Source organism: Populus trichocarpa, chromosome 3, assembly GCF_000002775.5.
Source record: "Populus trichocarpa isolate Nisqually-1 chromosome 3, P.trichocarpa_v4.1, whole genome shotgun sequence".
Lineage (NCBI taxonomy): Eukaryota > Viridiplantae > Streptophyta > Magnoliopsida > Malpighiales > Salicaceae > Populus > Populus trichocarpa.
Window position 1 is genome coordinate 10,103,166 of NC_037287.2, and position 223,498 is coordinate 10,326,663.

A 223,498-nucleotide genomic window follows, 5' to 3' on the forward strand; every position below is an offset into this window, starting at 1 on the left:
GTAACCAAAGTGAAAGCTAGTAAACTCTCCCACTGTAAATAAATCACCGATCCTATTTTCCTGTATTCGAACTCTTTCTTCTTGTTTTGTTTTTATATATTTAAATTTCTAGTGCAAACTTACGGAGAAAGATGGGTAAATCACAAATTCAAAGGGTTATTATTTGGTTGGTATCATGGCACTTTCTTGGAAATGCCCGCCCTCGTCGAGAAACACAGGAATCTGACTGACTATGGAACCCTTTTATTGTACGCAGAAGTCAGAACTTACACCTTCGTTGAATTGTCTGTGCGACAAGTTGATTTGCCATAAGAAATTGTGCCTTTTTCATTTCCACTCGCTATCTTCCTTCTAATTTCCTTGCGTGCATAATTTTCCCAAATCAACGAAGACCACCCACCTTAAAATCAGGTCATGCAGGTGGCTTGCCAAAGACTTGGTCTCCATGAGGTTGTCTGAATGCATGCTAGACGTGAACCCCTTTTCTAGAGCAAGAGTTTAACAACGAATTGAATACCTAGTGTCTGCTGCCTTTAGGAACCGAGCCGACCATGTGACTCAAGCAATATTTGAAACTTTTGAGCCAGTCAAAATGGCCCTGCTTGTTAAGTTTTTGGTCACCATAACTAATTAATGAGTCGGGCAATATCACAGTTATTGCCTCGTTAACATTAGCCTCTCCTTGCCCTTCTTCGTGGGTTTTTCTACTTTCTACTATACTCTGAGAAAAACCTAAAAGCATCGTTGTTAAATGATCAAGAAGATGTTCTGGGGCTTGACTTGGTCATCCAGCCATGGTTCAACGATGCTTTCGTCTAGTGTTTGGTATGTTGCTGGGTTTTCTTTTGGAAAACGTCACGTATATTGTGAAAACTCATGAAATCATCTTGGAAAATTATACAGCTGTTTCGGAAAAAATGCTACTTTTTCTTCTCTCAGGACATTGGAGAACCCCCCGTGACCAGATGCCTTGTGAGAAAATAGAAGGCATTGATGCATTGCGAATATAATTTTGAAAGCTTGACCTAAATGGGATCAAGGTTAAGATCTCTTCACATGGGTTATTAAACACTTTTCAAACACAAATTTCAAGAAATGCAATACCTAATCCCCGGATTGTTCGTCCAAAGAAGACGCTAATCACCACCTGCTTTCAACAATGTCGTCAATGAAATTTGACTTTATTTTCATCCCCTTCTTTTGCTTCAATTGCAATGATTATTATTGGCTTAGTTTGTGCTTAGAAATATATTCGTTTTTTAAAGTATTTATTATATTAAAATATAGTAAAATAGTATATATTTTTTTAAAAAAAAATTATTTTTACTATTAACGCATTAAAATCACTAAAATAATATTAATTTGAAGTAAAGAAAAAAATTTAAATTTTTTTAAAAATATTTTTAAAACGTAAAACAAACTAGCATGTAGTTTTTCACTAGATAAGTGTTTCGTTTGCGTACTGATTTTTTTTTAAAGTAAACAAATAATGTTCATTCAGAGGTGGCAATTTTTTTAAAAAAATCCATCAATCAAGTTATAGTCGTTTAATTATAAAATAAAAAAAAATAAAGAAATGGCAATAAGTTATAGATCTTATTGAGTTCAGTAAGATGATTTTTAGACAAAAGAATAAAGTATGATAGTAAATAGACCGAATTAAAAAAACGATGATTTCCAAATAAAAGAATATTTGCAAAAAAAGAATATGAGGCTCAATTTTAAAACAACTTAGTGTTAAAGAACAAAATTGAATAAAAAAAAACAATCCAAGTAAATTCAAGTTAACATGTCTAGCTCATGACTCAAAACTAACCACATGGAAAGTAAATTGAAAAAAATAACAATGATCAATTCCCAACAATTCAAATATAGAAAGATAGAGTAAAAAAATGAGAAAAAAAATAACAAAAAAAAACATCATAAAACTTGAGGGAGCCCACCAAACCTCAAGAGTTAGATTATGTGAATAGGATAACCTAATAAAAGATAAAATAACAAAAATTATAAAGCCTGTTTCTAAAAAAAAAAATGTTAAACGGTGGACATGAAAAAAATATTAAATGTTAAAAAATGACTTGAAAAAAAAATTCAAGTTATGTTGGGCAAACCCGCCTAACACGCGACTTAAATAATGAGACTATGATAACTTCATAAAAAGAAAAGCAAAAAAAAATCATGAAACTTAATCTTCAACAAACCCAATATTGAAGGATTAAATTGAAAAAGAAAATCGCTGTAAAAAAAAGATAAAAAAAAATATTGATGTCAATTCGGGTTAACATTTTCTACTCGTGACCCTAGTCATGAGACTGGGATCACCGCACTAGAAAGAATTATGTAACTCAACTTCTAATCAATCTAATATTGAATTGTGAAATTGAAAAAGAAAATCATTTTAAAAAATGATCTAAAACAAAAAAAAAAAGGAATTAAATGAATGAGAACCAAACTTGATATAAAAATAAAATAAAACAAAATGATGATGATAGAAATTGAAAAAAAAATCAATTAAAAAAATGATAAAAAAAAAACAAATTGAAATCAAAAGAATGAGGATCAAATTTGATATAAAAATCAAATACTAAAGAATAAAATTAAAAAAAAAATCAAGAAAAAAAGGGATTCAAAACAAAATGAAAAGCAATTAAAAGAATGAATATTAAATTTGATATAATAATGACCAAAACACCTTTTATATTTTGTAAGCTAACACAATTCCAAGGGAGAGGAGAAAGAAAAGAGAGATGAGAACAAGAAAAGCTCGTTAAAGCCCAACCATAGCACCATCACCAACATACTTCTCGCCATCGAAAAGAACATGGTGTGCCGCTTCCAACAACATTACGGAAGCTATTGTTTGGTCATTATAAGATACCTTAAGCGCCGCTCGAAGATTGTGGAAGCCTCCCACTCACTAGCGAGTGCGTTGCACATGCCTTCTTATTCTTCCTACTCGTTTACCTCAGTCCCCATACTTGTTATAGTTTTAATTTTAATCATTTAACACATATATTTTAAACAATATCTGGATTTTATTTTATTTTGCAAAACTGAGCATAAAAAAATCCCCTCAATATTGCAAGATCTCCATGTCAAGACAACAAAAACAAACAACCAAGACATATCTTAAATAAAGTCAATCCAAATGGATCAAATTGAAGAATAGAAAGTTGAGGGACTGAAATAAAAAAATGTGCATGAATTCCCCATTGATTGTGCAAATCAGTACATGATTTTGAGGGTAAAAAAGGGATTGAACATTTCTTTAAGTTTCAAATTCAATCCTAGAAGCTCTAATTATTATAAATTAATTAAATTGAATTTTGTTTTGCAAAATCAAAAATTAATCAAGTGGTGTAACATTTCCCTTACACCTCAAGATCTCCATACACGCTCATGGAAAAAAAAAAAACTTAGAGATCAATCATAAATCAAATCAATTATGAAGGATCAAATTAGAAAACAAAAAAATTAAGGGATGAAATTATACAAAATTTCAGCGGCTACAGAAAAAGAAGCAGCAGCATTGTCCCTTCACAATGTACAGTGAAAGCATGAGAGCTATTAGGGGGGTTTTTTTATCATATTAATACTTGTTGTGTTACCTCACACCACCAATCCTTTGATAACGTCCGTTGTTTTTTTGTTTTTTTTTTAGTAAATTACAATAACTCATTCGAGGATGGTAAAATTATAAAGATCATTTTTAAAGTTTGAAGATTTAATAAAATCCTCGTTTATTTTTTTTAAAATATTACAAAACCTCTCTTTTAAATCCAAAATGACCATAATTAAGATAGATATGTACATTAAATCTTAAAAATTAAAGAAAGCATATAAAAAAAGGAAACAATTACAAGTATATTAACACTGTTAATTTCACTATTTAACTGTGGTCAATTTTTTTTTGTTTCTTTCATAATATTCAAATATTGTTTGTAATTAATAATTAAGGACATTTTTGGTACAAAATAAAGTTCCTATCAAATATTCAAATATTTTAATAGTGTTTGATTGTTTGTAATTTCACAATACTTTACGAAATTGTAACTTAGCCCCACCCTTCCCTTTTGTTTTCAAAAGAGACGCGTTAATTGAAAATAACTTCATTGCTCTACAAGCAACTAACACTGCTTTCTCCTTCCATTAAAAAAATGAGCAATGATTTGAGAATCACATTGAAGTCAATATAATTTACGTACTTTTAAAAAGTAGAAACAATATAAAATATAAATTTTTTAACATTTAATTATTGATTAATATACTTGACTCAATTGGATGGAATACGGAATAATTGGTATTTTATAAATCACTCGAGTTATTTCCACTCGGGGTGGTCCACATAAGTCAAACTTTGCAGAAGCTGAGCAAAACTAGGCGTGTGTTTAATGTATACACAATTGTTTATCATGGTGTTTTTAAAAAATCTTGATTTTTTATTTTAATTTTAAATTATTATTTTTATATTTTTAGATCATTTTAATGTGCTAATATCAAAAATAAATTTTAAAATATTAAAAAATATCATCTTGGTATATTTTTAAATAAAAACTACTTTAAAAAATAATTTATACGTATTTTAACATTTATGCTAAACTATGGTTTCTTGTACATTTGTTTTTTAGGCATAGAGAGTGGAGTAAAGGAGTACAAAGTGAGACCAGACCCTCCTTTTGGTATTAGGGCGTCATCGTCCTACATCAACAAGTCTGATTAATCTATTATAATTTCTTAATCAGAGAAGAACAAAGTCCGGAAGATGTTTTATTTTCTAGTAAAGTTTTTTTTTTTTAAAGTAAATAAATAAAAATACCAATCTCGAAAATCATGCGGTGGCCTATCACTTGATTCTGCCCATCCTTACCAGCCACGTCATTAAGCCAATCATCAGTCATGTCATTTGCCACCATTTTGGGCTTTAGTTTCCTTTGATACCTATAACTGGAGTAAAAAAGAAATCATGATTCTGTTTGTCTTATGTTTCAATGGTCTTTTTAAAGAATTTTAAATTATTTTTTTATTTTTTTATATTGTTTTGATGGGTTGATATTAAAAATAAATTGAAAAAATAAAAAAATATTTTAATTTATTTACAAATAAAAAATTCTTTGAAGCATCCATGAACAGTCCTACGTGTGAAAGACAAAATGATGGATTATGAATGATAAGCGTCGTGAACGTGATCATGGGCACTGATGGTTTTCATAAGCGTTTGAAAGCAGACAGAAACACAGACGTGCTTGAAGGCACACCGATTGACCTTTTCGCCTTTTAAGAAAGTTCCGGGAAGAAAGAGGGAGCCTCACATGTAGGCCAGTTCGCGCAATAACCTCCTCAATTATTGTTCCTTCTTTTAATCTATATTTGTTTTTTTTTTTAATTTGATCATGAATGACTAAGAAGTTCTCAAAAAATTCAAAATTTTTTTTTTACTAAAATTTAATATGTTTTGGATCGTTTTGATATGCTATGTCCAAAATAATTTTAAAAAAATAAAAAAACATAATTGACATGCATTTTAACACGAAAAATTATTTGAAAAACAACCGCAACCACACTGACAAACAGATTCTCAATAGTTTTAATAAATGAACCATTACTTGTTTTGATTTACACTTTCTCAATAATTATTTTTATTTTTAATGTTAAAATATCTTCTGTACAGGTTTACTAGGGGTGAGTAAAAAAACCAAAAAACTGATTAAACCGAGAAAACCGGAAAAAAAAATAACAGAAAAAACCGAACCGTGAAAAAAATTTAATTAAACCTATTAAAATTTTGAAAAAACTGACCGGTTCGGTTTTGGTTTTATAAGCCTAAATCGAAAAAACCAAACCGAACCGAACCCAAACCGGAAAAAAAATCAAGCCAAACCGGAAAAAAACCGAGCCAAAACGGTTTGAACCAGTTTTTGTCCTAAAAAAACCGAACCAAACTGAAACCAGTCGATTTGAACCGGTTTCGGTTTGGTTTCTTTTTTTAAATTTTTTTTGGTCTCGTTATTTTTTTTTTTATAAAAACCGAACCAAATTGAAAATGATCACCCCTAAAATTTACATATTTAACAAAAAAAAAGTAAGAATAATTGATAAATGAAAAAAAAAGACAATAATGAAAGCAAAAGATAGGAATAAATAATTAAAAAAAACCCTAAAAAGAGTAATAGAAAATGAAAAACTGATTTTGTCTTGAACATTGATAAATCTTGCATTTAATTTGATCCCCTCTGTTATTGTGGAGTCATGGGATTGATTTCAATATTGTTTAATGTTTTATATTTTATTAATCAGTTATTTTGGCCTTCGTTTTGTTATACATATGATTCTCACATGCTTTTTTAACATATTTATTGATAGAACCTAATAAAAAAGTGTAAATTCAAACATGTAATTAATTATCACAATAAAAAATAAATTCTTCATAGAGAGTGTAAGTCAAAACGATTATTCTTTTTTATCGTAAACTTCATTTTTACACGTATAAATAAAAAGGAAAATATTTCAAGGGAATAAGTATAGAATAGCCTTAGTAATTCACTTATTTTTAAAATTAAAATTTTATTAAAAATTATTCTTAAAAAAATATTTTAACAAATTATAAATAAATTAAAAATTAATTTTAAAAAATTCTTAATTAGCATGTTCAAAAGTTAAAAATGACTTTATAGAATATTAAAGCTAATTGAGGAGAGAGGCTCTAGGCACAGAGAGGCTTTCGGCTTAAATTGCACGCGCTTGCTCAGCTGGGGGCCTCAGTCTTGGGTTTTGATAAAATAATTTTTTGATGCATAAATAATGATGTTTTACTTGGTCCATTTTGGACTTGAGTTTGCAGTAAAATGAAGTTTGGCTAATAAACAATTATTTTTTAATCAGTTTATTATATTTAGATTGGGTTTGAAAATATGGTTATATTCGTGTTTTTAAAATTTTTAAATTTTTTTTAGTAAAAATTAATTTTTTTATATGTTTTAGATCGTTTTGATGTGCTAATCTCAAAAATAATTTTTAAAAAATAAAAAAAATATCATTTTAATATATTTTAGCACGAAAAATATTTTAAAAAATAACCATAATTATACTCTCAAACAGTCAAATATCATTAATGAGTAGCTTGAATAGTAATTCTCCACCTCGTGAATATTATTTTCAAAGTAAAAAATGTCAAGTTTTTTTGTTTGTTTATAGGAAGTAATTAAAGAAAAACAACAAGAATTAATTATGATAATTATTAAAATTAACTTTCATCAGTTTTGGCTTTAAAAATAAAAATAAAATTGGATTGAATGAAAGATGTTCTACATATTTTGCACAGCAGCTCATTTGTCTTCTCATGTACTGTTTTCTAGTATCATTTGCCTCTTGATCCCCCTCTTTTCTTCTGTTCTTTAGCTTAGGTTCCTGTTTTTCAGAGAGACTTAAAGTCTTTTTCTTTAAGAGAGACTTTAAGTCTTATTTCTTTCTGTTCATGTACCTTGTTTAGTATAAGAAATTAAATAAGGTGTTATTGTTAGAATTTTAAAAATTTAATTATAATAATTTTGTTTAACTAAAAGATAAACATTAAAATTTTAAAGATAAATAACTTATTCTTAATAATAATAATTTTTTATTTGAATTAGATTATAAATCATAGTTTTGAAACCCGGCCCGGCGGGTCGATCCAGGACCCGGCCGGCCCGGGGCTGGAAACAGGCCGGGTTGAAAAAAAAATAGGGAAAGGAAAAACCTGGTATGATCCGGTTGACCCGGAAAAAACCGGTCAAAAACCCGGTTGTAACCCGTCGATTTTTTTTTTTTACTAAAACGACATCGTTTTGATTTAAAAAAAGAATTGATCCGGACAAATCGGACGACCAGATCAAAACCCGGAACCTGGGCCTTGGACCGAACCGGGTCTGAAAACTATGTTATAAATGCTTCAGCAAGTAAATATTACAAAACAATCTGTTTAGTTATTGTTTATGTTATTTTATTCAATAATGTTTGGTATGGTATGTTTTAAGGCTTTAGTCTTATCTTATATTTTTAGAATAATTCTGCAAACTTAGTTTTATTTACATGCATTTCTGATAGAGTTAAACTAAATAAAAAACTAATTTGAATTGACTTTATATTCTTCACTCATATAACAAGTAATTTTTAACAACAATTATAGACAAGAAATGGGAAAGAAATCTTCCCTTGGAATTCTGGATGGGTTTATGGATCCTCTATTACTGTTTAGATATTGAGTTTTTATGGATACTAATTCCACTCTATCTTTTATATATAATAAAATATTTATTACCTTTGATATAGAGAAAGCTAAATAAATGGCCTCCACTCTGCTGGTCAAACCAAGCATTTTTTTAATGTTAAAAGATATCTAAGCGTTGTTAACATGTTTGTTTTAGTAACACAAGAAATTTAACTGTAAAGTTAAGATTTGACATGTATATTTAATAAAATAAATGAAGAAGTACTTACATTCATAAATACTTAAAAAATTATTAACACCAACTAAAAACTAAATCGTGAAGTTGAGAAATAAATATAGATTAGATATTTGATATTGCGCGGTGGGGAGCCTTTCATTTTTTTATTTAATTATATGGTAATAATTTTTTTTATGAGAAGAGTAATAATTTAAATTTTATTGAAACAAACTAATTTGCTAGTATAATTCATAATTTTCTCATTAATAGTTTTAATTCTAGCAAAAAAATATAATTTTTTTTCCATGTCATTCATTTAATAAAAATAAAAAACAATCATAACACATACCCAAAAAAATTTAAACAATTTAAAATAAGGATAGAAATTATGTATCAACTTAAAAACCCCTTTATCTAAAAAAACATAAAGGAGAAAAAAATTGAAAAAAAATTCTTATCCGATAACCAAATAAAAATCAAACAATATTTTATTAAATACCCCAAACATATTTTTAATTTATTTATTTTGTTTAATTTAAATTGAGGGAAAAAAAGGTTAAAAAAAGGCTTGATGACTAGTTTAAATGGGCCAGCGCGCCCAACCTATCTAAAAAAAATACAACCATGTATGTTTGTTAGGTTTGGCTTGTTAAGCTATGTTTGCTCACTTGACATTTCTATTCTTTTTTCTTGGTCCAATTATTCATTACTATTTTTTTTTTAAAAAAGCACAAGACATGTCGTTTCATTTTCAAATTCAAACCATGAAAAGAGGTAGTTATAAAATCAATTCAGGACCTTTTTAACCAAAAAACCATTTCTCAACCTATTTTAACCTAAAAACACCATCAAACCACCAATAAACCAATTTCTCAACCCAAAATGGCTCTAAATAAATCCCAAAATACAAAATTAAATCGATGCAATTTTTATTTCTCAACCCGAACTATTTTTAAACCGATAGGTAAAAAATACCTTAATAAAACCCTTATTATCTAATGGAACTCATTGATAATAAGAATGAGTTTTTTTTTTTGTTACCTTAATGCAGACAACCAATTGTTTTCTCTCTCCTGTCTTGTTGATTTTCTCTTTTCTTTTTTAAACACAAGGATTGAACATGAATAAAATAGTTTTCCACCAAAACACATAATTCTTCAACTAAAAGAATCAAAATAGAAATTGAAAAACATCTCAAAGCATTTTTTCCCCCTAAAAGATGTTGGATGAACAATGCAAGGTAAATTTTTGTTGCATTCCCCCCTCCCCTCTTCAATTTTTATCCCCTTATTTTTTATTTTTTTTATAAACAACAAAACCATTTTCATTCTTTTTTTAAAAAATCTAGCATCAATTATAGAATATTGTTTGACACCCCAATAACATGATATAAAGTAAATTAAAATAAATTATCAAGTCCAATCCCAATTAATATAATATAAAAAGATGAAATAAAAAAAAGTTAGATGACCAAAGAAGAAGAAAAATAATAAAAAAACAAAAAAAAATACTATTACAATCCATAGTATTTTCACTCACATGCATAATGCTACAATGCATGTACAATGAAAATACTTAGTCATGGGAAAAAAACATTAAATTGGATTTTAAAAATATTTTTCTTACATATAAAAATGAGATTCACCATAAAAATTGTTCATGGGTTTAATGTATAAAATACAAAATCCTAAAATTCCTTCCAAACACTTATTTAATGGCTTTTTTTTATAAAGGGTGTTTGGAAGTGTGGTAGCGGTTACTTTTTAAAGTGTTTTTTTTATTGAAAATACATCAAAATAATATATTTTTTATTTTTTAAAAATTATTTCTTACATCAACATATCAAAATATGATATAAAAACACCAAAAAACAATTAATTTGAAGTAAATAAAAAAATAAAATAAAATAAAATTTATTTAAAAATACTTTAAAAATATAAAAATAAATAGATTTTATATTTCATATACCGAACCCTTTTTTGATCAGGAAAATCAAAGTTACTGATGTGTGCAAAAATCAAGTTTAGATTTCGAGACCTACAACACGACACCACACACAGGCATGGTTTTTGTGGCTTATTCTAAATTTACCCAAAAGCACGATGCCAAGGCCCATAAACGTGGAAACTGGATCAGCCTATAAATCTAAGAATATCAATGAGGGTTTAAGGTTGATAATTATCAGATTGACTCAAAGTCCATGGGCTGCTGCTATCTTCTCTTCTGCAACAGACAGACACCACCCTTTCTCTACGTGTGGCTCTCCCGCTCTGTCTCCTCCACTTCTTTCAAGATTCTGCGTCTTACCCTCCTCCTTCCCTTCCTTTTAAAATAAAACTACACACCCGTTTTCACCCTCACTGACATTTTATCATATAAGAGTAGAAGATTTTGAGCTTGCCTCTCAACAGCTTCATGTATTATAGGTGCCCATTTGAGCTAATTGGTTTTGCTTTTAGCTGAATGACCTCTCATCAATGCCTTTACTAGGTTCTTTCTCTTCTCCCCCTCTACCTGCATGCCTTAATTTCTTATTAAATCTCCGTGTTTTTCCTTAGAACTATGGCAAGTTAGCATTTTTTCCGTTTCTAGATAGTTCTACAGTTTTTGCTACAAGATATTCACTCAAAGTATTGCCACTTCTAACTCTATATCTGTATAATTTACTGTTATAATTCAGGGTTTTGCGGTTAGCAAAGAAGTTTGCTAAATGTTGTACGATATTCTTCTGCTTTTTTCTTTCACGTGCCTTTTCATTATTGTCTCTCACCGCTGACTGCCATTTTTTTGTATTGTAACTGTACAAAAGATTGTTGTTAGCATGCAAGTCTCTTCCTTTTATTTAGACTTTCTTGGATATTTGGATCTTCATCGCCTATATGCGGTGGACTTGTAGGAGTACTTTTCTTATCACTGAATTTGTTAATGGTTGGTTTCGATGGGCAGATATTGCTACTGCTCAGGCTTCCTTGCAAAATCATCTGGGCCTACTAAGGGTTCAAACCAATGCTCATTGCAAAGTTTTTTCAAGTCCATTTGCCTTTGGTGATGATAAGAGGCTGTTATCATTAGGGAAATCCATCAAATTCCGGAGAAAGATAAATGTTTTTGAGAGGAGTAAACTTCAGATAAAAGCTGTTGCTACCGTTGAACCGAAGTCTTTGGTTCGCAAGGGAGATGGAAAAAGGAAAACAAGTCTTGAAAATGAACAACTTGCTGCCAATTCGGATACCTTGCCTGCTCAAGTTGAGTCTTCAGGCGAAGACTCGATGGCATTAGATGACAAAGAAAACTTGAGACGGAAAAGGATTTCTAATGCAAATAAAGGGAACACGCCATGGAACAAAGGCAGGAAACATAGTCCTGGTAAGCAATATCTAAATACGTAGTTCTGCATTTGTCATTTTGTTTTCTTCATTTGTTGACTTGTAATTTGGTGATGTTACTTAAAGATTTTAATACATGTGCAGAAACCCTTCAGAAGATTAGAGAAAGGACAAGGCTTGCAATGCAGGATCCTAAGGTGATGTCATGTAAGAATAATTTATATATTCCCTTGGCATGACGTGATAAGTTTACAATCTACTCTATAATTGGATCCAGTTTTCAGATGAAAAACTTTGATACAAGCTTAAGCAAAGGAATTGATGAAGTTTTCTAGGACATTCAATCCCTTTGTCTCTCGATTATTGCCTTAAAAATGCAGGCCTCTGTAGCTAGCCAGCAGCTGAAACTCTTCCTAAAAACCGTAAACAACCCAAAATAATGCTTATTCTCCCATATCTGGCTGGTCCTCACCAAGTGCCAAGAAGGTCCTTCTTTGACTGTAAATTGTTCAGTTACACTAGTCTATGATATTGTGGTGGAATTAATTGAGTAGCCAGGAGGATTTACTGCAATGACCAATGATCAACGTTGGCCTTGGCACCTGACTTGTTGGTGTGCACAATGTTAAGAAAAACTGTAGTTAGCAACTGATTGTATCTTTTGACCTTTAATTGATTTGACATTTGTTTCTCTGTTCTTTTGAGTTCGCACTTTGTCTCAATCGCTTTACTTATGGTTCATCCAGGATGAACCTGTCCTTTTCCTGACCATTCATAAGTTAAATGATCTTCTTCATCCGACTCACCTTCATGGACAATTTTACTTTTACATTATTGTTTTAGCTAATGTATTGGATACAACATTAATGTATGCATGATATGGCTTCACAGATTTCACATATGATGACTCTATGAATAGGTGAGTCGGATGATATGGCTTCACAGATTTCACATGTCAATCCTATTCATAGAGTCATCATATGTGAAATCTGTGAAGCCATATCATGCATACATTAATGTTGTATCCAATACATTAGCTAAAACAATAATGTAAAAGTAAAATTGTCCATGAAGGTGAGTCGGATGAAGAAGATCATTTAACTTATGAATGGTCAGGAAAAGGACAGGTTCATCCAGGATGAACCTGTCCTTTTCCTGACCATTCATAAGTTAAATGATCTTCTTCATCCGACTCACCTTCATGGACAATTTTACTTTTACATTATTGTTTTAGCTAATGTATTGGATACAACATTAATGTATGCATGATATGGCTTCACAGATTTCACATATGATGACTCTATGAATAGGATTGACATGTTAAATTGTATAATTCACTCAAAATTTGGCTGTGCAGATCAAGATGAAGCTAGCCAACCTTGGACACGCGCAGAGGTGGGTAATTCTCTGTTTGCCTCTTTTGCTACAAATTTGATTTAAACTGCCATTTCTGCTGCTAATGCTAATAAAGGTTCCGTCACTTAACTATCTTAATTTACCTTGTAAATTGTTTCTTACTCGGGTAAAAGATTCTGATTGGAAGTTCTAGATGAAAATTGTGCGCACCATTTCTTGTTATCTTACAGCAAAGAGACAAGGGAGAAAATCGGGCATGGAGTTAGGTTGGGGTGGCAAAAACGCCGTGAGAAGCAGATGGTGCAGGAAGGTTGTTATTTTGAATGGCAGAATTTAATTGCAGAGGCTTCAAGAAGAGGCTATACTGGTGAGGAAGAGCTGCAGTGGGATTCCTACAATATCTTAAGGCAACAGCTTGAGGTTGAATGGGTGGAGAGCGTTCAACAAAGGAAAACATTGCCTAGGCCAAAAGGTAGCAAAAGAGCACCAAAATCCCTTGAACAAAGAAGAAAAATATCAGAAGCCATAGCTGCGAAATGGGCTGATCCTGTGAGTTCTTTCTGGTATTTTTGATGCTATATGTTTCCTCCAATGAATATTGATTCTGAATTCTGATACTGGACCATAAGATTAGTGGTAAATGAAGGGGTGGAAAAAAAAAAGAAAAAAGAAAAAAAAAGAGAGGCATGAAACAAAAATCAATTTTGGAATAAGAATTTATGATGTTGCTTGGCCAAGACATATGACATGTTGTATGACTTAACTGTCTAGTCCTAAAGTATTCCTTCATCAGAAATATTTGGTATGGAGCTGATATACCTGTGAAAAAATTAGTTGATCTGGACATATGCATATTCTGATATTTCTTGTCTAAATACTCTTCCATTATTTGCCATCTGCCTTTCTAGTATTACTCATCATTCAGCCAACTCCATGTTCTTTTGGTGATTGCATACTCATCACTCATGAGTTAAGTTTAATTATGACTCCTGATGATATAAATTTCAACTAATTCTACTCTGCAGCTGTGAACTCACACATATTTTATCCCCTATTACAATCAATCAACTTTCTTTTTTCCCACTAGGAATACCGCGAGAGAGTTTACTCTGGCCTTAGTAAATATCATGGCACGCTAGCTGGAGCTGCAAGAAAGCCAAGGCGGATGCCAAGTGGTAGTTCACAGTCTGCTAGACGGGACTCCTCAAAGAGAAGAACCAGTGATACAGAAAAGGGGTATACTAGAAGCCCAATCCAGCAGTTGAGGCGAAGAAGTAGGACACCATCATATAAGGATCCTTTGGCAAGTTCGAAGTTGGAGATGATAAAGAACATCAGAGCACAAAGAATTGCCACAGAAACCAAGAAAAATGAAGCCATTGAACGAGCAAGGTTAGTTTGCTAATGGTTGACTTTGCAAACCTAGTACATGACTTGCTATATGAGCACTAACTAAAGTTGAATTTAATAACCTGCACTATGAATGCATTACACATCTCAATCCATCATTTTCAGCACTTGTGTTTGGTACTATTCCACCTAACTAATTAAGTTCATTTGTTCTCGGTCCCTACCGGGAATTGTTACTGAAAAGGAAAGTGGTAGCAGTAATGAAGCTAGATGAATCCATCTTGTTCTGAGTTTCACAACTCTTTCTTTTGGTTGCAATTTGAACTTTCCACCAACATATTAGACTGCTCGCCTTGTAGAGAAACTATAATCATCTTATGTGATATCCTACAGGTCTTTAATTGTGGAAGCTGAGAAGGCTGCTAACGCTCTTGAAGCTGCTGCAATGAAGAGCCCCATTGCCCGAGCCTCCCTAACTGAAGCCAGAAAGCTTATTTCTGAAGCAATTCAATCAATTGAATCCCTGGATCAAGGGAATGGTGTATCCAGTGATAGCATATCTAATGTGAATGACAGATACCCATCTCTTGCACTAACTGAACTGGTTAGTGAGGATGAGAAGGAAATAAATGCAGGCAATGGAAGCATGGATCAAGTAGAGTTGAGACAAGTAAATGGGACCATGATCATGGAAACAAGTAAAGATGAAGACCTCAATTTCAGTAATTTAGCCTTCCATGATTTACTGAATGGTCAGGGGGAACTTCTCCCTTTAAGCTCCAGTGCATATAGTTTGCCTTCCTCAACCATAGACCATTCGAGTTCAGGAAAGCAACCTGACCAAGCGGAACCAAACGGGAGTCTCACGTCTGAAAAGATTAATCTACCAAATGGATCTAGAGTTCAGTATGTGGAAGAGGAGACACCTTCCAAATCAGTCGCTACTAAGAAATGGGTTCATGGAAGGCTTGTTGAAGGGACGGAAGGAGGTTGAGACAGTCCATAGAATTTCTCAAATATGATACATTTATGTCCCTTCTCATCTTCCCCTATTCTTCAGCTCCTTAATCGTCGGGAGAGGTCAACAATCCTGCTCAACACAAATTGGCTTCCGCAGTTTAACCGAGGGTCATGCGTTAATGATTCTATCATCCATCATATTTTGTTTATAGCTAGCATGTACTATTTAGAGATGCAAACGATTTTTGATTCACACTGCGCACTTGAAACATTCTTGGTCTCTCTGTAACTGTTCCATGTGAGATTCAAGGTTAGATCTTGTACTAATATTAATATATATGCAGAGGCGGACCAAATTGTATCCAATTGTTCTTATGCCTCTCAGCTATAATGCGCCTGCCATATGTTTATTTCTCTTGAATTATCTGAGCTAATAAAGTTAGAAAGAAGCTGAAAATATGAACCACGAACGCGTATCATGAACTTCAAATGTGATTCCTTACAAGCTCCAACAATGTTAACTTCACATGTACATGCGACAATAAGGGAGAGATCGACGGAAGGCGTGGGAACAAAGGTAGCTAGCCTAGCGTTTAGGACTGTTGGTAGGAGAGTAAGTTTTATCAGAGCGGCTGAGTTGGGAGTTCACAATTTTCTCCACCTTTTCCCTTCCTCCTCCCCTTTAGCTATCTCCTCCGCTTCTTCCCTCTGTAAAATCAATCAAGATTTGTTTAGATTAGCTGTTTCTTGGTTAGGTAAAAAACAAGAGATATGAATATATAGCCCAAGTAAATCATTGATGCTTACATTGATGGTTTCAATGACAGCAGCTCCGTTGGGTGCCTTTGCTGTCATTAGCCTCAGACTCCTTATCATGAGCAGCTCATCATGCTCCTCGCTGCAAACTCCAAAACCAATCTCTTGAGTCACCGGCCACCAACCGGTCATTTCAAATGTGATCTTGGATTCCTAATACAGAGGGTCCTTGTTGTTAAACATCAAAATTTAGATCCAAGGCGTAATTATATAGAAAAATGATAAAAGAGAGGGCTCGTGCTCGTGCTGTATCTGGAATTGTTACCAGATGTCCCCTGTAAGACATGCTCTTTTGGCATGTGTCTTTCTTCCTTTCCTTATGTGACGTTTATTACATTAATACAACCTTAAAATAATTTCTGTTTGAACACTCTCTATCAACTGAGTACACTAAAAAAGGGTGGCCTTTCAATCCAGGATTATTTTCACAAAGCCAAAGGATTTGCTGACATCCTTTCAGCTATTGCTCAACCTCTAGTAGAGTAAGAACTCATCTCTTATATTCTGGCTGGTTTGCCAACTTAGTATGATCCTCTTATCACATCTGCCAACACTCGTTTTGATCCAATGCAGCTTGATGAACTCTTTGGCCATCTTCTTACTCATGAACTACGTGTGGAACGAAGTTGCCACCTCCATCGATTTCTCTGCAAATCTAGCTGCTCTCTCTTATAAAAACAATGGTCGCGGTAAATTTTCTTCCGGTCCTCCCTCTCGTGGTATCAATAATCGAGGGCGTGAACGTATTCATAAGAGTTTTTAAGCCCGTTAAAAATAGATTTATCACTTACATTTATTTACATTCATATCTTTGCTGTGTACTGTAAGACAGAAGCCATCTATAAATGTTTCCTGTTGCTCCCAGAATAATTATGGGAAGCTAAAACTTAGAAACATATTTTTTACCTTTAATTACAATATATATATATATATATATATATATATATATATATATATATATATATATATATATATATATATTATATTATTGGAGGATAATCCAAATGGGTCTTTGCTGACTGAACGAGGTAATTATATCGTTACCATATCTTGAAGAAGATGAAGTTGAGCTGCTAGATGATGACATTCTTAGAGGTAATTACACGATGACTGGATTTTGAACCACTATGTGAGGGATTTGTGGTAGAGGAAATTAGGCGGAGAGCAAATTAGCCATATAGTCGTTCAGAGTTCTTTCTTCACCACTTTCACGAAAAAAAAAAAAAAGTTTAGACTGTTTAAGTTGTACTGTTGACATTAGGATTTACAATAATAAAAAGAGATAAAATCACATCACATCTTATAAAAAAAATAAAAATATTTTCATTTATTTTCATTTTTTCTGTTTTTTTTAATCTATCCCTCCTATATTATGAATATTAACTTAATTTCTTGAATAAAATATGTATATGTTTTTCATTTATTTTAAAAAGTCTTTTTAAGTTAGTTTTTTTTTTCAATCTTATTTGTTGTTTTTTCAAAAAAAAAATTAAAATTTGAAAAAAAAATATCTAAAGTTCATGTGTCATGATTTAATTTCAAAGATTGTTAAGTTATAATTCCATGGAGATATAGAGACAAACTATATCATTGTTTTGTGCATCACAATTTGGATCAATATTTTTTAAAAAGTTAAAAAAAATCTATATGTTGCAAATATTTTTTTAGTAGAAAATAATTTAAATTGTGAGAGAGACCTGATATAATCTAATTAACTTGATAGGTTCGAAGATAACTCAGATGACGAGTAAAAATATAATTTGATTAAAAAAATTCATGATGATATTTTTTTAAAAAAAAATATTTAGACGATAATATATTAGATTAAACCGGGTTAACTTAGATTAACCTGTTAAATTTATGACTTAAGTCATGAAACCATAATAACTCAATTTAAAGTAAATCGAAATAAATTATGAAACTCAATTTTCCAATCAACTCAATGTTCAAGAATAAAATTGAAAAAACAATTCTCTAAAATAAAAGGGACAAAAAAATGACTCAAGTAAACCTGAGTTAACCCGTCAAACCTACATCTCATATCATGAGATCAGAATAACCTCATAGAAAGTAAATGAAAATAAACTATAAAACTTAATTCTCAATTAACCAATGTTGAAGAATGAGAATGAAAAAAAAAATTACAAAAAAAAACAAAAAAATGATCAAAGTTAACACAGGTTAACCAATTAAACTCATAATTCAAGTTATTAGACTAGAATAACCTCATAAAAAATAAAAATAAAAAATAGCTATGTTAACCCGAGTTAATATGTCAAATCTATGACTTGGGTTATGAGACTGAGATAACCTTAGAGAAAAAAATTCAAAACAAATTATAAAACTTAAATTTCAATCAATCTATTGTTGAAGGATAAAATTAAAAAAATTAATCTAAAAAATTACACCTGAAACAACTAGAGTCGAAATGCTTTAGATGTTTCACCGCTTGTTTTATTATGCTAATTAAAGAGTGGATTTATTTATTTATTAAAGCTTTTCAATATTTAACTCATAACATTGATTCCATTTGACCCAACTTAATTATGTATGATTTTTATAAGATCTTGGTACTTGATAATTGTAAATGTTTAATCTATTGATAGAATATTAACATTTTATTTTTCTTCAAGTGATCCTGAGTATCTTTAAATAATTTGACTCCATGTTTACTCTATATCATCTATTTATTCATATAATAATAATAATAATAATATATGTATTGATCTAATAACATTATATATGGTAAATATTTACTTGATTAAGTAATTAAGTGCTGTATACAAGATGACATAATGAATTTATTAAAAATAATTGGGCCGGGCCGGTGGAGCTAAGAGAGTGAGAGAGGCGGGTGTGAAGTCATTATCCGCCACCGACGACTGATGGACATTCGCTTTACTTCCTCTTTAATTTTCCTTACCCCCTTACGCTTTCTCTACCCTCCGCCAGGACCACCACCTTAATCTTTCATCCGATCTCACCTTACTCTCACTCGAGATGACACGTACATAACTCATTCACATTCATCTCAAACCCACTAAACGACACTGCCCCACCGACTATCCCAAAAAGCAAAGCAAGCACCCAATGGAGAGAGATTCGTCAGACGAAGAGGACGATCGCGAGCACCTGATTGAACAAAACGATAGAAAACACCACCAGAACGGCGTCCCCCCCACCTCATCCCCAACACGCCGACGATCCACAACATTCGATGTCGAATCTCGGATACGACACCGTTTCAACTTCAACAAGAGGTACTCTCTGTTTGCTGCTGCTATAATATTCCTCCCTCTCTTCATCTTATTCCTTTCTTTCTCCACCGACATTCGGAATTTATTTTCGACCCATCTCAAGGTCGGGGATTCCCTTTCTATCCGAATGCGCGAATCCGAATTACGCGCTCTTTATCTGTTGAAAAAGCAGCAGCTCTCTCTCTTCTCTCTCTGGAATTCCACTGGCAATTCCACATTGTTAGAAAAGGATCTCAATTCCGTTTCCTTTGAAGATTTGAAATCTGCATTGCTAAAACAAATTTCTTTAAATAAAGAAATCCAACAGGTTTTACTAGCCCCTCATGAGTCAGGGAATGTGTCGTCATCGTCATCAGATTTAGATTTTAGCAATGCCGGTGGTTTCGTCCAGAGATGTGAAAAAGTGGATCAGAGATTCGCTGACAGAAAAACAATAGAATGGAAACCGAAACCCAATAAATTTTTATTCGCGCTTTGTTTATCTGGGCAGATGAGTAACCATTTGATTTGTTTAGAGAAACACATGTTTTTCGCTGCATTGTTGAATCGGGTCTTGGTTATCCCGAGCTCCAGGTTTGATTATCAGTATAATAGGGTTTTAGATATTGAGCATGTAAACGATTGTTTGGGGAGGAAGGTTGTTGTTACCTTCGAGGAGTTTGTGGAGATCATGAAGAATAAACCCCATATTGATAGGTTCTTTTGTTATTTTTCTGATCCTACTCCATGTTATGTTGATGAAGAACATGTCAAGAAGCTGAAGGGGTTGGGGGTTTCTATGGGGAAACTTGAGTCCCCATGGAAGGAGGATATTAAGAAGCCAAGCAAGCTTACTGTTAAGGATGTTGAGGGGAAGTTTGTGAGTGATGATAATGTTATTGCTGTGGGAGATGTGTTTTTTGCTGATGTGGAGGAAGAGTGGATTATGCAGCCAGGTGGTCCTATTGCTCATAAATGCAAGACTTTGATTGAACCAACTAGGATAATTATGCTTACTGCGCAGAGGTTTATTCAAACTTTCTTGGGGAGTAACTTCATTGCTCTCCATTTTCGGCGTCATGGATTTTTGAAGTTCTGGTATGTGTTGCTTTTTTCATGCCTGTTCCTTTATGTTTATTGCAGTTGGTGCTTTTTGCCTCTTTGTTTTAGCATGTGTGAACTGTTTTACTCTGTATAGTGTCATAGAGAAGGAGGGGATGGGGGAAAGGAACTCTTACATCTATCTAGTGTCTAATGCCCACTTAATAACTTGTTGTGGTGGTCACAGTCAAAATCTTTAAGCATTTTGCTTTTAAGCATCTGTAAAATTAGATGTTCAATCAGGAGATTCCTTGTAATTTTGAGCCATGAATCTGAAACTGAAGAAAAATAGGTATGAAGCTTTTAAAATGATGATTTGGTTGCAAGTACAGTGCATATGTTGTGTGTTTTTATGCATGTGTACAGGTGGCTTTATGCATCAACTTAGTTTTTTTTAATCAATTTATTACTCTATACATATATTTATAGACATATGGTGGAACTGCTTGAATACAGATTGATTTGTTTATATAAGATCTCATAGACAGTCTTCGAGCATAACACTTAAAATGCAACTGTTCACTTGTTTTAGAGCAACATCTATTTCTTGCTCCAATCAGCATGCATGATCGGATTGGGTTCTAAACATTATGAATGTTTATTTATTAGAATTTCTTTTATTAGAATTTCTTTTACCTTATCGAGAAGATTTAGACATCATGATGCCTCTAAGAACCCTTGTATTTTTGCCAGCAATGCCAAGAAGCCAAGTTGCTTTTATCCTGTTCCCCAAGCGGCAGATTGCATTGCTCGGGTGGTTGAAAGGGCCAATGCACCTGTGGTATATCTCTCCACAGATGCGGCAGAAAGTGAAACTGGTTTGCTGCAGTCACTAGTTGTGGTGAATGGAAGGACTGTTCCACTTGTTACACGTCCTTCTCGTAATGCAGCTGAAAAGTGGGATGCTTTGTTATACAGACATGGCCTCCAGGAAGATGCTCAGGTAAGACTAACTTTCTTTTCTTCCTGTGCATTTGTTTTAGCATGGGTTAAAGGAGATTTACATCCTGAATTTCATCCATTGCCTGTTTATTTTTACTGATTGTTCCCAAGAGTTTTCTGGGTGTGATAACAATTGAAAATGCATGTCAATTGATCCCTTTACATTCCTTTCTCTGTTTGATTTTTGGATTCCTTAGAAGGTGATGTTACACTTAATAAATGATCCGATTGGATCAGTTTTGACAAGGATGGTATTTGATCACAGGCTTCTCCTCCAAGCTTTTGGAGGATACATTAGTAGGCTTGCTTGGACTTTTGAATTTAAATAGCCTATTGATCATGAATAAAAACTCCACAATGGTGCAAGATTCTATCCTTTTTAGGATATTCTACAAATAGATGCGAAAAAAAAGAAAAGAAACCAGAGCCTACCTGGTTTGAGCTAAATTTGTTTGCAGATTACAAGTTAAACTATCCCTTTTGACTAGCTGTTTGTTTTGCTAAAGTGATCACTGTACTAGCACTGCTTCCATATTGTGAATGTATAAAATCTATCATAATTGGTTTTCTGGAATGCTCTAGTTTTATCAGATTTATCTTCAAAAAGACTTGTGAATCCTTTAGTGAAAGATGGATTTTAATGCAGTTCTTGTTGTGGATCAAGTAAATAAGTTTCAACTTTATTCCGCGCGGTGTGCAGAAGAAGTGCATTTAAATTCTTTTCCACTGGCATATAATTATTCATCGTGCATATGAATGACTCGTATTTGATTTTGTTAGAGATTAGAGAGAGGCCCACTTTGGCATCTTATTGAACAATAATGGTGATATTGTTCCTCCATTTGTCCCACTCTTGATTTTTCTCTTTCCTTTTTTTGTTCCCGCTTTATCCTTTTCTTCCTGGACATAATTGAAATGCACTCAGTTTGGTGCCTTTTTACTTTGGAAAATAAGTTCTCAAAGCATTTGATTTGCTCTGTTAATTTGGACAATGTGAAGACATTGTGTGAATTCAATAGTCCCTACGAATCTCACATATGATAACTACATGAGCGTATGCTGTATGTTACTTGCTGTCTGTTTTTTCCCCTCAAATTGAAAACTACATGAGCGTATGCTGTATGTTACTTGCTGTCTGTTTTTTCCCCTCAAATTGAAAACAATTTATCGGGTTTTCATTTGTAGGTGGAAGCTATGCTGGATAAGACAATCTGTGCTATGTCCAGTGTGTTCATTGGAGCCTCTGGATCCACTTTCACTGAGGACATCTTTAGGCTGCGGAAGGGTTGGGAATCAGCATCTTCATGCGATGAGTACCTCTGCCAAGGTGAATTACCTAATTACATTGCAGAAAATGAATGAAGAAGATACAGGAAACTGGTAGATGGTGCGCTGCCTCTTCAATACACATTAGTTCTTCGTGATAATCTGCCGGTGAGGCTGGTTTGTCATGGATACTCAATAAATCTGGAAATAACTCCTTGGTTGATGCCCAATTCAGTTAGTGGTGCCGAATTTCACCATAGCATGTATTTTAGTGTACCATAATAGGTGTTTGTATCTTGCACATAGCTTTTTCGTTTCATTGTGTCGGTCATGGCTGAGTATTATTTTTGTAATGCACATGGTATTAAAAACTAGTGACAGCAGCTGAAGAAATCTCGTTTCCATTTGTGTTGCTAGTGATGATGCTCCACAGTCTGTCTTCTCCTCTGCCAAGCTTATTCAGAAGCTTTCATTAAATCTGTAAGCTTTGTATTCAAAGATACAAAGAGGCTTTCTTTGTAGCTTCATGCTCAGCATCTTGGCGGCTTTCTCGAATTATCGATGGATGCCACTTAAATTTGCCTGAATTAGACGATCCAATAACCCCTTAACAATGTAATGAAAAACAATGTAATGACAATTGCTTCTTCCTTCTCGTCCATTTCAAAAAAGGAAAAAAAGAGTGGTTGCATCCCTTGATCCTCTTGATTAGAGAGTTCAACATAATTTAAATTCTTACGTAGAATAATATTTTATTTAAAATTCCTAGGTTCAAAACTCACTAGGGAATATAAAAAAACCATTTATGAATCTTATTTAATAACTATATCATTGACCTACACATATTTATTGCCCAGATTGGCAAAAATATATAATTTGATGATATTATCACCTACCGATCTCTATGATTTATTCATTTGCAGTTCTCCATTTTTAATTTCTTAGTAGTATAGTATTTCCAAATTAAACTAAAATTTTCCATTAAAAGTAAAATATAATGTCGTTGTTTCTGAAAAAATAATAATTCCACATTAAGATTATTTTGGAATTTGGATAGAGCAAGAAAATTAGAGAAAAATAATATGACTCTCCATTAATCTTTCTTCTGAACTTGTAGCAACTTCCCCTCCTTTCATTGACCCTTGTCCTGAAGGGTAAATGATGGAAATCGCAATTCCATCACTGGCAAACTCCCAGGTGGTTCCTGAAGGTGTATGGTCGTCTAGTGAACGAGCATATTTACTAAACTTCTCTACCACCACAAAGATAACCGTTTTCCTAAACCAATTTCGTGTTATTCAGGACCTACGCTCGGGGAAGATGATTGGGAAGGGAATTGAACGGGAGGGTCTTTTCTACCTCAACCAAGCTAAGAAAACAACGCGCAACCCATTCTCAGACTTCTAACCTAGACCGATGGCATCAACGACCTGGGCACCCCTCCTCAAACAAAGTTTCCCAGCTATTCCCAGGTTGAGTTTGGCCTTCCATTTTCGGAGAGTAGACACAGATATTTAAGATCCATACACGAACAATGAATTGTGAAAGGGAGATCCGGTTTGATCTTTTGGCTCGGCTTTCTCAGAATTCAACAGGTGATTTCTGCATTTATTTTATGCTTTTTTTGTATTTATATTCTTATTACAAAAACCTGTTTCTTTCATAACAATATGAAATACACCAGCAGGGGCTCATTCAGGTGACCGGGCGGTGGAAACTTGGTTAAAATCTGAGGTTGCAGCCATGGTGCTATCATCTGTGTGGTGTGTGTGTGCGCGTGAATAGTATAGTATATCTCTTGCTGGTTCTTTCTTTGACGAAAACATATCGGATTCTCCCTATCCTCCATTTTCATTGTCGCTTCAAAATGTATTTTTTTTTAAATATACATGAAAATAATATTTTTTTTATTTTTTAAAATTTATTTTTAACATTAACATAATAAAATAATTTTAAAACATAAAAAATTAATTAAAAATTAAAAATATTTCTATTTTTTTAAAATTACAGTTGTACCAAACTTCTTTTTACTTGCGTTTCAATTTTCACGTAATAGGAGACACTTTATGCTTTATGGTTTTTCCAATTTTAGTAATGGATAAAGTTGCATCCAAAGATGTCAATTCTATTTTGATTGGCATTTTGTTTTTCTTAATGGAACGATAAATATTAGTTCTAGAACATTTTCACGTTCCTTTTCGGTCCTATATTGTACATATAATTAACTAATACTCTAAAACATGTAGGGAAAGTGACATGTTTTTTTTTATTTGTTTTTGTTTTTTAATTTTGTGTTTTTTCTTTTTTTTTCTTTTTTTTTTCCCTTTTTTCTTGTTTTCCCCCACATTTTTTTCGTTTTTTTCTCCTTTTTTTTGGGTTTTGCATTTTTTCCCAAGACTATCTTTTTCTTCTTTTTTTTATTCTTTTTTGTTTTTGTGTTTTTTTTAAATTATCTTTGTAGATTTTTTTAATATTGAACTAATTGAGAATTTAGTTATGTGGTTTTTTTCTTTAAAACATTATGGATTACTATAATATTTCCCTACATGTTTTTTTTTTTTAATGAATTTTTTCTTTTTTTTTTCTTTCCAAAGTGACCTTTGTCGATTTTATTTTTTTCATATTGAGCTGGTTGAAAATTTTGCTTCGTAGTTTTTTTCTTTAAAACACCATGGATTGTTACAATGTTTCCTCACATTATTTTTGTTTTGCTACAGTGTTTTCCCACATATTGTTTTTTAAAATTATCTTTGTCGATTTTTTTTAATATTGAGTTGGTTGAGAATTTAGCTTTAACTTTCCCCACATGTTTTTTTTTTTCCATTTTTTTGATTTTTTTTTCCAAAATTGTCTTCTTCTTCTTTTTTTTCATTTTTCATTTTTTTTTCAGAATTGTTTTTGTTGATTTTATTTTTTTTAATATGGAACTGATTGAGAATTTAGCTTTGTAGTTTGTTTTTCTTTAAAACACTATGGATTGCTACAGTGTTTCCCCACATGGTTTTTTTTTTTTTTTATGATTTTTTTTTTCCAGAATTGTCTTTGTCGATTTTTTTTTCATATTGAACTAGTTGAGAATTTAGCTTCGTAGTTTTTTTCTTTAAAACACTGTGGATTGCTACAATGTTCCCATACATGATTTTTTTTGTTATGATTTTTTCAAAATTATCTTTATCGATTTTATTATTTTTAATATTGAGCTGGTTGAGAATTACAACTGTAGATTTCCTCATGAAACACTATAGATTCCTACAGTGTTTTCCTGCATGGTTTTTTTTATTTTTTTTTGCTATGATTTTTTCCAAAATTTTCTTTGTTGATTTTATTTTTTTAATATTAAGTTGGTTAAGAATTTAGCTTTGTAGCTTTTTCCTTGAAAACATTGTGGTTTGCAACAGTTTTTCTCCATATTTTTTTTCATAAACCTACAATAACGTATAAGCATGCTATAAGCCCGCAGCATCGCGTAGGCATGCATCTAGTATTTATGAGTGTGTGTGTGTGTGTGTGTGTGTAACACTCAAAATAATAATTTAACATACATGATTTGAATTCAAATTTAAAGATATATTAATTTCAAATTATATAATATAAACACAATGTTAAATATCTAAATATAATTTTAAAATTTAAATCATTCCTAAACAGTTAAGACTTAAGAGTCAATACTAAAAAGAATTTTAACTTAAAGGAATTCAACACGAATAAAATGTCAAAATATTAAAAAAATAAAAAGTTTTAATACAAAAAAAAAAGAATATAAATCAAACATCATCTTCATCATTAATATAAAAATAATAATCTTAATCTTGTTGTGGTATGTAAGAAAACATAAACTATATATTCTAATAGATGGTATTTTCACTAAACTCATCATCGCATTCAAAATGAATCTTTTCATCCTCTAAAGTCAAAGTAGACAAAAATATCTCAATAATCTCCCAACTTTAATTCTCATCATCAAGAATGTTAAGTTCTTCGTAAATCTACTCATTTAAGTCAATGTTATCAAAGTTAAGATCTAAAACGTCTCTTGTTTTGCTCAAATTTCTACAAACTAAAAACATAAAAGAAAATAACATCAATATAAAACATATATATTAGTGATAAATTCAATTTTTTAAAAATAATAGTAATGTTAATGAAAGTAGTAATAATGATTTTTAATATCATTATTAATATGATAATATTAATATTTTAACATAGTTGAATGCTCGAATTATAACGAATTGAAGACAAAATCACTTAGTCTCTTGTGCTCTAGCTTATTTCATCTTTTTAAAATGGATGAATTCAAATATACTTCAATTTCTCTCATACTCAATTGTACTACAACATTGACTAAAAACTCGAATTGCAAACTTTTGAAGTTCTGGAGTATTATTGTCAAATTTCTCCCACCATGTAACTAGTTAAATTGTTTTTAATAAATTAGATATTATACATACAAAAATAGCATTTATATTTAAAAATTACAAGCAATAAAAGTTATTACCCGGATTTAACTTTTTTTTTTACTTTACTCTTTAGATAATAAAATCACACTTTAGTTTTGTCAAACTTTTATTTGAAACGGAACAAACGAAACAAACCTAAAATATCTTGGCCAAAATTGAACGAGACTAATGATACGAGATCCTGATCGAGATGAAATTTGTTTTATTTTTTAAAATAATATGAGGTATATTAGCTATTTTGTCCAGAACATAATACAATTGACAACCCTGCATGTGTTTGGCTAGGCAGTTGAATCTGCTTTTCGTTAAAATTTAATTTTTTTTTCTTATAATTTTTTTTATGTTTTCGGTTTGTTTTGATGTGCACTTATATAATAAAAAATAAAAAATATATATTATTTGATACATTTCCAAACAAAAAATACTTTGAAAAATAATCATTACCATACTTTGAAACACCTCGTCAGACTCTTTGCCTCAATAGCTGGTCGTGTTTTATACTGTTAGGTGCACATCATGTTTTACCGTAGTTGATATCTTGCCAAGATGTTCTTATGATGAAAAACGAAGTTCATCCCTAAGAAAAACATTTCAGCCATAAAGGTTGGCATTCAACCAAGTACTGAACATAGAACCAAGGAAATTGAGCTGTCTGCTAATTCGAGAAAAGAGGCCTTATCACACCAGTGACCTGATGATAAACATTCAGACTTCTCCACGAGAACCAAATCCTCGTCACCATCACTGCTTCCTCGTGCTTTTGTTTTGCCATGATATTTAAAGATGCATTTGATTTTTCCATGATAATTAATGGTGTTTATTGATATCACATGGCTTATCCATTTCTTTCCTTTTCGAGGATTGCCAGAATAAAAAGATTAATAACTTACATCCCCCCCAGACTAGTTGCTGGGATGGACCAGCAGCAAAACTTCATGTGAATATTATCAGGGGCATCAATGATCAGGCATCTGAAAATCCTGAAAGATATCATCACCATTTTTAACTAGGAAAAGAGAATAAAAAAAAGTATAACTACATACAGAATGCCATAATGAACTGTCACGAAGGCATTACAGAGTCCCAGAAAACAAAACACTAGGCTAAACCATGTCATTTTTACCTTTACTGGACCAAGCTTTTAACTCTCGTATCATGTGTGTAAGAGTCTAAGACTGTTCGATAAACTTGAAAGTACAATAAACAAGAAGTGCGAGGAGGTGGGGGTGGGGGTGGCTATCAATCTACGACAAAAATGCAAGAAATAAATGTTTTTGCAGCAAATTTCAAGACATATAGTCTTGTGTATCTGGGTTGTCAGCTCTTGGTGTTTCTCCTTGTTCGTTTCCGATAGTTCTCTTGCTCATGTTAGCTCTCTGCACTAAACGAACCAATGCTTGAACCACTTCTGACATAGGAGGTCGAAACTCTGGCTCAGGCTGCCACAAAAACAATGATAATGAGCATCAGAACTTAAATTCATACAATATTTAGCACACTCCCTTTTCCCCTTCTAGAACTGCAGTAATGCCCAAAACTTGCCAAGCTGCGAATCTGAACTCCCAATATCTATGTTTCGGTAAAAACTGCAATATGGTACCAAGCTTCAAAACACCCTTCCCTCTAATAAACCTCACCAAAGTTCCCTCTTTCAAGTAATACATTACCTGGACACACAGAGCAATAACATCAGCAAACCGGGAAAGAGATTTGACAGGGTAGAGCCCTTTGAGTTCTGGATCAACCATTTTGGATAAGGAATCAATGTCATGGAGCTGAGGAGTTGCCCAGCGAACCAAAGATTGCTCAGATCTAGGCCTTGAGCTGTTAACAATTAACATTGCAATGAGATTAGGAACTAACTGATTTTTATCCCATCTTTAGTTATAATTATGTTGGTAAATAGGATAATCAGCGTGATTATGGCAATGAAATCATCTCTCTCATCATATTGTTTATGTTAGCATTTCACCTGTCAAATGGTTTACGTCCAGTTAGAAGCTCCAACATGACCGCACCAAAACTGTAAACATCACTCTTTAGAGTATAATGACCGGACATAGCTACCTCAGGTGCACTGTATCCAGAACCTGCATTATAGTTCAAAACCTGCATGTTGTGAAAAACAGAGGACTCAGAAAAAAGTTTAAGCAAATAGCGGTGAGTGTTTAGAGATTAGTCTAGCCTCTAGACTAAGATACGGGTACAAATAGACCAGATAAAGACAAGAAGCTTTTCACCACCAATTAAGTGGTTGTGAATTCACTCACTGGAATCCAGGAAAATCTTGCAGATTTGATAACATGAAATAAATGATTCCTCAAATGCAACATCCAGAAAGTGAAATAAGCTAACTAGCTGAAACCACTTATATTTTTCTGGGTAGTTCTTACATAATAGATCCTGCAAGAAACCCAGAATACTAGATGTTGCACCATCTCAAATTATGCTACTACCACATCATGGATTTTGGAACCAAGTTCTCTTTTGGGGAGCTTGACCAGATTAGCAATCAAAAGAAGAGAGGTTAAAGCATAAGTTAGAAGTATTCATCACCCTATCCGGTCATAAATTGCAGATGAATTTCATAAAAAAAAAATATATACACAGAGAAAAGAAATGTGTGCAAATTATGACAGATGGAAAACCTTGGTAATCTTCGCCTCAAGTGAACTTCAAACGTAAAAGCTAAGACAATGACAAAAGCTCAGGCAACGAAGTTCTTCACAATTCACATCAAAGAAACACTATCTATGGACTATCTGGAAAATTTAAAAGAAGGTTCATGATCAACCTGGTCTGCATTATGGAGACTGCTTGCCAGGCCAGCATCTGAGAGATGTGGATTGAGCTCTGTGTCCAATAATATATTCGCTGACTTGATATTCTTATGAATAATAGATGGCGAACAAACTTCATGCAGGTACCTGAAGAAAACCCTTTGAGTATCAGGAAGCTCGTCACTAGTATCATAGATAAGTTACCACTGATTTATGAAGGTCTCGGTTGCAAAGGTTGGACTCTTTCCCTATCTTTTGGTAAGTTCTAGATTCCAACATCAAAATTCTTTAACAAAAGTCTAGGCCATGTCCTGCATCTTAGAAAGAGTGAGGACTGTTCACGTGGAGTAGAAACAGATATGCCAAAGCAACTTCTTCATATGCAAAGGTTTTAGATGCTCAGAAAATGAGTTGATAAAAAGTTCACCTTGTTTTGCTGGCCTCAGGTTTTTACATTATTAAAATTCATACCATGGAACTAAATAGTTAATGATTATCATTTTTGTTGAATCATTCAAGTGGGCGATGACCCAATCCCTTTTCCCCAATATTTGAATAATAAAGCAGATGATAGATAACGGGGAAGAGAATGGAGGACGTGTTCACTTTTTTTTTTGGCACAATTTGATGTTAGTGAGAAACAATTAGAACTATAGAATTCCTTTTCTGAACTTACTCCAATGCCCGAGCAGTCCCCAGAGCTATCTTGACACGGGAATTCCATATCAAAGGTTTGCTGTACTCATCTGATAGATGCAAGAAGTCATGCAGTGAGCCATTTTTATGGAACTCATAGACCAGCAGATGCTGTCCATGCTCTGAACAATAACCCACTAGTTCTGTCACGTTTGGATGATGCAACAAGGAAATGCTTGAAACCATCTCCATAAAATCATCAGACATATGGCTGGGCAGAATGCCTGAATCTAGTTTCTTCACAGCAACCTACAGTGTTGTTGAAGCAGAAGTTACAACTTAATAAGGTATAGGGACAGTGTGCATGTTAAAGAGAAATTTTCTTAAGGAAACATGTGCACAAAATTTCTTCCTATAAGAACACTAGTCATCACTCTATCCAGACTCTTACACATCTTTCCACAAATGCCTTAATTATCTCAGCGGGCATGTCATTCATAATAGAGAATGGAAAGCCCAGCAGAGAGTATAAAATGGAGCAGATATGTCCAAGACTATGTTTTATCCTTTTAACTGAAATGGCCAAATTGATTTGATAGGCGAGGAAAGTATACCTTCCCATCATCAAACTCAGCTCGATAAACACGTCCAAAAGACCCCTCACCAAGAAGATGGTCAACACTGAAGCTGCCAGTAGCCATCTGCAGGTCTGCTACTGAGTATGATGTCACGTTTACAGGAGCAGCAACAGGTTTCTTGACAACAACGGGCTTTGGTGAAAATTCCTCCTCGTCAAATGACTTGTGACGATCAATAGGTGGAGGTCTAAGATTTGTTGAGGCTGGGGTGTCAAATGTCTTTGTATTTACCATGGAAGAATTTTGCATAGACTTCATTTCTGAAGTACAATTTCAAAGACAAGATCACAAGACAAAGGTCATATTAAGATAAAGAAAGGGGGAAGATGAAGAAAAATGTCAAGCATGATGGTTTCTGAAACCAAGAAGCTAATGACATGGACCTCAAGCTACACTGTAGTGAAGCTCAACAAGGCACTGCTTTTGTCAAGTTATTGGACTTGAAGTTTTCAAGTCAACCAAGTTCATTTGGAGCTAACCACAGGGTAGTGCCTGTGTCACAACTCAGATAAGCTAAGGTTTTCACTAGAGAATTTTATACCTGATAAAAGAAGAGGGACGCTTTAAAATTTGAAAGTATTTTATTTATGTGTTTTCCATTTGAGCTATTAATTCCTAGACATTTAAAATATATTCCTGAATCACTGATTTTCAAATTTTGAGTTCTAATTCTGTCAAATTATCAGCAAAAAAAGTGAACAGATTGCAAAGCATACTAATAAATCATAATTGTTTGTGTATAATTTGCAAAGCCATCCTCCTCACTTCCAGTCTGTAAAGTAACAAACAAGAATGGCCATTAAGCAATCTAATGCAGTTGTGCAAAAAGGTAAAATGATGCAACCAATACTTGTGCTGTACTGACTTGCTGTACTGTTGTATTGCTAGTGGACTTACGCATGATTCATCAATGATGCTCAACAGAAAGAAAGGTGCTTGTAAGAAAGGGTCTACCTTGTATATCATTTGTTGAAGAAAGAGGAGCAAATGGCTGATTATCAAGCATTTCTAGATCTAAGGAGGACCTCCTGGATCTTCTCTTCACCAAAAAGAATGCTACTATCCCCCCAACAACAAATATGGATATGATTATTCCTGCTATGCCACCACCCCCTAGTCCTGATTTCTTGCTGCCACCACCAGCACCACTGCCTGATGGGCTGGCATTGCCACCAGATTTATGGCTCGGGCCTTTGGGGGTTGGAGGTGTGCCAGGTGGAGGAGGGGGTGCAGGTCCTGAGTTCCAATTGTTACCGTCCTTCCTGTCAAGATTATTCAGATTATAATATGGACGCACTTTTTTCCTATGAAACAATAGGACAATAATGACAATTTCCATAATGCTGCAAATAGAAAATGCTTACTGTAGATTAATGCTGTTTAACTGGCTAGGGATCCAACCTGTAAAACGATTATTTCCAACATTCCTGAAAACCATAAATCTGAAAATAATAAGCTGCAATGCAATTTCTTAATAGCAAACAGATAGAAGTCAATGCTCCTGGTGAATTTAACAGAAACGCTGGTTACCCACAGATTTTCAAGAGGAAGACTTGCAAGGACATTGATAGAGCCAGTAAATTGGTTGTTTTGCAAATACCTGCCAAAGGACAAATTAAGGAAAAGGGGCCCCACGACAATATATGAAGTTCTACTATCAGCGAAGGCCATTTTGAAACTTACATTGATGTCATACTTGAAAGTGAGCTAAAACTCTGAGGTAGATCACCTGTCAGGGAGTTGAATGACAAATCCCTGTAGTGGCATAGAGAAATGATTATTACTTTGTTTTCTTTTTTTCTTCCATAAAACTAGATAGATATATTTAACATGATAAATTACTGAACAAACTTCAATTTGATCTACTTGTTGAGGAAAAAATGGCACTTCCATAAATTTTCAGCCGCAGACATTATAGAGGTTAATAAGAAAAACAGTGATCGAAACTAACAATGCTGTCTTTAGTAGAAACATAATATGCATCTGCAGAAGTTTTCTTGTTGCGTTACTGACAGTGAAGTGCTTTAGCATCAACCCTAATTTTTTAAGCAGGTCGAGAAAGTAGAAGAATAACAAAAGATTTGTTGCACTGTAGCAATCTGTCAAAGTAACAGAGAAACCATGCAACACCCTTCTAATGTAGGCAGCCAAGTAAAATTATTTTCTTATTTAATAAGAAAGTCTGAGAAGATCTCACAATGTAGAGAGAGAAGGAAGTTGTCCGAACACATCTCCCAACTGATTCTGAAGCTGATTGTGACCAAGATTTCTACATTCTCAAAGAAAAAAGAAAAGGAATTAGCTTTGCACCTTTAATAAGTTGAAATTGAGAATTATTGACTGGAAATTACTTACAAGTATTTAAGAGAAGGCAATTGAGAAATGGAATACGGGATTCCTCCGCTAAATTGATTATTAGCAAGATTTCTGAGTACAGGAGAACATCATATGTAAATCATCACAAAATCAGAAAAAGGCAGGAATAACTCAACTAAGAAAGAAATGAAGAATAAAGCATACAATTGCTGCAAGTTTGGAGGAAGTTGATCAGGTATGTTGCCTGCAAGATTATTATAACTCATGTCCCTGCAGAACTCATTAAATCACATGTCAAGACATAGAAATGTATAGGATTAGGACAGACAAAATATATAGGATAAGAAACCTCACAGGTTTGTTACTGCTGTCAAACTGGTGAGCTGGTATCCCAATGACCCAGGAAGTCCAAGACTGGGTAATTTACTGAAAATATAAGAAAAAAACAGAGTGTAGGTAAAAGAATCAGCGTCAATAGCTTTCTATAGGATCAAATATCAGAAAGAACAGAAGATTACATTTCTGTAACTCGTGAGCCTGAGCAAATAATGCCTTTCCAGTTTTGCCCACATGGATCATCACCATTTGCGCTCCATTGTGTCAGCTGCCCTGGTGACTGTAAACTGATGTACATGACCCTTAGAGCAGAGGCTGCATGGAAAACAAGTAACAAATTAGGATAGATGTATCACTCAGTAGAGAGAGAATCATCAACCATATTTCTTGCCAACTAAAAATTTTCCTGTAGCAATTCGTACTTTTCAAATCACAGGATGGTGACAGTATTGCAGTACTTGATCGTATAACTTGTAGAATTGGAGCTCAATATGTGATATTTAGCCATTGTCTGAGCATTTGGAAATTGATGTTTTATCTTTCTTGCAAAGCTAATGGAAGAAAAATGTAAAATCCTTTCTTACAGCATTGACTTGGTTAATTCTAGATGTAGACCATGTTGCCCATAATGGCTGGCTTCTAGCAAACCAAGTGGGAATTGAGTGGTGAGTTGGAAAGTGAAAAACGAGTGAAAGCATCACATTTGAGAAATTTCCCTGTTCCTATTTACATGCATCCATCTTCCAAGGGTGCTAAATTAAAGAAGAGAACTCAGACTTCTCAGGGAAAAATGTTTTAGAAAAAGACCCAACTTTGTACAAAGCAATTTTTAACTCCACTAATCTAGGACCCAATATTAAAAGGGAGACATGAGAGTGAGAAAGAGAGAGAGAGAGAGAGGTTTGGTTATGCTTTGTAACCCTTTTGATTGTCAGACGCATTTTGAGGTACAAATGTTCATCAATGTCAGAGAGGATCACCTTTTAACTGATATAGGACTGTTTAAAGCATCAAGAATTCAGCCTAATAAGTACCGACTATGTGTACTTGAAATGATTTATGGCTTCTACGAATCCCCTAATACTCAAAATTGAAACAATCTTGATACTCAACAATCACCTACAGAAATCTCCAACCAACACTCTTTAAGGATCACTACCTTATTTTAGATATCCACACAATGATTGCCCCTTCATTCTACAAATGATGAAATGCATTACAATCCGGGAAATCAAAAACCAGTGTCAGGGGGATGAACAACCGGAATACGCAAAACCTGGAAGCGAAAATTATACAAGCAAAAAAAAAAGAATCTTTTTAAAGATGCCTTTTATTTCCTGATAATATTCTTTTTATTCACAAAGCAATCACCTTTGGACTAAACGAGGTAAATTAATATATACCTAAGACAGCAGCAGCAGCAGCATATGTCACTCGACCTCACAGCCACCCGGTCACACATAAAATTTTGGATTTCTTAAATGATAGACAATGAAAGCAAAGCTGAAACCAGTAATTGCAGACAAGAAATTGAATTTATATTTAATATCACTGTCCTTAGCTGGAGATTCTATTTTCCCAGAAAAAAGAACCAAACTTTTCTCAACCCAGAACTGATCTCCACAGTTTAGCACCAATCTGCTTCTTAAAACAGCCCAAACACACTGTAGTTTCAGAAATAAACAAGACAAAAGCAAAATCTGGAAATGCATCAAAGACAGCATCTTTTGTGGTCCTGACATCATAATTAGAAGCAGCAATCCAAAACCAAATAGTAGCAAGGAAGAAGCAACACAAGAAGAAGCAAAATGAATAAAATAAAGGAACAAGAAATGCAGATGTGTCAAGAGAAAGTTAGCACATGCAAGAAACAGAAAAGAAAAGGCACAAAAAGGTGTGAGAAGATAACAGTAAAGTAGTGAATGAATTTAGTTTTTTTTTTTGTGTTAAGTTAATGAATGTGTTGAGTAAACTAACTTACCATCATTTGGATCTGTTGCACCATTGACGCATCCGAAAATGCAGACTATGAGGAGTGACACTAGCAGCACAACTCCTCTCCAATTCTCCATCATCTCATCTAAAAACACTCAGGTCTGTCTGTCTGTCTGTCTTACCCACAACCCAGAAAAAGACCACCCCTTGTCTAAATGACTTGTTTTTTCAAGAGCTAATCTACTATGGGGTTTTCTTTTTATGGGATGATTATATTCTAAAATATTTATACATCCCTCCAACAAAAGCTGGCAGACACGATTTGCCAGAAGAATCCAAGGCCACAGAATGCTCTCTCTGTCTGTCTTGTATTTTTTATTTGTGTTTTATCACATTCTCCTTCGCTTTGTGCTGTTTCGGTAGGTGTGCATCAACTGTCCATATTTTGCTTAGCTTTTTTTTCTTTCTTTTTTTTTTAAAAAAAATAGTGTCAGTCCGTGAACGGCTATTACTTTGTTTATTTTATTTTTTAAAATATATTTTTAATATTATTTATTAAAACAATTTAAAAATATTAAAAAAACAATTTAAAACAAAAACAAATTTAAATTTTTATAAAAGTATTTTTAAACCGCAAAAATAAATATAACTTAAAAAATGTTTGGCATAGTTTTCCTTTCTATTTTTAAAGGGTTTTAAAAAATATTTTTAATATAAAAAAATATTAAATTTATAATTTTTTAGTGCTTTTGATAATTTTGATATGTTAATATTAAAAATTTATTTTTATATATTTTTATATAAAAATTTATTTTGAAAATCTAGATTAATTAAAAAAACATAAACTGATGTCAGTTAATAATAATAATAATGGTGACTAGATTTAAAATTCATTTGAAACAGTATTCCATCTGGAGTTTTTAAGAAATTTGAATTTAATTTTTTATGTATTTTAAATCATTTTAAATTACTAATATTAAAAATAAATTTTAAAAATATTTTAAAAATATTTTTTTAATATATTTACAAACAAAAATTATTTTAAAAAAACACATCAATAATAACACTCAAAAGCACATGTAAAAACGTCACTTTTACCAGAGATGGACGGGCCAACCACGAAACACTAGACGTGGACACTCTTGTTTTATTCTCATTTCTCGCTCTCCTCTCCTCCCCCTTTTTTATTTTCCTGTCATAAACAGAAACATATCTGGGTGTAATAATACTAGAACATTAGGTGCTGCATAAATAACTCCAGTCCAACCGAAGCAAGGGATATTTTAGACTTAAGATTAAGATTTTACGACATGGTCAAATGTCAGGAAGTAAGTCTGGTTTGTTCCATTGTTTTTCAAATTATTTTTTGTTTAAATTGATTTTTTTAGGTATTTTTATAGTTTTTATATAATGATATTAAAAATAAAAAATATTATTTCGATATATTTTAATTAAAATTTATTTCTGTTTTTTCTAAAAAAAATATTAAATTGATGTGAGGTGTCATTGAAAATATTTGGTGGGTGACAGAAGGGTTGGGGGCCAGAATTAACGGATACTTCGACTGTGTTGATTGGTTGAAGCGGGTAAAAAATCATTTTCCACGTCATCTTATAATATTTTTGTTGAGGTAAGGTGGCCATCACTATCACGATTTTCATTCGCGAGCTGCCCTGCCCCTCACGTTATTTTCTCAAGTGGGGCATGACCGAATTCATTTCCAGCCACGTAAGAGGGTGTTTAATAAATTAAGCACGGCCAGCTAGATAGTAATCCCTGTATTAAAAAAGTCTGAGAAATCACATGCAGAATAAGAAACTATTTCCATAATTGAGAAGACGTGAAATACTTTAATTTACCGAATTTAATACTCCACACACATACACGTAAATCACGATAGATACAACTGATAAATGTAGCTTGGTTGTCATTTCTAGATTTATTTTTTAAAAATTATTATAAATCTTAAAGTTATTGAAAATTTATATGATCGTTAATTTTAGGACCCGTAAAATTAATCAAGGTACGCGCAAATTAATTCAGACATCCACGTTAATTAAAAAAATCAAAATAAATACCACTCTTTTTAAATTGGATCATTTTCAAGTGGGTTATTTAACTAATTTTTTCCCCAGATTTTTACTGAAATTGATAAGATATTTATCTTATATCTTACAAATAATTGTATTCAAAATCGGTCAGAGTACAGAAATAACTTAAATAATAATTCAAGACCACCATTTAACCAAAAAAAAAAAAACTCTGAGAATAAAGAAAATATATTTGTTAATTATACTTTATAAAATAAAAGGTACACTCAATTAATAATTAATAATTTAAGGCTCAAGATACAAAATGATAATTGTTCAAGACCCCACTTGTTAAATATACATAAAAATAATTAAAAAATATTTTAAAAAACCCTAATTATAATTCTGCTTAAAAAATCTAAATTAATCCGAGAGCTGTAAAGGGCATTTTCAAAATGTTGCTTGAATCACTCATGGATAAAAATCAAATACTCATTACTTTTATAAAGCAATTCAACTATCAAAAGAAAAAGGCAAAAATACACAGTACAGAAACTTGGTCGTATTAAGTTTGAATAATGAGGGTGGCATCTGGCCAGAATGCACGGCAGACAGCCAGACATCGTTGGTGGCAAAACCTGGTCTTGTTGACCCGCTATGAAATGGATGTTAGACAACTAATGACCCGTGGTATTGACGAGGATTTAACTAAATTCATATCACTTTATTATCTTTTTATTTTTTTTTATTTTAAAATAATATTTTTTGATATTTTCAAATAGACTAATTTTTTAAAAATAAAAAAAATATTATTTTAATATAATTTTAAAAAAATACATTTTAATTCAAAAACAAAAAGGAAATGAACCATCGTTTGTTTGGTGGAAAGCGGTTTTCTAGAAATCACTTTTCAAATTTTCCTGTGTTTGTTTGTCGTTAAGAAAGTTAGTCAAAGGAAAACACTTTCCAGTCAAAAAAAAATTTTGCTTGGTTTCCAGGAAAGTGTTTTTCTTTTTATTTTGGGCGGAAAACACTTTTCGAAAGTTGTTAAAAATTTAAAAATATCATATTATTTGCTGATTATATCAAATTTGGTCCTCAAACTTTTGATTGCTCTATATATTTTGTTTTGAATATTGTTTTTTCAATTTCATCTCTTAAAATTTGATTTTTATATTAACCTTGGTCTTCATCTTTATAATTATTATTTACTTTTCCCTTATTATTTTTTAATTGAAATTTTTTATGTATCAAATTTGGTACTTATTCTTTTGATTGTTACTTATTTTATTTGATATAATTTATGAAATGATAATTATTATTATTTTAATTTCTTCATCTTTCAATTTTTTTATTTGTTAGATTTGATCTCTATTATTTTAATATTATTTATTTTATTTGAGATAATTTATAAAATTATATTTTTTTTCAATTTCATTCTCATTCAACTTTTTAATTTGTAAGATTTGTTTTTCATTATTTTAATAAACTTTAAAAATATATTAATAAATTATTTTACAGTTTATTTTTCATGACATAATCAAATACTAAAAAGTATTTTCCAACTTATTTTTCATTACATTACCAAATATCAAAAAATAATTTATTTTTTAAAATTTACTTTTCTGAATTTAATTTTCCAAAATAAAAATACTTTTAAGCAAACTTACAAATGAAGGAAATGATGGGAGACAACTGTTATAACTTAAGTATAATATAAGAGGCAGCGGCAGGAGACGTGGCAGGGACCTGTTACGTCTTGGAATGACATGGACACCACAGCATAATATATAAAATGATTGGCTTAGCCAGAACTAAATGATTTGACTCTGAGATAAAGGATCTATTAATCTTTTAAGAAATGAAGTTGATATTAATGAATCAAATTAGATTAGATGTTTCTATTTCTTTGTTTTTCTAGCACTAATTGGCGTGCTTTTGAGTCAGATTTTTTTTTTCTGTTTTTGATTGTTTTTTAAAAATGTTTTTATTTTTAAAAAATATTAATTAATATTTTTTTTATGATTTTAATATATTAATATTAAAAATAAAAAATTATTTTAATATATTATAATTTTTTTTAACAAAATACATTGCACCACAATTCTAAATATATACCTGAAAAGATTGAGAAAATCAGTCATTTATAATCATCATCAATAAAGGATTTCTTGAAAAATTAAGAATTGATAATCCTTTTTAGAGATCAAATGGATTTGGTTTTGGTTTTGGTTTCGTGTCTCGTTCTATCCAATAAGTCATTAAAATTTATTTTAAATAAAATCTTGAATTTCCATCGTTTTCAATGTAGCCCCTAATGAATTTGTTTTTGATGAGTCGATACTTTTAGCTTTTATTGCCTGAGGCTTTTGATTTTTTTGTTTTATTAAAAAGATTCATTTAATTATGAAACAATATGCTTTATTACATTGACTTTAATGATATGATCTATAGACTTTACACATATTAGAATCTTATTCTTTTTCTCTCGTCCTTTTATTTATTTGTGTAATTTTCTATTCTTGCTTTACGATTTATTATTAGATTGGTTTTTAGTTTATTTATGCAAAAAAATATTTTAATTGATACAATAAAATGAGTACAATAATAAGGAACCATATAATATATAAATGAACTTCTACTTTTATATCTTACCAAAAAAAAATACAAATTCTATATATTCATTAAACTAAAGCTTATGACATGAAATTTGTATTGGTTTACCAAAAATAATTTTATTGTATTCCTTTATATATAATAGGATGGACCTAGTGTGCATCTTCGATTTCTTTAATTAATTTTCAAGTTAATAATTAAATATAAGACATAAATAATTTATATATTATAATCATCACATCACCATTACCATCTATCTAGAAAATTTTATATAAGAGAAAAGAAAGAAAATAAAAAATTGAAAATAAAAAATTATATATATATATATATATATATATATATATTTTTAGTTTAACGTGGGTGTCCGGGCCAGCTTGCGCGTACCTCGACTAATCCCACGGGCCCTGAAGTTAACGACCATGTAAGCCTCCAGTGGCCATCATATGAGCAACCACAGGACTCGAACCTGAGACCACAGAGGGAGCAAACCTCTTGATCCCAAGCTTTTATCATTGGGCCACCACCTAGATGGTTAAAAAAAAAAAAAAAAAATTATATATTTGATACACGAGAAGGTGGGTTGATGGTGAATTGAATTTGTTGATTTTGCGTGTATGCGTACCTCACCGATTCAACAACTTGTCCACGTCTGCATTTCACTCGTTTTTTACTTTACTACCGCTAGTCAGGAGTCATGTCGGCGGTCGGTGGCATTTTCTTTTCTTCATTCCTTTCCAATCTCTATAGCAGTTTAGAAAGATTTCGGCATTTTATTCTGGTATGGCGTGTAGGATTGCGGTGGATATTGTTTTTAAAATATATATTTTAAGAAATATATTAAAAAAATTAAAAAATTTATTTTAATATCGGCACATAAATTTTTTAAAAAAAATTAATTTTTTTTTAAAGTAGAGTTGAATGTAAAATCAAAGACCACCTAAATATGAGATGATGAACTCCTGAATTAAAAAATCAAGAGTAGTTATTATAGGTGTATGTTCTGGACAAAAGGGATCCAAGCCCAAAAAAATGCCATCTAGCAGCCCAGCATGAATGCTTTTCCTCTATATTTGCCTAATTGCTTTGTACAATATTGTTTGCTCTTCCACAGCTTGGACGGAAATGAAACCAACAATCTGGGTTTCGACCACACGAAGGCATCTCTAATGTCTTTTCCGTTTTTTCTTTAACCTATTGTTTTTGGCACATCCATCTATATATCTAGCAATAACCTACATGATTTGCTCCCTCCGTGGTCTCAGGTTCGAGCCCTCTGGTTGCTCATATGATGGCCACTGGAGGCTTACATGGTCGTTAACTTCAGGGCCCGTTGGATTAGTCGAGGTGCGTGCAAGCTGGCCCAGACATCCACGTTAAACTAAAAAAAAAAAATAACCTACATGATTTGGAACCAGATTTTGACCAAATGATTCTAGAATGTCTTTGCTTCTATCAAAAGCATATCTCATGTTCGGTAGTCCATATAATTAAAACATCATTTTAAAAAATAAAATACCAACACTAGAATGATCATTGATGAAGTAGTGGAAAAACATCACATAAAAATTAAGTGTTTTTACGGGTTGTGATCTTGGACCAAGATGTGTGGGCTTGTTTATAAATTTAGTATCTGGGCTCAGTTATGATCTTGAACCAAGAGAAATACTATGTGAGAGAAATGTAAGAAAATATGTAGAGAAAATATGTGGTTAATTTTAAAAAATCTAATTTTAGAATCTTTTTTATTTACCTGGTGATCTAAGATATTTATAAATCTTAACCACGTCAGCTTATCTCGAGGCACGGAGAGTGGTGTTATTGTTAATTAATGAAGATATTGGTGTTTATTATTAGTTGTAGTGTCTTGCACTGTTATTAATGAAGAGACGGATAAATATCAATAATATAGTGGCTAGAAATAACATTTACCAAAAAAAAAAAAAAGGTCTCTAAATTTTATAGAATGTAAGGTATGTCTACATTGCCATCATTTGCTCTAAAATATAATGCGAACCCAATATAGAAGTTTTTACTTACAAAGGATTTATATGCGAACCCTACATAAAAGTTTCTACCTGCAAAGAATTTATATTTTTTGCGCTTATTGAACGACTTGTATAGAGAAAAGGATGGAGAAGAGTGGGGGAGAAAAAAAATATGGGCGCAGGTGGAAGACCTAACTGTTTGGGTGAAGGTGACGTCGTTTGAGCCACGGTGGTGGTGCGGACCACGCGGTTTGAACTGAGCACTTTCAAGGTCGAATCAAGAGAAAAAGGATGAGGCAACATGAAGACTGTGACGTGAAGGCCTGGCCTGAAAAGTGTAGTCGGGTCGTGACCACGCCATTTGGGTGGAGCCCAAATGGCGTGAGGTGACTTTTCTTTTTCTTTTTCTTTTTCTTTTTAACTTATTCGCCACCAATCGTCACCTAACAAATACAGGTTCATATGAATAGGTGGATCAATGCATGATAAATGCTAGCAGTGGCTTGAAAAGCGAAAAGTGAAAACTGGTAAATAGGTAAACGTTACATCCTTGAGTGCTTATTGTGATTTCGCATTAGTTTTTGTACATTTTAAAACTACAATATAGTCCCTGAAAGAGTGGAGATGATAGAGCCAAGAGCACATAATATTCTGCCCAAAAAATATTGTCCGAAGGGGTACACACCCTACAAATTCTTGGACATAAGACGCTATTTTGTTGTTTCTAGACCATAATATAATTTTTTTAATTTTTTATTCAATGATAAACAATCGAGTCTAAATCTCTTTATTAAATGATCTTAAATGTGCACCTCACATCAATCTAGTACATTTAGAGGAATTTAATAACTTTTTCTAATTGTAGTCTTAAGATTTCAATGCTATGACATTATGTTATTTCACATGTAAGATGGGGTTGTGTAGAGGTTAAAATAATAGCGCCATGCAATTTCTTTTTTTAACCAGATTATTATTTAAATGGGTGACCAGTTTGCTCTTGATCAGTCAGGTCAGATAAGTCACATTAACTTTTTTTTTATATTTATTAACACATATAATGATCGATTAATTTAATACACTGGTTAAGTTTTTTATCCTCATTTCAAATATTGTATGACATGTGGAAAAAAAATAACATGGCTCACGCATTTTTTTATGCAATAATTGGCTTTTGATCTGGCCCGCAATGAAGCGCGGGCACCAAGCCTAGTAAACACTATAGTTTATAACAATGAATTTACAATGTTTTTATCTTTTTCTTTTTTTTTTGGTTGCTTAATGTTTTTCAATTTTATCTTTTATGTTTTTGGTTGATTTTGGATTAGAAGTGATGGTTTGTTTGCTTGGATTCAGTTTGCATAGGATTCTTATAGTATCGGGAAAAAAAAATCGGCACTTAATTGATGCTTGGTTTGGGTAAAAAAAAATTGATTGCATTGATTCAAAACAATTAAAATTTTATGGACAAATTCAAAACTTGACAATTTGAAGCCTGATTAAAATGAAAAGGGAAATAATTGAGGAGAAGTGATGGTGTATGCAGAGTACGTGCCAACACGTGAGAGAGATCGTCAATTTTAGGTGGAGCATGTGGTGGCCTCCAATGTCTACTTTTTCCCTTCCTTGATCTCCTTCAAAACATCTCACCATGGTTTACAACCACATGTCGACAAGGGTCATCCAATTTGGCTTCAATAAACCATTCTTTTTCTTTTTCTTTTCCTCTCTCTTTTCTCTTTCCTCGTCTCAATTTCCCTCTGTAGCTCTCAAGTGATCAAAATAGGCTATCAAATTTCCTTTTGTATCAGATTTGATCCTTATTATTTTAATTATTGTTTTTATTAATTTGTTTTTAATTTTATCCTTTAATATTTGACTTTTTAGGAAATGGGCCTTCTATAGGGTAATCACAGTTTTATAACCCAATTACGAGTTGACAATGGTTTTCTCGAGTCTTTTTTTTTCAATAATTGTGTTTTGATTCGTCCTCTGATATTGGACTGATTGAAAATTGAACTTTATAATTTTTTTTTTTTTACATTCTAAGAGGTGATCTCAATCTTTTGACTTGAGTGTTGGGTTTGGAAGTTTTACTCAGGTTAACTTAGGTCTTTTCTTTAAATTTATTTTTTTGTTAACATCCTTCAACATTGGATTGATTGGGAATTTATATTCATCATTTTTTTCAATTCTCTTTCTATGAGATTATCGCAGTCTCATAACAAGGGTTATCTCAAGTATTTTTTTTATCCTTTTCTTTAAAATTTTATTTTTTTCAGTCTCATCCTTCATTTTAGGTTGATTGGTAATAGACTTCGTAATTTCTTTTAATTTTATTTTTATAGGGTTATCCAGTTCTTATAATCCACATTGTGAGTTCAAAAGGTTTTCCTGGGTGGACTTTAGGCACTTTTTGGCCCCTTTTTAAAAATGTAACTTTTTTATTTTAATTTTGTCATTTAAAATTGGATTGATTGAGAATTGAGTTTCATAATTCATTTCGATTTGATTTCTATGAGTTATTATGCTCTTATGAGCCGTGTTGTGAGTTCGGCCGGTTTACTTGGGTTAACTGGAACTATTTTTTTCATCTTTTTTTTAGATTGATTTTTTTTTCAATTTTGTTCTTTAATATTGAGTTGTTTGAAAATTAGGTTTAATAAAAAATTTCTATAAGGTTATTGTAATCTCATGATCCATGTTGTAAATTTTACAATTTTGCAAGTTGACGAGAGTTGGCCAAAGTAGAACCATTTTATCACTGCCATAATATTTAAAAACAAAAGATGTTGTCCAACATATTCCTATCTTAGTATTAAAAAAAAAGGTATGGTCTAATATTTTTAATTTGTAATTATTATTTTTACTGCAAAAACATGTTAACAACTTTTTTTTTTTTTTTATGTTTAAAAAAGGATTCAAACCGTGATACAGCACGGGAACTAGCCAGCGAAGCAAATTGTTATTTTCAAGAAGAGAAAACAGGAACAAAAGTACTGATACCTATATTGCTATTGGCTATCATCATCACATCGGTGAGGTCGCTGGAGCCACACTTTTCGGTTTCAACTGCCACTTCAACCAGTGCTAGAACGTGGCGTGGAGTAGCAAAAAGGAATCGAGTGCGTTTAAGCAAACTCAGCTGCATGCCTTGCTAATGTTTGTTAACTGAAAGGACAAAATTGATTGCCAACAACCTTAACTTGACAATACATGTTGAAATCTTTGTTTGCAATATCTCCATTCTCTAAATCAAGAAATACAGGATAAGAACGTCATGAACACCATTAAGAATCCATGGCAAGATAATTGCGTACCATAGTGTAAGAAAACAAGAAACTATGACTTTTGGTGGCCAGTGATAAAAGCTTGGGACCAAGAGATTTGCTCCTTTTATAGTCTCAGGTTCGAGCCCTGTGGTTGCTCATATGATGGTCACTGGAGGCTTACATGATCGTTAACTTCAGGGCCCGTGAAATTAGTCGAGGTGCGCAGAAGCTAGCCCAGACACCCACGTTAAACTAAAACAAAAAAAACCATCACTTTTTGATATTAGATCATCAAGAATCGGAATTGCATTGTTAACCAATTGGTGGCTTATCTAGCATAGCGAGACAGATTCTAATAAGATCATGTCCTCTTTCAGTTTGCTCCACCAAGCGATCAACATCTTTAATGCTCCTAAGTACTCCTTGAATCTTGAGCACCTACCAAAACACAATCTTGAATATTGAAAGTCCACCAAAAAGACTCGCGTGAGAAAGTATTCATGGCGGCTGCGACTAATACTCCTACAGAATTTGAAGAAAACAGCAATGATGATGATAAGAGTGAAATGAACATTACTAACTATCTGATAGTGAGGCCAGAAAAGGGAGGAATATTGGATTTGTTAAGGTACCTGGTGTGGGCTGACATAGGGAGTGGTGTGAAATTCTTGGAGAGCTCGGACGAGGGCATTATGGGTGGGGAGGCCGTTGATCATAGGTGGATAATATTGGTGTCTATTATTGTTAGGAAGATCATTTCTTTACTTGGCAAGCCCATGGAGTACACTGGCTTCGTCGCTGATTTCTTTCTCAATCTCCTGTTTCAGAATGGTGGCATCATGGGCTTATTTCTCAACTTTCTCCAAGGTAATTTAGCCAATCCTGCTTATACTCTTTGATCAATTCCCTTTCTTTCTTTCTGTTACTGTTTAATTTGAATTATAAGATACATGCTTGTATATGTCTGTACTTGTTAAAGTAGATTGAACTGGTGCTTGGTTTCCTTTGCATGGTTTAAGAAACACTTGAATTGCTCTGACTTGGTTATGAAAGGGAAATAGCCTAGGTTCATGCCTGGGAATTTACCCTATAGTTTATATTTGCCAGTTTTGAATCTGGTTGATGCAATTGAAAAATCATCATTTAAGGAACTGATTTTAATTGTCTTACTGGGAACTTTTTTATAGACTTTGTTGTGGTTACAACGCTACTAGTCTACTAAAAAGATTGTTCTGATATTGATCATGGGGATGCAGGAAAGGTTGTGACACCACAGAGAGACACAGAGACTTTTATAAGTACAATTGGGCATTTGGATGGGCGGATAGACCTATACAGAGATGAAAACTTGCTTGAACAACTAGATAATTCTGTTTCTGCTGAGAAAATAGCCACAGAAGAAATAGGGAACCGCGCTCTTATGGACCTCTGTATCATGGCATCCAAATTAGCTTATGAGAATGCCAAAGTTGTTCAAAGTATTGTTGTTCAACACTGGAAGGCAAGTGACTCTAACTTCTGTTGCCCCCCTCAATTTTTTTTTCCTGTTTGTTTTGAATTTGCTACATTGAATGATGTAATTTCGATTGGCTGATGTAACATATGCGTTTCTGAAAGCAACCAATATAATAATGTGAATTTCTGACAAAACAACAGATGCATTTTGTGGACTTCTACAACTGCTGGAACGGTAAGCAACACATTCTGAATGGAGTTATGGAAGATTAGGAACTTTGCCAACTCTTTTCATGGTTTTAAAAAATATTGTTCCTTTACCTGGTTTTAAGCAAAAATCTACTTCGCTCTTCTGATCAAGTGTTTGGTGCCTTTTCATCTTGTTATGGCTTGATAGATTTTCAAAAGGAAATGTCCACTCAGGTGTTCATACTTTGTGACAAGCCCAAGGATGCAAACTTAATATTGATCAGCTTTCGGGGCACGGAACCTTTTGACGCTGATGATTGGGGTACTGATTTCGATTACTCTTGGTATGAGATTCCGAAACTGGGAAGAGTCCATATGGGATTCTTAGAAGCATTAGGTTTGGGCAATAGAGCAGATACGGCCACCTTCCATAATCACCTTCAGATGAAGAGCACAAGTTTCAACCATGGTTATGATGGATCTGGATCACTATCATCAAATACTGATTCTGACATGGAAGAAAATGAATGGGACCAATTTTCTGCCTCTGAGGAGGGCACTGCTGTAGGTCATAAGAAGTTCCTGTCAGAAAAGGTGAAGAAGACTGCGTACTATGCTGTGAGAAAGAAGCTCAAGAGCATACTCATGGAGCACAAGAATGCGAAATTTGTAGTCACTGGGCATAGCTTAGGTGGGGCACTTGCTGTTTTGTTCCCAACTGTGTTGGTGCTGCACCAACAGACGGATATAATGAAAAGGTTGCTTGGGGTTTACACATTTGGGCAGCCAAGGATTGGGAACTTGCAGCTAGCAAAGTTCATGGAAGCCCATTTGGAGTATCCTGTTCCTAAATACTTCAGGGTGGTGTACAGCTATGACCTTGTCCCTAGATTGCCTTGCGATGACAAAACATTCCTGTATAAGCATTTCGGAGTGTGCCTTTACTACAACAGCCTTTATATTGAACAAGTACGTGCATTCTGCTTCCAATTAATTTTTTTCTTACTATCTGCATAAAATGCTTCAGTTCTTTGAAATGTTGCCTTTTAAAGAACCTGAAACATCCCAAGCCTGCTGTTTCCATTCTGAAGCATTTGTCACTGCACCTGCTCACAATTCTAATGGCAGAATACGAAGAAATCTTCTGATTGAATCGGAGTCTTTTTGTCAATATAGTCACTTGGTACTCTTAACCAAGAAATTTACCGGCAAAGAAACAACATCCACCGCTCCTCATGTGATCATTGTTATCTTAAAACGTCTTTTTTTTCTAAGTGGTTTATTTTCCTGATGATTTTGTTTCTTCCTTTTGGTTTACATATTTGAAGAAATTGGATGAGGAGCCAGACCCCAACTTCTATGGGTTGAGAAATGTTGTTTCGGCACATCTGAATTCTGTATGGGAGTTAATAAGAAGTTTCGTAGTCGGCTACACGCATGGGCCAATGTACAAAGAAAGTTGGTTCATGGTATTTGCCAGGATAATGGGACTGGCACTCCCTGGTATTGCTGCGCATTGCCCCACAGATTATGTTAATTCGGTAAGACTGGGTAAGGAGCGAGTTGTTCGAATGTCTTCTTTCTGAGAGGTTTCTGCTGCAAATGATGTCGGCGATGGTGCCAAGATGAATTTTATGCTTCATCATGGATAAAGTGTCTAGTTGTCTAAGTTACTTGTTGAATCCTATAACAAATTGTGCGGAACAAAACTAAGGAAAGACAAGTTGTGTAGAAGATCTTATTTTATTGATTGCATAATTATCTTAAATAGAGTTTTTGTTTAGCAGAAAAATAATCAAATCTGCTGTATACATAACAACCTTCTAATAACAAAAACAAGAAAATAATAACAGAATTTATTCTTAAAGACTTGATCTTTAAATAAAAATCTTCTAACTAGAGCTTTAATTAACACATTTGCAACTCGTCATTAGTCATTAGTTCTGCAATAAAACAAGAATAACTTCACATTCTTTCTAGACTTCTTTTAAAATATACAACTTGATTTTAAAATGTTTTAGTCTTGCCATAAAAAACAGGATTATTTGCAATACTAATTGCAGTCTGGTTGTTAACATAAATCTGTGTTGGCTTAGATTGATCCATATACAAATCTGTAAGTATTTTCCTGATCAAATTGCTTGATTTTTAGCAACAATAGTTGCTACGTATTCAGCCCCAGTTGTGCTTTGAGCAACAATGTCTTGCTTTCTTGAACAACAAGAGAACATTCATGATCCAAAGCTGAAACAATAGCCTGCAGTAATTTTCATATCATCCACAGATCCTGCCTAGTCACTGTCAGAATAACTATGAAGCATAAAACTCTGAAGATGAAAAATTTTTATATCATAGTTCATAGTACCCTTGATATATCTTACAATCCTTTTGGCAGCTTGAAAATGCAATTCACCAGCAGTACAATGCATGAATCATGAGAGCAAACTTATTACAAAGGTAATATTAGGTCTTATTGTTGTAAGATACATCAAACACCCAATTAAGCTCGTGTATTGACCTTCATCAACTTTGTCCGCTTCATCATCCTTATTAAATTTTTTCTTCTGATTCATAAGAGTGCTTGTGCTTTTACAGTTCTCCATGTGAAACCTTTTTAGTATCTCCCTAGCATACCTCTTTTGACATATGAAGATTCCATCATGGCTTTACTTTACCTCAATTTCTAGTAAATAGAACATCAAACCAAGGTTTGTCATCTCAAATGCTTTAAGCATTTCAGCTTTGAACTCTTCTATCAGTTTCTCATCACTTTCTATTACAAGCAAATCATCAATATAAACAAATACAATAATTAAATTTGCATCTTTTCTTTTACATATAATGTGGTCTAACTTAGACTTTTAACAGAGCCAAGTTTATGAAGATATTCATCAATTCTGCTATATCATGTCTTGGAAGCTTGTTTAGGACCATATAATTTCTTCTTTAACAAGTAGACCTTCTCCTCTTGCCCCTTAGCTTCAAAACCTTCTGGTTGTTCTATAAAAATCTCTTCCTGCAGATAACCATTCAAAAAATTAGATTTTACATCTAACTGATAAACTTTCTAACCCTTCTGTACCGACAATGCAAGTAGCATTCTGATTATATCAAGTTGTGCTACATGTGCAAAAGTTTTTAAGAAGTCCACTCCAGACACTTGAGCATAATCCTTTATAACTAACTTGACCTTGTATTTGTTTATAAAACCATTAAGTTTGGTTTTATCAACCCAATTGACTTTAACCAAACTTATTTTATTAAAGGAATGACATTAAGTCGATGGAACAAAGAGAGGGTCTTAGCCCAAGCAACAATTTAATAAAACGGTTGTACACTAAGTTATTTGGACCTTAGCCCAACAACAAATTATAAACAACCAAGTTGTCTGCTATATTATTTGAGGCTGTTAATTTGGGTTAGACCTTGATCTAAACCCTAACTATCTTAATTGGGTTTGAATCTCACATGATTCCACAAGAGCCGACACTAGCGTACACCACTAGTGTTACGACTTTCAAGAAGTCAGTACAGCACCACAACCTTACTTCTTCATCGACCCATAGTATAGTGTCACAACCTCCTATGCTTACAAGCACAAATTATTAATATAGCGCATAGTTTTCTCACCAATAACTATAATACACCTATTTGTCTCGCTAACAGATACCGCTAATGGTAAGTACAACGCCTACCCTATCCAGGCGCCTACACTCATCAAATAATATTACAAGGTTAACGTGCGATAGAGATGAGGTATTCTTCATGATTATACTTACAAGATATGTATGCAACTTCACGTCTCACGAGGTAATTTCATGTAACCAAGGTATATAAATACTTCAGGTTGTAACAAAACCACAAAACAAGTCATATAACACACGATATCACAAAATACACCTTTTTATATTCTTTGTTCTCATTCTCTTTATTATACCTTATTTTCCTTCAATGATTCACTAACTTAATTAATTATTAGAGAGGCTACTATCAAGATAGAGGACTTGTTTTTACTAGGGGATCCAGAACAATGAAGCTTTGGTATATATCTTGGCTCAACAACAAAGTCTAAACACCTTGGCTTAGAAGTAGCTGTGGAAAACTCAAATCAAACTTAAAGTTTTTACGAACTTGTGATCAAGTATATTATATTAATGAAACCTTGAGGCAGACGTCCATGTATTGGTAATGATCTTTCTAGGGTAGTTCAATCATCAACAACCATATCTATGAAGATAGTGATTGTCTGGGTTGACTGGCCAATCAAACGATATCTATGGAGAGTTAAAGGATCGGTATCCAAATCTCTAAAAATTCATTTGGCACATTTTCCCTTCTTACACCTGAACTATACTTTGATATATAATGTTGCTGTCTATTTTTATAAGCATGTGATCATTTAATTTTGTTCACAGATTCTTGTCTCAAAATCCCTTTTGCTTAGAGCAGCAAGCTCTGCTGTATTTTGTGTGATTTAAGTAATTGGTTTAATCTGTCTACAGTCCAAAACGATAGCTGGCCAAGACAGACCAGACCATATAGTATAGCATCTACGATTGATTAGGATTTTGAAGGATACAAGTGATTGGAGATTGAAGAATCGTATAATGAATCCCAATTGAGTCCTCAATAAAAAAGAATCGCAACCGAATGCCTAAAGATTTAGAAATCTGAATTGTACTCCTCCATCTTTCATCGCATAAAATGTGCACTTCATACGAAGTTAACTAATAGCAAGTGTGAAGTAGAGGGGAAATAGTATGATTTAAGGAGCTAATTCAATAATTTTCTATAAGAGAGCTCAATTAAGATATGGGCTACAATTTGCAAATTAGTTTTGAGCCTTTAGATTCTTACTACGATGGATTGATACAATTTACTTGGTGGATTAGCGCTGTAGTGATGTGGATTACTTGATTGCTCAAGAAAAGAAACAGTTATTTTATTTTCTCCGAATAATTGAGCTGATTGTCTTGAAAAATATAGTTTTTCTTTAATAATAGTACCTGTGTGTTGCGATTGTGAACCATGTTTGGTATAGTACGTTAGGGAATCCAACAAGACCAACTTCCTACCTCAAAAATGAGGTCAAATTGCCGGGACCCTGTCCCCAGAGGCCTAATCCAATGCCTTGTCTTCATTAAGCAGACCTCCACCTTTCATGCACACCTTTGCCATTTCTCTAATCTATCATTTACGCTTAATCTATTGACTCTTCCCAGCTAATGACACTACAATACAAGATTTTTGACAGCAATTCTAGGAGTTAAAAACATTAATTTGCACGTACCATTGGTATTAAAAGCTTAAACCCCGCGTTCACGCCCCCATGCTGATCTACATCTGCATAGAAGATCACAAAATTATACTAGAAACTGTAGTGCATCTTCCCATGCAAATCCCTCAATTTTCGAAACTGACCATGTTCACTCCCCTTGTTGCTTTCCTTCAAAACACGGTCAACTTTTCTTAATTTCTTAGTTGGCTTTTGGTCTTTTAATGTTACTGTGTTTTGTATATATACATCCCTTGCCCCCCTAGACTTCTTCAAGCTCTTCGGTGAGCTTTTTTTGGGGATACCTCATAGCTTAAACATCTACGAGGCATGGCTGAGATTAAGTTACAAGTATACAACAAGAGCAGTGGGGCCAAAAAGGCCCCTGCTACAAGGAGATCCAAGGGGCATGGCTTCACCAACAAGTGTGCAGCCCTGGTCAAGGAGCAACGTGCTCGTATCTACATCCTACGCCGTTGCGCCACCATGCTTCTTTGCTGGTATATTCAGGGTGATGATTAGTCATCCAGCTATAGCATATAAAGTACTCTAGCTATAGCTGTAACATATATTTCTTGATTTCTTTCCTTGCCCACATATATATCGATCGCTTAGTTATGCACAATAAGACCTCACATATCTGGTCCAGTACGGTTTGGTTTCATGGGGTAAGGGTGTGGTGACATGTCTATCTTCTCAAGCTGCTCTGAATTTTCTCGTGGTAAGTGCAGCAATTCCCTTTTTTTGACCTGATTGGAGAGCAATCCAATGCGGGTTTCTGGGGGCACAGAGCACAGGAGATCATCGACTAATTAAATTCACAGCTGCACTCTTCTTTTTTCACCAACCGACTGGTCATCAAGCATGTATGAAGATCAGTGGAGTTGATTATGAGAAAATTAATATGGAGGGACGCATCTCTGAATCTTTTATTATGACTGTCAAAGGTTGTTTGCCTGTTGATAAGGCTTAATTTACGTTAACCTGTACTGCTGTTCTCTTTTACTTAATGTCTCCCTCTTAATGAATTAGTCTTTTTTGGGAAGTAACACGCACTGAGTATATGTTATAACCTGCAAAGAATATGAGGGAAAATTCTATCATGTAGTTGCTGAGTTGTATTTGTAACTGTGGATCATCTGCACTACTCTCTCATGTTCCATTTTAAACTGAATCTTTGTAATGTGATCTTTGTACAGAGTTCAGTTCACATGCCAGCTACTTCTTTTGTACGTGAACATGGGAAATGTTGGAATCTTACAAGATTTGTGATCAAATATATATTGGATATGTATGATTTCTGTCATGACCTGAATCTTGAGTATGTGGCTGGCAACAGGAGCAAAGTTATGGGACACTCCACCTATGCTAAGTCTCGTAACATACATATCTCATAGCATACATATCATAAAACAAATATATATAAAATTCATACAGCATTTCGTAATCTTTTAAATATTCTTTAAAACCAATAAAATAATTCATAATTTAAAATATTTATTACATTAAATAAAATTCAATCTTTGAAATAAAAAACTAAACTTGAATGAAATTATAGAACGTCTAAGACATCAATTCACATAAAAATAAAAAAAGTCTCGCGGAAGCAAACAAGGCATATATACCAACAAACAAAGTAGCAAGAACTCTCAATCAAAAATCAATCTGCTAACAAAAGTTAAGAACCTGAAATAATATTATAATAGAGGGGTGAATTCAACTAACTCAGCGAGAGAATAATATTTAATTTACATTTTAGTTATTTATAATTATAAGAACTGAAACAGATATATATACGTACATTAAGCATAATAACATATAATAATGGAATACATGTAAGAGATTAGACAAAGTCATTGGCTCAAATAACAAACAAAACCCTAAAATTCCGATAACAGACGATGTTTGCAACCTCGATCATTGTGAAATGATCAGTCGTCACTAGTTGATGCCATTAAAAATTATCTCACTCCCCTAAAAAACAGAGCAAAAGACAAATAAATGAAGAACCGGAGACTATTGAGAATCACTAGTAGGAACATCAACATAACCTATAACGGATACGGAAAAACACTCAAAACAAATAACATAAGAGATTGAAACTCTAAACTTAAAGACCAAAACATAATAATAAAGTTGATCGATTCACCCAATCGATCCCAAACATGCTCTAAATTTTATTGCCGGATCAACCGGTCAACTAATACACTCGACTAACTTTTATTGCCGGATCAACCGGTCAACTAAAATGATCAATCGGTTAACCACTACCATAAGCCAACCAGTCAACTGGTTTAGACCAACCAGTTGATCAGAATCTCGATCTGCTAGTCTTTAAATCTGCAAATCCCAAAAACAACCGATCTGCTTTTCAAGATCCATAATTCCAATCATCTAATTAATCAGTTCATTTAAAGTCAACTAACACCGTAAAATATCATTAGTCTAAAATTAAGCATGTTTCCTCTTTTGCTGCTGCTACTGGTACCAATGCTAATTAAAGCCTCGTTTTAAAACGAATTTCTGATTTTAATGGACACATCGTCTAAAATTAAGCATGTTTCCTCTTTTGTGATGGATGGTGCATTATTCAGTGACTTTAACATAACACAAAGATACTTCTGAACCAAATATTTTAAAAGTTTAGTAACAACCGATTGATTCAATGTTGATCAATTATTTGTAACCTTCGATTTGCATGTTATAAGCATCCAATCGAAACTGAGATGGATTTTAAACACAGATCAATCAAGGCATTAATGGATGATTTTCCATGACAGATACCTAGCTAGACCCATGTTTGCCATTGATATTATTAGCTTATGCTATTTTCATTTGAGCAGATAATGTCAGCATATATGCAGGCTGCTACGCCTAATTCATGCCCTCAACTGGTATGCAAGGATTTTTGGCAGATGACTTCTGTGAGTCAGAGTTTCGCAGGAGATGACATGCTCATGCCACCGGAACGTCCGCTTTTATGATTTATTATCTCGGTATCATTTCATTTCTTTTTCTAGTAAATTTAACTTGTACTGCATGCTGCCATGCTTCCTTCACTCGGAATTTGATATCCATTCTGTGTCAAGAGGTCATTTCCTTCCAAGTATCCGAGCCCCTGAGTCACTGGGCATGAGAATATAACTTGGAAACTGATTCATTCAAGAAAAAAAAGAAAAAAAATGATAATAGCACAAGAGTAGAAGCTTGGACGGAATCTGAAACTGAGCTTTACCTAAAGAATTGGATAAATGTTATCAACGGAGACATCTTTGATCTCTCATACAATTGGAGCCTTTAAAATTTTAGACTTAGTGCTGACGATATAATTAGGCAACCTCGTTTCGATAACTTTCCATGTTCTACAGGGAAATATAGGTGGCGGCAATTAATCCTCATATTACAAGGATATTTTGGCAGAATTTTAAAAGTTTTCATCTTCTATGTACTAGAAAATTAAGAGGAAAGTCGGTAGTAACAATCCTTATTATTCAATGAAATTTAAGTTGGTTTTAGATTGATTTTTTTTAATATATGATTTTACGCTAATAATCATAATTTTTAATTCAATCATTAGATAGTGCTGAAATTTTACTAGTTTTCAAAGGTTTTTTTTTTATATTAGTTTAAAATTTAAGGTCAATTGAACATCACAAAGGCTTTACAATAAAGTTTAGAAACTATTATGCAAAATTTGTATTAGTTTTCTAGTTGATTTAAGATTTTTTTTTCTATTTTATTTAGAAATCTCTTATTGTTTTTTCATAATTATTTAGGATGTTTTTTTTACCTATTATAAATAGTGTTATTTAGCTTGTATTTAAGTTTGACTTTGATTTCATAATAAAATTTGTGTGTGTGAGGAAAACTTATATTTTTTTGTTCTTGAAAGAACTAAAATTGACTTATATAAAATAACAACTATTTTTATGATGTTTTTCTTATATTTCTAGTTTATGATTTGCTAATCATTATGTAGGGATTTGAATTTCAGTAGTGTTGGTATCTCGGTTCAAGTAAATCATTATATAGAATCTCTCTTAGTTACCGTTAAATTATTATTTTTTTTTTTTTTTGAATTTGGCCTAGCATGAGAAGCCAAGAGGACTTGAAAGGCTTTCGAAAGAGTTTGTAAGTTGAAACATACTAACATTGCAGAAAGATATATTTTTTTCTAACCAAAAAGCCATGTATGTGCATATAAAAAAAAAATCCAATTTTCCAAATACACATCAGCGGCCAAATTTGAAATACTGTATAGCATGTGGAAAATAACTATGTACATGAGCACATACTCTGGGTACAGTTCCAGTTTCAATTTCAATCTGTAAGCCTGGTGAGTGATGATCATAAGACATACCTCGTCTGGTTTTTTAGCAGTAAGCAGCGCATTAGTAAAACCACACTGAACTTTTTTTATGCCTGTTTTTTAAGGGCAGATAGCACCATTGACACTTGTCAATATGGTGGAACATATTCCTCCTCTGGCCACCCTCCATAGCTTCGCTTCCCAAACACTTGAGCTATCTTCATCACCACTGATGGCTTCATTCTCGCTAAGAATCTCAAAAACACGTCATTCAACCACATACAAGTTCTCTAAAGTGGGTTTCGTACAAAACCCAAAATGGAAACATGGGATTGAATTGGAGATGGCTGTCATTGCCATTGCCAAGCATTTTACTTTTGACATTACAACACTACATGCTATATGGAGGATCCATTAGTAGCAGGAGTACTTGTTTTACTTTTTGCCTCTCAAAGTTGCAACAGATCATATATTTAGTAGGCAACAGCAGCAGCAGCAGCAATGCTCCTGTTCTACTTCTTCTTCTATCGAAGACAGACGGAACTTGTTCTCTCATTATTGCCTGAACGCATCATTTTCATCAGTGTCCAATCGACACCTTTTTTTCTTTCTTTTTCTCTGCTCTCAAGCACAGCACTGAACTTCAAGATAATCTCTCTCTCTAGCAAACTTTTATATCAATTTATGCTCATGGCTGGTTAGTGTGTCCTTTGCAGGCTAGCTGTTTGTTTTAATGCCTACTTTGCAAAAATGACCTAGTAGTTGACAAAGGCAGAATCAGCAATTTCAACTTCCAGATGCTAAAGTTTGGTTCATTAAAGTAAGTTATTATGCTTTCCCTTTTCTCTTCCTCTCTTAGTGATTGACGCGTCATCCCTAACCACTCAATTCTTTTTCTTTGATATTTGGGTTCTGTTGGCCTTCTTAGCTTGTTACTTTTTAACCAAATGCTCGAATTTGGCTAAAAGTAAGTGATTAGTGCTTTATGCATCATTATGCCCGAAGAGATAAACATCTGCCTAGCTAAAGACTATAGAGAATCTTATCTTGTTTGCTAAAGACAATGGAGAATCTCATCTTGTAGTTTAGTTATTTAATTACCATTCCTTTTAATGGCTGCTTTGAAGAGAAGTTGAATATTGGATGGCCTACATTGTTCAAATGGAACTTCTAAAGGCATGAACTGGCAATTTAGAAGAGCATTTTGAGGACTGCAATAACTTCTATCAGTTTTTTAGTTTACTTTTTGATGGAAAGAGATGGCTCTAGGTGTTTTGATGGTGCTATTACTTCGATTTGCGATTTGCTTTGATTGATAAGAATTTTTTAATCTGCTTACTCAAGACCCATTTAACTTGTAATGTTGTGATTCGTTAAACGAAAGGCATCTTTATCATCTTATAATTCCTCTTCATTCGCAATTGTATCCCGCAAAATATACTCATTTTTTTCTTCAACCTTCAGGATGTTGTACCAACTACCAACTAAAAGTTATAGGTCTTCTAGTGTAATTATATATATATTCATGTTTACATAACTTCATTCTTGAACATCAACACTTTACCTTCTCTACGAATATTGACAAGATGGGTTCCTCCTGATCTTAGCAATTCGTGCACTGGACTAATCCTCCTCCAGGCATGCTTTATATTTTTTTTAGCTGGTGTTATTGGAGTGGTCCTCTAGTGGCCTTGGTCTTTCTTAATATAATCCATTATTGCACCAAAAAAAAAATACTGACAATATTATTTAAATGACTATGGTCTGCTGCAACTAAAAGGTAAATGAATAGTGAATCTAGATTGGTTCAGTTATAAAAAATGCAGTGATACAGTTAATGAATGTATCGGAGATGACCATGAGGAGTTGTTAATGTTTTAGGCAAGAAGCTGCTGTTTTATGTGCTTCTAGGTGATAGGTTGCATGTATTGGAGATGAAGTTACAGTCATAAGACTACTATATCTTTAACTCAACTTATAGATTCCTCCGTTAATAACTGATTATAAATTGTAATTTCTTTTTCTGTTCGTCTATATACCATATGATAGGAAAATTATCCATTTACATTCGAAAACAATTAACAAAAAAAACCCTCATATTTTGTGCAGGTATACATGTCTGTTTAATATGTGTTGAAGACCATTTTCCACTAACCCTTGTTTTCATCTCTGTGCGAGCCAACATTCTTGAGCCAATCAACAACTTCCTTGATGGTTGGTCTCTTGAAAGGATTCTGGCTAACACACATGCAGGCCACATCTAGTACTTGCAGCATCTCGTCATCAAAACCCTTTCCTCTCAGGAGAGGATCAAAGACTTCATTTTGTTTACCCTCATTTCTCATTTGCTGCACCCAGCCAACCAATTCTCTTGACATCTTTGGCTTGGATACCTCCACAGGCCTCTTCCCAGTCAGCAGTTCAAGCATAACAACTCCAAAACTGTATATATCTCCTCTCAAAGTAGCTACCCATGCTTGCCCATACTCCGGAGGAATATAACCCAGAGTTCCAACAAGTTCGGTTGTAACATGAGTCTGGTAAGGAAGAATCAACCGGGACAATCCAAAATCTGCTACATGTGCTTCGAACTTCTCATCAAGGAGGATGTTGCTAGATTTGATGTCACGATGCACAATATGAGGCTCACATATCTGGTGCATGTAAGCCAGACCAGAACCTGCGCCCCGTGCAATCTTGAGCCTCGTGGGCCAATCCAGGTTGGATGCACCATCAGTCTTCTCATGCAACCAGTAATCCAAACTCCCATTTTCCATGAAGGAATATATAAGCAGGCGACATCCCTCGTGCACACAATAGCCTTGCAGGGAAACCAGGTTTTCATGTTGAGCTGTGGAAAGAGCCTCCACCTCTGCTCTGAATTCTCTTTCCATCAGACCCAAGTCTCCGGAGAGTTTCTTGACAGCCAGTTTGCTCCCATCTCCTAATGTTGCTTTATACACCAGACCAAAACCCCCACAACCGACAATATTTGCTTGATTAAAATTGTCAGTGGATTTCAAGAGTTCAGATATGGTTAGATCCTTGATCTCATAAGTATTACTTGGGAACAATACAACTAAACTGGCATCCTTGTCACCCTCGAGAGGAAATCCAGAGTTGATGGAAATTGTATCCAACTCAGTGTTGTCGGTGTCCCCTCCAGGAATGATCCTTCTCTTGGACAATATCCACAGTGCTAGCACAGCAATAAATAAACCGGTGCCAAAACAAATACCAACAACAAGTCCAATGACGAGTTTTATGTTTGCGCTTTTATGAGGAGCCGAAGAATGGTTGGTTCCTGGTGAACTGGAGCAAGATCGCTGCAAAACCTGACCACACAACCCTGGATTCCCTACAAAGCTGGAACTGGGGAAAGTATCAAACTGACCTCCCGATGGTATAGGTCCTTGAAGTTCATTATTGGCAACATTGAACAAAGACAGGAAATGCAGACCTGAGAGTGAAGTGGGGATTTCTCCGGATAAGTCATTTCCTGAGAGATCCAATTTCTCCAAGTTAGTGAGGTTCGATAACTGATCAGGAATGTTCCCGAAGAATCTGTTATCACTGAGATCCAGCACATGAAGGAACTTCAGTTGGCCAATCTGTACAGGGATGTTGCCACTGAGGTTGTTGTTTTTAAGGTATATAGCTGGTGGCAGGCTAGAGAGCTGATTGTACTGCAAATTGGTAGCATTTGTGGGCTTGACAAACACGGGCAACTCTAGATAACTTCTTTCCACTCGTTTAACAGCCTCTTGCGATGTTAGTGCTCGCAATCCTGCGAGTTCCAGAGGAAATCCTCCTGAAAGAAGGTTATTGGACAAGTCCAAGTAGAAAAGGCTTGACAGATCACCCAGCCAACGAGGAATTGAACCCCTGATTTGATTGTAAGACAGATCTATGACCTGTAGGCTCGTGATGCTGGCTAGCCAGGAAGGCACTTGACCAGAGAGTTTGCAACGACCTAAGGCCAAAACCTGGAGATTTTGGAATCCAGTTGAATCTAATGTATTTCCATCGTCTAGTATACCTTCACTCATAGTATTATTGGAGAGGATGAGAGCAGTGAGGCTCTTGCAACCCATCAGAATTCGGATAGCCCCAGTAATGTTAGTTAAGTTGTTGGCGGAAATTGAGAGAAAAGACAGAGATTTTAGAGCTGTTATGTCAGGTGAGATCTGCCCCTCTATCTGATTACTGGCAAGTCTAACTGCAACTAGTGATGTGCATGAGTAGAGGCTTGTGGGAAAGATACCTGCAAAGTTGTTGTTACCAAGATCGAGGGTGGTAAGCTTGGGGAGTGTGGAGAAATCGAGGTCAGAGAGATTTCCTGCCAAGAAATTGACTCGCAGATTCAATTTTACTAGATGGGTGCAGTTCATCAGAGATGGAGGCAGAGGACCTGCGAGACTGTTAATGTGAAGCAGCAACTGTTCCAACTTGGAGAGCTTGCCTATGTCCCTTGGTATCCTGCCGGAAAATTTATTGGAGTACAGCTCGAGAACCTTAAGATTAGTGAGATTGACCACGGCATCACTGACTGGACCAGAGAGGTAGTTAACAGGTAACGAGAAATGTACAAGTGATGTTGCTTTGTACAGATCATCGGGAATCATCCCCGAGAGATTATTGAAACCAGCGCGGAATATCTCAAGTTTGGAACATTCCCCTAGTTCTGGAGTAAGGTTCCCGCTGAAATCATTGCTGGAGAAGTCAAGGAGGGTTATGGAAACAGGAGAAATTTGGCAGACGTTGGAAGGAATTTGGCCTGTGAAGCTGTTATTGCTGACATTAAGTCTTGTCAAATTCCAGGCTGCCCGGAGAAATGAGTTGGAGTGACTTAATTCCCCATCGAAGTGGTTGCTAGACAAGTCTACTATCTTGATAGGAAGGTTATTGGTATCAACGGATGGTAATTCACCATCGAGACGGTTGTAGCTGAGATCAAGGACCTGGAGGCCGCTGAGAGAGGAAAAGAATCCAACTGGTAGAGGACCATGCAGGCGATTATGTGATAGATTGAGGTGAGTAAGGCTTGTGAGATTGGCAAGATATGGGGATAGGGTGCCAGTAAGGTCTCTAAAAGGTAGAGAGAGACTGGTTACTCGGCCATCTGCAGTTTCATTGCAATCAACTCCTTCCCAGAGGCAGCAATCAGTGGAGCGATCCCAATTCAAAGGAGATGATAAATAGGAGGAGAAGGACAAGAGAGAGTCGTGATCATCTTGATTGCAGACAGTAGCAGCATGGCAAGGAGACAGTAGCGATGCTATTAAAAGAAGAAATAAGACCATGACCAAGGAAGAGGAGGAAGGGGGCGTTGGTCTTTGAATAATAATGATTTGATATGTCAAGCCAGACAGAGTAGAAAAGCTGTCTTTCTTGACCATTATCTTCACCATCATTCAAGTTTAAGGGACCAAAATAGTGGAACAAGAAAAAGACATAAGGAGGAGGAGGAGAAGGTGGGGGGATGGGGGTGGAGGAGATGATGGAAGAAGAGATGGCCAAGTACATGATTATCCATTCTATCTAGGAGAACTTGTAGGCTTACAAAGATGTGAGATTGCAATCGAACCCCTCATTGACCTAAAGAGAGAGAGACAGAAATGAAGAGAGTGCGGGCGTGACGTTAGGTCATTTGATATTTTAGTGGCAACTACATGATATAAAATATAAATAAATAAATAAAAGGCTGTATCATTAGATATATGAATCTCAAATGGCGTTTACTTTTGGTGGTGCTGGCTGCGGTGGACTTTTTCTTGGATGATGATTGATTGATGACCACTGGCCACAAATCGTGTAAGCTTTAGCGTTCAAAAACTCCATAATCATCTCATGTTGTTTCAGAGCTTATCATGTCTTCCAACTCCACAATTTCCATCGTCTCTCCCCTCTCAATTGAGTTGTCTTCTTCTTTTTCTTTTTTTATTCTCTACTTCTTTCCCATGCCCCCCAACCCCACTCTCCACTCGTAATATTATGATGTGCTGGGGGCTTGGCGTTGGTTGCAAGGTTGCCATTGCTGATCTTGCCAAATACCCTCTAGAATTCTAATACATTTCCTTTTTCTTAGTAGCAAAAAGAATCTCAATAGTTAAGACTTGCTATTTTTTAATGTTTCTCAGCCAGTCGCTAACAATAGGTGCAAAGTGTTGTCAATTAAAAATTGCCCATTGCCAACCATCGTGTATATTGGTCAGACGAATATATGGTTTAATTTTCAATAGCACTGGATGCAAAGTGACTTCACATTCTCCGTTCGCCCATCTTCTCTTGAGGTGTGCTTTAAGCATATCTTCCGGAGGGTCTAGCAAAATAGTGTATTTATTACTCTCTCCACCTTGCTTCCCTTAAAGTTGACGCTTGACTTTACAGGTGTAATTTCAGCAGCATAACTTACCATGGAAAACTTAATATTTATCAACATATTGGCATGATGATAGTAAAAATGTCAATCTTGATCATCATCATCGTCATTATAACAGGAACAGTAAAAACTTTTCCAAGCATTATTCAGCAGTGGTAATGAAATAACATAAAGCCTTTAAGAAAGAAAGGGAAAAGCAAGGAAATTCTTCTCCACTGCTTGTGCATGAACTGTCATCCGATGAACACATCCATATCATGAATCCAAAGACAAGAAATGGAAATATCAAGCAGCTAGAGAACATCCCGTTACGGGTGGGTTTCCACACCCAACAGATTAGTAAAATCAAATTCCATAAGCCCCCTTTCTCTGTTGCAAAACTCTGTCGAAACTAAAAAGGCCTGAAGGATGGGGAAAGAGTGGAGAAATGCTCAGTAAACTATGCATTATTGAGCTGAAATGGTTTTGGTTCCCAAGTCAGGCGTCCTTCTTTTTTATCAGGAAGCAAGATTTTAATTTCCCACAAGCGCATGCTTCTGGACCCAGTCATGCTACTCTCACCACGAAACCCAGTAGATAGGAAATGAAAAGAAAGAAGAACCGACTGCAAACTATAGACACAAAACCTTTTTGAATCTGCACGCTATGATTGCCAAAATGCTGACGACTATTATGGAGAGAAAAATTGACCGCTCAGCAAATTCTTTCATAAATTTTAAAAATTTCATCCCACAAATTGATATAAAAAAACATGTTTCGGATACATTAAGAAATTATTTGAAACCAGGGTTGGGTTCAACAAACCAAGCGTCAGCAACACCACCCTACGCCACAACTTGATGGTTTAATAAGAGGAAAAACACAGTAAATTAAGATGTGATTTCCCAAAAGTCAAGAAACATTAAACTAAGATGTGATTTTCCAAAAAGTCAACATAAATAAATCCAAGAAAGGCAAGAATACTTCACCTGCACTACAGGAATTGAGTACTGCAAATTCTCATTTGTAGTTAGTTATACACCACCATATTGCAAAATATAAAAAGGGATTAAAATTTAGGGTATGATTTGCAGCATCGGAATATTCATAGATATCATCACAAGATCTTTCCAGTTTCCACATAATTTACTCTGTCTTGAAAAAGTCATGCTCCTATCTACCATTTCAAACCAGCAATGACAGGGACGTAATTCTTTGTCTTTTTTAAGAAGAAAAAATGTTTCAATAGAGCAATTTATAGATAGAAGAGATTACCTTGATATTTTTGCTGTTCCCTAAACTCCAAATAGTTAATTAACTGCAAAATCCGAAATTTATAATTTCAAAATGGAGTTATAAAAAAAAAAAAAAACTTCTATAAGATTAGATGAATGAAACCAAACCTGGATGAAAAGGGAGTTTGTTTCTGTCTGTCTGCAAGCATTTGACTGGGAATGGGACACTTCACTCCAGCAAGCTCTTATCTATCTTTTCGCAGATTTTGGCATCATCTCTTCCTCCTTTCTCAAATGGACTTTGGCATTGAGAAGCCCATTTTCATCTACTTTTAGGTGGCCGACCCCATTTGCTTGCGAGGTCATGAAAAGTCTACCATGGTGTTGATATAAAAAATTTATTTTGCCAAACCTGAACGTGTGAGTAGTAATAATATATTGGAATGCCATTATTATATTGGTAGGATTACGTTTCCATGTTAATAAAAAATTTATATGATATTAACAAAAACTAGTAGGCAATGAAAAAAATATTGTAGCTTAAGATTCGAAAACACTATTAATTAAAATAGTATAATGATATTGGTCTCATTCACACTACAAAACTTAAGACTTTTTATATGAAACATGAGTCATTATTAAATTAATAAAACCATCAAAATATTTTTAAAAACAAAAAATAAAATAAAATTGGATTCAATGGGCAATGTGGTATTTTTAAAATGATTTTTTTTATTATTATCATATAAGATAAGAGAAAATTTTATATTTTGACGAATATAAAAAATATAAAAAATTTAAAAGTACAATGAAATGACCAGAATTCAAAAAATTAAAACTAGTGTCAAGAGATTTTTTTATCTTTTCATGAAGGTCTTTTTGTTATTACTATATCAGCTCATAAACAATTTAGAATTTGACTAAATATGAAAAATAAAAGTTAGGTGTGTGTGTGTGGGAGGCACCCATGCACTTTAGGCGACGTATGCAGCATCCCATGGTGGACAAAAATATCTTTTTCAGGGCAACGCGTGTAGGTGTTAGGTAGTTGATTTGTTGCCGTGGAATTTTTTTTTCTCTCTTTCCTCCCTCTAAAATGACAGTTTATTTCTCTTTGTACTTGATGTTTCAAATTCAGTCTTTATTCTTTTGATTTTGATTTTGATTTTTTTGTTATTTTCTCAAATTTTTATTTGTTTTCAATTTCTTCCATCAATTTCAATTTGACATATATTATTTTTTTCAATTTGGTTCTTATTTTTTTGATTTTCAATTTGATATAAAATGACAGCTTGGCCTTTTTGTAAAAGTTTTGTTGGTTTTTAATTTCATCCATCAATCTAAATTTATGGTATTATATTTTTCAATTTGGTTGTTTTGATTTCTATTTTTTATTACCCGTTTTGTAAAGTTTTATTTGTTTTCAATTTCATTTGTCAATTCAAATTTATAGTATATTATTTTTACCACTTTTTTAAAAAATTAAGTTATTTTTCTTTTCAATTCACTCTTTAATCAAAATTTCATTTTTTATGTCAATTATGATCCTCATTCTTTTGTTAAATTGATTTTTCTTTTCAATTTCACACTTCAATCAAATATAAAATTTATTTTATATTTCAATTTTGATCCTTGTACTTGTAATTTCTATTTTTTTTAATTTTATCATTTAATATTTGATTGATTGAAAATTGAACTTCATGATTTTTTCAGATAAGGTACTTCGAGTCTAATTACTTAAGTCACGAGTTTAAAAAATCAGCACGAGTTGATGTTTTTTTTTTTTTAAAGAGCTTTATAATTGTCTTTACCTTTATAATTGAGTTATTCTAATATCATGATATAGGTCACAAGTTCGGCAAGATATTCTGGTTGGCTTAACTCTAATTATCGAGGTTACATGTTTGTCATGCTAACTCGGGTTGACTAGTATTGATCTTTTATGTTTTTTTTTTTGCTTTATTTTGTTTTTTTGTATTTAATGTTAATTAAGATACATCGTTTGTTTCCTTTTGAAAAAGTATTTTTTCCCTAGATTATTCTAATCTTTTATTTTTAAATTTGATTTATCTATTATTCTTTTTTATTTTTCTCGTCCAATTAAAATAAAGCCAACTTATTAGATCCAAATCCAAGTCACATATTTTTCTTCTCTTCTTAAAACATGCGTGTGATACTTAAATATTATTTTTTATATAAAAAAAATAATTTAACCCATGACAAAGCTCAAGATTGGATTAGCTTGTGCTACGAAGAGAAAGCAACCTTTTGATAAAAAGCTATTATTTTGGAAAGAAACTAGCTTCCGTATTTCCTAAAAAAATTATATTTTAAATGAAGAAAATAAGAGACTTACCAGAAAAATGTCATGCTTTCAATTAAGAACATGAGTGTCTTAATTTATTCATAATAAAAATAATTATATTTTTGAAAAATCATAAACAAAATGGGAAGGAAACATGGAATTAAAGTGGGACACGAGAGAAGCGCATGTCTCAATGGAATTAGGCTACTTGAAGGAACTGATGGTGAATAAGAGCTTAGTTGATGGAACATATTATTCGTGGATTGCATTACCATAACCAAGGTTGAAGCTAAAAAATTTATGGCGAGGATAGCAGATCCATGACACGGTTCATCATACACATGTATAATTATAAATGATGGAGAGTAGTCTAAATCATTATTCAGATTGAGATCTAATTTATTTTATTTGGATTTTTATTCTTAGGTTTGATGTTTTTTATTTTGAATATCAGTCTTGTTACCAAAAAATTGATAAATACAAACGGAAATATCGAGGGAATATTTTCATTGGTAAATTACCAAGGAATTTTACCGACAGAAATATTCCCTCAGTATTTACTGAGGGAATTACAATGAGAAAAAAAATAATTAAAACAAAATAAAAATAATAATAACATGCTGTTTTTACCAACAGAATTACCGACGATATTTATTTTGTTTGATGATGAATTGAACTGATTTTTCTTTCTTTTTTTATTTTTTTCAGCTCCAGTCTTTTTCTTCTAATTCTTAACTTTTCTTTTCTTTTCTTTGTTTACTTCTCTTAATTAATTTTTTGTCCCGCATCAATTTACTTTGGGGAGAAAATAAATGTATAGAGATAGAACAATTATTCAAACATACCAAAACTTGATTTATAAGTTTTGGTATCAAAGACTAAGTTATAACTTTTTCTATAAAAAAATTAATTTTCTTAAATCATAATTTTAATATGCTTTTGTATACTTTTGAGGAGCCATGGCCCTAGCTTTTTTTTTTTTTTTTTTTACTTCTCTTAATTTTTTTTTGCCTCGTATCAATTTATTTTGGAGAGAAAATGAATGCATTAAGATAAAAACAATTATTCAAACATACCGCAACTTGATTTATAAGTTTTGGTTTCAAAGACTAAGTTACAAGTTTTTCTATAAAAAAAAATTGATTTTCTTAAATCATTAATAAGTTTAAGAGACTTTTGGTTTCAAATACTTTTGAGGAACTTATTTTGTCATTTTTATATATAATATGAATGATCACAAGGATTTTCAAAGAGAAGCTTATTTCATATAAAATATTTTATAAAAATATATTTTCATAATTTTTTTTGTGTTTATTTTATATTTATAAATTTAATTTATTTATTATAATATATTTCCAATTCATAAAAATTCATAAGATATAATACAGAGAATAATATATAACCATAAGATCTAACAATTTCAACCACATCATTGCCCCTTCACTACTTTGTTTTTGTAACTTCCACCATGACATTATTATAAGCCTCATTATCAACATCATGTACTTTTCAATTAATTATTTTATCATTATCACTATTATTTTTATTGTTACTAATAATTATTATTATTGTGTAATTATTATTATTATCATTGGTCCTATCATAACAAATCTTATTATCATCCCTATGATTATTGTTTAAATATTATTATAGTTTTTACATTATTATTTATCAAATATCATAAAATTATTCTATATAAAAATGTTTAATGTAAAACAAACCCCACCAAGAAATATAATAGTAAGTAAAAAAATAAAATTACTAGTAATATTTCCCATATGTTTATAATGAACAATAGCTTACTCTTCACAGATTCTAAAACTCAATCAAACAAGAAGAGATTTTTTTACAATAATAAGAAACCTCTAGACAACAAATAAATATATGGAGAAACCTGCAATTTTCTGCTATACAAGCACGTAGCTAAGTAAAGTTACAAAACAACCAACTAGTAGGTGGTTCAGTGGTAAGAACTTGATATCAAACGGTTTACTCTCCCTGTGATCTCAAGTTCGAGTTATGTGATTATTAATATAATGGCCACTAGAGGCTTACATAGTCGTTAACTTCATGACCGTGGGATTAGTCGAGGTGCGTGCAAGCTGACCCGGACACCCATATTAATAATAATAATAAAAAAAGTTACAAAAACAAATCAAGGGTGTTCTTGGTATGCAGATTACTGAGAGTACCATGCTATCAAAGAAGCATATTCTTTTCTTAATACGAGGTTGCGTCTGGTATGAGGTGGAAAAGTTTGGTTGAGAAAAATTAAGAGTGTAAGGATTTAAAACTTAAGTGTTACTGAGTAAAAAAAAAATGTTAAGGAAGTTTAGTAAAAATTAAAAAGAATAATAGGGGATCTCAATTGAATCAACTCAAAATCAAGATTAATAATATTATAAAAAATATTAAGAATGTATTTGTTTTTATAGATCGTCTCCGAGTCTATATATATGTCACCCGATCTTTCCCTGTGTCATTAAGCTTCAGACCTTTTGGTCGCCCTGCCTCGTCTCCGCCATCATGTCCTCACGGCCCTCACCTGAAGTCTTCCACCTACAAAAAGTTCCTGGGTTACAACCACTCGGTCCGGTCTTTAGGGCCCGATCAACCCGCCATGACCACGCCTCTAGGTCAACTTGCTTGGCCCAACCTTCGAGTCCACTAGCACCGAACCAATCTCGCGTCTGCGAGCTTCAGCCTTTGATCTGAACCCCGGGTCGTTAGGTGTCTTTGGAATCCCATGGGTCAAGCTTTAGGTGATTTAAGAATCCATCCGCCGCCGCCGCTGCACGAGAAACAGAAACATGACGTGTTAAGTTACTGAAGCCACACATAAAATAAGATAAAAGAAGAGCTATGCCACAGCCCGCAAGACAAAACTTGTCTACCCGTACTAGTTTCTCTTGAATTCGAGAACACCCTCAATTCGAAAGTAAAATTCAAATAAAAAAAAATATCTAATCCGCTACGGAAGGTGAGATAATTAGTTAGTACATAACTAAATATATATTTATTTATGATAATAAAAATATTTATTATTTAAAATAAAATAATTCTTTTTTTTTAAATAGTGAAAAAATATTTACATAAGTTATTCTCAAAAACAAATAAAACTATTTGATTATTTAAATCTACCACTTCAGCATGGGTAAAATAAAATAATTATTTTTATTCATGAAAGTATAAAAATATATTAATAAATACAAAATTATTTATTTCTTAGTTATGACTTGAGAAAAATTGTTGTTTTTTATGAAGCTTATAAAATAAAATAAACATAATATTCAATAAAAATAGAAAAATAAATGAAAACAGGGCTACAGGCAAATAAATTATCATTATTCAATAAATGAAAACAGAAACGGAAGCCGTGATTTATTACAGGAAGAAATTTCTCATTCGATCGATTGATAAATCCCCAGGTCTTTGCGATAGTTCATGTAGTACCGGAGCAGATTCAGCAGCTATCATCGTAGCAATCACGTTTCTTCGAAGTTCTCGGACCACGGCTCTTTTACTTTTCGAACATGTGGCTCCTCTTTTGTCCATGACCTCTTTGTTTGTTTTTGCTTCTGTCGCCTGGAATGGAAACAGGCTTCATTTGACTTTGCCATCCTCAGAATTTTTAAAGGAGTCAACAACCTTACGTATGAATTTGTGCCCTTTTTTCTCCGGATATAACTAAGATGAAGTTTGAATAGACTTGTAATTATAAGTTGTAATGGAATCTAGAATTCATGAATTCGGTTGCTGGTTCACAAGTATAAAAGAAGAAAGATTTCTGTACATTATGAATGGTGAAGGTAGTGTTTGTTTTTTTGCTGTTATCATCAAGATGTATATTTTGCTCATAAAATATATTTTAAAAAAAAAATTCATAAAATTATAATGAAGATAGTGTTTGTTTTCGTAGTATTATTATAAAAATGTATATTTTGACTCATAAAATATATTTAGAAGAAAAGGTTCATAAAATTATGGTTTTTATATGAAATGATAGACCGGTTAATACAACTGGATCCAATCAGTCGGTCGATTGAACTAAATGATTGGACTTTCACTTTGTCGCGTTTCACAAGAGCACATTAATTAAATATTATTATTCTAAAATGCGATAATTATTTTATCACACTTAAAAAAACAACATTTAATAAATATCACGCTTCTACAACATAAAAATATATTATTTTATCAAAAAAATTTAAATAATATATTTTAAAAAAATCACTACTACAGTAAGAAAAACTACATGAATTTATTGTCAGCTGTGTCTGCCAAAGTTTCTTATTGTACGACAGCTTAAAAGGAAAAAAGAAACATATGGATCTAGACATGCATGCACTTCAGCAAAGTGTTTTATTGAGCTAGTGAGACATGGTCACATGAAATGTAAATGGATAGTAATGGGCATCCATCATCCATCGAAGTGTTCACACATAAAAAAAAAAAAGAATACAACGATAAACATTAAAGTGGGAGAGCTAGAGGACGAATATATATATATATATATATAAAAGCAAAAAAGAATAGACAGGTCGTGGAAAGAAACCAGAGAGGTTACTTGAAGGAAAACCCAATTTCCAAATCCGAAGAGTTATCTTATTTCCAAAAGGAGAAGATTTCTTGAAACAAGTATTAGTTTTCCAAATCTGATCACTCTCATTTTGTCCACTTTCTGAGACAATGATGATAGTTTAGGATTCGATGGGAACAAGACGATGTGTCGATTTTGGTAACCAAGTTAGAGTTCTGACCTCAAAGATTTCTGCTTCTCTTTACAAAACCAGACAGAAGCCAAAGTGTGCTCCATGACTAGAATAATGAACGCTGCCAAGTTGTACTCCTCCTCCGGACCCTCCTGCTTTTACTAGAGAACCAAACTGAACCTTGTCAAGTTCAAGCTTCTTGTAGTTCACGCCGAACTGTGTCTAAAGCCTCCATAACACAGCGATGGGACTGGACGTATGATCTGACAAACCCTTTAGTTTCAAGTACACTAGCTCACTGTGTGCTGGATATGATGTCTCGACCTAGACCAAATGATAATGATGGGGCCGAGTCTAAAATATTAGCTTAATACTTTACAGGCAACCAATTTATGGTATTATTTTGTTAATGCAAATTTCGGTCGTGGAAGCTCTTCTTCGTGGATGTTTTGTTTTGCGTTTTTAATTGGGTTTGGATCTATTTTAAAATTTTATTTATTTTTTTTAAAATATTAAATTAATATTTTTTGGTTTTTTAATAATTTTATATTTTGATTTTAAAAAATAAAAAAATATTATAATATATTTCTAAACAAAAAAATATTTTTCACTGTGTATTTGATATTGTGATGAAAAACATTTTTGACATTACAATAATAGTTGTTTTTCAAAAAAGATTTTTCTCAAAAATATTTCAAATTAATTTTTTTTTATTTTTTAAAATTAATTTTTTATATTAGCATATCAAAATAATAAAAAAATATTAAAAATTAATTTTAAACAAAACAAATTTAAATTCTTTAAAAACTGGGTTTCTGCCACAAAAACAAATAAGATCAAAAAATATTTTTTAAAAGTGTTTTTCACTTTAAAATACATCAAATAATTTTTTTTAATTTTATATTAACATATAAAATCATTGAAAAATAAAAAAAAAAATATTTTTTTCAAAATATTTTTAATAGCAAATACATTTTTAAAATATACTCATGTAAAAACATAATATTAAAGAACTTTTAAAGAGTAATCTGTAACTATATATTTCTTCTAATTGATGACCAAATTTGTACCTGTACGTTTTTTTCTTTTTTGATCGATGTTTGTACTCATTTTTCTTGTTTTGGAAGTTCTTTATTTATCAATTCTCAATTTGAATACTTCTATCCAAAATTTTTAAACTCGGCCTGATAATTAATTTTTATAAGATACAGATTACAGATTTTGATTGCATCACAAAATATTATGGATTAATTTAAATTTTTTAAATTAAAATAACATTATTTTTATTAACAAAAATAAATAATTAACAGATTTTAATTAGATTTTTTTTTTATCAAATCTTGCTAACACCAGATTAATCCAAGTTTTTATCTTTTTTTTAATTTTTCTTAAACTTGTTACTTGTAATACAATAGATAATATTTTTATAAAAGTATTTTTTAATTATAAATATATCAAAATAATATATTATTATCTCTTTATTTTTTTGTTGCTGGGTTTTGCAATATTCAAATTAGTCTTTTCCCTTTATCAATTACCCAATGCTCACAAAACTTTTTTTTTTAGATTTTCTTCTTTGATTTTTTTTTTATTTTTAATTTTATAAAATTTGCCAATATGAAAACAAAAAACAAAAGGGTAAAAAATTACAAGAAGTTAACCAAATCATGTTGAAAATATATTTTTTAGAAAATTTTTATATTTTTTGAATTTTTGAAAATATAATGAAAATGAGGGGTGAAAATCAAGTTACATCAGACCCCGTTTGTTTACTGAAAAATAATTTTTTTAAAAAGTAAATTTTAGGAAAGTAAATTTCAAGAAAGTGAATTATTTTATGATATTTAATAGTATAATGAAAAATAAGTTGAAAAATATTTTTCAGTATGTGGCCATGTCATGGAAAATAAGCTGGAAAACAACTTATTAATGTTTTATTTTTTTTAAGTTTATTAAATGATGAGGAATCAAATTTGATAGATAAAAAATTTCAATTAAAAAATGATAAGGAAAAAGCAGATAACAATTATAAAAATAAGGACCAAAGTTAATATAAAAATTGAATTTTAAGGGATGAAATTGAAAAAAAAATATTAAAAAAAAAATATATACAACAATCAAAAGTTTGAGGGCCAAATTTGATATAATCAGCAAATAATATTATATTTCTGAATTTTTCATAACTTCTAGAAAATATTGTCCGTTCAAAATAAAAAGAAAATATTTTCTTGAAAATCAAATTAAATTTTCTTTTAAGGGAAAAGTATTTTTTATTGATTAATTTTTTTAATAATAAATAAAAATAAAAAAATTATTTTTTATTAAACAAACGAGGCTTTTTCTTGTTCCATTGGATCCTATATTAAAAAAGAAAAAAGAAAAAAAGAAGAAGAGATATATAAGAGTAGAGTTGATCGTTTAGCTGGATGTAATTAAGATTGCTCAGAATTCATGACCAGTGAATAATCACTGACATTAGCAATCTCTCACTTCACCATGTCTTTCCTACCTCGGCCTTGTCATGGAAACACTGAATTGATAGAGGGGCGAAGATAAAACCACCAGAATCACTGCATTTTTCACCAAAAGATAAAAATACAAAGTGAAAAAGTAGCTAAGGTCTCAGCCTTCCTTTCCTATTAAAACACTTGCGAACAAGCCACTTCCATTCAAAACCCTAGAAACATGTTCCTTTTTCTTTCCTTCTGCTACTTGACTTTAGCGTTTTCTCCCTTCACCTTCGTCTCTCCAATCCATATCCATTGAAGTAACAAAATAGATACCTTCCCAAATGATTGCATGCAGTCTTACGCTGCTACCAAACCAAAACACAGCCCTTTCTGTTCGCTAAATAATTAAAATGGTTTTTTATGCCGTCGTACCTCAGGTTTTCTCTTTAGTTGTTGACTTCGAAGAACTTAAATCCATCGCTGGCCTTTCTTTAATTTCTCCTTGAAAAGAGTGCTAAAAAACAAGACTTTAGTTAAAAATCGAAGTCCTTTCAAACCTTCTCCATTTCTTTCTTCAGGCTTTAAAAAAAAAAACAAACCCAGATAGTTCTTTTAGCCTAGCTGCTCCTACATGGAAGGTGCTTTCAACAATGCTATGCTCTTACCCTTCTCCTACACTTTCACTCCTGGCACTAGCAGTACTAATGTTACAGATAGTGTTACCAGTCCTTGGATGGACACCAGGATATGGAGCAAACTCCCACAAACGCTGATTGATCGTGTTCTCGCCTTTCTTCCTCCTCCAGCCTTTTTTAGAGCTCGTTGTGTCTGCAAGAGATGGTATGGTCTCTTGTTCTCCAATAATTTTCTTGAACTCTATATCCAGATATCACCACGCCGCCATTGGTTCCTATTCTTCAAGCACAAAAGCCTAAAAAGCTGCATCTATAGAAACAACAATAGCACCAGTGATAGCGGCGGAAAAACTATGACAGCCAATATTTGTGAAGGATACCTCTTTGATCCATATGATATTGCATGGTATAGAATTTCTTTTTCCTTGGTTCCATCTGGGTTCTCTCCTGCTGCTGCTTCTGGTGGCTTAATATGTTGGGTCTCAGACGAGGCTGGTGCAAAGAGTATCATTTTATGCAACCCACTTAGTGGTTCTCTATCTCAGTTGCCACCAACTTTAAGGCCACGTCTCTTTCCTTCAATTGGCTTAAAAGTTGGGCCATCCTCAATTGATGTGGCTGTTGCAGGTGATGACTTGATTTCTCCATACGCAGTCAAGAATTTATCCACTGAAAGCTTTCATATTGATGTCGGTGGGTTTTACTCACTATGGGGCACTACTTCTTCTCTTCCAAGGCTTTGTAGCCTTGAATCAGGACAAATGGTTTGTGTTGACGACAGATTCTACTGCATGAATTACAACCCGTTTAGCGTTTTGGCTTATGAAATAGCAGCAAACAGTTGGTGCAAGATTCAAGCTCCAATGCGGAGATTTCTACGCTCGCCAAGATTGGTTGAGAGCATGGGAAAACTCATTCTTGTTGCAGCAGTGGAGAAGAGCAAGCTCAACGTGCCAAAGAGCTTGAGACTTTGGCGCTTGCAACCTTGTGGAACAACATGGATAGAGATTGAAAGGATGCCACAGCAACTTTACTTACAATTTGCGGAGCTGGGAGGTGGTCATGGGTTTGATTGTGTTGGGCATGGTGAGTTTATTGCTATCATTATCCGAGGATCGATCAAGGTTTTGTTGTTTGATATCTTGAGAAAGATGTGGCAGTGGATTCCTCCTTGTTCTTGCATTGATGGAGTGGGAGATGATGATGATGAATTGCATGGTTTTGCTTACGAACCTACAGTCACCACCCCAGTTACAGGCCTCCTTGATCAGATCACAATTCCAATATTCCAGTCCTTTACTAGTTAATTGGCTAGCAAATAATAGCTGTGGTTGTTAGCAACATAAGAGACGAGTACTAGTTATAGTGTGATTATAATATTCAGGTGAAGGTGAATCTGATAGGCTAACCTTCATGTCTCGTACGTATTATTGTATTGCTTAATTAATTAGCCTTTATCTAATTAATCTGTCTAATCTGTTTTCTGCTACCGTAATCTCATAACTTGAGGGTTTGCTTTGACATTTTAGATTTAGGAGCAGTTTTTGGAATTCCAAATGGTGTTTTATGAAAATTTATTTATTTTTATTTAACGTTTTTTATATTTTTAAATTATTTTAATTTAATTATTAAAAAAACATTTTAAAAAATACTCATTTGAAACAACTTTTTAATATTCATTTATATAAATGATTGGGGCTGAATTTCATCGTAATCATAGATTTAATCTTGTTTGATTAAGAAAATTAGTTGAATGATTTTCGACAAAAATTCTCTTTTGGATTTTTGGTTAAAACTAAAATTTATAATTTTTTTTATTCAATTAAAAAAAAACTACTACAACGCCCACAAATACATCCAAGGTTTTGTTTGTTTGTGCGTTTTAAAAGTATTTATGAAAAAATTAAAATTTATTTTTTATTTTTTTGTTTTAAATTAATATTTTTTTAGTATTTTTAAATTATTTTGATGCATTGATTTTAAAAATAATTTTTTAAAAATAAAAAAAATCTTATTTTGATATATTTCTAAGTAAAAAATAATTTTAAAAACAATCACAAAAATAATTTTTAAAAAATAAAAAAAATATATTATTTTAATATATTTTTAAATAAAAAATATTTTAAAAAATATCTACAACTACACTAGTAAGGGAACGTTTGGGAACGCGGCTGCGGCGTCGTTCCCAAAAATTTTAAAATTTTTATTTTTTACTAAAATTTAATATGGTTTGTATGTTTTGAATCGTTTTGATGTGCTGATGTTAAAAATGATTTTTAAAAAATGAAAAAACATCATTGACATGTATTTTAACACAAAAAGTTATTTAAAAAATACCCGCAACCACACTGCCAAACACGCTCTAAATAGTCACTTAAACCAAAAATTTATTAGCCTTCGTATTTGTTTCTTCAGTAGTCAGAAACAGGACCTCCATAGAACACACAACCAAAGAAAAAAGAGCGGCACAAGGCATGTGAATGCTTTACAGTCTTTGGATTAAAGTCAAAGGCACACCCAAACCATATAAAAAAACAAAAACGTTGCGGAAAAAAGATTTTGTAGTGATTTTAATAGAATGCATATAAAAAAATCTAAAAATGAATTATTTTTCACGAAACATACATTTGTTTTATTTGAACGTGAAGAAACAGAATATTCTTTTTATTTTTTATTTCTCATATTTTTCTGGAACTCCCCTTCCATTCATGAGAATTTTCAACTTGTAATTTATGTTTCTGCACATAAACATGCTTTTGCACTGGATCGACAGATTTTACCAATGAATTAAAACTGATATCAGTCTTGTTTAAGGAAATGAAACACTCCTGTAATTAAAAAAACATTAAAATAATTTTTTAGATTTTTTTATTTAATATCAATACATTAAAATCATCTAAAAATATCAATTTAATATATTTTTAAATAAAAAATAATTTTAAAAATTAACCCCAACACAAAAACAAACACTCAACTTACCTAGTTACTTAAATTAAGAAATGGAAGTACATGCACCAATGGACGTATAACTCAATTATCATTGTAATAATAATTATTTTTTAATTTTTTAAAATTTACTTTTAATATTAACACATTAAAATAATAATAAAATTTATTTTGATTACAATCTCAAGCCTCCTCGTGAAACTCACACCTCTCGAAAGAAAAGACCCACTTGTACCACTACGAAATGAACACTTGACCTAATGCTCTATCAAGATGCTTCTCAATCAACACCACTAACATGACTTTGTCATCATATTTCAATAATTATATTATTATATATACTATAATTATTACGTAGTTTATCAATGACCCATGATCCAACCGATGAACCGGTGAATAAATGACCTTACCGGTTTCCTGCTAACCGATTATAATAACACAGCGCATAACAGCACGGTGTATACTTGTCACCCACAAATCTTAATTTATTTTTTTCTAAGCCATGTGGAGGTCGATGCACAAACGAAATTACGAAAATATACACCATCGCCGACCTGTTAGAGGTAAAATCCGACACATTTTTCCATCTTTCGGGCCGCCCTTCTACCGGGCTGGCTTGTCAGCTTCAGTCAGCTTAGATAGTAAGATGACAATGTGTTGCCCATATAATTTGCATTTTTTTCCTTTTCCTTTTCTTTCATTTTGTGTTTTTGGCATCACAGCCCCAATTAGTTGCTTCCTCCTCACTTCATCCATTGTGTTTTTGAGCTTCGACGGCGTACATATATAGTTTCTTCAACTGAGGAAAGCTACGGCAGCATCACAATACATGGCAGCCCAGCCACCAAGAAGGTGCGCATTCCAAAGAATTATAATGTTAGCCTTCATACAAAGTTACAAAAGAAGTACAAAATCTCGGGGGATGACTTGGCATCACAAAATTTGCAAATTTGTGTTGGCTCTATATATCCATTAAAAACTAAACATGCTATAATAGAAAAGTAAGACAGAAAAACAAACACCATATCTTCATGTATTTCAGTTTACAATTTTGACTAAAAAAAAAAAAGTATTGTTTTGATATATTTTTAAATAGTTTTTTAAAAACAATTAGTGAACAAGCTCTGAGTCAAACATGGAGGATGAGGTGCAGTTCCCTGTTGTACATGCATGGACGTCCTCAGGTCTTCATTAGCTTCAACACCTATCCTCCTGTGTGAATAAATAATGGATGCTAATAAGAACAAGTACGGTAATGGGTGACTGCTACAGTGACTTAAAATAATTAATGGTTAAATCTCCTTTTTTTGTTACGTAAAGGTAAATGCATTGTTTCCGTTTATCCAGTTCAGTCACGGGAAAAAAAGAATGACTAAAGTAAAAGTTACTTCAAGTCACAAAACTTTTTTATCGATCTTACGCTTATTTATTTATTGATTAATATGAATATCTAGACTAGTTTGCATGTATTTCAATTAATCTTATAAATTTTAAAATTAATAACTATATAAATCTCTAATAATCCTATAATTTATAAAACTCAAACTCATAATCTTAAAAAAAAAAAAAAAATTCTACCAGTTAAATTCCATTCTTATAACGCTTAATTCAAACAAAACAAGATGTAAAAGCAGGAATGCCAGCACCCACCGAAAAGATAATTTGGTGGTTTGCACTCTGTCCCTAGTTTTACAAAAACTTGTTCTGGATGGATGCCGCGTACGTAAAGTTTCTTGGATTGCACTCATATCTTCTTATCTAGTGCCTTACTATTTTATTATTTATTTTATTTCAAAGAAAGGCATCCATCTTAGCGTTCCCATCTCAGTTCTTGCCAAATATGCATGAAGATAGCCACCTTGACTAGAAATTTGCAATAAAAGATGCAAAAGAGAGAAAAATAGCAGTAATCCTAGAAATGGAAGAAGCTTCCCCAATTTTTTATCCCTTAATTCTTCCCCACAAGAATCTTTCGCTGGCTTAGTTTAGGAGTGGTGAAGTGTTGTTCAATCCTCAGAGAACCATTTTAAATTCTTTCCAATCCATCAAATGATGTTCAATGCCATACGGGATTTCCTGAAATGGACAGGATTGAAAGCTTCATTTAAATACTCTTATTTTGTATTTGTTTTTGCGTTAGAATTTATATTTTATAAAATCTTGAAATATTATTTTTGCTTGTAATTTTTTTTTTGATATTTTTGGATTTTTTTGATATGCTAATATTAAAAATAAATTTAAAAAAATAAAAAAAATATTATTTTCATATATTTTCGAGCAAAAAACACTTTAAAAAGTAATCACTACTATAATATCAAACACTACTTAAAATTCATTTGGAAATGTGATAGAAGTTATTTTTTAAAGTTTTTATTGTTATTAAAATAATATTTTTTTAATTTTTTTTATCAATACATCAAAAATATATATAAAATAATAATAATAAATTAATTTGAAGAAAAAAAGAGAGAAAAATTTCCAAAATCTCGGTTGCACTGCAATAATAGACGGGCCTAACCAGGCTTAGATTAAATAAACTGAAAATCCAAGCTTTACCCGATGAACATGGTCCCATAACCTTTCCCAACAATTTCTAAAGAAATATATTCTTCATAACTTCTTCGCTCGTAGATAGTAGTGGATCTTCATCCCAAGGTCTTTTGACTGCCCAAGTACAAATACCATTGACGAGCCAGAATCGGATGCAAGTCATGATTGAGATAGTAATAATTAAAGGGAAACAAAAAAGAATGGTAAACTTGAATCTGCCAGTAAAATGGCTGCCTTTTGCTTCCAAATTTTGCAGAAAATAATAGATTGGGTCAACATATGTTATTTATAGAACTGAACATATTATGGTATGGTAAACTTTACCGACAAAATGAGTGTTAATAGCAAGCATAAAACTGAACATATTATGAACTCCGCAACTACCTTCTACAAGTCTTTCTTCTCTCAACTAGGCCAGTCTTATTCATACACAAAACCCGCTTTTGTTTTGGTTTTGCTTGTGCTCCCACGCATTTTATCAATCAATCCAACCACTCTTGAATAAGGTTAGCTTACACAAGCAGAATACTAAAATTTTGACAATGACAAGACATTACTACGCCTCTCTAGAAATAGTTTAGCAGGCTTTTGATGTTTTTTATAACAATAATTACGAACTATGATGAGCTAAGGCAAGATCTTCTTTTGCTTCTTCCTAGTTTTAATTCTGTGTAGGCTTCTTTTCCCCTAAACCTAATCTAGAGAGTTCCTAAGACTTTTTCCTCCTTTGGGCTAGACCTTTGAAGGATTTGAACATTGTTTTTTTCTTTTTGTCCCTTTTATTCCACTCCAAAAGTACTTGAGTAGCATTTACCCACACAAAAGCCCTGCAAGTATATTGACAAGGTAAACAGTATCATAATCATGTATGACACGTAATGAATTCATACACTTTTGGGAATATTATGATGTTCATCCTTAGAAGTGTTTTAAGTGCAGCGCTTTCAGTGAAACTATTGAAAACATATGTATTGGGGAAACAATTCTAAGATCTGCTACTAGTTCATGACCTTAATGGCAGACACATGTTATATAAGGCCTAGAAAAACCCATGGTATTGCAACTGCAGGTTAAAACCATGGTTACAGTTACAGTTACGAGGCTGATGTTCAACAAATGCTGCTGACATGCTACGCCCACCTGTGAATATAAAATTCGAACCCTGTGGACGCTCATATGATGGTCACTGGAGGCTTACATGGTCGTTAACTTCAGGGCCCGTGGGATTAGTCGAGGTGCGCGCAAGCTGGCCCGGACACCCACGATAAAAAAAAAAAAAAAGGTGTACCGTGTACGTATAGCATGCAAAACAGTGACACTTGAGAATGTTATGGTGGCAAATTGAGAAAAAAACCCTAATTGTTTAAGCGCAACTCCTAATTTTCAATCAATAAAAAGGAGAACATAATTGGGAATACCCTTGCAAAATAGATTTAAAATAATTACTATATCTCCTGACAGCACACCAACAAGAATGCAAGGATAAAACTTGTTTTGCTTGCAGATTAACTTGGTAATAAGTATCAAAATAACTAGAAAACACCATATAAATAGCATGCCGTGGGAAGCACAAGAGACCCAAAAGCCACCATTTATAACAAGAAACTAGGGGTGTTTAAAAAAACCGAATAACCGAAAAAACCGAGAAAACCGATGGAAAATTAACCGAGAAAACCGAACCGAAATAAAAAACCGATTAAACCGATTACTAAAACCAGAAATCTTTCCGGTTCGGTTCGGTTTCGGTTTTACCACCGAAACCGGTGAACCGAACCGGTGAACCGAACCAGCCACCCATAAACTAAAGTTAAAAACGACCTAGTATATAAATAGCAGTAAGCACAGTAAACCTAAACCTAAAAACGACATTACAATTTTTACTTCTGAAGCCGCCGCCCACACCAGACCAAATTCTTCCTTCCTTCAATCTTCATCCTCTCTACCTCTTGCCCCTTGCATCTGTCTCTTCTCTAGCCTAACTTAACCTAATCGGCCTCCCTCCTGTGCATCTTATTCTCATCTCACAAAAGAGCCGCCTCCTTCCCACTTCCCAGAGAAAATCTTCCTCTCAATCTTCCTTTCCCAGAAATCGTCTTCATTTGAGCAACGACAGGCGACAGCAAGGTAAATTGATTGTGCATGCATAGTGGGTTTGAAAGTCTATTCTAAGTTCTAACATCTAACAGAACAAAACGAGATTTCTTAGAAGTAATCCGTTGCATAAACCGTCTTCATCTTTGTTTCCATCTTGCAGGCTTCAGCGTTTGTCTCCATCTTTCTCCTCTCTTTACTTCTGCACAAACCATCTTCATTAGAGAAACGACAACAAGGTAAATTTTGTTGCTTTGGATTTCAAGTAATCTGTTGTATACTTCTTTTATTTCGTATGTATTGCTTTAGATTTCAAGTAATCTGTTGTATACTTCTTTTATTCCGTATGTATTGCTTTAGATTTCAAGTAATCTGTTGCATACTTGCTTCTGTTGACTGATACGTTTCATGCTTCTGTTGCTTTAGTCTGGATAACCTGAAAAATAATTAAATATCATGGGTTGTTAAGCTTTAGTTGATTCTGTTGCTTCTGTCATAGCGATATAGTAAGATTCTATTGATTAATTGTTGAGAGACTGTAATGGCTAGTCCCTACTGCTACCCCTGTGATTTTAAGCTTAAATTCATATCTTTGTTCTGTTTTGTTGATGTTTTTTTTAGATAATGAGTTTTGTTGATTTTTTTTTTTTAGTTTTATGAATTGTGTAAAGTGGGTTGTTTTTGTTTCTTTGTTTTTCAGGCATGGATCTTAGATCATCTAAGATTTGTGAGCTTGGGTTGTTGAAGTGCAGTGTTTAAGGTGATTTTATCTTGTTCTCTAGCAGCAAGTATTATACGACTTCTATTGTGCAATACTATTAGACAGCCTAATAATATTACAAATTGCATTTCCTTTTGCAGATGTAAATATACGTTTCATGCTAAATTATTTGTCTTTTGTTTACTGTTGATAAAAAAAATAAGTATGTATTGCTTCTAATTAATTTGATTGCAAATTTGATAAAATATGTATATAAATTATTAATTTGATTGCATATATATAAATATGTATGTAAATATACGTTTCCTGTTCGAATTTGATTGCGTTTCCATGTTATGAGTTTTTCCTTTGTTCTTAAAGCTACCAACCATAATCAAGATTCTACAGTTTAGTCCTCTTCTGACAAAAATATAGTATAGAAAACAAAACCAGAAGTTCAAACAGAAACCAATGATAAAAACTAGAACAAGAGAATAAGAGAAGGGATGAGCAGCAATACCTTGTTAATTCCCCTTAACATTTTGCATACTTAATTCTTTCAATAGTTGAACTCTAATATGTTTCTAATTTGCTAGTGTTTTTTTATAGCATTATCGTTGCTGGAATTTTTGGATGCTGCCATTGCTGGAATTTTTGGATGCTGGTGTTGCTGGGTTTTTTTCTTCAAACTATGCCGGATGTTTATGATAATTTATTGCTGGTTGCTAATGTATTCGCTTGTTAATTTTTACTTTTCTAGTGCGAACAAACTTTTAATTTGAGATGTTTAAATTTGATCATGCATTTTGCATTGATTTATCACTTTGGGAAGCATATTAAAACTAAAAGTCAGCCAATTTGCATCTGATTTAATTCATATCCAGATTTTAACCGAACATCAGGTTGCTGAGAATTAATTGAACATCAGGTTGCTGTGAATTTTAATGTAAAGCTAAGCTAATTTAAAAAAAAAACCAAAAAAAAATCCATATAAGAAGGGATTAGGTTTCCCGGTTTTTTCCAAAAAAAACCGGATTTAACCGAATCGGACCGGTTCGGTTTGAACCGGTTTCCGGTCCGGTCTGGTTAATATTTATCAAAAATACAGAAATTCGGTTCGGTTGGTTTTTTGAGTCTAAACCGAACCGAACCGAACCGAACCGTGAACACCCCTACAAGAAACAACTCGATACATATAAAATACATCCAATTATGATACTGGGCATAATTTTAAAGCAAAGCAACAGCCTCTCTTTAGGATTATTTAGCAAAAAGTTAATCTGACAGCCAACAACAAATGTACAGGAGGAAATGATTGGCTCCTGATAAAAAAACTTGAATTCCTGGCTAATGAGTGGCCCTTTCTTTTACATTTTTAAACCAGCCAGTATCAGTATTCATCCAGAAGAATACTTTATGATTCATAAATGATGGCAGAAGAAGGCCATGTAGTCACATCAGATTTCCTTTTCTAGGACGACTTCCTCAGTTTTTAGCCAAGGATTTAATCTGCTTATGATGATTTTATTGACCATAATATTTGCTCTTTCATGCAGATGAAACCATACATAATGCAGTTTATTAAATATACACAAACGAAAAGTGAATAAAGTTAATAAATCAAAGCCATGAGACATACTATTTGAGTGTCTCCATTTGTCATCACTCCCAACACTTCATGTGTGGTGGTATTTGTCTTCCGTGACGCAGCACAAACCTTTGCCCCAACCTGTGCATATGCGAAGCTTATCCAAACAGTTGTCAGATGAATTTCGTGTTGTAAAAGAACCAGGAACCTTGCAAATAATACTAGATAAATTAAGATAAATTACACAGGCACGCAGGTTCACAAAGAGAGAAGACGCCCTCTTTCTCTCTAAATTGTCTGCTTCTTATGAAGGCTCACTACATCTCGGGCTACGTACTGAGGGGCAGCCTTCCCCATTTCATATTATTTCCACCAACCCATTCTACAATTTGGAGTTGACACCTCCAGGTTGGATGTCTAAGTTGTCCCTTGAGGAATATATCTATCCTCATGTATCCAGAAGACATGACATCCCATGCTCAATGATAGAGCAATACCGAATTTTGGATTGTGATTCAGTAAGCAGACAATGACAGATATATATAAAATAAGAATTCAGTATTTCAAAACTGGAGTCAGCTTCCAGTGTCACCAAATTCTTAGCATGTTGGGGGCTTGTGATGACACTTTGACTCGTTGCTGGCACAGAATACGAGGTTAGTCAGATTGCAACTTCAGGTCACACCAAACCTAGACCTGATAGATAGATATGCTTCCAGACATACACAAGCCTAATGCTTCTTTAAAGTTCATATAAACCCAGAAGAGTTCCCATAGAAGTATGATTTCTTTAGCTTCCTGCGAAAGTTTTTCCCTTTGTTACACTCTTATTGTTTGTTCATTCGACTCTTCTGACATTTGGTCTTGGGTAGCCCTTTCCAAGGATCCATATCACAAAGGGAGATCCTTCCCATAAGATGCAATTAGAATGGAACCAGCACTCGCATCACTAGCAAACCTCCAACCAAGACTGTCGATCTCTCAAATTACACTACCGACCAAACACCTAAGGAGTTATCTTGCAAGATTAAACAACATAAACAGCTAATACTCAAGACATGTTCTTTCAGGGTACCGCTCCTGAACAAAATAAAGGTGCCTACTGGAAATTTTATATCACTGGAACTACTAAAAATATATAAAAAAATAAAAATTTTAGCGACTTCAAAATATATAAGAGTAATTAATTTAATAAAATTATATAAAAAGTTTACCATAAAAAATAACTAAATAGATATTTTTTTCTCCTTGAAAATTTATGAGCAATTTAAAAAAAAAACAAATTATATATTAGATTCATATATAATTAGTCATAAAAGTCACTAATATTATCATAAAAATTATTTTCTTATTAAAAAATCATGGCATAACCGAATAATTTTATAATTACCATCTTAATCATTTTATTTAAAGTGAATTTTTTTCTAAAATTGAAAAAAATAAACAAAATAATTAATTAAAAAGATAAAAAAAAAAAGTGATGGGAAGCCTAAACTCACCTAGGCTTCAAGAACATGGCCCGAACATGCCTTGATTTACAAGGCTAAGCCCATATACCTAGCCATAAAAAATAAAAAAGCTGAAGCAAACTTTTTTTTTTTAGTTTTTTTTTTTTAAATAAACGGATGAAAGTCCTCCCATTTCTTTTTTTATAAATAGATCCAACAACTTATCACCCATTAATACATTTTCTAATCACCCACGGTATGAAAAAATAGGGTTCAAGTTCGGGCCATATAAACATATTTTCACTGGAAAATGCCACAAGTTATTTCAATTTTAAAACACCATTTAATCATTCTAAACATATAAAATTAAATTAAATAAAAAAACCTTTTCAAGCATCAATGTGTGTTTTCCAACATGTTACCGAAAACCATTTCCATTGATCTCTCTTCAATACAAGCACATTGACACCAAGATAGCTTTTACAAGATGAGCTTTTACATGATGGTCAAAATCCAAGCAGCAGGAAAAACATAAAGATACAGAGATAAAACTGCAAACTGGACTAAATATGGAAAAAACAAACCCTGAAAAATACAAAGATAAAGCTGCATTTTTCCGTGTCTAGGAACAGTAGGGAAAAAAAAAGAAGAAGCATTGCGGATGCTGCACTGCTTTTTTACAGGGAGAACCGTGTTTGAACACTCCAAATCTTTAGTTTTATTTGTTAATAATGAAATAAATTTTGTTAGTTATACACCATCTCCTTCAGAAACATTATATCAAATGAAAACCACTGTGATTTAATGAATAGTGAAACTTAAATCCATAAAACAAGTAAGAAAATAATGCTCACAGCAGATCCAATTCCAAGTTTCACAAGGTACATACAAAATGACGGCAAGAGATTGAGCCAGATAATAAAAGTGAACTAAAATCTATTAACCTAACAGGCGTACACGTTTTTTTTTTTTTTTTCAAAGGTAGAAAAAAGGAAAGAAAGAAGGATTGAAAGGGACAGAAAGATTGTTGCCGCCATCCCTCGAGATTTAACCTACAAGCTAAAGAATGGGGGCTCTTTTTATCTCACTACCTTGTAAAGAATACAACGCAAGCATGATCCTGAAGGATGCAAACAAGAACCAGGGATCCCCATGCATTTAATATGAATTTTGTGGCGCTCAGCGGGTCTTTGCATCTGCAAAAAGATTCCAAATAGCCTTCAGTTTCTAAAATGCCATTCGACCAGCAAGCCTGCCTTCCAATATTCTTCTGTCAATAGCTGCATCAATTGAGCTCATCTGCAACAAGCAACAACAATGAGAAGAAATGAATTGTGACTAGAAATCAGTTGGATAAACCAGATATTTGAAAGCTTGGTCCTATTGCGAAAGATGCCAAACTTTGCGAAAGAAGCTGACCTGGGCCAAGTCTGACTTCACTGTTCGATGATAAAAATAAATTGTAATCATGCTAGGAATGAGCAAAAATCTGTTGGGTATCATCTTGTTCCACCCAAACCCCACATTTCAAAGTCAAGCATAGAGAGAAGAATAACAACAAATAAATTCAAATTCTAAATAAGCAATACATACACTTTTGTTAACTGAGAATGACGTTAGGAAGGAGAATCCTCGATTTGATTCCAGCAAGCTTGTCAAAACAGTAATAACTAACTACCGACATAATTAACAAACATGACTAGTTGAATCATCTGACAACCACAAAGCGCCGGCATTGGCATGCAAACCACATAATTGCGGAAAACAAAAACAGAAACAGCATGCCCATCAGCCAATGGACATTAGAAGTCAAAAGATACTTGACTACAAGGCACATAACCATTTGCAAACTGTGGGTTTGTTGACAAGCTAAGAAAAAGAAAAATTGGAAATTCATACAGAAATACCTCTCTAAATAGGTAACAATGCGTAAACAACTGTATCTGAAAACAAAAAGCATAAAGCCTACCCATCTGGTTAGACGTGCAAACCAACTCCAAATAGTAAAGGGGTAGTCACAACTTACCTGGCTAGTTTCATCATGCACCTGATACTTTGGTAAGGACATTCTTCTTTCCTCCTGCAAATATTCAAACCATTAGCAGGTCTAACAATTGAGAATTTATCAGGTAAAACTGAAAGAAAGCATTCTTAACACAAACAACCTACCATGGACATTGCCTCATCATCCCAAACAAGATAGACTTCATTAACAGCTGGCTGGATGACAGGTGCCTTGTTTGCAATTACAGGGGGCGGTCCAATAGAAGGGCCACCAGTATTTGGACCAGAGGCATAAGAATGTGTATTGCCTAGTGTCCCAGATGCTATAAACAAATTGAAATGGGACATTACCATTCAGGGAGCAGCAAAATGCAAACTTAGATGGAATGATTGGTCCTAATAAAAGCAATTATAATAGAGTATGATCCTATGATAGCATGAAGGCTACCAAAGAAATCATCACACGCAATGAAAATGAACACTTTTTAAATCAACCATGACAAAAGCTAGACACAAGATCTGTTTTAATACCTTTTTTTTCAAATAAAGAGGATCTATTATATTATAAATCAACAAGGGGCCACAATCAAACCTGAAGCACTCTGAGTAAGGTAGCCAGTTGTCATTGAAGTATTGACTCCCAAATGCACATTCATTGAACCTCTAACTTCTGCAGGCGAGCTTGGTAAGAGACTTGTCGAAGGAAAAGGAGCAGAAAATGTTGAACTTTGAGGCAAATTATTGTTAACAGGGAACAATGGTTGTGATACAGATGGTGTGGATGAGGGCAGTCCTGGAGGAGTTACTTGTGAAGGTATGAGTGCAGGTGTCATGGTTGATGGCACAGGAGGCCTCACATTTTGTACAGGAAATAGTGGCTGCTGGGTATATGTGATTGGGGCAGGAGGAGGGATTGAAACTGCAGGATGCTGTGGCAACCAATGTTGTGAACGAGGAACCGGCCAACCAGCATGAGGAGCAGGTACAGCAGAATTATAACTGTAACCAAAAACCAACAAAAATATGATGAGAACTTAATCACAATTTTCCTCTGCACATAAATTGACACCATGAATCACTATATTTTCCAAATAATTCAAATGTAATAAAGCCATGTTGGATGAATCTGTTGTTTACTTTTATGGGGACCCCATAACCTTTGATGAGGGCAAGATTCAATTAGTTTTGAAAGCTGAGGACACAGTTAGTCAGAAGTTTCACTTTTATACTTAGTCAGGGTATATGTCACAGATTTCAAATCTTCGAAACAGAATCATGAGAAAATTCAGGACAAACAGATAGTTCCATAGTTTAACTGGACCGAGAGTACAAGGACCTGACCTAGGATCAAAGATGATCTTGTATTCTTTACAAGATAACATCCAAAGTTTGAGTAGTAGCCATATTAGGATAAGCATGAAACGCAGTTGTATGGTTAGAATCCTGGATTACTTGGTTTAATTAAAGCATATTACAGTTGTCATGAAAGGAGAACAACAAAAATATTGATGAAGAAAGTTGCATTTCGTTCATCTCTTGCTGCCTTATACTCAAATAAACACGATTAAACATCAATATCCTAATCTGGGTATAGTAGTCCACAAAAATCCTTCTCAACTAACCTATATTCTATTTTGAAAATACTTTTGTGAGATGAATGAAGCAAGAAAAATTAAAAAGTGCTTCAAAATTGCAGTCATCCACGACACTAATGAACTCCATTTCAATGCTTGCAAAATGGTGAAATATAAACATAAAAGAACAGCATTAATAATGATAATGAAGAAAGAACTACATTTCAATGCTTGCAAATGGTGAAATATTAGTATAGAAGGATGTGGTAATCTGCTAATAGTAGAGAATAGAGAAGAAATACATTGGCTGCATTGCAGCAAGAGGTCGTGGAGGATATCCAGCACCCAATGGTCCTGGCACCATACCACCAACAAGCTGAGCTGATGGAATATCCACTTTAGCAGCTTTTGATGGATTCTCATCTTCTGCCAGTAAATATAATATCAGTGAGAAGTAAACCAAATTTACGTGATAAATACCACAACTTCTACAATTAAACTCTTAGTACAGTAACAGAAACTGCGAGAAGACTCAGAACTGATAAATATATATATAAAAAAAGAAGCTAACTGTATCATGGAAAAATTAGAATTCAACAGTACCTTTAACTTTACCAAAATTGCAAAAATACAAGATAAGAAAAATGACATAAACTAGTTTATACTGAATAAAAAGCTCAGCCAATTTGCAAGTTGAGGGAATAAAAGAAAAAACTAAACAAATAAAAAGGTCTAAAATCCCAAGTTTCAATTTCAGCAATGATGACAAAACTCTAAGATGAAAAGATATAAAACTTAACAAACCAATCAATTAACAGAAAAGTAATGATGATAGGCAAGCACATACAATCATTGACACAAAGTAACTTATTGAAAACAACACCAGTCAACTTCCTTACCTTCTTCTCCATAGTGAGCAGCCAGAACATCAGGTGGGATTCCTTGCATTCCATATATTTCAATATCAGTTGATTCTCTTCCAGGTTTTGCATTGGGAACCCTGAACCAAATCCATCATATAGTCAGACAAGGTCACCTAAATCAACGTAGACCTCGTCAACAGCATAAAAAGCAAAAAACAATTCTGAATTTCTGATACCTAAAATAAAATAAAAAAATAACATAACATTCTCCTCAAGTCAATTTTCAGTCAATCTCACATACATATATCGAAAACCCCACAAAAGAAACGGTATTGAACAACAAGCAATGTACTGCAAGCAAGCTGGAATTTGTAATTCCAATAAACAAACATTTATAGCCGAACAGATCATGGTTTTGAAAAATAAATCCCAATAATGAAAACTGATGAAACCCTAATTAATCAAAATTAATGATCATTGATTCTAATTAATCGCATTCTCCGACTAGAACTAAAATATAAATAAAAAGGTAAGAGATGAAAAAAAAATGATAGACAGAGAGAGAGAGAGAAGGGGAAAAAAAGGAGCAGCGAGGCTTTTGGTTATTACTTGGTGACGGATTCTTTGTGGACCTGGAGAACGTGAATGGCCATGCCACCAGCGGTCGATAGCTTTTTATGGCAGACATGGCACTTGAAATGCTTGGCTTTCTGGTGCTGTACTAAAATCTTCTCGTCATCGAATTCCCTATCGCAGTAATAGCACCATACTTTTGACGCTGCTCTCTTCTTCTTCTTTCCCATTCTCTCCCAGAATTTAAATTTTCGCTTCTTTCTGCAGGAGCAGCTGATGATTCTTGTAGAATTTGGGCGGGGTTTTTTCTAGGGTTTCTAGGCCTTTCTGCTTTCGTCTTCCGAATCTGTGTTTTTATTTATCGGGTCGGATCTCCTGATTCGATGTTATTGGCTATTGGGAATCTCAAAGACACCGGTTTCCTTCCCGCGTACGGTCCAATCTGTTTAATAACCTGTTTATATTTTAAATTTTATTTTTAATATTAATATATCTAAACCATCTAAAATTATAAAAATAATTTAATTTAAAATTAAAAAATAAAAACTTTTAATTTGTTTTTAAATACTTGTGAAACGTGCATAATAAAACGTTTCGTACATTTATCTTCGTTTTTCATTAAGAAAACGCGTTTTCTTCGCAAGTTATTCAGTCCGAGAAGAGAGAGAATCAAGGCAACAAACAGAGAAGATGACCCCCCAAATCGATCGAGAATTCTAAAAGGTAAAATAAAACATCACCTGGGTTTGAATTATTATTGTTATTATTATTTCTCATTTGACTTGGTGTTTTGATTTTACTTTCCGAAGCTGTTCTTGATTGTGGAGATTTTGGTTTAACCTGGCAAACTGATTTTCTTTTCTTTCTAAAATATTCTTTGTTTAACCCATTTTTTTTTATAAAAAAAACAGTATCTGTTAAATTTATTTAACTGGAAATTGAACCGCTATTTTGCATCGAAGGAAATTAGGAATCATGGTTTTTTTTTCCTTCAGCAATTGAGGTTTACGGAGAACAAAAAATGAAAATCTAGATGGACCTGAAGGAAAGAGGGAGATATACCATTACTCCCTTTTTTTTGTATCCTTTTCCAAATGCAAATCGATTCTGTGTATGCATAGCTGGTCCTTGTACTTTGTCTTTCTTTTCATTGATGTAAAATGATCTATGTTGCCTGCAATTGAACAGGTTCTTGAAGTAACAGACTGAACCTAAAAGTAGCAGGACAGTCTTCAATGGGATATGTTGCTCTTACAAAAGATCGTATAACAGATTGGAAAACTGTAGTTGTCTTGCTTCACTCTACATGAGCACGAGTTTTGGTTTTTTTGGTTATATCTTAAAGCATAAGTAATAGAGTAGTTGGATTGCAATGGATAACATCATCAGTGAGAGCCTGCTTCGTCCCAATTGGAGAAAAGTCGCATATGGAGGAATGCAGCCTGGGTTTGATGATAATCATACTGACGAGTCTTTTCTTGAAGATATGGTCATGAATGCTAATGTTGTTAAGCGGGACATTCTGAAGGTGATGCAAGACTCAGTTTCTATCTCTCAGTATCTGTGCATTGTTACTCTTGTCAGCTTGGTTTGGGCTCACACCCTTCAATCAACCCTTGATGAAAATTCCCTCTTGCTCCTTGATGCAAGCCTTTTTGGATCAGGTTTTTTAGTTCTTCTTTTAACCAAAGAAATGCGTTCCTTGAATCTACTCTTCCATTATATCCTCAATATCTCTTTTTTCACAACTGGGTTATACATGTTGGCTCCTATTTATCACCCTCTCACAAGGTCCATAAGCTCGGACTCCATCTGGGCAGTTACTGTTACACTTGTCATACTTCATCTCTTCCTGCATGATTATTCAGGATCGACCATTAAAGCTCCTGTGGCCCTAAAAAATCCAAGCTTAACCAGTTGTGTATCTTTAAATGCTTCTGTTGTCGCTTCAGTTTTTATTGCGTCTCGCCTTCCATCAAGGCTGCATGTATTTGCCATCATGCTATTTTCCTTGCAAGTCTTCCTTTTTGCTCCATTTGTCACTTACTGTATCAAGAAATTCTCCTTCCGCTTGCACCTTGTGTTTTCTTTTGGGTTGATGGCCGTGACCCTGGCTCTGGTTTATACACTGCACCACTTACTTTTCATGCTACTGCTTGGTTTCTTGGTGTTTATAAGTGTTGTCTGTCCTTATTGGCTCATAAGAATTCAGGAATACAAGTTTGAGATCAATGGCCCTTGGGATGAGGCTAAGCTTTGTTTCAATGTAACAGATTGAGATTCTTTGATCTCTGGATGGGATTGATTGGAAAGCAATGAGATTAAATTGCTCATGAAAAAGGGGACTTGGTTCACTGTTTGTTTTGCAGGACGATTGGTTCATAATATGTAGGGGAATTGTTGTGGAATTGTTGAGGGATTAAATGTTTGAGCTTTGATCATTAGTCAGGTGTGATAGCAGTCCAGTTTCTAATTTAGTCTCATCAAGGATGTTCATGCAGAGGTAACCTCTAAAGTGTTCTGCTTCTCAAATCACACACACTCAACAATGCTGCTGTGTTGCCAACATCTTTTGATGCGCTAATTTTTTCACAGTTAAATCATTGAGGATCGATCCTCTGTATTCTGGAGGCTTTCAGTTGATTATGCATGGTTTATAGCTGTAAACCCCAACTCCATTAGCAAACGCGAGACTGGGTATTTTGGAGTTAGGGTTATGGAGTTACAATCATAGTTTTTTGCAACGAATGGGATTTATTTAGGTGAATGGAGTCATTTCAGTTCTCTGAATCTCTCCATGAAAGTTTGCTAGTGCTAGAACTTGGAAGCACGATTCGGAAAACTAGTAGTGCCCACTACAGGCAGGCAAGATTGTGCCATAGCCAGGAATTATTTAAAACATGGCAGAATGCCAATACAACTATTCATCGTTGCATGGCTAATTACTGGCCATTTATCCGCGATACGTTGCAAGTGTGATTCTAAATTATTTTTTAATATAAAAGAAGAATATGCTGGTATTAAGAAAGTATTTTCTTGCATCTTTAAAAAATTTAATTAAAAATTAAAAAACTGATATGTACTTTAATGAAATAAAACAAAAATTACATGAACTAATAAATAAAACAAATTTTCTTTTATCAAAATTTTTATTTTTAAAACAAAAACTTATCATAATCTTAAAAGCAAGTTTTAATAAAACAAAGTAATGAACTGATTTTTTTCATGCAAATATATTAAAATAAATATAACAATAATAATTTTGAGAAAAATCATAATGAAATTTTAAAAAATAGATATTCATCTATATTTACAAAATTATACATATTAGGTTCATATATAACTATTCAAAACATGAAAGGCTCAAATATCTTTTAAAAATGCATAATTAGATAATTATTTAAAAATAATTCAATTAAAAAATACAAAAAAAACAATGGGATTAAAAAAATAAAAGTACAGGCACACATGAACTTGACATGTATGCCTAAGTTTGGAAACTCAAGCCCGCATATATTTTTTTTTAATGGGGTAGTCATTCGCCCCATTTTAAAAGAAAAAACTTGGTGGATGACGCATCATTCGCTTGGGTAAATGATACGTCATTTATTTGTTATCTTTTTCGATCACTCAAGATGAATATCATGGTCCAAGTTTCACGATCTAAAAACCCATATTTCAATTATTTTTCACTTAAAAACATGAAAAAAAAGATCAAGTCATAAACCTCTATCACTCCATTTATAACAACATAACACATTCTAATCGACCTAAAACTCATAATCAAATAAAAAAATTATCAGGCTTCAGTTTAGTTTTTTTTAGCATTATTAAAGGTGAAAGCTATTTTTATCAAGCTTCTCTCAAAGATGAATTCATACACATTAAAATCATAATTATTGGTGGCCGAAATATAGTCACCTGAAAGTTTTTTTCTTAAAATTTTCCAATGGCTCTCTTTCTTGTATCTTTATGTAAACCTGTGATAAATCGCTTAAATACCACCAGGAAAATAATAAAAGTTTTATGAATTAATGGTGAAAAATTCAGTGTGAATTAGTGTAAAACCCTGAATGAATTAAAGTATGAATTTATACACAAACAATATCGACAGTTAGTGTAATTCATATTTAACAGCGTAATTTATAACTAAAAGACAATAAAATTTAGACAAATTTTCTTATGACAAGTGGAAAGAAAATTCTCAATTTATTAGTGTAATAATTTGGATGAGATAAAAAAATTAAATCAATACGTGAAAAGTGCCAACGATCAGGTATTTGATAGAAATAACAACTTGGACATTAAGGAGTGGCATTTTTGTAAATTTCAGGGGAAAAACCCTCCCTTTATTAGGTGTATATTACCTACAAGATATGAAAATAAAGGTTATGTAAATTATGCCTAAAAGGTAGAAATGAATGTTAAGTGAAAGTATGCCTAAGTACCAGGGAAAAATGATATGGAAAAAAATATGTTTTTGTCCCAAGAGTTTAATGTGAGAATTAAGTGGACCGGGATTTAATACATGACATTGGAATTAATCACAACAATAATATTAAATTAAATAGACTGTATAGACAAAATTATATATATATATATATATATAAAGTTCAACTCCTCTTAGAAAACACCTCGTCAAAATACGCACTATAACAAATGATATAAGAATCAGATAAAGTAACAGGAAAGAGTCATGGGAGAACAAGACAGGCTCCGATTCAGTCGGGGGCTTGTACCCTTCCATCCTCTCATCTTGTCTTATATTCTAAAACTCACATTCATTTCTTTTAAAACATGAATATCCAATTATTCAAGCTCTTCTTGGTCTGGTTAAATGAGCTGATACTATCAATTAATCAAATTATCATTTTGATACATACATTAAAAGCAATAAACCAAGATAATATTCATCAAAATATCAATAAAACAAGATATTAATAACAATAAAAAAGCACCTGACTCGTCGGCCACGTCTTAAGGCTAACAGAGCAGTGGACGCAAGGTCCACGTTTCTAGAGCAGAAGGGCTAGATAAATAATAATAAAAAAAAAAACAAGTAAGGGGACAACATTAACAAAAAAAAATTAAGAGTAAAGAGATGAAATGATGCCAATAATCATATAATATATTGATGAACTCAGTGAGTGAAAGTCGGAAGAGAAGGACAACAATTTCGTGCAACTCGAGTTGTAAGAAGCTTCCTCCAGCCCATACCCATGTGTCATGCTATTATGTTTGCTGGAGTGTATGAGAAGGTGCTCCCACTTACTTTATATATATATATATATATATATATATATATATGAAGTGCTCGTGCTCGTGCTTCCCTCGCCAGACATGCTAGATGCTCTCTAAAAGTCTGATGCTCTCCACGCGATTTCTTGTGCACAACAGCAACAGCAGCCAAATAAGAGAAACCAAACTACCTAGCCACACTCCCCTCCCTCATCGGAACATAACTATCAAACCCACTCCTCTCTTTCGATCTTCCAAACCTTCTTCTCCACCTAAACCCCTCTCTTAACGAAATGCACCCCTCTCTATCTAACAGTCACGGCAGTTGCTGGTTAGGGAGATACATGTAAAAAGAAATCCTCTACCTCTCTCTGATTCTACAGCAACAATAGCGACCTCCTTGAACAGCAGGGTTCTTGGATCCATCACCACCATCAAAACTTCTCATATCAGGCGTTCTAGATTTTTGGTTCAATCTACACTTTAAACCCTGAGGTAATGAAATCGAAAATCCCTCCTTTTTATTGCTGAGATCGTTTTTGTTGTTGTTAAAGCTTTGTCGTGTGAAGATATCGAAGGTTGGACTTCGATCTTGCTTAAAGATGATAGTTTGATGGGTTTTCGTGAATATTTAAAAGTATAAGTGGCTGCTTCTTAATTTTGATTTCAACTCTTAATCACATTACCTTTCTCTTAAACCGAACAATTTTTAAAGATTTCTCTAACTTCTCTTACAGCCAACGTTGTTTCAATCAAATAATTGGAAACTTGGCTTTTGCTTCTTCTTTCTTTCCTGGGGTTTTTTCGGCTCTGATTTTGAGTTATAAGGCTTTGATTTCTCTAGTCATTCATTATTTTCATCTGGGATTTTCGTGTTTGATTTTTATTTAATTTGATTTGAACTGACAGTTGGAAACTGAGATTGAAATCTGTATTGGGTTTTGTTTGTTTTTGAGAAATCAGTTGAAAAGGAGGAAACCTGATTTTTCTTTTGGTTCTTTTTTTCTCAACTTATTGGGTTTTGCTATTTTATTTTGCAGATTTTGCTAACTGAGATGAGCATGGGTTCAGAGCTGAATGAAACAGTTGAGGATGTGACTGAAAATCGGTAGTTTTTTAGTGAATTTATGTGAATTACAAAGCACTAGAGATCACTATTTAAAAAAAATTGAGTGATTTTTTTTTTGAATTAAATTGATGGTGATTGTGGTGCGACACAGGTGCTTTCCTGCTGGGGAGAATAAGGGGAAAGTTCCGAAAAGAATTCACAAGTCTGAGAGGGAGAAACTGAAGCGTGAGCAATTGAATGAGCTCTTTCTTGAGTTAGCCTCTGCTCTTGGTAAATTCAATGGTTTTTTTTTTCTTACGATGATTTTTGTATTCATCGAAAATTGGATTAATCTTTTAGAATTTTCTGTTCTTGAACAGAATTGAGTCAGCCAAATAATGGGAAGGCTTCTATGTTGTGTGAAACAACTCGTTTATTAAAGGATTTGCATACGCAGATTGAATCCCTCAAGAAGGAAAATGTAGCTCTCTTATCTGAATCTCACTATGTAACTGTTGAGAAAAATGAGCTGAGGGAGGAGAGTTCTGCCTTGGAACATCAAATTGGGAAACTGCACAGTGAACTTGAAATGAGAGCGGCTTCACAATCAAAGCCTGATCTAAATGTGCCTCCTCCTGAATTTCTGCAACCACCACATTTTCCAGTAGACTCTTTCAGGTTGCCTGCTGTAGATGCTGTTGCATTGCAGCAGACATCGACTGTCTTCGTGGTTCCCATCAGTCCTGATCACGTGCAAGGTTTTCCAATGGCTACCTCGAATGTGAGCAAACCACATCCTAGATATCCAACCGCAGCTGATTCTTGGCCGTCTCAGCTTCTTAGGGAGCAGCAAATTGGCAGGAAGGAAGTGTAATGGTAGGGATAGCAGTATGTGTAATCCTGGGGAATGAGACCATCCCCAACCTGTAAAAAGGTGCTAAAGTGCAGTAATTTACAGTAGCCTCATTATTGATGTCCTTTTGGAGAGTTGCCCATGATCTAATGTCTGTTTAGTTTTGGCTATTTTATGCTGTTCTTTCTTGTCTCTTGGTAGCATTGGGCCGATTTACATTAGTTTTTTCCTGCATACTTCAATTTTAGCACAGGTGTTGATATTGGCTTGTTGCATTAGATGAATTGCTCACAGATGATATGATCAGCACTTCATCATGCGATGTTAAAAGAAAGCATGGCATCTCAAATCTTTTGAATAAGAAGACGACCCCATGGCCCACAGTAATGTTGGTCGCAAGTTTGTGGATTTTTATTTGCGGAGAATGATTGATGGCGGTGGTATTTGTATATGTCTTGACCTTCTAGTGATAATTGTTCATATGCTCTGCCAAATGATATGCCTGGAAGCATAGCTGTGGCTGTTATTTGACACCACCAAATCTGTGATCACTGATCTCAGTTGCTTTTTGAAAGAAATTAGGGTTCTAATAACCTCCTCGCTTGGTTATTGCGAATTGATGATGATTGTTGAAGGGAACGAGGTATTTTTAGGTTTAATTGCTGATATTATTGACAAGCATTCTAGAGAAGCCTTAAACTATTGGCAATAAAGCAAAATTATTGTTGTATTAGTATTTAATACCCTTCATGATGTAATGATGTAATTGATAATAAAAAAAATAGAGTGGATAATATATATAAGAAATATTGTAATTGTTTTTTAAAGTATTATTTGTTTGGAAATATATTAAAATAATATATTTTTATATTTTTTAAAATTTATTTTTAATATTAACATATTAAAATAATAAAAAATATAAAAAATAATTTTAAGCAAACAAAAATTTTAAATTCTTGCCGGGCTGCATTTTCAAACACTATCATCATGATGTTATAATAGTTTAAAAATGTAATAATAATTATTTTTTAAAGTATTTAGTTTTTAAAAATATTTTAAAATAATATATATTTTTTTAAATAATTTTTATATTAACATATCAAAATATTAAAAAAATCAATTTAAAATTAAAAAATTAATTCTTTTTCTTGAAAAGTGTGACCACACGCTAAAACAAACTGTCACTTACGAGCATCTCCATCCACACTCTCATTTCTCCCTTCTATAGCAACTAAACTTTCTGTGCAAGAAGCCAACTTCAACGTGTCAAGGAGACCTCCAAGATGAAGATGTTTAATTTCTTGTCTTGTCCATTTTTATCTTCAATAAAAGCACTGCCATTTTTCCAGAAACCCAACAAGTTCCATTGTTGTTTTCCTCCACTTTTTTATTCCATTCTTGTCGTCGAACGTCCAGACGTCAGACCACCCCTTTGATGAACGATTATAACAAACAACAATAGCTAAAGAATCATTCAAAACTGTAACAAAAAAGGAACACTCCAGCATCATCTGTGATCGTAGAATTTTTTTTATTCTGTCACTGATGTTGTTTTGAACACTCCAGCATGCAGATCAAATCATCATATGACAGAACACAGTTAAATTGGTCGTCTAGGGGTGACAAGCCCGTAGGAATGGTGATCCATCGTAAGATGTCAGGTCCGCAGCCAGCCAATAACACTCACCATTCAAGCAAGCAACATATCTAATGTCACAGCCCTTGAAATCAATTGGCATGATAGCAAGAATCTGTGCTTAGACTACACACCCCAACTTTCCGAAATGACTCATCGTGGGTCGATAAAGAAAATTATCAAATCTTGACTACTTTAAAATCATCATATTTGGAATCAAAGCCAAATCCAATTGATGGGGAATCTCCAAGGTTGTAAATATATTATACTAGTCAACAAGATGTTTAGCAAGAAAATATAAAATATAAAAAGTTATTTAAGGAAAGCCTAGAATACATATAATTTTAAATTTTAAATAAGCAAATTTTAGATGCTTTTTTAATTGGTAAATATTGTTATAAGATGTTATGTGATGTTGTGTCAATTAAAACTAGTTATTTGCTATTTCGTAGACCATCGATTTTTACCTTTTTTTTAAAGATTCACTTATAGCCTGATAATTTATTTCCAGAAAAAAGATTTACTTGTTCTCATTTATAATTATTCATAATGGATTCAAATTTACTATTGATCATCTTCTTTCAATAGAAATTTTTCGGATATGACATTGTTTTAAAGTAGGTTCGAAGTTCATTTTTAACAAAAATGTTAAAAAATTAGGACCAAATATTTTGGTCTTTTTTCCTTTTTGCTCCCTTAAAATCAACTTTATTGTCTTTTAATTGATCATGATTACTTGAACTAGCCTTAATCATTCTCTTAAGTGAACGATTCTCTCGTGCTTCATTCCATAGAAACATATCTTCAAAGAGTGTAACATTCCTTGATTTCATTATAGTATTATGATGGATATCCTCAACACTTGACTTATATATAAGAAATTAATAAACATTATTATTGTATGCATATCCAATAAATACATAATCCACAGTTTTTGATCATATCTTGACCTTTTTAGGATCATATATTTCTATATTTGCAAGACACCTCCACACTTTAAAGTATTTGTAGGAAGATTTTTTTTACCTCTTTACAATTCATATGGTATTTTTTCTAACTTTTATGAGGTATTTTGTCAAGTATATAATTAGCAGTTAAAATTGTCTCTCCCCACAAGTTATGAGGTGCTCTTGAACTTATCAATATAACATTCATCATTTAGTTTTTTACATTCCACAACATCATTTTTTGTGGTGAATAAGGAGTAGTGAGTTGTTGGATAATACTATTTTGGGAATATAATTAACCAAATGATGCTTCATATTCTCCACCTTTATCATTTCTTATTGCTTTTACCTTTTTGTTAGGTTGATTTTAAACTTCATTCTTGTAATGTTTAAACATTTTAAGAGCTTCTTCTTTGCTTCTAAGCAAATAAATATAATAATAACTAGTATAATTATTTATAAAAATAATATAATATTTTTTTCACCTCTAGTTTGTATAAATTTTAAATCAATAATATTCGAGTGAACTAAGTCTAGTGGTTCACTAATTTCTTCAATTATTTGAAATTTTTTTTATGAATTCTGATTTTACATAAATTTCACATTTATGATTTTTCTCATAAATTATACTTGGTAATAATTAATGATTTATTTGCATAAAATTTTAATTCATGCCTAATCTACCATACCATATATCATAAGACTTAAGCAAATAAAAAGAAGGGGCAATCTTATTATTATTCTCATCATTGGTTATAATGGTCATTTTAATTATTTTATACTTGGTCTATTTATCATCATTTTTTTTCTTATCTTTATTTCTTCGTAATAGTTTTTTTTAGTTTCTCTTTTTTTTCTTTATACTTTTGTTTTTGAAAAAAATACTATTTTGTATTCTTTACACTTGAAATATTTATCACTCTGTACTTGGTCTATTTGTATCTTTTTTTTTTGTTCTTATCTTCATTCTTTTGTAATTGGTTTTTTATTTTATTTTTATTTTTTCTTTACACTTTTATTTGAAAAATTATTTGACAAAGACTAAGAAAAATGTGTTTCATTATAGTAATTGTAACATTATCTTATTTTTCTATTATGTTAAAAATTAGTTTAAGATCTTATATGTTTTTATTATTGTATATGATTTTTATTATATTTTATTATATGTAAGTATCAACTTTTTTATTCATATTAAAATATATTTTTTACTCGATATCAAAATATACCTTCATAATACCTACATATTAATTCTTTTGTGTTTGAAAAAAATTATTCAACTTGTAGCTAGGTGATCATTTTTTAACTCATGAGTTGAATAGACGCATTAACACTTATTTATTTATTTATTAGCACAAATAGTTCTTGATTTATTTAATTAAATACATGTATAAGCTTTTTTATTTATAATTAGAATTTGTTTTGTAAAAAAAATGCATTTGAAAAGCTTGCATTTTTTCTTTGCCAAAAAACAACTATCTAACCAGTGGCGAAGAGTGAGTCAAATAACTAGTTAAAAAAAACACTAAAAGCCCTCAGTCTTTTATTGTTCACCAAGACACATATTATTGTGGATTGAAACAGTATAAAGATGAATCTGCCCTTACTAAAAAAATGATTAAGCATGCAAATGTGGGGTAAGATTGTCTTTTCTATGAGATACATTTGCATTTGAAAAAATGATTGGGGACAAAATGGTCTGTTCAATGTTTTTTTGCTATAGTATAAATACTAATTTGCCCTTCAAGGCACACAATTTAAATCTTTGGGTAGGGGGTTCCTTGTCTTTTTTTAAAAAAACAAATACTCAAGTTACAGTCATTCCTTTGCGAGGGGAAAATAATATACATGTATTGAGGGGCTTCTCCGTGTTTTTTTTTAATAGTAAAAATACAAATTTAACCTTGGATTTTGAAAAAAACTAAGGCCGCATGCAAGGTTTTTTTTGTCTTCTTCATATGGTTTTGTTATAAATCTCAAGTGGGGTCAGGGTAATTGAGTGTGTGTGTGTGTGTGTGTATATAAAATAAAAAATTATTGGCGCGTGCTTGTGGGCACCACCCGTGCCTTTTGGAAGGCGCGTGCTTTACCCAAACGGCATCGAATGTCATCTTCCAGGGCGGCATTCGATGCGCCTCACCACTCCCATCACGGTGGTGAGGGATGTGTGCAGAGACGGCATGTGAAGGAGCTCTGACCGGAGGTTTTTCCCTCCCTCCCTCTTTCTCCTCTCTCCTTCTAGAAAACCGTGCTAGCCATTGCAAAAAACAAGGAAGTCTGACTCTTTATTTGTTAAGTTAAATTAGGTCATCATTCTTTTGATTGCAATGTATTTGACCTTGAATCATTTATTGAGTTAATTTTTTTTTTAATTTCATCCCTTCACACTTGATTTTATATCAAATTTGGTCCTCATTCTTTTAATTGCAATGTATTTGGTCTTGAATCATTTATTAAGTTTTTTTTCTTCAAATTCGTTCCTTTACACTTGATTTTTATATTAGATTCGGTACTTATTCTTTTAATTGTGATGTATTTGGTTTTGAATCCTTTATTAAATTAATTTGTCTTTGGATTTCACCCCTTGAAATTTTATTTTTATATCAAATATCCTCTCATAATTTGGTTTTATTTTATTTTTTTTGTTAAATTTGGTTCTCTTCCTTTTTAAATCTATATTTTTTTTCAAGTTTATCCCAAATTATTTTGGTTGGTTAGGAATTTTACATTGTTATTTTTTCGAATTTGACTTTCATGTTGTGATCCGGCCTCATGATCTATGTCACAAGTTCTGAAAGTTGGGCTGGATTAGCTTCATTCATTTTGAATTATTTTCTTAAAATTTCATCCATCATAATTGAGTTCGTTGAAAATTAGTATTCTTTGTTTTTTTATTTGTTTTGGATCCATATGTTAATTTGATTTTTTTTCAATTTTACCCTTTAATTCAATTTTATTTTGTCCTCTCAATTTTTTTTTTCGAATGAGGTCTTTATTCTCTTAATTGTTATTTCTTTATCCTTTAATTTTTTTTTAATTTCATCATTCAACATTTTATTTATTGGGATTTGGTCTCCTAGGTTTTTCTCATTGTTTATAAGCCCTACTTAGGAGTCAATCTAGGACAATTATCAGGTCATAGGTCGAGCGAGTTGACTCGAGTTAACCTAAGTCAATCAAATCCTTTTGTTTTATAAAAAAGATCAAAATGATACAATTTTGAAAAAAAAAAAGAGAAAGGAAAATAGTAAATGGGTTTTGACTAGATTTTCCCTGGGTTAACCGAAACATGGGTCAACCCGGATTTTTGATCGTCTTACACCTGATAATTCTCCCCCAGTTTCTTTTGAAACTTGGTCTGGTCTAAGTTGAGAGTCACGGGTCAACCTGTCAGGTCGAGCCAAGTTTTAAAATAGTAACTTTCCAGATGCAATGCTTTCAATTTAGTCAGTACCTAGGGTTATGAAGTTAAAAAGTTTACACAAGTTGATGTTGTTTTTTTTCCCAATTATAGCTTTTGAAGTTGTTCGTTTTCTTTTTTTAAAAAAGAAGTTTTGTTATTTTCTTCAGTTTTCTTTTAAATTAGGTTATTCATATCTCATTATTTAGGTGAGAGGTTTATCCGGGTGATCCAAGTTTATTTTGAAGTCCTTTTTTTTTTATCTTTTTTTATTTTGTTCTTTAAAATTCAATTCTTTTTAAAATTATTTTTTTTATTGGATTATCCTGTCTGGATGATCCTACTCTTGAATTTTGATAACCTCACTTGATTTTATGATTTTATTGGTGCTTTGTTTTTAATATTTTATTTATTTATTTATTTTTATTTCCTCTTTCTGCATTTTATTTCCTGATGATCGACTATTGTTATTTTTTTTTAGTTTTCTTTCTAGAATGTCAGGTCATAATTTTTTTTTTTCATTCTTTAAAATACAATAATAGTAATTGAGCGTTTTTTTTTACATTACAAAAAAATTAATCTGGACCCACAACAAAACGCATGCAATCTATCTAGTTTATAACTATACTTCTAATCTCTCGCTCCTGTCAGTTTAGTTAATTCTTGCATGATATCCAAGAGCTCGGTCTCGCCAGTGTACACTAATAGAACTCCCCCAAGCCACCCACTATATACCTTAATGAAGACCATCAGCATGGGATTTAAGTATAACAAAACGGGTTCTTCCGATGTATAAACTAATAATTCCAACGGCTTTTGCTCAAGGAATTTTGTGGGGGAACTCAGGATGAACTCACCAAACTTTGGTCCACCACGGCTGAAAAGTTCCAAAATCCTCTTCCTTTTATGTTTTGAAAACTTCAGAGCGCATCGTCATAAACCATATTTGGGTGTCTTTCACATATGGACTGCACACAATTAGATGTATTCAGAGTGAAATCTGCCTCGCCAAATCAAATGGGTTGACTGGAATCCAAAATTTCTTATCAATGAGCATAGCGTTTGCAAGAAAGCTTCCCAGCTGCCGACTAACTTGTGAGAATGTTTATCAAAGTTCAAACTCACGAAGTTATTATCAAAGTATCATTACCAATAATCATTGCATGAGCAGTGTCCTCCTCGAAAATGATGGAACCGAGTATGATCTGTAATAATTACTTGTCTGTTATAAACCCCTGAAAGGATCTTGGCAAAATTGTGGCAATCAACACAAATTCTGAGATTCTTCGCTATTCTGATTGTCGTGCCTGGTGGTGTTGCAAGAACTCCAAAAGCTATAGCCAACTTCTCACTATGATAAGAAAGAACATACCTTTTTTCTTCTGCATCTAAATTGGGCAACTCGGATGTTATTTCAGCAACATAACCAGCAATCTTCAGCTGCTTACTAATCTCGTCCAACATCTCATAAATCTCATCCTTTTGTGGATGAGAAACATCATCCACAACAAACTCATGGACCTTACCTTTCAATTCAATTGAACTAGAGGCAGGTGTGGTTTGGATCCCCTTCTCCTTCATGAACTTCCTCAATTCTGTCACCTTCTTCCAATTGTCAACGGAAGAATACAAATTGAACAATAAAACATAATCACCAGCCTCTTGAGCCTTAAGTTCAATCAAATGTTCAACAACATGTTCTCCAAGTATAACATTGCGATGAATTCTACAAGCCCCAAGTAAGGTCCTCCATATGGTTGAATCTGGTTTGACCCTCATTGACATTATAAGCTGATATGCTTGATGAAGCTGACCAGCACGCCCAAGAAGGTCAACCATACATCCATAATGATGAATATTTGGCACTATCCCAAATTCCTTGCTCATTCTAGCAAAGATAATCATCCCCTTGTCAACCAACCCACAATTACTACAAGCGGACAGAACTCCAGTAAAAGTCAGATCATCAGGCAAAACACCCATTTTTAGCATCTCTTCAAATGCTCCAATAGCTTCTCTCCCGTATCCATTCATAGCAAGACCTGAAATGATGGCACTCCATGTAACCACATTCTTATTGTGCATGCCCTTAAACACACCAAAAGCCTTGTCCAAATTCCCAAACTGCGAATACATTGCTATAAGCGAATTACACAAGTTGGTCGCATTATCATACCCTCGTTCCACAATATGACCATGAACCTTCTCACCAAATTCTAACGCACCCAAGTTTGCACATGCTTGGAGTAGAAGCAAGCACGTTACATCATCCGGTTCACATCCGAGCTCACCACTCAGCATACCATCAAATATTACCAAAACATCTCTAGTCCTACGATTACGCATATAACAAGATATTAAAACGTTCCAAGCAATAGTGTCTCTTTGACGCATTTCATCAAACACTTTGCAAGCTTCGCTACCCTTATCGCAAAGCGAATACAAATCCATCAAGTTAGTAAGCAGCAAGCTATCAGATTGATGCCCATCACTTAAAATCCTTGCATGAACCTGTTCACCACCAATTAACGAACAAATTCTAATATAACACCTGATAACAAAAGATAAAGATACAGGATCTGCACGTAAACCTTTTTTTCTCATTTCTTGGTACATAAAGAACCCTTCAGTAGGAGAGTTACTCATAGAATAAGCTCTTATTAATGTGTTGTATAGAAATACAGATGGGTTCGGAATTTGAGAAAAAAATTGGCGGGAATATGAGATATCTCGGATGGGAGAGAGTGCCATGCGAGACAAGAAAGGGAGAGAAATGGCAGGGTAGTGAAGGAGCGAGTTGCGGATTAGATAGCCATGGATTTGGAGCAAATGGGACTTTTGGGTGCATGATTTTATGAGGGAAATCAAAGGTTGGTGGCTTTTTCTTTCAAGGCTTGAAAGGAGAGGGTTTGTTTGGTTTTGTTGATGACGATGATGTTCTTGGAATTGTTTTGCAATTGATGGAGGTGTTGTGGTGGTGTAATGAGAAAGACAGAGGTAGTGTTGGAGATTGAGAGAGGAACGGTTTGAGTTAAAGAGATGGAAGGCTGGTGTCATTTGATGCTTCTTTGATTTCTGTTACCTTTGCTCAAACAGGTTTTTACTTGTTTTGATTGGAGCAGAAGCAGGGTTTATGTTTTGCTACCAACGGCTAACCAGGTTTTGTTCGCTTCTGGGTCTGCTGTTGTTGTTTATAGAGACGGGGGCCTAAGCCCTGCCCAAGAGATCAAGGATTTCACACGGGGTAAAGCGATCCTCGCACTATCATTGAATAACAAGGAATATATAGATATCTTTAGCGTATTTTTCCAAAATATTTTAGAAATTGACCCTCTTAAATTTGGATGTCTTGGTTAAACCTGGCCAAGTCGACTTCAAGGTTTTTTTTTATAAAGAAATAATTTATCTAAAATAATAATATTTCAGTTTTTTATTTATTTAATATTTCAGTTTTACATGGTATCAAAACCAACATCTAACTATATATGTTTTCCTCATCCTCTTCCTCCTCCTCCTATCTTAGTTCTGAAATTCAACTTTTCAATCATCCCTCTATTCTTTTCACATCTAATATAATCACTGTACGTCAAACTTAATCCTGATAATTAATTATCTTCTCAAGAAAGCACAAATGGTGCCTTATTTCAGAGATCAGGATCTCTTCGGATATCTTATATAATGGTACCATACCAACACCAACCCAAACCATTTCTATCTCTGACAGTGGATTTATTTCTGAAATACTAAATCTCGTGTATGCTTAGTGGGTATGACAGTTTTACTTGGTTTTTGAATAAGATTATATTTGTTTTTTTTATATTAGCATGTGTTTTTTTTTATGCAACCCTATATAATTTTTTTTCTTTGAATTTTATTTAACCACTTCCTTATAGTTATTTATTTTTATTATCATTTAATTAAATAAGTAATTAGTTACAAAAAAATAAAATTAATAAACTCAATCGGGTCAGGGATCATAAAGCTATCAAATATCTTAGTTCGCACATATCTCTTATCTTTCTGGTTCAATCTTTAGTTAACGTTCAATCTTTAGTTAACGTTGACAATTTTTTTTTTTCATTTATGAACATATATGATTTTTAATTTATATAATTAAATATATGTGTTAGTTTTTTGATTCACAGTTAAAAACATTAGTGTAAAAAAATACATTGGAAACGCCTGCACATTCCTTTCTTTTTTGCATTAAAAGACTTTTGATCCGACCCACGCGGGTAAACGAACTTGATATTATTTTATTTAATATCATTTAATTTTTATTGCCTTTTCAAAGAAGATTATGAATATCTTTTTTAAAATTAGTAGGTATTTTTTGTGTGCAACCCACCATAGTTTTTTATATATATATATATATATATATTTTATTGTGGTCATCTATTTTTATTATTATATAATTAAAAAAAATAATTTTTTAAAAATAAAATTATTAAATCTAGCGGCGTCCATCACCATAGTTGCAGGCTTGACATGTTAAACCAGTTTGACCATTGTCAATCTAAGATATCGTTACTTCAATATTAAAAAAAAAAAATCTTGAAATTTTATTTTAAATCAAATCAAGTTTTGACCAGTTGTCTATCCTTGGATTATATATCTTTTTCTATGTTTTTCTCTTAATTTTACAATATTGTCATCGGTGGATGTTGGAATTTCTTTTTATATTTGTTTGTGTATGTAATTTTTAAATTATTTTCTTAAACTTTTGCATTAGATTTTGAATTTATAATTATTATTTCTATTACTGACAATTGAAAGGTGAACGGGAGAATGAAATGGGGGAGGTTGGAGGGTCTGCCTTATCGGGAAATTGAGTATTGGAAGGAAATGAGAGGCTTTTACTAAGACCACCGAGCGAATGAAGAAGAGAAAGGTTTTGTTTGAAGCAGATTTGACTGAAGGGAGAGGAGGCGAAGGTACTATCGAACAATGGTTGGGGGCTGTACGAGCCTACGAGGGCTCTCCTGAATGACAAGGGAAATCTCTATCAACTACGGGAAATGAAGAGTGAACGATGGCTTGGATTTCATGATGGCTTAGGCTAAAAGGGAAAGGGCTTTGACATATTGGCTTTTTTTTTTATATTTTTTTTATTGGACTCATAGCATAAGTACCACAAAAATAGTAGAATTCTACGTAGTTTTGAAACTCAACCCGGTGGTCGATCCGGTCTAATGACCGGATCACGGGTCAGATGGGTTGACCCGGGTTAACCCGGGTCAACCCAAAAAAAAAGAGCCAGAGAGAGTTAGAGATAGAGAGAGGTGTTTTTTTTCCTGTGGCATATATCTATCCCTCTCTTTATTTTATAACTCCCCTCTCATATACATTAACAGTCTGTTAATAACAGGTGTTAAATTTTAACACAAATCACCCACTCTCTCTCTATCTCTCTAGCTCCAATGGAAGCCTCGGCAAAATCCTCCACAAGAATTCAAAAGACCCCAAGCCCCAAGAAAGGATAAGGGTCGAGATTAGGGCACATTTGATGGAGAAGCCGCTGGATCGCGTTTTCAGGCAGGGGTGCCCTGCTGCTGCTGTTGTGAAGAAGAAGAAAATGAGCTCTTTTTTTTGTGAATATGGCGCTGAGGTGAGCTCTCTGGTAAGGCTTTTGAGTGGATACACAGATGATAGAAACGTTGTGGTGATTCTGTAGAGAGCGAATCTCAAGAATTGGACCTTGATTTGCAAGTGCCAAGTGGTTGGGAAAAGTGCCTAGACTTGAAGGTAAATTGGTGTTTTTATCTGGGTTCCGTTTGTTTCTTGAGAAAATATTAAAGAAAAGAGCATCGAAAGGGTCTCAAAATATTATGATGATCATCCTAGCCTTTTGATGTTTCATGAGATCATCGAAACAGAGTTTTTGATGCTCAAGAAGAGATTTTATATGTTTTTCATGCCTGTTTAAAATTATGATTTTTTCTTCATTTTATTTTCTTTGAATTGAAATTTAAGGGCTTTACAATTTCTTTCTGTTGGTGCGAAGATATTTTTTTATTAAATGATTTACTTTGAAATCCTCTACTCTTTGATATCCTCAGTTTGGTTTATGAGAAAATGTAGAAATAGGAAATGAGAGTCTAAAACGACGTGGTTTCACGTCCATGTATATTAAAAAAAAAAAAAGAGAGAGGCCGGGTCTCAGCCGGGTTTACCCGGGTCGCCTGGGTTCCGGGTCGACCGGGTTTCTCCGGGCCAACTCCCCAACGGGTTTTTACTTAGACCCGGACCGGTTCCAGGCCCGGGTCGGTCGGGTCCCGGGTTGACCCGCCGGGCCGGTTCGGGTTTCAAAACTATGGAATTCTAAACACCAACCAAAGTATTTTTGGGTCTCTAAACTGTTTAATTTCAATAAAATAAAACTTGATGAGATTACATCTTTTACTTTCAATTAAAATACACAAGTGATGTCATGAAATCGTGTATTAAATAATATAAAAACAAAATTGTTAAAAAAAGCAATAAAATACAAACATATGAAATTAAAACATAATATGAAGCTCTTTAAGAATAAACTATTCCCATATCCTTTACGTTCAAAAATAATGTCAGAAGTGGGATTTGAACCCACGCCCTCTCACGAAGACCAGAACTTGAGTCTGGCGCCTTAGACCACTCGGCCATCCTGACAATTTTGTAAGCAGGGTTGTTTAAATAATACATATATAAAACTATCGCTAATTCAATGGTCAAAAGAAGCAACCGAAACTGGGTTAGGAAGAAGAACAAAAGTCTGCGCTGGTAAATTAAATGCACTCCTCTATATGTATTTTCAATGGAACTTGAATAGTTTCGTCTTTATTTTACAAGACTGGACATCTGAGATGTAAATTAAGTTGATGTGCAAGAAATTATTAGATAGATTCAATCAATCTTAATATTAAAAATAAAAATATTATTTTAATTTATTTTTTTAAATTAAATTATATATTTTAATGACCAACCAAGTTATTTTTAAACTTATTAAATCGACTATATTACATCATTTTACATAATTTAATTTTAAATTTAATTTAAACAATGAATTATGTTAGGATATTTCAAAATTAATCTATTATAAAAATTTAATAACAATACCACAATATTATTTTACATTGATTTTTTTTTATCTCCTAGCATGTAACTGTAAACCAGACGTCACTTACTGTTGCGTGTAATATCAGTGAAACTAAAATTTCGTACCCCGGCCAATATTTCAAGGAGAATTCCAAATTTGCAACACAAGGAATTAAATGTTCAATTTTATTTATTTTAAGATAAGAAATTACGTCATCTCATATTTATTAACATTAATATTTGAGTTAGTTTGCTACACTTTACCTAATTAATTTTATAAATTTTAAAATTAATAATGATATAAAACTTGAATGACTCTGAAAAGACTTTAACTATCAAAGTCAAAACCTAACATCAAGATGACAATCTCACATTTTTGGTGGCCTGTTCCTTGCAGTCACCTGTTCACCCTCTTTCATCCAACCAATCAAAAGAAGAAGAAGAAAAAAGATTAGTTGACAACATGGCAAGGAAGACCATCTTTGCTGAGGAGATTTACACGTTATGACCATGCAACTATTAGAAAATAAAAGAGATTAAGTGTGTTTATTATTTAGGTAGGTTTTATATCTTTTTTTAAAAATATTTTTAATTGTAGTTACTTGGATTTAAATTAATATTTGATAAAAACTATAATTAAAGTTTATATATAACAAAAAACATGTATAAAAAAGAAACCGGTAAAGAATATTTACGAAACTCGGTTAAACAAATATATTAATTGATGTATAAAATCTATATTTTAAACTTAATTTTTCAATGAGTCTTGCAATATAAAATTTAATTTTATATTATTCTGAACACAGTCTAAGATACGAGACAAATAAACACCATAGTTATTAAATCACCTTCGGTTCATCCCTCTACTGTTTTGGTTCCATTAATTTTGTTCCTCATCAATTTGATTTTTTAATATAACCCTTGCCTTTTATGATTTTATGTAATATGAACCTTCCATCCAAGTCCATTCTACGCATTATTAAATATATCCTTTTAAGTAACCCCATTTAACAATTCAGAAACTTACGAAATTAATTTGAAAAGCATTGTTTCTAACATAAAACATATGTAAATTAAGTCGAATAAAAATAAAATAAATAATACAAAAAAAGAAGGAATTGATCCTAAAAAGTAAAAACCATTTATTCTTTTGTATTAAAATAAAATTGTTTGATCTGTAGCGAGGCGAGTCGAATAGATGTGTTAACACTTTTGTTTTTGTATTTATTGGCACATATAATTCTTGATTTATTTAATTAAATGCATACATATGCTTTTCGAATCATGATTAGGATTTTTTATATAAAAATCATTGGAAAAGCCTGCACATATTTATTTTCCAAAAAAATCTATTTGACCCATGATGAAGCGTGAGTGAACCTTGTTAACCAGGTAGTTAAGAGTTTAAATTTCACCACCTTCATTGTAATTGATAAGAAAAAATTAAGCATAAGGTACTGTGAGTTTGTGCAAGTTTTAAATCTAAAAACTTTTACTTAAGGGTGTTTTATAGAATTATATAAATCATATCTTAGGGTTTTACCTAACAGTTTAAACTTTTAGGTTAAAATGGTTCTTTGACATGGTATAATCTCACTACTCTTATTCAATTTAATAAAAATTAAGCATAAAGTAGTGTGATGATGATTCTTTGACATGGTATCAGAGCATTGTTGACAAAAAGATCATGAGTTAGAATCTTACCATTTTCATTTTATTTGATAAAAAGTAAGCACAAGTTAGTATACGAATTCAAATCTCACGACTCTTGTTCTATTTGATAAACATTAAACATAAAGTAACATGGATCATGAAAGTTTCAAGTATAAAAACTTTCATTTAATAAGATATATTAAAAAATTATATAAATTATATCTTAAAATATCTGAATCATGCAAGTTTCAAGTATAAAAAATTTTTGTTAAAAAAAATATATTAAAAAATTATATAAATTATATTTTAAAACAACCCCTCACAATTCAAATTTTTAACTTTTTAGGTGATACCTCTAACAGTATATTAACAATTTATCCCGTATGAAAGGTGTACAGTTTTTTTTTTATAGTAAATAGTGAATAGTGGTATCAGTTAAAGATGGTCCTTTATTAAGAAATTAAAGCTGCAATCATCAGGAATAAACTAAGCGACAGCATTTGTAGAACGCACTTGCCTGCCATGAAGACTATTGTCATCACAATTCATTGACAGCAGTTGTCAATGAATCACTGCCAAAAAAGTGGGAAAGAAAAGGAGGCTGTTCTGTTTTCGTTATTCTAAAGAAAACTGTAGAAGCGGGTTGCTTTCCATGATAGCAAAGATTGCTTTTTTTGGGGCCTGTTGTTATAATTTGCTTCATTTCTTCAAGATGAAGCAACAGTTGAAGAAACAACCTTAAAGGCTTAAACCACCAACGTTAATTAAGACATCATCGGCATCATTCTTTTCCTCGTTGTCTTCTCTTTTGCCAATCAATTACTCAGCTCAATCCCCTCATTCTCGTTATATATATATACATATTATCGAATAGCTATTCCATTAATTATTGTTTCCTAATTATCTCTTTAAGCCTAAGCATGTATACCCATTGAAGGAAAAAACCCCACATGGCAATCATAAGGGTTCCTGCACTCCTTCAAATTAATATTTTTTTTTATATTTTTAGATCATTTTGATGTGCTGATGTTAAAAATAATATATTTTTTTAAAAAAATATTATTTTAATATATTTCCGAGTAAAAAACACTTTAAAAAACAACCATAACCATATTTTCAAACACGTTTATAAGCTCACAAGGCAGGGAGGGGAGGCAAAAAAAAATATGTTACTCTTGAGAGGGTTAGGATATCTACAATTACCTAATTTTGACAATATTTGATTTTGATGATGCAATAGTGGTTGATTTTGATAGGGGTAAGTGCCATAAAAAAAAAAGGACCTTGGAAGGGCAGTGCGTACGTGCACTTTAAAAGATTAAAAAAAAACCATTCACGACTTTGAAGCAATTTTAATACATACCATAATTAATCTTTGGTTTGCAGTTTGGAATCAATTATATACATTAATTTTGGCTTTAATAGATTCCACGGCTTTCATGAAAAGAAGGGAAAAAACAAAGTACGTTCTCCTGCTTTGTTTGTGTTTATATTTATTTATTTTGGCTTTAATTGCAAGTTGTTTATCTTGCGCACAACTCTCTTTCTGTTTTGTTTGACTGTATATTAAGTCATCTGCTCTCCTTTTTGCTTACGGATCTCTGCATGTACCAGTTTGTGCCCTTCGAATTAAAGAAAGTCTAATTCAAATATATAAATATTAAAACAATATTGATATCGAGAATTCACTGTGTTATTATTTATAGTAATAGTATAATTATTATTTTATTATTTCAATAAAAATAAATAAATAAATTTGTTATTGAAAGTAATATGATTTTTTCAACCTATATGATTAATTATTATAAAATTGATCGAGAATATTCGAATCTTTTTATCTATTAAATATATTGTATAAAAACTATGTAACTTTTAAAAGCAAAATGTTTTTATAAAATTAATTAGTTACAATTTAATACTTTTATTTTTATAAGCACAGTTAGAAGACTTATAAAAGTCTATATTATTTTTACAAGAAAAATTTGTTAAAAAGCTTATAAAGAGGTAATTAATTTTTTTTTTTTATATTTTCAAAGCACAGTTTCAAGATCATATTACCCTTAAAAGAGAAATTTATCAAACTAGCATCTAAGGTTTTATTTTTTATTTTTTTTGTATTTTCAAACAACTTTTTAGTTATTAACAAGTTGACTGGGGCAATTTAGTTTTTTGATAAATAAATTTTATTTTTTAAAAAACTTATTGGCTTGTGCTATGTACATGCCAGCGAAAGGGTGAGGCATACGATGTCAAATTTGGTTTTATTTAATTTTTATATGAAATTTGGTTTTTATTATTTTGATTGTTGTTTATTTGTTTTTTCTAATTGAATTTTGTTTTTAATTTCATTCCCCAACATTTGATTTCAAATTATTTTTGTATCAAATTTAGTCCACATTCATTTTATTGCTATTTATTTTGTTTGGATTCTATTTTTATTGTATTTTTTCTTAATTTTATCCCTCAACTTTTTATTAATTTAGAATTTTAATGCGTTATTTTTTAGAATCTGCCTTCTATTAGATTGGTTCTGGGCTTATGACAAATTAAAATCATGAGTTTTGAAGGTTAGCACGTGTATTATTTAAATTAACCGAGTTTATTAAATTCTATAGAGTCAATAACCTGAGTCTCAAATTTTTTTTTTTAGAAATATTTGCTTAATCTCAATATCTCTTTTTTATATTGAAAAAAATTAAGTCACCCATGACATAGCGCGGGCTCATATCTAAGTATAATGCTAACTCTTTTAGCCCATGGGTATTCTTTATGTATTTTTTTTAATAATTTTTGTAGTTTTAATTTTTCTCTTGTTGCAAACAAATTAAATATAATGAATAAGATTGCGTGAAATTACACATTGATTTTTTTTTTTTTTTTGTTATCTACATTGCATATTTGATTTGTCGTGAGGAGGACTTGTTAAGTTGATATAGGTTGGTTAGGTTTAGTGTCAAAATCATGCTTTCCTTTTAAATTAAATTGCTAATTATTAGTCCAACAGTGACGGCAACAAAATGAAATTTCCAAAAGTAGAAGTTTTTTTTTCTTTTCATGAGAAACGGGCCAAAGCATAGGAAGACTTCTATATAATAAAAGAAATTAGACTGATTTTCTTGACACGTGCTTGGCACTTGTATTATTTAACTATATATTTAATATTTTTATCATAATTTCAGAAATTGTTTCAATAGTTAAGAGAAAAATAAAAAATCACACACCCACGTACACACATATCATAAAAACTCCTAAAAATAAGCTGCTATTATATTATAATATTTTTGAATTAATTTTGTTTAATAGAGTCTTGTACTATCTTAGATAAAATCTAATTATAATGCAAATACATTTTATATGATTAGCATTTTATTTTTAATGTTCAAAATGTTTTTTACCTACTTGGCAGTGTAGTGCAGACCAATATATAACCGTGTACATTACTAAACTTATCATGGCACCATGTGCATATTGTGCCACAATGAGCCATCTCGCTGTAATATTTAACCATGCAACTCAACAAAGAAAAAGAGAAGAAAAAAAAAGCGACGTAGTCATTTTATCAATAGAATTAATGCCGCATTTTTTTTTTGTATGAAATTCTGATGGTGGATCTTTAATTGCCTTTAAATAGGAGGACACATGGTTTTTAGACCTGATCTAGTTTAAGATTCGAGATTCAGGTTTTGATCGGGTCATCGAGACGTCTGAGTTAATTTTTTTTAAAAAAATCAAAACGATGTTATTTAGTAAAAAAAAAAAAACAAAAATCAACGGGTTGCAACCGAGTTTTTGACCAGGTCTTGCCGAGTCAACCGGGACGCTGGGTTTTTTCTTTACCTATTTTTTCTTTAACCCAGCTCGGTTCCAGTCCCGGGTCGGCCAGATCCCGGATCGACCCGCTTGGCAGAGCCAGGTTTCAAATTGGATCAAATTTTAAACTATAATCAAGAACATGGATAGGCAGACCGCAACATCACAAACAACATTGTAATTTTGCAAATGCAGACAGCTACATGTTTCAAAAGATAAATTGAGAAATACCATGAATTTACAGTGATTATTCACATATATGCGTTGTACCACATCATGACATAGATTAAAAACAAAAAACCACATCATCACATACAGTTATATAATTTGTTCACGAGCAAGCTTTGAAGATTGCCCCGTCTCAAGTAATCTTGATCCAGAAGATATTCTCATAGCATGACAGAATTGCCTTGTTTTGTAAAATTACCTTTTTTCTCACAGAATGTCAAACTTGTTGGGAGGATACATAAAGTAAGAAGTAGGTAACTTGCTCTCTCACCCTTTTCTTCTTCTTCTTCTTCTTTCTGTTAGAAAAAATTATTTCGAAAGCGCTCCTGTAGCCTAATTCTCTTACATTAAAGAAAGGAAAAACCAGACATAGGTGCCACATAAATGATCCCTAGCTATACGAGAGAGACATCATTATGTTTGCTTATAAAATCTTAGTTACGCCCTCCTCTTTCCATGTTATAGCTTGTATGTCTCTCCCAGCTCCCTCTCCCTCTACCTCTCTCTAACTCTTTGTATATAAATTTATACACGAATGCCTTCTTTTTCTTCAACAATTTCTCTTTAACATAGTAAGGGTCATCAAAGAAAAATGATCATGATTATTATGGGGTTGGCTAGTTTGTTCATAGTTCATGTCAGTGGAGAGAATTCTCTTTCATTTGATCATCAAAAACTCTCTACTGATGGTCACTATCATGACCAAATGCAAAATATGAAAGCTTTTAAGCACTCTTTGCTAACTCGTCGACAATTGGTCACTCCCACAATCTCTTCCTCTCCAGCTCCGGCACCACAGGTAGACCATATCAGTGTTTGATTAATTATTCTTGGTTGGTTCTTTGTTGGTAAAGAAAATAATTATTTGAATTGAGTACTTATTGTTGACAGTTTTGTTGGTGATGCAGGCTATGAATCAGCCACCTGCGTCTCGTCCACATGTATATGAGGTTACATCATACGGTGCAGATCCAACAGGGAAATTAGACAGTACAGAAGCCCTTCTAAAAGCTATAACAGATGCATTTAATGGTCCCAGTGAAGGGTTCTTGATGAAGGGAATCGCTAATCTTGGAGGTGCTTACATTAATCTTCAAGGTGGTAATTACAGGATCAGCAAACCTCTGCGATTGCCGGCTGCTGGAGTTGGAAACCTTATGGTACGTATCCCCACAAAGAAATCTCAATTTCTTAAACAGATGAAAGTGATGTAAAATGTGTCTTTTTACTCTTGGCATGCTTGATTTACCATGTGTATCTATCATCGTACTTTTCTTCTCATGTTATGGTATAAGGTGCCATGTGGCAATATGAAAGTAACCCACGTGGCGGGACAGATTTCCGATATTGGTGCCGGTTTGGGGGGTGGGGGTCAACATTTTGCTTCTAGATAATTTTGTGTGTGGAATGGTTGATCTGTCTAAGATGAACTAGGAAAAGATGCATAAGTTCTTGTAAAGGAAAAAAGACGCCTCCTCTACAAGCTTGAATGTTGTTTTTCTGACTGTCAATTTAAGATTTAACTTTTTTTCCTTTTTTTTGGGGGTGAAATTCGGATATGAAGTTGGGTACAAATCAATATTGGAAAAGCACCATGACTTTTTTATTTTTTTTTATTGATTATTGGTTTATTTAGCTGCTTTTTGAACAAATTCGTGGAAGCTAGCTCAGTTTATTTGTTATTATTGTTATAGTTGTTATTTATTTGAAAATATATTAAAAAAAAATATTTTTTTAAAAAATATTTTTAATATTAATACATTAAAAAAAATGAAAATATCAAAAAATTAATTTAAAGTAAAGAAAACAATAAAAAAATTATTTGAAAAAAAACACTTTTAAAAACATAAAAATAAACAAGTTCTAAATAAATACTACCCCAATTTTGGAGTCTTGTAGTTCCATTTTGCTTGGATGCCATCATAAATATAATAAATAATGAAGCCTTTAAAGTAACTTAACCTTTGATACAACTAGTTAAATAAATAAAGAAAATGTGTTTAATGAGAATTTGAACAAAAAAACTATAATCAATAGTTTCCATGTATACCATTCAATATATATGAAAGTGTATGAGAGCTAGCAATAGGTGAGAGCATAATATTGTAAATTTCAGGAAATATCCAAAGATTGCTTTATTGTAAAATATATGAACCACAAGCATCAATTTTGATTATTCACTTCAACTCATAACTAGTTTAATATCATATTTTGGGTGAACAGATTAGTGGAGGGACATTAACAGCCTCAGATGACTTCCCAACAGATGGATATCTTATTGATTTATCAGCTTCGTCGTCGTCGTCGTCGTCATCCTATAACTATGAGTATATAACTATCAAAGACCTCATGCTGGACTGCCGTTATAGGGGTGGAGGCATTTCAGTTATAAACTCACTCAGGACCAGCATAGATAATTGTTACATTGCACATTTCAATACTGAAGGGATTTTAGTCCAAGATGGCCATGAAACCTATATCCGCAACTCCTTCCTTGGCCAGCACATTACCGCAGGTGGTGATCCGGGAGAAAGAAACTTTTCAGGCACTGCAATTAACCTAATGGGAAATGATAATGCTGTCACAGATGTGGTCATTTTCTCAGCTGCTATAGGAGTAATGATTTCAGGTCAGGCGAACACACTCTCTGGTGTACATTGTTATAATAAGGCAACAGGTTTTGGAGGTACTGGGATTTATTTGAAGCTGCCTAGTTTGACACAGACCCGGATTGTGAATTGTTACTTGGATTACTCCGGCATTGTTGCTGAGGACCCAGTGCAGCTAACGATCTCTAGCAGTTTTTTCCTTGGTGATGCATACATCCTATTTAAATCAGTTAAAGGTTTGGCAAAGGGAATCAACATTGTCGATAACATGTTTTCTGGATCTAATAAGGGGATCGAGATTGTTCAGTTGGACCAATCAAAAGGGCCTTTTAAGCAAATTGACCAAGTTGTGGTGGACAGGAATAATGTCAACGGGATGAATCTGAAGGCAACAGTTGCAAAAGGCTCTGTGCAAGGGAATGGCACTTCATGGAGTATAGACTTTAGTCCAGTGCTCTTGTTTCCTAACCTTATTGATCATGTACAATACTCAGTAAGTTCAAGTGGCACATTGTTTCCTAGCCATGCTTTAAGGAATGTTTCTGAAAACCGTGTTGTGATTGAGTCTGATGTCGCCGTGCCTGCAAGCGTTTTCGTCACCGTGAATCAGGGAGTATCAAGTTGAAGCTGACTTATTTTTTGAGTTTACAGCCATCCGAATGGACAATTGTGAATAGGAGAGCAGCTTGACCCTTCTTCATAGATTGAACAAGTTTCTGTCAAATTCCATCCTGAATATATTGTAATACTCAGAGACTTATAGACTATAACACGTACGACAATGGCAGGATTTCTGTTCTCATCCTGGTTTCTGCAATCTGACCTTGCTTGATTTGATATTCATTGACAGATTCAGCAGTTCATTACGTTTTATGTCTCTTCCAAAGTGATTTTTTTCCTTTTGCCAGGTCAGTACGTGAAACTGGACAAAGGTCTTCGTTTCTTTTTCTTTGTCAATTGCGAACACCACAAGCTTTTATATATATCTTGTCTATCGATATTTTGATTTTGATATAAGCTTCAAGTTGTTTCGACAACCAACGTTTTGAAAATAGCATATCAAATGATTTATTAGTTGACAAAAATCTTGAAAATGTTGCGAAATAAGGAAAGAAATCTTAGATTTTAATAATTTCGTTGACCTAACAAAGCTATATATTGATTTGATGCACAGACTTGATCCCAAGATTTCGTTAATGTGAATTCGTTTATTCGAACCCTTGCTATTTTCGATACTTCAGTTCTTGGACATTATTTAAAGTTGGTGAGCCAACTCAATTGGAAAAATGTGCACTATGAAAATTAGATAATTTGCATGGAGAAAAGATCAAGTTTCCAAGTCCAAAGTCTAAGGGCACGTCTTTCTACGAAATTGTATTTTTGAGCTCATACATCAATCAAAACTGCTTTGAGATTAAAATGATGTTCAAAACTACATCAATCAGTACTATGCTACGAAGTTGGATTATTATTTAAAAAAATATTAAAAATAATGTTTGAAAATTATTAAAATTTCTTTTAAAAAAATTGATCTCATAAAAAAAATCGAGTCAATTCGGGTTAACTAGTCAAACCAACAATTCAGGTCATGAGATCAAAATAACCTGATAGAAAAGAAAACGAAGAAAGCCACAAAACTTATTTAAAAAAAAAATAACCAGTGTCAAATGATGAATTCCTAAAAGAAAAAAAAATGATGTCAACCCGAATTAACTTTCAAAACTGGTATCTCAAGTCATTAAATCAGAAGCACCCCCATTAAGTTCAATCCCCAACCAATCAAATGTTGAAGAATAAAATTGAAAAAAAAAACTATACAAAATGATCCAAAACAAAAATTAATAATTAAAAGAATGAGATCAACATTAAAAAAATAAATAAATTAGAGGACAACTAAAATTTCTTGATTGAAAGATGAAACTGAATTAATCAAATGTTGAAAGATCAAAATTAAAAAGAAATCGACACAAAAGGATCCAAAATAAAAAATAGTAAGTAAATGAATGAGTTTCAACATAGGAATAAAAATTAAATTTAAGGGTAGCTGATTTTTTTTATTGAATGATGAAATTGAAAAAAAGAGTCAATTTAACAAAAGGATAATTAAAAGAATGAGGATCAAAATTGAAATTAAAAAACTAGAGGAAAACTACAAATTTTTTATTAAATGGTGAAATTGAAAAGAAAAATCATTATTTGAAAAAAGAATAATTCAAAGAATGAAGATAAAAATTGAAACAAAAAATAAATTAGATGACAACAATAATTTTTTTATTGAAGGCTGAAATTAAAAAAAGAAATCAATTTAACAAAAGGATCCAACAAAAAAAAAGGACCAACTTGAAAAAAATAACATATCACAAATTGAAATTAAATGTGAAAACAAATCAAAATTTATAAAAAATCTAAGTACTAAAATTAAAAATTAAAAGAATAATGATCGAAGTTGAAATCTTAATAAATAAGGGGACAATTATGAAATTTTTGCATGACCAGCACAAATTTTGAGAGAATAAAAGAGAAAAAAAAGGGAAAAAAGTGTCTCTTACATCACACCATTATTGCCATGTGCTACTCAAACAGGAAAAGGACAGCATGTTACTTCCAATGACATGGTAGAAGAGAAATTTTTGCCTCCGAGAGACATCATGTGCTCCTCCCACATGTTGCATATAAGTCATATGCATTAGCTATTTTTTTTTTTTAATCATATTTTATATTTATTCAAATTAAATTGCATATAAGCTAACTTAATAATAACAAAAAAAACCAATATAAAAATACGAAAAAGTCTTTAGAGTCTAGACACTAGTTTTAATTTATTTTTTTTTGTTTTGAATGATAATTGAATCATTAAATTATATTTTAGAAATATAAAAAGATTGCGGTCTTGTGAAAAGATTTCACTGCCTCCAATAGCCACTTCAATAACTTTTTGTGTGAAAGATAAAAAACATCGTTATACTATTTCAGTGAATTTCCATGGGTTTTAGCTTTTGTTAATATTCACATTAATTACAATATTCAACGTGCTTTTGAATTTTTTTTTTTATTTCATTAACTAAAACTCTCTCTCTCAAAAAACAAGCGCTTACTAGAGAATCATTATGCTTGTTCCACCAGCGCATACAGACAGCAGGAAAACGAGGAGATCAGAATAAGACTCACCGATTTCATCAATGGAAAAAATATATTGCGAGTTCATGTGAGCATATCCAAACTCTTTTTAGTACAGATCATCGAGTTAATTTTTTTTTTTTAGATTAATGTGGGTGTCCGGGCCAGCTTTCATGCATCTCGACTAATTCCACAGACCCTAAAGTTAACGACCATATAAACCTCTAATGACCATCATATGAGAAGATCATCGAGTTATTAATCTAGCTAGTGATGATCAATCTATAGATTTTAATTCTCATACTGTGCAAACAGACAGAAAAGAACAGGAACTGCGGAAATACGTGTATGGCTTCCCTGTAAAATTAATTTATGCAACTGCTAGAATCTGATTACAGTAGCGTGCCTCTTAAGTCTTAGAAGCTTACATGCGAAGAAATTTGTTGTTGAATCCTTCATTCAGAAAAGAAAAGGGCTTTCCTCATCATGTGATTTGGCAGTTTCAACGATTAATGGGTCCAAACTGCAAACAAATTCATAATCTATTAACTCAAGGAAAACATTAGAGACCTCTGGTCGGCAAGTTGTACCAAATTTATCAAGAGGGTGTTTGGATTTTTAAAGTGTGGTTGCAGTTATTTTTTAAAGTATATTTTACTTAAAAATATATTAAAATAATATTTTTTTTATTTTAAAAATTATTTTTAACATCAGCGCATCGAAATAATCTGAAAACACTAAAAAAATATTAATTTAAAGTAAAAATAAAATAAAATATTTAATTTTTTTCAAAAAAAAACTCTTAAAATATAAAAATAAATAGGATTAAAAAGATCCCACCACCATGTATGCAACCTATAAATGTTTTGTTTGGTGGTACATCCTCCTCTTCTCAACCATTCAACCACCTGAATGCTATTATTACAACAGCCACACACGTTATCAAACTACTAATTAATCAATTGTAATTGTGACAAGAAGAAATTATTATATATTTTGAAATAATTACAATTTATACATTACTGTTTATCTAATTGGTTTTATTTTAAATACTAAGTCAAATATCCATGAATTTATTAAAAAAAAAAGTTTTGCAAATGCTACCATAATATTGTATCATCTTGGTACTAGAGGCATGGAGCCCTTCTATCTAGCTAGCTAACAGTTGCAGGGTAGGAGGCAAGCATAATGGACCCTCAATTATGTATATTTCTCAGTTTAATCCCCCAAGTACCGATTTTATCATTCAAGTCCCATCTACACTTAAAGTGTGGTTGCGGTTGTTTTTCAAAGTGTTTTTTACTTGGAAATGCATCAAAATAATGTTTTTTTTATTTTTTTAAAAAAGTATTTTTGACATCAGCGCATTAAAATTATCTAAAAATACCAAAAAAATATTAATTTGAAGTAAAGATAAAAACAAAAAAAATTCAAATTTTTTCAAAAACGTTTTTGAAACGCAAAAACAAACAAGACTTTATATCTTTTCGTAATTGGATTCTTCCAGTAAAATCATTAGAGTTAATGTTAATTAGGTCACATGCTATTCTATTTTTGTTAAATGATGAAAAAAAAACTCCCAGTTATTGTCTTCGATTCGAGACAAGTTAAATTAAATCAAAAAACTAATGAATCATATTAATATTCTGACCACACTCTTATTATTGCAAGTGTTGATTACAAAAGATAAACAGGTGACAATCATTTTAATATAAGGACTTGAATGAGAGTTGAGAGGTGGAGGACTCAATTGATAAAATCGGTAGTAAGGAGACTCAACCAAGAAAATATTTAAATGTAGGGGACTAATCTAGTTACCCAAGAGAAAACACACAATAGCAACAGTCACTAGTTATGTGACCCGTGATTCCCCGTCTATTAGATATTTTTATTTCTTATAAAAAAAATTATATATACAAGTTTTTTCAATGTATTACTGTAGTTTAAAAAAATTAAGTTCAAATTAAAAAATTTATATATACATGTAATCAAATAAATCAAGAACTATCTATATGAATAAATAAATGAAAAATCATTAATGATATCTAAAAATAAAACTTGAAAAATTGAGGGATAACTGTAGATCAAGATATTTAATCTTGAAAAATAAGACATTTACCCGGTTATGTTTACTAATTTGTTTATTAAAATAATTTTTTTTATTCAAGAAAAAAAAAATAGAGACACAAATTAAGTTAATTGAATAAAATAAAAGGAAAGAAAACATCATTTAAGACTACACATATTATAAATATTATCTGAAAATAAAGTTTTTTTATTTTTAAAAATAAAGTTTATCCATACAAAAAAAATTATGGATGAATTAGAAAAACTCTTTAGATTTAAATACATAACTAAAAAAATAATTATCATTTAAAAAGGTCTCTCTAAACAAAATAAAAAAGAGAATGAGTCCTAATTTAAATATAAATAAAAAAATATTAGAGAAAAAACCATAAAAAAATTATTAATTTAATAAAAATAAAAGCATGGTCAGGTATTGTTGGGCCTAGTAAATTAGGCCAGTTCATCTGACCTATTTTGTTAACGTACATACAACTAAACCCTTATTTTATTTTTGTGATTGAGATGCCATTCGCCTCAAATATTTTTGATAAAAATAATTTAAATAATGCTCATTTGATTTATCTAGATTTCAGCAGCTATATTGACCGAAAAATTAGAGTTTATATTTTTTCAATCTAAAATCCTGTTTTTCTTTTATAACTAATTAATTATTAGTTTGAAAGTTGAAACTGCCACACAGGGTTAGTTCCGTAATTTAATGGGATGGAAAAGGTAGTTACTCACAGGGGAGGGGACTGAGACGTACAAACTAACAAACTTGATAGCTGCTACTGTTCCGCTCGCTCGCTCACCCCCCTCCCTCCTCTCTGTATAAATAAGCCTTTAATAAACAAACCGAAACCGAGAGAGAGAATCTTCGTATTGAAATGAGGGAACCTATTGAAACCAACAACGGATCACCTCCACCACTACCTCCACAAGCGTTGCTCGAGAGGCTTAAAGATTATGGCCAGGAAGACGCTTTTGCCCTCTGGGACGAGCTCTCTACTGAAGAGCGGGAACTCCTTGTCAAGGACATCGAGGTCAATTCACACCCTCCCACCTCTGTCCTTCTATTAGATCCTTCCCTCTCTTTTTCTCCTTAGAGTTTTTTACGCTATATCCGATTACTGATTGCAGAGCTTAGATCTTCCAAGGTTGGATCGGATAATCCGATGTTCGCTTCGATCTCAAGGTCTCTCTAATCGTGTGTTGCAATTAATTAATTAATAGTAATGTGTAGATAATTTACTGTTTCATTTTGATGATTAATTTACAGGGCTACCGGCGGCGGCAATTGAGCCGGTTCCGGAGAATACCGTGTCGACGGTAGAAGATAGAACGATAGAAGAAAGAGAGAGATGGTGGAAGATGGGATTGAAAGCAATCTCTGATGGCAAATTGGCTGTTGTGCTATTATCTGGTGGCCAGGTACAACTGTTTGCCTTCTTCTTTTTAAAAATTTTTCTTTTAGTAATTAGTGTTAAATTGTTAATTGCTTTTTGTTTTTTCTCCTTTTGTTTTCTGGTGAATTCTATACTTTTGAACTTGAAAAGTGGTTGTTGTTTGTTGCTTGAGGCAATACATTCATACATACGTGCATCTTTTTATTTATCTATTTATTTATTTATCACACTTTCAAGCATGATTATGGTATGATGTGTACCTTTTGGGATGATGTCCACGCAAAGACAATTTGATAATTGGATTTGTGTGTGTGTGTGATCAATTAATGAGTTAAAGTAGGAACCGATGAGTGAGTAGTCAATCACTGTTTACTTTATTGAACACTATTTTTTGAATGATAATGATTGTTACATTAGGTTTGTCTGTCTGTCTTTCTCTATATCTCTATATCGGTTGGTGTAAGAGTCTATTTGAAATTAAGAACCGGTTGTTTTTTAAAGTGTTCTTTTACGTAGAAATATATTAAAATAATATTTTTTTATTTTTTAAAATTTATTTTTGATATCAGCATGCTAAAACGATATAAAAACACAAAAATAAAATTAATTTGAAAGAAAAAAATATTAAAAAAACATTGTTTTTAAAAACGCTTTTAAAGCGTAAAAACAAATTAAGTAATGTTGCATCTATGGAAGCCTACTTTTGACCATTTGCTAATGGATATGTTTAGATAATAATTGAAAAGTAAGGGCTGTGATTTGTTCTTTCAGGATTAATTATTAGCACATACCTAAAAGATGCTTTAGGCAATTCTGCACACTTTTTTCTTCAGAATCTATTTGTATAAGATATGTCGGCTGATGCCTTTTTTTTTCTTTTTTCTTAAGACCAGCTAGAGTGGTATGTACTGGGATTAATTTGAGCATCATTGGATGTGGATGGGAAAATGTTAAGATAATAATTGTCTTGAGATCGAATGATGTGTGGATTTGGGCATATATCATCTAGTTCCTTACCAGCAAAATTTAATTAGAAACTAGTGTAACGATTACAGTGATGTTCAATAATTATATATTATTTTATCTGTTAATTTATTGGAGCCATTTATTTGTGGACCAGCTTCTAAGATTCTTTCATCCCTGTCCTCGTATTGAGAACTCTTTACTGTGTTGAATTACAAAAACTATCCAGGATTAATATATTTCATGCTTGGATGGTTGCAGACACATTCTTGCTTGTGTTGCATGTGTATATGATCTTTTTGTCCTGTTTCATTTCTCCTTTATACTTGCTTAATACTTGTTGCCCCATTTCTATTGTGAGCTTGACAGGGTTTTTGGTGTGTTTTTTAATAACTGAAATATCCAGGGGACAAGGCTAGGAAGTTCAGATCCAAAAGGATGTTTCAGTGAGTAATTGTCAATTTCTTTTGATCTGGAAAACCATTTCTGCAGTTGTGGTTTTTTTTTCTTTCTTTGTTGATGCTGTCTTGCAACTGCACACACAGACACAGACTCCCATCCAAAACTGCAAATGCACTCGGTAGAGGTAATGGAGAAAATGAAATGCACTTAAATGTGGGTAATCACATGTTAAGTATATGAATTGAAGCAGAAGATAGTTTAGTGGCTGACTTGGATGTAAGATAACAATTGAGTGAAGAATGGATTGAATAGATGATTCTGCAGCTCTATTGTTTTAAATATGATTCTGGAACATTTGGTTTAATTTCCTTTTCTCTACAACTTTGTAAAGGTTTTTTATTTTAATTTTGAATAAGGTTTTTTCAATAAAAAAATAACAAGAATAATTTCCTTAAATTCCTCTTTTTTGCTTATATGTACATGATTAACTTTAGAATTAACTCCTCTCCAATTAAAAAAAAAAAGAATATTATGCCATTCCATATACTAGTCAGATGTATCTGAAACAGAGAACTTTATTGATTTGAATATGAAAATAATGTCAAACTTTTCCAGAATTGTCTGTATTCACATCATATATTTTCATTTCAGATATAGCGCTTCCATCTGGCAAATCACTCTTTCAACTTCAAGCTGAGCGAATTTTGTGTGTCCAAAGATTAGCAGCCCAAGCTTCAAGTGAAGGTTAGGTTTTATCCTTTAAGCTCTGAACCTTCATGCCTTGTTTGACGTGCTATCCTTAAAATTTATCATATGAATTTATCATGGGCAGGTTCTGGAAGCTCAGTTTCGATACATTGGTACATAATGACCAGCCCGTTTACTCATGATTCCACACGATTTTTTTTTGAAAATCACAAGTACTTCGGCCTTGAAGCAGATCAGGTAAGAAAGCTTCAATTCATCAACTATCTAGATAAACTCCATCTAATATTTTATCCTTTTTTGCTTAATTTGAAAGAGAGACTTATTGGATGCAGGTTACCTTCTTCCAGCAAGGCACCATACCTTGTGTTTCCAAGGATGGCAGATTTATCATGGAGACTCCATTTAGGGTATGGTTCCTTCTCATAAATGAGCTAATTAGAGCCCAAAAGATGTTTTTGAGCCAACATAGATGATAATACAGTCCCCTGGTTTTTTCTTTGGAATCCTTAATAGGTTTTGATGACTTCAATTTTCCTCAAAAGTAATGATTCTATCTTCCCATGTTTTTGAGGGGTCTAAATTTATCTTTTACTTCAACTATCATATTAATTCTTGATTTTTTAAAATTAGGTAGCTAAGGCTCCGGATGGGAATGGAGGAGTATATTCAGGTATTATTTCAAAATCTACTGCAACATGCTAGAAACCACTTTTCAACTCAGTTCCCTGTTTTCTCATTATGACTTGGCTGCCTGTTGCCTTGGTTTTATCTTAATTGCTCTTCAGCGCTGAAATATTCAAAATTATTAGAGGATATGGCCTCAAGAGGGATCAAGTACGTGGACTGCTATGGGGTTGACAACGCACTGGTGAATTTCTCTTTCTGCTCCTTCAGTCCTTCAATTCTATAAAATTCCATAAGTTTTCATAATTAAAGATGTAGTGATTAGTGTAATGAAAGCAGGTACGTGTAGCTGATCCAGCTTTTTTGGGATATTTCATTGATAAAGGTGTAGCAGCTGCAGCAAAAGTTGTTCGTAAGGTATGTAATCTTCCTGTATGTTGAGAACATCTTTAATAAAAATATAAGCTGCTGCTACAAGGGTTCTTCTCTACAAGTCAACAGGGGTTATAAGAATGAAAGACGTTGAGTAAATGACTATGACGAAAAAGTTAATAAATAATTGAGAGAAAATTGCAGTTTACAGTGGTTGAATGCATTGATCTAGAAAATTTAGAAGCTAATTGTCTTATCATACTTTTAATCAAATGTTGGATTTGGTGTTTTTTTTAGTACAACATGAATTCTCAAAATTAGTGCAGCTTAATAGCTATAAGCTCTTTGATTGCAGGCATACCCCCAAGAAAAGGTTGGTGTTTTTGTAAGGCAAGGTAAAGGTGGACCTCTTACCGTGGTTGAATACAGTGAGCTGGATCAGTCACTGGCTTCTGCAGTTAATCAACAAACTGGACGCCTTCGTTTTTGTTGGAGTAATGTATAGTCTGTTCTTACCTTGTACTTTTAATCTCTCAGATTTACATAATACATATTTCGTTTCCAGATGAAAAAATCAAATTATTGATTTTCAGAAGTTCGCTTGAGTTTCTAGGGCTCAATAATGTTTGCTGTTATATATGAGATCACAATTTCTGTCTTTTATTGTCTTCATTTTTCTTTTCTATTTAATGAGTTTTATTTCAACAGTTTCAATCAGGTCAATATTTGGTTGAACGAGACTTATATTGATGATTTCTGGAATTGCACTAACTGATGCTCCTATGCTTTAGAATTCATAGTGTCTAGTTAGATACTCTAGGCAAGAAGTGTACATATTTACTGGAAAATTGCAGGTTGTCAGACTTCTATGAAACTTTGGTTGTTATTAGAAGTGGAGTGAACTATTGAAAATGGTTCCAAAAAGTAATGCTACATATTTGATAACAGTATTTCATCATATTTCAGTTTTCATTATGGGTTGCTATGTGCTTCGAAAGGTAATGCATTGATCACGGTTTAGCATTCACTGAACGTTGTCTTCCTGAAGCTGACACTATTGTGACTTTTTGTTTTCAGGTGTGCTTGCACATGTTCTCTTTGGATTTTCTAAACCAAGTAGCAAATGGCCTTGAGAAAGACAGCATGTAAGTGACTCTTTCTCTTGCATAGAGTGTGGTTGAATAAGATTCAGTTATTTCTATGTGATATGTCTATTCTTTCCTGCAATGTAGTTCTTTTTTTAACACATTCCTCTTACGTGATTTGGTTGATTTAATGCTCACATTGGAAACATATGCAAGCATGTGCAGTTCTTATTTTCTGCATCATTGACATATTTTCTATATGTATTCTTGTTCAATATGGATATTGCTTCAGCTCCTTTGCTTTCCCTTTTTAATCTGTAGAACTTATGAAATAAATTGGTAGAACATTAATCCCAGCTGTGCTTGGATTGTTTGAGAAACAAAGAAGATATTACCAGCGTGGTTCCTTTAATTCACTTGATGATAGCACACACTGAATTTTGAGAAGAATATAAAAAATTAAGCGTTATGGTAGGGTTAGGCAGGGGATTTACAAACCCCCGCGAGTGAAGAAAGTATGGACTAATTGAGCTCCTTTCCAGTCTTTAAGGGATTATATCCTACCTAAACCAGTTTGGTCAATGTATACAATCAATATTCTATATATGATTTTTCATGTTAGAATAACACAAAATGATGATGCTGCAGAACTAAGGTCTAAGCTAAAATCTGAACTTTGCTTTAAATTACAAATATTTTGAATAAATATATCCTTATTAAGCAGTTTGAGCACCTTCATTGTGAATGCAGTTACCATCTAGCTGAGAAAAGAATTCCTTCTATTCATGGTGATACGATGGGATTAAAACTAGAGCAATTCATATTCGATGCATTCCCATATGCTCCTTCAACAGCTCTTTTTGAGGTGATTATGTTTACAACTCTTGCTTCATCGACCCTTGTTCTTTTTTCTTTTTTCTTTTTTCTACTTTAAAATTGTTATAATACTAGTGCAGGTACCACGTGAAGAAGAATTTGCACCTGTAAAAAATGCCAATGGGTCAAATTTTGACACTCCTGAGAGTGCTCGGCTGCTTGTTCTTCGACTGCATTCTCGCTGGGTGGTTGCAGCAGGTGGCTTCTTAACACATTCGGTGCCTTTATATGCAACTGGTAATTTCGTGCTTTACTTTGCTTGCTTTAATCACAGTATTATTGTGAAAATTAAGTGAATGCCTCAATATAGAAATAGGAACAGAATATAGGACAAGGGAAAGGAGAGGAAGGGATGGTACTTTAATCTAGTTAGATCAAGGAAGACCTGGAGATCTTTTCTTCTTCGAGTGATAATTGAGATTAATCAAAAACAAAAGGTTCCGACTAGCTTAGTATTATCTTCTCTTGTTTATATAGAGACGAGATTTATTCATGCTCAACCATTTGTGTTGCTCTTAATTCGTTTCTTTTTTGCTAGTAACCGAGGGGTTTTCTGGTAGAAAGGAAGACCTCCTCCCATCATGTCAGTCTGACCCTTCCGAGTGATTAATGGGATATGAATTAAAGTACAGTTTTTCATTAGAAGTTTTTAAAATTTAAACTTGTATAAGTTGTCCACGTTGTATGCATTCACATTTGAGTTCTGCTCTATGGCATTTTGCTCAAGATGGGTCCAGCCCTGTGCAAGTTTTGCCTTGTGGTCTTGAGAACTAAGATCAGCGGAGAGTGGGAAAGAGCCGTAGTTTCATTTTTCAGATCACTGTTCCATCTGCGAAGAAGTATTGCAAAGTATAACTGTCTGCCTGCTTGATCTGATACAGGTGTGGAGGTATCACCACTTTGCTCTTATGCTGGCGAAAATCTAGAGGCCATATGCCGGGGAAGAACATTTCACGCACCTTGTGAGATTACATTCTAGTTAAATCTGTATCCAAATATTCTTGATTTGTACGGATCCCATTGGAAAGGGGTTATCCATCCCACGCATGTGTTGTGGTAGATTGGCGAGAGATAAGAGTTCCAGGTTTTGTTACATCCTGGGTGTGATGTCAAGAATGATACAATTTGATTAACGTATATCATTCAAGTTATTGTTGAGCAATGATAATCCTCTCTTCTTCTTTTTTCCAATTAATTCTCATGTGCCTGCTGTAATGTATCTACCACTTATGTCAAGTTTCCCATGATGCAGACCCTGTTTGTTCGCGTGGTAACTTCTATGTTCAGTTGAAACCATAAAATGATGTTGTCTGGTTAGTCTGTGAATCACCTTTTTCAACTCGTGGGACCTATAATTTTTGTGTTGCAACGACAGGTTTAGCAAAAATAAGTGTGACTGTAGTAGAATGTGGTTTCACTGTTCTCTAGACTCAGCACCACTGTGAACATGAACAGTTATCCACATCCTTTTTTGGTCCCTCCAGAAAAATTCATTCCGGTCCCTGATTTTTTTTTATTTCATCGTCGTGCTATATTTGTGGGGTTTTATCATGGATAAATATTTTTTATTTGTGTGCAATATTGTATTCATGGTTTAAAAAATGCAATGGCATTTTTGTTGCTCCTCAATTTTGCAAAATAGAATTTGATTTATCAATTTTAGAAAATTAAAACAATAAGGATCAACATTGACACATGAATATAAATGCATTCCTTTTTTAATTTTGCATGGGAAATTACAATTTCAATCCCTATTGTCTTAAGTTTTTCATTTTTGATTGCTCTTTTTACGTGGGATTTATGTTTTAATATTTAACTTTATTTGTTTTACGTTTTATTTTTTTAACTTTGAGAGAAAAGAGACGGTCACTAGAAAATGAAAGAAGGAGAGAGAAAGTAGTTGATTGGCCTCGTTGACTATCAAAAAAGCTAATCCTGGTGTCATTGGTTTTCTCTTGATGAGAGAGGCATCATTAAGGTCTTTGAGCCTCTATATTGCTGGAAAAAAAACATATCGGGGTTAGGGAAGAATTTATTTTTTCAGTTTGGTTTTGTATTGTTGGGGAAAAAACGAGTATTGAACACTCGACTCCCTAAGGACTAAATTTTCAAAAAAATAAGTTTGGATAATTATGATGGCCTTACCGATCCAAGATAAAATGTATAGAATGTGCATGGTAACTTAGAATTGGCCATCCAGAACAATGACTCAATGTGCAAAATCCTCCCCGCAACCTTCCAGAGGTTTGCACGTGTATGATATACTAATTTGGAGTCAGGCCTTATTGAAAGGTTCAGTGATCTCTGCGCCTTGTTTATGGTGTGCTTCACCACTAATATACCCTCCAATAAAATCTACATGGAGCTATTTGGTGTTACCCAACAAGAGTGCGAATCTACACGGGTATATTTGAAGAGGTTCGATGAAGAGATGCTCAAGATGGAAGAATTGTTTGAGCTAATAGCCTTGGAGGCTTAGATAAGAGGAGTAAGAGAGTATGTCATTCGGAGAAAACTCTATGTCTTACTAGATAGAAATTTGCTCAAAGTAAAGCAAGTCATGGAAAATCACATGGGCCTCTTTGTTTTTACAATGACAACTAGCATGAAAGACCTTCTAAGCGAAATCATTATCTTGACATAAATGAAATATCGAGTAAGAACCATGAGGATTAAACCCATGGGTATTTGGTGTATCCTAAGGATTTATAACTCCCTTGAATCAAAATAAGATCACCTTTTCAAAGTTATCAAAGCAGATAATCCTTCATAGAATTATAAGTTTATTTTTGAAATAAAAATAATATATCTCCAACATACATTTTCTATCTTCAGATCTCCAATGGAGGATTTCGGGTACTTTTCAAGGAAGGGATTGACTTGGTCTCCCTAAGACAATAACCCCACAATCTCCAAATTATGGGTATAAGGTCTCTCCATTACAATAGCACATTATCTAGGTGATGCCTAAGGACCTCTCACTAATTCGCCAGGGGTTGATCTCGGATCCTCTATTCTCCAGTGTAGTCTTGGACTGGCACATTCTCCAGATGATGCCTAAAGACCTCTCACCAATTTATCAGGGGTTGATCTCAGATCCCCCATTCTCCAATGCAGTCTCGAATTGGCATATTTTACAGGTAATGCTTAAGGATCTCTCACCAATTTATCAAGGGTTGATCTCGGATCCTTTATTCTTCAATATAGTCTCGGACTGACACATTCTCCAAGTGATGTCAAAGCGTCTTTCACCAATTTATTAGGGATTGATCTTAGATCTCCCGCCTATATAATGCAGGACAGGTAATGCCTGGACCTATTTTTCACCTCTAATAGGCTCAAGCACCTTATCCAAGCCCAATACTCCATTGAGAATTTTTCCAGGACCCTACATGGGTCTCTTGGTATTTTATACTGATATAATATATATTATTTTGAGTTGAATACAACTCAAAATATCACAAGGATAATATTACACTTTAGCCTCTCATATCCACAAAGAAACAAGATTCATGAGCTATAAATACATCATGAATCATTCAAACTTCAAGTTCACAATCTCTTCATTCTTAATATTTTTAGCATACATATTTTCAAAATCTATCTCTCTAAAATATCATTGGATTTTCTTTTTCTATAAAGTTACTGACTTGAGCATATGAGAGTTTTCATATCCATCAAATAAGATTTTTTATAGATATCAGCTACCAGTTACCTTAAATTACCGGGAACCACCAATTACTAGCTACCAACCACTTGGGTTTTCCATACCAATCCACTCATACACCTTGGCTAAGAAGAATTGATCGAATTGCTTAAAGTAAGAGATTAAGCAATTATCTAACACGTAAATTTTATTCCTAAGCATCTTAAATTTTAGGACCTCATCATTTATATATCTCTTCTTCTTCAATTTCCCTACATGCTTATAGTGTGCACAACAAAATGAATCAAAAGTTAGGGGAAACAATAAAACTATAAAATGCTTTTTCTAACATGGAAAAGTTGAGTGAGCAAAGGAATAGATACGAAGATTACAATTTTCTTTTAGATGCAGAGAAGATGGTGCAGGCATAAATGAGATTTATTAAAAAGAGATTTAGTTTATTAATGAAGAATATAAAAAAAATTTGAATAGATGGGCAATTAAAAGAATGATTGAAATTATAATGATTGAGAGGAAAGCTAATTAATAAAAAGGGAAAATTGCACGGAATCTCTTGTAGTTTAGTAATTCTTTTACTGTCTTTATTTTTTAAAAAAATTATAATTTAAATAAACTGATGAATTTACCCTTATATATAAATTCTCAAATTCTCTATGTCCTAACACTAATCTTAAACTCCTAAATTTTCTTACCTAGTTCCTCACAAATATTTTAAATGCTCTTTAGTTATTAATTAGAATATAATAATAATGTTGTAAATAATTTAATTTTTTTGTTTTATTTTGTTTTGCGCACATGAATAAATATGTAAAGTGTAATAAGCTTATAAGCTCCATGATGTAAACTACAATTGCTGAAAGAATGGAGGCAAGAGTAAAAAAAAATATGATTAAATTATAGGAGGGTTAGTGTAGTTTTCCCTAAAAAGTTATACCTTTATCTTTTTTTTTTTTTTTTTTTTTTTTGTAGACATTTTTTCTTAGCCTTCAAATTCATATGTGAAACAAAAATGAGTATCCATATCATTTCTAGACAACATTTGCAAGGTAAAATCGTTAACCATAAGCATCACCTTACACCAAAGTAAATTAAAAAAAATCCACTGACTGCAAAACTAATTAAAACATCGAATATTTAATTCTAATATATTGTTTTTAAAAGTAAATATTAGAGAGAGAGGAATGACGACTTTAAAATACTTTGACCAAACTAAAATATTATTTTGACTTTAAAATGAAACATAATGTAATGCATTTTAGCTGAATTGGAGTTTTATAGCCCTCAAGTCATTGCTTTGCTACTTGTTGATATTAAAAATGAATATCAATTTATTTGTTTTATAATTTACTTTACGAGTTATTTATATCTTTATTTATTTATTTTATTTTATGCGATTTACTTTCACGAGTTTATGGTTTATTTACATGTTTTCATTACATTCTTTTTGTTTATTTATTGCTTTTACTTTGGTTTTTCTTTAGGATATTCACCGAGGGTTGGTCTCAAATCAATTTAGTAACAACGATTTTAGATATAAAATCTTCAATTACGCGCGTAAACACACTTCAGTATTGCGGGATAAGTGATGGAAATTATTTTAGTGATAAAATAAAAGATGAATCTGTCAAGTTAGTAACATCAAAGCTGTAAGAGAAATCCCGAGTTCATAAGCCGCTTCCTTCAAGAATTCCACCTTGCAGTGTGATATTCAGTAACATCGACTCCAATCACCTGGATGGTCCTCGTCATGTACAGTTATCACCATGAACACATGAGAACCCCAAATCATTGTAAGATGCAACACTCCACTCATCCTCATGTGTAACCTAAACAAATGGCAACTACTGTGGAAAGGAAATACTTTCAAGGAATTCTCTGCAATCATGTTAGCAACTAGAAAATGTTCTTAGGTAACAATATAGGAGAGTATATTTTACCAACTCCTCCAAAGTTCGAATTTCAATCTTGGCTGCTTCGTCGTCTGGGATTGGTTCCGCAGGCAGTAAACCCCATCTACACTTCGAAATGAGCCACCCAAACATCATACAAGGAAATTATTATCATAATCTTACACTGCTTACTATCACTAGAAGTACCTTGTTCTTTCTCGTCGAAGTTAAGACACTTTAGAGGAGGGTGGAGGATTTGCAGAGACAACACCAAACGAAACTAGATACTGGATATCCATATAAAAGAAGCATAGTGAAAAACAGTATGCAACATTCTAGCCTGATTTATTTTCATTTATCGATAAGAAATAATTCTGGCCTAATTTAGGTTTCTTTTATTCAAAATTATGTAACAATGGAGGAAGAAAATGGAATTAAAGAACATTTGAAGCCACACAGTTAAGATTATCCTCCATAAAAAAAAAAAACTATTGAGTCACACACCTATCCAGAATTGTATATAAAAATGTCAAACTTCAAGCACTCGTGGATGGACTCTGTAAGGGAGTGAGGGCCAACAAATCCTCAATTGAAATTCGGTAAACATGAGAAATGGAAGTTACTGAAGTAAATAGCAACTGGATTTAGAAAATTCCTGAAGGTAAACACATGGCTTCCATTCATTCCAGCACGACTTTGGCCCCAATAGCTTTCATCTTCTCAATTATTTGCTCACCTTCTTCCTTTGATACTCCTTTTTTCAACACTGATGGTGTCTTCTCCACCAAGTCCTTCGCTTCCTTAAGGCCCAAATCAGTAAAACTCCTAACCTCCTTAATTACCTTAATCTTTGAAGCTGCTTCAAAGGACTCCAATTTCAATTCAAAAACAGTCTTCTCAGCTTTCTTCTCTTCTTTAGCAGCAGCAGCAGCTGGTGCCTTCATTGCCATTCCAGCTAATCCAGCAGCACCACCCTTCAAAACCCCAATAGTTGGTGGTTCAGTCATTTTCATCCTTTTCATTATAATGGTTCCCAGTTCAGAAATTTCCATCAACGTAAGCCCCGCAATCTCCTCAACAAGCTTGAAAACACGCTCTGTTGGAGGACTCCGATGCTCTGTAGGATCAAAAGTAGCCGGATCATAATCAGTTGGGAGCCTCCTCTGATCAATTTCCACCTCTTCTTCCTCTTCCGCCTCAACTTTCCTAGCAGCTTCGGCAAAACCCCGAGATAGCACAGCATTGAAATTCAATGGCATTAAAGGAGAGATCGTGGGTTTTGTAGAAAACCCATTGGGTAAACAATGCCTTAATCTTGAAATCAAGCTCATTTGGAAAGTTTTAAACTCCTACCTTCTCTACTTTAATTGGCAAACAAAAATCTACAAAGAACCCATTTTTTTCAGCTTCTGCTTGACAAAATATATGGCCTGAAATCCCCACCAAAAATATAATTATAAACAGTAACAGATAAATAATCCCCAAAGCACAAAGAACAATAGCTGAAATTTAAGACTGGAGATGCAAATGCTAAAGCTTTAACAGTCACACAGCAAGCAATAGCTTTTATTGCAGAAGAAAAAAATGAAATTTATCAATTTATCAATTCCCCAACAACCCCACATAATTTTTACAGGCAGAGATTTATGTAAATTTTCATGAACAGAAAGTTGTATGTTAGCACAGACCACCTAATTAGACGAAGTATGATCATTGTTCAATCAGATTTTGCTGCAATTAAGTAATAACTCGTGTAGATCCAGGGAGGAAGAGAGAGTACCTGAGAGTGAGAGGTTTTAAAACCCTAGTGATTAGTGAAGTGCAGAGAGAGAGGGGGGGGAGGGGGTTTTGCAAGCATACGTTGAGGAGCGGCTGAGGGGAGTTCTCGAGTTCGAATCCTTTAAGCAGAAGTTCAAAATTTCGGTCAAGTGTTATTTGACCCTTCCAGTTTTTCAAGTGTTCTATGCCGATTCTTGAAGATTTTAAAAACACATCCCTCGCCCCAAGATTTGAATCTAAAAAATTAATGATGGAAGCATGCAAGAATGAAGCAAAATTATTGTAATAATACAACCCTACCATCTAATTTTATTTTATTTTTAATTCATTGAATGCTAAAATATAGATATACGACTTGCAAGCGTTAAATTAGCGAAGAAATTAAAAGAGGATGGCATTTCATGATAGCTTTCTTGTTCATCCTCTTATATAAAACTACTCATAAACACGGTAAAATATGCAAATTTCATTTTTATTCAGTTTTTGTTTTTTCAATCTTATCATCTTGCTATAGTTTTTTTCAATTTGGTCCTCAAGATTTCTTCATTGTTGTCCTAGGTATTTTCATTCTATTTAAATTGCATATTTGTGCGTGCTCGAGGTGTTAAAAATTGTTTAAAGATTGAATGGCATGCTAATTTTACATGGAAAAGATTTTAATGACCGTAAAAAATAAAATTTAAAGAATAATGATCGAAATTGACAATTTTTTTCCCATGTTTATTGTCCATAGGGACCATGAATCTATACTTTGGTCTCTTGATTTTAACTTTATTTTAAAATTGGTCCTTTCTATGTAATATTTTTATATCCCAAACTTCAGTTGTTTTAATATTCAGTCCTTGAAAATTAAAAGAGAAAAAGATTTTAGATGTCTAAATTCTAATTACGAATAAAATCAATTTTGGTTTCTATACATTTACTTTTGAGAGAGAAACTTAAAAAAAGATGGTTTTCGCCTTTATTAATGTCAAAAAAAAATGAATCAAAGCTTAGAAATATTTTTTATTTTTAGTTTTTAGGGTAATTAGAATATGTTTTATTGTGAAAAACAAGATTATAAATGTTTCATGATGACATTTGACCCTTTATTTTTTTTCTCTTTTAGCATTTTATAATTGAATACTTTTTAAATAAATTTATTCAAATGATTAAATGATTATGAAATTATTTTTAAATAATATCATCTCTTTCATAGTAATATTAACCATTATTTTTCAAATAATTATATATGAACTTAATATACACAATTTTCCAAAGTGAGTAAAATATTTATTTTTTAAATTTTTATATAGTTTTCTCTGTTTTACAATGTTATATTTTTTTTAATACATTTGCATCAAAATTATTAATTTATTAATTTTAACTTTCTTATTAAAATTGCTTTTATGATTATGATATATTTTTATTTAAAAAACAACACTTGTGATAAAAAAAATAAAAAATAAAAATGCATTAATAAGGCAAAAGAGGATTTGATTAAAGAGATATATTTTTTATACTTATTTAAAATTATTACAATTTTTCTGGATATTGTTTTTAATTGCATATAATCTATATACAATAAATAACATAACTAAAGAAAGATATTTTTTTTGTTGAAAAATCAAACAAAAAAATACATATCAAAAAGATAATTTATACTTACAATTACATTTTTTCTAAAGAATTTAAATCATTACATTTATGATAACAATCTATTTTTTATATCTAATAATATATAAAAAATTAAAGAGCCCTCTACATCACAACATCAAATATCTTCATGATCATGTAACTCTCAGCTTTTCTTTTTTAATATTTGACATTAATAACTTTTTTATGATTTTTTTTAATTTATATAATTTTTACTTTATTTCATTAAATGAACGCATGAACTTTTCAATTTTAAATTAAAAAATTTTATGATACAATAAAATATGTTCACAATATCTATACATCATTCTCTTGTATTAGAAATTAACTTGAAATCTCATCCAAAACCTATTTCTATTAAATTTTATGGTAATCAAAATATATACTTTTAAGAATTCAAACAATTTAAATTATAGAGAAAAAAAATAGTTTAAATTTCACTTTCTTATAAATGTATTTTTTTTTGTTTTGATAAAAAAAAACATGTACTTTCTATAAATAGCATGATCTTCTGTAAACCTAACACAATTAAAATAAAATATTCACAAAAATTCAAATGATTTAGATGAAAAATTATCTCTTTAACTAAAACCTCCTTACTTGTTCATGTATTTTTCCCTAGCAAATAATGTTTTTTTTTTATTAAAATAATGATTTTTTAAATTAGAACTTAGCATCATATGAAAAGAAAATTTTAATTAAAAAAATAATTAATGTTGTGATGATACTACACATTGGTATAAAAGAATAAGAAAATAATTAATTTGAGAAAATATATAAGATAATAATATAAAAAATAAAAATAAATTATCTTTTATTAAATATTCATGAGAAATTGTTTATTTTAATCTTCATATTATATTTATATAATTTATTTTATAAATTAATTGAGAATATTACCATCAAAAGATCAAAATCTATTTTAAAAGTAAAACATAATTGAATGAGTTTTTTAATCTTAATTAAAAAGATTTCATCGTACAAAAGCTCAAGTGTTCTTTTTTCTTGGGAATGAAACATCATATGAATGGGCGAACAACGTGTCATTATTTGGTGCAAGCTCAAGCCATCACATTTATGATTAATCCATTTATTAGTTGTAGTGCGCGTAAATTTATTTATTAGTTGTAGTGCGTGTAAATTGATTCGAACACTCCGGATTATCAAAAAAAAAAATATATTCTAGCATATTTGGATACTAAAGTGATGTTTAGTTACTGTTTATGAACAAAATAAATAGGAATAATAAAGATAGAAGCGATATGTTCTCTTCATATGTTCTATTTGAAAATACATAAATTTACTCTAATACTATCCTAATATATTTATTTTATATTATATCTATATTTTTACAATCAAATATATTATTGTTTACATTATTTTTTTTTTCATAACAATAACCAAACACTATCTAAAAACTTAATTTCCCACTTAATTTCACCTAAAACTACATAAAAATCATAATAAAAAACTTAATAACCCTTCAAACAACCCCAAGATGCCCTCTAATATGCCTAAAATCTCAAAATTAAATTGAGAAAACTTTTAAAGCCTAATTCTGTTTTTTTCCCAGAATCATTGAAAGTGGAAATCACATCCATTGAATTTTATTTTTCATGATAAATCTTTAGACACCAAAATCAAAATTATTGTTAGACATAATTTAATCATTTGAGAACTCTTCTCTCATAAACTTTCCAGCAACTTTCTCCTCTCTCTCTTCTTCCAGGTACTAAAATATAACAAAAATGAAATTTAGAATTAAAATGTAATAACATAAAAGAACATGGATAATAAAATAAAAGGTTAAAACTTGAGGGATCAAATAGAACTTTTGCAATCCATTTATGGAAAAAGGGCCATATTTCTTCATTCATGTCATTTTTGATCATCAATCTCTACATTTATTTATAAAAAAAAACTAAAATTGTATTGCATAAAATCGACTGTCAATTTAACATCATAACATTTAATAACACACCAAGAAAGCGAAGGAAGAAAGTACAAAAAAAATCAAGTTAGTAAAACAACATATGCTTAAATTTAAAGATGCAATTAAAAAGAAATAAAATGATAGATAAAGTTGTGAGCACGGTAATATTATAACTGATTTGTTAGAGAAGAAAGTGTAAAACAAATTCAAGTTGATAAAACAATATAAGCATAACTTCAAAGGATGTAATTGAATAGAAATAAAGTGATGTGACCAAATTGAAATAAAAACTACAAACTTTAGGGACAAAAATGCAAAAAAAAAGCAGGTATAGTTTTTGATAAGAACATGAATAGTAAAATAACATATTGTTTGAGTTTATTTGATAATGTATTGCAAAAATCAATTGTTTATTTAACATCAAAACATTTAACACCACATTAAAAAATCAAGAGGAAAAAGAGTAAAACAAATTCAAGTTAGTAAAACAACATAAACATAACTTTAAAGAATACAATTAAAAAGAAATACATGTAATCTGAGCTAATTGAAAGAAATGCAAACTTCAAGGATAAAAAGGTAAAAACTTTTTTTTGTAAAGGTAATAAAATAACATGTTGTTTCAATTTATTTAATAATAATAATAATAATAGTAATAGTAATGGATAATGGTAATAATAATAGTAATAATGAAGCAAACCAATAACATATGTTTTTTTTTAGGGTATTTTTAAGGGAAGAGCTAAAAGAAAAGCCAAAAGAAAAGGACAATATTTTAGCAAAAATAGCATTTATAAGTTGAAGAGCTATTCTTATTTATCAGTCAAAAGAATTAAAAAATTGTTTAATATATTTTTATGAAAAAAAGATTTTAAATGAAATTGTATTAATTAATTACTATTAATAAATAAATAGTTATATTAATATTAAATATATTAAAATACAAATAGCTTTTCTAAAAAGATTTTTTTAAAGTACAGATAAAAATAATAATTTATATTACCATTCGGCTCTTCTACGTAGTTTCTCAGAGATGCTCTTAGGTCGTTGAGTCGGGCAACCGGAAGTTCGCAGCAGCAGCAGCATATAGCAACAAATTGGGATACGAAATCCGACTGAGGCAAGTAAGGAATTGGAAAAGAGAAAAGACATGGAGGTAATGATGATGATGATGTCTCAAACAAGACCGCTTTCAACTGTCTCTATCCCCATACCCTCGTTGGCAAACGCAATATCTCAAAGAAATTTCAAGAACCCAAAAACTTTGAAACTCAGGGCATCAATTTCCAACCCCAATTTTCCTCTTGCAAGCAGAATTATGGTTACAAGTAAGTCACTTCTTTGACTGTTAATTCTTTGTGGGGGTCTTTGGATTACTTTTCTTTTGTAGTTTCTTGTTTATTGGCGTGAAAAAATATATATGTTAAAATAGATAATTGAATAAACTTTTCTTGCGGAAGCCGAATAAAGAAATCAAATTATTTGTTTTGCTTTTGAGCACCATCAATAAATTATCATCCAGTACTTTATTTTAGTTGCAATTAGGTGATCTTGAGAATAGTTCCAGGGTCTGATTGGTCCAATGAAGGCACTTTGTTTGGCTATTTTGAGCAACAAGGTAGATTTCTCAAGTTTGCTTTCGAACAGAATAGAAGGTTTCCCGAAGGGGACAGAGGTGCTAACTGCTCAGGCGATGAGATTAGGCCAAATACTATATTTTTGCATGATTAACGGTGGGAAGATGACTTCTGAATAGTATTGAAGTTATTTGAGGCTTGGACCATTTAGTCTATACAAGCCAAGTACACATGCTGAACAAAAAGTTGTTGGGTAGTTTGATCCCTATGTTGCTTAGGCTTCAATTGCGTGAGCTTTAGTTGTTTTAATAGCTTTGAAGGGGAAGCTTTTGAATGCTGACATTGATCTTTACAGGAAATAATCCTAGGAATATCCACACCTTGGTAATGTTTGGTCTGTGGAGGTGAAAAAATAAAATATTCCAAGGTGCTAGCTTTACTGCTAATGCAGGAAGTTGAATCATTTTGCAGGCCAATGTGCTTGTCTAGGTTTAAAAATATGGAATTCGTTGCCCTTGCTTCACTTATGATGGAAAGAAGTACCAGAATTTTTCGAAAATTTTTCCCGAGGAAAATGATAGCTAATGGAGTTTGTGAAAGATATAAGTTTGAGATTGTTATGCTGGGAAAAATGAGTATCATGGAGAATAGGGCTTGCATGGTCATAGAACCTGCCCATGCTATTCATGATAATGATAACTAATGGAGTTTGTAAAAGATATAAGTTTGAGTCTGTTATGCTTGAAAGAATGAGTATCATGGAGACTAATAGGGCTTGCATTATCATAGAACCTGCCCATGCTGTTCATGAAAAAAAAAGGTCGAAGTATCAGTGGAAACCACCATCTTATTTTGTCAGGACCAGGTCCTTTACTGGTTGCAGAAGAGGGTTTTGAGTAATTATAAAGAACCATGAGTGTTGGCAGTGACTTTGGAATGATTTTTCAGAATTGCTTCTGAAACAGATTGGTCTGCATCAAGTGCTTCCATTCCCTGCATAAGAATGAAACATGTTAGTAATTGGCATGCTTAAGGGCTGACTGAACTAAGGTAGTCCTATGTGCAATTAACCGAGGTTAAAGATATTATTGGCTCAAATAAGTGAGCTTAAATCGCACTGAGTTTCTGATCACAAAATCATGGACTCAATATGTCATAGTTCTGTAAGGATGAATGCTATCCATGAAAACCAGTCCTAGTCAGCACAGAATTGGTTATTAAGATGGTACAAAGAAAATATTGATGCCAATGCACATCTTTATCAAAGGTTTTCTAGAATTTGCATTTCCTTTATTCCTGAAAATGTTGGAAAACTAATTTTCAAACATTGAGTCTGAAGATGCACCATCAACAATAGCTCCTTTTCTTTTCCTTATAAGTTATAACCATCATTGTGGCTTCTATAGGGAGAAGAGATGTTTCTGACAATCAGGTTTTACTTCTAGAAGTGGCGTTCATCTGCATAAAAATGTTTAACTTTGTTCAAAGAAGAAAAAAAAAATTATAATGGAAATCTTACATCTTCAGTGTTCAGTTTCAAATTTGTTTCATCTATTTTTTGCAAGTCTAATCTAGTGGGGAAAATGCTCACAACATGGGGTTTGAATTTTTATTGGTCATCCTTAGTTGACTCTGGCAATTCAAATTCAAAACAAGGAGAGGAATTAGAATGACAATCTAAATGTTGGTGTCTTTGCCATCTGCTGAGGTAGTCACCTTGTTGTTGGGCTCACAATTCTCTCCTATAGCATTTGTCTTCAGGGGCAGCATGTAGAATACTTTTTCGAACTTACAATAGCTTGTTTCATAAAACTACTAATAATGTTCCTTTTTAATGCCGTACTTGTATCGTAACCAAGAACCCTTTCAGAAATTCATCCAAGTTCTGCCCTTGTTTATCTTTAACTTGTTGCAAAGGTTTGCAAATGCTCAGTTAAGCTCACACATGGGAGTCTCAAGGTGTCCAGCCTCTAAACTTCTATTCTTAGGCGAGAGTTAAGTGTCATGGTATAAATCAACTGGGATGGCTTTTCTTCATGTCTCAATTCCTTGGTCAATATATAATGCTGCTCCAAATACAATCAATCCATGTACCTTTTGAAGTAACATGGAGAAGAGAAACTATTTCTACGGTCCAAGCTCTTTCTTTCTAGTGGATCTCTTGTGTGTATTCTTTAATTTTGGTATTTGAAAGACTATTGAAGGTCCACAAGACAATTGATACACGAGAACATTTTATACTGTAGAGTTGTGCATAGCATCATGAGTTTCATATTAAGGATAATGGACTATTTGGACAAGGATTTCTATGAGTCTAGCCAAGAAATAAGAATATCATTGCAAACAATTTTCTTGTGTGTGAGTGTGGTTGTTTTTTTTCACCTTCATTGAACTTCAATGAGATGGTCAAACTTCTCATAATCTTATAGGGATGTTTTAATTTTTTTTAATCTCCTTTGAAGTACTGGTTATGAGTTTTGACTTGCAGATATAGGACATTCTATCAGTGAAGCTACTTTGCAAAAGGAATTTTCAAATTTTGGTGAAATAGCTGAAGGTAAATACGTCTTTCCTCATTGTTCAAAAAACAGGCTTAAATTGGAAGTTTTATAATATTAAAAGATTCCCATTGCAATTCCAACACAGGCTTCAAGGCTTGTAACCTTTTACATAACCTTTTATTTTCAATCTATGACAGTGAAGCTTGTGAAGGATGAAACCATTAAAAGGTCCAAACCATATGCATTTATTCAATACACTTCTCAGGATGATGCCATCCTTGCCCTGGAAAATATGGACCGTAAGGTTTGGGACCATCACGTTGCACTCTCTTTTCAGGAACTTTGAAGTTGGAAAACTCATGTTGTTTTGACCTTTTATCATCAGACTCTTGATGGCAGGTTAATTTTTGTTGATCTTGCCAAACCTGGGAAAGACCGGTTTAGAGGATACATGAAAACTTGTGGACCTCCAAAGAAGCAGCAGGTGCAGGACACGCAAGATGAGGTTGCAGATTGCTGGTACTGATTAAGTTCTCTTTGATACATTGCTTAAATCCATTCAAACCAGAGATTTTGTAAACAAAGGAGTGAGTCAAGATGGAGCACTTTATTCAAGTAGAATTGGCTAGTACTATCTCTGCAACCGAAAACATACCATATCGTACACAAGCACCATAGCGGTGAAAGTGGCATGGATTTGATCAGCTAGATTGGCTTTAAACCACATTACATCACTTTATCATTGTAAATTATCGACACTGGTGTGCGTAATATTCGTCTATAGAACTGTGCTAAACAGAAGCAATGCAGCATTGCCTGGAATCAGACAAGTCATGGGCTCAAGGACCACGGTGCACAGAGCAATCAGTAATGTAACATATTGTGGAATTTGGTCTCTGATTTACTCAGATCAAATTTTCCGTGCTGAAGTACAATGATGTGATGTTTTAGTAATGTTCCTGCTTCTTGCCGCCACCAATGTTTGTTTCGTAGGTGTATTTCGCATCACTCAAGTGAAGCAGGTTGTGTGATTGTTTGCCAGCATGCATGAGAATGGACCATTGAATGCTCTGAAAAATTTATGATCTATTTTGTAGAGAACAGAAAGGAGTTGTTATAGATGATGACTACCTATGGGGCCGGCGCTACACCACTGCCTGCACCCAAAAGGTTTTTTGCACTAAATATTTTATAAAATCAAACAAAATATTACTATGAACATTTCATGTTATATTTAATTAATTGAATTATTTTAATTAAAAAAATAAAATATCTTTGAATAAAGCTAAATTTAATAAAGAATAATAAATAAAACTGATGTAATCTGAATTATTTTAAAATTAATAAAAAATCATATAGGAAGCAAATAAAAAAATTAATGGAATTTAATTTTTAATTAAATAAATATTGAAGGATGTAATTGAAAAAACATGAGCTAACAAAATATAATAAAATAATTATTTCATGTTTTATATTTAATTAATTAATTTAATCTAAAAAACTATATATTTAAAAAAAAAACTAAATTTGATAAAGAACGACAAATACAAACTCCTGGAATAATCCAAGTCATTCTCAAAATAAGTGAAAAAATTATATAGGAAGCAAAAATAAATAAAATTAACAGAGTCCAATCTTCAATTAAATAGATGTTGAGCGATGAAACTAAAAAAATATGAATTTTAAAAAAAAATCAAGCAAACATGGATGGACTTTCTAAACTTGAATTCATATCTAAAACTCACAACTCGTGAAATCTTAAAACTCTTACTCAATTAAGAAATTTAATTCTCAATCAATTTAATGTTGAATGATAAAATTAAAAAAATCATAAAAAAAAAAGAATAGCAATCAAAAGAATGAGGGTTGAATTTGATAGGAATTAATGAGGGCTGAAATTGAAAAAAAAATCCAAATTTATAAATTATTTGAAATAAAATAAATATTAATCAAAAAAACAAGAACTAAATATGAAAGAATAATAAATTGAAGGGCTATTTTAAAATTTCAGAAGGCAGGTGTAGAGATTGAGAAGGAGAGAGAAAAGAATAAAAGGTCGTCAATGCCAAATTGACCGGCCTTTGGCCACACTCGTCGTCTCACCACATAGGAGATGCTAAGATAATTCAAACGCTGTTGTGGAGGGTAACGTTTGGTTATTAGATGGCCTCGTATGCATCAATAATTTTTTTAATAATATCTATATTTTTACATTACAAAATTACCCTAATAACAAAAAAAAAAAACAGAATGAAAAATGCTAAAATGTCCTTGAACATAAGCTAAAAAAAATCCACTTCTAAGGGCATTTAAGTCATTTAAATATTCTTAAAAAAATAAAAATACAAAATGACCCTAGACATGAATTTAAAAAAAAAAATATTTAAGAGAAATTTAGTCATTTCACTGTGCATTAGAAATAGAAAAAGACTGATTTATCCTCCGTCAACATGATAATAACTAATAGACCCCTGTGAAAATATTATAATACCCCTTGATAGCTAGTTACGTGGATTGTTTTGTGAAGGGTGAAATTGTTTTTTTTTAATTGTGGATTGCTATAATATTTTTTCAACACCTTTTATATTCTCTTACTAGTTATTTCACCTATGCTTCTTCATATATAAGATATTTGCTTTCCAACAAAAAAAAATTGAATATCTATGTTTTTTTTGACACATTTATTTTACATAAAAAAATTATAAGTATAAATTTAAAAACTTTATGCATGCATATAATTAAATAAATCAAGAATGTTATATGTTAATTCATGAAAAAAAAAAACATTAATGTTAACTAAAGATAAAACTGGAAAAATCAAAAGACAAATATAGATCAAGGTCATGAATTCAATTGGGTTCAATAATTTTTTTTATTTAACTCTATGATAAAAAAATAAACGCTTGTAAAATTAAGAATAAACTAAATATCAAGGTATTTATTTGAGATTGTGAAAAACTTGCAAATATCTAATGGAAAAAAATTATGATATCCAATTTTTAATTAACTTAATATCAAATAATAAAATTAAAATTAAAAATATTGAATTTAAATAAGGAAAAAAAACCTAAGTTAACATCCAAGGAAAAACAGGGGCTACTCATGACACTAAAATAAAAAGTAGGCTAATATTTTTAAAGTTTGATAAAAAAAAAGTATTTTTTTTGTTAAGTAAAGTTTTTTTAAAAAGAGAAATTTTAAAATCAAATAAAAACCGAAATAATTTTTTTTATAGGCTTAAAAAGATTAAAAATATAATCGCGATAAGAATTTGGACCCATTTTGTTGACCGGCCTCGTTGACCGACCTAAATGACCCAGAATCTAGGCTAAGTTGGATTTAAAAAATAAACTAAAAAGATGAATTGACCCGCGTGAACTGCATTAAAAAAAAAAATACCATCGCTATAATTTGCTTGACCAGTTGCTCATAGGATAGGATGAAATAGAAAAAATAATAAGCATACACGAGAAGAAGAAGATTTTCGAATTGAAAAGTGAAAAGAAAAACACTATATTATCAGCAAATTACATATGAAAAAAAAGGGCAATGGGAGAATTGATGGTAAAATTAACAGATAATTTCCATCAATCAATCAAGTGTTTGAGAATAAAATCTGCTTGCCTTTTTTTTCTTTGGGGTTCTAGACTTCGGGTCCCGGTTTTTGTTTTTCAGGGAAAAATTATAATTGGAGAAGAAATATTCTCTTTTGTGCCCTCTCGTCTGAAAATTCGTTAGCCAATCAAATAAAAATATAATAAAAAAGAAGAAGCATGGTTTGTGATGTCAAAGGAGATACACAGATAGACAGATTCTGTGTGCGCAGCGCAGTCTATGGTTTCAGCGCTGTTCTAAGCAACGCTAAATAAAGTCTTTCATTCTTTCTTTACTTGAAGAGAGAATCACTCCATAAAACAAAACAAAAATAAATAAATAGATAAATGGAGGAAGATAAGGCGAAGAAGAGCTCGAGGCTAGTAGAGGCAGCGAAGGAGGAGGAGGAGGAGAGGCCAGTACGAGTATATGCAGACGGCATCTACGATCTCTTCCACTTTGGCCATGCCCGTTCTCTCGAGCAAGCCAAGAAACTGTATCTTAATTATTTAATTATTATCACTCTCACAATCTCTCTCTTCTGTTTTAATTCAATTATTGTTTTTTTTTTTTCAAAATTCGGTTACAAATAATAGTATTAATAATTTGATAGATTCCCAAACACGTATTTGGTGGTTGGATGCTGCAATGATGAAGTAACTCACAAATACAAGGGTAAAACTGTGATGACTGATCAAGAACGCTACGAGTCTCTTCGCCATTGCAGGTAGGTTTTGCTTTCAATTTTTGAATCTCCATTTCTCTGGTTTGAAAAAAAAATAAAAAATAAAAAATAAAAAGGGTAACAAAATGTTCCCAAATGATTTAAACTGCTATGTATGTTCTTTTCATGGCGTCCTAGATATCAATTTTCATGGATATAGATTGCCGTCGTACTTCAGATGTGCTTAATCTCTCATTGCTGGCATCAATGATTTTTTGACAAACTAAATTGTATAGACTGCACACAAGATAGTATGCCATGCCATGCGAAAAAAAATTCCCATTGTCTCTGTTTGGTATTCCTGATTCATAGTGATCAATGAAAAACAGGGCTGATTGATCAGGTTAATTTTTCACAAGTTTTATTTTCACAGTTTTAATTTGTTGACTTGTTTCGTACCAGGAACTTGTCTGCTGGCAAAACCTAGTTGTCTACTTTTATCTTAGATATCAAATTTGGACAAGTGAAATTTCTATATTGGGAATAGAGTGCATGTGGCGTTGACTGACTGTAAATTTTGCAGGTGGGTTGATGAAGTTATCCCTGATGCACCATGGGTTATCACACAAGAGTTTCTCGACAAACATAGGATCGACTATGTGGCTCATGACTCTCTTCCGTAAGGTTAATCAGTCCAAATGGACTTGTCTGCTTGTCTTCCAACAATTAAAAAAAAGAAGAAAAATTCATGGAAACTGCATGCTTACATTGTTTTGGCCTTTCTATTTGAAGAAGAAAATCATTGCTGAATTAGATGAGATGTTAACTTTTAGTTGAACCATTTGTGAAATGCCTGGAAACTAAATTTATCCGCATGTGTATACGTTTTTTGTATGTGCAGGCTGTGTTTAATGCTTCTATTTCTTGTTGTGCAACAAATGTTCAAGACCTACTTCAAATTAATTTACTGACCCTATTTGTAGTGGTTGCTTCTTTGATTCCTTCCATTTTATCTAAGTTGCAACAAGTGCATTGTTGATTCTGTTACGTAAAATTGTTCATTTAACTTCCCTATGTTCTTTGCTATTTTAATTTTTCTTGTTTTCCCTCATTTGACATGTTATTTTGGTAGTGCTTTCATTTTGCATTTTGTACCATAATATATGCATTCATGTGCTCTTGAGTTTTTTTTGTTCTTGTTTAAGTTCCTTTTGCTTTTTAATATGTTAATTGTTTTTTGTTTGCCCTAAAATTGTAGTTATGCTGATGCAAGTGGGGCCGGAAAGGATGTCTATGAATTTGTAAGTTTAGTGATAGCGGAGCTTTGCTAATCACAAGAATTGTCTCACCATGGCTTGATAAAGCCTTTCAATAAATGGTGATTAGAATAAAATTCTGGTTCTATCTGGGAATCATTCCTATCTGGCTCACTTCATTACTTCATAGCTTTCATCTCCTCTTCCATCACCATGGCTGATCTTTTATGTGCTAGAACTAATACGTAGAAGCTTTTGCTATCATATCGTCAGTGCTACCTGTATTTTCTCACAGCTACGGGGACCATCTTCGTGATTGTTTCCTCATGCATAAGAGGGAAATATGTCTAAATTCTTTGGTGAGCTGTATATGACTATCTGTTTTACAAATGTTGGCATTACTTGCCTCGGTAAAGACTGGTTCATTGTTTTTATTTATTAGTTTCTCTTGATTTAACCATCTCGTACATTTGAAACCGTTCCACTAATGGAAATGGGAAAAATATACTTTGCCATTCTTCTCCTTCAAAATCTATCCGTACTCATAAAAACGCTGCTGTTGGGATACCTTTTACTCACTCAAACTGTTGCTTCTTGACCTGTATCTTGTCTATCAATTTCCCTAGTCACCATTATAAGGCTTTTCTTAAATGTTCATGACCAAATAATTTTGCCAATTTTCTGTTCATTTCTACTATAGTTTCCCGTGGTTTTGATGACTTTTCATGTGCAGTGAAATCCATAGAAACGATAGGATTACTCTAATGTTTGACATAATTTCTTGACCTGGCAAATCATGATTACTTAATAGCCTCATCACCATTACAACAAAGTATGACTAGTTTCAACAGAATGCATTTCTACAAAATGTTTGTACAGGTCAAGTCTGTTGGGAGATTTAAGGAAACAAAGCGGACTGATGGGATCTCCACATCAGATGTTATAATGAGGATAGTTAAAGATTATAATGAGTATGTGATGCGTAATTTGGCACGTGGATATACAAGAAAAGATTTGGGTGTCAGCTATGTGAAGGTTTGCTTTACTTTATTTGCTTTCTCTTTTCTGAGTTCTGACCATTGTGTTCTTGCTGGAGAATTGATCTTTTCCATTTCCCATCCTCTTTTACTAGGAAAAGCGGCTGAGAGTTAACATGGGGTTTAAAAAGTTGCGTGAGAAAGTGAAGAAACAGCAAGAGATAGTCGGGGAAAAGGTGTGCAAATTGTCTTGCAAAATTGCTAATACTTAATAGTGACCTTGCATGGCATGTGTTTTGACAATTTGTTGCATGTGAGACTTTGTGCTTCTTTGTTGGAGGGATAGGTACAAAATTGATAAATAATATTATTCTTCTTGTCATGAATTCACCATGCCATTTTGTTTTCCCTTTCCTTGTTTTAGATTAGATGTAATTGTGCAAAGAACAAGGATTAAACCCTAAATATTGTTTCACACATGTGCTGAAGAGTGGAGGCAGTCTAGGACAAACTAATTTTAGAAAGACACCAAAATATGGTCTGGCATGCAAACAGTATTATGAAATCTAGCAGTCATCACTCTAGCGTAGAACTTGACACCAGCCAAGAAATTCATCTTTTTTTTTTACACTGTAGCATCTCTTAATTTAGATTTGCAATAATTATCTGTTGTAAGGATTGTTTTAAGTGCTTCTGTGCAGACAAAATGATTTTGTGAAGCTGGAGCTTCAGAAATTTCCTTATGTGCATCCTATATTGAAACACATAAATTTCTCCATTTATCTGGACAAGTTGCATGATTGAATGCTGTTGCAAATATAGGATAGCATGTTGCGAATTAGGATGTGTAGCCTTGAAGCCTTAGGGTTTGTTGCTTGATCATTCATTTTCTTCCCACATTCTTGCTTCTGCAGCCAAGTAATACCATATGAATTTTAGTCAAATAGATTAAGGAGAGGGGGGCTAGAAATTAACTGATTGCTCTCAACAAAACAAGATTTCTTGCTTCACCCGTGTGCAATGGTTGCTCATGTTATGTTGTAGTATAGCATCATTTAGAACTAATGTTTTAGGTTTGAAGTGTCTGACTTTAATCTTTGCCCACTTTCCATCCTGGTGCGATCTGATGTTCAAATTAATTGTTGAAGCAGTTTGGTTATTTGGGTTAAGATTAGACCATATAGCAGCCACCTACTTTATTAAGCACGTGCATATTGCTGTTAGGATCAGTATTGGAATTGTTTTGTAAGCATAATCTGTTATACTGAACCATCCATTTATTATGCTGGCATCCCTTTTGGAAACACATGATGCAAGTTATTAGTGTAATGGTGCTCTAATTGGTCCTTTGGCCTTAGGAGCCTCACTCACCCCATATCTGCCCCCTATCCCTCTTTAAGTTTGCTTCTCATTGCAAACAAACCCTAGTGGTGGTTTTACTTAAAGATTAGTAGGCCTAGCTAATCAATATTCTTGTGAGATGCTACCATTAATGTTGTGCACCACTTCCCATTCAATAGAAGAGAACCAGAAATCAATTATATGCATCACTACCACGTGGCAGATGGCTTTTTATAATCGGATTGATAAATTCTGCCCTCATGCCGCAGATACAAGTAGTCGCAAAAACAGCCTGTGTGCATCGGAATGAGTGGGTGGAGAATGCTGATAGATTGGTCGCTGGATTTCTTGAAATGTTTGAAGAACGCTGTCATAAAATGGTCAGTCTTTGTTTCCTGGCCCGAACTAAGTAGGTGGTAGTGTATGCGCATGGATGATTTCTTTTTGCATGCTTATGGCACATTTTGGTTTGCATATCTATCAGGGAACAACTATCAGAGAGCGAATTCAAGAGAAACTGACGAAGCAGAAGTTAATAGGGCTTATATATGATAGATACTATGGTGATGGTGATGGTGATGGTGATAGTGATCAGTACTACTACGATGATGACACAGAAGAAGAATACAGTGACTAGGACATTTGAATAGCTTCAGTTTTGATGTTTGTGTAGAAATATGTGACGGTTCTCGTTTGGGAGAGGAATATTGTTTGCAAAATTCGTGCAGTCTAAAATTTGAGGTTGGTCCTCTATGTGAATAAATAAGGGTGTGAATTTAATATCTTTGCAGTTTGTAATTCCCTTTTTCTTCTCACAGGATTTTACATCCGAGAAAAACATGGGTTTGAGAACAAAATGATCCTTTTATGTATGTTATCAACGCCCGATTGTTGACACCGATGACTACAGGGCTGCTGTCAGCAATTGCTGCCACAGCCACTGTTGCTGCACCTCATTAACTGCTTATTACCATCACCGTGCCCACCTTATTAACCACATTTATTATCATCACCAGATCTGCAGTCATCATCGCCCCCACCATTTTTCTAACATGTTTCGTTAAAATTATAAGCCAGGGTCTAAATCATCTGATAAATACGAGTCTTCTTCTTCTGATCTAGCCATGATTTTTTCTTACAGAGGACTCAAGCTCTACATTCTTGAAATGTCTATGCGTTCAGAACATCAACATGAATTGCACTGTTAGTCAACTGAAGCCAAGAAAGGTAGTACCAGCAGCAAGTTGGAACTGCAAGAACACGTAAGGTAACCTCAATGTCTCAAATGATTTGCATTTTCACCACATCCACATAATCCTTCCATTCAAATCAGCAAGTGGAAGTGAATGCGAGCAAAGTAGGTGGTGGATATGGATTCCTTAGACGTGCAACGACAAAACACCCCACCAGACATACAGAAGAAGAGCAATCTGGTCCTTATTGTCCTATGCCATTGTTGCTTGCTTTATATTGTCCTGCAGGCTTCTGTATCATCATGTCGAAGATCCGTGCAATTGCAAGTCCTTCACACATACAAGGTGGAGGTAGCTTTCATGATATCTTTTTCAGCAACAAATTTCCCAATCCATCTTTGAGATTGCATTTTCCTTAAAGTTAAGAGTTTCAAATTTGACTCACTTGGGCACTGATGCAATGAAAAGACAAGGGGAGAGAGAATTAATAGCAACCCATCCTTTTTGATAGATTGCTTAGAAGAAAAAAGAGAGAGAAGAAGTAGATGGCATGATAAAATATAAAAAGAAATCCCTTCAATTGAATCTCTTCTTCTAATTCCGTTCAATTAAAAAAAATTGTGAAATTGAGTAGTGGATATATTTTTACGTTATTGATGTCCAACCATATTTTTTAAAAAAATTCTAGTTTTAAATTAATTTTTTAGATATTTTTGAATTATTTTGATGTAATTATTTTAAAAATAAAATTTAAAAAATAAAATAAAATTTTTTTGATGTATTTCTCGTAATTTTAATTTTGATGCATTCCTTTTAATTTAATTTTTTAAAAGCTAATTTAATTTTAATTTAATATCAATATTAACTTCAAATTTAACTTAATATGCCCACCAAGAAAAATGGCATCCACTAACGAAAGAAACACAGTAGTACCATTTTACCTGCACAAATTTATTTCAAAAGAAGATGAAGCAACATAAATATCTTATCTTAAAATTAGAAGCAATGAGAATAAGCTATGAAGCTATTGAAAGTTTATGCTTATTTGATGCAAAAACTAGTTTGCTCATACTTGAAACTGGTGAATAACCCTCTGAAGCTATTGAGATGTTGGGGAATAAGAGGAAAGAATAAATGCAATTTAAATTGACAGAGAAACCAAAATAAAACAAAAAATAATCCACCCTCAAACTAAGAGAGTTTCTTGACATAAGGAAGCAGAAGCAGAAGATGCAGTTTATGCTTATTTAAAGTTTAATGATGCAAGAAACCAGGCTAGGGCTAGCCAATTAAGAAGAGGAGAAACATATATATATATATATATATATATATATATATATAAACAGTCAACTAATTTTTGACTTCGTTAGACAGTGACTATCTGCTCCAGAGAAGGCACTGATTCATCAATGGACTTGAGCCTATGCCTACAAGTAGGACATGAAGAGTGAGAGAGTAGCCACTTGTCAATGCAATCAACATGGAACTCATGGTTGCATTTAGGCAAGACCCTTATTTTATCACCGTCGGTGAAGTCTGCTAGGCAAATAGCGCAACCTGAAGTTGATGATGGTGAACCTTGATGGGCATAAGTTGAAGTTGGCAAACCTACCATTTCTCTCTTCTTTAAACCGGAGTTCTGTCTGCGAGAAGATATCCATCCTGCTGTTTCCGTTACCGTACGTTGTGTGCATTGAAATACACATTGTAACATGGAATTGAGGCCCAAGGCACAAACGAAGGCACATAACATTGCAGCAACTATGACCATTACATTGAAATCCATAGTTGGTTCCTGGGATTGATCATGGCATGAAGGGGCGCTCACTGTGGGACTAAGTGTGGGAGATGGTGAAATTTGAGCCATGAAGAAGGGAATGAGAATTTGGGAGAAAATGAAAGGTAAGTATGGGTGATAGAGAGGGAAAAGGTGGAGAGGAGAAACACACAGAGTAGATGTTACATAAAACACCAAGGGAACATGAGGTCAAGAACAAGGAACCTAGTGGATGGTGGTTTTAAGATGATTGGTGAAGTGTTGGCCTGGGATATGCTTACTTGATAATCCACTGTCTTTCTTGCTTTTTGTTTATGCGCTTTCCCAGAAAGAAAAAAGCATCTCTTCCTCTTAAAGATTTTCCCCGATTCCTAATTGTTGCTGTCATCAAGTTGCATCACACAAGAAGTTTTGGAAAAAGTAGACGACTAATTCTCAGCAGGATCTTCACTGGAGTTGAGTAGAAGCCCGCAAGCTTCTGCCAGATATTTTAGTGGCTGTGTTCTTTCTTTAGAGAAGTGCATCACAAGTTCTTGAAATTTATCTTCGCTAAGAAATTTTTTCAACAACAACGTGAATTAGAAAGGATCTTAGAATTTATTTGTTTGAAAGCAGTTTTATTTTTTAAAATTGATTTTTTTAAAAAGTAAATTTCTAGAAAAATAAATTATTTTTTAATGTTTAGTAGTGTCATGGAAAATAAGTTGGAAAATATTTTTCAATGTTTGGTTATGTTATAGAAAATGAGCTGGAAAGTAACTTATTGATATTTTATTTTTTTTCAAGTTTATTAAAATAATAAGGAACAAATCTTACAAATTAAAAAGTTAAATGAGAATAAAATTGAAAAAAATCTAATTTCATAAATTATCTCAAATAAAACAAATAATAATAAAAATATTGGAAATCAAATCTAACAAATAAAAAAAATTAGAAGATGATGAAATTAAAATAATAATAATTACAATTTCATAAATTATTTCAAATAAAATAAGTAACAATCAAAAGAATGAGGATCAAATTTGATAAATGAAAAATTTCAATTAAAAAATGATAAAAGAAAAACAAATAACAATCTTAAAAATGATGATCAAAATTAATATAAAAATCAAATTTTAAGAAGTGAAATTTAAAAAAAATTCAAACAAAATATATATCAATCAAATTTTTACAACTTTTAAAAAGTGTTTTCTGCCCAAAATAAAAGGAAAACACTTTCATAGAAATCAAGCTAAATTTTTCTTAGACTGGAAAATATTTTTCGTTGACTAAATTTTCTATTGATAAATAAACACATAAAAATTTAAAAAATCATTTTTACAAAATCATTTTCGGGCAGACAAACTCTCTTATACTGTCGAAAGATACATTGCATCTAATCAATTAAAAAAAAATTAACACCCGGTGGTGAGTTTTGTTTGGACCTTCCTTGAATTTTTGAATTTGAATATTGGATGCAACATCAAAGAAAATTCATCATTCTAAAAGCTGAATTTGAATCTTAGAGTCAACATAAAAAACAAATTTCATTCTAAAAACAACAAGTTAATACGAGGACATGATATTAAAATTGTTTAAAGAAAAAACTTAGTTTTAATTAATGTCTAAAAGAATCCAATAATGTTCTTGACCATCGACATAAAAAATAAAAAAAAGGGAGAGGGAGATAAAAACACTACAAGACATTTATATTGAATCAAATTGACAACCACAACACGCATGCAATTCAAAATCAAAGTCACCAATTCATCCTCTTGGAATTAAACTTCAAAAGTGATTAATGTAATATATTTGATGTGCGAAATTATTAATTTTTTTATTTAAATTTCTAGTTTTATTTTTATTATTTGCATGTCTGAATTAATCTCAGATTTTTTTTAACAAGTGCTTTGGTAATAGATTTTGTCAAAAATATATGTGAATATATGTGCCTATTAAATTGATACATGGCATGTGTGCGCACATGCCAACTGTGCAAGAACTTTTCATCTAATTTATTATTAAGTGTTTGTACTTTCTTTTTTCTATTTAAATATATATTTTTGTTTTTTTCTATTCATTGCCATAAAATCAGAAAACTGTAACGCAAACACCTATAGAAAATATTATGGCACTGTTTTCCAATGGAAATTGAAATAAAAAAATTTCGTTAATAATTTTCAACAAAATAAAAAAATCTCAATAGCATTAAAAACATGTCAAATTACCGACAGAATTTTCAATATAATTTTCATCAATAATTTTAAATTAAATTAAAACTCCACAGTTTTTTTTTAAAACAAAGCACGTTAATAGCCGAACACAACAACAAGCCTTTCTCATAAAAAATCTGACATCCACCTCCTTCCACTCACAAATCCAGTGCCAAGAGTACCTCTCCTCTAACCATATTAAGCTTAATTTTTCATTCAATAAACTTAGGGTTAGGGTTAGGATTTTTACTTGATTTTAAGGTGATTTTGTTGGGGTTTTAATGACTAAATTTACTTTAAATTTCTTGGGTGTATAGAGTATGCTTTTGTGTTTTAACAAATTAAAACAGTGTAGTTAGCAGTTTAAATTAATTAATTGTTTTATAAAAAATCTTGATAGTTGAGTAGTATTGCTATGTAAAATTGAAGTTTATTATAATTTCTTGAATTGTAATAACATGGGTGACTTTTACTTTTTTCCTTTACGTGTTAGATTGCTTCTCGAGCAGTTTATTCATTATATGTTGAGGAATAAGCATTGTCTATATCAAGCAATATACATACACGTTAATATTTGATAGGTCAATAGTTATACCATAAAGAAATTGCTAGGGATAAAGATAAAATATTTAGCTAAATTAATTTTATATAATAAGTGAATATTAAAAAAAAATTAAACTTTTAGTGTGGGAACACATGTCTATCTTATATATATATATATATATATATATATATATATATATATATATATATATATATATATATATATATATATATATAAAAGTGATTGTTCATTCATCTAAACTAACACGTAACCATTCATATTTGTTATTTAATCTAAGTTGCTAAAAAGATAAACAAAATAATCACTTAATTTCCCATATAATTTTTAATTTTCTTGAATTATTCAAATTCTAAAATTTTTATACAGGTTTTAAAATATCCAATATGGCTTAACAAAGTTGATTTAAACCCCTAAATCTTTCCCTTTTTTATTCAATGGCCTTATGTAAATAATCATCCTAGAAACAGAATGTTAGAGATTTGTCTAGTATATTAAAATAATATTTTGGTAAATCATAAATAAATAAAAAGATTGAGAAAAATAAAAAAAAAGATAAAAACACATAAATTTACGTGGATGGTAAATTACTTACTCTATGGATAAAAACAAATCAAAATTTAAAGAGATACAACAAATAGAGCATCATACTCAAAATCTTAAAAATCCAATTATATATTAATGAACCAGGATTTATCAATATTTTTTAAACAACTTTTCGTTAACTCAAAGCTCATTTTAACAACAGCCCAAGCCCTAGAGGGTCGCTTGGTGCGCAGCCTAGCACCCCGATGCCTAGATCATGCATCTAGGCCTCGGCACTAGGCATTATACATGGGCATAAGCATAAGGCATTCGTATAGAGCTCGAGGGCTCAAGACCACACTTGATCCTAAACGCTATGCACCATGCTTGAACCAAGACGCCAGTGCGTGTTAAGGGCATGCCAACCCAGGGGCCTAGGCAAAGTGCCTAACTCAAGCACTAGGCATGCACATGGCACCTCTTGAGTCCATACCATGCATGTGGGCTTGGTGCATATCCTAGTACCTCTTAGGCCTTGCCTTGTGGTCTAGAAACACACTTCACACATAAGAACTACTTGACAAAATGGTTCGAAGAGAAGTTTAGAGAGAGGAACAAGTCATTATATAGTGGAAGGCCTCTTTTATCATCCACTGAATCAGTGACACGTGTCACTACCTTTAGCATATCCATAAAGTTGAAGCTAATACTGTCATAAAGTATTTCCCCAAGTATTTTTAATCTTAAAAAGGCATTTTTTTTTTGTGGCAAGTACCTTCGCACATGAATACTTCAGCGATGTGCTTTAAGATATATGTCCCTCTTCTTATATAGAGAGAAAAATCAAGAATCTCATCAAAGAAATCAAGTACATCTTTAATTCTTTGTGTACTTTTTTCACAAAGACTTTGGAGGTTACTAATAGACCAAGATTTATTAGTATTTTATAAACAACTTTTTATTGGCCTAAAGTCTGTTTTAACAATAACCTAGGCTTTAGAGGGTTTCTGCAAAAAAATTTAGGTTCGGTCTTATGTCGTGGGTTTGACACCCTTGAACCCAGACAATACGCCTGGTCTTGGGCTCTCAAGAGCTCAGGAAATATTAGGTGCATGTCTAACGCTTGTTGGCTCAAACACCGCGCTTAAGCCCAGGCGCTAGACATGCGGGCAACACCTGTGAGTCTAGGCAACGTGTCTGGAGTGTTAGGCATATGTCTGGCACCTATTGGGTCCAAGTCACACGCCTAGGCTCAATACGTGTCCTAATGCCTCTTGGACCTTGTGACTTGGACCCAACACTTAGTCTCTATGGATTTTTTTAATATGATTTAAGCTCTTTAGTCAGGATCATATTCAATCTTTACTATTAGGTATATAATAGTCTTTTATAGCCTACCACATTTCTATCTCATTAAAACATGTGTCAGAGATATTTATTCTTCATTAATATTTGTGTAAGGGATATTTATTTCTCATTAATATTTATGTCAGAGATAATTATCTCTCATTAATGCAGGTGTAAGACATATTTATCTCTCATTAATATTACCGGGGTGTAATGACTCTCCATCCTCTTCATTTAAGCAAAAAAAAAATAACAGTTTATGATGTATAATTTGTTTAGTTATGCATTTTTTTTGCTAGGCAGAAATTTGATACAACTAGATATGCTGATGTGCATAAACATAATTGTTTTTTTTATGCAAATAGTATTTGATAATTTAATCGAAGGTAGAAGTGGGGGGAAAAAGTTCAGCAAAATAAAAATAAAACATGGTGCTATAAAGTGCAAAGAAAACAATATATACGAACATATAGTTATGGCTTTATCCGTCGTTAACTGCAGAAATGTGATATATATATATATTCAATGTTGAGTAAAAGCAAAATTGAATAATTACAAGTAGTTGATCTCTTCAACCATGCTACTCTGATCAACCACCACAGAAACAACTGCATTGACGACCTTGTTGCTCTCCACGACCACCATGTTATCCGATACATTGGTCACTGCATGCGCTACATTCCCTGTCGGTACACCTTCAACATAGAACGAATACTGGAAATTACTAATTTTGTTAGGGAATAACAACACCGACGAAAAATCTGCCACCCACTTCGTTCCATTTCCGGCCACAGTTAGTTTCCCCACTGTTGATTTCAAGCTCATGCTCCTCACATTGTTACGTTCAATCACCACTTGATCAATTATAGTGAAATTTCCATCTAATTCCACTATTGGGTTCAAGTTTCTGCCTTCCCCTTTAAACATGTTGTCCACAATGTTTAATCCAGAGATTTTGCCATTGATTGACTGTAAAACTATATAGGCATCTCCAATGAACAGCCCATTTGTGACTTGAACTTGAACTGGGTCTTCCATGACAATATTGGTGAAATCTAAGTAACAATTGGTTATCCTAGTTAAAAATGCAGTTGGTTTTACTATAATTCCTATGCCACCAAAAACATTAGCCTTGTTGTAACAATGCACCCCTGTCAGAATATTTGCCTCTCCTCTTAATAGAACACCAATGGCTGCTGAGAAAACTACAACATCAGTGATTGAATTATCATTACTTTCAAGATCAATGGCAGTGCCTGAAAATTTATTCTCATTTTTATCCCCGCCAATTGTTGGATGCTGTCCAAGGAAGGAGCTTGATATGAAGGTCTCGTGGCCTTCTTTGACCAAAATCCCTTGTGTTGTGAAGTGTATAAAGAAGCAATTATTAATGCGAGTTCTGACTGAATTCATGGTGAAAATCCCTCCACCTCTATAGTTTGAATCAAAGAGAATATCCCTGAAGGTGATGTCTTCATAATAAACCTTTTTGTTATGCATCCTAGACTTTGGTGACCATAGTTCAATAAGATGCCTATCACCGGGAAAGGTTTCCGATGCTCGCACTGTCCCTTTTTTCACCTAATTGTAGAGCATTTTTCATATCAATATCTTTGGTTAGAGATTCGTAATTTATATATACGCTAATATGAATTATCCAAAATTTAATTATAATTTATGCGAAGGGAAACAAATACTTCTGAAGGACATGCCAAATGGCAGAAGAGTTTAGACTTCATAAAAAAAAAACTTGCACAAATCTTATTCGATCTCTTAATTAGCACGCGAAGAGTTTTCATGCTTCAAGGTTAAATAACTCAGTTCCACTTTCCTCCCGTTTCAAATTTAAACTATCTTTTTTTCTTCAGAGAAAAACATTGTTCCGATGAAATAATTGAAGAGAAACTAATCTAGTCATGTGTAGAAGAGTACTAACCACAATGTTGCCTCCACCAGAAGGAAACCTTATGGGTTTGCTGATCTTGTAGTTTCCACCTTGCAAGTCAATCACAACGCCACCCAAGTCATGGACATCAGGCAGCAATTCTAGCCCATTTTGCACTTGAAAAGCGTCGGATAAAGCATCCATTATGGCATCACAACTCTCTTGTGCGCCAGTTGGATCTGCTCCATACCCAATTGGATAAAATACTCTCCCTATATTCTAACAATTCAATGACATCCAACGAACGTTATTTGATCAAATAAAATCCCAGTAAAAAGAAATATGTACACACACATTCACATATGTTTGTTACTTGTATATGAAGTCGATCAATGTAATACAGGAAGAAAGTCTCACCTTTTTGGTGTTTGATGCCTTGGGAAATGACAAGGTAGCATTGACAGGATGATAGCCTTCCATTTCTTGTAGCTTTTTGTGGAATTTTATCGTCATGATCTGTCGTGTGATGGAACAAGTCGCACCTTGTACAAGAATTAATACAATAAAACAGCATGCTGAGAAAGGTTCCATTGTCTTAAATTTACGCCACTTCGAGGGAGGTCATGGGCTTATTCTATGCCGGCCGATCTGCCAACATAAACTCCTATGAAAAGAAATATGATATACAAGTTAACGCACAATTCTTTGGCCATGTTAAGCAGAAAACATGAAAAGATGTAAAAGGAAAGAGAGAAAGAAATCTACATGGGAGAGAAAAACAGAGAATTGAACAAAAAAGTTGGAGGACGAAGCTCTAAGATTTCTATTTGCATTAGATCTAATTTCTTGTCTGTTCTATGAATTATTACTACTCGTTCATAATGCTAGCAGGCATCACATCCCCATGCCACACCTGTTACAAACCTTGTTTTTTTACCTCGAGAATAACAGTAAAGCACTGTGAGTTATTAGCGTAAGACATTAAATGATCATAATTACCATGGTAGTTTAGAAATTGGCATTTATCTCAATGCTACTTAATGCCCATTTTTTATTTGAAATTTGGTTCTATAAAAAAAATAGTAACTGAAATTAATTACTTGTGGCTGTTGGGAACTGAATATTTTTATTTTTATTGTTTTTCCTTTTGCATTTTGGAGCAGTTGAGTTATAAATTTGGTTTAGTAAAAACCAGTCCTTTAATCCTTTTGCTCACCCGGTAGAATTTCAAGTCACTTTCTAGTGTAAAAGAAGAAAATACTTGCATTATATATACGTTTTCAAGTATCATATTTCTTTTTAATTGAAAAACAAAACGATATTATTTATACTTTTTAAAACAAATTAAGAAATATATAAACTAAATGCCAAAAAAAATCAACAAAAAATATTATATTATTTAAAGGATTGCCATTAAAAAAAAACCATGAGTGTTCAATGTGTGCATTATGGCCTGGGAGGCAATGCACGGTGAATTACAGAAGTGAAGTGGTGATTTTGCCCTTCACTTCAAAATTATTAAGAATTATTAAGCCTTACATGGGGTAGATTGATTTTTTTTTTTTAATGGTCAAAATATCATCTATAAATTGAATGATATCTTTACATAATTTTTCATTATAATAAAATTATTTAATTGCTTTTAAAAGCAAAATTTTTAAAGCCTAGCTCTAAAGGCTTTATCATCTTTTTATTTTTTTAAAAAACATTGAAATGACTTATTTGACTTTAAAGGCAAATGTTTTATAACTTAAGTCCAAGGCCTTTGTGTTGTTTTTCATATTGTTTTTTTATATATATAATAAGCAAGTTAGTCGAAGGGCTCACTTAATATAGATATTATTAAAAATATCTGGCTAGCCGTGCAACACACATGTCGACGTGTGGTTTGCTTATGTGCTCTGTAAACAACGTGCGAGAAACCATAAGGTGGTCATACGATGGCTCCCAGGGTGGTGTTCAAGTCATCTCGACTTTCCCTTCTTCCCGATGCAACACGTATTCCAAACAAATCTCTAGTTTGACGAGTGCGATCTTTTTTTTTCTTTTCTCCTCAATTTCCAAGCTTATCCTGTAAAATTTTAAAACAACCCTTCAATTTGTTATATCTTCACATTTAATTCCTGTTCTTTTGATTTCTATTTGTTTTATTTGAGATGATTTATAAAATCAGTTTTTTTTTTAATTTCACCCCTTTTAATTTTCTTATCTTTCAGATTTGATCCCCATTTTATTAGTTGATATTTTCTTTATTTGAGATGGTTTTAAAATTTAATTTTTTTCTTGCGATTTCATCATTTTTAAGTTTTTTTTTACCAATTCGATCCTTATTATTTTAATTGTTATTTTTTATTCCTTGTCAATTTTTAAAATTTTTTTATTTCATGCTTCAACATCGCATTTATTGAAAATTGAGCTTTTTAATTGAGTTTGGGTCTAGGATTTCACGGGTTATAAGTTTGGGAGATAAACCCAGATTTAAAAAATTTTCTCGAGTTTGCTTTTTTTTTTCTTTTTTTAAACTCATGTTTTATCAGTATTATCTCTAAGTATTTTTTTTAATTGGAAATTAGGTTCTGTTATTTTTTTCATTTGCTTTCTATAAGCTCTTTCTCTAATTTTGATACTGACTCAGGTTTTCTCCAGTTTTTTTATTTATCTTTCTTTGTTAAATTTATCTTTTTTTTAGAAATTTTGTTTTTCAATTATATTAAATTGATTTATTGAATATAAATATGAGATACTCATCTCATAATATTTTATTTTTCTTTTTGGGTCGTTGATCTGACTGCATGTGTAATCTCTCTTGGTGTCGTCAAGTGGCCTTTCATAATGATATTTGAACTGTCTTGATAAGCTTTTTCTAGTGGTTAAGCAGTATCCATGGCGGAGCGATGGTAGGTCTCCAACATAATTTTCTTTCTTCTCCTTCAGAGTATGACACTGACTTATTATTTTTTATGGTTAATTACTGACTCTTTTTTTCATTATTTACGATGTCTTTTTAAAATTATATTATTAAATTAATTAGGCTTATTGAACATGGTCAAATCTATAATCCAGATCTCATATTTTTCTTGTTTTTTTAAAAACACTAGCGTCGCCTTAACATTTTTTTTTTACATTAGGAAAAAAATTATTTGACCCCTATCTAGTTGTATTCTATTTAATAACTAAAGAGCATGTACAATATTAATATTAAAACTTTGCTATTAAACTAAAAACAAAGGCCTAACCACCATGGCTAACTACTACTTCTTTATCTTTCTTTTTCTTTCTAGTCCCATTTGTTTGTTGTAAAGTTTTTTTAAAAAAAAATTTTACATGGAAAGTAAATTATTTTACGATGTTTTGTAGTATCAATGAAGATGAGTTAAAAAAATATTTTTCAGTATTTGGCTATGTCATAGAAAATAAATTTGAAAATAACTTATTAATATTTTGATTTTTCTTTCAAGTTTATTAAGAGAATGGAGACCAAATATGACAGATAAAAATGTTGAATGAGCTAGGATAAAATTGATAAAAAAAAATTATTTTTATAAATTATTTCAAATAAAATAATTAGCAATCAAAAGAATGGAAATCAAATTTGATAGATATAAAAATTAAAAGAGAATGAAATTGAAAAAAAATATTATAAATTATTTCAAAGAAAATAAATAACAATCAAAAGAACAAGGACCAAATATGATAAATAAAAAATTTCAATTAAAAACAGGATAAGAGAAAAACAAATAACTATGAAAAGAATGAAAACCAAAATTAATATACAAATCAAATTAAATCAAATTCTAAGGGATAATTTTTTTAAAAAAAAGATTTAAAACAAAATATATAGCAATAAAAAATTAAAGAACAAATTTAATATAATCAACAAATAAAAAGATTGTTTTTAATTTTTCACAACTTCTTGAAAGTGTTTTTCACCCAAAATAAAAGAAAAAAAAATTCTAAAAACCAAATTTTTTTTTTACCAGAAAATATTTTTTATTGATTGATTTTTCTAATGGTAAATAAATACATAACTTAGTTATAGTAAAAAAACTGATTTTCAAAAAATTATTTTTTATTAAAAAAAAAAGAGATTAAATATATGAGAAGCACAAAAAAAAAAATTGAAGCCATTTTTTTTTTCTTTCTTTTCCTTTTACTCTCTTACCGTTGATGCTTTAATCGACATTTTTTCCACTGTAAGTCTGCAACCACACTTTCTCTATCTTTCCTACAATCTCCACCATGGCTCCAATCACTCCATTAACTATTCAATCCTCCATTACAAACCACGCCGTTTTGTCCTTCATAAATCACACAAGCCCCAATAAGTCAATAACTCTGCTATCAACATAATTAATATAATATTATATAATTATAATGAATCGGAAGGAAACTAGAGCCTGCCGTCCGTCACATCAGAACATGCATTTTTGTGGATTTACCTCATTCAACGAATCATCAAGCCGCCCAAGTAGGTCTACGTCACCAAACAATATGGGCTTCTTGTTTCGCAATTGCTACTCATGCGGATTAACCGGCACTAAATTTTTAATTCCTCTGGGCCCAAGGGTCAAGGCTCAAACTTGATAGCCCATGTTTAAAAAAAAAATTAGATTTAATTAATGATATTTTATTTATTATTTTCTGAATCTATTTTACAAAAAAATAGCTATAATTAGAAGAAAGATAGCTATACTTTTATTATTTTGGATGGGTTATTTTTTTTCTTTTCTTTTTTTTGTATTTGTTTTTTTTTTAAATAAATTTAAAAAATAACTAATAAAATATCATTAATTAGTTTTTAAATACCATAAATTTTTTCATTTTTGATGAAAATAGAGTCAGGATACAACTAATTACTTTCTATACTGTAAAAAAAAATATTGCATAACTAAGCATTATCAAATACAAATCTTAAATAAGCTATATATATGCATTTAGTGGATTCACAAAAATAACCATTTGAATATTATAAATATTTAGAACAATTTCAATCTCTACTCTCCCTTCCTATTATACTGATCAACAGCAACAGAAACTACTCCATTAACACTTCTGTCACTCTCGACAACCACCACATTGTTTGATAAACTGGTCACTCCGTGTGCTGGGAATGCCACAGGAACCCCTTGAAAATTGAAAGAGTACTGGAAATGATTAATCCGATCTGGGAATACTAATATGGATGAAAAGTCTGCCACCCATTTTGTCCCATTTCCAGGCACTGTTAACTTCCCGGCCGTTGATTTCACGGTCATACCGACGGCATTGTTGTTATCGATCACCACTTGATCAATGCTAGCAAAATTCCCATCTAATTGAACAATAGGATTCATAGAATTTGCATCCGATTTGAACATATTATCCACAATGGTTACCCCGGACATTTTACCCTTGGCTGCTTTTAACACTACGTTAGCATCTCCCAAGAAGAAACCATTAGTCACATGAATTTGAACAGGATCTTCAATGACTATAGCTGTCCAATCTAAGTAACAATTATCCATCCTAGTCAAGGATCCTTGTGGTTTCACTAAAATCCCTACGCCACCGAACCCAGTTGCCTTGTTGTAGCAGTGTACCCCGGTAAGAATGTTAGCTTGACCCCTTAATAATACTCCAATAGCAGCTGAGAAAATGGCAACATCTGTGATTGCATTATCATTACTTGCAAGATCAATGGCAGTTCCGGTATAGTTTTTTTCTTTTGGATCACCACCAATTGTTACATGTTGACCTAGGAAACAACTTGATATGAAGGTCTCGTGGCCCTTTTGGACTAGAATTCCTTCGGTTGTGAAGTGGATAAAGAAGCAATTATGTATGCGAGTTCTTGCTGAATCAATTATGAACATTCCCCCTCCGCGATAGCTTGAATCGAACAGGATGTCCCGAAAGGTGACGTCCTCGTAGTATATCCCAACATTTTTTTTCTCTCCCCCGTCGGGATGGATATTGGAAGGTTTGGGAACAACCGTAGAACTTGGTGACCACAGTTCAACGAGGTAACGATCGCTTGGAAAATCGTCAGATGCCCGCAAAGTTCCCGCGTGTACCTTATGGATTAGTCAACATGCTCGATTGTTATATTATGAAAAGATGTTTCATTTTCAGTGGAAGATTGTGGCCTTTTTTGAATTATCTCTGATAATATAGCAAGTAATTAAGTTTGATAGCTACAGGGATTAATTTATAATAAATATAGAAATGTATTTAGTCTAAAGAGAAAAATGATCAGGAAGTGTTTTTTTTAATCAGTTCAGAAGCTAGTGCTACTTATTATGTACATTCTAAAAAAGATGATCGATATGTAAAATATCGCTGTTTATGGATAAGAATGAACAGGACGGGATACTCACCAGGATATTGCCTCCACCAGCTGGAAACCTAATGGGTTTACTGATTTTGTAGTTTCCACCCTGCAAATCAATCACAACACCAGCCAAGTCATTGATGCCAGGCAACAACTCAAGCTCATTTTGCACTTGAAATGCGTAGCTTAAAGCTTTCAATATGGCATCACTGCTGTCTCGCTCCCCAGTTGGGTCCGCCCCATATTTAATTGGATAAAATACTCTCTCCTTCAAAAAAACACGCATTAAGAGAAAAAAAAATTATATATATATATCATTCAATTTAGTGAAAATTAAAAGGAGAAGTTGGTATATTCTTAGGGGATTAATATCAATAGCCTCGACCTTGTCAAATATCTCTCACTACCTTATTGCTTGAAGTTTTGTGCTTTTGACATGAATGACAAGAGGTGGTAAACTTTTGCAGCTTTTCTTGAAATTCTAGTTGCTTTTCTTGTTGGTTGGAGCAACTCGTTTGTTGTACCGGCAATAGGGTTAACAAGCAGAATACCAAGAAACCTCTCATTATTTTCAGCTACAACAATTTTCGGTGATAAATCACAGAATATGTGCAGCTGTTGTACGTAGCTGGTTTTTGAAGAAATCACAGCACCAAGGCACACATTTATATATATGGGTGAGCAAGAGGTAAGGAAAAATGTTCGGTTGAGCTGATTTTCTTGGCCTTTTTTGTGGAACCAATGGATTTGTATTGGACTTGCTTCTCTGTATTGATAATCCTTCTACGAGTTCATCTATCTGTCGTTTCTAATATGACCATATTGTTACTGGATGATGATTTGCTTGCGCTGTTGCTATGGTCATTATTGCTGTTATTACGGATGGGATGGAAAATACTGGATTAGGCTATGCCATGCTAGTTAGTAAATATCCTTTAGTTTAATTAGGTTTCTTTCTTACAACGAAAAGAGCAATGCTGCACCACTAGGACCACACATGAACAGAGATCCTTTGTAAGTTATCGAGGTGTAAGTTGAAAGCATGCGCTGACTGCGCAATGTGTTTCTGCTTCTTTATCAGAAGCTTCTTGGTTATCTTTAATTGTTCTTTCATCAACTTCTATAAGTTAAAGTTCGAAAGAAATAGTAGTGGTTATTATTTTATATTTTATACAGTAAGCATTGTTTGACCGAGGTAGAGAAGATGCAAACGGTAAAAGTCTAAAAGCTTGCATCAGTCTATATATATATATACAGAGAGAGAGAGAGAGAGCATGAAGTAGCAGACAACCCATGATTCTAGGCTTTAATTTATACCCACTGAGTCTCCTTAATGATTTCGATGATTTTAAGAGAATTACAACGACTAAATTTACATAACATTACTCTCACCAGCCATATTACATTGATCAACAATCACAGAAACCACAGCATTGACCAATTTGTCACTCTCCACGACAACTACATTATTTGACACATTTGTTATTGCATGAATTGGGAACCCATTAGGCATTCCGTGAATGTAAAATGAGTACTGAAAATGATTAATCTGGTTAGGAAACAACAAAACCGAAGAAAAATCTGCGACCCATTTCGTTGCATTTCCGGCCACTGTTAGCTTCCCCACTGTTGATTTGTATTTCATGCCACTCACTACATCATTCTGATCAATGAGCACTTGATCAATACTAGTAAATGTCCCATCTAATCCTACAATAGGAGTCGTACCTTTTGGATCTGCGTTGAACATATTATTCACAATATTTACTCCAGAAATTTTGCCATTGATCGCTTTTAAAACTATATTGCCCTCTCCCAAGAATAGCCCGTTAGTAACATGAACTTGAACAGGGTCTTCCATGACTATAGAATTATAATCCAAGTAACAATTATCTATCCTAGTCAGTGATGCGTATAATTTCACCATAATTCCTACACCACCAAAGCCGGTTGCCTTGTTATAGCAGTGTATCCCTGTGAGAATGTTAGCCTGACCCCTTAATAACACACCAATGGCTGCTGAAAACAGAGCAACATCTGTGATTGCATTATCATTGCTCCCAAGGTCAATTGCGGTGCCTGAAAAATTTCTCTCACCTGGATCCCCTCCAACTGTAGAATGTTGTCCTAGGAAGCAGCTAGATATGAAGGTCTCATGGCCTCCTTGGACTAAAATTCCTTCTGTTGTGAAGTGTAAAAAGAAGCAATTGTTAATTCGAATTCTGGCTGAATTGACAACGAAAATCCCTCCTCCTCTATATCCCGAATCGAAAAGGATGTCACGGAAGGTGATGTCCTCATAGAGGATGGCGCCATTTTGTAATTTTCCAGCAGAGAAACCATTTGGATCATGTACCTTGTTTCTTTTATCAAGTACTTGAGAATTCTGTGACCATACTTCTATGAGATGCCGATCGCCAGGAAATATGTCCGATGCTCGCAAAGTTCCTCCTTTTACCTAATAATTTGAGCACACCAACATATCTCAGAATGCTTGTGAATGAGAAAATGGAAAGCATAAATGAATATTAAAACATGTTCTTAAGTGCTATGATAATCAGGCGCCCGCAGAGTGACCATAACCTCAATGAGGAGCTCCAATAAGTATTGCAACCTTGGAAGGTTTAATGTCGATGATGAGTGGCTATGGTTCCTGCAGTATCTTTTGGGGTTTAAAGCCAATTCATATTTGTATGATTCTTTTAAAATTCAACCTGAAAGAATTTATTCTCCATGTGAGAGAACTATTCACTAATTGCTAAACAAAAACGAAACTAAAATCCCCCCTCCCCTAAAAAAACATCAATTAAAATTATGATCATAATTATACAAATTTTTTTTTTTCTGGTGTTTTAGAATGGATGAAAATTATGACCAGAATTTCGGTGATTCAAGAGAAAAGGTAGTAACCAATTTTTGTAAGTTCATTTATTTCTACATTGAAAATTTCTACCCAACCCAACCACTGCTCTGCATATAGCAGTACCTTTTGTTGAAGTGTACACTCGGATTACATTGGAAGCATTTATAGAGGATGAGATACTGGAAGGATTAATAAAATTAAAAATTATAAAGCACAAGAGCTGTCTTATTTAATGCTTCTCATGCAGAAAACTGCAAAATCGTAATGTGGCACAGACCCACATGCAAGGATGCAAAAGTTGCCTCAATATCTTCAAGTTTCTTTCCAAGGTCTACCGTTCCGACCACTGTAAAAGTCCAAGAACATATAATTACGGTTGCACATGAAAAAGTGAATAGAGAAAAGAAATATACGCCCTAAAGGATTTAAATACGTTGTAATGAATTAAATAAACACATTGTATCATTGATAGCATTTGGCATGTGTATATTCAGAGAAAGGAAAAGCAAATTAGTCTAACCACAACGTTGCCTCCACCAGAAGCAGGAAATCTGAGGGGCATGCTGATCTTGTAGTTTCCACCTTGCAAATCAATTACAACACCACCCAAGTCATTCACACCAGGGAGCAACTGAAGCCCATTTTGCACTTGAAAGGCATCATTCAAAGCATTTAATATGGCATCTCTGCTGTCTTGAACCCCAGTTGGATCCGCTCCATAGCCAATTGGATAAAACACTCTCCCACTCTTAAAAATGAACATTCATATATATATATATCAATAAAAATGCATCGACGTGTGTGTGTGTGTGTCAAAAACACACGAATATCTAAACATACAAATATAGTGCTGTACTGTCCAGTTATACATATAATTGGAGGGGGAAATGACTTCCTACCTGTTTGGTTTGTGAGACGGCCGGGGAAGGTGGTGGAATGGGACTGCTTGAGGCCACCATTTCTTGAAGCTTTGCTTGGAATTCTATCAGCTTATGTTTCTTGATGAAACAAGTTGTTTCTTGCACCGACCACAACAAAAGGAAGCACAGCGTTGAGATGTTTTTTAAGGCCATCTTCAACCCCAGATTTGGAGACAGGCGGGGAGAGAGAGAGAGAGAGAGAGAGGAGCAAGGTCGTTTGAAATGTTCTCTCTTTCTTAAAAAGTGCCAACCAACTATAGTTCCTCTGGTAACCATACTATAGTCCGATTTTGGTTTATACAAGTTGACTTAAATTAAATTAAATTAACTTAGATTAATTTTAATTAATTTTAAAAAAATTAAAAAAAAATTAAAATTTTAATATTTTATATAAAAAAATTAAAAAAAAAATCTATGTTAGTAGTATGTTATCTTACATTATTTCAAATTTATATGTTAGAAAAATGTATATATATGTTAGAAAAATATACATGTTATTGAAGTTTAAAAAATTATTTCAAAATTTTTTTTATCTTACATTAAAAAAAGATTATATTAGTAGTATGTTATCTTTTTAAGTTAAAGTATTTAAATCAAAAAGTTTTTTTATCACATATTAAAAAAATATAACTTTTTTCTTGTGAACATAAAGTATATATATTAAAGAGCTTCAAATCCCACATTAAAAAAATAATGTTTTTTTTGTAAATATAGAATATATATATATTAGTTGATTATTAATTCCTTTTAAAGTTTAATATATAAATAGTAGAAGAATGTTTTATTTTTTATATATAAAAGGTTTCAAATTTAATATTGAAAAAATAAAACATTCTTCTACTATTTATATATTAAACTTTAAAAGGAATTAATAATCAACTAATATATATATATAAATAAAGAGAGGTCTATGGTTTGAAGAAAAAACACATTTGAAAAAAAAAAAACAAGTCTCAACCAGGTTTTGTCGGGGGTCACGGGTCAACCAGATTTTTGCTCATCTCGATCTTTTGTCTTACCCGAACCGGTCCAGCCGCCGGGTCTACTTGGTCTCCGGTCAACCTGTCAAGCCGGTCCGGGTTTAATAACTATGCTAGGAACCCCTCATAAATTAAATTAAATTTATAGGGTTAAATGAATTTTTATTTTGAGTATTTTTTAGGTATTAATTTGAATTTTAAATAAAATTTAATTTATTAAAAATACAGAGGTAAATCATATGGGAGAACTTTTGATTTTTTATAATAATATTTCTTGAAATTAACATTGAAAGTAATATTTTAAAAATACAAACATAATAACACAAATTCTATTTTTACTCTGTCTCTCTCTTTTATCTTTTTTTTCTCTTAAAAATCCATTGCAGCATAGCATCTTTTCTTTCTCTATGGCCTCAAACCTCATCAAGATATTTTTATTCCTTATAAAATATGTTATTAATATTTTCTGTTCTTTTCTTTTTTTGTTTTTGTTTTCTAGAAATTTTTTTTCTCAACATTCCAATGAAAGAATTTTGATTGAAATTTTTTTTAACAAATATATATTTTTTGATATTTTTCAGAAAATATTTAATAAAAATTAACATGAGATAGGTTTATTTAAAATGCTTATATTTTATGTCATTTTAAATAAATATAAGAATTCTTATAACAAAAGGAAATGATTTTTATAACAAAAATGATTTCTAAATTATAGGCTAAATAGTTAAGATTATTAATTCAATTCAATTCAATTCTAATGGTATTCCAAAAATTATAATTTAATTTAATTTTATAATTTAATATTTTATTCTAAACATAAAAATTATAAATTATAAAGAATTATTAATTCAAATTTACTTATAATCTGAATTTAATTCAGCAAGTGATTTGATTCTAAACAAGTTGTTTATTATATAGTCTAGATATTGCAATTCTTATATATAAAACTGCATTCGTCACTGCAATCCTCTAGATAAATCTCTTCATAAAGGAATAACTAAAAACTTAAGACTTAAAGAAAGGTCTGCAAACAACAAATGATAAAAAAAAAATTAATATGAATTGATGTAGCCTTGATGATAGATGGAATTGCCATATAAAAGATATGATATTATAACACATTAATTGCTTTCTTTTTATGTAAGATGTTTTCGCCTTTTCGGTATGTTTTGTTTGAGATGTTTGTATAGTTTTACTTGAAAATGAAATTAATGGTGTGCAAAAAGGGTAAGCAAACATCGGAATATCATAGGGTTACCTATATTATTATTAATTAATTGGATAATTTTTAAAACATACTCGTATGTTAACAAAAACTCTATATTTGCTTTATCTTTCTTGTAATATTTTTTTTTCTATTTGGCAAGCAAATAACTTGGATTGTAGGCTCTGATATCAATTGAAGTAGGCGAAAGCAACACATTAAAGATAATAAACACAAGAATATAGAATAAAAAAAACGATCACATGGAAGCCCTAACACACAATTTTATCATTTAATATTATTTTTCAAGTAGTCTTTCTCTTTAAGAGGTTTACAAATCCTTAAATAAACCTAAAATCTAAACAAAACCAATTAGAAAACTTGAAAATAAAGGAAAAACAATAAAAGTCATAAATAAACTAGAAAAAATATCTTATAGAGGTATAATCTAAATAGAAAAAATAATTATAAATTAAATAGACAAATATAACAAATCTCGAACAGAAACTCCTAACTTTTTTTTTAATTGATTGTTTTTCGACTTTATCCTTCAATATTCAGTTGATTGAAAATTGGACTTTGTATTTTTTTTTTAATTTATTTTATATGAAGTTATCCTGATCTCATGACTCTGGTTGCGTGTATGGAAGGTTAACCCAGATTGATTCAGGTAGTTTTTTTCCTCTTTTTTTTTTAATTTCATCATTCAACATTTAGTTAACCAGGAATTAACCTTCATAAGTTTTCTTATTTGCTTTCTATAAAGTTATCACAGTCTTATAATCTGGATCGCAGATTTGTTAAGTTAACCTGGATGGATCCAATATGTCGTCATCTCAATATTTGAAAAGAAATAACATTAAATATGTCACCATATTAATATTTTAAAAATATGTTGTCTAATATGCATCATGTTTTGAGTTTATAATTTACTTTTTTTTTATTAGAAAACACATTAGTAATGCTTGAATATTTTTTTACATTAAAAATTTTGATCTGACCTCCAACATAATGTAAGTCAATGATATATTTTTTTCTAATCTTTATACACACACACAATCTTTGTAAGATTAATTCAAATGTATAGAATATCAAATTAGGAGTTTAGTTGACAACAAAATAAGGATTTTTTTCAAAGGATATTCTTCCCTTTTTTTTCTTTAATTTAGCACTTTCAAATTTTCTTAAAAAAACGTGGTAACCTATGAACACTCTTTTAAGGAAAAAAAAAAACTATATCACTTATTCAAATTAATGATTTGGTTCATTAAACTAACGGTAAATGAATCAATGAGCTAATAAATTTCAGACCACTAGGTATATGTTTGGGACAACGTTTCAACTAGAGTTTTTAAAAAATTTAAAAATGTTTTTTTTAAAAAAAAATTATATTTTTGGATCGTTTTGATATGCTAATATTAAAAATGAGTTTTAAAAAATTAAAAAATATATATATTATTTTAATGTATTTCCAAGTAAAAAAACACTTTGAAAAACAATTAATACATTTGTATACCCCCTAAAAAAATCTAGCTTTAATTAGTTTGTGTTCCTTTATATATTTATTTATGTTTTATGTTCTTTTATGTTTTATTCAATTATTAATACATGGTGTAGTCTTAAGTTATAATTTATAGTTAAGGAAAAGCAATTTAATTATAGGTATAGGGAAGCGTTTGGTTATTATTCTAAAATAGAAAAGATAGAATAATACAGTGAAAATAAAAATGTGTTTAGTTGAAGAAACAAACAGAGACATAAAATAAATCTGTTTTTAAGATTTTTTTGAATAAATTTTTGTACTTCCAAAACATGAGGTACAGAGAGGACATGTCTCCAGAGACAATATTTATTATTTTTTATTCCTAAAATATCCTTGTAAAAAACTCTCAATCTCAAAAATATCCCCCAGATACATGTAAGAATAAAAATAGCTATTATTATAATTTTAAAACTCAACTCAACGGTCGATTTGGAGCAAAGCCCAGGTCACGAGTGGGGTTAATTGTTGACCTGAGTCAACATAAGGGTAAAAATGGTTCTTGTCATAATTTTAAAACTCGACTCGGGGGTTGATCCAAGGTAAGGCTCGGGTCACATATTAGAATGGTCAAGTTGGGTTGACACGAGTCAATATAAAATAAAAATGATTATTATCATAGTTTGAAAACTTGATTCGAAGGTAAACCCTAGACAAGGTCCGGGTCACAGATCAAGAATGTCAACCCGAGTTAACCTAAGTCAATGTTAGGATAAAAGTTGTTATTATCATAATTTTAAAACCTAACTTAGGGGTCAACCGGGGCATGACCCAGGTCACAGGTCGAGAGGTTCAACACAAGTTTACTCGATTCAACATATGGATAAAAGTGGTTATTAATATAGTTATAAAATCCAACTCGGGAGTCTACCCGAGACAAGGTTCATGTCACGAGTCAAGTTTTTGACCCGTGTTTTATCACGGGTTGACCTAGGTTTTTGAATGGGTCAGGTCGAATCAATTCTTCCTCTATTTTTTTAAACTCGAACAAGTTCAGGCCCGAGTCAACCAGTAAAGTCAGTCCTAGTTTTATAACTACGGTTATTATAATATTATTAATTTCAACACTCAATATAAACTAAAGTGAAAAAAAATAATATCTAATTATTTTTTAAAACATATAAGTTTGGTAACAATATATATTAATATATATTAAAAGTAAAATAATATGTTTTTTTTATCTCATAATAGTAACTAAACACTACCTAGATAATCATAAACGTGGATATAAATTATCAAAAGACTGTTTTGAGGGACCATTGAAAAACCAATTCACATATTTTATGTAACATGGTACAACGATCGCGATCGAACTGGAACACCCCAATACAAGAAAGCCAGCCATTTTGAGGGCGACAGATCATTAACCCATGAATAACTACACATTATTTTTTCAATATCTTTTGAATAAATTTTTTCTCATTTCAATTAGGATTTTTTTTTTGCACCCCTCATATTACATTTCATTCCATTTTTTTTTTCATAAAATAGCATTTATGTTGTACATATTTATTTATAAAATGTAAATAATACCAAAATTTGGTGAAAAGAAATTATCAAGAAATCAAGCTTAATCATATAAAAATGTCTGATAAAAAAAATACCAAGAAATTAATATGGAGCTCTTTTATGAATTTTTTTATTATTTTTTGACAACTTTTAAAGAAAGACACGATTTTCATATAATATTTAATAGCTAAAATAGATAAATCTAACATAATGGTTGTCTAACACTTTTCAGTTTAGTGGTAGAAATCGGAAAAAATAAATAATTCAACGGATCTTTCATTTTCAGCTTGTTTGACGGCCTTGAATATTTTGGGATTCAGGCCTTCGGCTTTAAATGGGCTTTCAATAAGGACGAAATAATAAACTAGCATCCATTAAGTTTTAATTTTGAACATAGTTATATGATCCAACCCAACTTCTAATCCAGCCTAAGATTTGGATCAGGATTAGGCTTATCAATTTTGCATGTTAGGTTGATTTAAGTTTTAATATTTTTTTAAATATTCTGAAATTAGATTGTTCTAATATATATATATATATATATATATATATATATATATATATATAAAAGTTGCATGCAAATTTTCTTTTTCTTTTTCAAAACCGGAGATAATACCTTATAGTATTAACTTAGGCTGTCCTGATGGGTGGCCCCAATGATACAGGGTTTTAGCCAAGTTTTACGCAATAAAAAATTAGAGTTACAATTGACTGGTCAAACTCGGATGATCTATCACATAACTTGATATAATTTGTAAACCTCGACATATTTTTCAATCACCTGTAATTCTCTTTTATTTCACACTTCCGAGAGTTAAATATAGAGAAGATGGTGGTAGTGATATAGATCACAGAGGAGGAAGATGAGTTTGAGATAGTCTTTGATTTTTGTGTTCGATTCGGTGACGAAGATGAATTTAAAATTGGGCTCTAGTTTTTATAATCCTTTTCTAAGAAAAACAAAAATAAATGGATCAATCTAAATTAATCCTAGAGGGGCCACGGCCCAAGAAGAAAATTGGCGTCCATATTCTTTTATTCCTGTCTGCTGCGACCCGATGTTCGGCGTGCTCTTTGGTATTCTTCCTCAGTTCCTCTGTTTTCCTCGGCTCAAATTAATGGAACTTTTACAGCAATATTTTCCGAATCGTACTTAAAAAATTCAATGATATTTCTTTTTCCAAATCACTTATTTTTATCAAACAATAAAGAATATTTACAGATTAATTGGAGACACATCATCCATCAAATTCATTCAAATTAGACCTCTTGTTCAGAAGGTCAGACACTCCTTTAAAGAAAACATAGCTCGTTTAATATCGAGGGATAACTCAACTAATCAGATCTTAAGTTTGCCTCTTAATAATTATGAGTTTGAGTCCTTTTAAATTATTAGATGTTTATATAATTATTAATTTTAAAATTTATAAAATTAGTTGAGGTATATATAAATTAATTTAATATTTATATTAATAAATAAAAATTGAATCAGTCTTCTCAATTGATTGAACTCTGGCCTTGTGGGCTGGACATATAAAACCCTAATTCACTGGTGGAGTTTAATTACTCCAGTTAATATGAGATTTGGTGGGGATTAAAATGGGACACGCCTTCCAAAATTAATAGACAGAAAGGCTGCAATTGGGTGTTTTGAGTAATTCAATACGCTCAATTTATTAAATTTAGTAGTTCGATGAATTAAACGAATATAAAAACTGCAGCCCACGTTAATATACTGTTCCTCAGGCAGAAAAACAAAACAAAAATATCCCGGCGAAATTAAGGATAGAAAAAAAAAAAAAAAAAGAGCGAGGGCCGACCGTATCATACATGTGCACGACATTATGTCATATGACAAGCTTTCAAACCGAGGAGAGTTGCTGTGTATAAGGACGATAGGGACAAAATGACCACTCCTATCTAAACCCTAAAATACTGAAAGGACATCCTATTTTACAGAAAATAATAGCTCTTCTTGTGATTTGGGATTTCCCATGTTTAAAAGAATCGGTAAGACACAACAAATTGGGATAGGAAAGGGCAAAGACAAACCCCAGAATCATGATTATCATTCAACTTTTCTAGTTCATATCACAAAACTGTTCAAGATGATCTCTTCTTCTTATTTAAGGATTTTGGCTCGCTACAGTGGCATTTGGAAAAGAGAAAATATCAATTTGTTTGACTTCAAAAGACCTAGTCACCACTGATTTTGTCGTGTTTGAATGGTCATAGTGGTTAATTTTTAAAGTAATTTTTACTTTAAATTATATTAAAATAATACTTTTTATTTTTAAAAAATTATTTTTAATATATCACATCAAAACAATAAGATAACACCTAAAATTATTAATTTAAAATAAAAAAATAATAACTTTTTAAAAAAATACTTTTAAAACATAAAAATAAACAGACTGATTATCTTTATAACTTAGAGTTCTAAAAGAGATAAGGACACATGCAAAGACATGGTAAAGATTATAGTTTTTTCCAGTGGTTTTAAGTTTGAGTCATATGGTTGTTAATATGATAACCACTGTAAGCTTATATGGTCGTTAACTTCAGGGCCCATGAGATTAGTTGAAATGCGCGCAAACTGGCCCGGACACCAAGTTAATTAAAAAAAAATTTGGTTTTTCTTTTCTTTTTTCCAAGATATCCTCAAAAACATTTTAGGATTTCAAGATTGTCTCATCACCAGTTCATTAACATCACTCTAAATATTACCAATGAGCATACGCTGATAAAATGGTGATTCCCGGTTCAATTTTCTTAATGAAGAAATTCTCTTGCAATAACTTGTTAAAGTACGTGGTCACAATAAGTACAAGAGATTTATATAGTGTATTCAATTAAAAAGCTGGGTCTAAATTATATTCAAAATATTTTTAGCGGGTGATGTATTCTCAACTTTATATTATTTTGTATTTTTATATATTTTTTATATAGGATAACGTTTATTTGCACTCTCTCTAAATGTTGTCAGGTAGTTTGGATTCTAGAATTTGTGGAGGCCATGGGTCAAAATGATTGTCGATATTTTGATTTGATGGTTGAGTTTGAATTAAATCTAAAAATACTTAAACCTCATGATTGAGTGATTTATTTTCACATTTATTTATTGAAAAGTTCTTTACAAATTACAACGGTTAACACTACAACATTTTAAATTAAGATCTACTGTCTTTCTCGGCAAAAAAAAACCAAGAAGAAGAGGAGGAGGAGGATAGATTTAAAGTATGATGTCCTCTATTTAAAAAATCTGGTTTTTTTAGCAATAATTTATCATGCACGATTCGTTCAATATTGAGGTCAAAACTAGATCGTTCTTCAATGTCGCTGTCAGTCATTTCAAAAAAATTTAACATAATATTCATAGCGTGTTTTTTTTGTATATTATTACTTTCAATAATTTAAATAAATAGAATCAACTTCAATCAACACGGTAGACTCACGACTTGAGTTATGAGATTAGTATAATCTCATGAGAAGCAAATAAAAAAGTCATAAAACTAAATTTTTAACTAACCCAATATTAAAAAATAAAGTCGTAAAAAAATCAATTAGAAAACAAAAAAAAACCCGAGTTAACTCAGATTAATCTATTAAATTCATGACTTGGGTTATAAGATCAAGATAAATATGAACTACAAATAAAAAAAAAAATTATGAAGACTCACTTCCAACAGATCTAGTATTGAAGTTAGAAATAGAGGAAAAAAAACTAAATTTATAAGACTAATATAAAACCTAATAAAAAAAACACAATTCCCAAAACAACCTAATATTTAAGAATAAAATTGAGAAAATATTAAATATAAAAATAAAAATTGAGTTGTTAAAGGTTTAAATTGAAGAAAAAAAAAAGCAAAAAGCAAAAAATATAAAATACAATTATAATAAATAGTATTTTAGGGGTGTAGCTACATTTATCTAGCCATACCCATTAGTGTGGTGTTAATAGACTAGGAATTGTAAAATATTACTGCAAAATTTAATTTTAAAAGCCGAATAATATACAATTCTTTTTTCTTTTTTCAATTTGTGACTAGAAAGTATCTTTATTCCAATTTTCATTAAATTAAGTTATTTATTCTATATTTGAAATGCACATACACAAACTAACTTCTTATCAAGGATCATAAGAAAAGACAAAGGTTATAAAAGAAAAGATTAAAAAAAAAACATTTGATTATTGTCTATAGAAGAAAGCACGGAGATGATGAATATATAAAAAACATGTTTCTTCGTATTTTTTATTTAAAAAATATAAAAATTCATTTTAAAATTGTGCTAGAAACAAATTTATTTTATATATGTATTTTGATATCTTCGAAAAAATATATTTTTATATCTTTTATATTTATTATTTATGCCACGAAACATTAATCAACTACAATCTTAAAACTTTTTGCATTTTAAATAATAGATGTGAAGATCTACCTACCGAGCTTTGAAAAATATAAATATAATACTTTTGACAAAAATATAATAGTTTTGTTATATTTTTAAACTTTGAATGTGGATGGGTTAATGCTGCTTAAAATGGCAAATTTCAGTAAGAAATTAATTAGCGACCACTATAATAAATACACTTTTGACAATTTCACTGTTAATATTGTTCTATATATAACTAATCAGTTGAGTGTTTTGCTGTTGATACGATAAAAACAAATAAATATACAAGTATTTAACGTTGACATTTCCTTTTAATTTATACTTTTTTTTAGTCCTAGAGGTTATTCTTTCTTACCAAGAACAAATGATTTTTGTTTCTATAAATATATTGTGCAAATACAGTTTATTTTTATCAATTATAAAAAAAAAAGATAAATTATAATAATCTCTTTTAAACATTATAAAAATAAAAAAAATTGAACAAATAATTGAAATTTCTAAAAGGTGAAGTAAATAATTTTAAAAACAGAGTATTATTTTAATATAAAAAAAATTAACGCAAAGTAAAAAATATATAAAACAGAAGGGTATTAATTAAAAAAGTAATAAAAATTAAAAAAAAAAAAAACTGAGATTTGTTGGTGCCAGGATATATTTGTTTTTGTTTTTGATGGAGTGAACTACTGTCATTGCCAACCATGTTCTTTGGTCACCTTCAATGAGCTTAAAATCAAAGTTTGAGTTTTCAGACCATGAAAACTTATCTTTAACCTATCATCTCTTAAAAACACCTAAACAAAACCTTAAAATCTTAAAACTTCAATAAATCAAATTTTAAATCTAAAATACCTATAAAATTGGTTCCAAAACACAAATTTTATTAAAAAATTATTCCCAATATCGATCCATTTTTTTTTTCAAGATGAAGGGTAAAAAACACATCAATAGAACTTATCTTACCGGATAAATCCATCAGCACTAAAACACGTATTTTTTCTCGGAAGTGAAAAACCAATCACTTTCTCTCTTCTATTTTGTTTTTTTGATGAATTTTTTTTTCTCTCCCAAACAAGGGACTTAGATGTGAACAAATTGAAGTTTTGGATAAAAAATATAATTTTTCAAACTAAAAGGACCAAAATAGAATCTGAAAAAAAATCTCAAAACATTTGTTTTTCAAAAGACGCTCAACAAACAATACGAGGTCAAAAAAGGTCGTGTTTTCCCCTCATTTTCAAATTTGGTACCTTAGTTTATAATTTTTCATAAACAAAATCTTTTTGTGCAAAATTGAGCATCCTCTCAATGCTGGAATGACTTTTTGACTCTGAGATAACTCGGTTAAAAATAAATCAAAATAAATTATCAAACTCAATCCTTAATAAATATAATGTGAAAAAATAAAATAAAAAATAAAAAAGTTAAATGATAAATGTAGATAGAATTTGGAGGAAAAAAATAATAATTACAAATCACAGTGTTTTCACTTTACAACCCTCCAAGCATTATACCTTTTAGGTCTTTGTTTTTGGAACTTATCATGTTATGATAATGATTTACTTTTTATAAAGATTATAGTGTGTTTGTTTTTGTGATTGGGATTAAGGTTTAATATAACCTAATTATACACGAAACTCAACCACAAAAAACTAGTTTTCGATGGGTCCCATATACAAAGCCCAGCCACGAAAACAAAAAAATCCTAAATATGATTATGCCAACTTGTCTACTAGCTTTATCTTTATTACACTGTATTTTTTTAAACTTAATTGAATAAAAAAAATATAAATTTAATTTTCAATGAGTAATAATAGAATAAATGAAAAAAATAATAATGTTTACTTTTTGGTAAGAAACATGTGTTTTGGAATATATAATATTGCGAGATAGATTTGCTTCACTCCTTATTAAGAAAAGAAGTTACCTCGCTTGTTTTTTTAATTTTGGAAATTTTAGAAATTTTTACTTTAAGTTAATTTTATTTATTATTTTTATATTAAGTTATAAATAATTTTCTTAAAATAAATAATTTTAATTTTAATATACTTTTAAATAAAAAAAATATTTTAAAAATAAATTATAAGCCACTGCTACACTACACCAGCTCTGAAACAAGGGCGGGCGGGCGCGCACACAGGGTCATTTGGGTAAAAGTGGTGTGGTTTGGCTGGCTGGGTGCTCATTTATCATAGGTAGGAGCGCTCAAATCAAAGCCAAAGCTGTGTTGTAGGCATTAGGCAGAAGAAAAGAAGACAAGGTACGGATTGGTGGGCTGTCTTCCCGCAATTTACACCACTCCCCATCACACACACCTCACCATCCTCCCATTTTCATAATTTCTTTCTTTCTTTTCAGTAATTACTTTGCCAAAAAACCTCAATATCTTCCCACTGTAACTGGGCTTTTGGTCTCTCCTCCTCCTCTCTCTAATTTTCATTTACATTTATTTATTTATTATCTATAACCAATTTTATCCTAAATAGTGACTCAGCCTAAGAGGACGCATCCTCCCCCTCACTCTTAATCAATAAGTTTTAAAAAGTTTGATTTTTTTTAAAATATTTAAATTATTTTAATATGATAATATTTAAATTAAATTTAAAAAAATAAAAAAATTATTATCCTAATATAATTTTAAATAAAAATACACTTTAAAAAACGTCAGCCATTGTTATCCCAAACACCCACCCTGAAACACAGAAGCACCCATACACACACTCTCTCACCTATATACAGTACCACACGCACCCTCTCAAAAAGTTTTTAACTTTAGTGATTCCTTCATTTTTATCTCTCTTCAAGCTAGAAACGACAATAATTCTGGAAGCTACTGAGTTTAAATAGAGGAGAACATATACACACTCCTAGGCCATTTGCATTTCATAGAGTATTAGAATTATATGTAGGGTTTCTCCAAGATTTTGAAGGGAGCTCTTAAAATTTTAATTAAAATTCCTCTACTCTTTTTGTTTTTTGTTTTTTTGTTTTTATCAAGATCATCGGTGTCCATATTGAATTACAAGTTCCAAAAAAGTAGAGCGAGAGATGGTGAGAGAGAGAAGGTACAATTATAATAATAGTAATCATAATAATACATCATCAAGGAGCAGAAATGGAGTTGGAGGTGGTGATGATGATGATGAAATGATGATGATGATGAGCAGTAAGAGTATGAAGCCTGCATGGCTAGAAGGATTGATGGCAGAGACATTCTTCGGAGGTTGTGGGGTCCACGAGAGTCGCAGAAAGAATGAGAAGAACGTCTTTTGCTTGCTCTGTTGCCTTAGTATCTGCCCTCACTGCCTTCCTTCTCATCGCTCTCATCCCCTCCTCCAGGTACACCGTTCATTTCTACATAGCTGGCTATCAGAATTCCTTGTGCATATGCATGCCCCCTTACACCCATAAATAACTGTACCGTTTTCTCAAAATCTGATCTTTTTAAAGGCTTTGATTTCTTTTTCAGATAGAAAAATCCTTGATTCCTTGGTGGGTAATGGGTATTCATTATTTTTCTCTCTTTTTTCTTTTTGTCCTGAAGTTCTTCATGTGCAAGGGGATTTTTCTTTGAGTTCATAATTTCCTTTCACAGTCAATTACACCCCGTGTGATTCACATTCAATTTTCAATTTTAAACTCTTTTTTCGAACTTTATTTTTTTGCTCCTTTTACAGAGGTTTTCTTGACTTGTCACCTTGAATTACTTGATGAGTTCTTGATGATTCTTTGAAATTAATTAAGAAATCTTAAAATTCTGTTTAGGTGCCATATTTCTTCTGTCTCTTCCATGAACTCTGGTTTTGCAGTTTTTTAGTCTGCACAATTGTGGATGTTTCTTTGCATGCTAAAATATTTGGAGGAAGTTTTCTATAATTCTCTGGATTTTTTGATGCAGAAGTCTTGTTCAAAGAACGTCATGGAATTTTTATTTTTTTAGCTTCTGAATATTATATATCGGCATGTGTCTTTCTGTTTCCCAATTCTCATCATTTAATAGTTTCTTATCCCCATGTATGTGGTTCATCTCTAATTACTCTCTCCCCCTATATAAATACATATAAAAATCTGTGAAATCGAGCACTCTAAAAGTCTGAGAATAAAAACAAGCTAACAATTCAAGGTCAATTTCCTTTCTGTACATTGAGCAAATCGAACATATGTTCTGGTTTTTCTTCTTTCTTTTATATAATTCCCATCTATGAGAATCCAAGATTCACTTATACATATTTTCTTTCTACCAAGATTTTCTTAAGATTGATTCTATCATGAAATTTTAACTTTTTTATTGTAGTGTATATGGTGTCCATAAATGGGTTATCTTGTCTCCCTTGATTCCCACCTTTTGGTTCGGTTTGTTTCCCTTATGTGGGAGATTTCTTTTCTATCCATTTTCTCTGCCAAGGTTCCTCACCTGTTGCTTTCAAGAAAGCGAAAGTTTGACCGTATTTTTTACTGTTCATTTTCTTGTACAATATATACAAGTATAAAAGCTTCGGGTTCATAATTTATTCTCTGCTCAACTCATTTGCTATTCGTTTTTTTCCTTGTGATGAGAGAGGCTGGTTGCCTAACCTTTTCACCTAGAATTTAAGTTGGTGGGGTAAAAGTCTACATCACTTTCAGGAAATAATTACAGTTCTGTACCCCAAGATGCTGTAAGTTCACATGTCCGTTGCCTTCACGACATTGGTTTGTACTTCATTGATGACAATTCATATACTCTCTTGTTAATGATTTTTGACTCCATAGGGAGAATTCCATATGATGTGCTCAAATATTGGATGGCCATTTTAGTACATAATTTCTTTTGACTGAGAAGCTTTACTGAGATACCATGCATGTAACAGGTGAGAAGATATGTTTACCATGATGTTGTTCGATTGGGGGATCTTGAGAAGCTCATTGACTGTTCTTATATTCAGGTAATTATTTTCGAAACAATCGAGTGATCTTTATGTGAAAATAAAAAAGATGAGATAATGATATCAGCTGCTGTTATTCGTTCGACAGCCCTATACAATAAACAGTGCCAAAGTGATATTCTTGAATCAGAGACCACAGTCAAGATCCTGCAAGGGTTCATCCAACAATTGCTTCACTTGCGACAGGATACTCCAAGATCCATTCCATTTCTGCTCTCTCTCATGCAAGGTCTATTTGATTAGTCATTTTAATTTTATTAATATGGGTTTTCAGAAGTTTTTAAATTTGCGCGCACACATTGTAAACTATAAAAGTCTACAGACACTCATTTTGGATAGGATTTTGTGTGTGTGTGTGTGTGTAAAAGGGGAGTAATTACCTTATTGATTCGGTTGCAATACGAATGCCAAAAAGGGAATCGTTGTGTGTGACGTTAACTAAACTCTCTCCCGAGTGGATGTGTTTTTAGCTTACCTGTATTAGGTTTGTGGGTTTCAGTTGTCTCCAGTAGAAGTAAAATTTGCTTGAAATTCTAGAGATTTTTTTGCTTTCAGATTACAAATTGTTTTCTTATGAAGTCTCCATTTTTCTGTCACGTTCCATTTAGGGGGCTCTTTTTTTTTCCTTTCCTCTTTTGGCCTTAATGCTCATTGACTTAGAAATGTACACTTAATGCAGGTTAATCACTTGGTGGATCAAGGGGATGATCTCTCGGCTATTCTTTACAGGATTGATGAATCTGATTTTGCATTTTCCCAATTTGAGGGATTGAGGATGGACGGCTCTGAAATTATTGATGATGATGGTCAAATTACCCCGAGCTCCATTTTTGAGAACCCATCACAACACAGAGGCTCGTCATGCTCCAATGAACCGGAGGTCCTAGGAAAGAAGGAGAAAAAAAGTGGCTTTCTTCCGGGGAATTTCTTCTCTCTGAGCAGCAGGAGAAAGGGATCTCCTCATAGGGCTCCTCTCTCGTAATTGTCTACAAAATTCAAAAAGAAAGAAAGAGGGCGGTTTATATATATATAATCGCTAATCTGTTGTCTTGAGGGTGGCCATGTTCTAAATCAATCAGTATAGTTAGCTAGCATGACTCAGAAATTGCATGGAATGTTTATTTAAGGATTTACTTCCGTTTTTTTTTCTTTGGTAAGCCTTATTAGGATAGGAATTAGCCCGGGCATTTCCATTGCTGACTTTAGGTGGTGATAGAGAGGTTATACGTCTATCTGAAAGCTGGCTAGGCTCTTCACTCCAATTTTGCGTACATGTAATGGAATTTGCTCGTATATACATATATATGTTGTTTGCATAAATTGTATCCGATTCTAATTGTTCTTACCTTTTCTGGTTGTTTTTTTCAGGACTAAGTGTAAAATTTTCCTTTATCTTAAGGTCACAAACCTCTCCCCCAACCGATCATGTCAGATTATCGAACACGAGAACTTTTGACAGTTAGCCAAATTTCTTAGCTCAATTCTAGTCCTGGGCATGGTCTGTCTCTTTGCTGATTAAGCCAGTCTCGGACATGTTGATTTTTCGCCTTGATTATTCACTTCTAAAAGAGTACAAAAATGGTGAATAGACATAAATAAATTGAGATGCCCACCTGAGCCTGTCTTGGAGTTTTACTAATAAATAGAGCTGTATGCAGTAATCTTCCTATTAATTTGGAGCTTGAAGATTAGTGATTTTCTCTTGCAAGAGTCAGTTGGCACTGGCTCGAACCTTTGGTGAAGATTGAAAAGATTGGTGATTGACCAGAGATTGTTGAACAATTCATTTATTGATAAGTTGGTGGAATAGAGATATTTTGTTCTGACCAACGTCGTTGTGGTCGAAAAGCTTGATTATTTGGTCATATAATTGGCCAATAATCTTGATTAGAATTGTCGGCATGCCTCCTAGGGCTTGAAGGGTATGGAGACATAGCCAAGGATCGTACAATTGAAAAAGAAATTCATAGATGAGACGAAACATAGTCTAGATGAGAAGTGATTTATAGAGTACTCCATAAACATCACTTTAGCGAGTGTACAAGAGTTTTTTTAGTGATTATTTTTTAAAATATTTTTTTATTTTAAAATATATTAAAATAATATTTTTATTTTTTAAATTTATTTTTAATATCAACACATCAAAATAATTTTAAAAAATATATAAAAAATAATTTTTTAAAAAAAATTAAATTTTAAACAATTTCTGTTCGAATAATGCTTACATAAAAGAGTTTAACCTACTTCTTTCAACCATCAATACATTACCAACAAGGACGGAGTCAGGAATGTTTTATGTTCTGGGCTATTAAATAAATATATATATTTTTTTCAATATCTATTATTAACTCATGTACATGAATTTATGAAGTTAACAATAAAGTTTTAATTCAAATATACTACTCAAAATATTAAAAAATAAATTTAAAAGTATAAAATTGAAGTAAAAGTAAAAATAAATTCGCTATCAAAGTTACATCCTTTGATATTTTGTGGAATAAAATTCATCTATAATCGAATCTGAATTGATATTGTAATAACTCCTTAACCGGGATAAAATAACAATCTAACGTTAATTGAAAAATAAAGTAATTAAATTTTTTTTTTCTCTCAATTCCTCATTCCTTCACTTGATTCTTTCTTAGATTAGTATTTTATAAGTTGGACTTTGTAAGTTTACGAGGTTATTCTCTCACCTTTCTTCTTTTTTCTTTGATTTTTTTTCTTATGTTTTTCCCTTACTTTTCTCTCTTTCTCTCTTACTTTCTCTTTTCTTTCTTTTTCTATTATGCTTCTGCCCAGTTGACAGTATATAAAAGGAAGGAAGAGCTTCTTTGTTTTATTTTTTAATGGCGAATAACCATTTTACCCTTAATGAGTCTTTTTGCTTCTATTTAACAGGTTTTTTTTTGTTAGCGCTACCAAGCTCCCTTCATTCTAAAATTTTAACCAGATTTTATTCAATATATTTGAAGGTTCTTCGTAAAATTTCAGCTCAATCTAATTGTCGCATTGAAAATTATGTCCAATAACGTACAACTTGTCAAATTATGATTTTTCGTTAAATTTTTAAATTTCTTCAAAACTTCTGAAATTTTAACCCAAGCTAAAACATCATATTATAATAATATTAATTGTAAGAAATATAAAAGGTAGAAAACTTCAATGATAAATTACACAGAGAGAAAGTGTGTATCGAAGTCAAGCCAAAGACCAAGCTAGATTAGACTCCTAGGTAAAGAATGTTTTAATTGAATTGATGCCCAAATAAAGTCTCTCCATTTCTCGTTCGGTGCTGACGTTAACAAGCCAATCTAAACAGTTGCTGCAATTCATGCTTATAAGAAATTTGCCTTGTCCTTTTGTAACTTGATCCCTCATGTTGCTCGAGTGTTTGAATTTAGTTTCAAAATATTAAAAGTCTTGCAATTTGGCCCTTACTCTTGGTCCTAAAACTGTTTATTTTTAGTGTCAACCCTTATACCACCCCTACAAATCCTATTATGTCTCTCATTTTTCAATGATAGAGATTTGCTTTAGCCAATAAAGATTCTTCATGGACTTACACAAAGTCTTGACAAAATCATTATATATTAATGCCTTGATTATTTTTGTATTTTAAAAGTGTTTTTGAAAAAAAATAAATTTTTTTAATTTTTTTCTTTGTTTTAAAATAATTTTTTTTTAGTGTTTTAAGATCATTGTGATGCGTTGATGTCAAAAACAATTTTTAAAAAATAAAAAATATATTATTTTAATGTATTTTCGAGTAAAAAACACTTTAAAAACCATTTAGTCTCTGAACCTAATATAAAAACCACAATGCCTCTAAATTTATACTAGAAATCAATATGTACGTGACCCACTAAGGAAAAATATGAAATTGATCACTTCATAAAAAATTAATCCCAAGTAATGCTCACAATACTATATATTATCAATCAAGTTAAGCTTTTATCCATGAAATGAAACTAAAATTGAAATCCCTTAAAAAAAAATCGTTCGGTAGCACCTATTCATTACCCATTAAAATCCAATAAACTCAAACATATTCAAGAAAAAAAGAAGCAAGAACGATAAATTAATACACATAAGAACTAGGCTAAATTTTTTAGAGGAGTTTAGCATATCATGTTGGTAAATAATTATTAATAGAAGCTAAATCATCCATTCATAACAATCACTCATAATTAAGGAGAAAACACTGATAATAAGATGAAGAACCAATAACAATTAAGGGATGGATGGAGGAGAAAAGTAGAATTGAAGAAGACGATGAAAATGACAAAGTAGGAGAGGCAATATAACATTAAAAATTAAGAGAAAAGGCAACATAATGAAGAGGGAGAAGCAGAGAGAGAGAGAGAAAGAGAGACGATACGAGTGAGAGATGGCTTGAGAGTGAAGATGGAAAAAGACTAATCCTTAAACTCCATATATATATATATATTAAATGTCATGAATATAGTTCTTTCAAACTTTAAGGACATTCAAGTAAAATTTTCATCCCTATTCCCAAGACTTGAGTCCTAAAGCTCACCCCTTATCTCTAGGGTCCCCCAACATGAAAATTACACTAACTGTCCCCTAGTTTTTGAATATTACCATTTAGTTTATAGATTAATAATAATTTATATCCCTACTAATGCGCGCAAAAAAAATAAAATAAAAATAAAATTGTTTATAGAGTTAACACTATATTTAAATTAATGATTAAAAAGTTGTAATATGTTAAATATTATAACTTTACTATCAAATAAAAAACAAAACTAGCTAACAACAAAAATACAACCCACAGAACAATAGTCATCCCATGTTGACCACTCCAAACAACCATAACCACGCCACCACCCACTACCGGCTAGTCTAGACAACCACAACCATGCCATCAGCCATCAGCCATCAGCCAGCCATCAACTATCACAATAGCATCAGTTTTGATAGCCACCAGGTTTCGCCTCCAGCAACAAATGGCCAGCCACCACTCAAGGTTAGATGTGGCAAAATCACCCAACACTTATAATCCAAACACACCTCAATAACTCCTCTCCATCGACTTTGATTTTCCTATATATAAAAATCAAAATAAACCGTACCAGTTTGAGTCTTGTAAATTTTAGAGTTACTGAAAGTTTATATAATTGTTAATTTTAGAGCCTGTGAGATTAGTCGAGATACATACAAGCTGGCCCGGACACCTGCATTAGTAAAAATAAAAAAAAATATACCCAGTTATTAAGAAAACCTACAACTCGTGATATTTTCATCGTTTCATAATCTTTAACAACTTCGTTTCCTCCTCCTTTCTCTCTTGAATTCAAATAATCATAAGCTAATTCAACCTTCCTTCATTACAATTCTCCCACTAATCGATAAAATTAGCTACAAATTCCTTCATGGACTCGCAACTTCGTCGGTTTCTTGTTCCAGTGTCTCTTTCTTTGAATTATTATCAATCCAGTTTATTTAGAAAGTTTTTGTCATTTCTCTTCATTGATCCTCAATTTTCACTCCTTCTTAACTTTTTTTTGTTCATAAATCAAAAGAATCAACAATTGTTGTGTTATTTTTTAGGGTTTGTACGTAGAACAAAATTGTCCCCTTTTCCTTGTAATCAAGCTCTCCTTTTTAATTTAGCAACTTGTTGGGATTTTAGATTATTTTGATGGTTTTAGATTATTTTGAAGTGATAATATTAATTTTTTTAATATATTTTTAAATAAAAAATATTTTAAAAACACAATTATTATGTATTACAAACACCCAATAAATAACAATACTTGAGCTACGAATATGAAAAAAAATAAAATTGGACACTAGCTAGTGAAAGAGTACGAATGGTAAGGTGGAATGCACAGGGCGCATGTTAGAGACAGAGTATAGCTGGTCATCTCATGCATGCTGCGTACGAGAGAGGGAGAGAGCATGGGGGTGGCAGCCTCTGGTTGATTTTGGTACTGTGAATTTCAAGTTTCTAACGGAACAAAAAGAGGGAGTGAGGACAAAAATAAAAAAACACCTTAACACTAACACCCATGGCCCACCACAACCCTTAAAAAGATCAACCAGTTTTTTATTTTTATTTTTCCTTGTCCTCTCTGCCTTTTGTTTTAATTCTTTTAGAACTTGTTATTTTACTGCCTACCGTCCCCTCTAACAGCTACCCACCTAATTCATTCAATAACATTCCGTACATTATAAATAAATAAGAAGGTAAGATTTTGACTGAACAAGTACATTTTTTATTCTGGATTTTAAATTATTTATTTTAATAACTGTTAAATTAAATGAAAATAGACTTTGACAATAACCTTGCGGCATCACATTATATATATATATATATATATATATATATATATATATATATATAATAAAAAATGAAAAATAAAACCATCTATTACCAGTAGTAAGTACTTAAAACCAAAACATTTGCTTCCCTTATGATTTTAAGTTAAAGTCTTGTGGTTGCTAATATGATGATCACTAAAGGTTTATATAATCATTAACCTTATAATTTATAAAATTAATCGAGGTACGTAGTACAAACTGATCCGGATACTCATTTTAATAAAAACAATAAAAAATGAGATTACGTCTTCTTTTTCTTCTTTTTTTTCCCGCTTTTAGAGCTTGACCTTTCCTGTCTCTATCGCTTTAACATCGCTGACCACATATAGAGGCTTTATTCTGGTCTCTCTTGTTTTAGTATCCAGTACTGTTTTGTTCAATTTTGTCAAAAGATTCAGCCATGAAATTGGTGGCAAGGGTTAATTTAGTCGCGAGCTGATAAATACGATGGAGTAAGGGCACATCTTGGCCTATCCCCAGTTTAGTTATTACACATTCGGTACGGACAGCTACATTAGTTACTTTGGTCTTGGGCGAGTACACGTACAGTGCACCATGTCTCACCATAAGAACATTGCGTATATATACATTTTATATATTTTTTTATTAACGCGGATGTCCGGACTAGTTTGTGCGCACCTCGACTAATTCCACAGGCCCTGAAATTAACGATCATGTAAGCCTCCAATAACCCTGAGGTTTGTAAAACTCGAACTGCTCACCTCTAAAAAGTAAATTTAGAATCTGACTAGTTAAGTTACATCTCTCATAGTTATATTTTACATTTTGTTGTCGCTAGTTAGTGACTCCTGTTCCGCTGCATATCATACCAAAATATTTTCGGATGATACATAAAAAAAAATGACATAGATGTTTTATATAACATAAACACCTTTATAAATATTTATATTAAATATCTTATAATTTAAAAATTTATGGAATATTTATATAACACAAGCACATTACTGATGTTCCCCTTTGCCATGTACAGCTGATACAAATTAGCCTACAATTGCAATCAAATAATCTTTAGTATTTCCTGCTCGTATGTAACTACAGCATGCATCAGATGCGGGCGCTTCTATGACCTTACTGTGACCCCCTCTGTATTTGGTTACACGTTTTCGGGTGTCGGAAGAATATTATTAAAGTGCTTTTTTTAAGCTATAATGAAGTATGAACTTTTTTAGATCTCCGTATCTGGGTTATATTCAAAAGCAACTTTTTTAGATGGTGTATGTTTATTATTTTAATACCCAAAAAAATAAAAATAGTAAAAATATAAATGTATTTGGTTGAAAAAACAAAGACCAAGTTTTAAAAATAAATTTAATTTTAGAATAATTTTGAAGTAAATTTTTATAATTTCAAAATAAAAAGCACAAATAAAACATGTTTTCAGAGACAATATTTAATATTTTATTATCTTTAAAATATTATTGTAGAAAAACTTACAAAGAATATAAGAATAAAAATAGTTATTATAATAAATTTAAAACGCATCCCTCATCATGGGTGAGTTGAGAGAGTCAACCCCAATTGTTTTTTTTTTAAATCAAAACAACATTGTTTTAACAAAAAAAAGTCAATGGGCGCGATCAACTTGGGTTTTTCATCGGATTAGGCTGGGTCAATCCTTCCTCTATTTTTAAACGCGGACCAATCTGGGCTTATGGTCCCAAGTCAACTCATCAAGACAGTTCAGATTTTATAACTAGGATTATTATGCTATTACTAATTTGAACACTTATTATAAACTAGAGTAATTTTTTTAAAAAATATATAAGTTTGACTATAATACATATTAGTTAGGAGTCAAATATTTTTTTTTCATATTTTTTTTTATATTGTCTATTATCAACTAAACAATATACAAAACACAATCATTTTATCTTATACATCATTACTATACACAATTTTATCTCGTGTCTACTTTATCGCTATTATCACCGGATCTTCTATGCTAACCAAACACTATTTTTAGTGACTTAAAAGTTTTTATACAAATTTCCCCAAGCATGAAATGGCTTAATTAATGATCATTTTAATCAGTACTATATAAATCACAATAATTTAATCTATAGATAATATGGTAAATTATTTTTACCTAGAATGAATTTCTCCTATTATGTGAGATATGATTGAATTTGAATCAAGGATGATAATTAGATGAAATATCAATTGATCAATTTAATCTTCCAATTATTCATAGGGACAAAATATCGGAATAAAAGTGTCATTATGATATATAGATCCAAGGTAATTTTGTCTACGCTTGCATCTTGATTATAACTGAACAAAAGTGGAAAGGGAGCAAAGCCCATGGGCCAATAATATGGCAGGGATTGTCATGGGCTGCCATGAGCATCCCAAGGTGTTAAAATCATATTATAACCTATTATTTTGTCGAGTATTTTGGAGAGACGAAGCACGAGCGTAGTCCACGGTGAGAGAAAGAGCGAGAGTGTGTGTATTTGTCACCGCCTTTCAAATTTCGCGGTGAATTAGTGGACTATAATTACATTACTTATGATATTTTATATTTTATAAAATATAAACCTGATTTATTTAGCTTTTTTTTTTTTACACAATGAGGTTTGTGTATCATATTAAATTTTGGTGGATATTATAAATATTCATGTGTTTGATACATTAATTCTTTTATTTTTTTGACTATCCTAGAAACAATATTATATTGAGTTACAACTTAAAGAACTAGATGATATCTTTAAAATATATGTATTAGAAATAATATAAAAACTATCATAATTTTTACATAAAAATAAAACAAAATAAAAATTATAGTCAAATATTTTATCAAACAGTTAGAATGTAATATGATACAAAGACAGATTATCAGTAAGAGACTATAAAATACTTTTGAGTTTGTGATTTGACTAGAAAAATAAAAGTTAAATATATACTCTTGAAATTTTCATTTGTTTTCTCATCATGGTCTTTGGATTACCAAATAGAAAATATTAGAATTGAAAATGAAGAATTATAATTTCTATAAAAGCGAAGAATAAAAAAAAGGAAAAAAATTAAGAAAATGAAAGGCAGCTATAAATGTAAAGATGAGAGAGAGAGAAATGGAAAGAAAAAAAAATATTATTTATATTAAAGACTTGAATTACTTATATTGAATTATATAAATTGGATTGGATTAAAAAAATTTTAAAAATCCCAACCCGCATCTCATCTCTTAATGTTTTTGGATCTACCCTTAAAATTAATCTATGATATCCTCTTGTAAGGATAAATTTATAAAGTGTTAATCTGCTATTTTTTTTATTAACATAGATATATAAATCAATTTATATATACCTTAACTAATTTTACATATTCTAAAATTAACGATATTATAAACCTTTTATATCCATCTTATTATCATATTAGAAATCATGTAAAAAGTAAACTCTTTACTCTCAAGATCAGGATGTGCCAGAGAGTTACGGAGATTTGATAAGATTACTCGGTGTCTAAGATCAGGATGTGCACTACAAAAGCCACCATTTTGTCTACTATTGTTTGGGGGGTAAACCCTTAGCGATGAAAAGTCATTGTCTACGCCGCCTCCGGTTTCCGACATTAATTTTTATTTTGTCCCCAAAACAACTGTTAATGATACTTTAAATTTATTTGTATTTATCTTCTTCAGAATCTTATATTCCGAGTACATGCCATTTTATATCAAATAATAAATATTACTTTAAGTAATAAAGATTTAAAACTAAAAAAATACTATATTTATCTTTCCGGTTTTTAATTTCCTTGGAAGAAATACTATATTTATCTGCAATGACCTCTACAGGCTACAGAAAATAGCCATCGAGGCTCGTGAATCATGATAGAGGAGAGGTTACCTTACACAAGCAATACAGGAGTGCCATCATTATTGGTTACAGTAGTGCTTCACCCACTGGTTCTTCCTCCTGCGGCCTCTTGTTCAATTATTTACTGCCTTTCTATTTCTTTTCTCTCCCGAATTTGGAATTAATTGTTGCCTTAATGATATACAAACAATTAAAAAAAATGAGCTAAGATGTTTACAAATCTTTTTATATATTCAGACATAAAAAAAATCTTAATATTTAATATAAAAATGATAAAATAACTTATATAGTTTATGTAGTGTCTCCCTGAATGTAAAGAGTAAATGAGCTATTCACCACCCATGAATGACCCGTGTAGGCCACCATTGATATCCTTCTTTTATGTCTGTGAAATCGTCTCATCATGTTTTTTTCTAATAATTCTAAGGGTGTTATCATTAATGCTTCGGTGTGCTTACATGGTGTTATTGTTCATTCATTCTTTTCTTTTTTTCTTTTTTATTGATGTTTATTTACTTAAAATATTGTAGTTTCTAAATGGATTTTTTTTTTAAAAAAGTACTTGGATATTGTAGTATTTCCCTGCGTTATTTTTTTGAAATATTTTTCATATGCTATTTTATAAAAAATAAAAAATAATCGACAAAACTGTCTAACACCTTGGTTGTTAGAAAGGAAAAACACCAACACCAGGCCTGAGGTATCAAACAAAAGATAGTTTCCAAAAGAAGATGCATGAGATGAGAGCATGAGAGCTTTTTGACCAGCAACTCAATTAATACAAGGAAGGAACCCCACTTGATATGACTATCGATTGACTTGACATTGCTCTTACATCTATCATTGAGCTTGTGACAACCACTAACAGAATTGCTTTCAAACCCAACATGTGCTGCCAGGCAGGGCAGTCTATTAACATTATTAATAATAAAAAACTAGAAGAGATTGTAATCCTACTTATAAAATATTATTTATTAGAATAATATATATATTATTTATTTTTTATTTAATTTATATTTTTTTTCAATCTTAATTACATCTTATTTTTATAATTGAGATCACTTTTTTTTTAATCAAATCCATCCATTAACATTGATTTGAATTGATTAAAAATTCAGTTTTATGATTTCTTTCAATTATTTTTTATATTAAATTATCTCCATTCCATGATTCAAGTTGCGAGTTTAGGAGGTTAACCTGAATTATTTTTTAATTGATTGTTTTTTCAATTTCATTATTTTTTTGAAAATTAAGCTTTATAATTTATTTTGATTTATGCGAGTTATTATGAACTCTTAACATGTTATGCAGATTGACAAGTTAACCTAAATTGATCCAAATTGATTTAATATATTTTCATCTCAATATTCATAAAAAAACTTCATCTAAAATATTTATTTTTAATCAAATTATATTTTTAATGGTTATCTAAATTGTTCAAACTCAAACTAAATCAATCCAACGCAGTTACAAGTTTTTCTTCTAATAGAAAAGGAATATTAGCAATGTTTGACATATATTTTCATACGTTAAAAAAATTTGATCCATGTTGGACAAAGATATAGCATAAATCTATATAAAGAGGGAATATTGTCAGCTGCATTCTGAATGTGACGTCAAAGTTAACACTGAACAGTTAAAAACTTAAAATGGTTAACTTCGGGTCGACTGTGTGAGTTATGGTCCATGAACAGCTGCTTTACAGGGAAAGCCGGAAAGGCATTTGCAGGGGTGTTTCAAAGTGGAGATTTAATCTTTCTTTCATTCTTTTTTGTTAACATTTAAATGTTTTTTATTTTATTTTAATTTTTTAATATTTTTAAATCATTTTAATATATTGGTATAAAAAATAAATTTTAAAAAGTATTTTAATAATTTTCTAAAAAAAACATTTTGAATAGTAAAAACTACACTAATATAAAAAGGTTATTTTTTTTAAAAAAAAATCAACTATTAAACAGCTATGTTTACAATAAATTTATAGTTAAAGATTAATTAGTCGCGTGTATCAAGTATAACACTGAGAGGGGCTCTTGTTTTCTATCTAGTTCGATGTCTGTTATTTCTGTCGTGGAGATTTTCTTTATCGAAATATCATGAAAGCTTTGTCGTTCTGTAAATGTCGTGCTGAAATTATGTGGCCAAGAGATTAACTGGTAAAAGTAATTAACAGCCTCGCAGAACTAATTAATGAAGTGTTAAGCTACATAATGTTTGATTAAATGAAACAATAGAACTTCTAGCTTCATCTTTACTGTAAATCAAAAGTTCTAACCCTTGCAGTCTCCACTGTAAATCAAATGAAACAATAGAGCTTCTAGCTTCATCTTTACGAAGGAATTCTTGCTCATGCAATCTCCATTGGAATCAAAAGAAACAACAGAACTCTTAACTTACTAAAATTAACGAGTCTTTCTACTCGATCTTCTCCTCTCGAATCATCAAGATTAGAAACGAAATCAGTTTCAAACAAATCCCACCAAATGTAGCGACTGGGAGCTTGGGATTTAAAGGAAGAAATGATTTCTGGTTTGAAATCGATCGAGAAGAATGGAAGCACCAGTGGCATACGTTCTTGACAAGGAACCATTCTGTGAAAAAACTAAAAGTACAAGGATCCCAAGCACATTAACCCTTCAGGCTCCCAATGATTGAAAAGGAAAAGAAAAAAAGAGATGGGACAACGCAATTTGGGAGGGCTCCTTCTGTGTGAGGCAGTGCAGTTTGTTGTAGCGTTGCTGGCATGCACAACAGCACACCTCTCGTTCTCTCGGCGGCATATTCTGTGACTTATTTGTGACCATTGAACACTTGAAAGCTACGCCTCTTTCCACATCTCTCTACCATTTCACCTTCTTGGCTCTTGCGCGTGTTTCATACTATATCAACTGGCAGCACTTTCGTTCTTCCTACTGTGAAATATTTTCTTTCTTTCCACTTGAATGTTTAATGGACAATGTTTTACTTGTATGCAAAATGAACGAAAGTAAAATATTAGATAAGATTATGATAAAATAAATGAAGGGTAACTTTGATAAATGAAGAAGATAACCTAAAACATAAAAAGTTAAGGCTATCATTGAAGAACTCTTGTGCATTATACATAAAAATCTCATAAACTTTTATTTTTCTTACTGTAAAACTTGAAAGGACTTTTTATTTTTATTTTTATTTTTATTTTTATTATTACAAAGTCAAAAAGCTCCTGCGAAAAGCTACCTAAATAATGATTGTGTTAGCATTTCGTGCTTGGCATTTGAGATGATATAATTGTTGGGATAATTAAAACATCAACCTTCTTTACAATTATGTTCTTACAAATCTTATGCATATCTTCGATAGGATTGTAACGGGATACAATATTATAAAAATAATAAGTAAGATTGTTTGGTGAAAAAAAGAAAGATGAGGGGAGGAATCGTTGAGAGGATTAAAATTTAATATTCGATGGTTAATATGAAGAGATAAAAGAATTCAAAGAGGAAAAGGATTTTATCTTTTTTTTATTATTATTATTATAAATTTCTCAGTCTCACTCTTCCTCACAGTTATAATATTTAAGAATAAATTTTACACCCACTATTACTTCTTAAAAAATTACCAGTACGGTAATTCACCTCCATTAATAACCTCATTACGTACAAAAGCCAGCTATTTGTCATTTAAACTGTATTTGAAAAAACATTCGTAGACAATCTTTCGTTTCTCAATCGAAGTTTGGTTTCTTCTGTAATCTCCATTCTCAACGGGCACGACTCCTTGGATTTCAATTGATAAAAAACAGCATGGTAAGTGGGAGATTGGGATGCACGAGGCTGAAGCTGAGAAGGGTGTTTGGAGATGGGTGTCAAGTGCATAATTGAGGTATCAGCGCAACCTGTCGTCGAGTTAGCACCACAGTGCTTACCTCCTCACAACCCTACATCAATGTAAACATGATGGTGATAAAGTAGTGACGGGAAATGGATGCTCAGAGAAAGAAAGAAAGGCCCACCACTACCAGCAGGACCATTGTTTGTTTTATTTGCCTATTTCTTGATCTTGGCATGGCAAGTTCCAAATGCAGATGGAAATCCTTGTCACTCTCTCTGTACGCTTGCTAAACAGGTGAATGTGGAAAGGGACCCGACACCAGATATTCCAGTGCCTATCGTTGTCTCGATTCTTTGACCATCGGTCTCTCTCGACCTCTCTTTCCCTGCCCCCTTTGACCCTACTCCCTTCTCTACTATGTTATAGGTCTGATCCACCATCAACCCCCCCCTGTTCTCCCCCATGATGAGATCACTTGTTGAAAATTGAGACGACTTCATAAGGTGTTGCAGCTAGTTTTTTGATTCCCACCATCAATCTCTTCCATTTTCCTGTAAAACGAATATCTATGTTGATACATTTTAATGTTCTTGTGGGTTCATGTTCATGTGATTTTAATGGAATTAAAGTTTATATAATATTGTCATAACATGATGTCTTTGAAGATCTGAAAGAGAAACATCAAGCCAAACGATAAAAAGTATGATTTTAATAAATTCTCCAGTAAATTCATCATCGATGATCTATCTGTTTGAAATTATCACATGAATTCAGCTTACCATGAGCCTACACACACAAAATGGTGAATTTCGTGGAGTATTTATTATTAGATGATGGATCCATGTAACTTATGCAGGTGGACTTGTGAATATTCACCATACTCGTCTAATACTTTCCTTTTCATTTAATAAAGAGAGAAGGACTCGATTTTGGCGTTAGAGAGTTGAACAAACAATACCTATTATTTCACTTCGAGCTTTGCGCCTTTTCACAAGTGCAGTAACACGGGAAAAAAACGCTGAAATCGGTTTGTTTCATGATGTAGCAGACCTGCTGGAGGCCAAATCAGCACTAAAAAGCCCATGTTACACCAATAGATTGGAAAAAAGAAAAACATTTCCGCTGCCAGGATCCTCAAGAGAGGGAGGGAGCCGATCGCCAGTATCATGCATTAGAATATAAGCTATGGCGAATTCTATGTCCCGTAATATAGCAGTAAACAATATAAAATTTGGGTTACACATTACATGTTTTTGCCATTAGGAAATATAGCAGCTGTGGAAATTAGTCGAAGGAAGGAAACAAACAGAGAGGAGTTTGAAACCAAGATCCAAAGTTGTTCACGGGCAAGCAAACCTCCGCTCAAGGTTTGCAGTGGACCTCCCAACTTGTTGTCTTGTACAGCACATCGCATTCATGGCCGGCCCATGTAAACTCCAATCATAATATTCTAACCTTTGCATGTGGATGGCTTCAGAACTGACAAGGACACGTAAGATTGGTAGCCCAGAGCCCTTAATTTGATTTTCCAGGCGATGTTTTTTTCTTCCACAGGTGTACCAGCGAGAAAGAATCTCAGTACAGCACCAGCACAGGGGTTCCCTGTCTCAGAATAAAGTTGGATTTTTCTGCAGGTCCTATTCTCTACCATGCAACCACGTTCACGGCAACCAGAGTCAGGATTTACATTTTTCTTCACTTTTTATTCATTTTGAGAGAATTTGGAACACTCGTTGATCATTGTCTTCGTATGAACTCAATAACAAGAAGGCCCATATTGAAAATACTTCAAGGAGAATTTTTTTTTTGCCCCTGAAGAAGGTAAATCCAATTGGCAGCCCTTTATTGCTAAAGCTGTTTGCCGAATGGCTACATATTTTCTGGTATATTCGATGAGCCAAACTTATGAGCATGATCAGCTAATGTGCAAGCATCAACTCTGGACAAATTAAATTATCCCCAAGTCTTTTCACAGCATATTCTACCAAGGAATCATGAAGCACTACAAAATAATTTCCGAGGCAAAAAGCCTAATATATTAAAAGCATCTTAATGACTTTTCCAGAGAGATATATCCACAAACCATCACCGCTAAAACACTTTCATGATCCATTAGCAATATCAATCCTTCTGCATCTTCCTTTAATCGTCCCTGGGAAAAACAAATTAAGATAGTATCCTTAGACAAATGCGATTTTCACATTAAGGTCTCAAATGGATGCCTAAAGTATTGAAAATCCTCATGAAGTTTTCTGTCCAAGCTCTAGATAAATTTTTAACGGGATACGTTAACAATATGGCTGACCCTTAAAGGGACCTAATTGAGATAGAAAATTGTTAGGGGACTCAATCGAGACTAACAATATAGCTGGGAAACTTTTTTGAACTCTGCCCAAATCAACACTCACCCCTAATGTATAGAAAAAGAGTCAGATTCAGCAGAAACCTGACTTCCAATCACACCTGATTCCGATCACACCGCCCCTTTAACCTGAATTTTGACAAATTATAAAGTGTGGTAAAATAATTCAATGCTAATCTAGCAGGAACTGCTTTCAGATCTTTGGAAACAACGTACTGAAAGTGGAACATAACCCGAAATGAAAACCATTACAAGACAAAACATATGTTAGTTTAACAAAGACAGACATTCACCTTGTTGACAATATACAAGATCAGTGTTGGGGAGTCTGAGCACAAATCACACACGAGCTTATGCATACAAAAATCAGTGATTAGATTTCATCAAGTTAGAGTCATTAATCATTCTCAGAAGATAAAAAATGGGCAAGGAATTTAAATATTTCCGCCTCTTTTATCGGCTTGTAAGGAACAAAAAGTCATAGCAGCATCATATATAGACATGCAAAGTTTAAATTACTTCCTTCAAGCACTCTAATGGCATATCGAAAGTTGCAGGCTGAAGGAAGGCTGATACGTAGACAATAGACATCACGAGTTATGTAAGCTCTATGAGGTTATACAGATATGAGATCTAAATATCACAAGCTAACATATAATATATGCCTAATGCCAAATACATAAAGTTTGCTTCACGAACAGATAATGATGTATTATCTAGCAGTCACTAACATACAGAAGCATAGGCAAAGTCAAAATTAATCCACTTGGAAATTACTCGTAGAGAGATTCCATGGTGTTCTTCAACTCGGCAACATCAGCACCAAAAATTGCAGTTGCCGTTATGCCATTTTTTGTAGAAATCCAGAGCTGGACGCAAAAGAAGGCTCAAATCAGCAAGATTTTTGGCAGAAACCCTCCGAAATGAAAATGTGCACGAATAGGCAAGGCTTCTTTTTGAGGTATAAATGAAGTAACTGTATATGGAGACTAATGTACATATACAACTAGGAGAATAAAAGCCTTTTAGGATAAATAAAAATTTAACTCCAAACAAGAGTGACTCGCAGGCCACTGTCCTTCAACAAGGGCAGCCTCGTGGCATTGGCAATAAACACTAGAACCATTAATTACATGATCTCACATCAGGGATCAGATCACCAAATAGAACAATCACTAGATCATTGGCACATACATACATTGCTATTGAGAGAAAGATCTATTGAATTCACCAGATTAACTTGTTAAATTTATGACTTAAATTATGAGATCATAGTAACCTTATAGAAAATAAATCAAAATAAATTATAAAATTCAAATCCTAATCAATTCAATATTAAAGAATGAACTAAAAAATTCAATTAAAAAAACAAAAAAACAATCTTAATTAAATAAGATTAAACTGTTAAACTCGCAACATACGTCATAAGACTATGATAACTTTATAAAAGCAAATAAAAAAAATTAAAAAGGGTTTTTTTTCCAACAAGTCCAATGTTAAAGGTTGAATTACAGAAAAAAAATAAATAAATCCATGAGATTAAGATAACTCCATAGAAAAAAATTGAAAAAAATTTAAGAAGTTGAATTCTCAAATAACCTAATATTGAATGATGAAATTGAAAAAAAATAAGTAAAAAAAAATCGAGTTGTTGGAGGGTGAAAATGAAAAAAATAATACACTTAAAAAAGACCCAAAAAAATAATTGACTTGACTTGTCTAACCTACTACTTGGATCATGAGATCATGATAACTACATAAAAAATAAATATAATAAAATTACGAAACCCAATTATAAAATAACCCAAAAAATAAACAGAGTTAACTTGCCATACTTGCGACCTATATTATGAGATCGGGATAACCCTTAAAAAAATAAAAAAAATTATGAAGTTTAATTTCCAACCAAACCAATATAAAGGATGAAATAAAAAAATATCAATTAGAAAATAACTCAGGTTAACCAATGTTAACTTGTTAAATTCATAACTTGAATAATGAAATCAAGATAATTTCACAAAAAATAAATTAAGAAAAATTATAAAGTCCCACTTTCAATAAATTAAATATTAAATATTGAAATTAAAAGGAAAAAAGAACTTAAATACATAAGATCAAGATGTAACACAAAAGAAAATAAAAAACAATATATATAGAGGGCTGTGAAAGGGTGGAGTTGAGAAATAGTGTTTTGTTAATAATAATTAATTAGACTTTATTGGTTCTTAATAATTAGTTAAGAATAGCAGCAAAATATATGATATTATTGGTTCGAAATAGTCAATCGGCTCTTTGACTGGGCTGCTTTGTGCCTATGAAACACAAATTGACCGGAACTTAGATAATGATTTCTGTAATCTAATTGAGAATAGTTAAGAATCAAGAATAAGTCGTGATTTGTCAAGCTTTCCAACCAATCTGCTCCCACTACTGTCGTCTTAACTCCTTTTTAATCCATGCTGCGGCAGAGGGATCAAACCGTTGACGTTTTGCAGTGGCTAAGATTGTTTTGATCTTAGATAAACCCACAGCACACGACCTAACGCTTCCTACGTGTCATTGATGTATGAGACGGAACTTTTTCCAAATCCCTTAATTTTCCTTTATAAAATATATCCAATAATTTAAAACTATTCTTATTTCTAAATTATTTTTTATTTTTATATTCTAATATCAAAAATAATTTTTAAAAATAAAAAATATTATTTATATATTTTCAAGTAAAATATACTTTTTTAAAAAATTATCGTTATTGTATTTTTAAATATATGCGGGCTTGCAATCTGTGGCTTTACAAAATCTTGATTCTTAGCCAGCCCAAATAGAATTCTTCTAGAAAGGATGTCCGTTCACCAGGCAGCAAATAAATCTGGCCCAATACATTTAGAAGTAGCCTCCCTCCCTCCCTCCATCTTTAGACCCAACCTCCGCCACCACCGCACCCATCATTTCAGTAGCGCCACTTTAAAAAGCTTCTCCTCTCTGTCATCCTCCTTTTCACTCTCTGATTTAGCACGCGTAAGGACGTAACGTTGACCCGACAACAATCTTCTTTTCATATCAGGCAGCAATCCACTCAAAGCACGGACACCGCATCCATTATTGAGATAAGAAACAATACATCATGGCTCAGTGGCCACTCCACCACCAACCCTAAACGAAAAGCACCATCCAATTCTAATCATAATCCCAACTGTGGGAGTTCGTTGTTTGGTTGTTTGGGTGACGGCGGTGGAACCTGCAAGATACTGTATAAATCATTTGGATCATTGACATCACACCCACTGCCTGCTCTAGATAACATGTCACGTCAATCCCAGCAAGAAAACCAAAACCCTTTTGACTTCGCATGCATTTCTTCTTGCAAACGTCCATATCACACTCTCATTCATGCTATACAGATTTGATAAACTTTGATGGGTTCGAGAGCATAAAGCTTATGATGCATTTAATGGCTATGAATAATTTATAAGATCAGTACTCTTGGCACATCAAGTACTTGATATATAGTTGATGGTACATGGTGATCCTTTGTGGTGTGATTTCATCATCTCATGCACTGATTCATTCTGTGCCCATTCATTTTACCTGTGATGGAGCGCATGCCAGGATTTAACGTTGATAATCATAGATCCTGCGAGAGTGCGCGCGCAATGTGCATGCATGCACACTTTTTTACACTTTATAAGTGGGTGCGAATGGACACCACATCAGTCCATTTTTACCAGGAAATTAACTTCACGCTTTGGTGGAAGGATGAGAAAACCCATCCCTTTGAATGGTGAAATTAAACTATGTTTTTTTTTTTGGGTGGAAAGATGACAGAATCCATTTTCTTGGATGGATTGTCATGTCCTGGTTGGCCAAGATTGTCTCACTTTTCTTTGCAGCTTTGCTAATTTGACGTTGCTAATATTTAATTTGCTGGTGGACAACACGTCATATCCAACAAGTTAATTACCTGAATAGGTTTTCTTAAGGGAAAAACATCTAGTTTTATGGTAAAATTGTTAATTTTGTTTTATTTTTATGATAGGTATTTAAAAGTTAAAAACACAGAGAATTAATTCTGTATAAGTTTTGATCCCATCCATAAATCCTACACAAAAGAGATTAGAGAAATATTTATTACCATCAATAACCTTCTACCTTCTATTATTTTCCTTATGTTTTGGTTTTTTTTTCTTGTCCATTATCTATTCTAAAGCTTTAGATTCTGTATTTCATATAGATAATTAATTGAGTATGTTTTCAAACTATTTCATAAACCTTGATTGATAGTATAATATTTAAGGTAGTGTTTTTGAAATACTAAAAGGCTAGACTATTTGCACATAGTGACGGGAAATTAAACCATAAACACAGCAGGTCAAGTCCTTTGATAGGAGCATTATTTAACTTCTTTAATCATACATGATTCGACAACAAGTAAATATATCTATCTTATTTAGTGTTTATCAAAAAAGAAGTGTTTACATTTAATTTAAATAAAATCAACCATGTCTGACGGAATATAATCAATTAAGAATGAATATAATCGACCGTGATTGATCAAGATTAGGATTGTTGCTACCCAATATAAAAATAAAACCTCCAAAATTAAATGGAATCACAAAAAAATGGAGTCATGCCTAGTTTTCAAGGAAACAAAGAATCCTAAAATATATATTAGTTTCAGAAATTTGAGTAAGGGATTTATTATACTTTTAAAAAGATAAACATCATTCTTACCATATCCTTTTTTAGAAAAGATTATTTTTGTTTTGTATTTTCTCTTAAATATATTATACACATACCAATAATTGTTTAAATGATTTCCAAGAAGATTCGTAAGTTATTTATTATCGGTGTATGTTCGTCGAGTTTTTGTTGAGAATTGAATCAAAAGTCTCGTAATTCAATAATTGTTTTTAATTTTTTTTTTTTAAATTAAAAGTATCATGCTAAACTTGCATCTATCTCTAAAACTAGCTAGAAAACTTATCAACCTAACTGTTAAAATTAAAATTTAACAAAACATATCATTAACTTAATAAAAACTTGTTGATGCATTTTTTAATATGTTTTAATTAAAGTTATAAACATCATACTAGGCCTCCGTCGGTCACTATAAATCAAGAGATCTATTTTTCTTGTTGGTTAAGAACTCATTTTTTATAAAAACATGATGCAAACTTGACAAAAATCATCAACATAATTTTTATTTTTATTTGAAAAATAAATATTTACATATACATACATAAAGTTGACGGGACTTTTTTACAAAATGATAATTACACTATTTCAAAGCTAGTAAAAATAAATAAATAAATGCACGAGTTAAAAGTTGTTAATTTCAAAAAAAAAAAAATTCACACACATGGGTAAGCAAAAAGACGGTAGCAAAGTTTTTAGAAGTGATGAAAAAATTATTTCGAAGATATTTAAAATAAAATAAAAATAAAAATAATTGCAAGTCAAAAGTTATCAACTTCTAAAAATGAATTTTTTTGCACACATGTACATACGTAAAAACAAAAGTGCAAAATTACCTTGTGTACGTACATAAAATGGTGATAACATAATTCTTTATAAATGAATTTAATGCTATTGTGAAGCTAGTAGAGATAAAATAAAATAAACAATGTAAATAGTAACCATCATACAAAACCTAGAGTAAAAAAAACGAAGAAGGAAAAGTAGTTAGGAGCTTACCTTGGGGGCTGGTTGCAGATGAGTGAGGAGATATTGCGGTGGCTATTAGTGTATTTCTTGGGCTGAGTGGGAGGTGTGTGTATAATATTATATCACTTGATTCAAATTGAATTTAGAAATTTTCTATTCTAGAACTAAAATCAAATGGTCATAAAGTTTTAAGAAATATACAATATATTAAATTTAAATTCTTAATTATTCTTATTTTTAAATAAATAATATTGTATCGCTTGATTTTATAATTTTATTTAAAACAGGTTTAATTAACTGAAAAATATCAAGGGTTCAAATAATTATAATTCAATTCCTATACTATCATAAATTCTTTTACCAACTTGAAGGATTTTGATATAGATTGATAAGTATAAGAAATATTTTTTTTATTACTTTATATTCCATCCCAAAACACTCAATAAGCATTTAAAATTAAAACCTATGATATGAATTTTCAATTGGTTTAAGTAAAAATACTTTACAATAAAACTATAGATTTAAAGTTTCTAGTTAAAAAAGCTTCTCATGCTTTTTTCTTTTTTCAATTTGATATTAACGTCTTAATTTTTCTCCTTTTTTACCTCCATGTATATACGACAAGAGGAACTAATACATGAGTTAATTGTTTATTTGATTTCAAAGTATTATTGGTTAAGATTGTAAAGTATAATATTTTTTTATTAACATGGGTGTCCAGATCAGCTTGCACGCACCTCGACTAATTCTACAGGCCCTAAAGTTAACGACCATATAAGCTTCCAGTGACTACCATATTAGCAACCACATGACTCGAATCTGATATCACATGGGAAACAAACCTCTTAGTCCTAATCTTTTATCACTGGTCCACCTACTAGATGATTAAAGTATTAATTTAAACATAAACAATTCATATATAATAACCATATAACACACTTAAAATTGCATCTGTTTTACTATCGTATATATATAGATTGAGTATCATGATTTATCATTATCATTTGAGTCTCCTGAATTTATAATTTAATTAATTTTTTAAACATTATCTATATTAAACAGTGCCACTCGTCCATTCATTTATTTGTCTAGTTTGTACGTGATTTCCACTTGCTCATTAATTCTTTCCCAAGAGATTGATAAGTCTTGATGGACAACTATACAGGTGGTGTGCGTGTACTGCGAGCCGGGTTGAATTTTTTTTTGATGTAGAAAATAATATTCAAGTGTTATTTATTGATGTCTTTTAAAGAAGAAGAAGTAAAAATCTGCAATTTGAGTTATAGATCTGTTATTGGTGTGCATTTCTTAAAATTTTATTACCATTTGATTTTAGTTTTAGAATAGAAAATTTCTAAATTCAATTTGAATCAATAAAAATAAATAAATATTTGTACTCGGTTGGGAAATAAATAAAATGCTACAAAACTAAAGAATTACGCTATTTTTTAAGGATGTAGATCTGTTACTAATAGCGTTTAAAAACTATGTAAATAAACATAATTATATGATTATAGAACACACGAATGCGATTATAATAATATAATTAAATTATTAAAAAATGATTATATAAGAATAAACAAAAATCAAAATTATATCATCTCGCATACTAAAACTCTGATGATGACACTATCGATACTATAAAAAGATTTCGATAAGACGAACACAACAACACCAAAAAAAATCACAAACGATGAACATAATGAGTCACACAAATGTTTCAAAGGTGTCGAGACTCACTTGTTTTTGGGTTACTCGTGTGACTCATTTCAATCATCATTGGTGACCTTACTTTGTGTCATTGAAATCATCTCGTCAAGATCTTTTAATAATATCAATGATATCATCATCAGAGTTTAAAAATGTCTCCAAGATTATTATTTTTTTGTTTCTCTCTCCGCTCTCTTATTTTTTTATCGAATCTTATATTTAATAATTTTATAATTTTAGAAAGTTACAATTGGTAAATTATAAATATCTTCTATATCTCTTAAAACTTTACTATTTTTCTAAATATGTTTTACACTGTTATTTTATCATTTTTCACCACGCTGGAGTAAAAAAACTCTAATGTAGACTGTCTTAATATATGTTTTTCCTCTAATCTTACAAATATTATTTATTAAAGAAAAATCACAATCAACTGATATTTGTTTTTTTTTTTAAGTTATATATTAAAAGCAACAGAGCGTACTGATGGGAGTACAAAACCACCAACAATGCAAGTACAGAAGGTAATTATGTAATTTTAAATTTAAGTTATTTGAAACAATTATAAATATTATTTTTTAAAATATTTTATACTAAAAAATATTTTTTATTTTTTTAACATCAACATATTAAAATAATTTTAAAATATAAAAAAATTAATTTAAAAAAACTTAAAAATATGCAAAACTTAAGACGCAGGCTAAATAGTAAATATGATTTTAGAGTGTATTTATTTTTTGATTAAAAAATATTTTTGAATATTTTTAAAATTCTTGTAGTTTAAATTAATTATTTTATATTTTAAATTATTTTAATCTACTAATTTTAAAAAATAAAACACATATTATTTTAATATACTATCCACCATTAAATCTTCCCTCTCTCTACCTCCCAGAATCTCTCTCTTTCTTCCGTGTTTCTTTCCATTTCCATTTTTAATTTCTTTGATTACATCGAGAGAGATTGGCTCTGCTTGTGACCCGTATTGACGTCACCTAGCATGAGAGACCTACAGCTGACCCAGGTGGCCGGCACCCGGCAATCCCCTCTGGCTATGGTTTACACCGATGACATGATGGAGGATGTTAGGCTTCTTGATTCCTGTGAAAGCCGGGACGATCATAATGACGGTTCGCATGCAATTGTGATTGGAGAAGTTGGGTCTAAGAGAATTCAAGTGAGAGTTACAGGGATGACTTGTGCTGCTTGTTCCAATTCTGTTGAATCAGCATTGAAGAGTGTTCATGGGGTTTTCAGAGCTTCTGTTGCTTTGCTTCAAAATAAAGCTGACGTCGTATTCGACCCTGCTTTGGTTAAGGTAGGTTGGTATTGGTGGTGGTGGCTAATTGAATTTTGATTTTGGTGCTTGGTTGTGAATTAGGAGATGTATGTTTTTGTTACTTTTTTTTTGTTTTTTTGTTTAACTCGTAGCTTCTTATAATTTAGTCAGTAACTTTGATTTTGTGTTGGTTATTTTGAAATTTTGTTTTGGTATATCTTTAGTTACTGGTTTATGGTACTGAAATGGATCATACGTTAGTTCTAAATCTGAAGAAGTTCTATATTTTCAGCTTGTGTTTTTTTTTTTTTTTTTAATTATTATAGCTGATGATGGATTGGAAGTTTTTATAGCATGGTGTTTTGAGCTGAATTATTAGCTGTTCGAAGTTTTTAAAACTGATGTACTTTGACTTTTAAGCACTAGGTTAGTTTTCTGATCGATGTTGAGTTCGTATGATTTTGAACATGGTAATTTTTTTTTTATATGCATTTATGGATCATTGGATAGACTTTTATTGAGGAATTTCTTTATGATTATAGTGCTTCTGATGTTAGAAGAGATCTAAGAAGACATATTAGTCCTACATGATAAGAGAGGTATGCTTTGACATTGCTATTGATAAGGCCGAACAGCTGGGCATATGCTATATTACCAGTTACTCGGGATGCATTCTAGTTAAAGATTTCTTGCTCCTACATTTTTGTGCATGGATACACTCAGAAAGTTCGACTTTGAAATTCTGTGTCCCTATTTCTGGTTAAATTTCTTGCTGTGGTATGGGGATTTGGTAAAATGAAATCTTCAGGTACTCTAAAAACCCCCATACTTGATTGCAATGCTTCAACTAAATTTGATTAAATTAAATTATATATGCGAAATACTTGATAGCAATGCTTCAACTATATTTGATTTATGAATTTCAAGGTTATGTATTTGTAGCTTATGAAAATGAGTTTCCACAGTTGCTTAAAGACAACTTGACAACGGGTTCTCTGAGATGTTTATAACTTTATATTACTATTGAGAGATTTATGTCACATGGTTTCCTTCTCTGTAATGGCTTAAAAAACTGCATGGGCTATTACGTTGCATGGCTTAACTGCTGTTTACATAAATTTACTGAAGTATTTTATAATGTCTTAATTCAGGACGATGATATCAAGAATGCAATTGAGGATGCAGGTTTTGAAGCAGAGATTCTATCTGAACCTAGTATATTAAAAACAAAGCCAAATGGAACCCTTTTGGGGCAATTCACAATTGGAGGTATGACCTGTGCAGCCTGTGTGAACTCTGTTGAAGGTATTTTGAGAAATTGTCCTGGTGTCAAAAGGGCTGTGGTGGCGTTGGCTACTTCTTTAGGGGAAGTTGAGTATGACCCTACTGTAATTAGCAAAGATGATATAGTGAATGCTATTGAAGATGCAGGCTTTGATGCATCTCTTGTACAGAGTAGTCAACAGGATAAAATCTTACTAGGAGTTGCTGGGATATTCAGTGAGATGGATGTGCAGCTTTTAGAGGGAATACTGATAATGCTTAAAGGAGTACGGCAATTCCGTTACAACCAGTTATCCAGTGAACTAGAAGTTCTCTTTGACCCTGAAGTTGTAGGTTCTAGATCCTTGGTTGATGGAGTTGAGGGAGGGAGCAATGGGAAGTTCAAATTACATGTCATTAACCCTTACTCAAGAATGACTTCTAAGGATGTTGGAGAAATTTCTGTTATGTTTCGACTTTTCATTTCCAGCCTGTTTCTTAGTGTGAGTATTTTTTAACATGCCAATGGTTTTGATTACCTCTTCAACATGATATTCCTAATGTTTTTTTTCTTACGAGTATTTGTGCGGGGGTTGTTGAATGCGTTGATGTTAGTTTACAATTGGTTTCATTATCTGCTGCTTGCATGCACAAGTTTGCACTATACACTTTCCTGGTTTCTTCTAATGACTGAGGATAATTGAGAAGGCATTGTGTATTCATGCATTCTTCTGGGAATCTTCCTACCATGACATCTTCTCTTAGTATACTTGAAAAGCCCATGTAGGCATCTCTTTGTTTCTTTGTTAGTCTTTTTTTATTGTTTATCATTGTATTCATCATTAGCATTTGATGAATTGGATCCAGATTCCCATCTTTTTCATGCGAGTAATTTGTCCTCACATACCACTGCTGTATTCCTTGCTACTCTGGCGCTGTGGACCCTTCCTAATGGGTGATTGGTTAAAGTGGGCATTGGTGAGTGTTGTTCAATTTGTAATTGGGAAGCGGTTCTATGTGGCAGCTGGTAGAGCCCTTCGAAATGGTTCAACCAACATGGATGTTTTAGTTGCATTGGGAACTTCAGCCTCGTACTTCTACTCTGTTTGTGCGCTCCTATATGGTGCAGTCACTGGCCTTTGGTCCCCAACATACTTTGAAACAAGTTCCATGCTGATAACATTTGTATTGTTGGGAAAGTATTTGGAGTGCCTTGCCAAGGGAAAAACGTCAGATGCCATCAAGAAGCTAGTACAACTTGCTCCAGCAACAGCACTGCTGGTTGTCAAAGACAAAGGTAATTTTTTTTAGCTTTTCTTTTTTTAACCTCTTGTTCTTGAGATATGGTTCGGAATTATCTCTTTCAAAATTTTCGAAATATACCTATCGCCAATATCGAAATATAGATAATTTCCTGTCAATCTTAGTCAGGCCAAAAAAATAATAATAAAGAAAACCAAACCATTGAATAACTAAGCAGATATTGGTTCATATTCTAGGTGGAAAGAGCATTGGAGAAAGGGAGATAGATTCATTACTTATTCAGCCTGGTGACATATTAAAAGTTCCTCCTGGTACCAAAGTTCCTGCAGACGGTGTTGTTGTATGGGGTTCAAGTCATGTTAATGAAAGCATGGTAACTGGTGAATCTGCTCCTGTTCTGAAGGAAGCTAGTTCATCAGTTATTGGAGGTACAATAAATTTACATGGTGCTCTTCACATACAAGCTACTAAAGTAGGATCAGATGCTGTATTGAGCCAGATAATTAGTTTGGTTGAGACAGCCCAGATGTCCAAAGCTCCAATACAGAAATTTGCAGATTATGTAAGTAGCATTTATGCGCATTAATTTTTTTTGTTTTTTTTTTTTTTATTATTGTCCTTCTGCCAGAAAAATTTCATGGCAATATGACATCTGCTTTGGGAAGAACCGCTGTTCCTGTTGCTTGCCTATCCATCTTAACTAAATGAGTTTTGGTGCATTAAGTAAACCGTACCTTTGTTAAACACTTGTTTTCTGTTGCTAAGATATCAATTATAATACGGTCCTTATTAAATTGTTGATCCATATTATTATATGCCAGATATATGCTATGCATTAGCTTAGTTGTCCCTTATTTTGATGAACAAAAGGTCTGCTTGCAATTTTGTTTAAAAATTTGAGCTAGTTTATTGGGATGTAGAGACATAAGTATGATCAGAATATAAACCACCTTTAAGATTGCCATTTTGTCTTGCTGGAATATTTTATGGTTCTTGTTTCTGTCGGCTGTTTTTACAGATATGGATTATGTATTACTTGATATAACATCACTGGGACAGTGCCTTAGGGTTCAATCAATTTCTTAAACCTTGTAATCAAGTTTGTCTTTATCTGTTCCACTCTACTGTATTACAGGTATTGCTAGGTCTTGGATAGAATTAAACCAACAGGATGTTTTTAGCTCGTTTGGTTTACATTACCAGCCAAAACCATCACACTTGTGTCTTGTTTTGTATGCATATCCAAGTTCATTTCTTTCTGGCCACTCTTTTTTCTGTAAGTCTGCAAGAATTGCTGCTATTATGCATATGGATAGAATGCACTCAGATGCTCTTACTTCTATATTCTTCTTATCTTAGATATTTTTATGAGTTGCAGGTGGCAAGCATTTTTGTTCCTACAGTTGTTGGATTGGCTCTAGTCACATTGTTTAGCTGGTAATTCCATGGCTTGTTTTGCTTTGTTGATGTGGTATCTTATATATACATATATTGATAACTTTGTAGTTGTATTCATAACTTTTGGTTAAATATTTTCCGTAATTTCTTGCAGGTACATTAGTGGAATTTCTGGAGCTTACCCGGAAGAATGGCTTCCAGAAAATGGCAATTACTTTGTTTTTTCCCTCATGTTTTCGATCTCAGTGGTGGTGATTGCATGTCCGTGTGCACTTGGTCTGGCAACACCAACTGCTGTCATGGTTGCTACTGGGGTTGGTGCTAACCATGGTGTGCTGATAAAAGGAGGAGATGCTTTGGAAAGGGCTCAGAAGATTAAGTATGTGATATTGGATAAAACAGGTACTCTAACCCAGGGAAAAGCCACAGTAACTGATGTAAAAGTTTTCACTGGAATGGGTCGTGGAGAATTTCTCAGATGGGTGGCTTCTGCAGAGGTGATTCTTTTTTCTTTTTGACAAATGTATATTTGAATGTGTTTGGGCGTGTTCTTATGATGTGTGTGCATACACATTCTATCAGAGCTCGGTTGGTAATGTCTTTGGTGTCCATTTATGGTTTCAAAGTTAGTGCCTTTAAGGGGGTGGTACAGAAATGACCCATAATTTAAAAGTACAGGAATATATGCCATAATGCATCGTGTGACATGCTAGACATAATTAGGTATCGAAGGAAATCACCCCCTCCTCCCCCCATTCTTCTTTATAATTATTAAAAAAATATGAAGGCAATCTCTGATTCCCCATTACCCTGTTCACATGTCTCAGGCTAGCAGTGAACATCCATTGGCAAAAGCAATTGTGGAACATGCACGCCATTTCCATTCCTTTGATGAACCTCCTGCAACCAATGATGGCCAAACCCCCAGCAAAGGGTCTACAATCTCTGGGTGGCTTCTTGATGTCTCAGACTTCTTGGCTCATCCTGGAAGTGGTGTGAAGTGCTTCATAGATGGAAAACGAATTTTGGTGAGTTCCTTGGCATAAACCTGTAACATATATTGCAGCTTTAATCTCTAGAAAGATGTTCAATCATGTCTGGGAATACTCATAGGACTGTATCCTTAACAGGTTGGTAACCGGAAACTGATGACTGAAAGTGGAATTGCCATTCCAGACCAAGTAGAAAATTTTGTAGTAGAGCTCGAAGAAAGTGCAAAGACAGGTGTCCTTGTTGCATTTGATGACAACATAATTGGTATTTTGGGGATTGCAGATCCATTAAAGAGAGAAGCTGCTGTAGTAATCGAGGGCCTTCTGAAAATGGGTGTCAAACCAGTCATGGTGACAGGGGATAATTGGAGGACAGCACGCGCAGTTGCTAAGGAGGTTTGTATTATTAACTATAACTCCTCACAAAGCCTATTCATTTGAATAACAATGCTTTGCAATTTTTTTTCTTTTCTTCTTTGATTTTCTTTCAATTAATGTTTTTTTTTTTAATTTCATCATTTGGTTTTTATTGAGTTATCATACTCTCATAACACGGATCGTGAGTTTGACGAGTTAACCTAGTTGATTCAAGTTTTTTTTTCTTAATTAACTTTTTTTTCCAATTTCATTATTTAATATTCGGTTGATTGAGAATTAAACTTCATGATTTGTTTTGTTTATTTTCTATTATGTTATTTCAGCCTCATGACCCGGGAATAGTGCTTAACGGGTTAACCCGAGTTGACTAGAGTCATTTTTTGTGTCATTTTTTAATTGAATTTTTTTTTTTAATTTCATCATTTAACACTAGGTCGGTTAGTAATTGAGCTTCATAATTTTTTTTTTAATTTGCTTTCCATGAGGATATCTTGGTTAAGATCAAGGTCACGAGTTTTGGTATTTTAACTTCAGTTAAATCGGGTTGTTTTTTTATTTTCTTTCTAAGAGGTTATTTTGGTCTCATGACTCGGATCACGAGTCTTTCAACATTAAGTTTGCTTTTTATTGGGTTGTCTGCATCTCATGACTCGGATCGCGAGTTTAGTGGGTTAATCCAATAGACTCAGTTATTTTTCTTCTTTTTTTTTAATTGATTTTTCCCCCTAATTTCATCATTTAATATTGTGTTTAATTGGAAATTAGGCTTCATGATTTGTTTCGGTTTGTTTCTTATCAGGTTATTTCTATCTCACGACCCGATAATAGTGCTTCATAGGTTAACTTGACTCACCTTTTGGGTCATTTTCTTAATTAGAATTTTTTATAAATTTCATTGTTTAATTGGGTCTGACAAAGGTGATTGGAAATTGAGTTTCATAATTTGTTTTGATTTACTCTCTATATGGTTATTTCAGTTTGATGACTAATGTCGCGGATTTAACAGGTTAAATCGGGTTAAATCAAGTAATTTTTTTTATTTTTTTCTATGAGGTTATCTTGGTTTGATTATCTAGATTACAAGTTTGGCTGATTGACTTGTGTTTTTTTTAATTGATTTTTTTTAATCTCATTCTTCAACATTTGGGTGAATTGAGGATTGTAATTCGTAATTTGTTTTGATTTGCTTTCCATGGGGTTATCTTGGTCTTATGACCCAGGTCGCGGGTTTGACAAGTTAACTTGGGTCATTTTTTTAGGTCATTTTTAATTGATTTTTTTTTCAATTGCATCCTTCAGTATTGGGTTGATTGAGAATTATGTTTCATAATTTATTTTGATTTGTTTTCTATGGAGTTATCATAGTCTTATAATTCAGGTCACGGATTTGACATGTTAACCTAAGTCAATCCAATAAATTGTTATCCTAATATTAAAAAAAGAAATCATCTTGAATTTTTTTTTTGTAAAACTATGTTTTTACGGGTTGTATGAGTTGTTTTTAGACTTGCAAAGTTAACCTGGTTATATCAGGTTAACCTTCACACGATTTAATTTTTTTTACTGAAAAAAACATTAGCAACATCTAATCAGTTTTTTTATGTTCAAGAAAAATTTGAATCAATCTATAGTGTAGCGTGGGTCAATAATGTAGTAATTTCTATGATGTCTTGCCCATTAATTTTATCCGGAAACTTTGGTAGCAGTACCTACTATTTCTATTTTCACACAATTATATACAGTTTGTAGACTCATGACTGAATTGAATGCAATAATCACCTTGTTGGTGTCCACTCTTTCATGAAAGTAGACACCAACTTTCTGGTAATAGAAAAAACCCTATTTATATATCCTGGTTCTGATCTATCTTTTACGTTTCTCTTATTCCACCAAGACAATAGAATCCCAAATCCTTTGACGTTCTGCTGTGACAGTTTCGTTTTTATCTTTACCAAAATATTATTTTTCTATACCTCTCATGAAGTGAAAATTTTGTATTATGACATGTTTTATAACAGTTTTTAGTAGTGATTTTGCAGTTGATGATGATGTGTTTAGTAACCCACATGAAACAACAGATAGATTCTTAGTTTTGTTGATTAAGTAACTGTTCGTTGCTGGCATCATTTATTGCTCGTTCCCTCTCATTTGTGCTGTTATTGATAGGTCTCTTTTTGAAACAAATTTGTGTTGGTCATTGTTATTATGCTAAATAGCTCTTTATATGCTGATTTTAGTTGCGCCTTGCCTGCTCGTAGGACAAAAACAAACAATTGTGATTTTTCTTTGTGAAAAAGAAAATATCGATTTACATTGGGTGGGCTTTTTTTTTTTTGCAACGAAAATAAATTCAGGTTTTCCTTGTATTGTTTGAAAGGTTTATGTGTGTATATATATATATATATAAAAGAAAAACTTAAAAGTCTTGAAGTCCTTTTTTGCTGAGCAGGTGGGCATTCAAGATGTTAGGGCTGAAGTAATGCCAGCTGGCAAAGCCGATGTTATCCAGTCTTTTCAAAAGGATGGAAGCATAGTAGCAATGGTGGGTGATGGCATCAATGACTCTCCTGCTCTTGCTGCTGCAGATGTTGGCATGGCTATTGGTGCGGGGACAGATATCGCCATAGAAGCTGCTGACTATGTCTTGATGAGGAATAACTTGGAGGATGTAATCACAGCCATTGATCTCTCAAGAAAAACCTTCTCTCGCATTAGATTGAATTATATTTTTGCCATGGGTTACAATGTGATCGCAATACCTATTGCTGCTGGGATGTTCTTTCCTTCCCTAGGGATCATGCTGCCACCATGGGCAGCCGGTGCTTGCATGGCTCTTTCATCTGTAAGTGTTGTATGCTCGTCTTTACTTCTTAGAAGATATAGAAAACCCAGACTTACCACCATCTTGGAAATAACTGTAGATTAGAAGGAGAAAAATAAAAACTCTAGGTTTCATTCAAATCTGTAGGAAATAAATAATTAAAAATGTAGATGAGGTGGAGAACGAAGCATGAAACTTGCAATCTTGTATGTATTTGTTACCTTCTTTCACAACTTATACACTGAGGGGCTGCAATTTTATCACCCCAAAATGTAAATGTGATTGTATAATATCATCATTGTTGTGTTTTCTTGTGGTTTTCCCTTTCATTGAGAAGGGCTTGGTTACCCCCTCTCGTTTTTAGTACTTTGTGACAGTTTATTAGTGTGAAAACAATTTTAGTTTTTGGAAATTAAAAGAGAATTATTGGAAAATATAGATGGAGGGACCTAGTTCACATCTTCCTTTTGGAATTTCTATTTACAAGACTTGATCAGGATTGCTGCGTTGCTGGAATCAAGTAATGTACAATTTAACAATTTAAAGAGCATATTTAATATTTTTTTAGTTGGAGCTAGGCTTTATGGATCGGCTCTGGGATATATATATATATTCCTATTTGACAATTTAAATCCTCCAAAATATATTATTTAAAAAATATATATTGTAAAGTACAAAATCTTAAATCAAGTAATGAAGATAAAAAAAAAAATATAGTTTTTTATGTAATATTTTTTTTCTTATTATTTTAAAAGGAAAATTAGAAGGAGTATTTTTAGAAGGTAAAATTAAAGAGCAATCAAATCACATATTCAATAAGAGTACTTTAATCTCTATAATAAATGGAGTGCTAATAATAAGTTATGGAGTGAGCAAAACATCACCCTTTATACAATCATGTTATTGTATTTTATATCAAAACTCAAAATAAACGAACAGCTCTAATAGCCTGCTAGATGGTAAAAGAAAGGTACTTTAAATGTATTGAAAAATAAATTGGTCATTTATTTTTTCAATAGTGGGGGTTATCAACAAAAATTAAATTTATTATTTTTCATTAATGTCTTTTTCAAAAACAAACACACACTAAATATAAAGCACCACAAAAAAAAAATGCAAAATTATCCCTTTATAATAGCAAGTTTCAAATATCATATTGAATCCTCAACGGTATATGGTTGACATTTGAGATTATGGTGAAGTACCTATTTGGTAATGTGATATTTTTTTAAAAAAATTATTTTTTATTTGAAAAAATATTAAATTAATATTTTTTTAAGTAATTTTTATAGTTTTGATATATTAATATTAAAAAAAATCAATATATTTTTAATTAAAAAACACTTTAAAAAAATACAGCACCACATTGCAAACTAATAGTAAGAGGCCCGCCGAGATTTATTATGGTTATTAACTAAGTGTAGTATTTGTGTGATAATTAGATTAATACTTTGCAGAATTGCTGCATAGTTTAAATTCCAAGAATTATATTTTGGAGAATCACCGAGTACTAAAGAAAGGTTCCAAAATTATTAATTAAATATGAATGTTGGGTCAAGAAACAACCTATAAAATAAAATATTTTTTTATTTGAAAATATATTAAAATAATATTTTTTATTTTTGATATCAGTATATCAAAATGATAAAAAAAACATTAAAAATATTAATTTAAAAATAAAATAAAAATTAATTTTTTTAAATATGATCTAACCGCACAGACAAACACGCTTGAAAATCATGAATTGATGTTTGTTGTGCAGTGAAAGTGGTGAGTGCAATCTTGACATGACATTATCACGCCACCCACAAACATGGTGAGTAAACTCGGTCTAGGGATTGACCTGGTTAAGTAGTATGATTATACGGGTTAACACGAGTCAACTCATAAAAATTAAAAAATATTTAAGGTTTTAATATCTTATATAAAAAAATTAATAAACAATATATGTTGTAAATAATAAAGTTTAAAAGATTATTTTAGAAGGTTTTTTTTATCCCATATTTAAAATATATTATTTTCTCATTTTAAATTGAAATATTTAAACAAAAAACATTTATTATCTCATATTAAAAAAAACATAATTTTTTTTTTCTTATGAACGTAAAATATATATATATATATATAGAAAAGCTTTCAATCTCACATTAAAAAAATAAAATTTTTTCATGATATTTATATAGTGAATTTTGATATTGGTTAGTAACCAATAAAAAAAAATGATAAGCTTATGTGTATAAAATTGAGTCAGGTAAGAAGAAAATCTTTGATTGTTCTTTATATA

At 32.2% G+C, this 223,498-nt stretch overlaps 21 protein-coding genes, 3 long non-coding RNA genes and 1 other non-coding gene across 36 annotated transcripts; 14 read left to right on the forward strand and 11 right to left on the reverse strand.

The window, feature by feature from the left end:
- The first annotated feature begins 10,607 nt into the window (after positions 1-10,607).
- LOC7471609 (uncharacterized) lies at positions 10,608-15,778 on the forward strand. The gene is made up of 7 exons (XM_002303300.4): positions 10,608-10,910; positions 11,367-11,786; positions 11,891-11,943; positions 13,104-13,141; positions 13,333-13,651; positions 14,190-14,494; positions 14,846-15,778. The coding sequence occupies exons 1-7, from the start codon at positions 10,898-10,900 to the stop codon at positions 15,444-15,446; spliced, it is 1,749 nt and encodes a 582-aa protein (XP_002303336.4). The 5' UTR covers positions 10,608-10,897; the 3' UTR covers positions 15,447-15,778.
- Positions 15,779-19,110: 3,332 nt separating this feature from the next.
- LOC7461959 (O-fucosyltransferase 36) lies at positions 19,111-23,189 on the forward strand. The gene is made up of 3 exons (XM_024597552.2): positions 19,111-20,562; positions 21,259-21,508; positions 22,693-23,189. Exons 1-3 carry the CDS (start codon positions 19,319-19,321, stop codon positions 22,867-22,869), a joined length of 1,671 nt encoding a protein of 556 aa, XP_024453320.1. The 5' UTR covers positions 19,111-19,318; the 3' UTR covers positions 22,870-23,189.
- A 656-nt stretch (positions 23,190-23,845) lies between these two features.
- On the forward strand, positions 23,846-24,683 carry LOC18096875 (uncharacterized). The gene is made up of 2 exons (XR_002980701.2): positions 23,846-24,368; positions 24,461-24,683. It is a non-coding gene; the product is annotated as an uncharacterized LOC18096875 (long non-coding RNA).
- Positions 24,684-28,250: 3,567 nt separating this feature from the next.
- Positions 28,251-36,258, reverse strand: LOC7461960 (protein STRUBBELIG-RECEPTOR FAMILY 6). The gene is made up of 16 exons (XM_002304224.4): positions 35,918-36,258; positions 34,119-34,251; positions 33,955-34,026; positions 33,805-33,870; positions 33,640-33,711; positions 33,482-33,553; positions 32,968-33,039; positions 32,819-32,884; positions 32,649-32,711; positions 32,239-32,546; positions 31,261-31,544; positions 30,687-30,955; positions 30,025-30,157; positions 29,203-29,339; positions 28,898-29,054; positions 28,251-28,669 (listed from the first exon to the last, which is right to left on the reverse strand). The coding sequence occupies exons 1-16, from the start codon at positions 36,009-36,011 to the stop codon at positions 28,517-28,519; spliced, it is 2,151 nt and encodes a 716-aa protein (XP_002304260.4). The 5' UTR covers positions 36,012-36,258; the 3' UTR covers positions 28,251-28,516.
- Positions 36,259-45,671: 9,413 nt separating this feature from the next.
- Positions 45,672-49,183, forward strand: LOC7471610 (triacylglycerol lipase OBL1). The gene is made up of 5 exons (XM_024598221.2): positions 45,672-46,638; positions 47,028-47,272; positions 47,428-47,461; positions 47,624-48,384; positions 48,744-49,183. The coding sequence occupies exons 1-5, from the start codon at positions 46,272-46,274 to the stop codon at positions 48,999-49,001; spliced, it is 1,665 nt and encodes a 554-aa protein (XP_024453989.2). The 5' UTR covers positions 45,672-46,271; the 3' UTR covers positions 49,002-49,183.
- A 9,817-nt stretch (positions 49,184-59,000) lies between these two features.
- On the reverse strand, positions 59,001-62,851 carry LOC7461962 (tyrosine-sulfated glycopeptide receptor 1). The gene has a single exon (XM_002304225.4). The coding sequence runs from the start codon at positions 62,411-62,413 to the stop codon at positions 59,150-59,152; it is 3,264 nt and encodes a 1,087-aa protein (XP_002304261.4). The 5' UTR covers positions 62,414-62,851; the 3' UTR covers positions 59,001-59,149.
- An 11,802-nt stretch (positions 62,852-74,653) lies between these two features.
- Positions 74,654-76,073, forward strand: LOC7461963 (protein UNUSUAL FLORAL ORGANS). The gene has a single exon (XM_002303305.3). The coding sequence runs from the start codon at positions 74,694-74,696 to the stop codon at positions 76,002-76,004; it is 1,311 nt and encodes a 436-aa protein (XP_002303341.1). The 5' UTR covers positions 74,654-74,693; the 3' UTR covers positions 76,005-76,073.
- A 6,000-nt stretch (positions 76,074-82,073) lies between these two features.
- LOC112326820 (uncharacterized) lies at positions 82,074-83,857 on the forward strand. Its single transcript, XR_002980749.2, has 4 exons — positions 82,074-82,317; positions 82,448-82,523; positions 82,985-83,044; positions 83,594-83,857. It is a non-coding gene; the product is annotated as an uncharacterized LOC112326820 (long non-coding RNA).
- A 2,938-nt stretch (positions 83,858-86,795) lies between these two features.
- On the reverse strand, positions 86,796-91,472 carry LOC7456069 (protein SUPPRESSOR OF FRI 4). Of its 3 annotated transcripts, XM_002304291.4 has the most exons (7): positions 91,071-91,470; positions 90,498-90,598; positions 89,901-90,024; positions 88,617-89,023; positions 88,190-88,347; positions 88,047-88,100; positions 86,796-87,319 (listed from the first exon to the last, which is right to left on the reverse strand). In XM_002304291.4, exons 1-7 carry the CDS (start codon positions 91,262-91,264, stop codon positions 87,248-87,250), a joined length of 1,110 nt encoding a protein of 369 aa, XP_002304327.2. In that variant the 5' UTR covers positions 91,265-91,470; the 3' UTR covers positions 86,796-87,247. The 3 variants fall into 3 exon arrangements, with proteins under 3 accessions (XP_002304327.2, XP_024453792.1, XP_024453791.1); XM_024598024.2 differs by having other exon boundaries at positions 86,796-88,100; positions 89,901-90,021; positions 91,071-91,472; XM_024598023.2 differs by having other exon boundaries at positions 86,796-88,100; positions 91,071-91,471.
- Positions 91,473-91,621: 149 nt separating this feature from the next.
- On the forward strand, positions 91,622-93,818 carry LOC7471613 (phosphatidylinositol N-acetylglucosaminyltransferase subunit C). Its single transcript, XM_002303306.4, has 2 exons — positions 91,622-91,757; positions 92,223-93,818. Exon 2 carries the CDS (start codon positions 92,407-92,409, stop codon positions 93,310-93,312), a length of 906 nt encoding a protein of 301 aa, XP_002303342.3. The 5' UTR covers positions 91,622-91,757; positions 92,223-92,406; the 3' UTR covers positions 93,313-93,818.
- Positions 93,819-96,344: 2,526 nt separating this feature from the next.
- On the forward strand, positions 96,345-98,343 carry LOC7461965 (transcription factor bHLH47). Its single transcript, XM_024596842.2, has 4 exons — positions 96,345-96,767; positions 97,313-97,380; positions 97,493-97,611; positions 97,701-98,343. Exons 2-4 carry the CDS (start codon positions 97,328-97,330, stop codon positions 98,192-98,194), a joined length of 666 nt encoding a protein of 221 aa, XP_024452610.1. The 5' UTR covers positions 96,345-96,767; positions 97,313-97,327; the 3' UTR covers positions 98,195-98,343.
- A 6,307-nt stretch (positions 98,344-104,650) lies between these two features.
- On the reverse strand, positions 104,651-107,397 carry LOC7461966 (pentatricopeptide repeat-containing protein At3g47530). Its single transcript, XM_002304228.4, has one exon. The coding sequence runs from the start codon at positions 107,208-107,210 to the stop codon at positions 105,300-105,302; it is 1,911 nt and encodes a 636-aa protein (XP_002304264.3). The 5' UTR covers positions 107,211-107,397; the 3' UTR covers positions 104,651-105,299.
- Positions 107,398-110,717: 3,320 nt separating this feature from the next.
- Positions 110,718-110,801, reverse strand: TRNAL-CAA (transfer RNA leucine (anticodon CAA)). The gene has a single exon. It is a non-coding gene; the product is annotated as a tRNA-Leu (tRNA).
- A 6,308-nt stretch (positions 110,802-117,109) lies between these two features.
- LOC7471614 (polygalacturonase QRT3) lies at positions 117,110-120,393 on the forward strand. Its single transcript, XM_002303308.4, has 3 exons — positions 117,110-117,717; positions 117,827-118,078; positions 119,142-120,393. Exons 1-3 carry the CDS (start codon positions 117,511-117,513, stop codon positions 120,150-120,152), a joined length of 1,470 nt encoding a protein of 489 aa, XP_002303344.4. The 5' UTR covers positions 117,110-117,510; the 3' UTR covers positions 120,153-120,393.
- Positions 120,394-125,492: 5,099 nt separating this feature from the next.
- LOC7461967 (UDP-N-acetylglucosamine diphosphorylase 2) lies at positions 125,493-132,338 on the forward strand. Its single transcript, XM_002303309.4, has 15 exons — positions 125,493-125,754; positions 125,852-125,906; positions 125,991-126,142; positions 127,487-127,526; positions 128,134-128,226; positions 128,315-128,427; positions 128,523-128,597; positions 128,821-128,860; positions 128,976-129,058; positions 129,154-129,231; positions 129,542-129,685; positions 130,264-130,331; positions 131,022-131,136; positions 131,228-131,384; positions 132,029-132,338. The coding sequence occupies exons 1-15, from the start codon at positions 125,599-125,601 to the stop codon at positions 132,124-132,126; spliced, it is 1,467 nt and encodes a 488-aa protein (XP_002303345.4). The 5' UTR covers positions 125,493-125,598; the 3' UTR covers positions 132,127-132,338.
- Positions 132,339-137,075: 4,737 nt separating this feature from the next.
- On the reverse strand, positions 137,076-138,641 carry LOC7461968 (uncharacterized). 2 transcript variants are annotated; one of them, XM_002304229.4, is made up of 2 exons: positions 138,484-138,641; positions 137,076-138,133 (listed from the first exon to the last, which is right to left on the reverse strand). In XM_002304229.4, exon 2 carries the CDS (start codon positions 138,032-138,034, stop codon positions 137,384-137,386), a length of 651 nt encoding a protein of 216 aa, XP_002304265.1. In that variant the 5' UTR covers positions 138,035-138,133; positions 138,484-138,641; the 3' UTR covers positions 137,076-137,383. The 2 variants fall into 2 exon arrangements, with proteins under 2 accessions (XP_002304265.1, XP_024452513.1); XM_024596745.2 differs by having other exon boundaries at positions 138,395-138,549.
- Positions 138,642-143,046: 4,405 nt separating this feature from the next.
- On the forward strand, positions 143,047-147,103 carry LOC7471615 (organelle RRM domain-containing protein 1, chloroplastic). The gene is made up of 4 exons (XM_024596424.2): positions 143,047-143,378; positions 146,116-146,184; positions 146,326-146,432; positions 146,514-147,103. The coding sequence occupies exons 1-4, from the start codon at positions 143,201-143,203 to the stop codon at positions 146,652-146,654; spliced, it is 495 nt and encodes a 164-aa protein (XP_024452192.1). The 5' UTR covers positions 143,047-143,200; the 3' UTR covers positions 146,655-147,103.
- A 2,728-nt stretch (positions 147,104-149,831) lies between these two features.
- On the forward strand, positions 149,832-155,647 carry LOC7461969 (choline-phosphate cytidylyltransferase 1). Of its 9 annotated transcripts, none has more exons than XR_008058790.1 (10): positions 149,860-150,218; positions 150,336-150,449; positions 150,970-151,065; positions 151,645-151,687; positions 152,522-152,677; positions 152,775-152,855; positions 154,230-154,340; positions 154,445-154,701; positions 155,102-155,227; positions 155,294-155,647. XR_008058790.1 is itself a non-coding variant. In XM_002303311.4 (8 exons), the coding sequence occupies exons 1-8, from the start codon at positions 150,070-150,072 to the stop codon at positions 154,595-154,597; spliced, it is 903 nt and encodes a 300-aa protein (XP_002303347.2). In that variant the 5' UTR covers positions 149,832-150,069; the 3' UTR covers positions 154,598-154,744. The 9 variants fall into 9 exon arrangements, 2 of the variants coding, with proteins under 2 accessions (XP_002303347.2, XP_024453963.1); XR_008058791.1 differs by having other exon boundaries at positions 155,102-155,222; XR_002981071.2 differs by having other exon boundaries at positions 155,102-155,647.
- A 670-nt stretch (positions 155,648-156,317) lies between these two features.
- Positions 156,318-157,524, reverse strand: LOC127905104 (RING-H2 finger protein ATL73-like). Its single transcript, XM_052451504.1, has one exon. It carries the CDS (start codon positions 157,018-157,020, stop codon positions 156,520-156,522), a length of 501 nt encoding a protein of 166 aa, XP_052307464.1. The 5' UTR covers positions 157,021-157,524; the 3' UTR covers positions 156,318-156,519.
- A 4,584-nt stretch (positions 157,525-162,108) lies between these two features.
- Positions 162,109-164,088, reverse strand: LOC7471616 (polygalacturonase QRT3). The gene is made up of 3 exons (XM_002304231.4): positions 163,859-164,088; positions 163,493-163,720; positions 162,109-163,137 (listed from the first exon to the last, which is right to left on the reverse strand). Exons 1-3 carry the CDS (start codon positions 164,030-164,032, stop codon positions 162,109-162,111), a joined length of 1,431 nt encoding a protein of 476 aa, XP_002304267.4. The 5' UTR covers positions 164,033-164,088.
- A 4,347-nt stretch (positions 164,089-168,435) lies between these two features.
- On the reverse strand, positions 168,436-170,037 carry LOC7471617 (polygalacturonase QRT3-like). The gene is made up of 2 exons (XM_002304232.4): positions 169,798-170,037; positions 168,436-169,494 (listed from the first exon to the last, which is right to left on the reverse strand). Exons 1-2 carry the CDS (start codon positions 170,035-170,037, stop codon positions 168,436-168,438), a joined length of 1,299 nt encoding a protein of 432 aa, XP_002304268.3.
- Positions 170,038-171,031: 994 nt separating this feature from the next.
- LOC7456071 (polygalacturonase QRT3) lies at positions 171,032-173,788 on the reverse strand. The gene is made up of 3 exons (XM_024597243.2): positions 173,514-173,788; positions 173,135-173,362; positions 171,032-172,209 (listed from the first exon to the last, which is right to left on the reverse strand). Exons 1-3 carry the CDS (start codon positions 173,685-173,687, stop codon positions 171,124-171,126), a joined length of 1,488 nt encoding a protein of 495 aa, XP_024453011.1. The 5' UTR covers positions 173,688-173,788; the 3' UTR covers positions 171,032-171,123.
- Positions 173,789-185,850: 12,062 nt separating this feature from the next.
- Positions 185,851-189,407, forward strand: LOC7471618 (protein RGF1 INDUCIBLE TRANSCRIPTION FACTOR 1). The gene is made up of 4 exons (XM_002303312.4): positions 185,851-186,501; positions 188,013-188,087; positions 188,176-188,316; positions 188,767-189,407. Exons 1-4 carry the CDS (start codon positions 186,211-186,213, stop codon positions 189,067-189,069), a joined length of 810 nt encoding a protein of 269 aa, XP_002303348.2. The 5' UTR covers positions 185,851-186,210; the 3' UTR covers positions 189,070-189,407.
- A 14,499-nt stretch (positions 189,408-203,906) lies between these two features.
- LOC112326783 (uncharacterized) lies at positions 203,907-205,525 on the reverse strand. Its single transcript, XR_002980675.2, has 4 exons — positions 205,224-205,525; positions 204,740-204,796; positions 204,493-204,575; positions 203,907-204,236 (listed from the first exon to the last, which is right to left on the reverse strand). It is a non-coding gene; the product is annotated as an uncharacterized LOC112326783 (long non-coding RNA).
- A 7,164-nt stretch (positions 205,526-212,689) lies between these two features.
- Positions 212,690-221,523, forward strand: LOC7461971 (copper-transporting ATPase RAN1). Its single transcript, XM_002303313.4, has 9 exons — positions 212,690-213,138; positions 214,251-214,865; positions 215,230-215,659; positions 215,862-216,187; positions 217,004-217,062; positions 217,178-217,520; positions 217,851-218,051; positions 218,154-218,411; positions 220,843-221,523. Exons 1-9 carry the CDS (start codon positions 212,821-212,823, stop codon positions 221,317-221,319), a joined length of 3,027 nt encoding a protein of 1,008 aa, XP_002303349.4. The 5' UTR covers positions 212,690-212,820; the 3' UTR covers positions 221,320-221,523.
- The last annotated feature ends 1,975 nt before the right edge of the window (positions 221,524-223,498 follow it).

Excerpts from the sequence above, each read along its gene's own strand:
- LOC7456069 (XM_024598023.2), bottom strand. The coding sequence starts at position 91,264 with ATGGGAAAGAAGAAGAAGAGAGCAGCGTCAAAAGTATGGTGCTATTAC. Across the intron at positions 89,024-89,900 it reads CTTGCTGCAATGCAGCCAAT|TTATAATTCTGCTGTACCTG; the intron begins GTATTTCTTCTC and ends TTTTGGTTACAG. Across the intron at positions 88,101-88,189 it reads ATGATGAGGCAATGTCCATG|GAGGAAAGAAGAATGTCCTT; the intron begins GTAGGTTGTTTG and ends GAATATTTGCAG.
- LOC7471615 (XM_024596424.2), top strand. The coding sequence starts at position 143,201 with ATGGAGGTAATGATGATGATGATGTCTCAAACAAGACCGCTTTCAACT. Across the intron at positions 143,379-146,115 it reads AAGCAGAATTATGGTTACAA|ATATAGGACATTCTATCAGT; the intron begins GTAAGTCACTTC and ends TTTGACTTGCAG. Across the intron at positions 146,185-146,325 it reads TTTTGGTGAAATAGCTGAAG|TGAAGCTTGTGAAGGATGAA; the intron begins GTAAATACGTCT and ends AATCTATGACAG.
- LOC127905104 (XM_052451504.1), bottom strand. The coding sequence starts at position 157,020 with ATGGCTCAAATTTCACCATCTCCCACACTTAGTCCCACAGTGAGCGCC.
- LOC7471618 (XM_002303312.4), top strand. The coding sequence starts at position 186,211 with ATGGTGAGAGAGAGAAGGTACAATTATAATAATAGTAATCATAATAAT. Across the intron at positions 186,502-188,012 it reads GCTCTCATCCCCTCCTCCAG|GTGAGAAGATATGTTTACCA; the intron begins GTACACCGTTCA and ends TGCATGTAACAG. Across the intron at positions 188,317-188,766 it reads TCTGCTCTCTCTCATGCAAG|GTTAATCACTTGGTGGATCA; the intron begins GTCTATTTGATT and ends CACTTAATGCAG.
- LOC7461965 (XM_024596842.2), top strand. The coding sequence starts at position 97,328 with ATGAGCATGGGTTCAGAGCTGAATGAAACAGTTGAGGATGTGACTGAA. Across the intron at positions 97,381-97,492 it reads GAGGATGTGACTGAAAATCG|GTGCTTTCCTGCTGGGGAGA; the intron begins GTAGTTTTTTAG and ends GGTGCGACACAG. Across the intron at positions 97,612-97,700 it reads TGAGTTAGCCTCTGCTCTTG|AATTGAGTCAGCCAAATAAT; the intron begins GTAAATTCAATG and ends GTTCTTGAACAG.
- LOC7471609 (XM_002303300.4), top strand. Across the intron at positions 13,652-14,189 it reads CTGCGAAATGGGCTGATCCT|GAATACCGCGAGAGAGTTTA; the intron begins GTGAGTTCTTTC and ends TTTTCCCACTAG. Across the intron at positions 14,495-14,845 it reads GAAGCCATTGAACGAGCAAG|GTCTTTAATTGTGGAAGCTG; the intron begins GTTAGTTTGCTA and ends GATATCCTACAG.
- LOC7456071 (XM_024597243.2), bottom strand. The coding sequence starts at position 173,687 with ATGGCCTTAAAAAACATCTCAACGCTGTGCTTCCTTTTGTTGTGGTCG. Across the intron at positions 173,363-173,513 it reads CCGTCTCACAAACCAAACAG|AGTGGGAGAGTGTTTTATCC; the intron begins GTAGGAAGTCAT and ends TTCATTTTTAAG. Across the intron at positions 172,210-173,134 it reads CTGGTGGAGGCAACGTTGTG|GTAAAAGGAGGAACTTTGCG; the intron begins GTTAGACTAATT and ends TCAAATTATTAG.
- LOC7461962 (XM_002304225.4), bottom strand. The coding sequence starts at position 62,413 with ATGATGGTGAAGATAATGGTCAAGAAAGACAGCTTTTCTACTCTGTCT.
- LOC7471617 (XM_002304232.4), bottom strand. The coding sequence starts at position 170,037 with ATGCGTGTTTTTTTGAAGGAGAGAGTATTTTATCCAATTAAATATGGG. Across the intron at positions 169,495-169,797 it reads CTGGTGGAGGCAATATCCTG|GTACACGCGGGAACTTTGCG; the intron begins GTGAGTATCCCG and ends CTAATCCATAAG.
- LOC7461963 (XM_002303305.3), top strand. The coding sequence starts at position 74,694 with ATGGAAGGTGCTTTCAACAATGCTATGCTCTTACCCTTCTCCTACACT.
- LOC7461959 (XM_024597552.2), top strand. The coding sequence starts at position 19,319 with ATGGAGAGAGATTCGTCAGACGAAGAGGACGATCGCGAGCACCTGATT. Across the intron at positions 20,563-21,258 it reads CATGGATTTTTGAAGTTCTG|CAATGCCAAGAAGCCAAGTT; the intron begins GTATGTGTTGCT and ends TATTTTTGCCAG. Across the intron at positions 21,509-22,692 it reads GCCTCCAGGAAGATGCTCAG|GTGGAAGCTATGCTGGATAA; the intron begins GTAAGACTAACT and ends TTTCATTTGTAG.
- LOC7461968 (XM_002304229.4), bottom strand. The coding sequence starts at position 138,034 with ATGAGCTTGATTTCAAGATTAAGGCATTGTTTACCCAATGGGTTTTCT.
- LOC7461971 (XM_002303313.4), top strand. The coding sequence starts at position 212,821 with ATGAGAGACCTACAGCTGACCCAGGTGGCCGGCACCCGGCAATCCCCT. Across the intron at positions 214,866-215,229 it reads TTTCCAGCCTGTTTCTTAGT|ATTCCCATCTTTTTCATGCG; the intron begins GTGAGTATTTTT and ends AATTGGATCCAG. Across the intron at positions 215,660-215,861 it reads GCTGGTTGTCAAAGACAAAG|GTGGAAAGAGCATTGGAGAA; the intron begins GTAATTTTTTTT and ends TTCATATTCTAG.
- LOC7461960 (XM_002304224.4), bottom strand. The coding sequence starts at position 36,011 with ATGATGGAGAATTGGAGAGGAGTTGTGCTGCTAGTGTCACTCCTCATA. Across the intron at positions 32,885-32,967 it reads CTTTCAAGTATGACATCAAT|GTATTTGCAAAACAACCAAT; the intron begins GTAAGTTTCAAA and ends GTCCTTTGGCAG. Across the intron at positions 31,545-32,238 it reads TTCAACAAATGATATACAAG|AAATGAAGTCTATGCAAAAT; the intron begins GTAGACCCTTTC and ends ATTGTACTTCAG.
- LOC7461969 (XM_002303311.4), top strand. The coding sequence starts at position 150,070 with ATGGAGGAAGATAAGGCGAAGAAGAGCTCGAGGCTAGTAGAGGCAGCG. Across the intron at positions 151,066-151,644 it reads GTGGCTCATGACTCTCTTCC|TTATGCTGATGCAAGTGGGG; the intron begins GTAAGGTTAATC and ends CTAAAATTGTAG. Across the intron at positions 152,678-152,774 it reads TGGGTGTCAGCTATGTGAAG|GAAAAGCGGCTGAGAGTTAA; the intron begins GTTTGCTTTACT and ends CTCTTTTACTAG.
- LOC7471613 (XM_002303306.4), top strand. The coding sequence starts at position 92,407 with ATGGATAACATCATCAGTGAGAGCCTGCTTCGTCCCAATTGGAGAAAA.
- LOC7471610 (XM_024598221.2), top strand. The coding sequence starts at position 46,272 with ATGGCGGCTGCGACTAATACTCCTACAGAATTTGAAGAAAACAGCAAT. Across the intron at positions 46,639-47,027 it reads ATTTCTCAACTTTCTCCAAG|GAAAGGTTGTGACACCACAG; the intron begins GTAATTTAGCCA and ends ATGGGGATGCAG. Across the intron at positions 47,462-47,623 it reads CTTCTACAACTGCTGGAACG|ATTTTCAAAAGGAAATGTCC; the intron begins GTAAGCAACACA and ends ATGGCTTGATAG.
- LOC7461967 (XM_002303309.4), top strand. The coding sequence starts at position 125,599 with ATGAGGGAACCTATTGAAACCAACAACGGATCACCTCCACCACTACCT. Across the intron at positions 125,755-125,851 it reads TCCTTGTCAAGGACATCGAG|AGCTTAGATCTTCCAAGGTT; the intron begins GTCAATTCACAC and ends TACTGATTGCAG. Across the intron at positions 126,143-127,486 it reads TGCTATTATCTGGTGGCCAG|GGGACAAGGCTAGGAAGTTC; the intron begins GTACAACTGTTT and ends TGAAATATCCAG.
- LOC7471614 (XM_002303308.4), top strand. The coding sequence starts at position 117,511 with ATGATCATGATTATTATGGGGTTGGCTAGTTTGTTCATAGTTCATGTC. Across the intron at positions 117,718-117,826 it reads CTCCAGCTCCGGCACCACAG|GCTATGAATCAGCCACCTGC; the intron begins GTAGACCATATC and ends TTGGTGATGCAG. Across the intron at positions 118,079-119,141 it reads CTGGAGTTGGAAACCTTATG|ATTAGTGGAGGGACATTAAC; the intron begins GTACGTATCCCC and ends TTGGGTGAACAG.
- LOC7471616 (XM_002304231.4), bottom strand. The coding sequence starts at position 164,032 with ATGGAACCTTTCTCAGCATGCTGTTTTATTGTATTAATTCTTGTACAA. Across the intron at positions 163,721-163,858 it reads AGGCATCAAACACCAAAAAG|AATATAGGGAGAGTATTTTA; the intron begins GTGAGACTTTCT and ends TTGAATTGTTAG. Across the intron at positions 163,138-163,492 it reads CTGGTGGAGGCAACATTGTG|GTGAAAAAAGGGACAGTGCG; the intron begins GTTAGTACTCTT and ends CTCTACAATTAG.
- LOC7461966 (XM_002304228.4), bottom strand. The coding sequence starts at position 107,210 with ATGACACCAGCCTTCCATCTCTTTAACTCAAACCGTTCCTCTCTCAAT.